At 33.5% G+C, this 207,255-nt stretch overlaps 3 protein-coding genes across 23 annotated transcripts; 2 read left to right on the top strand and 1 right to left on the bottom strand.

The window, feature by feature from the left end:
• Nucleotides 1–18,540: 18,540 nt before the first annotated feature.
• Nucleotides 18,541–20,412, top strand: LOC143225103 (cytoplasmic 60S subunit biogenesis factor ZNF622). Its single transcript, XM_076453888.1, has one exon. The coding sequence runs from the start codon at nucleotides 18,647–18,649 to the stop codon at nucleotides 19,874–19,876; it is 1,230 nt and encodes a 409-aa protein (XP_076310003.1). The 5' UTR covers nucleotides 18,541–18,646; the 3' UTR covers nucleotides 19,877–20,412.
• Nucleotides 20,413–50,462: 30,050 nt separating this feature from the next.
• On the bottom strand, nucleotides 50,463–176,501 carry cin (Molybdenum cofactor synthesis protein cinnamon). Of its 21 annotated transcripts, none has more exons than XM_076453929.1 (21): nucleotides 176,269–176,486; nucleotides 146,627–146,795; nucleotides 145,031–145,142; nucleotides 141,646–141,718; nucleotides 135,314–135,371; nucleotides 127,856–127,948; nucleotides 121,066–121,160; nucleotides 114,529–114,595; nucleotides 106,851–106,946; nucleotides 106,160–106,190; nucleotides 105,710–105,844; nucleotides 105,199–105,291; nucleotides 100,140–100,195; nucleotides 77,072–77,194; nucleotides 67,281–67,339; nucleotides 65,794–65,947; nucleotides 55,320–55,441; nucleotides 54,892–54,979; nucleotides 53,514–53,587; nucleotides 50,833–51,001; nucleotides 50,463–50,731 (listed from the first exon to the last, which is right to left on the bottom strand). In XM_076453929.1, exons 3-21 carry the CDS (start codon nucleotides 145,077–145,079, stop codon nucleotides 50,501–50,503), a joined length of 1,866 nt encoding a protein of 621 aa, XP_076310044.1. In that variant the 5' UTR covers nucleotides 145,080–145,142; nucleotides 146,627–146,795; nucleotides 176,269–176,486; the 3' UTR covers nucleotides 50,463–50,500. The 21 variants fall into 21 exon arrangements, with proteins under 21 accessions (XP_076310044.1, XP_076310034.1, XP_076310015.1 ...); XM_076453919.1 differs by lacking the exon at nucleotides 176,269–176,486 and adding an exon at nucleotides 157,146–157,487; XM_076453900.1 differs by lacking the exon at nucleotides 176,269–176,486 and adding an exon at nucleotides 156,831–156,930.
• A 1,398-nt stretch (nucleotides 176,502–177,899) lies between these two features.
• Nucleotides 177,900–199,017, top strand: LOC143225155 (uncharacterized). Its single transcript, XM_076454095.1, has 2 exons — nucleotides 177,900–178,055; nucleotides 194,501–199,017. The coding sequence occupies exon 2, from the start codon at nucleotides 195,251–195,253 to the stop codon at nucleotides 196,295–196,297; it is 1,047 nt and encodes a 348-aa protein (XP_076310210.1). The 5' UTR covers nucleotides 177,900–178,055; nucleotides 194,501–195,250; the 3' UTR covers nucleotides 196,298–199,017.
• Nucleotides 199,018–207,255: the final 8,238 nt, after the last annotated feature.

Genomic DNA, 207,255 nt, shown 5'->3' with positions numbered 1-207,255 from the left:
TTCCAATAATCTAGAAGGCTGTTTTCTTCAGTAATACAAAGAACATGAGAATATATGATGATCTCTGGGTTCTCTTACGATGAGGTGACTTTTCTTGAATATAAGAAAGAAATTAAAGAGCTTACTTATTTTGTGATGGGGAATTTTGCAGTCCAATTTTGGTTCTATAGTTGTAGGATTATTTGTTGAGGAAATGTATGATTTATTGCTGCAGGAGCATTTGATTGAATTCATAGACCACAAGTCTAGTGAAACATCAGTCAAGTTTAAATCTTGGACCAAATACCACCACAAAGAAGAAAGCACTTTGTTGCTTGCATTGGGTTGATATTAGAGATTTATTATTTTATCATATTTATCTTCAACTTTACCTTAAAACTCCAACATGCAAGTATAGGTGTTTGCATTTTCCAGTCAAGTGAAATGACCAGTGTCTCCAAGAAAACTGTGCACTTGTATATGCAAAAACGGCTCGTTTGGGTTGAGAAAATATTTTACATAGAAGAGCGAACAACATTTCGACCTTCTTCGGTCATCGTCAGGTTCACAAAGAAAGAGGTAACTGACCGGAAGCTGACCACATGTTTGAAAGAGGTTGTGTAACTGAGTGTCGGAATGTGGAGGGCGGTATTAGATGTTTGAATATACAATTTTATTTTATTTTATTATATTAATATAGGTATAAAGGCGTTCCTTTATATTGGTTTATTTTGGGTTTAAGATGTTGTATAAGTAAGGCTTCTTTAATTTTGCGTTTGTTTATGTTTGTTTCTTTATTTAGTATTTAAGTGTTTTCTATGGTTATGTTGTGTTTATTTGACTTGCAGTGTTCGAAAACGTGTGAAGGTGACTTTTTATGTTATTAGAATCTGGTTTCCATTTTTCTACTTGTTTCTCCAATATAGAAGTCGTGGCAGTTATCACATTGTATTTTGTAAATAACGTTGGTGTGGTGTTTGTCAGTGTAGTTTTTACATAGTATAGACCTCAGTTTTGTGCCTGGTTTTTGAATAAATTTGGTATTAACTGGAATGTCATATTTTGTTACTTGTTTTTGCCAAATGTTGGTTATTTGTTTGCTGATGTCAGGAATATATGGTATACAGCAGTATATGGTTTCATGATTTTTTTGATTCGTGAGATATATTTACTTTAGTTGGTTGATTTTGCTTTCTGTCTAGGTGTGTGCGTATAATGTTTTCTACGGTTTGTGGAGGAAACTTATTGATGTTGATGAAGTATTGTTTTATTTTGTCTAATTCGTCGTTAATTTTATCTGGTGAGCATAGTTTTATGGTTTTATTTATTTAGTTTCTTAGTATGTTGAGTTTTTGTTTTGTTTCATGTGCTGAGTCCCAAGGAAAGTATAGTCCAGTATGGGTGATTTTTCGGTGGATTTCTGTTTTTAATTGTGTGTCGGTTCTTGTAATTTTGAGGTTAAGAAATGATATTTGATTGCTTTCTTCCTGTTTACATGTAAAGTTGATGTTGGGATGTATAACGTTAATGTGATTGAAAAAAATTAAGTGTGTGTTCTGTAGATGTGAATCCCGCAACCGTGTCATCTACATATTTGTACCAGTATAGCGGTGGATGGAATGCTGTGTTAATTGCTTGTGTTTCAACGTGTGTCATAAAAATATTGGCTAGAATTGGTGGTACTGGGTTATTCATGCTTAGGCCATTTGTTTGTATATAGTTGTGGTTGTTGAACATGAAATTTGTCTTCATCGTGGTGAATTCTATAAGGGTTGCTAATTGGTTGCTGGGAATGTGTATAGTTGGGTTAGGGTCTCGGATATAGAGTTCCAAGGCTATCTTGCAGGCTTCAGTGGTTGGAACTTCTGTAAAGAGGGATATAACATCGAAACTTTATGATTAAGTTGATTACGATTAGACTTGAAATTAAAAGAGTCTTTGATGAATGAGCTGGCTGATGTTACATATTTGGAGAATGCCCATGCTATGTATTTACCAAGATTGTAATTAAACGATTCATATGTGGACATTATTGGTCGTAATGGACAATCTGGTTTATGAGGTTTGGGGATGCCGTATATTTGCGGTGTGCGTGAGTCGGTTTTACGTAGGTAGGAATAAAGTGTTTGTGAAATTGTGTTGGCTTTTTTCATTTGTAGTAGCAATTTGTTCAGTTGCGTCTCGTGTGTCTTTGTTGGATTTGTGTGTATTGGTTTAAATTTGTTCGTGTCTGATAGGATGTTATTCATTTTTTGGATGTATTCATTTGTGTTCATTATGACTATAGCGTTACCTTTATCTGCTTTTATAATTTTTATGTTTTTGTCTTGTTTTAGGTTTTTAATGGAATTAATGTCTCTTTTTGTAAGGTTTTTTTTTGGTTTTCTGTTTTGTGAAATTATGTTGATGGTTTTTTGAGAAAATTCTTTGAAAAAATCGTTTAAGATGTTGTTTTTAGGTGTTTCTGGAAAATATAAATTTGTAATTTTACCTGGGAAGTTTGGCTGTTGGATGTCACTAAAATTATCTAAGTTGTCTTCTTTCTGTTGGTTGTTTCCTTGTTTTTCTTCTCTGTAGAAAGTGTCACAAGTCTCCTGGCTAGGTCTTCTAAACATGTTTTGATTTCTATGGTTGGAATGTACCTAGGTGCTATTGCGAAGTTGAGTCCTTTGTTAAGTAGTTGTTTCTCGTCTGTGTTTAATTGACGGTCGGATCTGTTAATTATGAGGTTAGTCAACGGTTTGTCGTTTTGGTGTCTTTTCTGTTGTTTGCATCATAGTTTTTCTAGTTTTTTGTTGTGGCAGATCTTTTTGTCTCTGTCGTTCTTAGTATTGATTTGGTTTATGTTTCATTGTATAAGTCCGTAAATCTCTGGTTTAATGCAGCATGCCAGTTGATGGTCTAGGTTCATTTTTTGTTTTTGTAAGTCATGTAGTTCTTTGTATTTTGTGTTCAACATGGCTTTAAGTAGTTTTTTCTGTAAATTTTGGATAATATTTGTGTATGTATTAAAATTTTTTGAAAGTTTTACCTTTACAAAATTAGGGGTTAGTTGTTCTTTTCTACATTGTTGAATAAAATAAATGTCATTTCTTCTATTAATAATTCGTTGGTTTAAATTTCTTAGTTTCTTAACGATCGCGTGAGCGTGTACTGTTAATAGTGGTGTACGGTATGCTAGTTCAGACATAATGGTAACAGTACAAATACACTGAGAAAAACACAAAAACTTACACTTCTCGTACAATCGCCGTGATGAAACAATAATCAGTGATGTCGAGAAACCCACTTGTTGAGAAATTTATATGCAAAAAGGGCTCGTTTGGGTTGAGAAAATATTTTACATAGAAGAGCGAACAACGTTTCGACCTTCTTTGGTCATCGTCAGGTTCACAAAGAAAGAGGTAACTGACCGGAAGCTGACCACATGTTTGAAAGGGGTTGTGTAACTGAGTGTCGGAATGCAGGGGGCGGTATTGTGCACTTGTCTTCTGTTCCAGATATCCACACTAACATTGATGATGGGTACAAACTACGCTAGAGAGATGACTTTGTTTACTGGATGTAATCAAATCTGCTTTTGATCAATACTGTGGACAGATGCTTGTGACTATGAAGAACATACCCGGGAATCCAAGCCTGTCATTATAGTGAGAAACTCGCAGTGTATCAGCAATAAACTGACTAATTTGTTAGTGATGTACTTCTCACAAGGGTGTGGAGACTTATATTTAGTTGATATTGTATAGTACATTGCTATAGTAGGCTGCTGAACTAGACCAGTAGTATTAGATCCCTATGTAGACTTCTTTAACTTTGCCCCATAATTATGCTAAAAATTCAAAAGTCACTTGTTACACTTAAAATATGGTGCTATACTATTTGAAGAATGAAAAAAAACTTCATATATTGGCAGTGTATAAAAGATAATATATTCTTTACCCGAAAATGCATTTAAAATAAATAATCACCTTTTAACACAGTTATAATTCCCTGTACTTCTGTCTTAGAGAGTTGCATACCACTCTCCTTTAGTAAACTCACATACAATTTCAAAAGATTTTCTTGGGAATGCTGATACTGCCTAATGGAATCATTTTGCAACAAAAACCCTCTACCAACAAGAGGACAATACACGTCTACATGTCTGCAGCATTATTTACATAATTTGTTGCAAATATCATAAGAGATTTAAAAGGATTCATTTTTAGTAATGATTACATTCTTACCACTTGCTCACACAATTGAGCTTTGTGTTGGGACTGGTATATTGTCAATGTATGAACACTTGACTCCCATCTCAGATATGGAACTTTGCAAACATTTCAGATTCATTGTTGGCTTTACAGTGGAATCCATAAACAGTTTTCTTCATAGTTTGGAAGGATGGCCTGATCTGGTTAGTAAATGACTGATAAGAAGCACATTCCATTTCTTAATAGTGGACTTCACTCTACTCAAAGGGATGATTAGTGACTTTGAAATTTTTTTGTAGCTTTCTCCTGATCTTCAGATAGCCCTTCTGTAACTTTGCATGAAATTCCACCTCTCACTTCTACTGATGCCATCACCACTTACAACAACAGATACATGTGCTTTTACAAGGCTTTCTCACTTGGTTGGAGCTAGTCTTTTGTTTATGTATATACATGTGTGTTTAATTCTGTGTCTTTTTATACTTTTCATTTCATGTGGCTTTATTATCTATATTGAAGATTGTTTATTATATATATATATAGATTGCATTTTTTATTAAATGGTTAATTTTTCATATTGTATTGCAGTACTTATTGGTTTTTAATTGTTGTTTTTTGTGGTAATTTCACTTTAAACATGGCCTATAAATATTCTGATTTTGTAAGGATTTGATTTTTAATCATAATTTTGTTATTTTATTACACTGGTGGAAAACAGGTGCTGTATCACATAATTTTTCACACTTTTTTGGTTTGTGTAATTTTTTACATGTATTGCATGTGGCAGTACTAGAGTAAAAAATTATGGGCATTGTTTGATTTAAGCTGACTCATATTTTAGTCATCCAAACATATATATGCATGTTTTTAACAAGTCAGTCATAACTAACAGTATTACAGCAGAAGACCAACAAATACTTTTAATAATATCAAAATATTCTCTCACTAACAGTGTATTTGTGTGTTTCTTATAGCAAAGCCACATCAGTGATATTAGCATTGTAAAACTGAAGACTTATCACTGTACCAGCAGTGTACTCACTAAAAGAAAACCTAGATTTAAAGATAATACCACTATGTGATTGACAAAAAGTCATCCCAGAGTCTGTTTCTTGCTTTAATATTTCGTTGTGCTCTGGCCTGGCATGGCCAGATGGTTAGGAAGCTGACTCGTAATCTGAGGGTCCCTAGTTCGAATCCCCATCACACCAAACATGATCATCCTTTCAGCCGTGGGAGCGTTATTAAGTGATGGTTAATCCCATTATACTATTTAACACACATTTTTTCCTGAATAGTATGTATTATTTCTTAATTACTTATGTTGTAAAAGTACAGAAAATGGCCATTGTTCCCTTCAAACTTTGCTTTTGCAACCTGGATAATGAAATTTAGAAATTAATCTATTTTCTTTGTAAAAACAGGCAAATTTGCACATTTTCATTTACATAAAGTCTGAATAAAACAACGTATGATTTACATATATTTATACTAAAGTTATACAAAAATCAACAAAAATTTTTAGATGTGAGCAGCTTTTCGAGATTTGCAACTGTAATGTAAATCACGTTCATGCATCAGCCCCCAAATATAGTCTCCATCATATTGTCATTATATGCTCCTTAGTAGCAGCATTCAAAGTCCAGTATATCTTAGTGGAAGCGCTTGCCTTGCTCCTCTGAGTATGCTCGCTTCTTCTCCTTGAATTTCTCAAGATGAGCGTTAAGGACATAGACTTTTAGGGACATCCTGCAGCTCATTTTGCCGTAGTTCTTCACCAGAGCCTTAACCATTTCCACATAATTTTTTATCTTGTGATTGCCCAAGAAGCCCTGAACCACTGTGACAAAGCTGCCCCAAGTTTTTTTCCTTCCTACTGAACTTCTTGGGGAATTCTATTCACTCCAGGATTTTTTTTATTTGTGATCCAATGAAGACACCAGCTTTGACCTTTGCCTCAGACAGCTCAGGGAAGAAGTCTCAAAGGTACTTGAAGGCTGCAGACTCCTTATCAAGAGTTATGATAAAATTGTTTCATAAGACTCAATTTCATGTGCAATGGTGGGAACAACACCTTCTCAAGAAGTTCCACTAGTGGCTCACACTTAACATTGTGCCTCCCCACAGAGAACTCACTCCACTGTGGCCAGTGCTTCCTGTTGTAGTGTGTTGTGGTGTCTCTGCTGTCATAAAGGCAAAGATAACAGTGAAACTTGATAAAGCCTTCTTGGAGACCTGCCATTTTAAAGTCTCCGATAACCTACCAGCCATACTCATCTTACTTCAAGGTCCTAACGATGTTGTATTCATCTTTGAGGTACACCAAAAGAGCCAGGGGAAGAGACGGATACTTATTCCCATTATGGAGCAGCACAGCTTTGAGGCTTCTGGATGTGTCTGGAGAATGCTTGCAGCTTCTTGATGCCATCTCTGACAAAATTAGACAGGTCTGTGTGTTTACTTAGGCAGCTAAAACTAAGCTGAAGTGGTGAGTGGTGAGCCCTTGTATATATATTACTATGGAAAATTCTTGAAAATTCTTGTAAGTTTGAGAAAATTCTCTATCAGCTACTCAGCACTAAATCTACCTGGAATGTTCTGGAAAATGGGTAAATTTGAAAATTTCATTCCTAGGTCACAAAAGCAAACTTTGAAGAGAAAAATAGGTCTTTTCTGTTTACTTTAGGCATAAGCAATTAGGAAATAACACTTTCTGCCCAAGAACAAGAAAAAGTAAAAATTTTGTTACATGGTGTTATTCATTGGTAAAAGAGTAGCCAGAAAGTTGGCAGTGGATGATGATGGCTAGCTGCCTTTCTTCTAGTCGTAATTAGGGACAGCTAGTGCAGATGGCCCTCATGTAGCTTTGCACGAAATTCAAAAAAACAAATAAACATAAGATACAGGTGGTATCTCCTCCTGCTATCTGTCAGGAAAATGAGAGAAAGAGGCTTTGGCTTAGTATATAGTTCCCTGTGAGTGAGGCCAAGTGATCATGCCCATGGTGTTTAAGGGTACACAAAAAAAGAATTTACACCAGTCTCTAAAAATGTTTAGAAATCATATATCAGCAGCATCACTGATTCAACCCAGTAAAGAATCTGTATATCTATTGAGCCGAGTTCAAGGCTCAGATGAGGATACAACTAAAAAAATTACCATTGTTGTAAATTCTTTGCACCAATTACATATTAAGACATATCCATAACCCATGTAGCTTGGGAAGAGATTTTGGTCAGTAAGTTCATTGAGATTTCCCAATAAGCATATATAAAGGACATCATCACTTACATGATGGCTCTGTCCGTCACTGTATGCTTTGAAGTGGTAATTTCAAACCATTGCAGGAGAAGAAGCCTGTAGTGACAGCTGTAATTACAATTTCATCAACAGATAATATAGCCCAGATATCTTCACTGTGGTGAGCTAAATACAGGTGAAGCATTAATAATTAACTGTGTTCAGCAAATGGTGTGAAATTACTAGGAAGGATTATCCTGTTGCAAGTTGTATATATAGGATATATGATGATACAAGATATGCCAAAAGTGTATGTGCTATCTTAAGTGTACATGCAACCATAAGATCCACCCAAGGGGTCACACTGTAGCCATGTTCAACTTCTTTGAACATTATCAATAATAAAAAGACAAAGGTGTATGCTTCAAATGTGGACGAGTAAAGCATTGTTGAATGAACTTCACATACTTTGCTGCACAGTAAAGAAGGCAGAGCTATCAGCTCCAGCCAATGGTTTAACAAATTCCCACCAATCAACAACATCAGCATTTCAACAAACTGCTCATTAGGCAAGAGCATTAATATTTGCTCTCAGATTAACAGGTCCAGAATTACCAATGACAAATGTTGAATACTATGGCATATGCACTGGAAAACTGACAGATTCCAAGGCAGGTTTGGTCACAAACTTGAGAGACATGTAAATAGCTTACACCAAAGAGTTTACTGATTAATCCAGTTTTTCAGATTATGTGACAAGTGTTCAAGGATGAGAGAGCGAGTTCCTAGTAGATGCAGGAGTGACAAGGAGCTGTAATAGGTGGCCAATAGGTATAGTCATTGGGTTCAACTTGAAACAATTTACAAATTAATTTACTTTAAACCCAGGTTATGCAACCATAGGCTAAGCACACAAAACACCAACTCCAAGAATGTATGTGTATAATAAAGAACTCACTTAAGGCAGTTATAATACAAAGACAAAAAATTGTCACAAACACTCAATCACTTGTTTTACATTATAACTTACAATGTTATCTTGGAATAATCCAGGATTGAAACTATCAAACCCTAAATTTTGGATACTAATGTGTTTGTTAATCAAACCTTTTACTCTCTTCATTATCATCAGTATGACATTGAATAGGTTATCTGTTAAAATAATGGAAGAAATTCCTTCATTTATAGTCTTTATTATACAACTGTGTTAATAAATAAACAATCAGATTGTATTTAAGTTTTAGATTTTATATTTAATTAATTATATATTATTTCTTTTAAGATGGATATTTGGATGGTTTAATGATTTTTATACCTTTAACTCATTGTCACATGGATTGTTAATGCTTATAAATAAGATAGCATGTATGAGTTAGGGAGTCTGCTAAAATAAATTTATAAAGCCCCATGAGCATCGGTTGACATATTGGCAATAAATGACACAAGTCAAAGAATTTGAAAGGAAAATTAAAAATACATTACAGGAGAAAAGATAAATATGTGTGTTTATGCATATGAAACAAGGAAGACTATTATAGTGAGTTTCTATGAAGGCTTGAAAGTTATGTACATATTTCCATTTGTTAATTTTAATTAATTATTTCATTGCACTGTATGTTGACAATAAAAGAGTTAGTAATATAGTAGGGAAAATGAAAAATACAAATGTTTACCTTAAAATCTTTTGAAATTCATTCACAAAGTTTTAGAGATTACACAAGTGAAATGTGAAAACTGCAAGATAATGTATTTCAGATAACAAATAACTTGTAGGTAACCTATTCAGAGTGTGAGGGCCTCGCATAGCCAAGTGGTTAGGATGTTTGACTCATAATCTAAGGGTCGCAGGTTCAAATCCTTGTCAGACCAAACATACTCACCCTTTTAGCTGTGGGAGCATTATAATCTCACAGGCAATCCCACTGTTGGTTGGTAAAGGAGTAGTCCAAGAATTGGCAGTGTGTAGTGATGACTAGCTGCTTTCCTTCTAGCCTTAAATTGCTAAATTAAGGACACCTAGCACAGAAGATTTCATGAAGCTTTACACAAAATTAAAAAACGAATAAACTGAGTGCGAGTGCAAATTGCTTAAAGTCCTCAACTTTAGCTTCAATAATGAATTTTCTTCTTGCAGGTACTTCAGTTATTTTAACTAGTCTTCATGTACTCTTTCTATCAGAATCTCCTGTTGGGAAGTTCTGTTACTTATGTCATACATAAGTATAATGTCATCTGAGGGTTCCAAATCACAATTTTTCTGTTTTAAGTTTTTATTTTCTATTATACTTTGCCTTAATTCCCAGTTACCTTATTCTTAATTTTCTCTGTCCACCATTTATATTTAACCTCTTTTTGCACACATCCACAACTACTTTTAATTTAACTTCATAATGTTACCTGAATTGTATTTTTTATTTCCTTGCAAACGCTATTTTTATTTTATCCTCTGTGACGTTTCTTCTGAAAGTTCCAGTCTTTGAGGATTTTCCATTCTCTGCTTTTGGTGAGTGCCTGCAATTTCATTGCACAATTAAAACATGTCATCTACTCTCTCTTTTTTTTTTTTCTCTGAAAGCAGCTTTTGCTAGATTCCCAACTTTACCACAGTTAAAACACTTCAAATCATTAGGTTTTCTCTGTTTATTTTTCAAACTTGTTTTATCGTTTTTGCAATCACTTTTTCTTGTATGTGTATCAGGACATGAGAGTCAATAAATCTGTTTCTCAAATTTCTCATGTAGCTTATCTCTGGTAATTATTTCACTCAATATTAGCAAAGTTGCTTCATTTACATTTTTTAAAATTATATTACTAATCAGATGGCCCCCAGTGGCACAGCAGTATATCTATAGACTCGAACTACCAGAAACCAGTTTTCAGTACTCATGGTAGGCAGAGCACAGATAGCTCATTCTTTAGCTTTGTGTTTAATTTCAAACAACCAACAACTAATCAGATGTCACTTGTAGTATGACTTTATTATATTCTGTATCATTAATTTGTTTGAATGGTATATACTCTGTTACCTAACTCCTGTAACTTAAGTCCAAATACCCTAACTGGTTCTTATTCATGCTGCAATAAATTGTGATCCTGAATTAATACTGTATTTGGCACTTCTTTCTGTGTTCCTGTACTATTCTCCAAGATAAGTACTGAAATTCAGCAGTTCCTGTGAGTTCATTATAAACTCTGATGTAGTGTTTCTTTCTTCTGCCTTTCTTCATCTGAGTTTTTCAGTTTTTGGGCATCAGTTCAACTGAGGTTCTAGCTGCTTCGTTTATTGCATCTATAAAGCTCTTTATATCTTCATCAATTCTACCCTATAAAAGCAGTGTAGTTCTTATCAACTACATAGCACTGTCTGGCCCTTTTAGTGTAGGCTGGTTTGTCATGACCTTGAAGTTGGTGACAGTCCTTCAACTAGTTCTTGGTCATGAACTTGCTTTTCTTCTGGTATTTGTGCTTGCAATAGCCATATATACTTATTTATTACTAAGTAAGTCTTTGACTACTTATGTCTACTTAGGTTAACTTTTTCTACTCTTTTTCACAACCTGTTGTTGGTTATCCCAGAAATATTAGAGCATGGTGCCAGTTTATAACAGATAGTATATTCATTGGTTTTGACATCACTTAAGTTATTTTTAAACCCAGATTACTCAGTCGTAGGACCAAGCACACAAGCCACCAACTCAATAGATCTACACGTGGAGTAAAAAACTCACTCAAGACAGTTGTAATACAAACACAATTTAATTTTATTACAAAGTATTGATCAATTTTCTACATTAAAACTTCCAAAGTTATCTTGAAATAGCCCAAGATTATCAAACTCTTTGTTTTGGATACTTGTATGTTTGTTAATCAAATCTTATACTGTTTTTCATTTTCATTGATAAGATAATGAACAGGTTATCTATGAAAATAATACAAGTAATTCCTTCATTCATAGTTTGTATTATATGACTGTGTTAAATCATTTTCCAATATATATCTCTTAGTACTTCAAGGATACCTAAAACTAGTTCTACTAAAAATTCATTACAATTAATATTTTTTTCACTTTTCTCTCTTCATGCATAATATATGACTTACATTACTAAAGTGAAATACTGTTAGACTAGATTAGGGATAGCTTTACTTAGAAAGATATTTTGCAATAGATGTCCAGTGGTTGGTGTATCAGCTGGAGAAAGATTACTCCAAGGTTGGAAACATGACATTTTACACACAGAATTTCATGTCTTTTTGAATTATTAAGAAATCTAGCAGATTTACCTTTGCAAGTAGTTCCTCCAACATAATTGGTATGAGTGAAATTTTCCACCAAACCACAAAAACTTATTAACTAATCCATACAGAACTGTCTCATGATAAGTATGTGCTGACATTGGCATAAACACTCAAGATTTTATTTATGAGTATATAGAGTGTGTTTGTGTGTTTTTCTTACAGCAAAGCCACATCAGGCTATCTGCTGAGGCCACTGAGAGTAGCATATAGAGACAAGCTGTGTAACTTCAGTCTTTTCACAAAAACCTTTTCATCTGTTGATACTTTTCAAAGTTTGGTTAATCAATTATTTTATAAAGTTGCTTCCTTTAATGATGATTTCTAATACAACATTTGTTACTTTATCCCATGGAATTTTGTCTGTTTTGCACTAGTAATCATAACTGTTAGTTTCCATACTTCTTAGGTCAAGGTCTGGAATGTATATCCAGCTAACTCGTGTAATTTTTTAGAGTTGTCTGACTCTTACTTAGTAATGTGGTTGCTAATTAGCATTCATGATTTATTATATTTTAAAAATGTTTATTATGTATTTAGTTATATAATTCTCATTTCACTATGTAATACATTATATGTTAATAAAACTCAGTTTCTTGAAATTTGGAGTATTTGCACTTTTGTAAATGCTTTAGACCCTAGTGGATCCTATAATCTTTCCATTCCTTGCAGTAAGACCACTATTACAGCCGTTGATTATTTTGTTCTTGTAAATTGCATTAAACTAAACAATACTGGAGAAGTGAATCTCCAGTTCAATCCAGGAGATGTCACTTATAGAATGAAACCAGTTATCTCTGATTTGAGATCTAGAATGTGCATTCTGGATAGATGTTTTGCAGAGGTTGTTCATCACTTTTACTTCTGTAATGGATGAACTCATTTCCATGTAAAAATAATCCAATGTTGCATAGATAGAGCCCATGAACAGTAGACTGTATAATTGTATGTAGCAAAGGTTGTAATGTTACCTCTGTGCATAAAAGTTGTGTTTTTCTATTAGCCTTGGCAAGATCTAATCTCTTCATGCATTGCAATCATAAAAGGTACCCATGAAATAAACTGTTTTATCTAAAAAAGTAGACAGTATTAGCTTGAATAGTGATCCATTCGACAAGAAAGGAAGTCCTAGTGTTGCTTTGTAATTTTGGATTATGAATATTGAAATTGCCATAAGCATGGTGAGCAAAGAGGAGGTAATCAATGCTAGTGTTGATCTAGAGCTACATTTGTCACATAGTGACCAGTGACATATACAAGACTACCAACATTCTTGTACTTGTTGTTTGACAATTGTAATGCAAATCTAGAACCAATACAGGAAAAGCAACTTAGTGACTTGTTAGAGAAACATATTGATGTATTTAGAGGACAAAATGATCGATTTGGTCGAACAACAATGACTCAACACCATATAGATACAAGCAATGTGCATCTCATAAAGCAACAGGTGCAGTAACTTCCTTGGAACACTAAGAAGGTCATTACGACTGTATAATGTATGATGCACAAAGTCCAACAGTCTTTGCAAAGTGATTGATCATGTTCAGTAGTTCCTGTCAGTATATAAAAAAGACAGATGAATGTCTGGAAGTGATAAAAGGCTTCATTGGATCTGATTTGTGGATACAGAAAAGTCAAACTGAGTGATGAAAACGTGATTAAGACTGGTTTAACCATAGAGAGGATTTACATGAATTCTTCTTCATGCTATGTGGGTGATGGAGCTTACACTCAAGAACTGCAATGGGAAAGATGCCTAGTCTATGTTGAACATGTTGTTTTGTTTGTCTGCACTTTTGTTTCCACATCTGAAAATGGTGTTGCAGGGTATATAAAAGGCAGGCTTGAAACTGAAACCAATAAAATGTTATCTTATGCACTTATAGATGTTGTTTCTCAGTCACACTGATGGGAGAAATGGAACCTCAGTGGACCTGGCTATGATAGCTGTGACAATAGATTGTCTTCATCATACCATGGTGTTAGAATCCTGCAGTTTCTTTGATTTGTTGTTACTCTATTTAATATTTGTAGCCAATTTCTTGAAGACAGCAGCATCATTGTCAGCTCTCATGAAAATGGGAGTACACTTTAGATTGAGAAAACATTATGATCAAGCATTCTAATCCATAAATTTTGCTTTAATATATGATCCAGTGCTAGCTTATCCTTGTTAGGACTATTTCTCTTATACACTGACATCGGTGACAGTGAAGTATGAGCAGTGGTATCACAATCACATGGCAGAGTAGATTGTGTAGTCACGTATACTAGTCATAGATCTGTACGGTACGATAAAGAAAGAACTGCTTGCAGTAGTTATCTTTTATGATAGATAGCTCACTATTCAGGTGAATCATGCTTTGCTGAAATGGTTGGTAAATTTTGAAACTTTATAGGAAGTAATAACATGTTAGGTAACAATATTATAAGAAGATGACATTCTCATAACACTATGTAACAAAATTTTTACTTTTTCTTGTTCCTAGACAGAAAGAGTTATTTCCCAATTGCTTATACCTAAAGTAAACAGTAAAGACCTATTTTTCTCTTTAAACTCTGCTTTTGTGACCTGAGAGCACATAACAAAAACATGATGGGAGACTATATTTAGGAGCTGATACGTGAAAGTGACTTACATTACAGTCGCAAATCCAGAAAAACTACTCACTTCTAAACATTTTTGTTCATTTTTGTATAACTTTGGTATAAATACATGTAAATCTTGATTCATATGTTGTTTTATTCGGACCTTATGCAAATGAAAATGTACAAATTTGCTTGTTTTTACATAGAAAATAGGTTAATTTCTAAATTTCATTATCCAGGTCACAAAAGCAAAGATTGAAGGGAATAATAGGCATTTTCTGTACTTTTACAACATAAGCAATTAAAAAATAACACATACTATCCAGGAACAAAAATGTGTGTTACATAGTGTAATTCATCACTTGAACATGCAACAAGAAAATGTGGCCCAACTCCATTGATGGATTGATGTCAAAGTAACACTTCTGGAGCTCCAGGATGAATAACTGAAAGACTCTGACTCAGTGTGGGTGTCACTCCTTGTTTTCCAACAAAATCGAGCCTTATCAGCATTAGTAGAGAACCATAACATAAACAAAAATAATATGTGACACATGTATAATTAGTTACTAGTGCAGGAAGGTGAACTGTGACATTGCTACAGTCCATGAGGTATGTTGCTTAAACAGTGCTACAATTAATGTTACATAGAGTTCTGCAGCAAAAATATTCTGGACTTTCCATGGCACATGCTGAAGGGCAACAAGGAACAATCCACACTTATGTTAATATTTGACAACAGTTCTTCTAGTCACTAAAGAGTCTAAAACATCAGTGTTTTTATGTCATTGTGTACTACCAAGAAAAATGAAAATAAAATCCAAGACAGGGAAGACTTCAACAGAGAATTATTAGATCTTATTGATTGAGGATAGCCCTGGAAGCTACTGGTCTACCGTTAAAGGCTGTAAGAGAATACTACCACTTATTCCTTGCTATTGAATATTTCATGAAATTAGCCAAAGTTTGCCTATAAACTGATGCACTAATTCAAGCTAGAATGTTATGTGTTAACCAAGAAATGGTTATTACTATTTGAACTCTTGAAGAAATACACTAAGACCAGGAAAATAACTTTAACAAGTAACTGTTTGCCGAGTTGTGCAAAGTTATGATAAAATCTCACACTTCACCATTAGAAGAACAAGTAATACTGACTGCCAAGTAGGTATTTGAAACATAAAAGAAAATTCAACAGAATCAACATATAGAGAGCAATGAAACGAATATTAATATATTGCATACCAAACGTACTCATTGTTGTAAGGAAGTATTTCTCCCTATGGATGTGACGTATTATTCTCTGTTATGAGAAGAAATTTCCACTGCATAATGTAACTAAGGTCAATGATAGCAAACACACATAATTTTACCCCAAAACAACTCAGGAAATCAGTACCATAAGGGAAGTACTATAATGAAACAATGAAAGAACAGATGTTCAAATGTAACCACATTTTACTGGGTGTGTTTGTGTTATGTGCCAGTAGCATGAGAACAACTGTGTCTGACTGGATTGGTACATGATTAATAGTCTGCCAAAGTGCATGGGGCACACCAATGCACTGTTTTCATCAGGAATTTGGCAAGAAAGCCAATGAGCCATTGATATGATGGAACAGATAATTGGCCTTCAAAGCGTAGATAGTTTTTAGAGTGTGCATCCAATGACTGAAAGAAAATAGTATTTCTTATTTTTTGAGCTATTAGATAGTAATGTCCAGTAGTTGATTATCAAAGCTATGATGGCTATGGTTTTGGAAAACTGCTGACCAAAAGTGTTCTGAGTGATCACGCAAAATAACGTGTATGTACTACACAGTATGGTTATTGTTTGATGATTGAAAGTTAGATGCATGATCAAGGATTAACAGGAATAGCATTCTTTACCTTCCAAGTTATCAAATTGTACTGAGACTTGATATGTAGTACATTGTAGTATTATTCAATTATCAACAGTTAGAACGATCATGTGATTGAAAGTGTTGCAACCATCACTTTTCCAGCAAAGACTGAGTGAATTTTTTAATGCAAAACATTTCCAGTGTTTCGAGAAAATCACCGAGAGTTTAGTTGAATGGTGAGGACTCTGCAGAGCATACTACTACTTGGCAATTGTTACATTTTTGATCAATTCTTGTGGAAATGTGCTGAGAGTTCAACATAATTTAAGTGTGTATTGGAACACAGTAATGGCAGCACGACATTTAATCTTAGTATATAGAATTTTATTTCAGACGTCGTAATTTGTCTAATATTTTCACTAAACTACTGGAATTTTTGGCAAAATGTAATGGTGAAATAAGTGTATGGCAATATGCATGTATATATAAACAGATATGTGTGGTATAACGCATGTGTTTAAAAGATTATACAAAGTCATTCATATATGTCTTAAACAAATGACGAAACCAAATACAAAAAAAAAGCAATGAACAATAAGAAAACAAAGAGATAATGGAGATAAAGAATTTGGTATGAATGTCAAGAATTGGTAAATTGGAGGTTAACTGTGATGAATAACCTCAATATTATTATTGGGAAATACAGAGCACCTACGATCCTCACAAATGTTGAAATAATGTTTCAATTTTGACCTTGTTATGAGAAAAATTGTTTTTGAGTTTTAAATTAAATTTTAATTGCCAGCTTGAAGGCAAGCCAAAAGAATAATAAAATCGGATATGCAAGCATATCACATGTTTAATACCTGTTTTAGTGATATAGGAATTTTAAAAATTGTTTAATTATTTAGTTTTCATGATGTAATGACGGCAATACGTGGACCAGAATACCAATGGAATTTTGTTCTAGTAGCTTTATTCCATAGTTCTCTGCCCCCAAGTGGCACAGTGGCATGTCTACAGACTCACACTGCTAGAAACTGAGTTTCGATATTTGAAGTGGGTATAGAACAGGTAGCTCATTAGGTACCTTTCTGCTTAATTACAAACAAACCATTGTTATATATTGTTAAAAAGTCTGTTCTGCTTAATACAATATTAGAGTAACATCTGGGTTAAAATTATTTGCATTGTAGCATCATTTACTGGATTCGTTGATATTATCTAAACGATACAGCCTACTAATATTCTAAGAGAATAAAAGTCATGAGGGGTTGCTATTGACTGAATAAAGTTTACCTGCTCAATTCAGATTCACTTTAATTTGTTACTTCTACTAGGCATTCTTTTAATATAAACTTACATCAATATCATTGTTTTGGGTTCTAAAGAAATCGATCCCAAGAGAAAGAAGGATGTGGAACTAAGCACAGTCTAATAGAAGTGACTGTTTTTGTGTACTCCGTTGCATTTTGTTGTTTTTTTTCTTGTATAATAAAAACTGCTTTCATTTTATCAAATTTTCCAGACTTGTTATTTCAAACACACACACATACACAAGGGAAGAATCATTTAAGTTATTTAATTCTCACGTATTTGCTGAACGAATCTCTAGTTATTAGCGGATACGTCTATTGGTTACTTTTTGGGAGATAACTTAAAAGGACCTCCTGTTATTTATCAGATATATCCTATAATTTTAAAGTTCATCCAATTTCACCTGGATATAACACATTGACGTTTTTAAAGTTTTTGCTTCCTTTTTTTTCCTTTTTCAGAAGTCATAAGGTGAGAAAAGGTGAAATATACTACATTGAAGATATACAGAACTATTTAATCATAGTTTATACAAAAATGCTAAAAATCCTGAAGAATAGTCAATATCGAAAAAAAATTCCAGACCAAATGTAATTTTGCACTTCTCTAATGTTAATATTATTGGACTCATTATCGCTCTTTTCCAATGCAAAAAAGAAAAGAAAATCTAATGTTTCAAATTACTTCCTTAAGTTCTGTGTCATAAAAATGTTGACTAAAACTGATGACATGGAATTCCACATACTTAGGCCATTTATTTGTAGGTAGTTTTGGTCATTGAACATAAAGTTAGTTTTAGTGGTAGTGAATTCTATAAGGGTTGCTCCCTTAGGTTCATGTCCGAATTATTCTTCACAGATGATTATGACATTAAACAATATGTTATACACAAATGTAACATTCTATATCGAATTTATATAAGATAATTAGAGATTCTGATACTTTATCCAGTTATTATGATACCTTCTTGTTGCAAATTATTATTTGGTTGAATTATAACAGTGTAATTAGTTTAATGGATCTATGAAGTGCATTCTGGTTCGTGTATGGATTTATACAATAATCATAAAAGTTTAAAGAGGGCGCTATTGTTACACCATCTTGGGTATATTATTTGTCACGTATAGCATGGAAATGAAAAAGTGTTTACATAGTAAGTGAAGTTCGTTTTCATTTGATTGTAAAATGTCTTCTTTTACATGCATAACATGCCAAGCAGTTTTTGAAAACTCAGATATCCAACGCCATCATTATAAATCTGATTGGCACAGATATAATTTAAAACGAAAGGTCGTGGAACTTCCTCCTGTAACTAGAGATCTTTTTCGTCAACGTGTTCTAGCTCAAACAGAACGACGTGATGAAGAAACCAGTGAAGAAACTTTCAACTGTGAAATATGTCATAAGTACTTTGGAACAAAGAATGCGTACAATAATCACGTAAAATCCAAAAAGCATCAGGTAATTGTAAAAGAGAGAAACAAAAGTGTTTCAGAAAATACTGCCAAACAAAACTTGGAAAATATTAAGAAGGGTCTAGACGAAGTCGAAGTACGTGAAAAAGATGTGGAAAACCCAGTGGAAAAATGTCAGCACCAAAAGCCGTCTCATCAACAAGTAGATAAAAGTCAAATCAGTTCATTTAGTAATAATGTTTGTATAAACGGCAGAAAGTTTGTATCAGTATCACAGTCAGTCAGCTCAGATAGTGATTGGGAAAGTTGTGATGATGAGGAAGAGATAAGGGAACTGTTACAGCCTAATGAATGTCTCTTTTGCTCTGACAGAAGTGAAAACTTGGAAGCTAATGTTTTTCATATGAGTCAAGAACATTCCTTTTTCATTCCAGATATTGATTACCTTATTGATCTTAATGGTTTAATAACATACCTGGGTGAAAAGATTAGTGTTGGATTTAGATGCCTTTGGTGCTGTGATAAAGGAAAAACGTTTAACTCAGCCAGAGCAGCACAGCAGCACATGCTTGATAAGGGACACTGCAAGATGCTTCATGAAGGAATAACCTTAATGGAATATTCAGAATTCTATGACTACAGTTCTAGTTATCCTGATAAGGAGTGTAATTCTGATGAAGAGGTAAATTTTAAGCATATTGATGAAGAAAACTGGCAATTAATACTGCCATCTGGAGTATCAGTAGGTCATCGCTCTCTTGCCCTTTATTACCGACAGAATGTTCCCCCTTCCAGAGTACACAGAAATAAATGCTTGATAAACAGAGTGATGACCCACTATCAAATTTTGGGATGGACAGGAACTACTGGAGAATCAGCAATACAGAAAGCTAGAGATATAAAGTTTATGAAAAAAATGCAAATGAAGCATACACTGAAACTGGCATTGAAAAGTAATAAAACTCTGCAGCCACACTTCAAGCATCAAATTGGATTTTAATAATTTTGTTTCCAAAACAGTTTTTATAACTGTTTTCATTGTTGAATTTGTATGGCATGTAGTTACAGTATCTTTCTTATTAGATCTTGTAATAACAGTTTAAAAGTTATTTAGAACACTGTTTATGAATGAGAATTATAATTTTGTAACACATATTAAACAATTTCAAAGATTTAAGATAGTGTTAATTATCTAATACTTAAAACCTAACTGTTAATATGGGATTGAGGTAATTTTAAGCTGATATCTGGAATATACAGTATCCTTTGTTAATTTTTATGTGGTTCAAAAATTACATTATGCTTTTTCTTTTTACACACATTCTTGAAGTTATTCTCTGCCAGTGGGATTACAAAAACTATATAAAGAATACAGTTGTTTTTACAAAATAGTTACATTTGTAAGAGCAAATTAAATGCCTGAAACAATTTTTATTTAGTAATGCTTTGTAATGTTGAGATACTAATGAAAAATTACTTTTGTAACAATAATGTAAAGAATTGATATTATTACAACAAATAAAATATTCCATACAAGTTGATGCTCTGTCTTGATGTATGTAAAGACAAGCAAGAGAACAACACTTGATTTGGAATAGAGTTTAAGTGTTTCACATCCTGCACAGTTTGAAAAATAAAAGTACTAACTAAAAATGTATATGCATTTTTTTGAACAAATAGATTATTATAACTGGTGTGTAGTGCTATTATTTTTAACGTTTTAATGTAGATAATTTTTAAATGCTTTTTTATAGATTAAAGTGAACATTTTATTTTAATATACCTTAATGATATTTTTACAATTGGATTATAATAATTGCAGATGTCTTGAGACATTGTACTGTTCACTAACACAAATACTCTGAAATTTTATTATTCATAAAATGTCATAAGTATTAAAAAGTAATTAATCTTAGTTACATTTTAGGTATTAAATTTATTAAAAATTAAACTTTGCTGAAGTATTACATTGCTCAAAAATTTGTTTTCATTACACAGAAAAAATTTGTGAGAAAATGATGACCTCAGGGTTGCAATGCAAAACTGCTGTTCAAGAACTATTGTAACAGTGAACTTTATTTGATGACTTTTTTAAAAACCATCTGGGAAGTAATTCAACACTGAATCCAAATAATGATCACAAATTAGTTTCTTTTTTTTCTTTTAATATTTATTCAAGCTTAATCCTTGTACACTACATTCATATATGACTATATTACAAAAGATGTTCAAACTTCTCTTACAGAAATAGGACTAATGTAAAGTGAACTTATACAAAGGATCTCAGTAACTGCAATTGCTAACACAGGTGTAAAATACTTCATATACTGATGGAAACAACTTATATTTTTGAAATAATGCTACATTTTTTTTACATTATTTGCAATCATTCACTAATGCCACATTTATAATCCAATTTCAAGTGTGTGACAAAAGTTTAACCTTCTATGTGTTCTAGGCCTGTCTTAACATCAAACACCCTGTAATTAGTATACAAATTACAACATTAAAAATTAAGCTTTTAACACTTCTCCTCCCTGAATTGTGAAGCCCCTTGAACAATTCTAATAAAAAAAATCCTCCAGTGGAACTGCGGTAAGTTTACAGACTTACAACACTAGAATCTGAGGTTTAATTTACTGCACTGGACATAGAAGATAGCCAGATGTGTTTCTGCTCTAAAAATACAAAACTTAATAAAACAGGACATCAAATTATTCATTATACAAATCCATATGGTGGGTTCCTCTTTCAAGGCTGATTATATACAAATGAACCTTGGCCATTTTGAACTTTATCTTATATTACTACATTACAAATGATGTTCAAACTTCTTTAACAGAAATAGAACTAATACGAAATCATTGTATACAAAGTACCTCAATAATGCCTATATACAAGTAGGTGGCTAGGTGAATTCACTGGTGCAAGTAACCTTAATGATCCTCTAAAAGTTAAGGTTCCTCCATAAGTTGAAGTTCTCTTGATAAGTTCTCAAAATTTACCTAGTTGTCCATTTTATCACCAACATACTTTGAAAAACAAACATGGTAGATGACCTTTGGTTTGGACTGCCTCTCTTCTGAACACCTACTTACTTGAGTTTGTCCTCTGTCACAAGAAATGGTCATCGATACCATGCCATCTTGATGTAATACAGTTTTATTTGAACTTGTAGCATAACTACTTTTCATTTTATTCCTGGATAAAATCATGTAAAACATCTTTATTCTTCACATCTAGATGAGTTCTGCGAACTAGAAACTCCTTATGATATACTACAGTAGTTGGTTCCATTATGACCCATCATTTGAAGACATATTGCTATTAATTCCTCATATGAGTATTTCACTTCTTCATAATACAATGATCATCCTTCCTATTTTCATTGGAAGTTCAATCTCTGGTATAGTAATTGCCACATAGGACACAGGATTTCCTGTTCAGAGAAGATAAGTTATCTGCAGGTTGCATCACATTGCATGCATGTGACCACATAAGTCAGTTACCAATATGTATTCTTCCTTGACATCAACTACCCACATCATGAAGTATGGCAAAGTTTCCCATGGTAAAGATAACTTCCAACTTCCCTTTTGTTAGAATTTTATATTCACTTGCATTAATCCCCTTCCATTCTTCATCTCTGGAGGCAATTCATCATTATGTAACAAATCAAGATGAACAGTTGTAGCTGTAGAATCAGTTTTTTGTTCAAAAGCCCATGTACTCATGAACAATTTTCCTCAAATAATGAACTTCTTTTCTCATTTATGGTACATGAAGTAGGTCGAGCTGAACTTAGCTTCATAAATACAGCCAAATTATGTTTTCTAGATGCTTTGTTAGCTCTGTGTTATTCTCTTGATCCAGGTGGGCTGTCTCCTTAACAACAAATGTTTATTCCTCACAATCTTGGCTATAATGGCAAAGTTCCTCCCAAATATAACTTACATTTTTCTGGTATACTTTCAGAGGAGTTCATATTTCATTCAGGCTTTTGCTGTAAATTCCTGGTGGTATGCCCCTTCTAGTTGTACTTGAAATATATGTTATCTTTTGGTCTATTTCCTCTTTTCTATTTAAATGGCAATTTCAATAATTCTTTCAGTTCTTCTACACTATTTGTTGGAGAAATTGATGTTTCAATACTGCAGGATCTGATATCCGTGCAACTTCTAGACTTATTAATTCATCTGTGATCTTAATGGATTCTAGATCCATCGCCAACTGCATAGCTTCCTTTAAGGATATAATTCTGCTTTACTTTTTCTCATCTCTTATGGCATCTATAAACTTATGTGCAAATGTATCCATCATTTTACAAGGAGTATCCATCTAAAATAAATGGGAAAGGTTTTCCAAAATTTCTGCTAAGCTCTCATCATTCTACCATATCCTATTGAGGAAATTTACTCTGGAAATTTCTTTCTGGTGCATAAGTTGAGGGGGGGGTGTATCCTCATGGTATAGCTTCAAGTTGTTAAATGATTTTTCTGTTGCTTAATATTTATCTCTTGTTTTCCAAAGAAATAATTTCAGGGTGTTAAAATTTAAAGATGATAAAATTAAAGGTTATTAATTATATGTATATAATAATAACTGGAAGTTGCAAAATTGTATAGAGTTATATTTTTATTTGGTTATATATTATAATTGTTTTGTCAAAGAATCACCTAACTGTTAGTACACTCTTCACCTACTTTCAAGTGTAATATAAATACTGTGAGGCAATGTATCTTGGGCCTTTTGGTGATGTCCTTGTTTAACCACCCCTGAGGAAAGTACAAATTTAAAATTACTTTTTTTCCAGTAAATCATTTATTACACTCTTAAACTTTTATAAAGTGTCAACTTCCACTACTATAAAGAAAAAGCCATTTCTTAAGCAAGTCATTCTGTTAAAGAAATGAAACTAGCCTGTCATTTTTTTCAAATCTTAAAATATGTACTCTTGTCTGCATTATAACGCCCCACGGCTGAAAAGGCAAGCATGATTGGTGCGACCGGGATTGGAACACGCGATCCTCGAATTAGGAGTCGAACGCCTTAACACACTTGGCCATGCCAGGCCCGTTAAGTTTTGGAATATTACAGAAATATTGAAAGACATATTTTACTGTTTGCGACCAATACTTATATTTCCGCATAGGCCACAGTTAATTTGTTTTTGTTTTGTTTTCAGTCGTTTTACCCTTGTGCCCTCTGTGAAAAAACTAAGTGATGTATTTGTTCACCAGTGAAAGGAGAGTTAAATATATTTAACAGTGGAGTCAAAATACCTTGTTTGTACTTGGAGAAGCCTTGTACAAAAGATGTTTTGTTTATATTGGATTTTAATGATGCTAGCCATTTTCTGTAGATCATGTTAATCCAAAGGTAGAAGAGTATTGTTACGTATGATAATTTATCTTGGACGAGTCTCCAATGTACGTGTATTATGTTACACATGTTAAGGTATTACTATTTCAATTAACCGAAAATTTGAATTTGAATCTAGTAGTTAATTAAATGTGTGTGTGTGTGTGTTTTTCTTATGGCAAAGCCAGATCGGGCTATCTGCTGAGTCCACCGAGGGGAAACGAACAAATTAAATGTTAATATGTATTAAATTTATGATACTTGCCAACAAGATTAATACACAGAATTTCCTTTTTTAACACAAATATATTTTAATATACAAACATAAAACCAATGCATAAAATAGTTATTATAAATGATGATTTATATACAAGTTTTTCAAACTTATAGAGAACACTGAGTCTTATATCCGGTTCAGAACAAAATATTTTAACGCCGATCCAGAATAATGATGAACAAATTAATTCTGAATCGATATTGTTACTCACTGTTAAGCATAAAAATATTGATCCATCAACATTATCAATTCTTTTTACAATCTTAAACACTTCAATTAGATACCCTTTAACTCTTCTTTTTTCAAGAGAAAACCATTTTAAGGATCGTAATCTCTCCTCATATGGCAACCTCTCCATTTCAGGTACCATTATAATAATCCTTCTCTGAATCATCTTAAACAATTCGATGTCTTTCCTAAGGTAAGGAGCCCGAAAATGAACAAAATACTCTAAATGTGGCATAACCAGTAACCTATACAATTAAATTATAACATCTTTAGACTTGCATTCAATATTTCTGTAGATACAACCTAAAATCCTTTATGCCTTACCACATAAAACACAACACTGCTTGGCTGGCTTAAGAGACTGATTAACCATTACACCAACATTCTTTTTTCATCACACTGTTAGGGCTATTCCCATTCAACTTATACTTATAATTAAAATTATGATAACCATATATAATATCTTGCATTTATCATAATCAAAATTCATCTGCTATTTGTTTGCCCAACTCACTAAATTATCTAAATCCTTTTTTAAAGCAGCAGGATCTTCTTCATAGCCAACAACACCCAAGACCTTGATATCATTAGTAAATTTAAGTAATTTATTGCCGATTCATTCATTCATATCATTCATGTAAATAAGAAAGAAGTAAGGATCCTAAGACTGAGCTCTGAGGTATACCACTTGCAACATTAATTCAGTTCGACTGAATTGTATTTATAACAACCTTTTGCTTTCTTCTGTCAAGCCACTTTTATCCGATTAGTTAGTTTTTTCATTGCTATAATAATATGTCACCAATTTAGTAGGAAAGGGAGAATACGTTTGGCAGAATGTGAGGGCTTTAACAGTTAAAGAAGCACTATGTCTTTATTGAATGCATTTCTACACTCATTTATTAAAAAAAAAGTTAGCATGGATAGGCATCCTTCTTACACTATGCAGAATCAGGAATATGAAAACATATTTTACTTTCATCATTTAAAAATACAGCAAAAAAGACGTAGGTTGTTTCTATAAGCGGTTTTGTAAACTTTCTACTTTTCTACTTTCAGATCCTGGCCACAGGAACACGAAATGCACTATTTGCAAGTTATTGTGAATGGTAAAGCACTGGATTCTTAAGCTTTTTGTCACTGCAGGACTCTTCTTAATTTTGAACAACAAAAAATTAATGGTAATTGTACAATACAATAACGTGGTATACATTTTGTCATGCATTTTCTTCCTTCTTTTAAGGGCCTGGCATGGCCAAGCGCGTAAGGCGTGCGACTCGTAATCCGAGGGTCGCGGGTGCGCGCCCGCGTCGCGTTAAACATGCTCGCCCTCCCATCCGTGGAGGCGTATAATGTTACAGTCAATCCCAGTATTCGTTGGTAAAAGAGTAGCCCAAGAGTTGGCGGTGGGTGTGATGACTAGCTGCCTTCCCTCTAGTCTTACACTGCTAAATTAGGGACGGCTAGCACAGATAGCCCTCGAGTAGCTTTGTGCGAAATTTCAAAAACAATCCTTCTTTTAAAATGTTATTTTTCCAATATTTGATTTAAATTTCAGGTGTGTACAGTTTCTACATAACACATCATCAAGAAAACTCTTAAGTTGCTTTTGTTCTAGCTACCTTTGTTCTCACACATTCACTTGAGATAACATTTAGTATGCCTGTGATATAACTGTAAAGCCAATCTTGTGTATGAAAGTTAATCGCAGTTTCTCCAGTGGTAGGTCAGTTAATACATTAAGCTTATAACCTTTTTAATTTTGTAATTAGAATAACCATTCATGCGAGGAGCATTAGTTGCTCTTTGTAAATATGATATTCCAAGTGATTTTTAGTTAGTCTGGAACAAAGGTTTGGTTTAGACTTAAACTTTAGAGCTAGTTCTCAGTGAGCTAACTGCTGTGTTCACCGACATAGTGAAGATCACATTACGAGATTTCATCCGGTACAAAAGGCGCTACATCCAGAAATAGTATAACCTGGATAAACTTTAATGGGAACGTTAATTTCAACATGCATCTCCAGCTATGCTAAAACCACAGATGGAGAAAACTTTATTTATCCGCTTCCTCATTAAGAGCAGGAAAGGAAAGATGCTCACTATAATTATAGAGCATTTAATCATGATTAATCGATTAGTACACACATCCGCTACAACTCATACAGGTAAAAAAACAACCCATAAAAACAATTACACACACAGGAAAACCTGTCTAAGTCGGAAACTGCATAGGATAAGGAGAAAACCTGTACAAGCCGGAAATATCAAATTTTGCAGTATTATCTTAAGATTTCTCTTATTAAAGGCCCTCTATATGGCTGAACGTGCGTAACGTGGACGGAAAACTGTCTCTCACCTACCTCATCTATCAACAAGCAAGATTAGAAGCTGATTAAAGCGGAAAAATGTTTCTGATTAAATATTAATTTCTTATTCAATTAATAATTTCTTTAAATGTTAATAAATTATTGCTTAATTAATAATTTGTTTAAATAGTAATAAATTATCGGACATTTTGTTACAGTAAGCGTTGGTTAAGTATATTCTATTCCGGAGGTCGCTATTCGAAAGAACGATTAACTGTACCTTTGGTCGCATTTGCTGGTGGCAAACTAGAGAAACCATGGGTAAAAGGTAAAAGTGAAAATTCGCGCTGTTTCAAAAATTTATGGAAGAAGCAGCTTCCTGCGGAATGGAAAGCAAGTAACAAAGTGTCGATGATAAGTGCTATATTCGAGGAATTTTTGAACAACTTAAACAAAATAATGGAATAAGAAAATAGGGATATTCCACTTTTCCTAGATAATGCAAATTGTCACCCAAAAGTACAACTTTCAAATGTTCGTTTACTCTTTCTACCTCCATGTACAACATCAGTTCTACAGTCACAAGACAATGGAATTATACAGTGTATAAAATCAAAATACAGAAAATTAATGCTTTAGCATAATATTGTAACACTTAATATTTTCATTATTAAATGGGTTATTCCCTAGAAATAAATATATTCTTGGATTTTGTAATCTCCATAGCATCTTCAATTTTACAAAGCAGCCACAATAATCTCTTCCCATTCCGATAAACGTTATTCAGAAGCTTATTGTAAGGGTATGAAAAAGCCTATTAAAAAACGAAACAATTGAAATTGGACACTTTCTTCAAATAAATTTGATTAAGATTTTGTGTACTTATGTATATTTTGAATGTCTATTTTTGTTCTTATTTTAATAAATATAGCATAAACAGTATAATAACTTTATTCACAAACTTCTTACTTATCTTGAGTCAAGCAAGTATAACGTTCTGCTAAAAAATTATGTATAATTAAGGAAATGCATGTCCACTGTCTAAGCCGGAAAACCTGCTTAAGCCAGAAATTTTACTTTGTTTTGTTTGTTTGTTTGCACAAAGCTACTCGAGGGCTATCTGTGCTAGCCGTCCCTAATTTAGCAGTGTAAGACTAGAGGGAAGGTAGCTAGTCATCACCACCCACCGCCAACTCTTGGGCTACTCTTTTACCAACGAATAGTGGGATTGACCGTAACATTATAACGCTTTCACGGCTGAAAGGGCGAGTATGTTTGGCGCAATTTTACTTTGTCCCGTACAATTCCGCCTTAGACAGGTTTTACTGTATATGTTCTACCATTTTACTCCCAATTATTCTAACATGGTATTATATTTCATATTCTATTTTACATATTGTTCTTGCTATTACTCTTTTAAAAGTAATTTTTGAATTACTCTTGGTTTCATGTGATAGACTTCTTTTGATAATCACGATTTGTGGAAAAGTTTTTTATCAAAAATATTTTCCTACAAGTTTATAGGCATTTCCTAGAATGTCAACTAAATATTGCCAAGCAATGCTATCGTTTGTTTTTGAATTAAGCAATGAACCCACACTGATCCTCTGTAAAACAAATAAATTGATAATTAAATAATGAAAAAAAGTTTTACTTTCACAATAAAAGGCAAACATATTTTCACCTAAAACATGTCACAATTACAACTACAAGTAGTGAATTAGCTAGTAAGATGATTTATTTCTGTACTTTGTTTGAACATGACCAACTCTAAAGTCATATTCAATAAAGATTTAAGTCATCACAGTAATTTGCAGTCGATATCATACTTTTGAAACACCAAACTTATTTGATTTTACAGCAATTGTTTTCATTGGGTGAACAAAATAAAAACAACAACATGTTTACAAATATTGCAACACAGAGAAACTATAGCATGTTTATAAAAAATAAATATGCCAAAATACCTTTAAAAAGTCTCGAGCAATCACTGGTGTGACTTTTTTCTTTTTATTAATTCCTGTATATAGGTACACAACTTAAGCATGATTGTGATAAAACTTTCTTCAAATCTTAAAACGTGTGTATGGTTTTGAGTTTTACTTAACGGAATAATACCTTTAATTATTGTAATTAAGCACAAAGCTACACAGTGGGCTATCTGTACTCTGCCCACCACGGTCATCAAAATCCGAGTTCTAGCGTTGTAAGTCTGCAGGCATGCCGCTGTGCTAATGGAGAACATAGTATTTATCTCCAAACATTATACACTTACTACTATATTGAATTGTTCGATATTCAAAGTTCGATATAATAATAAGCATTATTATTTAGTTTTATTTTGTTACTTATTAGTTTTCATAGCAGAAGTGTTGAAGGTTGATCGTTTTAAAAACGTTAGTTGTGACATTTGTATGCAGTTAGATTGTCATAGTAGGATTTGGTAATATTGTTGCCATCACGTTACTGGAGTATTCGGTATTTTTCTCGTTACCTTAAGTGAGTGTTGTTTTGTTTGTTTGTTGAATTTCGCGCAAAGCTACTCGAGGACTATCTGCTCTAGCCGTCCCTAATTTTGCAGTGTAAGACTAGAGAGAAGGCAGCTAGTCATCACCACCCACCGCCAACTCTTGGGCTACTCTTTTACCAACGAATAGTGGGACTGACCATCACATAATAACGCCCCCATGGCTGAAAGGGGCGAGCATGTTTGGCGGGACGGAGATGCGAACCCACGACCCTCAGATTACGAGTCGCTCGCCTTAACCCACCTGGTCATGCCAGGCTAGTGTTGTTTCATCATAGTAGTGTGTAGTTTATAGAAAGTTAAAGGCTTCGCTTCTTCTTTGTGTGGCATGGCCAAGCGCGTAAGGCGTGCGACTCGTAATCCGAGGGTCGCGCTCGCGTCGCGCTGAACATGCTCGCCCTCCCAGCCGTGGGGGTGTATAATGTGACGGTCAATCCCACTATTCGTTGGTAAAAGAGTAGCCCAAGAGTTGGCGGTGGGTGGTGATGACTAGCTGCCTTCCCTCTAGTCTTACACTGCTAAATTAGGGACGGTTAGCATAGATAGCCCTCGTGTAGCTTTTCGCGAAATTCAAAAAACAAACAAATAAACACTGAAGCCTTTAACTTGGTCTTTTTGCATCTGACCCACCTGGGTATAAAAAAATTCAACATACCTAAATACCCACAAAGAAGATTTGTTTGTTTGATTTAGAATTTCGCCCAAAGCTACTCGAGGGCTATCTATGCTAGCCGTCCCTAATTTAGCAGTGTAAGACTAGAGGGAAGAACTAGTCATCACCACCCACCACCAACTCTTAGCTCTCTTTTACGTACGAACAGTGGGATTAACAAACTGAAAGGGCGAGCATGTTTGGTGTGACGGGAATTCGAACTCGCAACTCTCAAATTGCGAGTCGAGCGTCCTATCCACCTGACCATGCCGGGCCGAGTGAACATGATATATATATAGATAGATGACTAGTGAGCGCAAGTTAAGTGGAAGAAAGTTAAGTGAGAGATAATTAGACAGATCTAGATTCTGTGATTGACACTTCAGCCGTGACGGGCGATTTACAAAGAAGTTATAAGTTCGGGCAGAAAATGAGTTAGAAAATCTGAAGTTGGAGGGCGGATGAATGGATATCCTTAAGCGGTAATCTATATAAAAATGAGTTTCACAGTTTAAGAGAGAAAAAGGGAATAATTTGTCAAAGGGTGTTTAATGAAGTAACTAATCCTGCCTGTGTGGACTGTGATGAAAATGAGACACTTGGTATTGTACAGTGAGAAAGAGAATAAAAACAATAATTCATGTTGTCAGTTAGATTTTGAAGTAATTGAAACCACCTGTGTGGATTATTTAACAAAAAAAGACAATTATTAAAGTTTTAGATACAACTATGATAACCTATAGTGTAAAGAATTTTTGTACATACGTTTAAATTGTTTTGAATATATTATTTTAAAAGAAGTGGATTATTTGCTGTACGTTTATTGTTTGAATTTATCACCAGCAATTCTCAAACACCTACTGTAAAAATTTAGTTTGTTTGTAATTAAGCACAAAGCTACACAATGAGCTATCTGTGCTCTGTCCCATGGATATTGAAACCCAAATTCTCGCGTCGTAAGTCCAAAGACATGCTGTGCCACTGTGGGGTACTGTAAAAGAATCCTAGCCCACACATTCTAAAAACCCTGTCATGAATTTTATTTAATAAAGTTTTTATTGCCCATTCAACCTATCTCTAATCTGTATAAATTTATCTACCTTATCTGGTGGTTTCTCTTTCAAGACAATATATATGGCTTTCAAAAAAGATATAAATCAACACTTTATTTAATAAAGTTTTTATTGCCCATTCAACCCATCTCTAATCTGTATAAATTTATCTATCTTATCTGATGGTTTCTCTTTCAAGACAATATATATGGCCTTCAAAAAAGATATAAATCAACACACAAATTCACGATGCAAAAAAGCTCTTAAACCTATCTATTTACGTTGTTAATAGTATATAGTCTACTTCTTGCCCTATCCAACCACATTTAAATTTTTTTATTGATGCTTTCATTTGTTTGTAGTTAAGCACAATACTACACTTTGTATTGTGGCTAGAACGAGTATCTAAGTCTGTTTTTATTTCTCGATATAAGTATTCGTATTTTACATGAGGGGCAATTATGTAACTTTATGCTTAATAATAAACCAGTATAATAGCAATATTTCAAATACAGTGTACTTGGATATTTAAAACAATTAAACACCCTAGCTTCAGTTATTTGACTGTTTTTGTAACAATCGATTTAATCATAATTTCGATTAATAGATTGGCTCGAATAATAAGAACAGCTAATTTTGATTGGTAAATTATTTTCGTTACAGTCGATTTAATCGTAATTTGGATTAATCAATTATTGAAATAATTGAAGATGATAGTAATTAGAAACAATAGTTTCGATTAGTTGATTATTTGTGTGACATTAATCTCTTAATCACAGCTACGATTGATAAATTTCTTTGTAGGATACTAATGGAAGTAATCGCTGCTCATAGATAATAGCTTAAATTGCCCAACTCTACTTTTATATTTATGGCTAAGTAAGACCTACACTAGTTTTTGAAACACTTCAAGTATTTAACTGGACTGAATGGCTAAATACAGAGCATGACTGCAATATATGATTCGCATTTTGGAAATATGAATGCTTGAAACCCCCGGCATTTGAAGAATGAGCATTTCTGTGGCTAAAACAAAGCTACAGCAGAGTTGTGCTGAAGCACCGACTTGGAAGAGAATTAACTCATCTACTAGGCTTAGTTCAATTAAAATTTGGAGGCTTGATTCTCATGAAAACTTCATTACTTCTACAGATGATTTACAACAACTACATAGAAAGGCATATCTTCATGCTGTTTTAGCATTTTGTGAGGAAATCCTTTTAGGGCACGTCTTTAGGAAATGTAAGAGGTTATATTTGTTCTTTCCAATGAGCCATCCAATCTGACAAATATGTCTGCTGATTCCAAGTTTTATGCGCTGTCTTATACTAAGAGCATCTGTACATTATTGAGCCAGCAACTTCTGGCATACTGGTAACTATTTATAGCATGTTGATACGATTTAGCTAAAGAACGATATTAGTTTTTCATTGGCATCATATCGAAAATAATTTCAACAAAGAACTGGAATCAGTGACGTCGAGAAAACCCACTTGTATAGAAAAATATATATGTAAAAACGGCTCGTTTGGGTTGTAATCTATACAAGTGGGTTTTCTCGACATCACTGATTATTATTTCATCACGGCGATTGTACGAGAAGTGTAAGTCTTTGTGTATTTGTACGTATCTGATACCATTATGTCTGAACTAACATACCTTACACCACTATTAACAGTACACACTCATACGATCGTTAAGAAACTAAGAAATTTAAACCAAACAATTATCAATAGAAGAAATGATATCTATTTCATTCAACAATGTAGAAAGGAACAATTAACCCTTATTTTTTAAAGGTAAAACTATCAAAAAATTTAATAAATACACAAATATTATCCAAAAATGACAGAAAAAACTACTTAAAGCCATGTTGAACACGAAATACAAAGAACTATATGACTTACAAAAACAAAAAAATGAACCTAGACCATCAACTGGCATATTGCCTCAAACCAGAGATTTACGGACTTATACAACGAGACATAAACCAAATCAATACTAGGAATGACAGAGACAAAAAGATCTGCCACAACAAAAAAAACTAGGAAACCTAAAATGAAAACAACAGAAAAGACACCAACACGACAAACCATTGATTAACCTCATAATTAATAGGTCCGACCGACAATTAAACACAGACGAGATACATCTACTTAACAAAATACTCAACTTCGCAATAGCACCTAGGTACATTCCAATCTTAGAAATCAAAACATGTTTAGAAGATCTAGCCAGGAGACTTGTGATACTTTTCACAAAAAACAAAAACAAGAAAACAACCAAAAAAAAATGAAGACAACTTAGACAATCGTATTGACATTCAACAGCCAAACTTCCCAGAAAAAATTAAAAATTAATATTTTCCAAAAACACCTAAAAACAACATCTTAAACGATTTTTTTCAAAGACTTTCTCACAAAACCATCAACATAATTTTACAAAACAGAAAACTAAAAAACAATCTTACATAAAGAGAATTAATTCCATTAAAAACCTAAAACAAGACAAAACATAAAAATTCTAAAAGCAGATAATGGAAACACTATAGTCACAATGAACACGAATGAATACATCCAAAAAATTAAGAACATCCTATCAGACACGAACAAATTTAAACCAATACAGACAAATCTAACAAAGACACACGAAACGCAACTAAACAAAATACTACTAACAACGAAAAAACCAATACAATTTCACAAACACTTTATTCCTACCTACGTAAAACCGACTCACGCACACCGCAAATATACGGCATCCCCAAACCTCATAAACCAGATTGTCCATTACGACCAATAATGTCCACATATGAATCGTTTAATTACAATCTTGGTAAATACATAGCATGGGCATTCTCCAAATATGTAACATCAGCCAGCTCATTCATCAAAGACTCTTTTAATTTCAAGTCTAATCGTAATCAACTTAATCATAAAGTTTCGATGTTATATCCCTCTTTACAGAAGTTCCAACCACTGAAGCCTGCAAGATAGCCTTGGAACTCTATATCCGAGACCCTAACCCAACTATACACATTCCCAGCAACCAATTAGCAACCCTTATAGAATTCACCACGATGAAGACAAATTTCATGTTCAACAACCACAACTATCTACAAACAAATGGCCTAAGCATGAGTAACCCAGTACCACCAATTCTAGCCAATATTTTTATGACACACGTTGAAACACAAGCAATTAACACAGCATTCCATCCACCACTATACTGGTACAAATATGTAGATGACACGGTTGCGGGATTCACATCTACAGAACACACACTTAATTTTTTTCAATCACATTAACGTTATACATCCCAACATCAACTTTACATGTAAACAAGAAGAAAGCAATCAAATATCATTTCTTAACCTCAAAATTACAAGAACCGACACACAATTCAAAACAGAAATCCACCGACAAATCACCTATACTGGACTATACTTTCCTTGGGACTCAGCACATGAAACAAAACAAAAACTCAACATACTAAGAAACTAAATAAATACAACCATAAAACTATGCTCACCAGATAAAATTAACGACGAATTAGACAAAATAAAACAATACTTCATCAACATCAATAAGTTTCCTCCACAAATCGTAGAAAACATTATACGCACACACCTAGACAGAAAGCAAAATCAACCAACTAAAGTAAATATATCTCACGAATCAAAAAAAACACGAAACCATATACTGCTGTATACCATATATTCCTGACATCAGCAAACAAATAACCAACATTTGGCAAAAACTAGTAAAAAAATATGACATTCAAGTTAATACCAAATTTATTCAAAAAACCAGGCACAAAACTGAGGTCCATACTATGTAAAAACTACACTGACAAACACCACACCAACATTATTTACAAAATACAATGTGATAACTGCCACGACTTCTATATTGGAGAAACAAGTAGAAAAATGGAAACCAGATTCAAAGAACATAAAAAGTCACCTTCACACGTTTTCGAACACTGCAAGTCAAATAAACACAACATAACCATAGAAAACACTCAAATACTAAATAAAGAAACAAACATAAACAAACGCAAAATTAAAGAAGCCTTACTTATACAACATCTTAAACCGAAAATAAACCAATATAAAGGAACGCCTTTATACCTATATTAAAAATAATATAATAAATAATAATAATAAAATAAATAATATAAAATTATATATTGAAACATCTAAGCACGCCCTCTACATTCCCTTTTACATAACCCCTTTCAAACATGTGGTCCCCTTCCGGTCAGTTACATCTTCCTTTCTTTGTGAACCTAACGTTGTTCGCTCCTCTACGTAAAAAAATATTTCAACCCAAACGAGCCGTTTTACATATATATTTTTCTCTACAAGTGGGTTTTTTCGACGTTACTGATTATCTTTTCTACCCTGCTATTACAATACAATCTACAGCTATTACAATTTAAAAGTCGTCACTATACACACTTTTTAGCTAAATTTGCAAATACAGCATACAGCTAGTTCACTGTATCTCTCACTACCTTTGTTTTACTTTCACTAACCATATAAATATATTGTATGAATGAGGCCTAGAACTTTCTACAAACTTTGAGACGTTATGAGGTAGCAATACCCACTTAAAGCAACGAGAAATTTCATAACAGTTAAACTATGGAATAAATTATTCACAAGCAGTTATGTAAGTAAATTTGTCATAATTATCACTTCTAAAATTAACTTACTTTAACAATCATACTATGTAAACAATTGAAATTATAATGTTCACATTATACTTAAAATAAAAGAAAACAGTCATGTATATCCAACAGCGTACAAAATAATTGTGCATTATGGTAATCATTATCTGGAATAACAAAATAAATGTTTTTAACTCAAATAAACAATAGATATTCCAAGTTTCCACTTGCATAGGAAGAGAATTTTTGTTCTGAATTTCGTGCAAAACTACACGATGGCTACCTGCGCTATTCGTCCCTAATTTACCAGTGTAAGACTAATGGGAAGACAGCTAGTGATCATCGCCAACAACCAATTTTTGGTCTACTCTTTTACTAACGAATATTGGAATTGAACGTCACATTATAATGTCCCCACAACTGAAAGGAGGAGCACATTTGATGTAACAGAGATTCGAACCCGAGATTCGACTCGAGCACCCTAATCATCTGGCCATGCCAGACACATAAAAAGAAGAAACATCTACTAGGCAGTAAAAATGTCATGATATCTTCTTTGTCAGAACTTTCTGACCTTTAATAAATTAGGTTGGCTATAACACAAACTTTTCACAATATATTTTATTGCTACATGATTGTTATACATCAAGAACTGCAAAAAGTAATCACTGAATGAATTAACTTGACTTTCAACTATGTTTGATAAGGTGTCTCTTCAAGATGACTTTTGTAAATAGTTTTCCACAACGTGTATTATAACAACATAGAAGAAATAATAATTTGTTTTTATCAAATTCTGTTTAAAATTAACTGACTTTTATAGCCTTTGACAAAAAAAAAAAAAAAGAGACATTTATTTGAAATTCTGGATACAACTGTGATAACCAATAGCATAAAAATAATTTGTGTATATGTATTTCTTGTTTGAATATATTATTTTGAAACAACTTCAATACACTTGTTTTATCGGGTGCATCAGAAAAAGTGATATTGACTAAGTTGTAGTAAAAATATTTAATTGTCTTTGTTGTGACACTACTGTTTTTATCTGTAATTAGCCTGTAAGCCTTACTTAGATTAAAGATCAGTGTATGAATGGATACAATTTTAAAATAATATGATTGTGTGTTTATCAAAGAATTTAGATATATAATTGATTATTTAGATCAGTGGTTCCTAACATTTTTCCCAACTGAGGGTTAACAAGTTTTGATTACTTCAAGTAATAATAGCTTTTACATAGTGCTTTCATATTTCTAAAATGATATACTTCGATGGCTATATACACTTATTGTTTTCTTAATTGACTTGATCCGCTGAAACATCTCTATGTAATGGCAGTTGGAAACCATTGTTTTAAACAGCATATTAAAATGTAATTTTCCAGATGTAAAGCAAAGTTATTATACTTTGACGATTTCAGAAATCCAAAGTGCAACTTTCAAATTATCACCTTCCCTCTAGTCTCACTCTGTTAAATTAGGGACAACTAGCGCAGATAGTATAGTTTTGCAAGTAATTTAAAAATAAGCAAACAAATAATTCGCAGATATATCATTCCCCTGTATCTCGTGAAGCAACTTGTTAAAGCTCATGGAAGGGCTTTTTTATTTTGCTTTTTTTACTAGTTAGTTCGCGAGTTTACATTATTGTGCATATTAATAATATTTATACATAATTTATACATTTTGTGCAACACGAATGATATTTGTACGTTATTGCTACGGGAAACCGATGTTAGTCTCTTAATATTTGCGAAATAAACGTGATCATCTAGAAAGTGAGTTTGCATTTTACTATAATTAAGAATTCATAAATAAACTAAACAATAAAAGGATTAATAAATGATTGGTAAACTTAACCATAATCAAACAAAACAGAAATTTTACTCAAAAGGTAATAACCTAAAAACCTTTACAGGATACATTGTTGGTAAAATGATGAATATGTGACTAAATTTAAAATAACCTTGATAATGATACATGCTTAATGGAATGCATGTTTCATCAACCTCACTATAAAGTGGATCTGTAGATTATGGCAACATCTTCATTAAACAATGACATTAAGAACACAATTGAAACAGCTTCATCAAATATAAATTGAAATTAACAGTACCACTTTGAATGAAAGTTTTAAACACCTCAGTTCCATCTAGGCTATCCCATCCAATAAATTGAACTAAACACAAATTACTAAAAGCCAGCCTTTACCATTCAAATATTTATCAGAATTTGCCTTCAACTTCCTTAAATCAACTGCATCTACTACACCTTGAGGCAAACTATTTCAAAGGCGAACCACTCTGATAGGGAAACAAAGTTGTTTTAGCTGAAGATAATTTTTATCTAACTAAAACTTATACCCTCTTGTTACCATTAAATACGAAAAAAGTGTTTTTATCTGTAATTAGCCTGTAAGCCTTACTTAGATTAAAGATCAGTGTATGAATGGATACAATTTTAAAATAATATGATTGCGTGTTTATCAAAGAATTTAGATATATAATTGATTATTTAGATCAGTGGTTCCTAACATTTTTCCTCAACAATCTTAAACACCTCACCAGATCCTCTCTAACTTTAGTTTTTCGAGAGAGAAAACAGGTTCAGAAATCTTAACCTATCTTCGTATGAAAAACCTCTCCATCTCACGTATCATCCTTCTGACCATCCTCTTACCCTCTTCAGTACTTCAATGTATTTGTAAGAAAAGAGTCCCAAACTCAACACAGTACTCCAAATGTTGTCTACTCAAAGATCTATACAAGAAAATTACAGCCTTTTTAAACTTGTATTCAGTATTATTGAATATTTGATTTTCTCAAGAGTTATAGTGAAGAACTTAGTCTAATATACATATATGATATTAACAACAATGTTTGGGGTTACACATAAGTGGATAATGTCTGCTATACCAGATTTGGAAAGGTATTGCTGCAATACTAAATATAGTGCAAGGATATGACAAGAGAGCCCTACAATGGTAGGTCAGGTAATGTCTTAAGCTTATGGTGCCACCAGTGATGTAATGGGAATGAACAGTCATGTGAGTAGTATCTGTCACTGGGTAAATGTTTGCCTCCAGGGATTCGAGGCAAAATATTTTCCAAAGTTTGAATAACAGAAGGACTGAAGACAATTAAGATGTTGCATACATTTTACTAAAATTTATAACGACTTATTGGCTGTATTTGAGTCAAGACATTCGGCACTGTGTCAATATTGTGTGATGTGTTCCACAAAGAGAAAAAGATGGATATTTTTATTAGACATACAAGTAGATTATAAAATTCACAAGCAATGGCTTTTACATCATAACACATATAAACTTGTCATCTCAGTGCTTTATTTTGGTTGTGCATCTGGAAATATTTGGCAAATCACAAACCTTTTATACCATTTTCTTAACATTTTGTTTTTACAGGGCGTAGTATCTAAACATGAAATCGCAGGTTATAAAAGTTTTAAGGATAAATGGAAAGCAACAGTCATATGGTTAAAGTTTGTAACCCACACTGTAGTTATTACTAAACTTTTATCTGGAAGAGGGTATCTAAGGGAAGACAATAAAGTTGTCTCAACTTGCAGTCTCAACTCCATTCTTCTCATAATGGAACTGGGAGACTGATAAGAAAACAGCCAGATGGTAGTGGAAGAAATGGACGTGATTCAAAGAGTAAACACGCTCATGGAAATGTCAACACTTAAAAATGTACTGGCGAAATGGAAACCCAGTAAGGTTTGTAAGAAAGAAGTTAGAAATAAAAAAACAGGCTTAAAGTTTGAGATATGGTGGTGACTTTATTTCCTTATGCTAGAAATCCATATTTTGACAGTCATAAATACTACAACTTTTAAAACATGTGGTTAAAATAAGGATTTGTAGTTTTAGGAAATAATGTTTACTCGATGCATCAAACCTTAGGCTTATTCTTTTATACGTTTTTGCACGTGCAGTTTTACTTTAAGCTACTTATCTTGTTTCTGTATTTTTGAAGATCTCTATTCCCCTAAACAATTTTAATAATATTGGATCTTTAAGATTTGTATGTCTATTATGAACATAAATCTGTATAATAGCAAATACTGTCCTATTTAAGTTTAATAAAATACGTAGTTGGTGTATGACGATCTCGGAAAACAATAATAACCTTTGGATTGGCTTCAATACAGATTGGACGGTTATTGCTCTTGATATCATTGGCACTATGCATATAAGTTGTACTGCATGTATGATCACTATGATACATGGTGAACAATACACCACATGCTATTCACATATACTTTTATAAAATGTATATAGTTACCATATTTATGACCCAAATGGATCATGCGGTGATCCTGTCGCCAATATAGTGTCTGAAAGGGAAACTATCCATCGTATAAGCAAATGATATATGACACAATACAGCTACAACAATATGTTAATAATTGCTACGGTACATACGTCATACTTGCCATATAAACATTAAATTACATACATGGCCTACAAACGTGTGTGCTTGTAGTAGGTTGAGACTCTATGCGAACCACAGATTACATTAGAAAGTTTGAGTATCAGTAATTACACAGCTGTTATTATTTGCTAGATAGTTAAATACTACTCTACACAATGTGCAATTACAATATTCACAGTCATTTTGGCTGTAGGCTGGGGAACAACATTAAAGAAGAACATATTGGTGATCCCTATTAGGATACTTTGTTGAACTACATTTTGTAAAACGTCGTGGCATATGCACTTTTATCCCCACGATGCATTTGGGCTTAAATTATTTTATTTTACCTTTGTTATTCTAAAGCGGATAATATCTGAACTCCCTGAGATGATATAGGTCTAACACTATACAATATATAAGCATGTTGTCAGTAGTGCCCCTCAATTGATGTCTGATGGTTAGGGAACTTGGCTAGCAACTTATGGTTTGCATGGTTACAATTCAATCACTGAATATATTTGTCCCTTTTGGAATGAGGACGTTATCATGTCACAGTCAATTTCGCTATTAAACTATTGTATCCCAAAAGCCTTTTGTTGGTGGTTTTGTTTGTTTGTAATTAAGCACAAAGCTACAAAATAGGCACTGCCAACAATGGGCACCAAACTCCAGTTTTTAGTGTAGTAAGTACGTGGTTTTAATTAACTGGATTTCATCTAGTCTATCACTTCTAAATTGTGAATGTTATCTTATTCAAATATCCAGTCATTAAATAGACGTATCAAATAGTTCAATAGGTGATTCAGTTTAACTTGGATATACCACACTAGTGTCATATTCATACACTAATCATTATCTACAACGTGGTACGACCTCCTTTGGTAATTTAGTTCAGTTGTTTTTATCACTTATTGTAATACTTTCTCATTGCATTTACATTCTGCCTCCTTTGTCATACAGTGGTATAATTCTTGTTTCTCAAAATGAGTTGAAATTTTCTGTTACTTTTCCTGAATTCCATTCAGCAATTGGTGGCAGTTACCAGTCTTTCTTACATCACTTTAGACTTTTAAAATTGAATTTCTGCCTCTCACTAGCATATGTCTGTTAAATGCTGTTCTAACGTTTGGTAATTTATACTATCCTCTGCATCCTGTAGTCAAGCAGAAATTCATTACCTCAATCATTGTTTCTGATTGTCCTGTGATATTGCTTTCAGAATGTTTTACAGCAAAAGCTAACTTGAGTTTCTGTTCAGTTGTCCAGTAAGAATAAAGTCAAAACCTCAACAGAGGAAAGTTGTGATCAATACTTGGAAAACAGAGGTTTGGGTTTCAGTTTTTCTTTGATATGGAATGTTAATTGCCACATATTTTTATTCTTCTACATTTTTTACAAATGTGTCTTGGCTTTTTCCTCTTGAAGAGAAGAATTATTCTCAGAGTTTCCTTGGTACTGTCACATAGATTTTAAATTATTTCCTATATTTTTGTCATTCCAAAAAAAAGGCAAAAGTTAAATATCCAGTTTTGAGTCTATTCACATTAAACGAGTTTTTGAACTTTCCCAATTTAGGGTTTTATTTGGAAAAGCTTGTTGTCGCGTTGCTCACTTCAAGTTGACTGCCAGCTGGCACGGAGCCGAGCCTTGAATACAGGATCATAGTACATGTATGAAATAGGCACAATGGTGATATTGCCAGAGCAGATAGATTTAGCTGCTGTGTCTGCAAGCTCGTTACCGCAAATACCAACGTGGCCTGGTATCCAGAAAAACTGAATAGAAGTAGATGTCAATGAGAAATGGGCCACTCGGTTTTGAATATCAGCGAGAACAGAGTGTGAACCAACGTGAAGCGATTCCAGGGCCAGTAGAGAACTAAGCGAGTCAGTTGGAGTACTGCTTAGCTTCAATATGATCCAGGGCAAGAGAAATGGCGTACAGTTCAGCAGCGAACACAGAAGCTGTAGAAAGAATTCTGTGCGCAACCACCGAACCGCAACAAACCATGGCAGAGCCCACAGAGTCACCTGATTTCAAACTATCCGTATAAATTGGAATGGAAAGATTGTTCGAAGGATGTTCAGTAAATAAAAGGCGTTACTTCCAATCGGGAGTATCTGCTTTTCTTAGATGACTTAAAGAAAGGTCACATTTTGGGGCTGTAGTAAGCCATGGGGGGATGGGCTGACCAGTGGATTCTGCAATGTTATCCAAGGACAGACCCAATTCATCCAATTGCACCTGGACGCGAAGGCCAAAAGGAGCAATGGAAGATCGTCTGTTCTGAAAAATTATGGTCCACCGAGGAAGGAAAACACAACCCCAAATGGGATGCTTTGGTAAGGAATGAAGTTTCAAAGAATAGAGTAAAGACAGTTGCAAACGGCGAAGATGTAAAGAAGGTTCATGAGATTCCATGTTTTAGCTCTGAACTGGGGAGGTGCAGAAAGCCCCAGCGCAGAGTCGAAGTCCTTGATGATGAATGGGGTCCAGCATCTTTAAGATCGAGCCATAGATTATTGATCTATAGTCAAGTTTCAATCGAATAAAGGCACAATATGTCTTTAACATAGAATATCCACTTCAGTACACGATCGAGGGTAGTGTGTAGTTGCCGCTCAATATATCTCATGTTTGACGACTGACACGAGATGTGAAAGTCGTCGACATAGAGCCCGTTTGCAACAGTGAGAGGGAGTTGTTCAGTGATGGCATTTATTTTTTATACTGAAACGTGTGACACTCAATACACAGCCCTGAGGGACCCCAAGTTCCTGTACAAAAGAACGGGAAAGTTCCGAACCCACACGAACTTCGAATATCCTTCCATTAACAAATTTTTAATAAACATGGGTAAATGGCCACGTAACCCATATATATGGAGGTCTCGCAAAATGCCATACCTCCATGTTGTGTCAAAGAATATTGATACAAGATGTTGGCGTTTGAGAAAGGCTTCTCTGATTGACATTTCAAGTCGAATCAGGTGGTCCATAGTGGAGTGCTGTCATCGGAACCAACATTGAGTGTGCGAGAGGAGGTTGTTTGATTCGAGGAAACAAATAAGTCAAGCATTAACCATCTTTTCTAAGGCTTTATAAAGACAGCTCGTCAAGGCAATTGGATGGTAGTTTGAAGGAATCTTGGAATACTTCCCAGGCTGAAAAATGTAGGGACAATAGCCTGGCGCCATGCATTAGGAAAAACATTCTCCTGCCAGATCCAGTTAAAAACAATTAGAAGAATATCAAGAGAAGCAGGAGAGAGATAGCGCAGCATCTCATAGTATACATTATCAGGTCGAACAGATGCACTGTCAGACCCATGAAGGGCCATTTTCAGTTCCACCAGTGTAAACGGATGATTATAGTCTAAGAGACAGTCAGTTCGAAAGGAAAGAGTCTTGATGGCCAAAAGATGGAGGAACAAGCAGAAGTGCTAGATACCTGGCAAAAGCTTTCACCTTGAGTATTGGCGATGCTCCGGACGTCAGCTACCTCTTGGCAACCAGAGAGTAAGATCGAGAGGGGGACAGAATTGTAGTGCCCACTGACCTTTCGAACCCTATCCTATATGACCTTGAAACTGGTGGTAGAAGATATGCTGGTTGTGAACTTAATCCAAGATTCCTTCTGGCTTTGACGTCTTACCCACTTAGCATGTGCACGGGCCCAATGGAAAGCAATGCAGTTTGAAAGTGTGGGATATCAGAAAGTATCCTAGGCGTGTTTTTGAACCTTCCATGCCATGTGGCAGGCAGGATTCCACCACGGATGAAGCCATAGTGGAAAACTTGTCGAGGTTTTAGGAATACGCTGAGCAGCTGCTTGTATAGTACAGTCAGTTACTGCTGCCACATAGTCGTCTATTGATGGCCGGATCAAGTTCTGCGAGAGCAGTGAAAGTGAACCAGTCTGCCTGATCCAACTTCCACTAGGAACACGCGGGTAGGGTGGCATCGACCACCGCCAGTTTCTCTCAAAAGTATAGGAAAATGATCACTGCCTAGTGGATTATTGTGAACCCTGCATGAAAAATGGGAGAATAATGAAGGGGAGCAAACCGAGAGATCAATAGCGATAAAGAACTGACTAGGTGCGTGAAAGTAAGTGGAAGAACCAGTATTGAAAAGAAAAAGGTTGTGATCAGAGAGTATACCCTCTACAGAGCGATCCCTCCTATCAATAATAGCACTTCCCCAGAGGGGATGATGTCCACTAAAGTCCCCCAGGATTAGAAAGGGACCTGATTGATCATATGTCTCTCCAGGTGACAGGTAGAGAGAACTAACAGTGATGGTATGACCCAAGGAAACACAGATAGCTACAGCCTCCAAGGGTGTGTTGAGTAACAAAGACAGGGTGCACACATGCTGATCAACCAACAGTGGCACCCCTCCACCACACAGCCTGTCATTTCTGTACAGAGTAAACTGCCGAAAGGTGACTTTATCGGCAGGTTTCAGAAATGTTTCTTGTAAGGAAAGACATACGGGATGGTAGGAAGCAATCAGTGTTTTGATGTCATCCAGATTATAACGTAAACCTCAATGGTTCCATTGTATCAAGGTAGCCATTTTTAATGACGGGTAGGCGAAGTGGCTGGAGAACCCTTCTGTTTATGACCACGTCTTTTTTCCTTACTGTCCTTATTCGGAGGAGGTCTATTGACCTCCAAGGATCCTGCCCTGGGTCGATTGGGCAGGTCTTTGTTGTTGGAAGTGGATTTCAGTGACTGAGGATGCAAACGAATGATTGTTTTGCATCTTGGGGTGGAAGAAAAAGATGTATCTGAAAAAATGCCTATATTTGAAACCAAAGGATCTTGGGGTTTGTTGGAATGTATGGGAGGAACAGAGATGGGTGAAGAAGTTGATTCATCAACCTTTTTAACGATGGAGGTCAAAAGGCTTTTCATTTGTTTTGGAAACGATTCTCTTGGAGGTGCAGAGAGATCTGTCCGCACTCCCACTGTAGTTGTGGAATGAAGTGCAGCAGCATATGTCCAAGATGAAGTGGCAGACAGCAATTTCCAAGCTTTAGGATAACTAATGTTATGAGTCATTTTTAAACGCTGCACCACTTTTACCTCCAAACATTTAGGGCAAGAACGAAAGTAGGAAGGGTGAGAACCATTACAGTCGACACAATGTGGGTCCGCGTGACACTCATAGGCATCGTAGTCCTTGCCACCACAACGAGCATATGTCAGGGAACCACGACATGACGTCTTTGAGTGGCCAAACCTCTGACATTGGAAACATCGGAGAGGGTTTGGAATGTACGGCCGTACCCTGCAATTTAGATAACCTGCCTTGATGGTGGTAAGTGCACGTGGTGATGTAAATGTCAAAACGAGGATATTTGTCGGCAGTGTAACTCCGTATTTGCGAGTGAAGATGCGCATCACTGCAGAAACTCGAGTGGAGAAATCAGCGAGAATCTCTGACTCGGGGACGTTCTTCAAATCCCTCCCAACAATAATTCCTTGTGATAAATTCAAGGTAGCATGAGGGGTAACCTTAATAGGTACATCCCCAATTGCCTTTGAATTCAAGGAGTTCACTGTGTTGGAATGTAGATGTTTCAATCAATATGTCTCCATATCGAAACTTTTTTCCTGACTTTGGAGAGCCAGCAAGTCCCTTCTGAATAAAAAAGAGGGACATTTGCCCTAAAGGTTTTTCTGAAAGAGAATGTAATATAAGAAAATGAGGTATGTGTGTTACAGATGTTGAAGATTGCTGCTCAATCTTCAAGACGTGGCCGTTTTTCACTATTTTATTTAAATTTTTTGTTGGAGGATCCATAGCAAAAAAAGAACATATCGGTGTCCACCAAGGGGACGCACTACAATGTCATGCAAGAACATTGCAGCAACGCCAGGGTTTCGTGAGCACTATACATAAACACCAGCATCACACACAATGTCCACAACACCCATTGAGAACTTCCAACACTGGTACTTGGTTGACTCTAGCCCAAGTGGACCAGCCTATTGACCCAAGGGGGCCACCCAAAGGCTGCCCATCTTCAGGAATTCAAGGCCAAAGTGGTGTGTTAGGGTTGGACCCCTCAACCACCAGGATCCTCTCCTTCCCTTCACGGGTCGCCACGCTCGACAAACACGTGGGTGAATGTTTAGATCCCAGAGGAGGTAACCAGAAAGAACAGAACCTTCCCTGGGAGGTCCCCTCACCACGTACAGGAATCCACACCGAGGGGTGGATTTCTGTTGCATCCTCCACCAATGGCCTTTTATTTAGTTACAGATTCCTTTCTTAATGCACAGTAAGTGATTTTCAATGGTCATATTTTATAGTGTATTTTAAATAAAGGGATAAACACATCAATATTCTGGAATTATTTGTTGTCAGGGGGACCTCACTAATATTTGTGTTTGTTTTTTTAAGTGTTATTAATTAAGTTTTCCTTGGGCATTCAGAAAATAGTAATTTATTGGCTTATTTACAGATAGAAGAAGCTTTACACTGAAGTTTCAGAACTTCATTGATTGTTTCAAGTTTCTTTGGTAGTAATATTCAACACAAGGTGTTGTATGCTGTATCATACATTGTCATAATTGTCAAAGCCAGTTTTCTGAGTATTCTTTGTTTCCTAGAGAAAATATAACTATATAATCAACAGTTTTTATTCTGCCCTTTAACAAGAAATTAAACCATACTTCATTGCTGCAACATTTTATTCACTAAAAAAACATTAAACTAAGCCATAAGGAATTCATTGATGTTTATAATTCAAAAGCATGCATATCTTTATGCTAATACAGTTTGAATTGGGGTAAGCATATCAAATAATACTAATACAAAGTAATCGTGAACAATTCAGCACACCAGACATTATCGAGAGAATTAACCAGTAAGTACATACAGTCTCTATATACATCCTTCTTATGGAAGAAAACAGTTAGTTCAGGACATAATAATGAAAAACAATAACAGTACTAAATATTATATGTATAGTGTTTTAATTGTCTTTTACTTAACACAGTGTGCATATATCTTTACAGGATGTGGAGAATATGTAGTACAGTCACAGAATAATTCAGCTTATAGCTTTATATATGTATCCCTCATTTCTTGATTTACTAGGACCAAATTTAGCATACAGGTGGCAAAGGAGTGTGTGTCCTTATCTATGATGTAGCATCTCTACTAAGGGAGTATCCCAAAAGCTCACTCTGACATAATGAGCATTCAAAAGATTTTAAGGGCCGCTGAACTTTAATTTGCATACTGAGTTTCTGGGTATCTCAGTTTTGGAACTAATTAGTTCTAACCTAGGAAGCAAACTCAGAGTCCCATGGGTATTCCTATTTATATGGCATAGTCTCCTACACCTGCTTCACACAGCAAGTTTTTATTTCTGATGTTTAAAACTGCTGGTTTCTGTTGTAAAGACAATTATAAATCACAAAGCTTTTATATGAAAATAACGTAGTTGGTAGCTAATATAAAGTACATAAAGCAAAAACTCAATATGTAATTTACAGATATGAAAGAAAGAAGCAAAAGTTAATGAAGCACACACAATGTACTAATTCTCAGCTTCTCAGTGTTTACTTTGTTTCTTCCACCTTTTAAATAACCATTGAGAACATTTATCACATTAATTTAATGTATGTGCTAAAATGTGTCTTAGCACTATATGCACTTAATTCACTTTGTGTAATGTTTATAACAATATTAATTTTGAGACATTGAAAATATACAATACGAATAAACTAATACACTGAGATTTTTACCCATCAGGAAAATAATTAAGCATTGACACCATTCTACAATTGGTTTTTGTTGCTAGACAAATACTTTTAAGTAGGAAGTTCCAGATTTATACAATTAAGTGCTCAGTGTAAGCTGCTAAGATATAAAAATAAACAAGTTTGTATTAACATTTTATACAACTTTCTTGTATTGTTAAAAAATGTAGTGTGAAACTTGTGTCCTAGATGGCTGAATTTTGTAGCTTAACTTCATTTTTGTCCAACTTAATTGTACATTTATTGTCATTACATAATTTTATGGCTTAAATCTGTTTCATGTTGTCAGATATAATTTAATTTTCTAAATTTATAACAATCATTTATTGATATGGATATGTTTATAAATAGTTGTACAGAGACAAACTACCCTTACACTGATTTGAAATTAGAATCTTTGATATCACAATACAATGTTACTGTTACTCTTGCACATTGTTTCTCATGTTATGTAGCACTTGTGTTGTTTTGGTTGCCTTGGTTCTTGACTTCAAATTGTCTCAGTATTTAATGTGTGTGTGAAACACCAACTGTCTGATATCAAGAGAGCCATAGAAGCTGTGCAAATAGCCCATGACACACTACTCACTCACTGGGAAAATCAACATCCAGTGCATAATGAAACAGCACACCATCCTGCAGAAAGACATTTTGTATGTTATGCCAATTCACAGTTATCAGATTAATAGCGTTCTGTAAAAGAAATAAAACAGCCTTATGATATCAATATGTTGGGTTTTAATACTATACAACTAATGTTTGTAGAAGCTAAGGGTTTGCAGACAGGGCTTTTAATGATGTCACATAAATCACTGTGATGTAATAAATAATTGGGTTTGTTCACTGTTTTGGTAATTATTTAATCATTTAAATCTAGAAGTGCTGTTTTCCCAAGAGTTACCAATGTTTAAATAATAATCATGGTGATAAAGAGAACATTTATTTTAATGAAAACATGTCATGGGGATTTTAATCTTTGTTTTTCAATAATAAATATTTTATATTAAACTTGTAACTGCACATTACTCCTTTTGTGGAGGATATCGTAACTCTTATGTTATGGTATCTTTCTTATTTATTGTCAATGATATTTTTGACTATTAATGTGTTAATTTTACAACATAATGCAGATTAATTTATGTTTGTAGAAGTTTAGTATAAACTAAAGACTAATCAGTAGTGACCCATGTATAATGGTAAATCAACTTGCCACTGTAAAGCTACATTTTGTCAATTACATAAACTTTACTACAATATCAAACAATGATACTGAGTAAAACTGGTACAACTTTTTTCACTAGTTATGTTGTTATAAATTAATCAGAGATACAAAATGTTATACATTTTTATGTTCAAGAAGTTTCTGGCAAAACAACTATCATCTGTTAGAAGTATTCTTGAGTTGTATTTGTGTAAATACTGGTAAACATGAATCTGTGCAATTACAAAGAAATACACTTGAAATGATAAAATTATGTAGTATAACACTTCATGTCTTTTCTTTTTGAACTAAAAAATAAAATAAGACTGTGAATACACAGCTTGCAAATTACTGTTCTACAGAATAAGAAAATGACAGGAAACAATACTGAGCAGTGATATCAGGAAAATAATTTGGAGTCTATAAGATCACAGAAAATACAAGAGAAAAAAGACTGAGATGGTTTGGATTAACATATAGTAAAAATTAAAGATGTACAATGAGAAAAGCATTGGAAATGTCAGTGGAGAAATGAGGAAGGAGAGGAAGATAGAGAATGAAGTGGATAGGCATGGTAGATAGGGATAGAAGAAAGATCAATGCAACAGGAAATGATGCAAAGAACCATAATCTATGAAGAACAAAGACCCAAGCAACTAATTTCATACCAAAACCAAAACTGGATCACGGTCATACAAACAAGAATGAGAGTGACAATAGCAGTAAGTAGTGCACTGTTAAACAAATGGTTACATACAGATACAATGTGTAGCTATAACTTCAACAGTAAATTTCATTAATGTTACAAAAAAAGTTATCTTTCAATAGAACATTAATAATATATAGGATAATATATTATAGTGTAATGAAATGTGGGCAACCAAGATCAGAATGTTTCTTTCTGTAAAAACTACTACATTATTTTATAAAATAAATCTTTCACAATGGAGTACAATGATTGCATGTTACTGTAATTGATGATTATCCATTTGTAAAACAAATTTCAGAAAGTCCTGAAAGTAACTATTAGAATAAATAAAGAATTTCATATACTAACTAGTTTGAAATAAAGACAACCCCAATAAACTTCACTTGTTATGATTTATTTTTGAGAAAAAGCTTATATCCGTTCAATAACTAAAGCATCCACTTGTTGACCTTTATCCAAGCTTTCTAAAGAATTTGTTCTCGGTGGCAGTATCAATAAACAATTTGCACTAGTCATGCTTAGAAGTCTACTGCTAATCTGTTTTCCTGTACTAGTGGCTGATGGCACAGGATTTCCTTGTTCCCACTTTAACGTAGCACAGTGATATTCAGGTCGAAGATCAAGTGTTATTGGATGTGCCAGCTGAAATTGAAATATATTCTTTAGAAACAAATAAAGATAATTTATTAGGAACAATTAGTTAAACATACTGAATATTTTAATTAATCTCTTATTAAACATACTTCGGCTTTGATGGTTGTATTTAGTGGTTTACACAAGCCCATCATCTTCCTCAGAACAGGCAAGACATACAAGTAACATGTAACAACTGCAGAGACTGGGTTACCAGGAAGCCCAAACACCAGTTTTTTCTTACTCTTAAATTGCAATGTTGCAAATGTAGTTGGCTTTCTACAAAGAAGAAGAAAAAAATTTAATATGCAATTGAAACATGTACTATAGCATTAGTTAACCCTATCACAACAGAAACAGATATTTTACAGCCTTGTAACTATCATGGTTAAATGATGGTATATATATGTTGTTAAAGGTATTTAATAAGTTTAACAAAATTTTGCAAGCTTTCAGTAAAAACTAAAGGTCTTTTATAAAAAAAATTCAAGTTTCTTAATTAAGTATTTTTACTGAAAATTCGTCCATAATTATATGGTGTTAGAATGTTAACTGCTCTTAGTGCAAAGTGACTTTTTTGTTAAGATTAAAATAATTTTTCTGCCTTTTAAATTTTTCAAGTTTCATTTGTGTAACCCCTAAAATATCCTAAATAAAGATCAAAGTTTGTTTTTCATATATACTTTAACATTATTATAATACAGGGTTGGTCAAATTGACCAACCTCATAAATACCATAAAAAAGTTAAAGAATAACTGAATAACCCTTTTTCTTTTTGTAATAACTGCAAATGTAAAGGAAAACCATAACTGTTTATCCTATTTGAATTTATTACTACTAATAATCCCATTACACAAGTTTTAAGTCACTTGGTAAAACTCATAGCGCATGCTACCCGATTAAATTGTGTAACACACAGGCTGATTAAAAGAACAACTTGTGAAAATTTTGTATTGTTTTTACCTTTCTTTATACAACCTAGTCTAAGCTAATAAAGGTCTAATGTTTGCATTTTAGTTACTGTTATTATAGTAAATAAAGATTATACATCAAAAAACAAAAAATATGGTACTCAGATGGGTCTTTTTATTTCTTTGCTGTCCACTGTCACTGAAACTTAAACCAAAATTTTTACTAATGGAAGTACCACACAAAATATTTTTTTTATTTAATTCAATACTGCACCTAAGAACAAAGAACATAACATGTGTAAAGCACACAACGTTCTATAACTTTCGCAATTTTCTGGTTTTCCAACTATGCAATAAGAGATACTAAAAATTCAGTAAAGGTCCTCATTGTGTTTTCCATAGGAATAAAGTTTTTACTGAAAACAAAATTAACAATTTCTTGTACAGAAAACAATGTAACGTATGTCATTTGATAGATTAAAACTGGCTCTTTATGAAGAAGAAGGTATGAAAGTTAGACATGGCAACAGTGGTGTAGCTCAGAATAGTTGGTATTAACACTTTTAATGATAAGCAGAGAACAATGATTTGACCTTCCTAGGTCATCTTAAGGAAGGTCAAAACATTGTTTTCTGTTTATCATATCAATAAAAGTGTTAATATCCATTCCAGCTATTCTGAGAAACGTTTCTTTTTCAAGTGGGTTTTGTCATCATCAAGAATGGCATGAGTGGTCTAATTTTTTAATTTACGGTTATGTGTCCAAATAACATTGAGGGCTATGCAAAATAAGCTTTGTCTGAGTAATAAATACCATATTACTTCAAATTTAAGATGCCCTCTAATTTAAAATGCACCCCTGCATAAATACCATAAATACTGGTCATGTATTTATAGAAAATACATACATAATAAATACATGGGTAGAAAATACAATAAAAATAAAAAACTATAAAATAGTGTCTGAACAACAGGAAAGTCAGACTGAAAGAAAGACTGAGGATGGTGATATCCAACTATACCACTAGAGGTGCTGACAAAAGCAAACTTGAAGTTTTGTACATGTTTCTTTAGTCTTTGTGAGCAAAGTTTTTAAAATATAGTCCAATCTGTTTGTTAATGAAGATTTTTTTCAAAAATCTTGTGTTGTTCAAGGAAATAGAAGTTTTTGGGACTTTCAAAGAGTGAAAAATAATTCCTCAAATTTAGGATGCACCCTAATTTTTAGTTCAGAAATATATGAAAAAAGGTGTTTCATAAATTCAAAGTAATATAGTATGTCTTAATGGGTAATTAAAATAAATTACATCTTATATATATCTCAAAGGGATGACCTGTGGACTAAATTTCATGATTTTCAAACTAGAGGAGATTAAGGAATTTATAAAATAATTTATTATAAAATTTATAACTTAAAACTTAAATAATATTAAAACTGATTTATTAGCTACATTTTCATACAAGTTTATTAGTACACACTGATAATAAAGTAGTTTAATTAAATTTTGAATGTAACTCTCTAAAAAGATGTGGCATGTACCCAATGAAGAATGGTTGATATACTAAAAATAAGTGCTTTTTTGCAGTTTTTATTTTCTTGAAATAATATATTTGTGCACAATATTTTTAAGTACTCACAAAACATGGATTACAACAGGTCTGTAAAATCACAGATAATTATATTTTAATGAACAGACTTTCATCAAGAATTTTTCTCTCAAAGAGTTGTGTGTCTAGTTATTATCTCAATTGTAGTTTAATACTAGTTAAAACAACAGAAACCTTTATATATATGAACCTAAACATTGGACTTAACAGATTTATATTTGCTCAGTCCATATTTGTATATATTACACAAAGAAATATATTTGGACTTCACCCTGGTTTCATGAAGACACGACCAAAAAGAATTTTAGCTCCAAAGCTGTCTTCAAGTACTTGTTTCAGAATATCCTAAAAGTAAACAGAGTGACAAGTATGAAATGTTTTATATGAACAAACTGCATACACAGAAAGTGTTAGTAACATAAATATGTGAACACTAAAGACTTTTTCTTACACATTTGATGCTTTTCTTTCAACATTCAGCATAAAAATGTTAGTATTAAATATAAAATCTAAGTGATAAAGGCAAAACCAAAAGTACATTTTACATACTTATGCAGTCTTAGAGTAAATTACTTAAACATTTGTTGATTTTATAAGGGTTACATGTTAATCTACACTTATATTAAAATGAACAATTCTAAGATTTCAACATTGCCTTGCAAAAGAAAAATATTACATAGTTCTAGTTTCTGCTCTCTTTTCTTCTTTTTAGACACCTGGAGTGGACAAAAAAAAAGAAAAAAAGTATCCCCCATCCCTGAAAATGTTGTTAATTTATAATATCTTTATCAGATGACACTAAAATATGTAAAACTAGATGTTTACAGAATGCATTTGACATAAACTGTTCAAATGTGATCTAAAATAGTATTTTTACCATCTGCTTTCATAAATACCTGAAATGTTCATGATTTTAGATACATTTCTTCATGAAAAGTGTTGTGCAACTGCTGTAGTTTCTTAGACCTTCTTATTCCAATTAGCCTACAATGTGATTAAACAAGTTTCTCTGTAATAATTAAACAAAAATAAAACTCAAAATAACACAAACCAGTTTCAGACGTTAACAATGCGTTGGCATTCACTTGGGTTTTGGTACTGCTTCCCATTGATGTAGCATGCTTTATATGAGTTTGTCTAAATACTTTTGAGTGACTGACTGCCAACCTTCTCTGAGTATTTCATAAAGCTCATCTTCCGTGTTTGGTTTGCAATCTTTTGTCAATCAGTTTAACTCAGCCCATAAATTTTTAATCACATTAATATCAGATGGCTGACCTGGCCATTCCATAACATCTATTCTCTTATTTTAAAGATATCTTTTAACAACTGCAGAGAAACTTCATTCTGTAGACTAATTGGAATAAGAAAGTCGAATAAACTACAGCAGGTGCACAACACATTTTATGACAAAATGTAACTAATATAATGAAAAGTTTAGGTATTTATGAAAGCCAGTGTTAAAATTAGGATTTGAAATCATACTTGAACAGATCTTGTCAAATAAGTTTTGTATATTTTTATGTCATCTAATGAAAGATATAACAAATTAACAACACGTTTTTGTACATCAAAGACACATATATGGTTTTTATTTCACTTAAGGCATTTTTCTATTAATAGAGATCATAGCAGAAAACACACAGTACCTTTTCTCCCATGGATACACCACCAGAGGATACAATTACATCAGCCACTTCAAAGGCTTTTTTTAGTTTCTTTACCAGGTCTTCATGACTAAAACAAAACACAATCTGTACTTTAACTAATACATTTATACCAACTAGAATAAATAAATGGTTTCAGCTTTTAGATTATAATCTTGTATCTTCCAAAGACTCATAATTATCATAAATTTTAGGCTGTTTATGTGAACTGCCTATACAATGAAAAATAAACACTATCTGAAAATCCTTCAGAAACAATTTGTATGCATTTTATCTGCCATAACTATTTTTAAAGTATTTGAAAACAATAACAACACAACAAAAATGTAAAATTCTCTACAGATTTGTATTACTACTATTTCTAAATCAATGTGTTGTAGAAAGTTTACAAAAATAATTTGTATACATACTTATCTACAGCAATCCCTGCATCTACTACTGTGAATCCTTGGTGTTGGAGAAGAAATTTCAAACTAGTCTTGTTGCTATCACGTATACATCCTGGTTGCAAAGACTCATCAGGTCTGACTAGCTATTTGACAAATGATGTAAATAATATATATTATCATATCAACTACAAATTACTCATAAGATAATTAATAACTGTTAATTTAAAAAGGGAAATAGGTATTGTCAAAAACACAGATAAAATGTGAATTAAAATGCAAAAATACATTTTCAAGTGCACTATTAGGGACTCTAAAAACAAACAAACAAACTAGGTTGGAAATACTGTCTGCATTATTTTCTTAAGCTACAATTCCTTACTCTGATTCCATGTCTACAGTACTTATAAATGTTAGTGGAGTTGCTACATAGGCTTGAAAATGTAATCTTTGAATTTTGCTTCAACTTGTTTCTCTACTTTTATGATGATCCATATTCCCCTTCTTAAATTAAAGAATTTTAATTATCTTGTCTCTTAAGCTTTTAGGCCCATTTATGGAAATTACATTTAAACTACATCACAAAAATGCATTCAGTTGATTATTAGGTGTTTCTCAACAGTTTACTGCTACATTGCCTTTTTTTCACCCATTATTTACAATGCTATGCGGTATTGCGTTATATTTCTTGTAGGGAAACATTTGACAAGCAATGTACAAAAATAAATCACCATTCATAAGAGTAGAGAAATCTATTACTGTAATCATCTACTGTTTGATTGATTGATTAACTGTTTTATGGCACAAAGCAGCTTGGCTATCTGTGCCAAACGTCCAGTAAAAAGGTAAAAATAAATTAAATGTAGTAAAATACATAAAAGGGAATGAAGGTAAAACAAAACATCATTGAAAAACAGAAAAAGTATAAAATCAATGTTGACACCTAGTCTACAATGTTAAGAGAGAAAACAGAGTAAGAGAAGTTGTAAAGGACTTTCTGTAGCATAATGGTAATGATCATAACCCGCCAGGAAGACTAACAGGTAAGTACAAGTTGGCCTTTCCAGTCCTGGTTCTGGGTTATGTTGTCATAACAGCCTTTATCAAAAGGTAAAATAAGAAGTGTTAAAAGACATAGCAAAATCGTAATAAAAAATTAGCCAAATGTCCTGTGAATAGGTAAAAGTAAAGTAAATGTAGTAATATTCGTAAAAGGAAACAAAGGTATAAACAAAACAGCAATTAAAACATAAAATGGCATAAAACCAATGTTGACATCCAGTCTACAAAGTTGTAAAGGACTTCCTGTAGCAGAATGGTAATGTTCATAACCCACCAGGAAGACCAACAGGTAAGTACAAGAACCACTGTCAGTCACCTGAAGTTGGTCTTTCCAGTCCCGTTTCCGGGTTATGTGTCATTATGGCCAGTACTAAAAGGTAAAGTAATAAAAGTGTTAAATGGCATGCAGCAAAAGTGTAATAACAACTCGCCAGGAGGACTAACGGGTAGTTCAAATGGATAGTTGAAACAGCAGCGTTAGTCACCTCAAGTTGGCCTTTCCAGTCCTGGTGTCGAGTTATTTAATATTCTGGCCATTTTACAATGTCAAATTGAACTAGAGAGATTGAGACTGAAAAGGAAACCACAATTAAAAAGGTGTAATGAATAAATATCAAACACTTAAATGAAGTTAAAAAGATTAATGGCCATTAAAAAAACTAAAAACTTTATCAAGGTGGACAGTGTCACCATCACCAATAACACTGTTCAATGTTACAGACAAACCCTGGGACAGAACATGTTTAAAATAGTGCAGTCGTTGAGAGTTGTAACAATGGCAGGAAAGTAAAATGTGGCTTACAGTGATTTGAGTGTTACACAAACTACACATTGGTGCATCAGTTCCAGATGAAATAAAACAATGAGTTAAAAAACTGTGACCAATGCGTAGTCTAGTTAGAACAACTTCCTCCTTCTGAACCTTATGGAAGCTAGATGGCCAAAGCCCAATATAGGGTTTTATTTAAAAGAGCTTGTTGTCACGTTGCTCGCTCCAAGTGGACAGCCAGCTGGCACGGAACCGAGCCTTGAATACAGGACCATAGTCCATGTATGGAATATGCACAGTGGTGATAGTACCAGAGCAGATAGATTTAGCTGCCATGTCTGCAAGCGCATTCCTGCGAATACCAACGTGGCCTGGTATCCAGAAAACTGGATAGAAGTAGATGTTAATGAGAAATGGGCCAGTTGGCTTTGAATATCAGCGAGAACAGGGTGTGAGCCAAAGTGAAGTGATTCTAAGGCCAGCAGAGAAATAAGGGAGTCAGTATAAATAGTGCAGTCAGAGTACTGCTCAGCTTCAATATGATCCAGGGCAAGATATATGGCATACAGTTCAGCAGTGAACACAGAAGCTGTAGAGGGGATTTTGCCTGCAACCACCGAACTGCAACAAACCATGGTAGAGCCCAGAGAGTCAGCTGATTTTGACACATCCGTATAAATTGGAATAGAAAGGTTGTTCAAAAGATGTTCAGTAAATAAAAGATGGTACTTCTATTCGCGAGTATCTGCCTTTTTCAGATGACTTAAAGAAAGGTCACATTTGGGGGCTGTAATAAGCCATGGGGGGATGGGCTGACCAGTGGATTCTGCATTGTTTTCCAAGGACAGACCCAATTCATCCAATTGCACCTGGATGTGAAGGCCAAAAGGACCAATGGCAGATAGTCTGTTTTGAAAAAGTAAGGCCCACTGAGGAAGGAAAACACATCCCCAAGTGGGATGCTTTGCTGAGGAGCGAAGTTTCAAAGAATACAGTAAAGACAGTTGCAAACAGCGAAGGAGCAGAGAAGGTTCATGAGATTCCACATATAAGCTCTGAACTGGGGAGGTGTGGAAAGCCCCAGTGCAGAGTTGAAGTCCTTGATGATGAATGGGGTCCAGCATCTTTAAGGCCGAGGGTCTGGCAGAGCCATAGACCATTGATCCATAGTTACGTTTTGAACAAATAAGAGCACGATATATCTTTAACATATAGCATCGATCCGCTCCCCAACTGGCAGTTGAGAGAACATGGAGGATGTTCAGAGCTCTTGTGCATTTGACCCGTAGCTGCTTGAAGTGTGGTATAAAGGTCAGCTTATGGTCAAAGATAGATTCCAAACTTTGCACTCAGGGACCACTGGCAACAAAACTTCACCAATACGGAGTTCAGTATCAGGGTGGATACCCCGTTGGTGGCAAAAGTGCATTCAAACGGTTTTAGAGAGAGAAAAAGTAAAGACGTTTGCAGTAGTCCACTTCAGTACACGATTGAGGGCAGTTTGTAGTTGCTGCTCAATATATCTCATGTTCGACGACTGACACGAGATGTGAAAGTCTTCAACATAGAGCCCGTTTGCAACAGTAAGAGGGAGTTGTTCAGTGATGGCATTTATATTTATACTGAAAAGTGTGACACTCAAATCACAGCTCTGATGGACCCCACGTTCCTGTACAAAAGAACGGGAAAGTGTCGAACCCACACAAACTTGGAACCCCCTGTCCATTAAAAATTTTTTAATAAACATAGGTAAATGACCACGTAACCCACATATATGGAGGTCTCGCAAAATGCCATACTTCCATGTTGTGTCATAAGCCTTCTCAATGTCAAAGAATATTAAAACAAGATGTTGGCATTTGAGAAAGGCTTCTCTGATTGATGTTTCAAGTCGAATTAGGTGGTCCGTGGTGGAATGCTGTCATCAGAACCCACACTGGGTGGGTGAGAGGAGGTTGTTTGATTTGAGGAACCAAACAAGACGAGCATTAACCATCCTCTCCAAGGTCTTACAGAGACAGCTCGTCAAAGCAATTGGACAGTAGTTTGAAGGAATCTTGGAATCTTTCCCAGTTTTAGAGGAAGGTAAGATAATAGCCTGGCACCAGGCATCAGGAAAAACATTCTCCTGCCAGATCTGGTTAAAAACAATTAGAAGAATATCAAGAGAAGCAGGAGAGAGATAGTGCAGCATGTCATAGTGTACATCATCAGGTCCAACAGATGTATTGCCAAACCGATAAAGGGCCATTTTCAGTTCCACCAGTGTAAAGGGACAATTATAGTCAAAAAGACAGTCAGTTCGAAAGGAAAGAGGTGAACGCTCTGACTGAGTCTTGATGGCCAAGAAGGTGGAGGAACAAGCAGAAGTGCTAGATACCCAACAAAAGCTTTCACCTAAAGTATGAGCGATGCTCCGGACATCAGCTACCTCTTAGCCATCAGAGAGCAAGATGGAGAGGGGGACAGAATTGTAGTGCCCACTGTCCTTTCGAATCTTGCACCTTATGACCTTGGAAATGGTGGTAGAAGATATGCTGGTTGTAAACTTAATCTAAGATTCCTTATGGCTTTGACGTCTTACCCCCCTAGCATGTGCACGGGCCTGTTGGAAAGTGATGCATTTCAAAAGTGTGGCATATTTACGGAAAGTATCCCAGGACCGTTTTTGAGCCTTCCGTGCCAAGTGGCAAGCAGGATTCCACCACAGATGAGGATATCGCGGAAAACGTGTTGAGGTTTTAGGAATACACTGATCAGCTGCTTGTATAATACAGTCAGTTACTGCTGCCACACAGTCATCTATTGATGGCTGATTCACGATGGCAGGATCAAGTTCTGCAAGAGCAGTGAAAGTGGACCAGTCTGCCTGATCCAGCTTCTACCGGGGCACGCGGGTAGGATGGCATCGACCACAGGCAGTCTCTCTCAAAAGTATAGGAAAATGATCACTGCCTAGTGAATTATTGTCAACCCTCCATAAAAAATGGGAAAATAATAAAGGGGAGCAAACCAAGAGATCAATAGCAGTAAAGGGCTGACTAGGTGCATGAAAATATGTGGAAGTACCAGTGTTAAAAAGAGAAAGGTTGTGATCAGAGAGCATATGCTCTACAAAGCAACCCATCCTATCCATAACAGCACTTCCCCAGAGGGGATGATGTCCATTAAAGTCCCCCAGGATTAGAAAGGGAGATGGCAATGGTTCAACGAGAGCATCAAGGTCTGATTGATCATATGTCTCTCCAGGGGACAGGTAGAGAGTACAAACAGTGATGGTATGACCCAAAAAAACACGGATGGCTACGGCCTCCAAGGGTGTGTTGAGTGACAAAGACAGGGTGGGCACATGCTGATCAACCAATAGTGCCACTCCTCAATGTACTCGTCCATCACACAGCCTGTCATTTCTGTACATAGAAAACTGCCGAATGGTGATTGTATCAGCAGGTTTTAGAAATGTTTCTTGTAAAAAGGACATACAGGATGGTAGAAAGCAATCAGTGATATCATCCAGTTTCGAACGTATCAAGGTGGCCATTTTTAATGACGGGTAAGTGAAGTGGCTGGAGAACCCTTCTGTTTATGACCACCTCTTTTTTCCTTACTGTCCTTATTTGGAGGAGGTCTATTAACCTCCACGGATCCTGCCCTGGGTCAATGGGGCAGGTCTTTGTTGTTGGAAGGGGATTCCAGTGACTGAGGAAGGAAACGAATGATTGTTTTGCATCGTGGGGTTGGAGTAAAAGATGTATCAGAAGAAATGCCTGTATTTTAAACAGAAGGATGTGGATCTTAAGATTTGTTGGAATGTATGGGAGGAACAGAGATTCATCAACTTTTTAACCATGGAGGTCAAAAGGCTTTTCATTTGTTTTGAAAACGATTCTCTTGGAGGCATAGAGAGATCTGTCTGCACTCCCACTGTAGTTATGGAAGGAAGTGCAGCAGAATATGTCCGAGATGGAGTGGCGGACAGCAATTTCCGAGCCTCAGGATAACTTATGTTATGGGTCGTTTTCAAATGCTGCACCTCTTTTTCCTCCAACCATTTTGGGCAAGAACGAAAGTAGGAAGGGTGGGAACCATTGCAGTTGACACAATGTGGGTCCGTGTGACACTCATAGGCATCGTGGTCCTTGCCACCACAACAAGCACATGTCAGGGAACCACAACAAGACATCTTTGACTGGCCGAACCTCCGACATTGGAAACATCAAAGAGGGTTTGAAATGTATGGCTGTACCATGCAAATTAGATAACCAGCCTTGATGGTGGCAGGTGCACGTGGTGATGTAAATGTTAAAACGAGGATATTTGTCGGCAGTGTAACTCTGTCTTTGCGAGTGGAGATGCGCTTCACTGCAGAAACTCCTTGAGTGGAGAGACCAGCGAGAATCTCTGACTCGGGGACGTTCTTCAAGTCCCTCTCAACAATAACTCCTCATGATGAATTCAAGGTAGTATGAGGGGCACCTCAATAGGTGCATCTCCAATTGCCTTTGAATTCAAGAGGAGTTCACTGTGTTGGGATGTGAATGTTTCAACCAATATGTCTCCAGATCAAAGCTTCTTTATTGACTTTGGAGAGCCAGCAAGTCCTCTTGTTCCTTCTGAATAAAAAAGGGAGACATTTGGCCTAAAGGTTTTTCTGAAAGAGTATGTAATATAAAAAATGGGGTACTGGTGTTACAGATGTTGAAGAATGCTGCTCACAGTCTTCAAGACATGGTTGTTTACCTATTGACTGTTGTTTCACTATTTTATTTAAATTTTTTAATGGAGGATTCATAGGAAAAAAGGAAAATTTTGGTACCCACTGACCCAACCCACCATGGAGCCATACGAGGGGATGCACTACAATGTCATGCAAGGACACTGCAGCAACGCCAGGGTTTCGTGAGCACTATACCCAAACACCAGCATCACACACAATGTCCACAACACCTGTTGAGAACTTGCAACACTGGTACTTGGTTGACTCTAGCCGAAGTGGACCAGCCGATTGACCCAAGGGAGCCATCCAAAGGCCACCTGTCTACAGGAATTCAAGTCCAAAGTGGTGTGTTAGGGTTGGACCCCTCAACCACCAGGATCCTTCACGGGTCACCACACATGGCAAACATGTGGGTGGATGTTTAGATCCCAGAAGAGGTAAACTGAAAGAACGGAACCTTCCCTGGGAGGTCCCCTCACCACGTACAGGAAACCACACCGAGTGGGTCTACTGTTTGAAAACTTATTGAAAGAGTTGCATCAAGTCATGTGGAAACAAAGTACATCAGTGAACTCAAGAAATGATAAATCCTCATTGTGGTAGATTACAAATAATGTGTGTTAGTAAAACACTGGATTTTTTTTCAATGGCAGAAAGTGAAGGGACTTAGAGAAATTATTCATTGCAAAAAACTGCCCTATGACATAGTTAGTATTGAATTCATTACAGTGTTTCAGAAAACAATCAGTAGCCACTTTCTCTGCAGCAGTTTGCAAAATTATAACAATGATAAGGTTGGAGACTTATAAACATACACGTTATTCACTCCAATAAAACAAAGCATTTCGAACTCGTATAAAATGGAGCATTTCCGTCAAGAATAATGGTATTTAAATAACTTTTACATTTCTGCAATGCTTGAATGGATTCAAACAGCTTAAATTGGTAAGGAGGAAGAACTCAGAAAATTTTACACAGTAGAAATCTTGACTTCCAAGGATGAACTTCAAACTCCTTTGGAGGAATTTGTTTAGTAGCCATTCATAGAATTTGGTGCAGTATATTTAGCTATTTTTGCTGTAAGCTTCAGTGTTTGAATGGCTTTAACCCTTTTGGCACTGAATAACAACTTTTAATGTTTGGCATGGTGCTGAATATATATGTTTGATACTTCAACTAATTATGGTATCAGTACTAAAAGCATGATATCTCGGTAATAACTCAAGAAAAGTCCCTGAAATTTTCAGTGATTGTACCCAATACTATATATGTTAAATTCAATACACAAGAATAACAGGAATAAAAAAAGATACCCTGATACGCAACAAAGAAGTGCCATGTAAAGCACAATAATTTATTATAAATTGCATACAATTTGTGCAGCAGCCCGTCAACAGCCTTTGTGGTTATGATATATCTCATGGCATGGTAAAAAGCACATGGGGAGATTGCACTGTTTGCAGAAATTATTAGTCAGCTTTCTTTTCCATCCAGCTTTGTATATATCACTGCAAACAGTACAATCAGGTTTGTATTTTTTGTCCTCATATTGTCCAATATTATGTCTTTCCACCAAGTGCTGACCTTTATCAGTACTTGGTCTTCCTTTTCCTTTGGCTTTGCTGACATATCCCTTCAGCAAATTTTGAATAATCTGCTCTCTGAATAGTCTTGGAGATACCGGGTTTTCACCGTTGCTCTTGCAGTCTGTACAATATATTACATATCCGTTAACAAGAGCTACTTATCTAAGCTGATGGTAAAATACCACTTGGTACTTTTGTGTGGATACATAAAGGTTCCCAGCTTCTGGTCCATGATGTCTACTCCACCCATGTGTTGATTGTATGTTTCAGCAATCAGTGGTTTTCTCACATTTCTGTATCCACCAGGCTCTCCTCTGGATCGAATTCTTTTATCTGTGGAGCCATTTGTGGAAATGGTCGATACAAAATGCACACATTTAGTGTCATGCCAAGCACATATTACCATCACGCATAAATACTGGCAGATCTCCTTTGCAAAGATGCAATCTTGTATGGTGGATATCTGATGGCATGTGTTTCTGTCCAGCCTTAACTGTGCCACAAGCCCCAGTTCCATTCATCTCTAATGTTTTGAATAAAGAAGGTGAAGAATAAAAGTTGTCCGTGAAGACAATATGTCCCTTATTCCAAAACTCCTCCAGCAGATTCAAACATAGTCTCTGTGACTGAGTATCCAGCCACAGGCACTATGGTATTTTTTCCACAATATGTAATAATTTTCAAAGCATATCCAGATTTGCTTTCACACAATGGAAATTGTTTGATGCCCCACCTTGTGGGTTTTGATGGTAAATACTGTTTGAGATGAACTCTCCCTTTGAATTTAATAATACTTTCATCAATGGACAGCTCACGTTGTTAGCAAAGTGCAAAAATGATGTCAGGATTTTGTAACAATCTCATGGCATTACCTCTGTAAATGGCACATGAGTTAGCCAAAAGAAGCCCCAGTAATCTTCCAGTTCATGTTTCTGGCACAACCCCATTGCTATTTGTAGTGCAATATATGCTACGAGTTCAATGACATCGGTCTCAATCCATTTCATAAAACGGGAGTAAGATGGCAATTCAGTGGTGCAGTCAAAATACTGCAAAGCATATCTATTTGTTTCATTATAAATCAGAACATATGCTTCATCAGGAAAGAAAAGTTTGAAATATTGAAATGGAGTGAAATTTGCTGTATCAATCAGGACTCCAGTGCAAGTGGTAAAATCTGGCAACCAGTCAGATTCAAAATTATCAGTGTCACTGTAATATTGCCATGGAAAATTTGAATCCTGGTTTTGGTCTTCAGGTTCATTATCACTTTCAGGGGGAGCTTGGGGCTGTGCTATACTAGCTGCTCTACCTCTCCTCTGACTTCTCCGTGTACCTCTAGACATCCGGGAATATACACTCCTTGATCGTCCATGAGGACCACCACTGGAACTTTTCTGATGTTCTGTGTATGTATGTACGAATGTATTTTATGTTTATATATTTTCCTATCAACAATATATAAAAACGTAGAGAACTAGTCTTGGTCAGGCAGTTTATGCAATAAGTTATATGACCCTAACTTCACCATGTGCTTACCTAAAGTGGTGGCTGATTACAGACCATGAATGTCTTCATTATCATCTGGCTCAAACTCCTTGTCACTCTCTTCATCGTTAAAAATAATATTGATTACTTCTTTAGTGGTATAAGCTTTTCCTTTCAGCATTGTAACAATGTTGCAAGTATCAACAGAATATGCAAGAAAGGAGTCTTCTAAAACAATGAACCGTATGATCTACACAGGCTAGAAAACAAAGAAATCACATGACTTCCGGTTTATATACCTGCTGGAAATCCCAAGTATAAAATGAATACACGTGGTTATAGCCTCAAGTGGGTCTAAAGGCCTGTGTAATTATGATAATTAGCCACGAGGTTATGTTGTTTGCACTGAGCCTTCAAGTCGACTACAGTCACCAACCGTGCCGAAAGGGTTAAAGAGAAACTTGGCCACAACTGACTTGCACAGGAAGATTTTTAGTGAATTTACCCAGGTTTGAAGGAAATATTCAAGCTGTTTTTCTGTACAATTGTAAAAAAAGGATAATATGAAGAAAAATTAGATGAATTTGTCTAAAAATTAGAAAAATCAAATTTTTTTTGCTATTATCACTACTTTAGCAGTCTTCATTGAAACAAAAGATCTTGAGTGCTATATTAAGAACAAGCCTGCTTTTTAAAATAGTTTATACCCATACATTCTTTTACAATTTTTGTGGAATTCCTGGGCACACCCTATTACCCTATTATGAACTACTATCATGGTTCATCATTTTAAAACCAACAAAATATTTGTTTAATGAATTAAACTTGTTTTTATGGTTTTTGAAATTATGAGTGGACTATAAGTTTAATACTTACTTCATTTCCTGTAGACATGACAGCTGTAATTGGCTTGCAGTATACACTCACTTTTGTGGCACCAACTGTTGCTAACAAACCTAATTCAGCTGGTCCTAAGCTTAAACCAGAATTTAACACCATTGTTCCTTGCTTGACATCTGAACCAGGTGGTCTATAGCAAAAAATGAAAAACAAAACAGGTAATGTGATGTAAAGAATAATGGTTATCAACAAAAACCATTTAGGGATATCTTTTGTATATTAAAAAGTTTAGATTAGAAATCAATGCACTATGATCTTGTGGTTAAGAAACATTCACAGTAAGAATCTGTTGCATTATATTTTCTTGTAAATATTTCAAATCTTCAGTACTGCATGACATCTTCATTAAAAAATTAAACACTAATTAATAGTACAATGTTTTCATTAACAACTCAACCTTTAAAGAATTTTAAACAGTGTTTCAAAGAGAATTTAATGAGAAGTTTCATCCACAGGCTCGTACTACAAGTACTCTAGTGCTTTTGTAAAAAGAATTCACATTTTATATAATAAATAGTTTCATGAAAACATCTGATGTGTGAAATACTATTTTTTAGAAAATATTCATTATCTTTAATACTTTATAAAAGTTAATATGAGAATTTAATGTGTTGAAAATTATTTTGAGTACTGGTTAATGTTTCTTCGAAACCCTCCCAGTTTATCTCTTAATTTTCAGTGTCTAAAAATGAATATATCATATAAAACATTAATTCAGGCTGGTTCAGTTATTCTCAAAAAAAACAATTGATAAGAAGAATGATTTTGTCTATTCAATTACTATAATAAAGTTTGTGATAATCTCCCTTCAAAAACTGACACACATCATTTATGGCTGAAACTCACAATCATGAAATCTAGATATAGCTTCTTCTTTACTTTTATTTCAATGTTTACTAACTTATTTACTTTTACTCTGTATCTGCACATATTTATAACACACAACAAATAAATAAAAAATATATCTTGTCCTGAAGTTACAACAATATTGAAAATTACGAGAAAAACTTAAAGCTTTGAGTAAGATGACTTCAACAGCATTATAAAAGACTGATACAACAATTAAACTGCATACATACAAAACATATGACTTGTATAGTTGCATAATGAACTTGTCATAACAATTGCTTTTAAAATAATTAACTTTTTTAACAATCTTGCAAAGAAAAATCAAATAATCATTAAATAACTAAATAAACTTACTAATAACACCTATATTGAACAGTCTTGTATATCCAATAACTATCCTCTTTTAAAGTTCTCAAACGTACTATATATTTTAGAAAAAACTGTTACTATCTAGTGCTTTAGAATATTTTTTTATTTTCCATTCTACATATATATATAACACATCACAAAGATTCTTTATGTCTAGTGGTACATAATATTTCTTGAATAGGTTAGTAGTGAAATGTGCTAAACATTATACATTACTTTCATGTAAGAGAAAACCATAAACTTACCGTATATCTTGACCAACAGTAGGAAACTTAAGGATCATTATTTTATGTTCCTTCTGTCCCTATATAGAAAAATGTAATTAGTGGTGTATATGGTATAGTGCATATATAACACGAAGGTTTAAACATACATATTAAACCAGTAATATTTCTACATTAGAAAAAAAATGTGTTAAAAGCAACACTGAGGCATAAATATTATATATATATATATATATATATACACACACACACACATATATATATGTGTGGATCATAACAACACATGTGCATACTTTAATACAGCTCTATCCCACTGACTTACAATGTACATGTGTTTTCATCATTTTTTAACAGTTTTACTCATGCAAATTTCTAATACAGGTACATAAAATAGTACAAGTTGTCCTAACAGCACAACAACATTGACCTTTAAAATCATTATTTGAAACCAACAAATATATATTTAAACAGCTCCAGCCATGAAAACAATTTTAACTGTAATGTTCTAATATTAAATAGACACCTTAACAATGTTGGATACACAAAACTATTTAGTGTAAGAGTAATTATTTAATTCATTTAGTGATCTAATATTTAGTGATTATTTAATTTTTATAACAAGTGTTAAAGCTAAACATTTCTTTGTGAAAATAAGACTCCTTTTTGTTACTAGTCTGAGCACAAAGTGATTTCATGTTATGATTAAAAACTATTCATCCAAAAAATCTCAAATATTATATGCATAAACTCTGAAACCTCCTAAATATATTTTAAACGTTTGTTTTCAGCAAAACTGTATATTTTATGTTGTTTTCTATACTTTAACTATGTAAAATCTGTCACTTAACCAACCTTATACTAATCATAAAAAAAATAGAAAATAAATATCAACCATGCTTATTTTCTGCTGGAATGACTACATAATGCAACATGTAAATACAAATGCTTAGTATAAGTAGCCTAAATCTCATGAAACTATATATGAACATATATATTTATTATTTTGTATTGTATGGTCACTTTCAGCCATGCCTACCTAACATAAGAAACTTTGCACTGACATGGTGTGCATGCACTCATGTTATGTATCCAGTAATATAAAATGGACCTTTAGTATTTCCTGTCTTGGCTGTGTTTTAGTGGACTAGTATCTTATAATATACATTAACATTTTATTATTATACATTACACATGTATGTGTGTATGAATGTATGTAGATTATTACTATTTACAAATAAATTATTAAACTTAATTTTCTGAAAACATAGAACAATAAATCAAGAAGTAAAGCAAACAATTATTTCTTCTCATTGTAACCTTTCTGCTTAGTTGCTAACCCATTAAAAGTTTTACATGTGGACATAAAAAAATTGTTTTACATGTTTTATATATACAGAGATGCCAACTATTACAAATGACTGAGCATAATGATTGTAGACAGAGCCCTTTATCATTTGTGGCTACTAGGCCTGACCAATGTTTCTAAGCTCTTTATTATTATATTATTATTATAACCATTATTAATTATTTATTGGTGAGATGCCGATTTTGTATGTCTGGAACAATAATTTATCCCACCAGGTGCCACAGAAAAATTGATGTGACAAACTGTATAAAACACATGACTGTCACTGACTTTTGATGCAATAACCAGATATTTTACAATCAGTGATGACGAGAAACCCACTTGTTGAGAAATTTATCTTTCCTAAATTTTGATTCACAGTTTTAGTCCTTTTAGATTTGCCAGAAACAAGACAATTCGGTGAACGAGGCCTCTTTTATTCGATCTTGTGAATGATCGCATTGGTGTTTCTATGCCACTTAGAAAATGAAAAATACCCATCTACGCGAGCACTGATTGGCTGACAAGCACTGATGACATAACTATGGATTCCCCCACGTACCCAGTATGGAGAAACACCACACTCAAACTATTGGTAGACGTCAGAGATACAAATATTTTTTTTTTGTATTATTTCAAGCACAAACATGATTATCGCAAGTAGCCATTTGGACTATGTCTTTTATTTATTATCAAAATTTATTTGTATCTCACTAGACATTTTTTTTTCACTCCTTTCAAGCCCTGGGGGAACACTATCACTTTATTGTATAGGCCTATATAATATATAATAATTTGGGAGTTGCAACAAGTGAATATTTGTATGAGCATACAGTTGTAATATATACACAAAAATCGTAATGATTGGCATCTCTGTATATATATATGTATATACACTTAAATAACAAAAAATCATAAATTATCACACTGATACCACAAATTTCCACTATAATGTACTAAGTTTAGTAACTAAAATTTATTTAGATTTTAAAAAATATGAAAATTCAAACAGACTAAAGACAATACTTACCTCATTTAAATCTTGAATCAAAAGAACATAGGAGCATTTCCAAAGATTAAAATGGTGGAGAAACCTCTGGAAACATTCTATGCTATTGACTGATTATTCACATGTTAAATATTGAAGTAACTGTATATAAGGGACTGTTTCAAAAAATGAAAAAGTTGAATGGGGCCACGATGTACGATTCAGTACATAAGCCATATCTTAGCAAAATAAAAATATATGAGGTTCTTATATTATATTCTAGCTTGATAATATTGATAATTTGAGTGCCTAATTTGTACAAAACTACAGGCTTAATATTTTGACATCACAAACATCTAGTTTTAGATAGTGCTGCATTCAACATACCTTGTGACTCACTAGCATCTATATTTAAAAATGTTATTTTAATATTTACTTTTAAGTTAAGAAATTAACTCATATATAATATTAAAGTTTGAATTATAATCAACAATTTGATTCTAAAGTTAACGACATAAATCCATGAAATAGTACTTCAATAAAATTTTGAAAGGCAGTTAATAAATGTGATGACATGGTGTTTGAGCCCTGATCAGTTGCAAAAGGGTTAAAGTTGATGGTAAAAATAAATTTTGTTACATAACTCTGTAATAGTTGTACATTGTGTGTGTAGTTCAACTGTTGTAGTATACATATTATTGATTATTAATTTAGACTAATTCAGTGGTTTAGCATTCCCAGTTTGTTAGGTGTGATAGGTACAATGAATGGGCTTTATTTGGGAATTCTGGACTATTATGCACTTTTACAGAAGCTGGTTGTGAGGATGTTCAATTTATACATAGAGTTAGCAGGTTGTAGGAAAAGTAGAAAGCTATCCTAACTAAATTTGAGAAAGTAAATAAAGAGAAGTATAAACTATGGGAAATTACATCAGGACTTCAAGAGGAGCTTAACCTTTTTACATTAAAGGGAGACATTAACTAAGATTAATAATGAGATTCAGGAAGTTAGAAAGGGTGATATTAGATTTAAACATAGTGAAATTAGTATAAATACCCTATTCTATTCAGCAACAGATACATTCTTTAGCTTATGTGGATGAGGAAAAATTTGAGGAAAGTAAAGAAAAAGAAATAGAAAAGGATTTGGATTATGAACATAAAGAGATTATAGTCATAGGTTATTTCTTGACATGGCATATGGAAAGAATAGTGTGTGGTGTAAATATGGAGAAAAAGAGTTAGATTACACTACCCTGTGGCACATGTGGAAGACATAACTGATAGAGCAAAAGATATAATGAAAGGGACTGTTAACAATGCAGTTTTCGTTGTGCATGTATGGGTTAATAATACAGAGAAGAGTAAGTCTGAGAAGCTAATTAATAAGAAAAATAAAAGCCATAAATTATTTGTGTCAGGGATACTGCCAAGAAATAAATGAGATACAAAATTTTAAGTTGGTTCCTAGAGCTAAATGCTAGCCTGAAATTAATATGCAAGGATGAGCAGGTTAGGTGGTTGAACTTCAGGGATCACTTCAGAAGGAAGAGGGAACTTTTCAGAATGGATGGTTTACACTTAAGTATGAAAGGTCTAGCACATAGCAAGAGCTATTAACTCAGATGTTAGGTAAGGTTAAAATTAGAACTAGATGGTGGTGAATGGAAAAATAAACTAAATGAAACAAAACTGAGACAGAGGAAAGTTTATCATAGAAAATCAGTATAAACGTAGTTATAACAATAGGATTAACTGTTACTACTGTAATGCTAGAAGTATAAGAAATAAAATCCATGACTTTAGGGAAGTGGTAAGAATAGAAGATTTTTATAGACTGGGAATAACTGAAATATTGTTAAATATAAATTATTTTAATGACAGACATTTCTTTGAAATGCATGGCTATAGATTATTTAATATGGTCATAGTAGTAAAGAGAAGGGGAGAACTATCTGTATATATCAAGTGTAGGTGGCATCTTGTTGAAGTTGAGAATATTAAGGATAGCAGTAAAAAGTTTGAATCCATTTGAGTTTCTGTTAGTGGATATCAAGGAAAAAAGCTTGTGGTAGGAATTTCTTACAGACTACCAGATGAAACTGATGAAATTAGTGAGAAACTTTAGAGTGATGTTAAGATTTCAGCTGCAAATGAAGTCAAAACTTGTCTGAAAACAAAAATTAACAGTATTTTTTAAAAAATATATTAGGGGTAAACAAAATGTTTTGATGGGGATAGGACCCTTGAGGAATGATAAGAGAAGGCTTATATCTAATGATTATGAAATGGCTAGGTTATTAAATTTTGCTTTGTCTTCAGTTTTGATTAATGAAGACTTAAACAGTATTTCTCATTTTGAGCAATTGATAAAAATGAATGAACAAGACAATTGTATAAATTCTGAGTTCCTTAAAATAAAATTGGGAAGTTTAAAAAGTGATAAGACTTCTAGGTGAAATATATCCCCAGAGGTCAACTATTGGATATGTGAACCACTTGCCACAATTTTGTGTTAAGTCCTTGAATAGTGACAAGTACCAACTAACAGCAAATTAGGTAATATCACTTCCATCTTCAAGGAAGGAAGTAGAAGTTGTATCAGTAATTATAGACTTATATCAGTTTTGGGAAAATGTTTGGAAAGTTTGATAAAAGATCATTTGCAAAGTCACTTAACAAAGTTTAGAATTTTATCAGATAATCAACATGGTTTCACTAAGGGAAAATCTTGCCTTACAAATCTTTTCAAAATGTTACTGCATATGTAGATAAGGGTAAAAGTGTGGATTTGGTGTATCTGGATATCTGGATTTTCATAAAAACATTGACAGAGTGCCACATAAAAGGCTTGTAAAGAAAATTGTCTCTGTAGGTGTCGAGGATAAATTAACTAATTGAACAGAAGAGTGACTTGATGGAAGAAAGTGGAGGGTTACTATAAATGGAGTACAGCTAAACTATTGCTCTTTTTTTTTATTTACATTAATGACACAGATGAAGGAATGGGCATTAAATTACTTAAATGTACTCATGATATCAAGATCTTGGGTGTTGTTGGTTGTGAAGAGAATGCTGCTGCTTTATAAAATAATTTAGTTCATTTAGTGAGTTGGGCAAAGAAATAGTGGATAACTTTTAATTATGACAAATGCAAGATATTAAATATGGGTTATCACAATTTGAATTTTTAGTATAATTTGAAGGGAAACAGTGTCATGAAAGAAAAGGATCTTAGTGTAAACGTTTGATCAGTATTGTAAGACAGCCAAGTAGTGTGGTGTTTTTAGTGTTAAGGCAGAAAAGATTTTAGATTGTATCTATAGAAATAATGGATACAAGGCTAAAGAGATTATAATTTCATAGTATAGAATACTCGTTAGGCCACATTTAAAGTATATGTCAGTCTTTGGCTCCTTATATTTGGAAAGACATTGTACTGTTTGAAAGGGTTCAGAGGAATGTTACTATAATGGTACCTGGGATACGAGAAAATATTAAGACCATTAAAATGATTTTCTCTTGAAAAAAAAGAAGAGTTAAAGAGGATCTGACTGAAGTATTTAAGATTGTAAAAGGAATTGATTATGTTGATAGATCAACATTTTTCATACTTGATAGTGAAACTTACTGAACTAGGAGACAAAAATATAGATTTAAGAAAGGTATAAGCTGTCTACAGCTGAGACAATTTTATTTTTCAAATAGGGTGGCTATCTGTGGAATAGGTTGATTTTGCTTTTAGATGATGTGGAGACTGTAAATTTAAAAGAAATCTGAATAGATATATGAATAATAAGAGCTGACTGAGTTTAAGTATTAGTCTGACTTAGAGGATGGAACAGCTGAAATAGATCAAGTTTCTTGTTGTTTCAAAACACTATGTTATCTTATAATTGCACAAGGTCAATCAATTATAAGGTAACTTTTCTGTATATGAATCTAGTCTTCCTCTAATTTTGTGGGAGGGCTCCTGACTGATCTAGATAAAATAATGTGTTCCAAAGTAATTATATCTGTCTGTGTGGATTTTGGCAAAGAGTAAACAGTTACTTGAAGTTTGAGATAGAAATGTGGTACCCCATTGAGTAACACAAGTGAACTTATCTCATATTGCAGAGCAAGAAACAAAGTAGAAAAAATAATTTATCTTGTCAGTTAGATTCTGAAGTAGCTGAATCAACATGTGCAGACTTTTGACAAGAAAGAGAATTATTTAGAGATTAGATACATCTGAATATCTTATAGTGTAAAGAACGTCTGTATATATATTTGACTTATTTTGAATATATTATCTTAAAACAAATGGATTGTGTATTATCCATTTATTGTCTGAATTTAAAAAGTCACAGATATTTACTGTAAAGAATCTAAGTTCATATACAAAACCATGACATTTGGTGAGCCAGCCAGTGTTATACAGTGGCAAATTGTAGTAAAAGAAGACATGAACAGCAGCATAAATAGAAAAGCATATGTATGCATAACAGAAGTAGTGTGAAAATATACTCTTCAAAACAAGAAACGCAAAAGGGATATTTTTTTTATTTTAAAGAGAAATATATGTAATAACGTTACAAGCTCAGAGTATGTGATGTTATACATGTTAAGGTCTGATTGTCAGACCAAAATGACAATAAAAGTTGTGCACTTTGAAAACGGAGGAAAACATCGGATTTTTTGCCAAAACGCATGCGTGTCCAATAAATTTGTTTGAGAGATCTGCATGTTCTTCAAGTGCAACATGTGCAAACTCCCTATAAAAGTGATGGGTTCTCGGTTTCCATAGCTCAGTGCTAAGCCACCGACACGCAATACAGTTATGCCAAGACTGACTGAAGTACAACGCAACAACGCCATTGGACCCTTGGAAGCAGGCGAATCTCGATCAGATGTTGCCAGAGCTGTGAATGTCCACCCAAGCACCATCACAAGGCTATGGAATCATCACCAACAACATGGATCAACTCGTGACCGTCCATGATCTGGCAGACTTCATGTGACCACGCCCGCACAAGGTCGCTACATCCGGTTACGTGACCTTCGAGATAGGACCACCACTGCAATGTCTACTGCCTCAACCATACCAGGGCTGTGTAGGATTTTCGATCAGACCGTACGCAACCATCTACGAGGTGCAGGAATCCGACCTCGACGTCCAGTCAGAGGCGTCATCCTCACCCAGCAACATCATCAAGCACGGCTGCAGTGGACTCGGGCACATCGGGTATGGCCTCATCGAAGATGGAGGCATGTTTGGTTCAGTGATGAATCACGTTTTATGCTTCGCCGGCAGGATGAAAGGACCCGTGTTTACCGTTGCCGAGGTGAACGTTTTGCAGCAAACTGTGTGCAGGATGTTGACAGGTATGGTGATGGCAGCATCATGATGTGGGCTGCCATCGCCTACAATGCCAGAACAGACCTTTTGCACATTCGAGGGAAACTTCGGCTCAACGATACGTCAACGAGATTCTTAGGCCCCATGTGCAACCCATCATGGTGAACGTCAACGACGTTTTTCAACATGACAACGCCCGTCCTCACACAGCCCGACTCACCACTGTCTTCTTGAGACACCACAACATCAACGTTCTTCCCTGGCCCTCCAGATCACCAGATTTAAACCCCATCGAACATCTTTGGGACGAGTTGGACTGATGTCTGCAACGGCAACAACCTCAACCGCAGACTCTACCTCAGCTTGCAGCAGCTTTGCAGGCTGAGTAGATAGCCACTCCACAGGATGTGATTCGTCATCTCATCGCTTCCATGGGCAGGAGATGCCAAGCAGTTATTGATACTCACGGGGGGCATACTCGTTACTGATGCTGAGTGACGTTAAACTTCACCTAGTGAGCGTGGACTTCGCCTTTGCAAACTTTGGATGATCAACAGTGAATGTGCAAAGTTTCACACATGTTATACAGAACTACCCGGAATAAACTTGTTAACAATTTGTCTCATATTTTGCCCTTTGCGTTTCTTTTTTTGAAGAGTATATAATGTAAAAATTACAATCACTTTATATAACCATGTCAAAAGATTTTGATAAGTGGATTGAAAGAGACAAGTGCCTTAGGTTGAAAGATGGTGAAAGTATGTTAAAGAAGAACTAGATAAGAGGACTGGAAAGAGATAAGAAAGAGAAAAAATAAGAACACAAAAATAGAAAGAAAATGAGAAAAAGGAGAGACTGGAAATGAAAAGAACAAGAGCACAAATTGAAATTGCTAAGCTCACTGAACAGAAAGAGTAAGAACCATAGAATGACAATGAGGTCAGGGCTAGCCAATCTGAGCTACCCAAATTTGATGAACAAAAATATGACACGCATGCTTTCTTGGAGATATATGAAAGATATGCCCAAAATCAGAACTGGGTAGTTTGTCATAGCCCACTTCTCACAGGAAAAGGTTTATAAGCTTACGCAGGAATTGTAACTCCCCTTCTGGTTCTATACTTACCAGTAAAAGTGTTAACACTCATACCAGGAACTACAACAAGTAAAAAGTGACCATTCTGAAACACTATGGACTTGCCAAAAAAGGTTTTGATTACAAGTTCAGAGAAATCAGACTTTACATGTGAGAAACTGTATTTCAGTTTCTGGTACACATACAGTGACATTTCAGAAGATGGACTGACATGGAAAATTGTGAAAATAGTTTTGAGGGATTGGTAGATTTTCTAATACATGAACAGTTTATGATCACATGCTTAAAAAACATGGCACTGTTCCTGAAAGGAAGAGCACCAAACAGTGTGGAGATGATCAAGCTGGCAAAACAGTATATGAAATGCCCATGGAGGGAGTAAAATGGAAAATCCAGAAATATCCAAGTTAATATCAAAACCAACAACAGCCTACCAGATGAAGGGGTCTAACAAAGATAACAGAAATTTAACAAACAAATAGGAGAAAAGATGCTAAATTTGTCATAAAATAGGGCACACTGTAAAATAAAGTACATCCACCACCAACAAGAGAATTATCTAAAGTTTTAGATACAAGTGTAATATCCTACAGTGTAAAGAATTTTTGGAGATACATTTGAGTTGTTTTGAATACATCATTTTGAAATAAGTGAATTGTTTGAAACTATCACCAGCAAGTCACAGATACCTACTGTAGCAAATCCAAGCCCATATACAAAACCCTGACAACAGAAAACTAAAGTTCCACTGTGTAAAGAAAATGTAAAAAGACAAAGTGCTCAATCCTAACTCAACAGTTTGAATATGCTCAGTGTACTGTGCTAACATATAAAAGAAGTGATTGCAACAATTTAAAAATTAAGTTCAACATTCTATGCTAGTCACAATGGCTTCAAAAATATTTGGTATTCTGGTCTAACATAGCTATTTACAATTAGTTGCATGTATTAACTGAATAATTACAACACTAACACTTTAAAATTACAATATTTTTATCTCAACACAAACTAAAATTATATAGAAAAGATGAAACACTTACATCTTCTGATGTTTCTAAAAGTTTTGTATCTTCAACCTGAATTACAGCATCAGCTCCATAGGGCACTGGAGCTCCTGTACTTATTTTGACACAGGATCCACTATTAACTACTAGGCCATCAGCCTATCAAAACAAACAAAAAATAAATATATTACATATACTTATATCAACACCAACGTAAGAGGACACTACTATTTTGATAGTGAAGCAATATATGTTCTAATTATTTCTTTTACTCTACAACAATTTCTTGAAACTGAAACATTGCATGATGTTTCAGAAATTTAAAAAGATTCTTACTTGTAATGATCAACATTTACTTCAGTGATATAAGAAATACTTGACTCATTTAAAAGGAACTGAAACATACACTGCTTGACTTTTATTAGTTATTGTTCTAAGTGAGGGTACACTTGACCGTTTATCCAGATATAACTAATGTTGGAAATATAAGACTGTTTAGTGTAAGAGTTATTATTTAGTTTATTCTGTTACTTAATGGTTGTTTAATTTTCATGACAGGAGTATTGAAGGTTGATTGTTTAGAAAGCATTAGTTGTGATAGATTCTGTTATGTAACTCTGTATCGAATTATACATTGTGTGCGTATGGTTCGACTGTTGTAGTATCATTAACACTAAGTTACTCAAATCTTTGGTATCATTCTAGTTGCCTTAAGTGAATATTATTGCATTGTAGTGTCTTTCATGTAGTTCATATAAAGTTCAAGGCCTCAGTGAACAATGTATAAGTATAGGCAACCAAGTGACTGCAAATCAAGTAAAGTACGGAAAAATTTAAGTTAAAGAAAAGTACAGTCAGAGAAATGTTTGCTGGTATGGAAGTAATTAGCCATAACAGGTGATCTTTTACAGTTTCACAGTTTAACAGAGATAAGGAGAATAGTTTGTCCAGTCAAAAGGAATTCTAAAGAATTGCTTGATGAAAACAAAAGACAATTATTTAACAACTAGGCTAATTGTACAGTGAAAAACAAAATAAAAGTTGTTTGGTTTGGTGTTTTATGGCACAAAGCAACTAGGCTAATTGCGCCAAACATCCGTAAAATTATTAAAATTCATAAAAGGAAAAATAAAGTAAAACAAAACAAAGTTTAATTTTTGAATTAAAAACATAAATAACATTAAATCCAATTTTTACATCTAGTCTACAGCAATAACAGAAAATCTACAGTAATACAGGTTGTAAATGACTTTCTGTAGTGTAATTGCAATTGCCATAACTCGTCACGATGACTAACAGGTTAGTTCAAAAATCAGTGTAAGTCACTTGAAGTTGGGCTTTCCAGTCCTGGTTTCGAGTTATTTAACATTATGTCCATTTTCAGAAAGCAAATTAATAAAAGTTTTAAAAGACTTGTAGCAAAATTTTAATTATAACTCACCAGGATGACTAACGGGTAGTTCAAACAGCAGCGTTAATCACCTGAAGTTGGCCTTTCCAGTCATAGTTTCGAATTATTTGAAGTTACAGCCATTTTCTAATTTTAAACCGAACTAGATGTACTTTGATTCTTAAAAGGGAATCACATTAAAAAAATGTCTAATATATAAATGAAAAAACTTAAATGGCATAAAAAAAATAATGGCTTTTGAAAAATTAAAAACATTTCTAAGGTGCGCAGTGTCACTATCACCAATAACACTGTCTAACGTTACAGATAAACTTCGGAACAGAACACGTTTAAAATGGTGCCATCATTGAGAGTCGTAATGACGACAGGAAAGTAAAATGTGGCTTATTGTGACCTGAGTGTTACACAGACAATACACTGGTGCATCAGTCCCAGATAAAAGAAAACGATGAGTTAAAAACTGTGACTAATGCGTAGTAACAACTTCCTCTTTCCAATCCTTAAGGAAGCAAGATGGCCAAAGTCCAATAGAGTGTTTTACATTGCTCACTTTAAGTTGACTACCAACTGGCATGGAGCCGAGCCCTAAATACAGGACCATAGTCCATGTATGGAACAGGCACAGCAGTGATAGTGCCAGAGCAGATAGATTTAGCTACAGTGTCGGCGAGCTCATTCCCACGAATACCAACCTGGCCTGGTATCAAGAAAAACTGGAGAAGTAGATGTTAAAGAGAAATGGGCCAGTCAGTTTTGAATATTGGTGAGAACAGGGTGAGAAATTATGTGAAGCGATTCCAGGGCCAGTACAGAACTAAGCAAGTCAGTATAAATAGTGCAATTTGAGTACTGCTTAACTTCTATGTGATTCAGGACAAGAGAAATGGCATATAGTTGAACAGTAAACACAGAAACTGTAGAAGGGATTCTGCATGCAACCACCAAATACAACAAACCATGGCAGAGCCCACACAGTAACCTGATTTCGAACCATCTGTATAAATAGGAATGGAAGGCTGTTTCGAAGGATGTTCAGTAAATAACAGACAGTATTTCCAATCAGGAGTAACTACTTTTCTCAGATTACTTAAAGAGAGGTCATATTCGGGGACTGTAATAAGCCATGGTGTGATGAGCTGACCAGTGGATACAGCAATGTTATCCAAGGATAGACTAAATTAATCAAACTGCGCCTAGATATGAAGGCCAAAAGGAGCAATGGCAGATCATCTGTTCTGAAAAAGAATGTTCCACTGAGGAAGGAAAACACAACCCCGGATGGGATGCTGTAGTAAGGATTGAAGTTTTGCAGCATACAGTAAAGACAGTTGTAGAGGAGATTCACAAAATTCTGTGTATAAACTCTCAACTAGAGAAGTGCAAAAGCCCTAGTGCAAAGCCAAATTCCTTGGTGATGAACAGGGTCCAGCATCTTGAAGGCTGAGGTCCTGGCAGAGTCATTGAACAGTGAACCATAGTCGAGTTTTCATTGAATAAGAGCATGATATATCTTTAGCATAGAACATCGATCTGTTTCTCAAGTGGTGAAAGAGACAACGCAGAGGATGTTCAGTGCTTTTGTACATTTGACCCATAGCTGCTTGACGTGTGGTATAAAGATCAGCTTATGGTAAAAAAAATAAGCTCTAAGAACTTTGCCTCAGAGACCACAGGTAGCACAACTGCAAATGGTTTTAAAGAGAGAAAAGTTAAAGACGTTTGCTGAGGTCCATTTCAGTAAACAATTGAGGGTAGTCTGTAGCTGCTGCTCAATATATCTCATACTTGACAGCTGACATGAGATGTGAAAGTCGTCGACATAGAGCCTGTTTGCAACAGTGAAAAGGAGTTATTCAGTGATGGCATTACTTTTTATACTGAAAAGTGTGACACTCAGAACACAGCCCTGAGGGACACCAAGTTCCTGTAGAAAAAAACGGAAAAGTGTCGAACCCACACGAACTCGGAATCTCCTGTCCATTAAATATTTTTTTTAATAAAAATGGGCATATAGCCAAGTAACCCATATAAATGGAGGTTTTGCAAAATGCTATACCTCCATGTTGTGTCATAAGCCTTCACAGTGTCAAAGAATATTGATACAAGATGCCCTTTGAGAAAGGCTTCTGACATTTCAGGTTGAATCAGGTGGTCAATTGGTGGAGCTCTGTTGTTGGAACCCACACTTGGTGGGAAAGAAGAAATTGTTTGATTCGAGGAACCAAACAAGATGAGCATTAACCATCCTTTCTAAGGCCTCATAAAGACAGCTCATCAAAGCAATTGGATGGTAGTTTGAAGGAATCTTGGAATCCTTCATGGGCTGAGAAAGGTAGGGACAATAGCCCAGTGCCACGCATCAGGAAAAACATTCTCTTTTCAGATCCAGATAAAAACAATCAAAAGAATAGCAAGAGAAGCAGGAGAAAGATGGTGCAGCATTTTGTAATGCACATCATCAGGTCCAACCGACGTACTGTCAGACCCATAAAGGGCCAGTTTGAGTGCCACCAGTGTAAAGGAACAATTATAGTCATAGAGACAATCAGCTCGAAAGGAAAGAGTCTTGATGGCTAAGGAGGTGGAGAATGAAGCAAAAGTGATAGATACCTGGCAAAAGCTTTCACCTAGAGTATCGGAGATGTTCTGGGTATCAGGTACTTCCTGGCCATAAGAGAGCAAGATCAAGAGGGGGACAGAAGTATATTACCCACTGACCGTTTGAATCTTGTCCCATAAGACTTTGGAACTGGTGATATAAGATATGCTGATTGTGACTTAATCCAAGAGTCGTCCTGGCTTTCACATCTTACCAACCAAGCATGTGCATGAGCCTGCTGGAAAGTAACGAGGTTCGAGAGTGTAGGATACCTACAAAAAGTATCCCAGGCCCGTTTTTGAGCCTTCCATGCCATGTGGCAGGCAGTATTCCACTATGGACGAGAATATAGTGGATAAAATATCAAGGTTTTAGGAATACATTGAGCAGTTGCCTGTATAATACAGTCAGTTACTGCTGCCACACAGTTGTCTACTGATGGCTGATAGATGATGGTTGGATCAAGTTCTGTGAGAGCAATGAAAGAGGGTCAGTTTCCTTGATCCAGCTTCCATCATGGGTTGGGTGGCATCAACCATGGCCAGCCTCTCTCAAAATTATAAGAAAATGATCACTGTCTTGTGGATTATTGTCAACCCTCCATGAAAATTTGGAGAATAGTGAAGGGGAGCATATTGAGAGATAAATAGCAGTAAAGGACAGATTTGGTGCATGAAAATAAGTATAATAACCAGTATTGAAAAGAGAAAGGTTGTGATCAGAGAGCATACGCTCTATGGAGCTTCCCCCTCCCATCAATATCAGCACTTCCCAAGAGGGGATGATGTCCATTAAAGTCCTCCAGGATTAAAAAGGGAGAGAACAACTGTTCAATGAGAGCAACAAGTGCTGATTGATCATAGGTCTCTCCAGGCAATAGGTAGAGAGAATAAACAGTGATTGTACAACCTAAGGAAACACATATGCCTAAGGCCTCCAAGGGTATATCGAGTGGTAAAGACAGGGTGGGTACATGCTGATCAAACAACAGTGCCACCCCTCCATGCACATATTTCTGTACAAAGAAAACTGTAGAAAGGTGACTGTATCAGAAAGTTTCAAAAATATTTCCTTAATGAAAGACATATAGGATGGTAGAAAGCAATCAGTGTTTTGATGTTATCCAGATTAGAATGTAAACCTCGACTGTTCCATTGTATGAAGGTGGGCACTTTTACTTATGTGGAAGCGAACTGGGTGGAGAACCCTTCTGTTTATGACCACGTCTCTTTTCTTTACTGTATTTATTCGAGGGAGGTCTATTGATCTCCATGTATCCTGCCCTGGGTTGATTGGGCAGGTCTTTGCTGTTGAAAGAGGATTTCAGTGACTGAGGAAGTGAATGAATGATCATTTTGCATCTTGGGGTGGGAGAAGAAGATGTATCCGAGGAAATGCCTGTACCTAGAACCAAAGAAAGTGGATCTTTGTATTTGTTGAAATGTATGTTAGAAACAGAGATGAGTGTTGAAGTTGATATGTCAATTTTTTAACCATGGAGGTTAAAATACTTTTCATTTGTTTTGAGAACAATTCTTTTGGAGGCACAGAGAGATCCATCTGCACTCCCACTGTAGTAGTTGAACAAAGTGCAGCAGCATACGTCAGAGAAGAAGTGGTGGGCAGCAACTTTCAAGCCTCAGGGTAAGTAATGTTTTCAATCGTCTTCAAACGCTGCACCTCTTTTTCTTCCAACCGTCCAACACAAGAATGAAAGCAGGAATGGATAAGAGCCATTGTAACTGATGCAATTAGTGTCTGTTTCACACTCATACCCATTGCAATCCTTGCCATTGCAATAAGCACATGTCAAGGAACCACAACATGATGTCTTTGAGTCATTGAACTGCTAACACTGGAAACATCTGACAGGGTTTGGAAAGAATGGCTGTACCTTGAAATTAAGATAACCTGCCTTGATGATGGCAGGTGGATCCGCATCCATGTAAATGGTAAAATGAGGACACCGGTCAGCATTATAATTCCATCTTTGCGAGTGGAGATATGCCTCACTGCAAAAACTCCTTGGGTGGAGAAACCAGCAAGAATCTCTGACTCGAGAATGTTCTTCAAATCCCTATAACAATAACTCCTCGTGATGAATTCAAAGTAGCATGAAGTGTAATCAGTAGGTATATCTGCCAATCACCTTTGAATGTAAGAGGAGTTCATTGTGTTGAGATGTGGATGTCTCCACCAATATGTCACAAGACTGAAGCTACTTTATTGACTTTGGAGAGCCAGTAAGTCCCTCTAGTCCCTTCTAAATGAAAAAAGGGGCCATTTGCCCTAAAGGTTTGTCTGAAAGAGAATGTAGTATAAGAAAATGAGGTACAATAGGTGTTCAAGATGTTGAAGATTGCTGCTCAGAATCTTGAAGATGTGATCATTTTCCTATGGACTGTTTTATTTAAGTTTTTATTTGGAGGATCCATGATGAAAAGGAATTTTTTGGTGCCCATCGACCCCATCCACCATGGAGCCCTGTGAGGATGTGCACTACAATGCCAAACAAGGACACTGCAGCAATGCCAGAGTTTTGTGAGCACCATACCCAAATACCAGCATCAGATACAATGTCCACAACACCTGCTGAGAACTTCCAACATTGGTACTTGATTGATCCTTGCCCAAGTGGATTAGCTGACTGACTCTAGGGGAGCCACCCAAAGGCCACCTGTCTACAGGAATTCAAGGCAAAAGTGGTGTATTAGGGTTGGACCCCTCAACCATCAGGATCCTCTATTCCTCTTCATGAGTCACCATGCATGGCAAACATGTATGTGGATGTTTAGATCCCAGAGGAGGTAAACTGAAAGAACAAAACCTTCCCTTGGAGGTCCCCCCACCATGTACAGGAATCTACACCGAGGGTCAAATTAAAGAAAAATAGTTCATCTTGAAGGTGAATTGGATTCTAAAGTAATTAAATTAGCCTGTGTGGAATTTTGACAAGAAAAGAGAATTATTTAGTTTATATAAATTTGTGTTTTCCTATAGTGTAAGGAATATTTGTACATACTTTTGACTTGTATTGAATATATAATTATAAAATAAGTGGATTGTGTACTGTACATTTATTATTTGAATTTATACAACTACTATAGAAAAATCCCACCCCACTCACATACATAAAGCCCTGACAGCCAGATAAAAAGTTCAAATTTTGTTTTACACAGGTATTATGCCTTGAGTTAATGGCACAATACACAGAGTGAAAATAGCTGAAATCATACATTAATTCTTGCATAGGACATAGTTTACACTGCATAGTGGTCTTTCCACAGACCTTACTGTTACTTTGCCATACTTTTATGTCATTTCTATGATAGGATGTGGGTAACAAAAGTGTAGAGTGGTAAAGAAATGTGTACAAGCTGGTATGAGTTTAAAGTTAGTGTTTTCTTCATAGTAAAATACAGATAATGAAATATCAAACTTTTGCAATTTAATGGTGCTTTCATAAACGCTATTCAAACTGTACTGTCAAAAAATACAAAATATATAATAGAACAAAATAGAACTTTTAAAAAGAAAGAAATATAATTATATCCAGTGCAATGTGGAAAACAGGGATAATCACTGACAGAGGTAATCTAAGATTGTTGGATACAACATTAGTATTTTGGATGGATTTCACAATACAATACCTCTGTCCTTTACAGAGTAAAATTATGTCCTTCTCTGCTTTAGCAACTATCATGGTATTTTAAAAACAATAAAATTAAAGACACCAGTATTCGCTTATGTTTACAAAGTAAAGCTTCTCATTCTTTATCCTAAATTTGGTTTGAATTTTTCTTCTGTTGTGTATGTTAATTTAATACTCTCACAAGTAAATAAGTTCAACTTTCCTGTTACTGCAGTATTTCATATTTATCTGTTGAGTACCAGTGAATCTGAAAACCACATATTATGTTTATAACAGTTTGTTACTGCAAGACTACATAAAATCACAGTGAAGAAGAGGAAGCTGCTGTTGAGGTAGAAATAAAACACGAGTATTTGGCAAGGACTAAGGGAGGTCCTCTCATGGACAAAGGGCTTTCACTATCAATGTTAAAGGTCATGTCTATATTCTAGTTCAATTTCTGAAACAACAAAACTTGAAAGGCCTCCAGTTGAAACACTAAATGCCACATCACTTCAATCCCTACTTCCTCCTGTATACAGGAGTAGCATAACAAAAATAAGACAAAGTAGGTTTAAGCAACATGAAATATCCAAGATTAATTGAAGTGGTCTCTAGAAACACCTAGGCTTTTGTAGATTAATCTAGGTGTTGCTAAGTGCTGACCAAGGTATACTGTACACAGGAGAGGTGAGTTGTATATAGTGAATAAAGTATGTAACAAAAAGCTATGCCACCATCAATTAGAAGCATTATTTCTCATAGTTTTAGAGAAATAAAGGAAAAAATTTTTTTTGCCAGCATAAAGTATAGGCAATATTTCAAAACCATGTACAATTCCTAAGGTTAGTGAAGAATGCATCAATATCACGTGTTCCCATACATTACACCAATTTGCTGCTGATCTCACTCACAAACATTCCATTTATCAGGATGCCTGTATCTCCAAGACTTCAAAATGTAGAGTCTGACTCAGGTACTAACAGTATCTCAGTCACATAGTGTAAGAGACATTGATATCAGGTATCACCCCACATCACTGTTTCACAATGACAATGAGGTAAATCATGTTTACTTGTCAGTGTTTAAAGGGATGGTAAAGGAAAATATGGTTACACCTCAAAGGACTTGTGATATCTAAATGCTTCATCACAATGTTAATAGAAGACATCACTATCACAAGGTGTTGTGATGCATTTGTCATTGTTTTCTGTGGAACAACAGAACTTCTCAGAATCATTTATTATAATGACATAACCTAAGCAGCAAGAGTAACCCTCAAGAAATTATCTATAGCATAATAAATGGAGTTAATGTTTTAAGAGTGGATTGCTCGTCACTATATGCAGAATTGTCTATCCTGTCATAAGATAGAAACAGTCTGACCAATATCAAAGCAAATGCAGGAAGGTGAACAGAAGGACATGCTGATAGCTTCCTGACTAGTTTGAACTGGTACAGCCTGATTTGGAAATAGTTATAAGGTATGAACAGCAGTTGGTGAGTTCACTTGCTACTTTGATATTAATTTCAGTAAAGAAAAGTAAATTATTTAATCAGCTTATTTTAAAACATAAATACTTCACACAGAGTTTACATAACTCAAGAAAACCATAAATTTCTTTAAATAAATTTCTCAACACTGGAAATCCTGAAAAAAATACGTTTTTTCTTTTACCCACAAGGTTTTTGAAAAATTCTCAAAAGTCTACCTCCATCACTTCTTCATTCCTCATTTTTATTGACTGCAAGGTTTACACAAGTCATATAATTTCTAGAATTTTGTAAAAAAAATTTTCAGAGATGAAAAGCTTTAAAAACTAAATTATTGGTTCTTATCATGAAGCCCTGGAAATCCTTAAAAGTTTAACACTGCAGCTCCTACATCCCTCATTTTTATTGATAACAAGCTGAACTATAGTGTTTATCTCAGTTTTGCATAAAATTATCTATATGAAATGTAACTTATAATATGGAAAATATACTGACTTGTAACAGTCTTTGAACTACATACTTCTCTGTTCAAGCAAACAGATCTAACAAAACAGTTGTTGGAATGATAAAATTACAAACAAATACAATCAAAACTTATTAAGTAGAAATCTAAAATCATAAATGAAAAATTGGTAACAATGTTTCTCCTTTTTATCAATTATTACCTGAAGTTAATTCATAAAAATAAAGACAAAAAATATAAATCCAAATGGAAATAATATATTAGAATGAGTATCATAAACCTAACCACGGTTTATGATATAGTGAAATACTTCTTAGTTTATATATAGCTAATAATGTTTACCTTATTTTAATAGTAATCACTTTAGGATAATTGACTTCAATGACATTTTGAGACCTTATTACTAAATATTTCTATAATAATTTAGTAGTTTAATTATGTTAATATTATATTGTCTCTTCTTGTTATTAATTCTTCTTTCAGATCTGAAGTTATTGAAAATCCTTAAAAACTGTTTGCAAATCACAAGCTTTCCAGTCCTTTAAAAGATATACAATATTTTTTAACATTTCACTACAATATGGGTGTGAAATTTTACTTTGTTGACATGTGATGTATTTTCAGCAGTTACTGTGGTACAAGTTGACTTGTCCTAATCAGAAGTTAAAAATTATATATATATACATATATATGTGTGTGTGTGTGTGTATGTGTGTGTCCACATGTGCATGCCTGAGTATATTGCATAATTACTATTAATTAATTTTAGATACATGCAAAAGGGATTTATAAACTTTTCCAAAGCACAGTACTTTGAGAAAGATGAAAGACTTTGTCATATGTTTGAAAGTAAATTGTTACTAAACTGAATCTGGAAAAAGTTGGAGTATATACTTAGGGGCCAATAACCAATAAAACATTTGTTAGTATCTTGTTCAGTATGCAATGGTAATTTATAATTGTTTTTAATGGCTTATTTTTCAATAGATCGGGTGTTATAAGAAACAACAACTTACCAAAGTATGCACAAAAGATTTAAGTATTAACATAACTACAGAAGTAAAAAATTACACACTTTTAATTCTGTTTGGTTACTACCGTGTTTCTCCGATAATAAGACCTACCCATAAAATAAGACCTAGTGTGATTTTTGGGGATAGTTTTAATATAAGCCCTACCCTTAAAATAAGCCCTAGTTAAGAGTGGCAGGAAGAGGAAAGAAATAAAAAAAAATTAATTTATTGATTAGTTTAATAGTTAGTTAATTAGTTTGTTTAAGTATTAATCAGTTAGTTTAATAGTTTAATAATAGTTTATTTTAAATTGTTAGTTTAATAGTTTTACTTTGTAACTTCATTTTTTTAATATATCAAAATAAGACATCCCCCGAAAATAAGCCCTAGTGTCATATTTTGGAGTGAAAATTAATATAAGCCCTGTCTTATTTTCGGAGAAACACGGTAGCACTTGTGCTACCCTTTTACCAATAAATTATGGAACAGACAATCACATCATAATGCTCCCATGGCTGAAAGGGATAGCAATCTTCAGACTGCAAATTAGCAAGCTCCCTAACAACCTGGCCAAAATGCTAAGTATGAGTAGTTGTTACAAATGTAAAATGAATTTGATTATTTTGATTTGATTCCTTAAACCATACTCAACTATTGTAATTATACTGAGAAAATACTAATACAATTAGACATCAGATAACTGTAAAATAGCCTCTGTGATGAATAAAATGCAAGTATGTTTTTTGAGAGAGGGATCTCAAACTTACCTACAATACCAGTGTATACAGCAGACTGTGACACAAGTCAAAGCCAATTTTAAAACATAATGAGAATCCTAGAATGAAGAGGTGCACAGTTGACTTCATTTTTGCACTATCACTTTTAAAATGAATGTAGATGCTTCCAATATGAGTTCAGGTCTTGATATTTTAGAGATGGAATAACTGCTGAAGTTGTTAGCTAATCTTACTTGTGCAAAAAATGAGCTGCAGTTCTTCAAAGAAAATATCCAGTGCTAACCAGACTGAATTTAAAAGCAGTAAAGTGTATGAGCAAAAGGAGAAAGTTACAGTACTTTCAAATGTGCAATTGGTGTTTTTGGAGTGATATCTAAACAACTTTGTGCTTTGTTGCCATCTCTTGCAGTGAAATTTCTAATGAGAAAGCAGCCTACACTTGTTTGAACAGTTACCCATCTGTGTTGTGGCAATATGCTGGTATGACATTATGGACATTCCATTATCCAGCTTCTATCAAATGATACTTAGATAATACAATAGTAACATGACATCATGTAAATGCATGTGATGCATGTCTGAATGAAACAACTGCTGTTCATACTTTAAAGTATATTTTAAAGGATGGAATAATATAGTTCTAACAGAATGATTAATTATGTTCAATAATTATAATGAAGAATAAGGGAGTTTCAACACTTTTTGTGAGCTTTGCCAAATTGAGCTTGAAACTAGGTTTTTGGTTGTTTATAATGCAAAGCAATTAGGCTATCTCCACTAAAAAGTGTTATAAAAGTAAAATTTTATGAAATGTATAAATGAAACAATATCAGATGCACAACTCAAATAGAATTAAAAAAGGCCAATGGTTTGTAAAAATTTAAAAACACAATTATGTTGGACAGTGTCACCAATTCTGATGACCCTGTGGGTAAATACATATTAGGTTGAGGAATAATTCGTGAGCATTTGTAAATAATTTCATTCAAGCATTACATGCAAGACTATACAATACTTCAATGCATGAACACATTACACCCAAAACATTTATTATGATACTTTATTTCATGTAATACCTAGGCATATAGTATGCATTGTTGTAAACGAAATTGCAAGAAATTAAATGCGAAAAGCAGATGGTGTCGAAAATGCTCGATTTTGTCCACTTGACATTCCATTTAATGAGCTGAAAATGAAAGCAAAAATTAAAGACATATGAAAATCAAACACACCATCTATTAGAGCAAAAAACTGTCTACCAAATGACATGAAATATTTTGCGAAAGCGTTTCATTTATGAATATATTTTTTTAACTTGAAAAAACGCTCAGGAATTATTCCTCAACCCAGTAGAAAAAGCATGTTTATAATGGTGTAATGACAGCACAACAGTAAAATGTGGGTTACTGTGACTGGAGTGTCACAAAGACCACACATTTGCAGAACAGACAAAGATAAAAGAAAATAATGAGTTAAAAAACTGTGACCAATGCATATTCTAGTCAGGACTACTTCCTCTTTCCAATCTTTACAGAAACTAAATTGCCAAAGAGCAACAGAAGGTTTAATATTGAAAAGCTTGCTATCCTGTTGCTCAATCCAAGTTGGTTCCATCTAGCACAAAGTCAAGCCTTAAATACAGGACAGTAGCCCATACATGGGACAGACATGGCCATAATAGCACTAGAGTCAACAAACTCAGCTGCAGTGTCAGCAAGCTCATTTCTGTGAATACAGAAAAACTGGATATTAATAAAAGATGAAGATAAATGGGTCAATCATTGTTAAATATCAACAAGAACTGGGCATGAACAAATGTTAAGCAATTCTAGGATACCACCAGTAATGTATTACAAAAGGTACCCCAGGCTTGTTTCTGAACCTTCTGTGCCTGCTGGAAAGCTGGAGACCACCACAGACAAGTACACTATGGAAAATGTTGAAGTTTTAGGAACAGAACAAACAGCCACTTGAGTAATGCAATCAGTTACTGATTCCCCAAAGTCATTAACAGACAGTAGACTAATAATGGTAGAACAAAGCCAGTCAGCATGATCTAAATTCCACTGTGGCATTCAGATTGAGTGCCATGGTGACCATGGTAAATTCACTCAAAAATATAGGAAAATGATTATTGCCCCATTAGTTACTGTCAACCCTCCATGAAAAACAAAAATAAAAGTAAAGGGGATCAGACAGATCAATAGCAGTAAAAGATTGACTAGGTGATTGAAAATATGTAAAAAAAACTAGTATTGAAAAAAGACAGATTGTGATCTGAGAGCATATACTCTATAGAACAACCCCTCCCATCAATATCAGCACCATCCCAGAGGGGATTGTGTCAACCTGGAGATGTGAATGTCTGGGAATTTGAAGCACTGTTAAATACTACAGAGGCACAGATCCTTTAACAGCATAGCATGTAGAATACTTGACATAAAAACTGATAAAGAAATAATGGTTTGCAGTAATGCTGCCAAGAACTAAAATTGTGTTTAATGTATACAACAGCCTGACATATAAACACATCTAAAACTGGTAATATTTGAGTACTGAAGCATATTATGCTAATAATCTGGCAAACATCGATTTATAAGCATAATGAAATGGTTTATTTTAGGAAAAAAATATAATGTTTTAACAAAATGTTGGTCTGAAGACAATACTAACTTTAATAAAAACAATTTTCAAATCTTTTTATTGGCTGAGGCTTTAACTGGGTTGCTATGAGCTCCAGATGTGTTGAGTTGAAAAAAATAGCTTTTATGATAATTAATAAACCAATTAAAGAACAAAAACATCATTAACATCTGATGATTCTTTTAGACACTATATAGCAGTGAAGACCATACATATGTTCATATTAATTTCTGAAAAGAATAGGGAGAAAAGGGTTCAGATCTCCCAAAACTGAGCTTAAGTATACAAAATTAAACAATATGATTATTAACTTCTAAAAAAAAGGGAAAGGAACTATCACTTCAAGTTTTGGCACGAAATAGAAACACTTGTTTTCAAGTAGGGAGGAAGGATGGGAAGTGTGAGTGGAGGTCAGCACCTATCAGAAATATGTTTTAAGTATAGGTTAGCTATAACTTTTGATATGGCACATTACCTCCTCTCACATAAATAGCTAGAATCTCACACTGAACAGGTGGAATGAACTGTGTGAGGGGAAAAAAAAATAACCACTGAAAGCATCCAAATGACAATGTGAAACAGTAGATCTTCCCAGTAAAGGATCATACATAAGAGATTGCACCATTTCTGTATTAGGTATACTCTTAGCCAAGTGTGGAAAGTGGTGTCACATCCAAAGGGAGATAACAATGCTTTGATAGGAATCTGATCCACATGATATTGGAATCTCAATCTGTCATTGTAGGGGGTTGGGGATAAAAGGAAGTGTCTCCAGGTGTACAGTGGCTAAAACGCAATGGACTGTACATAACAAGTCAACTGCATCCAAAACCCAGGCTGCTATGAAATGACATCCACACAAGGGTAGTACGAAGATCATACCATCAACAAATCAACTGCAATCCAAAACCTAAGCAGGGCAAACTGACATCCAAATGTCTTTGTAATATAAACCATCTCACTCAAAACTAAACTAACAAAAACTGACCCCTAGTGTAATAACATTCTCAGTGTATTAAAATAATTGAAGTATGTCAAGAATGTGGGTTCAAAAATGGAGATCCACTGTCTACAACAAATAAAAGAAGAATGAACATCTCTTTGGCAAGTGATATAAGCCATCACTGTCATACAGCTAGAATGAAACAAGAGTAGTCAAATCTAGGCAAGAAGAAAAGAGTGGACAAAAGTACATTCGACTGGCAGAAATGCCAAGGTGTTAAGGTGATAAAACTTTTTATCTGCAGACTATTGTTTTGAAGTCTCCTACTGATCAAACCACACCCTCTTCCTTTGGATTTGAGCATCTTGAAAGAAAAACAATACAGAAGAGGGTGAAAAAGCAGTAACCTCAACCTCAAGGGAGATATAATGTATAAGGGTTATCACAAATGAAGGTAATGGTAAGAAGTATAAAGGTTAAATGATGAACATGAAATAGTCAATATATTGTAAATGTTAAGAGAGTGAGTAGTGAAATAAACATATGTATTGAAGAGAACAAGATATTGAACCTAATTATCAATTAATCCATAAGTAGAACTACAGGTAAATAAAAAATTAACACTCTTGTTAAGCCTAACTGAATAGTGCAGAAATAAAGTACATTTCTAAGATCTGGCTTGGCAAGAACAGGTAATTATAGCACTCAACTCACAATCATTGAGTTCAAATCCTCATCCCACCATACATATTCATCCTTTCATCTGCAGGGGCAATATAATGTGACAGTCAATCCCACTGTTTGTTGGTAAAAGACTAGCCCAAGAGTTGACAGTGTATGGTGATGATTATCTGCCTTCCCTCTAGTATTTCAGAACTAAATTAGAAATGGCTTGTGCAGATAGCTCTCCTGTAGCTTTGTGCAAAATTGAAAAAATACAAATAATGAGTTCTGAATTTAAAACCCTAACCAAATAATAAGTATATACAATATTGGAAGAAGTTTCTTTACAGCTTAAAGGTTCCACACAAACCAAGTTAATATAAAGTATAAAAGATAAATAATAACCAAAATGAAATTGACATTACTCTGTAAAATTAAGTGTGTATTAACAATAACATATGTATGAGAGATGATGCATGGAAGAAAAACAATATAGTTAGACTAATAATTAATATACCAGTAAGATGAATTACAGATTATCCTAAAATAACAAAAAACCTGTGGCAATCCTAAGCAAATAGTATATGACAATGATACAACTAAACCTAATTTCAAACCTGAATTTAAGTATCACTATTAACAAATCCAAAAAATGTTATGGAACCCAAATAACTAGAGATAATAATATCAATAATAAAATATTCAAAAACCAAAATAGTGGAACACCTGTTTTTTTTAAAAGTTGGCAAACTCTATGTTAGAATATGTGGGCCCCCATACTTGAGTCGAGGCCCAAAGTCACCTCGACGGACAATAGGTCTCCTGCGGAGTACTATCACTCAAAGCCCTTGTAAATATGCTAATAGAACATATAACCTCCAAAGTGGTAACTTAGAATTCTGAATTCATAACTCAAAACAAATAACCAAATGCAAATGTGTTGACAGAAAGAAATATAAAATAATTCCACTTCAAAATAATTCAGTGAGTTTCAAATATCACTATTATATAATAAATAGTAAATTTATTGAGAGAGAAACTGGTAAAAAGATAAAGAACTGAAGAAAACACAAACTAAATAGCATGAGTGCTGTCAAAAGAGAAGTGATAGTTCAGTACAATTAAACTGGTTTGTTTTGAATTTTGCACAAAGCTACACGAGGGCTATCTGCATGTAATCAAATTGATAGAATCATATGCATCAGGAGTGCATGTCATACCCTTACTGGTGAAAGGTTGTTGCATGATGATTTACATGTGAAGCACATCTGAATCTGTTGACTGTAAGGCATGTGCAAGAACAAAGCTTGTGGTATGCAAATGTTTTGCATATAGAGGGCAGCAATGAACGAGAATAGCTATGTTACAGGAGGTAAGTACCTATTGAAAACTAACACTCAGACTAATTTTGATTGATTATTTTCATGACATTGACGTAATGATAATTCTGATAATTGATTACTTTACATAACATTAATAAACATATTTGCTCTTTACAGATGATTAATTATATTCATAATTAAATTTACCAACTCTAGTATTATAGGTTATTATAGGCAAGGTACACAAACTATTTTCCTATAGAAGCTATAGTAAGTCATGTTTGTATTTATTGAATACAGATACTAAGTATATTAAATATGTGAAGGTTTTCAAGAAATTCATCTTTATTCTATAATGTACATGATTATAGGATATTGAAATGTTATTAGAAAAAGCAGGAATAACAATACTAGATATGGAAGGTATGGGCTTGCAAAATGGTGAGAGTAAGCTAAAAGCAACTTTCTTATCGTGACCCTAAGGAAAAGAATTCACAGCTCGCGTCACACCAACATGAGCTGCTGAAAAAATTCCATTAATCATATAAAAGCATGATGAAATAAGTCCATGCCACAGAAAAATCAGTTAATGGAACTGTGATGACAGACAAGAGTGAGATAATAATAGTGAAGAGTCCAGCATTTATGGTTTGTCTCTGCATACCAAATGTTAATTTTCTTGGATGATTTTACCAAAAATATTTGATAAGGAACAAACAAGTTATGTAAGAACCAATAACAAAGTGGATTTTGCTTATAGTCTGACAGAATAATCCATTTGTTGTTGGAATATCCAACTTGTACCAATCATATTAAGAAAACTATTTTTAAAAGATCTGCTAAACTTTAGAACAATCAGAAAAACACTAAGAAAAAAATTGAGTACATAATTCCATGTTTCCAACTCTAAACATCACTTCATCAGACTTCGTAAATTTCTTTGCACATATCTAACTCCAAAAGAATATGGAAGTAATCCAGAATCTACAAGATGTGTGCCACACAAACTCCTTGGAAGTATGCTATTTCTGTTCTTGTTCAACAATGTTTCCCTCTAGCTTCAATAATGTATAATCTGTTAAGAGAGGAAAGTGAAAAACATTAGCTGTACTAAAGAAGTAGTAGATTTGATAATGGTTGTAGTGGAAATAGTGAAAGATATCATAGAACAATTGTTAAGAGATATACAGATTATGACCATGAGAATTTCTCATGTTAACTTAATTAATGATGTATCTATGTAATAGAACATAATAGAAGGACTCATTAACAAACATCTACAATTTCAAAATGAATACTTCAATGATTTAGAAATAGTGTTATCACAAAACAACCTTAAAAGTTTTATAATTGATTTACTGATAAATATTTATTTTAATACTGATGTTCGTTTCAGTTAAATATATATTGCAAAAGTCTTGCCTATTCTCTAAATTTTTAGAAGATTCTCAAGTGTAAGAATCAACAATTCATTTTATGTATCTTGAAATATTGTGGTCAACTAAACTTTCGAGAACCTTGCCTAATGATTATAAAAGGTAACCATCACAACATACATAGAGACAGTTTCTATTACTGGTTTACTACATTCAGTAGACTATAAACCTGAGAAGCTATAACTGTGATAAGTGCTTATTTATAAGAAAACTCCAGATATCTGACCATAAACATTTACAACATTTGAACGTTACAAAACATTTAACTTCAGAAGATTATCATTCAACATTAGTATTTATAGGAAAACATTATATAACCTCAATGGTAAAAAACTACCCATCAAGTGAACTGCACCAATATCAATTCACAATTAGTCTGCTCATCATGAAGAGCCAATAAAATATTCAGTTCCAGACCAGATAGAAGATTTAATATTATTTGCAAGTTTGTAAAACTTTTGTATAAAAATTATTATTTGTAATAACTATTTGTAAAAAACATTACTATAAATTATGTTGTTGTTTGTATATTAAAATATATTTGTGTTAAGAAGAAAATTGTTTCACAATGGTTGGAAATATCAATTTGGTATATATCAACATTCAATTAACTTCTAAGTTCAAATTAGTGTTTCTGGCTATTTGAAATCGTGATAAGTAGCATTATCAACCCAAAACTCATCTGAAATAAATTTAACAGTGTATAAATGTAGAGATTATTTGATTTCTAGTTAGTTGTTTCTGTTCAAGTTCTTTATTTCACATGTAAACCTCCTTGCATTGATGGGCTGACCCCAAATACAAGTAAATTACTTTGTAATGAGTATAAAGTCAAACCCAACAACTAAGCCCACAGGCTGAACCATTACATGCTGATATTAAATGTGTATAATGCTATGTTTGAACATAATGTCTGTAACATGAACCTGAGAATATACATCCTTAGCACAAAAGTACAGACTCCTTGTTATCTTTCTCTAGGAATAAAATTTCAGAAATTCCTTTTCTACAATAACTGTAACTGTTGCTGAGGGTAAAAGAGCCTTCAGGAAACTATCACTTCTTAAGAATTATCTGTGGTCCCTGGTGAGTGAGGATTGTTTGAACAACATAGCTAACATATCCATTCGAAATTATTTCATTTGCAAAATTTATTTTAATCCAGTTGGATGTGATACCTAATGGTGGTAACTTCATAGGGATAAATCCAATGCTTCTCATCCAAGGTATGATCTTTATTCATATAGTAAAAGGGATGAGCCAAAGAAACCACATTTGTATCACATAGACAGACAGAATTGGTATACAACCATCTGAGTACATAAGTCAACAGACAACTAACAGGAATACTGTGGTTGGTACTTGTTTAGACTGTAACTTGTGTGCTCGCCTTAATTTTAACATCAGACTCTTTGGGAACAATTACAGCTGTGAGAGAAGGGCACTTTACTATATGTATATACATACACACATTTATACACATATACTGCAGAAATACTTATATCTTGCAACTTAACCATTAATCTTTACTGGCTCAACACCAGCTGTGGGAGTATGACATGTGAGATATACATCATAGCTGTGTATGGAATGCTTATCTCAGCTATACTGTGATACTGTCAGGCTCAACAGGACTTACACCAGCTGTAGGAGAACAACACATCCGTTATATAATAAGCAATGTAAGATATATTTATTAGTTTTGTACAGCACGTGCTTATCTCTACTCAACTGAACAGATTTTTTAGGCTACACTAACTGCAGTAGGAGGGCACTGAATTATGCAGCAGCAGCCCATATATTGTGCATGCATAAATAAACTTTATTGACGGGAAGAAAGCACATGTAGCATGACTGATGCATCTCAGTTATATGTCTCGTCTCTGCTCCATTTTTAACCATGTTGGCATCCCTTGTTAGTTCACACAGTTAGGTCCTAATTAGTGAGAAATCTTCATGCTCCACCAACCACAACAGCTAGTAACTGATAAGTGGCAAGATTCTCCCATACTGTATTTAAACAAAAGGATAGAGCAGAAGAAGTGGTAAAGGACAAAGAGAAAAGGGAACTAATGCCTACAGAATCCACTGGAAGCATAAAAAAGGAAAAAACATAAAACAGGGAAACTAAATATAGAAATATTAAGAAAAGGTTTCAATCATCGAACTAGCCAGATAAATTACAACAACACAGAATCAAGAAAAGGAAAATAACACAAAATCTACAAATCAGTAAAAGAGGAACTACAAATGTGAAAGGAATGTTACATCTAGGTGTGAGAAAGGAGCTAGTAGATAAAGGAAACAGTATAAAACTAATAGCTAGTGAGACAAAAAAACAAAATATGCCAAAGAGTTGTGGGTAAGAAAAAGAAAAAATAATGAATGCATAAAAGAATGAGAAGACAATCCAGAAAGACACTGAAAAATGTAGGTTCCTTTCATAAATAGTAAAGTATTACCCAAGGCAAATCAAATGAAGGTCAACTGAGGATAAAGAAATTTGACAGACAAGATAAAAGTAGGAGGCCCATTACGAATGTTGTAATTCAAAACACACTGCATAATGGCTGCAACAACTCTGACAGTTAATAAGCTTCCACAGGTGAAAACAAAAATAAGACCTAAGTGTGAAAAATGTCCCATACTCAGGACTAAGTATAAATCACCATTAATTGAGAATGTATGATAAAAATTTGAAAGCCTTTGAAACAAAAGCCAGAAAAAATGAAAACTAAAATTTCATTAACAAAGCAACTTACATTAACTTGAACACAGATGTGAAATTTAAATACATCTGTGCTCCACTGTAAAAATATACAGGAAAGTTAGTGTGCATGAAGGTGTGTTACCCTCTAACTGGTGGAAGGCTTTTTGCACATAACATCATCATCATGCAGTAGTGAAATTCATGTAAAAATCTCATGAACTTAGAAGGAAGACACCTCAAGACTAGTAAAAAACTTCTTTGGTAGATGCAGTAAAGACGATAACCATCCTGTGTGAGATTGAAATGTGAGTAACGTTTGGAATATGTGAATCCCACTGGTAATAAAGTCAGTAATATGAGTCATATCCATAAATAGCTTAACACTCGCTACAGGTGTCTTTTTGTGCATGTCATTAGGTTTTTTTTTACATTCAACATTTAAAGTAGATTGTTAGCATGTTCTATGAATAAACTTTGCTTCAAAACACAGCTAATAATTGCAATGTTAAAATTATACAAGTTTTATGTTATTAATTATATAAGGCAATATTGAAAAAATACCCTCAATTCTCTTTATATGAGAAATGTAACATTTGCTCTCTAAGTATTCCCTCCTCTCTATGTACCACCTGTCTGAGAGGTGTGACACTTAACATATATTATTCATTATAATGTTGTCATTGCTAGGCAAAGTACAGTTGTTATATCCTTCAATCATATTTGGTTACAGAGCCATTTGCTCAGATAAAGCATTTTGTTTATGGACTTCAATCTTACTTAATTACAGAGCTATAATCTCCTATTACATCCTCTCTTTCACAAATTTCCATTACTTCTGACATTTAATACTATATTATTTTTAACCAATAGAAAGCCAATGATATATTATATTACCTTATTTTCTGTACAGAGGAATGCCTATTTTGCTTTTACTTCAAATTTTTTCACAAGACAAACACTGATGAGCTTAGCTCAAATTTTAAGAGCTCTTGCTGCATAGTTAGAAAGCCAGCAAAATTGTGACAGTTATGGGAAATTCTCTCTTTCTTGCATATTATTATTCTGTGTTCCTTAGTTTATTACTTAATTAAATAAAAACGTATTTAATGCAGTAGTATCATAAGTGCAAAAAATAGGGTTACATCTGACTAACAAAAAGACCCAGATAATTAATTTATTTCTTGTGTATTATTTACTTATTATTATGGAAGTGTCTACAATGTAAAAATTAGAAACTCTTCAGATCATATAAGTTCAAAGTTGATAGAATAAAAAATAATGATAGTAATAAATCTTCTCAAGTTGTGCTCAAGAGCAACTCTTGTGTAACCCATGTACACTTAATTCAACAGAGCAGTGCAAGCTACAATGTGGTGAGGAGATTAGCTATATACAGTTTAAAAAGCACTAAAACAATAAAATTTAAAGAAAAACAGATGTATACTGTTTTGATTTTGAAGCTATTTAGGATAAACAAATGCAGTTTCATATTGCAATCTGTAAGCATTCCAGAAACAAAAATGGTAATTTAAAGTTTTTTTGTTCTTTTTTGGTGTTTACAAGGTCAGTGAGACTGACCAAACTCATATAGGTAAAATAATACAAAGATTTACTGAAAAAAAATTATTTAGGTCTTAGAGACTAAGCAAGTAAAATTTGAGATTTTTCAAATGAAGAAAGTATTTTTAATCTAAAGATAAAAGTCACTTTGTATTTGCAGCAGTCAACACTTTGACTTCATACATTCATAGAGAAAATTTTCATGAAAATATGTAATTCAAAACTGATTTTTTTGTCTGCAAAAGACTTCTACTATTGAATGAAAGCTTTTGAATCTTTATGAAAATACATAAAATGTGTCTGAAGTATAGTGGGGAAAATATAAAGATCAATTAGGTGTCCTGAACTTAGGCAATTCAATCAAGCCTGTAATAAGAGAGTTCACAGTTTTCATCTGGTTTTTAAATACTAATATTTGGTGGTCAAGAGATTTTTGTTTTTATGACAATATTTTAAAAATGCATTTATTCATAGCTTACCCAAAGTCCTGCTGGAACATCACCAACTACCTTTCGTATGCCTGCTCCATCACTTGCTGTAAGGAAATAAGAGTTGGTAAACTAGTAAATGCTACAAGTCAGTGTAATTATGTATCTTATCAGATTTACAACGTCTAGCCTGTTTTTTGTTTTTTTAATACTTTATACAGAACAAGAAGCACCACAAATAAGTGTAACAATTACTACTGTTTCTATGATTTAACATTTTCATCATAACAAGTGCTGGTATTAAATAGAGAAAATAACTGAGAGTAAATATAAAAACAACAACAAAATCTTAGATCAAGTGTACTTGTAACCACCTTTGTCAGGTTAAAATGTCATTTCTTTCTCAGTTTAAACACTTTGTAACACCACTGCATTGACTTTCATATAACTGTTTGGTTTAAAACAATTTCACTACTTACCCAGACTAAGTATTTTATATAAATTTTAATAAAAACTGTATTTTTATTAAACCTGTTGTTCATTTTGTGTGTTTCATCTCATGGTCAGTGTCTCGTTATTATTCAGCCTCACAACTGTGTTATACATACATGCAGCATTACTTCATAACAGTTATCTTGAATAAATTTCCTATTATTAAGTAGACCTATCCATTTGCTCTGATAGTTTTACATGAATATACCACATGAATGCAAATAATATTAGAATAATTGCTCTTCATGTTCACTCTAAGAAATAAAACTTTGAATGGCAAGAATATGATACAAATGTGAAAACAAACTTAGAACATCTTATGTTTGGCCTTTAGCACTAAAACTTGTACTTACTAGTATTGGTGTGATAAAAAAAAGTTTGATTATTTGGTGTAAGTGTTTGTAGCATGAAAAGAGATTGTGTGTGCATTTATAAAAAAAGAATATAAAAATACAAACAAATGCCAGAATATTTGGACATCACTTTAACTTTACACAAAAATTTGTAATGAAAACAATATGATGTACAAGTAAAAACAATATATGGATCTAATGTGTTGGCACTTGCAACAAACTATACTAATATTGAGAATTATATACAACAGATGTAAAAAAGTGACAGAGAACTGAATATTTTTTGGACTTTAAAGAACAAAATATATAATATCAAGTAGTTTCTGACTTTAAATACACCATTTCTAATAATATAAACCCAGGTTTCTTATTTTTTCAACATCACTCTACTTTCATCTACATTAAATTCTAGCAACTCTTCTTGATTTCCCTATAGCAACTACACTTCCAAACTAAAATTCAGTCACATTTTTCTATATTATCTCATTTGTTTGCTTCCACATATTTGGATTTCTATTAATCTGTTGTTACCACTACATCTTCTGCACTGATTGTGTATCTCTCTCCTCCTGCTATCATATCCAAATTCACTTTTTCTTACCTTTTAACTAGTAAAATTTTCCTATCAATCTTCAACCAAATACTTTATCTTTAATAAATCTATTTCCAATGAAAACACCAAATTTACCAATCTTATGTTATTCATGATGAAGAGAATAACATCTTATCAGATACAAACAAATTTAAACCAATACACACAAATCCAGCAAAAAACACATGAAAACCAACTAAACAAAATACTACTACAAATGAAAGAAAAACAACACAATCTCAGAAGCCCTTTATTCTTACCTATGCAAGACCAACTTACACACACCACAGCTATGCAACAACCACTAACCTGACTGTCCACTACAACCCATGATGTTGACCTGTGAATCATACAACTGCAACCTCTAGAAATACATAGCGAAGGCTTTTGCTAAATATGTAACATCAGCCAGCTCCTTTTTAAAAGACTCTTTTCACTTTAAATCTATTCTTGATCAACTAAACCATAAAGCCTTAATAAGCAGTCTTTATATAATCTCCCTCTTCACAGAAGTCCCAACTACTGAAGCCTGCAAGATAGCTTTAGAACTTTATATTCAAAACCCCAACTCATTAATACACATCAATAGCAACAAATTAGCAACCCTTACAGAATTCACTACCACAAAAACTACCTACAAATAAATGGCTTAAGTATGGGTAAACCTGTGTCACCAGTTCTAGCCAACATTTTCATGACACAGACTTAATCTCAAGCAATCACTTCAGCCTTACACCCACTACTCTACTGGTACAATACAATGTTAACAATACAACTGTTGAATTCACATCTACAGAACACACACTCAGTTTCTTCAGTCACATGAACTTGATACACCCCAACATTAAGTTCACCTGTGAACACGAACAAAATTAACCAAATTGCATTTCTCAAACTCATGATCACAAGAACTGATACATAATTTCAAACAGAAATCACCCACACTGTACTATACATTCCCTGAGACTCAGCATGTGAAACAAAATAAAAACTCAACATATTAAGAAACCAAATAAGAACAACCATAAAACTATGCTCACCTGATAAAATTAATGATGAAATCAACAAAATAAAACAACACTTCATCAGCATCAACAAATTTCCTCAAAAAACTGAGAAAAATTATACACACACACCTAGACCAACAATAAATCCCAAACTACAACAAACTATAAAACCTTATACTACTACATACCATATGTTCCCAACACCTGTGAAAAAAAAAACCAACATTTGGAAAAAACTTGTAATAAAACATAACATTCCAGTAAACACCAAATTTATTCAAAACCAGGTACAAAATAAAAGTCCATACCATATAAAAACTACGCTGACAAACATAACACCAACATTATTTATAAAATATAGTTTAACAACTGCCACGAGTTCTATGTTGAAGAAACCAGACTCAAATCACAAAAAAACACCTTTGCACATTTTTGAACACTAAAACTCAAATAAGTATAACATAATCATAGAAAACATCCAGATCCTAAATAACAAAACAAATATAAATACAAAATCAAAGAAACCCTACTTATACAACAACTCAAAACAAAATTGAACCAACATGAAGTAAAGCCTTTATACCTATACTAATTATTAACCTAATATCTAACTGAAATACCCCTTACAATCCCATACCCATATACACTCTCATTCCTAAGACATATGCCCAGCAACAGTCAGTTGCAAATTCTCTTTGTTAACCTGGAGATGACCTAAGAAGGTCAAAACATTGTTCTGTACTTTATTTTAATTAGTTTTAATACCCATACCAGTCATGTTGATAATACATTCTTATATTAATATATCCCCTCTTCATTTATACCTTTCAATTAAACTTCTGCTACTCCTACTAATAATATTAAAAACAAAAATTATCCCATAATAAATATGAGCTTTTAAAAAGTAAACACTCCCAGAAAGTTCTAAAGCAGTATTAAAAGCATAAAGCTTTCATTCAGAAGAAACTATTCCCCAAATCTCATTAACCATAATGAGGTGTAAATATTTGATGCATGCAACCCACCACTTATAACTACACCACATACCTCCAATTTTTAACACATGAAGCAATTAAATAATAAAACATACCCACCGAATACTGGAAAACAACCTTCTGTATCTCACAATCAATTAGTAAGTCAAATCATAATGGTAGTCTTACCACTAAAAATCATACTTTTCAGTAACAAACAAAAACTTATGATTTAACTGTGGATAGTGCAATACTTTCATTCTGACTACTATCTTCATGACAATAATTAACAGACCAGAAAGCCACAGCAACTTCGGTTTCACTTTCATTTTTCAGTTACAACACATGGAAGATACATTTGTAGAATCTTCTTTAATCCAAACTTATTACAAGCTTTTCATGAACAATTAATTAAATTTGATTCTTCTAACAATTTTTTATAAATACCTGATAAATATAGTTCATTATTACTTTTAAATGATTTGGTATATAAATATGAAACCTCCTTTACAGCAAAAGTATTAATAAAAAAACACACAGTGAATTTTAAATCTCCTTACCCTCAGCATAGGTAAATAATCAGAAAGTGAATATTGTAAAACAATTTATTAGAATGTTAAGTCTCTTTGCAACTAGTAAAATTAATAAGTTTTAACGAAAGATCTCTTTCATAAGATTTTCAAGGAGATGAAAGTTATCTTTTGGACATTGTACAGAATATTGTGAACAAATCCAATAGTTAAAAATAATAGCAATAAAAAAACAGATTTAAAATACAATTTATTCTTTACTCTGGTATTTCTATTACTGTTAATAAAAAATTATATTCTCCAATACTGTCTAAAGGTGGACACAAAGTTCTCATTTACATAATGTTGTAATCTGGGAAATGTTTTATCTAAGTTTATTAGATTAGGTATCCAACTGTAATGCTATATACATTAGAGAAACAGGAAAAAAAACTGTATTTCAAGAACATGTATGCAGACCATATATGATGTATTTACACAAGTAATAACATTAACATGCTGATACTAAACAAGTTCTGAGCTCTGGAAACAGATTCCATGTTAAGTAAAATGAAAGTAGCTTAACTAACGAAGTTCATAATTTACATAACACACCAACTCACCTTTATATCTCATGGAATGCATACAACTGATCTAAATAGAATCAATAAATGGATATTACTGTTATTCCTTTTGACACTTCTAAGTGAAGAACTCAAATGTGGTTGTTTTTTGTTAGTTGTATAAAACACATTAGCACTGCTCATACTGTTTTATTTTGATTAATATTGGTTTACACTTGTCCAGTTAACACTGATATTAATTTAACAAAAGAACTTGTACTGCAAACAATATTAAATATACATTAAAACAAAGCAAGAAAATTTGACTTATTACTTACAATAACAACATTTATGTTGATAACAACACAGAATAGTGAAGAGATGAAGAAGTTCAAAATATTTCATTTTCTGATGATAAGAAATGAAACCTGTGCTAACAATAATAAAGTGAAAAAGTTTACTTAATAAGAATTGTTTCACATTTCAAATAGACTAAATTTCACAGTAAGAATTTAAAATAATACTACAAAAAACAGTACAAATTACCTTACATGTACAAATTCACCATTTATAGTACACCAGAAAAATTTTAGTGAGAAAAGAAAAACAGTTAAACTTACAAAGTACTGCATAGCCATCTTTGATTGATGCAGGAAAAGGAGGGATATCATCTTTAGATGTTATTTCTTCAGCTAACACATATCCTAGTGCTTCTGTGTAAAGAAACAACCACTGACCAGATTGTATACAAGTAGTATTTCCTAAATGTTTTAATATTAAAAACAATGTCATGGGGCAAAGAAAATATTTCAAATTGTATCATTTTTATTTTAATTACATGCAGTAAGAGTAAAAAGAAACTGACAAGTATGAGCAAACATAATATATAAACAGATAGTATACGAATGTTTATCAGGATTGTAGTTCTTTAGGATTTTTAGTATATCAATATGATTAAATGGGACATGTATTTGAATGTTTTTTGTTAATTCTTGGAATACTAACTTTGTTGTAGATGTGGAAAGTCTGCTGATGAATACATTTGCTATGCTCTTTATGCTACATATAAGTGATACAAAATTTATAGAAAATAACACTTATACTATTTAGGCACTTATGCCAGTAGTTTACCTTCAAAGTCCAAGATCTGAGTTTGTAAACAGTCGGCCTCTTTTAGAACAATAGCCTGAGCTTCTGCAACAGAGATTAAAGGATACAGAGATTGACGAGGCTTGTCAGATACAGTTACCACCACTTCTTTGTGTTCTGAAACATAAGTTCTCTATGAGGACTCATGTGGAGCTTTATTAGAATTTTTAACCCAGTGTTTAAAGATTTTAAAACATTTCTGAGACCGATAAATATTTTCTCACACATCTAATTTAGCAGTTCACAATTAATATTTAACCTAGCATAACAAAGAAAAAATAAATCTCAATATTGATGTAATCCTGTCATAATGATGATTTCAGTTATGCTAAAATAAATTAAGCCTTACATTTGTATGCATATCGAGATATAATTAGTTGATTTACAATAAATATTATGTTTTATGTATTTTCATAATAGACACGTACTTACCCTTCTTGAGGAAAGGATTACATGATGCATGCTACAAAAAATATTACAAATAGTTAACACTTTAACAAAAACAAAGAATGATAAAAATTCCATATTTGACATGAAGCATGCTACAAAAAATGATATTTTAGAACAAATTATATTCTGCTATAAAGAAACTTTAGTACTAGTTCTAAATTGCTATCTCTTACAAGTATTTAGTCACAAATAAATTATTTATGCACCTCAGCTACAAAAATTCTAATATTGCATGTTGAATTTCATTTTTTAGATCGTTAAATTAGAAATAGTTATCACCAGCACTTTCTACTTAAATTTAAAGGATTTATGAAAATAAATATCTATACATTTGTGACACTGTGTAAACCACAAATGGTGTCATTATGAGATGCTGCATCGTATTTAATAAACAAATCATATGCAAAACACATGCAAGCACTATCACATATACACCACAAAAATCTTCAACAGTGTAAATATATCATCAAGCACACCAGAAGTAGTTTAAAGCTGATCAAATCTGAACATGTAGGTCACGTAACATACTCTAAGTCAAAATATTTTATGTTCATGGTTTATTAATTTACAATGAGCATTAATAACATACATTTAGAATTAACTTTCTAAGAATGTGAGAAATGTAACTGCTTTTCACACATAGCATGTAAATAAATAAAGATATAGACCATACTTTCAGAAATCTGTGTGTTTCATCAACTTTCTCAGTATCTGCATTGAGCTGATCTACAGCATGAGGTATTGCTGATTTTACAAATTCCAAACATTGCTGAAATGTAAAAATGTCTTCAGTTACTATATATATTTATACTCACGCCTAATTTTAAGTACCACATTACACATACACTATATCAGATAACAAATGGAGTTAAATTACATATTTTTGAATAATTATTAAAAACAAATGAAATTAAGTCAAACATGAAGCTAATGCAGAACAAGTACAAAGATATACTTCAAAATATAAATTATTAACAGAAATAAAAGTTAATAACCTAAGTTAATTCCATGTTTCTTCAGAGCAAAATGTAACAAGAAAGAAATAAGTTCATACACAAAGTAGATTAGTCAATCATTACAAACATGCTTTATACACACACAATACAAACTTGATATTAAATGAAACCAGTTACAACCACATAATGAATGAAAGATTACAATCTATTTTTTTAATAAATGATTGTATGTTTGTTTTTGAATTTTGCACAAAGCTACTCGAGGGCTATCTATGCTAGCCGTCCCTAATTTAGCTGTGTAAGGCTAGAAGGAAGGCAACTAGTCATCACCACCCACCGCTAACTCTTGGGCTACGCTTTTACCAACGAATAGTGGGATTGACCATCACATTATAACGCCCCACAGCTGAAAGGGCGAGCATGTTTGGTGCGAAGGGGATGCGAACCCGCGACCCTAAGATTACAAGTCGCATGCCTTAACACGCTTGGCCATGCCGAACCCATTTTTTAATAAATAAACTTTACCCAGTTTGTAAATACAAAGAAACTAAGTAACACACATTAAATACAAATGAAAATGTACTATAACATCAGTAGCTCACCCATGCAATAATGCTTGTAATAACTTATGCATTAAAACCATAAAAAAACAAGATAATCTGTATCTTGAAAGATACTCTTGCGTATTAAAGTACATTTTATAAAATGTATATCTAGTTCTTGAATGTTTAAAAAATTATCCATGCAACAAAAACCATCCTACATAATTATGCAGCCATAACTGGACCAGTATCTCACACCATAGACTACCTAAAGATATTATCATCTGCCAAAAATTTCAGAGAGAAAATAACAGATTTTTGTTAAATGTATCCCATGTTAGGGGAGTTTTACAAGACAGTGAGTTTGTGAATATTTTGTATGACAAAAGTATACAATCAGTAAATCTTTTTATTACAAAATAATACTCAACTGAAATTTTGTAAAAAAAATATTTAATTAAAAAATAAAAATTTCTTCTTGTGATTGATACAACAAACCAAAAAATGTTTAGTTTTTTTTCAAGGTCTATAGTAATATATTAGAAACCCAAAGTGAAATTTGACATTTCTCTAAATTATCTAAAATGTGAAGACAAAGGTTATGAGGATTTTGTTCCGCCCCTGATAAACATTCTGAACTTCAAAGAAGTTTAAAACATTCAAATATTCAGTATGAATATTTTTAAAAGCCTTTATAAAATTTTAGAAATTGTATTCCTTCTATAGTACAACAAATGTATTTTCAAGAAAAATAAATTATTAAAACAAAGTGTAAGTAAGTCTGTATGATCTGTAATATTTTACAATAATTTAGACTTTATATCACACATGTAAAAGAAAAATACATTGTGAGATGTGAATATTTTTGTTTTTAGTTTCAATTTTCAAATCTACTATACATTCTTTTTATTTTTCATTATACTAGATTACATTAGATTTGTGAATTACTTTAAGCTATTAAATTAAGTTTTTTATTTTTAAAGTTAAATTCCTCAGAACTTTGTTGTGCTGTTTCTTCTTGTTGTAGAAAATCACATTGTATATTATACATTAATAGTACTGTCAATCTCTGAGACATTTGTAAATGAACAAAAATCATGTACTAGGACCTACTTCTAACTTTTTGTTCATGGAATAATCATATGCACATGTTTTTCACTAACTGATATACTTAGATTGGTCAGTTTTAGTCAAAACTGAGATAGAAAATCAAAAAATAATTGTCATTTCACAAAATATTAAAAACTAGAAGTTTTATTAAATATATTAAAATGTTTTAAGTTACTTTAATTTTCAACCTAAACAACACCTTAAAAATGGACTAATTGGTAGACCAAATAATACTAATTTTGAACTTCAGAGTAGATGAAATACAATGAGAAAGGAACAGTTGCTAACTGAAACAGTGAAATTCGAGAACAATTAATGCAATCTCCCAGTCCAATATACTAACCACTACACCAAGACGTAGATCAAACATTAAAGCTTTATTTCATGAACCAAAAAATTTAATTTACGATACTTATAAAGTAATATCAAATATTCACATTTCATTTAAAGGAAAAAAAAAAGGGAACATTTTGCATATAATGAAGATTAAACAGAAAGGAGTTATTGATATCACTTCAAAACACATTCATCTAACTGATGTGGTGAAATTAGCTACAGAGAGGAGTCAAAAATCTTCAGAAGAGAAAACTGATATATTGTGTAAGTAACAAAATAGGAAAGTAATTGTAGTATCCAAATACCAACCTGCCCAATGTTTTCCAGAAGGAATTCAATCAACTAGTTAATGAAATATAAATATGATGAATCTGGCAAGATGTGACATGCAAAACATTCCTCCCCTATAATAAATAATCCATTATAAGCTGTGTGAATCAATTTAAGAAGCTTTTTTGTGAGAGTAATAGGAGATAAAGCATGGGAAGTAGAATAATCTCAATGAATGCACAATCAATTCCTAGTACCTCAAAATGAGTTTGCATGAATCACATAAAACTTGAGAGCCCTGACAGGACATAACAAACAACTGGGATTGTAGCAGTCATAAAGGTGAGAAATGGCTGGAAAATGGATCATTTGTCTTCTATAGTTGCCAGAGTCTTGGAAAGGAAAGATCTCAGGACTATGCAGGACAAATGTGGAACGATAGAGTCCTATGCATGTTGGTTGCAAACAACTCAAACCGATGACATCCACAGACCAACAACAACAAAAAATACAATTTAAGAGAAAAATGAAATATAGAACACAAAGCTAATGGCTCCAATGAATGATAAGCCAACTAATGTAAAACAACTGCAAAATCCTCATTTGGTAATTGAAAAGATCATTTGAGAAAAAATAATAGGAAAGGATTTTACTAGACCTGACAGAACTGGAAATTCAAAAACCTTCCAATATTTAGAATACCAAAAAATAATGAATGGGGATGCCTTATATAAAGCCACCATAGATGAAAATAGCCCTTTCTCAAATACCCAAGTTGAAAAACAGTATATAACAGATACTTTCAGGTGAAGCGAATTTAACTTCCTTGTAATACATCATGACAATAAATATTTCATTTCTGTTGATAAACTATCACAGTGGTCTACAAAGAGATTTAGTTAAGTACAGAGAAACCTTAGATGTTAAATCCCTATGCTGGACAAAGGACTGCATAACTTCCAAGCATGAAGATTGATTTTTCAAACATCTGGCTGTAGAATGTCTGATCGAAAATGTTTCAACAGAGATTTCCTATCTCAAAGAGGTAGAGGTGGACATTCCTGCACATACTGAAGAAATGGGAACCATGTTTCACCTAGATAATAAGATGCAGCCAAAAGAGCTTAACAGAGAATAATATAAGTCATATTCAGAACAAGAGGAAATAGTTCGGGGAAATAAATATATAGATGTAAACCTATACAATCCTGACTAAATGCATCTTCTACCAATGCTTGAAGATGAGATTTTGGAGACCAAATTTACTGCAGGTCAGACTTCCAATGAGTTGCAAAGACACCAATGTTGCAGACCCGAAACAAGAGCAAATTCACTGAAAACCTCATGATGTCAGATTTTTCTGACAGAGTTAAAGACAAGTGATCTGCAATTAAATTCATCACTCCTGGAACATGACATACTAAAAGACTGACACAATGAAAATGAATCCAGTAGAGATGACCCAAAGTATGAAAAACAAAGGTCTCAAGTCTGGGTGTCTCCTTGATGAGAAATCTGAGATACAACTGTGGAATTATTATTAAAGAGTATCATGACTATTTTTCCTTTCAACAGGGGCATACCTTGAACCACTGCCTTATATACTGCAAGAAACTTTGAGAATGTTAACATGGAGAATGGACATGTCTTCTGTCAAAGTGCTTTAGAACTCCTTACCTTAAAGATAAGTTACCCCAACCATGAACAGATGGATCTTGGCATGAGGCAATGAAATGGGTACCCCAATTTAACTACCATTCACAATTGACGATGTTCTCTTGGGTGATGAGAAAGAATGATTCAAAGGATTAAAATGCATAATCAATTGTTCATGCAATGACCACTGAAAGGACCTAAAATATTATCATCCCAAAGAAAAAAGAGGCTCAAGGGATAGCCAAGTTCCCAAAAGAGAGAGAACCATCTACACAGTAGAAAAAAAGAGACAAAAGTAAAAGCCTAATGACTCTTTCCATGGTTTAAACCCTGAGAAGGGTTAGCTGAGCATGACTTATGTAAGTATTGAAAAACACATCCAAATAAATGAGATACTACATTAATGACAAAATAGATTCCTCCAATCTGTTTAAGAGGTTTGCTTCTGAAAGGAGAATCTGAGAATTTTGTTCTACTAATTCACAGGATGTACCCAGTCATCCATACAATGATGTGTGTGCAGGTCCAAGGATTGAAGATGACAACAAAAAGCTTGAATAATGCTGCAGAATACACAACATGCTGATTCAAGACGAAAAGGAAAAGCCTGAAACTGTAATGCCTCACCCTTGTGCACAAACCTGAAAAACCTCTGGGAAGATTCTACAATGATGAAATGGAGATAAGGATCTGTAGCATTGAATTTAGTCATCAAGTGCCCTAGATTGAGAAAACATTCCACAGTAAAGCAAGCAGAAATGGATTTTAAAATTGGTTGAATTGAGATAGATCAATGATTGGATGCCAACCTGCTGTCTTCTTGGGTATTGCAAATAAATAAGAATAAAATCCCAGAATAATGTAATCGACTCTCTCTACTGCTTTTTTGACTAACAACTCTCTTATGACCTGGGGGTGGAGCTCCACTCATTATCAATCTGTTGGAGGGGAAAAAGCAACAGGTTGAGCAGACAATAGTGGAGGTGATGTAAATTGAATAACCAACCCTGAGGCCACAAAACTAAATACCTATGGATTCATACTGAAAGAACTCTAGATGACCAGGAAAAGATGGAATCATGCTCCCAGGATAGTCACCAATGCTGTTATTGTCCATCTGTCCAAGCCAAAGATCTTTGAGAGTACAGATGGAGTCTATTATGGAAAGAACTCCAGATGTCCACAAAGTTATGTACTAATGCTTCCAGGATAGTCACTAGTGCTGATATGATCCCAAGTCAGACCCAAGCCAAAGATCTTTGAGAGTACAGATGGAACCTATTATGGGAACCAATAGACCTGAGAACTGAAAGTAGGATCAGGAAACATTGCATGCTGATACTCCCAAATTAGAGACAGGAAGACAAGAAGCCAAAGATGACAAAGAAGAATGTAAATGGGCAATATCAATTCAAGATTCTAAAGTCTCTGGAACTAGAGCAAATGATATGGGATGGAGACAAGGAGCTTCTCATATCTCCCTGAGGACAGAAGATGGTAAATGATCCATTTCTAATAAAGCACCTCTACCCAATAAATCCCAAAAATAACCAGTCAGGAAAACACAAAAAGAAGAGAAAGAACACTCTGACTGAAAAAAAAAAATGTCAGCAAAATCCCCATCTCATCCTTAAATTTCTGAGAAGAATGTTGATAAGCTTCAGACAAAAGTTGGATTGAAGATAAATATCTCAGGATAGTCATGAGAGTAAGATGAATATGTGAAAAAGGTATCTGTTTACAGTGATCAAAGCTTCCATTCTTGACCCCCAAAGGTCCAAAAGAAGACATGTCCATTGAGAATCTAAATAGTATAACTATCCAATCATGCAACTGAGTTGCAAGCCTCCCAGGATAAACATTAACATCAGGAGCAGGAGGATAAACCAAGTAGTCACTTAATGTCCTTTCTACTAACAAGGAAGGAGTCAATTTGCAAAAGAAGAAATCCCCAAAACTCCACAAACCCAAGTAGTCAACTGAAGTAAAGGAGATGGAGGTAGCTGCTCAAGATAATCCCCTGTTGAGGTTGACCTAGTAAAAGAAGGAGCTGGAAAAAAATAAGTCTAAACTACCCTCAGTTGTTCCTGGGTCATTTGCAAAAGCTGCCTCAGACCCATATAGTGAAGAATGAAAAAAAAGCTCTTGGAAAGAAAAGAAAAGAAAGTATAAATAGAAGCTAACCAGTCAGAGTCATACTGAAGTCTGGAGAATGGCAACAGGGGGAACACAAAAATCTGACAAATAAAAAAAAACACAGTATGATGTACATAAAGGGAGACAAAAATATTGGGTATGGTCTACATGCCTGATTGTAGAATTTCTTCTTATGGACGATGAAAAGAAGAAGTAAAGAAAAAGTGAGATGTTTAATCTAATGAAAAGACTCCTGGAACAAACTCTGAGAGGAAGAAGGCAAGGAGGAATAGGCCAATTGGATCAAAAGTCAGACCCAGTTAGTAAGGGTTGAAGATGAAAGATTATAAAGGGAGAAAGACGGCCAGGGGGTAATCACTTAATTGTGAGACAAAATAATCAGCATGAACCAGAATATCAGGAGGAAAATTGGTCAACTAGTAGCAAAGAATGTGGCTCATAAAAAATAAAATCAACAAATGCCAAATTAGATCTAACTAATTCCTCAGGTGGGGTGTGAGAAGGTATAACAAAATCAGAAGCCAAAAACAGACAGTTTGAGTGCTCACCAGTCTGAACAGGATTGGCCTGTTTGGAACTGGAATGAGATCCAGGAACTAAGGCTGATCCACATAAAGTTCAATCTCTTGGTGGATAAATACTGATAAATCCACCATCAGTAGAAAAAATATTGGTTAATGGCATGACCCCCAAAATAGTAACATGAACTTCAAAATTCATAGTGAAGAAGAATCCACCAAATTTGATCTGTGAAAAACTAATGCAACTGGATAAAACTGATAAGACAGCTGGTATGGAATTAAGACTTTAATTATATTAAAGTAGAGAACAATGTTTCAACCTTCTCAGATCATCTTCAGGTTAACAAACAAAGTTTGCAACAATTGCAAAATAATTTTTAAAGAAAAGCATGGTTCTAACCAGGTAGTTATGACCTTCTTTCACACTAAGCTAATCTTCTGACTAACTCATCTGATCTTACATTTTTAATCTAGAATTTTCCGATTTAAGATCAAATTCTTAACCTTTCTGATTACCTTATTACTTCACTTGCCTGTAGTGAATTCAAATATACTTAAACCTTTATGCTCTTCTAATGCTGCCCTAAGAAGTAATTATATCAAAATTCAATATGCTAAAGATTTCTTGATTTGCAAAAAGTCAAACTTTGTCAGTTACCCAAAGACTCCTGCAGCCAGCCAGAATTTCAACTCAGTATAATCCAAGGATGAATGTTTTAAGTTTTACTACTAACTCAGACAACTGTAGGTTTAAATCACAAATTTTGTCCATTATTCAATGCAATATTGAGGTAAAACGTTACCTTTGCTCCATTAGTACTTCCAGGAAGGTTTAGTATAAGAGTTTTACCACGAATTCCACAAACAAGTCTGTTGAAATAAGACAAAAAGCAATCAATTACATATTCACAAAAAGTAATTTAAGAACATAATAAAAATTATTTGTATCAGAACAACCATGACATACAAATGAAACACAAAATCATTTTTCTTTGTTAAGTTGTATTATTTACGATTTTGAACATTAAAGTGAGGTATGATTCTAATTTATAATACTGCAAGCTTAAATAATGTAGCTATATTCTGTAATAGTCCAGAAGGTAAATTTATATTCAGTATCATGTTGTTTAACTTCTGTTCTAAAACCATCCAACAAACTAAGTACAATTCCCTGGTAGTCAATACATGTTACATACACATGACTGTTTCTGTTTAATATAAAAGTTAAGATTTAGATAGCTAAGTAGCACTAGTGTTAAACTTCGTTATGTTTTAAAAGTTACAGTTTACTGCAAGCTTTTTTAAATAACTGTTTATGAATCATACATCATGTATTTCAACATTTATGTATTGATGATTGTTACATTATTGTAACATGTAACCAGAACCTTAAATTTTTCTTGTTTTAATTGTATATTATTGCATCATAATATCTAATAACATGTGGCATATTCTAGATCTATGTTGATGATTGTTACATTATTGTAACATGTAACCAGAACCTTAAATTTTTCTTGTTTTAATTGTATATTATTGCATCATAATATCTAATAACATGTGGCATATTCTAGATCTATGTTGGTGTGTAAATAAGCACACAGAGGAAATTTAATTTAAAAGATAGATCTGGACTGCATGATTGTGACATTAGCTATAAATAGCATACAGTGGCAATTTTAAAGTGAAATTATCAGAGGCAATAAGAAGCAACGGAGAATAATTCATCTTGTCAATTGTGTACTGAAGTAATTTAACCAGCCTTTGTGGACTTTGAAGAAAAAGAGACAATTATTTAAATCTCTGGATACAACTGTGGTAATCAACAGTGTAGCAAACAGTTGTATGTGTTTGAATTGTTTTAATGCATAACTTTAAAAGAAGTAGACTATTTGCTGTTTGTTTATTGTTGAAATTTATTGTCAACAAGTCACAGACACCTACTGTAAAGAATCCAACTTATATATACAAAAAAGCTGAGAAATCTTTAGTTAAGCAACACAATAATCTTTGGGACTGAAAATGTTACATTAAAGGAATTTTATTACTCAAATCAGCAAACCATATGACAACCATGTGGTGGAATGAGACATGTCAGTATATTTTAACATCATTTAGCATTTTGTAAATAGTGCAATCTGATGCAAAATACTTATACATATCCCTTTTATTTATTGAAATTAGAAAACAAAGGAACATGAATCAATTTGAAGTGCAAGGGATCTCCCACAAGATGTACTCCAGCCACAAAAAGCAAAGTGCAGTCTTGTAATAGATGAGAATCTAAAAACCCAAAGGTCACTGGCAAAAACCATCCAGATGTCACAGACAATAGCATGCAATATAGTCAAGAAGGTTTTCCATGTGGAAAAGTTACAGAAGTCACACACAAAAAAGCTGATTTCACAACATATCTCTTCATTTGTTGCAAATCTCAAGGAACTGGAGAATGAAACTAATATATACGACATTCTATATGAAAACATACTGGTCAAATCAACCACACACAGTCCCAAGGGGTTTCTAAACAAATGGAATACTGAAATAGACACTGCAAAACTGTTGTTCTTTTAAACAAGATGATATACAGAAATTCAGCAGGAAGTAACTGTACGCTTTCAATATGACAGCCTTATGATAGGACATTCTGCAATAGAATCTATACAACAGAATATTATGAAGATGCATGATCATTAAGACAGTGTAATATACTTTGGTGAAACTGAATTAACTTTTAGTTATACCAGATGGATCCACTAATGAATAGGGAATTTGATCAAGATATTTCAATAACAGAGTAATACTGCATGCTTACTGATTAAGTTGACATAAAATGAAATAGTGAAACCAAACATAAAGTGTGAAAAATATGCACTATCATTATTATTATTATGATGATAAAACACAAAAACAACATGTGTGTTTACTGTTTCTTATACACAATTATTTTTTTACTGACTTCTCTTCCAACCACTCAAGCTGAAACCATGAACTAGACTGTAATTCTTGATGCCGAGAAACCCACTTGAAATAAAAATGTATCTCAGAACAACTGGTATGGGTATTAACACTTTCTCTATTAAAGCAACAAACAATGTTTTGACCTTCCTAGGTCATCTTCAGGTTAACAAAGAGAGAGTTTGCAACTAACCATTGGGTACAGGATTGTAGGGGATGTTTCAGTTGGATTTTAGGTTATTAATTAGTATAGGTGTAAAGGTGTTCCTTTATATTGGTTAAATTTTGGTTTTACTTGTTGTTTAAGGAAAACAAATGCAAAATCAAAGAAGCCCAACATACTACCCACGAGAGTGGTCATTCTTACTACAACATAGGTTAAGCTGTAGCCTGCAGATTTCTCCTAAACAACCACTGAAAAACACCCCTGTTAACATCCTTACACAATATATTGTATTAAACAATGTTCTCTCCACACAATAACAGGTATTAACTACCTTTGAGAACAACATAGGAATGAAGGTAATGTGCAATGACCAACTTAACAATTTACTAGATCACATACTGTCTTGTACATATTAAGAACAAAGAATGAATTCAGAATAAATCTTATAATACTACACAAAGATAGAAACACAAATTATGTATCACAAGAGTACAACTAGACATGGCTACATAACTTGCAATTACATGGTGAAACTACAAAATAGTTTCAGTTTGAGGTACTCAACCTGTGTGTTATCTATCAGTCCACAAGCTAGTTATGCACAAATAAATTTTCTAACATTTTGACCATGAAGTTTAAAAATTAAAGAAAACCTTTACACTCAAATAACAACAAAACAATGATTTTGTTATCAGTCACTACTTCACCACTTCAGCTTAATCAGTATAAAAACTGCTAATATGATAAAAATGCAGCAAAAATAGTTGGCTGAAATAATATTATGTGGACAACAAACATTTTTATCTAATTTTACTGCTAACATTTTTAAATTCCTCCAGCATGCACTATAATTTCCGAAACATCCTCTAACACTCTACAAGCATATTTTATGTACAGTTCTATTTTGTAATGGTTCACAAATTAATATCATGCATGGATCTATTATATTCACAAACAAAAGTCATGTGCTCTTCTGTTCTTTCACAGTTCTTATGTTGGATTAAGGTAAATTACGTTCATTGCAATTTCACAAGTTTCAGCAATGTTTTATTCTACTTTTTAATAGTCTGCATTGTAATTATGTATTATTCTATGCTGATTACTAAAAGTTAGTCATTGCTAGTCACTACCAAATAGTTGTTGGATGATTAATAGTCCTTCACACTTGATGGTGACTACCACACTGGCATTCAAAAGCACCCATAAAATGACTTTTTCAAGGGTTTGTTAGATACCCTGTCAAGCCTGTTATCATGTTTGCTATTTTGGACCCATTAGTGGATCTTTTATTTTCACCATTGTGTAAATACTTTTGAGTTCAGATCCTGTAATTATGTGCCAAACAATCAGCTGTTACACATAGAAACAATCTCACAGATAATTGTGTGCAACGTAGTTGGTTGCTATGACTCCAATACTTTAATTTTACTTGACTTAATATAGCAATGTTATATACACAGTAATGATACATTTTTGAAATACACTGTTGTGTAGTACTATGCAAAAGTGTTAAGACAAGATAATATTTTGTTACTCTTTCCATTTTTTGGGGCTAATTCTTTGATGCTACAACAAAAAGTAACTTCCAACACTATGATAATGCTTCACTGATCCCTGTTGCCAGTTGAATAAGCCAAGTTGACAATAATTTTCATTGTTTAGAATCCTCATACACTTGTACCAAGCTCATCTAATAATGGTTTTGCTTGAATGAGTATACTGATCAAATTTAGGGTCTCAGACCATAACAATTACCTGTTGTACATACAAAAACACTCACAGATAATTTTGTGACCCAGTTGGCTACTATTACTTGATTTTAATATTAGTTTGGCCTAAACTAACAATGTTATATACACAGTAATAAGACATTTTTGAAATACACTGAATATTTTGTTACTCTTTCCATTTTATGGGGCTTATTCTTTGATACCACAACAAAAAGTAAATTTCAACACTATAATAATACTTTACTGATCCCTGTTGACATTTGAAAGAGCTGGGGTGAGAAAACTTCTCATTCTTTATAATTCTTATAATACTAGTACCAAGAGCATATCATAAGGGTTTTCCTTGAATGAACATACTGAAAAAATTGAAGTTCTGAAATAATTGGCCTGGCACTGCCAGGTGGTTAGATCATGAGTTTGAATCTCATCTCACCAAACATGTTCACCCTTTCAGCCATGTGGGGCATCATAAACTTAGAGTCAATTCCAATATTCACTGGTAAAAGAGTGACCCAAGAGTTGGCAGTAAGCGGTGATGATTAGATGCCTTCCCTCTAGTCTTACACTGCTAAATTATGGATGGCTAGTACAGATAGCCCTTGCATAGCTTTGCACAACACTCAAATCAAGCTAAATTAAATAACTTTCATGGTACCCAATGCAGTGTCTTAACTACATAGAAAGAAGCTAGCAAAGAGTTAGCATATGGTACCAGTATATACTGGAAGAAATTTATTTAATAGCACTCCATAAACGGACCTTGATAAAAACAGTGTCTGAAACTATATACATTAAATTTTGTTGTCACACCATGCCCAAAACACACAGTGAATTTACATAATAGCTTTATGTGATGCGAGTGAACTCTTTGACAAATTGTTGCAGACTTGAAATGCTCCCCAAACACTGTCAAGTACACTGTTAGTCATGAGATCAAGACAACAGGTAAAATTTGAAAATAGGAATGGAAGAGACAGAACACCTAAACTCAATTATACTAATGCTATGTATCTTTGTTCATGCAGCCTCTGAGACAGAAGACAAACTGCCATTGATTTCAAGCATGATAAACATTCATGTACCAAACAACCAAAAAGTGTCCAGATTTAATTGCAAGAAGGCTCAACGAGGATGGAATATTTGCACATGTTGCAGTTAAGAAACCTTTACTTCACTCTCCAAATATTATTAAGAACTGAAAATTACCAAAAAGTATAAAAACCAAACTGAAATGATTGGAAAAGGGTGTTGTGGACAAATAAATAAAAGTTTGAAATATTTTATTCAAAGTGTGGGTTGTAAGTCCAGCAGAAGAAAGATACCTCAATGAAAAGGAAGTACAGAGGAGACAATGTGATGGTCTGAGGATGTTTTTTTGCTGAGGCAACAGGAGATATTTGCAAAATAGATGGACTAATAGACCACCATAAGTAATGACTTGATATACCCAGAGGTATGTGTATTATTGGTAAAGAAGTTTACTACCAAACAGATACTGACATCAAATACTCATCCAACTTATGCAGAAATAACTAAGAAAAAACTGCTGGAGCCATTCAAATGATGCAATGGTTTCCATAAAACCCTGATCTCAATTCAAATGAGCAGATCTTGGATTTGGTGAATCATAAAACTTAACAAATCAATGGTTACTTCCAAAGAAACTTCATGGGAGTTTATTATAGACATTCAAAGTACAATATCAAAGGACACTTTGATTATATATGTTCCAACAATGTCTGAAAGACTATCTGCAGTTATTAAAACAAAAGGGATACACACAAAATATTTACTGTTTCCTGAACTCAAGCACTTCCACTAAGTGTCTCTTGTAATATATATGAAAAGTTAATAAAATTTTGATGTTTCACCTGAGATTTACCTTCCACTGTTCTTTGAAAGTAGCCTAAAATCTAATTTTTGACTTTATCCTAACATTTTTTCACAAGTACTGTATATAAACATCAAATATTCACAACTAAAACACCAAAACAATATTTTAAAGTTTAAATTGCAAAATTATTAAGAAAACAATATTAGAAACAAGAGTTTTAGCAGATATGATCATGATCTAAATTGATCTGATGAACTACTTTTTCATGCCATAAGGACTGCCATGCTTATCAGAGGTTTTCACAGTTCAGTGACATACTGTAAATGTGTCTCAGTTTAGTCTTAATCCTCAATTTTGCTGATAAAACAGTATAATCCAGTCAATACAAATTAACTTTTATTGTGCAAATTTGTAAACAAAATATCAGTTTGCTAACTGCTTCCATAGACTGTTTGGAAGATGCATTTTACAACCATTTTGTATTTTTCAAACACAAAGGCATCAGAAGGCATTCTGTTGGAACAACTTTAGGAAAGAAGTATTATATATACACACTCAAATAACTTTCAGATTTGAGATTTAATATATGATCCAATTAAGATCTTTCCATAGCTTTTTTTGAAAAGGCACATATGAGTAAAAACGTTTTACTCACCTAGAAATCATAGCCAAAGGCGTAATCTTTAGAGATTCAACCATCATTGCAGTGGCCATCCCTGGAGCTTCTCGTTCAAGAATTACTTTTGTAGCCTATGAAACAAGTTTTTCATTTACAGCATTGTGTGTGTGTGTGTGTTTCTTGGAAAATGGTTAGTAAACTAGGTAGTAATATGCAAATACAACAATAGTTTATCTACCTTTTAGAATAATGTTTCAAACACAAAGTTTGTTTCTCTCCCTCCAAACTCTGGCCTCCTATGTCCACTTAAAAACTAAATCTCAACACCAATCTCTCTTATAGGAATAGCATGTTTTGTTTTTAATTTATGCAAGTTTTACAACTTGAGATAAGGTTTATTGGTGAACTTTATACAATGTTTATTTTTGTTATATCTTATAAATTTTATAAGTTGAGAAATTCCATACACAAGTACTAAAGAAGTAAAATGTAACATTATAACACTTTCAAAATGTATATAGTATATAAAAAAGACTTATGAATTACCTCTTATCACAGAAATCCTAACAGAAACTACTTAACCATAAATGCAAAACACACTAAAGCATAGAACTTACCATAATGTAAGAAATAAATGCACACTGAAATACACACTCAATTATGCAGAAAAAATCTTGACATAAATTTAGATTTTAACACATCTTCTCTAGACTAATTTAAGTGGAAATTAATAATACTTATCGCATAACTAATGTTAGATATATACAACTGTTTTAATTTAAACATAGCAGGAGTGTTAAATTTACTTATTTTTTAGGCATAATAGTTTATCATAGGTTTCTTTACATAACTGTGCAAATCATATATAGTTTAAATGTCAGAGACTGGCACTTGTATTACTGTATCACATTACTAAAATCTCTTTTTCTCAAATATATTTAATTAAATTATTTAATGCTACTGAAGCCTCCTAAAGTGGTATCATAACTCTATATTTATAACCTCTTATTTGTTAATGTGGCATGAACTTTGCTAAGAACTATGCACTGAAATAATACTGACTCATTCCTCACTCATGATTACTCAGGACCATATGCATAAATTTGTTTCAAATCCCCTCACCCCTGAAAGCAATTCCTGGTAACACCCGTTTACCTTATTTCTTCATCCCTAAAATATATTAAAGTTGACATTTTGCTGGTAATTTATAGGTAGCATGTTAAAATGTGCATTGACATGGCTTTGGTTAGGAATAAATATTCAAGATATTTATCAAACTACTTTTGCTTGTTCCTTTTACCCAAAAGACAAATTTTGACTATTTATTAGAAGGAAGATATGTTGAAAATAAAACATTTATTCATGTCCATTTCTTTCCAATAAAATAATATTGTTAATTGTAGTAGGCCTATTTTTGTAATATTGATACTATTTTTCTATATAATGATACACCCCCAAAAAGCATATTACAATATAACTATAGTATCAATATTACTGTATTACTTCTCACCTTTCATCAGTAAAAAGAGTTATTTGGATTTTTTTTTCCATGACCACTGAGGTGGGCACATCAGATGGCTTAACAGCTTGAACCATTTAAAAGTCAAGTGTTTACTAGTCTTAAATTTCATTTGAGACCATTCGGCTAAATTTCTAAATGTAAGAAAACATGTCCCTAAGGGTATCAACAATGCTAAAAAATTGTCAACTTCCTGGCTATTGGACAGCAAGACCTAAAGAGGTTGGGAGGCATACAACTCACCAACTTCTGAATCTTGTCTCACACAACTTTGGATGTTGTGAAACCAGAGATTCTGAAGTTGAACTTAATCCAAGATTCCTTCTAGCTTTGATGCCTGATTTTCTGAGTGTGTAAAGTCTGCAGATAACAGTTTTGCATCTCAGGGCTGATAGAGAGAGGCCCAGGCAGCCACCAAAAACAGGAGTTGATGTGAATGTATCAACTCCCTTTTACAGACAGGGAACAAACTCTAAGAATAAAATGAAAAAGACTCTTCAGGAGTCATGAAAAGGTTGGTCTGCACATTCATAAAAATGGCAGAGCTGAGAGTGATTGCACACGTCTTTGACAGCATGGAAGACAAAGTTTCCATGCCTCAGAATATGAATGTTGTTAACAGTCTTCAAGCACTGTACCTCTTTATCTTCAATCTACTTGGGACAGGAATGGGAATAAGGGTGGAAGCAATCACAGTTGCTGCTGTGAGGCTTCTGGTCACACAGATCTGCTCTGTGGTCTTTGTCATCACAATAGGCATAGTACATGAGCCACAGCACGAGGTCTTACAGTGACCAAACTATTGGCACTAGAAACACAGAAAAGGGTTGAGGATATAAGACCAAACCTCACATTGTAAGTGACTTGCCTTCACAGATCTAGGTGGACACAGAGAAGTGAATATCAAAATGAAAAGGTGGGTTTGGCAGAAGTACTCCACCTTTACAAGCAGAGATATGTAGCATGGTCAAAGTGCCTTGACTGGAAAGACTGGTGAAAATCTTTGACTCAAGAATGTTAAGATGATCCCTCTTAACAATGATGTTTTCAGGGTAGCATAAAAGAGATAAATCTCAAAAGTCTCAGACTTGAAGAGAAGTTTGGTGTGTTTTGATTTTGATGTTTAAACCAGAATGTCTCCATATCTAAATTTTCAATCACATTTTGGAGAGCCAGCAAATACTTCCAATCCCTTCTGAATAGAAAAGGGTAACATCTGTCTAAGAGATTTTTCAAATAGCAAGTAAAAATGAGGAATCAAGGTATGTTATCAACTGTAGCTTAGAACCCTCCAAGCATAGTTGAATGCCAATCAAGGGCTGTTTAACCTTAGCAGTAAGTGAGTAAGAGATGTGAAAAGATATGAGAAAGAGAAACATTTTGTGTCCACTGACCCTACCCACCATGGAGCTCTACATGCCACACAGCCAAAAGCAAAATGCATCAGCAGCAATGCCAGGGTTTTGTGGACACTATACCCAAATGCCAGTATTGGACACAACATTAACAACATCTGTTGAGAATGTTCAATACTGGTGCTCAGTTTACCAGAGTCCTGGAGGACCAGCTGATGGACCCTAGTGGGCCACCTGAAAGCCACCCATCTATATGAATTCAAGGCCAAGTGTTGTGTTGGGGTTGTACTATTCAACCACCAAGATCCTCTCCTCCTCTTCACAGGTAACCATGCATAGCAAACACATGATCTCAGGGGAGATAAACTGAAAAGACACAGCATTCTCTGGGAGGTCCCATCACCACGTACAGGCATCCACCTTGAGAAGGAATCAGAGTGGTACATGTATGGAAGTTCCATAATGTTCCATAATAAGTATAAATAAAAGGGAATGACCAAAAAACACAACAGGTAAAACTCACCTCACTATAACCTTTAGACTGGAGAAATGTGACTGAAGGGAGGCAACAGTAATTATCACAGGACATCACCTAATAATGTTTAAAATAGGAAAAATGTTAGATGTAAACCACATACCCACCAAGGATCTCTTCAAATGACTGGCAATAAAACATAGGATTGTCATAAAATTCTCCCAAAGAAGAATATGCAATAAAGATTAACTGGTGAACCTAACCAGTTAAGGTAGGATGAGACAAGTTTCAAGGAGAGGAGGTCTACTATGGTTAGATGGTATATGACTGTGATTCCATAAATAGGAGTAGACTAAACAACAAAGTAATGAACAACCATTATAACACTTAAAAGATTATCACTATAAGAAAAACAATTGTACAATGACGAACTAGGGGAAGGAAAAAAAACAAAACAACAACAACATATGACCCACCCTTTCAGATAGCCCAATTCTTAGACAAAAAAGGAGTGGACTAGTAAAAACACCAATTGATCCCTATAATAGAGTACATGCTGCATCTAAGGCATACGTCTCAATCACGACAACTAAGAATGAGGAGAAAATATATCCTGTAGAACATATTATATAAGGTATATGAAGTCAATGGCTCAAAAAAGCAAGGAAAAACCCAAAGAACCACAAAAGACTCCCAAGGAGAAGAGACAGACTGGACAAGGGGTGAATGAAATAGATTATTGTCTGGCAAGAGGCAGAAGGTTGTAGACAATGCCCTATAGTTCTTTCCACTAGATGAAATAAACAGGTCCTAAATGAAAAACTAGGTAAAGAAAATACAATGTGAATAAATAGTGTAACCTGGCTAAAGAGAGTGGCAGAGAAATCAGATAAGAGACAGGTCACATTCCATGTAAGAGGGAGAGAAAACAAGTTACTAAGCAGAAAAATGCTATATGTCATCCAAAGGAATAAACAAATCCCACACATGAAGATAAAAGCATAACATCCTAAAAGCAAATACTTCCCTGGTGGTTAATTGCAATGGCAACCACAGAATCAACTATGTTGAACACCACAAAATGATCAGATGACTGTAACCAAAGAACAGGGTGAGCAAAATAATCCACAGCCTTCCTAAAAAACTTAATATGGGATGGTTTGAAATGACTGAACCACCATAACAGACGTGTCGATAGAAAGAGAGAGACACGAGGGTGAACAAGGAAAATGATAACAAGGTCCAATGATCATCTTGAGTTCTTTGAAGGAGTTGCTTGTGTGCATGGCTGAGAGAAATCAAGGCTCCTAGAGAAGAAAGAGTACACAAAGGTAAGAAGGAATTTGTCTTGAATACCAAAATCTCCATACCACAAATATACCAAAGAAAAAGTTGAGTCCACCATTTGCTGGAGTTGAGGAAAACCCCAAAGTAAATAAGAAACTGAATAGGATTTAATGTGGACTTAGAAAATTATACTAACTTGCCCAGGTGAGAGACCTAAAGAAAGAGATTTGAGGCACAGATTCAAAATTTCTGTTATTACAAGCCAGGAGAAGCCAACCATATAATAACAAAAATTAAGGCCCAGAAGATACATGTGCTGAGCAAAGGAATGCATAACCTGGCTGAAAACACAAGAAGCTACAGCTAGAACAAAAAGGAAGGACATGGAATTGAAAAAGACTGAGAAAAAAATAAAATAATGCCAGAACACAGGACAAATAGGAATGAGAAGAAAAGCATTTGAAACATATACTTTGTTTAAACAAAGCACAAGAGAAAAGGCTTAATGTAGACTAAGAAACACATCTATCTGAAACTAAGGAACAATTACTAAGTGAGCTGAAGGGGTAACAATTAAATGTCAGATCCATGAATAGATAAAGTGTCTCCAGTAGTCACCATTGAACAAGTTGGAAAAAATGCCTGAAAAGGAAGGTCTAGGCTTCAGGACACCTTCTCTTTTATTCATGTAATTGTTTTATCATTATTATTACTACTTTTAACATACATATATTTTGCTTGGTATTTGTTGTTGAAAGTAACCTAAAGTAACAATGTGGTGGCTAGAAACAAATGAAGTAGGAATAAGGTAGATGAAATAAAAGTGCAACACAGACAAAAGCAATGTAGCACTAAAGAAAAAATGCCAATCATTTAAGTAGACCCAAAACTCAAAAGTACAGGAAGATATAAATCAAAACAAAGGCACTGCCAAGAAAAGAAATTAGCCTATGATCATTTGTTCACAAGGATTATGGTGTATGGAAGTTGTATTGTTCTCCTACAAATGGGGGCTACAACATTATAAAAATTAAGTCATTACATGTGTATAGGAGTTGGAGTTTGTTCAACAGTTGTTGCATGGGTAGGAAATTCTAGGGTAGTTGTACATTAGATAATAGCTCTTTGTGGTTCAAAGAGGCAAGTAGCATTTCTGAACTAAATATTGTATGTGCCTTACAATAAGTTACAGCCATTAATAAATTATGCTATGTTAAATATTACTAAAATTGCTTGCTGCCAACCCTGAGAAAATGTTTCATGCACTAAGGGCAATTTACAATACTGTGTTGGAACACTGATTGTGCATTACTTTCATCAAAGCTATTGGATACTTAACCATTAATTATATAGTTAATGAGATAACCACATTTGAGGCAGGTGTTATTACACTAGGTCATTAGCTTCACAATATACAAATTTAATTTAAAAATATTTATGTATGATGCAATGCTGTATACGTTCACATGACAGACATATTTTATAACCCAAAAAAAGTATTACAACATTGAAACATTTCCTGCAAATCATTAATTCAGTTTTTGAATATTTCTATAAATTAGATGGCTAGATGTGGCTGAAATGTGAGATGTGCCATTTTTAAACCTCATGTAATAATCATTACCCCTTGGAACATTTTTCTGAATGTGTACTTATATGGCTGATTACAAGTTTATAGTTGTTTTAATTGTTCTGAAATATTCTATGTATCAAATTTGTATTTAACTATTTAATATTATTTTACATGTTGCACAGTTGTATTACCAATCTTTTACAAAAGTAATTAAAGTAACTGTTGAATAATTCTGTTACTGTTAAAATACATGTCCTATTCAGATATAAGTAGAATTTTTGGGAGAAAATACACATATAGCACCTTATCAAGTACTTATTGAAAGAGACAAGTAAATGACTTACTGTTCTATAACATACTATTCAAAAAGTAATTCTAAAATCTCTCTTTTAAACTATATTTAGTTTACAGTAATATTTTAGGAGTTTACAAAGCTGGAACTTATTATGTTTGGGCATTTTAATTTCACAAAGATAAGAACATATCCTGGAACAAGAACTGGCCAATCACTTGAGAAGTTACTTTAGAAAACATAAAGCTTAAAACATATGTGATCAATCACTTAGAGATTAACTGAAAAGGAATAATAACTAAGAACCACATGACTATGATCTCACCTCAGGCGTAACATCACGAGGAGTAAAACCAGTTCCACCCGTTGTCAAAACAAGGTCCAATTTCATGTTGTCACACCAGTGAAGTAACACTTCCTTTATAACATTACCAACATTACATATTATGAACTGGCAGTATGATACAAATAAACTCTAACCGACAATTTCCCTCTACATCATCACCAAACCACAGTTTTTTATGATAAATGATAATATAGTTCATGAACTTATTCATAACGCAATGTTTCTTGTGACACAACATTTCACAATATGGGTATTTATTACCATTCTGTCAGAAATGCATTTTTTTTCTCAAGGTTTCTTACCATTTATTTTTATTAATGCTCCCATCTGAGAACGTGATTTATTTTGGCAACCAGGTATTTTTTTTTTCATGTTTTGAGATTATTAATATTATCATTTATATTTTAATAATTTAAGAGAGATGTTCCATGGCATAAGTTTTATCAGAATCACTTAATGTTTGTAAGATTTAAGATTCTACAAAGATATTTTATCATTAGGCTTACTAATTTATCGACTGGCATTATTATTACAAGTTAAAATAAATTATATTCAGAATGTTTTATGCATTAGTTATAAAAAAAGTATTCAGTATACTTTCTACCAATGTGCATATAACACTTACAGCAAGCTAACTTGGTAGACAAAATTATCTAAACTTCAATTATCATATCAAGAATCATACTGTATATGATATTAGGTTGAAAATACAAAAAATATGTGAAAATAAGCATGGTTACTTAAAGAGCACTATGAGTGGTAGAAAACAGTTTAAGTAGTTTTAAACTTGCACTTTACAACTCTGGTCATGAAGTCAGAAAGTGCTGCAGAACATTAAGAAAACAAGGGTTAACAAAACACAGTTATATCTTAGAATAAAATACTACCCAAAACCAAGCTATATGAAACATATCTGAAACTGTCTGAACCATTCATTTTAGAAGGTTATGTTTGTGTGTTCTGTTTACTTTTGTGCAAAGCTACTGAAGGACTATCTGTTTTAAAGTGACAGACAAGAGGAAAGGCAACTAGTCAACACCATCAACTCTTGGGCTATTCTTTACCAACAAACAGTGGAACTGACCATCATATTATAATGCCCCCATGGGCGAAAGAGCAAGCATTAACATTGAGAGGATTCAAATCCACAACTCATACACTGCAAGTCAAGTATCCCAACCACTAAGTCATCTCAAGTCTAAAATAGTAAGACAATAAACTTTCCAAAATGGAAACAAATACTCTACATAGTAGTTGCACTTATTCATTCCAAGAGCAGTTTTACATCAAATTATGACAGTGGTCATTATAGGACCCTTTCTTATTATTTGACAGAACTATTATGAAATTATATATTATAATTTAACCATAATGCAATGTAAGATTCAACATATGAAAACTCAAATGTAAAACTTGATCAATGTATTGCTTATTTCATTTTTTTCAGCAGGAGTCATCATTCTTCACACTTGTTGCCCCCAATCATCTTTATTTACTGTCAGGTTTTATGTAATTCCTTTCTCATTCAAGTCTTCTTTAATCCCATCTTTCTAATGCTTTACTGGCTTGCCCTGTCTTCTCTTACCAGCAACCAGCAGCTCTAATGCTCACTTTATTGGTTATTGTTGTTTTTCTTTTCTCTTTATGCGACCAAACACATCAGCCTTGCTTCTGCTGCCCTTTCCTCTACTCTACAGACTCCTGCCATATCCTTACTTTCCTTATTCATTTTCTTCTCTTTCAGCAACACTCCCAACAGCCAACTCAGCATTCCCATTTCCATGCTTATCAATAATTTTTTCCTTCTTCTTCAGAATTCAGGTATTAGCTCTACAGAGGAGCCCCTTTCTAATCATAGTGTAATTACTTTGGCTTTTAGTACTCTTTGTTCTCTTTTATCAGAGATGACTGTGGCTATTTCCTTTAGCTTCTTCCAGCTTGTCTAGGTTCTATCCCTCACAACTTTCTCATTTCTCCTTCATTTTGGATTTTACATCCAAAGTACTTAGTCTCTTCTACCTGCTCCAGCAGTTTCCTGTCCAAATCTTGGATCTTAACCTTCTTTTCCCCACCTTATACATTCACCACAAATTCTGTTTTTGTGGTATTCACTTTGAAGTCTCTTATTTCAAAAACTATTATGCTACACTTTCACTTGTAATTCCTATTTACTTTCAACTGTTATGACAAGGTTATCAGCAAATAACAGTTCCTACAGGGATCCATTAAAGCACTCCTTATTCATGACTTTGTTGACAATGATGAACAACAGAAAGCTAATTATTGGCCCTTGGTGCAGCCCAACATTTAATTCAAACTTTTACAATTCTCCATATACTGTCTTCATGATTGTTGTCAATTCCTCATAAGCAGTTCTCACTAATCTGATTTACTTTTCAGGAACTTCTTCCTTTTGAGGCACTCATAGACCCTTGTAATATGCTTTCTCCAAACTTACAAATGCATGGTATAGCTTCTTGTATCCTTCAAGGTATTTTTCCTGCAACTGGTACACAATAAAGACTGCATGTATTGTTTCTCTCCCAGGTCAAAATTCAAACCACATTTTATCAATGTCTATTCCCCTATAGTTTTCACACTTAAGAGCATTCCTTTCTGCTTGTTCATGGGTATCAACAGACTCTGTCTTATTCTATTCTGCAGGTATCTGCTATTCCCTTCAATGTTCTTCAACAGAGTCCATACATATTCAACTTCATCATATCCTTTATTCCTTGATCATATCAATAAAAATCTTTGATAAACATTGTCTACTTTAATTCTTCTGATTGCTTTTTTTTAACCTTCACTTTAAAAGACATCAAATACTGGGCTTGCTACTCGTGGTATGTCTTTCAATTTTCCTGCCTTATTGTTGGTGTTAAGTAATTCCTTATAGTACTGTTTACAACTCTGTTCCACTGCCTTCCATTCATCTAGAGCTTTCCTCCTCCATCCTTATTTACTTTGATCACTGCAACATCTTTTTATAACACATCCCTTTCCATTCAACAGGAGCTTTCCTCCTTCTTCCTTAATTACTTTGATTACTGCAATATCTTTCTATACTAATGCCCTTTGCTTAGCTATTATGTATACCTTTTCCTTTTCTGGTGATTCTATGTTGTTGTACCAATTTTTAGTTGCCTTGTTCTTTGTTTCTGCTTCCACTCTTTTTTTATCTTCTTTTGCACTTTTTTGTATAACATTCTTCAATAGTATTCTTTCTTTAACTGGTATTATTTGTAAGTTGTTTTTCTTCTTGATGGTTTGCTGTACTTTTTTGCTCCAACACCATACTTCCTTCTGTTCAAGTCCCTGTTCTTTTGTCTTGCTATTGAATTATGCATTTATCAAGTATCTTCCAGTAACTACATTTCTGGCAGTCTTTTAAACCTTTGGCACCTTTTGTTTCATTACCTGTCTTTAAGTCACTTAGTTTTCTCCACCAGATTCCACACCTTAGTTTTCTCAATTTCTATCTTCTTATATTTTTCTAATTCTCCATCTTCATTGTCAACATTTTATACGGGTCTGCTAATGCATCTTTTGGTATCACTTTTACATCCAACACCTTTTTCCTATAGCTCTTCCACACTAAATTGTAATCAATCTGCATTTTATTCTGGTTGCTTTTATAATGATGAGATGTTCCTCTCTCTCTTGGAGCACAGTGTTTGTCAGGAATAAATCTATATTCTTTGCCATTTCTAACAAACCCTTTCATTCTACATTTTTATTCCACAGCCTCACCCTTCAAGAATCCCTTGAAACCCATCCACTTTTTGCTCTACATGTGCATTGAGATCTCTTCCCACAATCAACAACTCACTATCTGGTACCTTTATAATGATATATCGTAGTTTCTCCTCAAAACTATATCCTAGTTAGATATACGTAACTGTTATTAATTTTAGTATGAAGACTTCTTCTTCATGTGTCAAATCTGCGGCAGACATCGACAACCATGGCATGCCAGACTTCTCTGTTGTCAATCCTCCTTATCAACTCGATGTTGCTCAATAAGTTCTTGGTGACATAGTTATTGAGGCTGTCGATATATTTAGTTCTTTGACACCCTCTGCTTTTCCTCCCTTCTATTTTTCCACATAGCATCTGTTTCTCTATTCCAGATGTGTCCTAAAAATTCCATTTGTATCTTTCTTATAGTTTTCATAAGGGACCTTTTGTATCCTGCCAGTTCCATGACTTCCACATTTGTTTTTCTTTCAGTCCATGATATTTTTAGCATCCTTCTAAGGAACCACATTTCAGCAGCTTCTAATCTCTTCTCTGTATCTTTGTTCAGTGTCCAGCTCTCACAGCCATATAAGAGAACAGACCATACATATGATTTCAAGGTGTTAATTTTAGTGACATTTGTTATGTTCCTGTTTGTGAATATGGACTTCATTTTATTGAAAGACTAAACTTAGTTATTTTCACATGTGACAGTTTATCACAGATTTCTTTATATAACTGTGCAAGTCATATGTTGTGCAGTTCAAATGTCATAAATTAGCAACAGTTGTATTATCATGCATATTACTAGAACTTCCTAAGTTTTATTCAGTATTATTACATATGACTTGCACAGTGATGTTTTTAAAGGGAATTATCACAGGTCATATTATAATAACAAAGTTGAGCAGAATAATTTGTCTTGTCAATTGTATTCTAAAGTAACTGAACCAGACTGTGTGGACTTCTGACAAAAAAAAGACATTTACTTAAAGTAACAGATACAACTGTGGTAACCACTATACATTTCATCATTAAACACTCAGCACATCATTCACTTCTTTAAAATAATATATTAAACAAGCCAAATGTATATATACAAATGTTTGTTATACTGTTTGTTACTACAGTTCTAGCACCTTCAACAATTTTCTCTTTTTCAAAGTCCACATAGGTTGATTCCATTACTTTAGAACACATCTGACAAGACAAATTATTTCTCTTTATACTGTTACTACAATACAAACTGTCATAGCTCACTTTAAAAATCACATCATTCTTTATGACCAAACTTACAATCATACACTCTAGATCTATCTATATTGAACTTTCTTGACACATATATTTATACACCAGTCTTGAACATTCTACACAACACACTGTATCCAACAAAACTCAGTTAAAACAATGAAAAAAGTCAGAAGAATCGAGTAATATGATGTCAAATCACAACGGAACTACACACTGTACGATTTGTACAGTTGTGTAAAAACCTGCAATAAACTATCACTTCTAAAAAATAACTAAATTTAACACTTGCACAATACTTATACCATCTAAACTGTATTAATTTAAACATTTTTGTATGTATTTTGGAAATATTTTACACCAAGTTTGCAAACCTTGACAGCAACCATTCTCCTCTCCCAACTGAGGTTAAGACTAACTATTGCTACATATCAATAATTTATATAGATAAAACTCAGAATATGTTACTATAATAATAATAAAAAATTTAACTGGGAAGGAGATCAAAGTATTTCTACTCAAAGTCAAATAACTGAATTCAGTTTGAACCAAGACATAAAAAAACACAAAGAATTATTTCAAATATATATTTTTATTTTATACATGATACATGCCTTCTTTATTTTGTTCATAAGCCTAAGTTCTAATTCATAATGTACTAACACATTTCCCTAAGCTATTATTTCAGTATAATGTACCATCCTGTTCAGATTTAGTAATTTAATCAATTATAGTCGTAAGCTATTTAAACCTCTTCAAAATATGTAATTTCATATAAATATTAATGCTTGACGTGAAAATACAAAATCACTTTTTGGAAAGAAGTCAGTTACAGGTCAGATGTGTTTTACTGAAGCTCTTGACTAATCACTATTTTTTTTCTGTCTAGTAGGACTACACTTTATGGACACAATACCTATGGACTTGAACACAAATTTATGTGATTCCATAGCCCTGCCACCCACTGATCCCAACACAAAGTCCAACAATAAAATATTTATCACTGTCAGAATAAAGAACAGGAAAAAAAAGAAGAGACTCCATGGGTAAGTATTAGTTCTGTTGATCAAACTACTACACAAACACTTAATGTTTAACCAACTATAAACACCATACCAAGCAACACACACACAGCACTAGCCAATACATCTAATGTAACCTGACAAAAACAACTAAACATTCCATCATTAACAGCTAAAGCAGTTCCAGATATTCTTCATCAACCACAAAATGCTGTTGAGTATAGAAAAAAATTTCCTACGTTTAATTTTAATGAAATATATCTTCCAAAATATGATCTTGTAACATGTGATCAACCTATGGTGTCTGCCCCTCTATTATTAGCCCATTAGCTTAAGAAAGCCTTTGCTGGTACCACTAGCATACACACACAAGCAGACGCCTATCACTTACACACAAGTTGTTAAAAGTGTAGATCTTGAAAAAAACAGCAATTCATAACAAACTGGCAGCATCAGGTTTTCATCCCAAGAAAGTAGAGAGAATTATATCTTTCCATTCCAAACAAAACACACCACTAATTAAATTCATATGAAAACAAAGAACAGTACAACACTCATAAAGCATATGAAATAGAAATTGCCAAGCCACCATTCAAACATCCAGTGATTCAAACGTTAGAAATATGAACTGTATAAACCTCACTGTAATGCTAAGCCAAGGTGTGTAAGGTGCAAACAGTTTCACATAATAGGGTGTTTCCCAAATTAATGTGACAAGGTTAGATATGCAAATTGCCAGGGCCCTAATGAAGCTAGTTATAAAGATTGTCCCAACTTCCAACATGTAAGAAGCAAAGTTTTACATCTCCTTCTTGCCAAACAACAAACAAAGCCCAGAGTATATTTCTCTCAGACACAGCTCCAAAGTCACAGCATACTAGAAAATCCCTCCTGCACACTCCACCAACCATACCTACACTTACATAACAATTCAAGCATGTCTCTAATATGCCAGGTACCCACTAGAATCACAAGACATGCAACCTTCAAACTTAAGTGTTGTGTAGACATTTAGTTTCACAACAAAAAAAAGCACAATAACGTAAGTAAATGTTGCTTCCAACAACACAACAACACAAAACATCACAACTTTTAGTTAAAAACTTGTGTAGAATCATTAATGGTATTTCTTGAAAAATGACGTTACTTAAGTGAAGAATTATATTTTATAGTGGTGGTCTGATGGTCATTTTCTGATACTGATGTGTAATAACTAATATGATGTGATCAATTTTAATAAAACTAGAAATTTTACTGAACCTAGCAGACGATGAACAATGGTATTTTCCTGCATATTTTCTGCTTTAATTAGTCAAAATAAAGTGTTATTTCAATTAAATTAAGAATTTGAAATATTCATCAACACAACCTAATTTTCTTCATATTAATGAAAGTCAACTATGTTATTCAGTTTTTACATCTTCACCTGTATTTGTTCAATTTCATCAGGTACACACTGTGTGGCTGTAATCTCTGCTCTAAATCTAGAAAAATAAAACAATCCACAATTAAATTCCTGAAAAAATTAATAACAAAATAAGTTATGTTCAAATCTCAATATATCTAAAATTCTTTGATCTCTTTTAAAAAAATGTAATGTTATATAAATGAACATCATGAATGGATAATTTATAAAAGAACTGCAAAGACAGGAAAAATTAACATAATATTAAAAATCAATCTAAAGTAAACATGACCCCAAGAATAAACCTGTGATTCTAATTTCAATGCATAGTATTCTCAGTAATAGCATAGACAAGCATCATTTAACAAAAATTTCAATCCCCACACAGTTTGATTTTGTCTATTCAGAAAAGATAAGGGCTGGTTCAAAAGACTGAATGCACTGCAACAAATAGCATTTTAGTATACACACGTTACTATTATTCATTTTTTTACTTGTTAGTAGGTAACTAATAACTATATTACACATAATACTATTTAACCTCTGGAGCATTTGTAACTTACTTGTAGTATGTTTGGAAATTTTGCACACCATTTCTAAAAAAAAACTCTTACCACACAAATTAGATTACAAGAGCAAGAAAAGTGACAGAAGGACAGTTGGCCCATAGTGAATACACCATTACTCATACTAACAAAAGCCAATAACATCCTACATAATTGCAACCTTCTACATCCTAAATTTTATATATTTATTCATTACAATATTATAAGGAACCATGCTATTAAAAACAACAATTACGTGATATGAAGATACCATAAACTAAGCATTCTATAATTTAGAATATGAATGAATTTTTTTACTTTAAGATTTGCCTACACATAAAATATAATTTTATAAACATATTACAGCTTGACAGGATGTGCTAGCATTGAGCAATGCTAATTCTGCCCTTAGTGAATTTTATCTAAAGTCTAAATTTGTTGTTACTTCCTATATAAGATGCCCAAGAATGAGTACAACAATCCAAACTTAGCATAGCTTGTGACCTATACAAAGAAATTATAATCTGTTTAGTCTTGCATTTAATATTTATGTAAATATAACATAAAATCCTATTTACCCTAACACTAGCAACAACTTAAGAGACTAATCAATCATAACACCAAGATTCTTTCCTTCCATAAAACTGCTGAAATTACTCCCATCAAAACTAAGCATATAATTAAAACTATGATAAACCTCACACATTACCTGGCATTTATTATAATTAAGAAACATCTGTCATTTATTCATTGAACTCACCAATGATTTAAATTCTTTATAATGCAGTTATATCTTCCTCACAGCCAGCAAAGCCAAAGACTTTAATATCAACAAATGTAATTAATTTACTGGTCATTCCTTTATCTGTTTATGTTGCTGGTTCAAATGAAAGCAAGCAAAACCCTAACACTAGCCCACCTGTGGCATTAATCCAGATTTGACTGAACTCTATATGTCACAACCTTCTGCATCTTTCCATTCATCAGCTTTTCTATCCAATGAGTCAACTTATCTCTCAAACTTAAGTAAATAATTTTTAACAACTATTTTTTTATGTTGTACATTTTCAGATGTTTTTTAAAAATTTAGATACATCATATTCACACCGAATTCAGATACACCTTACCCTATTTAGGGTAAGCAATAACTTCTTCAAAAAATGTCAAAAATTTGCAAGTCAAGGTTACTTTAGTGAAATCAACAATAATTTTAAACTTTGTTAAAAGATCATATGCAAAGCTTCTTTTATCAAATGTTCAAAAACGTTTCTCATCAGTGATGTAAAGTTAATAGGCCTACAATTACTGAGTCAATGTCACTTACCCTGCCAATCCTCTGACACCTTCACACTATTCAAGGACTAACAAAAACATGAAGCAAGAAGCTCACATGTCCAATCTTTAACCTCCTTTCAAATCCTTACGGAAATACATCTGGTCTAGGAGCTCTTTCTATCTCTATCTCTACGGCATCAAAATTCTCACACAAACATTGCATGTTGTCTTGTACAACTACCATTTGTTTGAAACTTACTCATTGACATTTTTACTTATTCATAAATATTAGGTAGGTTATTTAAAGTCTTCATGCTTTAAATGCCTAACACTACACTTTTTACTTCTCATATAAAACTTTTACTTATTCATTACTCAACAAGCCATTTGGAGATCCTTCAGAATCAAAATCAATTTCACTGAAATATCAGTCTACCCAGTAGGTTTTGTGTAAATAAAAATATTATTTTACTGTCATCCTTTTTTATATTCTTATATTTGAAATATTTTATGAACACAATCTTGAATAATCTGGATTGAGACATTCAACTGACAGATCTCTTACCATTTAATATTCCCCACCTCATTCCACCACAATAAAATTGCGATAAATTTCTATCACAACTCACTATTTGTGCTTTGAAAATAATACCCTCTTTTCATAATTTATGTGTTACAAAAGTACAAAATTTTGTAATTATAGAAGAACTCAACTTACAGCTAACAATAAACATATCTGTATCTCAGAATGGCTGATATGGGTATTGGCACTTATTGATAAGCAGAGAACAATGTTTTAACCTTCCTAGGTCATTTTAAGGTTAATAAAGAATAAGAATAAACATATTCATTCAAATATGAACACCTTTTCAAAAGATAAGGAAAATTTATCTTAAAAATACACATATATCTCAAAATTATAAAAACAAATCTTTGAGGTTTTGAACAATCTATTATTTTATATGCTAAATACTCTATTTGCCAATTTTTATTTACCTTTGGAAACTTATAAATATTACAGTATACAAAGGTATTTTTTTATTAGAATATTTTTAAGTTTTATTCACCTTTGGAAAACTGTGTACTTAAATTTAACAATTTCTTTATCTGAAAATTTATTTTATATAGATATATATACCTCTCTTCATATATTAACTATTTCTCACATGCCTACTATTGAGATTTTAAGTAGGTCACTAGTCTTGAACAAATTTCCACCAAATCAAGTTTTGACATGAACTATGCTAGTACAAGATGTAATCATTATGCACAAATAGTATTACCCCAATAGAACAGTGACACATCCTCCATACATAACAGATTCCCATGAGCACTTGCACTCAAAATTACCTTTATTCTTAGACAAGGCAGGAATAAAGTGTATCTGTAGTGATTAGGAAGGGTGAGAACGTATGTAGAGACATAAGTATGTATCAGAAATACACTTTCATGTAAGGAAAATGTTAACTTTCAAAATGATCCACTTACCTCTGCAAACAGTAAAGTGTCACACACTGATATTATGAATGTGGCTACAGCAAAAAAATGAAGTTTTTTCAAAGAAGACATCAAAAGAGAAAAGCACTTTGTCTGGATGGAATTATGACAGGAAAGAAGAGAGGCATAAATGAAACAATGTGTCACATGGAAGGACCTAAAAAATACATTACCAACTGAGCTTTTGCACTAAACAGCCCTGGCAGTCAAGAACTAGAAATGGCAAGGGTGTCTTATGCTCCACTGACAAATCAGGGGGTGAATTTACATTAAAGAGATTCTGGAGATGTGCCCAGAACCAATCAGAATTAACCACCACAAAGTGGAGAAACTACAATGGGCTACAAAACCTAGTTTGAAAAGCTAGCATGTCTAAGCTGATGACGTAACTTTGGATTCCCCCACGTACCCAGTATGGAGAAGCACCGCACTCAAACTATTGGTAGATGTCGGAGATACAAATATTCTTTATATATTTATTTCAAGAACAAACATGATTATCGCAAGTAGCCATTTGGACTATGTCTTTTATTTATTATCAAAATTTATTTGTATCTCACTAGAAATTTTCTTTTCACCCCTTTCAAAGCCCTGGGGGGGAACACTTTATCACTTTATTGTATAGGCCTATATAATATATAATAATTTGGGAATTGCAACAAGTTGTAATATTTGTTTGTATGAGCGTATAGTCATAATGTATACGCCAAAGTCGTAATGGTTGTCATCTCTGAAAAGTGGGTAAAGAAATAAATGAGATTAAAATTGTGAGAAGACTCCAAGATGGCAACTGGAAGGAAAAGCCTAAACAAAGATAAAACTGCTAGATGGTTTAAGAAGTTGTGTTGGACATTGCCTGTAAGATCTCATTCAGTGGTTGCTGAAAGAGTATGTTAGAAAGAATCGAGGAATAAATATTATGAGACTGATTCTGCTAGTGTTTTAGCCTAAGAAAGAATAAATGACCCTGTTGAAGCACTGAACCCAACTGGTAATGGTAGTGGACTAAAGATCTTTGGATAAAGAAAAACCACACAAGAAGAATTAGTGATTGTGGTAATCCTGAAAATGAGCTGAGCATATCAAGCAACATCATTTCACCCTAACAGAACACCAGGGTCACAGTGATCACTGTGGGCAGAAAACAACAGAGGAGAAATGGAAGAAAATAATCCACCAATCTGTCAAAAGGTAGGAAAAGGAAAGTGTGGTTAGGGAACAAACCAGAGAAAGATTTGTGGAACAGTGTGCAGGAGGCATATACAACATAAATATTAGAACAGTAATAACTGCAAGCAAAAAGAATAAGAAAAGGGGAATTCAAGGAAAGTTGAGAGAATGAACAAGTGGCTAAAAGTTCAGGTAAGAACTGGGTGAAAATATAAAGCACAAAAATGTCCAAATCATGAAACATTTTCATCCAAAAGCTAGATAAAAAAATATATTAAGAGGAAGAAATATCTCCATCTAAAATTGGATAATAATTAGAAGTGATTCATGAAAAAGTATGAATGAATGGATGTTGGTCCCCAGGATTCAAGAAAATAATGAAGAGTCTGGAATAATAACCTGAAGAGAGCCACGTGACACCCTCTGTGGTACCCAAAACCAAGAGCTACAAACAGGTGTCACTGAGACAGTAGACATAATGAAGATTGGAAAGTGAAAGAGAAACAATGGAATAATGGGAAGAGGAGAAGAGAAAGTGGATAAGAACCTGAGTGACACAATAGTTGGTTGCAAAGTGATTTCACAAATTAACTAAGAAGAAAAGAAATGGCCCCATATGACCCAAGAGGTAATCACTTTCAGAATGGGGAATGGTGAGAAGAGACAAAGAGGTAGGAAGAGGAAATGCAAGGGAAGACAATGGCACTGTCAGTTATTACAGGACCAGATTATTTACAGTAGGTGTCTGTAAGTTGTTGGCAATAGATTTCAACAATATAATATACAGACAGCACATAATTCATGTGTTTTAAAATAATACATTCAAAAAAAGTAAAATGTACAAAAATTCATCACACAGTTGAATCTTGAGCTTTAAATAATTGTTTCCTTTCCATCAAAGTCAACTCTATTGGCTGAAGGGAAGTGAATATATGTCATGTTAAGAAAGTCATGAAAACAAGCATTATGAAGCAAGAAAGAATGGGAATGATACTGAGACAAGATCTCAGCATGAATACTAATGTCAGAGACAGGGATAGAATAAAGCTATACATGACACAATCAGTAGGAAGAAAAGGAAATGATTTTTACCTCAACAGTGAAAATTGGATAAAAAAAAATCATCTTGTGATAAGCTAACGAACATGTAGTGGATGACAGAAGAACGAAGGAGGGTAAAATTCATTAATGATGAAAATTAGCATAAGTGTCTTTCAAAGACAAAGAACCTCCAGCCACCATAAAGATGTCAGAATCTGTGAGAAGTTTTGAAACATTGTGTTGCAGAATTTAACAAGCCATGCAAGCAACCAGAGTAGAGGATATTAACTAATGTAATTACAGATGAAATTTCAGCTTTGTTAAATGGGCTATAATCTCAAGAAGTTGAAACTGCAGAAAAACATGAGCCAGCAGGGTTGATAAACAATATAAAAAGTACTCCTAACACAGCCTGACATGTACTACTGTTAAGAAGGAAACAAAACTGAGAAATGGTATTTCAAAACTCACAAGAAATAGTCAAAGAGACAGAAACTATGATAATAAAATTACTAAATCAAATCATTCATAAAGGGTATTCAAAATCATTGAAAACTAAAGAGAAAAATGGCAGTCTGACTTTAAGAATTAAGTAAATTTCAAATGCTTAATGGAAAGCTACTACACCTGGAGGATGTCATCTTTCTTTTGGTAGAGGTCTACTACCACATGATGATTACCACATGCACAAGCACATTTCACAGAAAAGTAATTGGATTTTTTTTTAAATAAACATAATTGATGAAATATTTTAAATTTCTTTTATAACCCAGAAGAAATTTATAATTTTTCAAATGTATCTGAGAAAATACACAGAGCACTTACAAGTTGGGAACCATAGCTTGTAAATTGTGACCACTTTTATCAACAGCTTGTCCTTTGAAACATCTATCACTCACTGAAAATAGAAAAATATAAAAGTTATCAATCAAAACATCTTCAATTACAATAGCACACACACATAATAATAACTAAAGCACTGTTAAATTTAAACATTAGAGAAGACAAAGTGATAGAACAACCAATATATGTTAATAAAACATCAAACTGCAATTACTGTAAACTTTCATATCCATATACTATTCATTCTAACTGCATACATCACGGGAGATATAACACTTGTATTACTACACTCACGAACATAATGCTTTATAAAGATATAACTTTATATATTTAATTGTCTGTTATAACTGATCTAGCTATATTACTTGATAGTTTACTCATTTTTGATTAAAATTTATTGAAAACAAATACATCAATTCTGTTAGATGTATTTGTCCTAAGGCTGATAGCTGTAGTTAATGTGGCAGGTGAATGGAAAATTTATATTTTCGCTTTGGAAATTATTTTCTTATCTTTTTTTTTAAATTACATGTTTTCTTAGCCATCATTTAAAATTCTTTCATGGTAGCTTTTATAATGGCTTTCCCATATTCCCATTATTCCTGATTCTTAGCAGCTGTTTCACTTGCTTATATCATTTTTCTGTGTAAAGATAGAGTCTTCAACATAATAAACAAATCCACATTTCAGAAATCACAAAACTTAATTCAATATGCAAGAAAGAACCTTCTACAAGCCAGAAAGTTCTTACAATTATTTTATTTCTTAAGCACCAATACTTTTCTTCTTTATGGGATTGATCTTAATTCCAGAACCAATCATTTTCATCCATTAATTCTGTGTTAGATAAAAAATTTTTTGTTTTTTGAATTTTGTGCAAAGCTATATAAAGGCTATCTGTGTTAGCTGTCCCTAATTTTGCAGTGGAAGACTAGAGGGAAGGCAATTAGTCATCACCACCCACTGCCAACTCTTGGACTACTCTTTTACCAACAAATAGTTGGATTAACCATCACATTATAATGCTCCCATGGCTGAACAGGCAAGCATGTTTGGTATGACAGGGATTCATCCCGCGACCCTCAGATTATGAGTCAAATGCCTTAACCCATCTGGCCATGCTTAGCCACAGATAAAAAATATCTTATTTCATTCATTCTACATATTTGTACATTTGAAATACCCATTTTATTTTTACTTCTAGTATATTTTTTACATGTTAAATTTTATATTGCAACTTTTATTTTCATTAATTTCTTTTTGATTGCTTACTATCAAATATTTCAATATATTTAATCACAACATATTTTTATCTATTGTTATTTCATTCTAATTTGAAGTTTCTTTTCTAAACCTGTTTCACACACAGTCTTACACCATTTGTGGCCCAATGTAGTTTTCACATTACTTTTGAATTTTTTAAAAAATAATTTATCTTAATTTTGTCCCTCCTTTTAATAATTACCATGTTTTTTACAGTTCCAGTTTTACCATATTACTGCATATTTTGTACAAAAAAATTAATTAATCCTGCAACATAACCATTAAAACCATCCTAAATATTTCTGTGAGTAGATAACCATGGTGTCACTGAAAATCACTAAATTCATCATTCTTACTCAATTTAAATTCACCCCAAAAAAGGAGAATCTACTTTTGAAACTACTTAGTGTATCATGTTTCTTGTTTTTGATTTATCTAATATTTGATTATATATATTTGATTTTTATGTATCATTAACTCTCTATATACAGATTTGGTAATATGATTGACCATGCAACCATGATGTAATAACGAAACTTTATATATTATAATTCTGAATGTAGTAGACTTGTTATCACAAGATTTGGCAAGTACTTCTACTAAAGATTTGTCTGAGAATTTTTTAAGCCTTTACCGAGTTTGTTCAAAGGAAAGGTGAATTTCATGACAAGAAGAAAAAATACTTCTTTTCACTTGAATAACCTCTAAAACCTGTTTAATGAATATCAATCATTTTTTGTCATTGCTTTTTTGTAAAGTAAAACTTTGCATCTGCCCTCTTACTTTTTCTACCTTAAAACTAACTACAGCATTGACTCTCTATATTGAAACAAGATAAATATTTAACACACACATTAAAAAAAATTAAAAATATTAAATTATGTTGAACTGATACCTTAGGCTTAGCATATCATTTTCTTATATAAAATCACATTATAGGTTGGAAAAATAGTAAATTTATAACCAAACCCAATGATAAATTTCATCTTTATATTTCACAAGACAAAATGCACCTTAAAAGACAAAATTCACAGGAACAAAGTTACTAGTGCAACTGCACCACCAAAATATCACATATTATTACCACATACCTGTTTAATCATTTACAATGCACAGTGACTACTGAGGTAAATAATACTAATTTGTTGAATTACATGGCAAGTGTTTAACTACTGGTTTTAATCAAATTATTTTAACCACTTGCCTTTTAAACTTAACTTTAACTGGTGTGTTAGTAAAAAGTTGTTAATGTGATTTACCCAGACTTTTAACTTGTTCCTTACAGTGATCTGTATAATTAAGAGTAACATGTATGCATGCAAGAGAAACTTTTGAAATTATTTAATTATGCAAAAAAGAAATCAGATGTACGGAAATCTAGAGAACATCACTGTATGTGTGCATATGAAGTTTTTAAGCATCATTTAACTATGCAAAAATGAAATCAGGATTTGGAAAGTACAGAAAATATCACTATGTACATAAGAAGTGATTTTAAGAAGTACTGTGCAATGCCAAAGGAAAGGTATTTGGAAAATTGATCTGTCATTCATAAGAGCCCTATTTCAGGCAACAATATGTGTTAAGATCTTGTGTGCACATTTCTTCATTTGTTTACACACATTAAGAGTACCAGTACCATCACACTGTTGATTTTTAATACTTGTCTTCAATACCCAGGTTTATAAAGTGTTTAGCTTTGCTGTCACTGAGATAACCCACAGTGACATCTGATTTGTTCTGAGCTCTAAACTGTCTAAAAAGGATCATTGAACTTTAATTACTTTAAATACACAGGACTACTTTTATATTATGTAAATTTTGTGCATTCAAATACAAAATACCACAACCCAAAAAAATGTTTTGTATACAAAATACATTTTACACCTAGAAATAAATAATACAGTATAATATGTAACTATACATAAACTTTCACAGATAGTTCATACTGCTAAAAAAAGTGACTGGAATTTTATCTAAATAAAAGCATTATAATAACAATACCAGTGAAGAGCTTTAGGCCAGATGTTTCTGTATTAGTCTCAAAAGTGATTATATGTCTACAATTTCAGTAACTAACATAATAATTTAACACAAACAGTACCTGTTAGAATCCCTGTTTGTATAAGACGTTCATTGATTGAGGTATTCATAATATATCCTTCCACAAGACTTTCCACTTTTTAACATGGATATGGATAACACTTTATATAAAACTAAAACACAAAAAAAAATATCTTCATCAGTTTTAAGTGACATGAGATACATACTTTGTAAATAACACAACAGCTTTAAATACACAATGAAAAGAGAGTGTATAACTATTGTATCACATAACTTTACATCTCTAAGCAATACATTTGCAAGTGTAAACACATACAGTACAAAGGTATTGTTGGTTGCAAAGAACTTTTACCAAAACATGAAAGAGTGCAAAAATTAAATTTGTATAAGAACCTATACACATGCAATTATTGTTGTTTGCAATTTAAGGGTATTTTTAACTATTCAAGGAAACATGTTTTTAGTTTGCTATTTATATTCATATTTTTAATTTATGTCTGAGAATATTTCATGGTATCAAGAGTTAATTTATTTTTCTCTTCTGGAGTTTTACTGAAAACTTATATTTCCATTAAAGAACTTTAGTTAATGAATAATGTTTTGCAAAATTATTATTAAATTCAATACATTTATGTACCAGACATTTTTCTTTTTTCATCATTAGAAATACAATAATTCAAAGTTGCACTCAAATATAAAAACAAGAGATTCATGAATCTAATATGCAAGAGATTTTGAAATGTGCAGTGATTTTTGTCAAGTGAAATAAGAGAAACAAGACATTTTATTTGCCAAAATAAATAAATACAGATGAAAAAAGAAAAGTGCAATATTAACTGATTGTTTACTAGAAAGAACATCATAGAAGTTATTTATAGTTAAAAGTATATACTTTAATTTCAAAGTACACAATATTTAAGTACAAATCATGAACTTAATAGTACAAAATACACATAATCAGAAGTCTGAAAAGTGTTTTCAAACAGAGCTTTCACTTATATGCTTCGACTTCGTTAGTATTATAGATTATCTTCTCTAAAAGTGTCAAAATTGCATTACAAAACATATTATCTCTCTTGAGTTGACCACACAAAGAAATGGCAATGAAATACATAAATATCTATAAAATACACAAACAGAACACAATGCAACTGTCCCATGAAACAATAGGTAAGTTCTTTGACAAGGGCACACCTTAAGAAACCACAAACACATCTCACCTCCTCCAGCATATGCTCTTTTCTCAAGTGAAGGACAGAAAAAAAAAGTCTGGAAGGTGTTATAAGGAGAGACAAAATAGGTACATGACAGTCTGAAAGCTTGCACATAAGCCATGAGATGGCTAACATATGTAGTAAAGTTTGGGCACATATAGACTGTACCATGTTCACCTCCTCACAGATCAGTCTATACGGATCAATACTAGTTATGAAAGGACAGAAGTGAAAGAGTATCCATACACAGCTTCTAAACTGTCACACACCAAGGGCTTACCTCAGTCACATGAGAGCAGTGCAGTGAACACAGTTAATATAGATACTTATGATACTCACCCATTAGATTTTTAAGGACCATTCACTAGTTGTGGGAATGAGGTTATACATTGCAACTATATATAATGGAGTCATATACTTACAGGATTAGGTAAAGGAGAAACAGACAGTAAATGAGCTGTGTGTCTGAAATTCACTTGGAGATTATGATGTATTGAGGTAAGGTCAGAATAGTCTGCACTACACATCAGAAACACCCCTGCCTCACTTCTCAATGCAGGGGGATGGTGGTCCAAAGAGAATTCTCACCAACTGGAAGAGAGTAAGTGGCAAAGATCTTTTAATGAAAACAGGGCAATAGGTAACCATGAAACACTAGTTTATTTTAAAAATGAGCAAGTGATAGCCAGAGAAGCAAGCCGATACACAACTCTGGAGTTGACTCTTTCCATGATAGTCCATGTAATAGGTAAAGTCTGAATAGGAATAGAAAAAGGTTCATAAATACCACAAGTATGATACCAGTGGCCTTACAGAACACCTCATCTCACAGTGAGCATGGACTGTGCCAATGCATTGGGTTGAGGAATAATTCGTGAGCGTTTTTTCAAGTTAAACAAATATACTCATAAATGAAACGCTTTCGCAAAATATTTCATGTCATTTGGTAGATAATTTTTTGCTCTAATAGATGGTGTGTTTGATTTTCATATGTTTTTAATTTTTGCTTTCATTTTCAGCTCATTAAATGGACTGTAGAGTGGACAAAATTGAGCATTTTCGACACCATCTGCTTTTCGCATTTAATTTCTTGCAATTTCGTTTAAAACAATGCATACTATATACCTAGGTATTACATGAAATAAAGTATCATAATAAATGTTTTGGGTGTAATGTGTTCATGCATTGAAGTATTGTATAGTCTTGCATGTAATGCTTGAATGAAATTATTTAAAAATGCTCACGAATTATTCCTCAACCTAATAGATAGTCTGAGCACTTTTTGTTATCCTGGCCTGATGTAAAATTTTGGGGAAGCATATCCTGTGAGGCAAATTGGGCAACACAAAATGCATAACTGGGTCCAAAGGTAGAAGAAAGGTTACAAAGAATAAGTAATTGAATACTCTTTCCTATTATACATGTAGAGTTAAATGAAGAATATTCACTGGTATAGTTTGCATGCTACTGTTGATGAGATAGTTTAACATAAGACAAATAACTGTGAGGTAGTTCACACGCCAGTCCAGAGAATAATTGAATAGAGGAGACTTTAGAGAACATACAAATATCTGTCTTTCAGGAAGAAATATTAATACTTTTACAAATTGGCACATCTAACCTGCAACTTGATAAGAACAAAGGGCCTTGGTTACAGGATGGATTCCAGATACTAAAGAACAGTGAAAGTATGAAAAAATACTGAGTAGCATTAAGAGGACAAAAGCACCAGTCCAGGTCAAGATAAATAGAAGGACATGATACTGGAGAGAAGAAACTACTATTATCCTCAATCATGGAACATGTGGCAGAAAAGACTGGCCAAGATGAAAGAGAAGGGAAATGTAGCACCGAGAAAGTGAAAGGAAATAAAAGTAAATATAGGTGAACTGGACAAATCATACACACAAATATAAAGGGTCGTCAACTACAAAAGAAAGAGCAATGTGTGAGAATGGGTCAGAATGGAGGAAAAGTTGTGAAGTGTAAGTCAGGGCTGACACGAGAGGAAATTTAGTAAAAGAAATAAGGCTGGCATCATCTGTGAAACACTACTAAAAGAATTTCCTAAGTGTCCAAAAACAAAGCAAGAGCCTGAGGGAGGACACGGATAGTGGGATATACATAATACAAAAAGGATGGGACCAGTTCAGACTGAGAACAGAGAGACAAGTATGAAGAATAAGGTGTAGAAAACCAGAATAGAAAAGGGTTGACAATAAAGGATGTGGCAAGGAAACAAAAAGAGAATGAACAATTAGAAAGTTGAATAACAAAAGACTAGTAGGTGAGCAGCCAATCTATGGATAGGATGCAGTGATGTCAAGAAGATAGCCTATCACAATATGCAGTGCCCTCAGAACATGATAAGTTATAAAACTTCATCCCAATAAAACAAGCCCAGAACTATGTCTGAACTTTATCTTCTATATGTACATGTTAAGAAGAAAGGAAAGAAGACAGAGCATTAACTACAATGTATACATATTATTAAGTAAACAGTTATGTCTATGCTCTATCACCCAATGTTACATGAACGGGTAACAAACTAGGACCATACAAAAAAGGAAAGATCTAACAAAATATTACTGATGAATTACATGTTATGAAGCAAATGATTATGTCTAAGCCCTATCTCTTAGTGGTATATAAAAGAGTAAATAACTTGATCTAATCACTATAGTCTATATAGTCATGTGAAACATTATCTACTTAATACACACACAAAGTAATGAAGTATAACAAAATATTATTGTTGATGTGTGACTTGTCAAGAAGTAAAGGGCAAGAACTAAACATTATCTTCCATGTGTATATATTAAGGAGTAAATAATTAGCAATGAGCTTTACTTTCCATCAGAATGTGTTAGGAGAAAGAACTATGACAAAACCTTTATGTGGACATGTTAAGGAGTAACTAAGTCCATTACATAATTGCATTATAGGTTAAAAAAGAATAAATTATATTAAAATATTATCTCATGTGTATATATGTCACAGAGTATTGAAACAGTACAAAACAAACATTGAAGTACATATGCTAAAGAGGAAGAAACTAGATTGAGGCACTAACTACTGTATGTACATGTAACAGTGATTAACTATGACTAAGCATTACTTACTAAGTGTACATGTTAAGGAATAATTAACTGTCTAAACATTATCTCCTATATGCATTTAAAGAGCTAAAGACCTAAAAAGAGCCCATACAAACACCAAAATGTCCATAGTTGCCAACATAAAGATGAGTGACACAGTAAGCTCTCCTAATGTTGAGTAGGGATGGATTCTACTATTTAGTGATTTAAGTATTTGTACATATTTATGTGTGTGACTATATATATGTATACTGTGTCACACAATTGTTATATTAGATGTATGTTATATATTCAGTAGTTTCTTTTTTGCTTTATAAGTTCTAATTTAACATTCCTTGTGTTATATTCATTTTGATAGTCAAGATTTTCAAAAAATTTATTTTATTTAAAATTTAAGTTCGTTTTTAAACAACCTATTATTTTCTGAAGATTTTGTTTTTAAATATAATCATTTCATTGTTTATTATAGCCATTTAAAGGCTTGATCTGATGCATCAGGATTTATGGCTCTTTTGCACATGATGGAGCAGCACAGATAAAACATTTTTATTGGGTTTGAAGGTTTAAAACATGCTATTTTTAAGCAAGTTATTAAATTTATTTTGACTCTTGTCTTTATGCTTGAATTTGTTTGATGCTACAGTGTGGGCTATTTGTGCCATTTTCTTATTTATATTGAAGTTATATGCTCCCACAATATACAATATTGCAAATCAACAGGAATTTTATACAAAAAGAATAATTACATTGGAAGAAATCACTGAAAATTATATAATCAAGTCTTATTTCAACACCTCCCAAGGTCAAGTTAAATGGCTTTCTTATAACTGGTGTCATCAAAAAAATTCAAAATTCCAGTATCACTTCAGCATTGTAGACGATTTTTCCTTCTAGAAGACAACATGAAACTGAAGACACACAAATGTATTGAAACTAATTTCTAATATTAATTATTTTGATATTTTATTCTATTTGTTGTAATTTTCTTCGCTAACCTTTTAACTGCTACTTATGATAGTTTTTTTTATTACCAACATGCTAATGCTTTGCCTAAAAATGTGGTATGTGCAATTAGCTTGTACTATCTCCTACTTTTCTTGAGTGGTATATGGGCTATGTTTAAGTTGGAATACTTTATTTAGTAATTTTGAAGTGATCTTCATGAAATAGAGTCCTTTGTCACCTTGTCTTTCCTTATCTTCTTAGTGCTGTAAAATATTCTTCAGAACATTAGTAAAAAGATGCCATTTCCATTTCTTAGTTGTAGTTTCAAATTTAAGCCAAGCTTTCCTTCTAAAATTTCACATTAACAAGTCATGATGTTTAGCAGTACATCTTCACCTTCATCAACTCAAGCCTTCACTGTCACTTATGCCTCTGTCTTCAAACCAAGCAATGATGTTTAAGAAGTTATCATCACCCTTCTATACATAATCTGTCGCTACCACTTTGCTTTTCATTGACCCTGCCAATAACAAAATTAACCTTACCTGTTAATCTTTTTTGTCACAATAGTTCTTACAAATGGGGTTATGGAGATTAAGAATTCCTTAACCACTTCAGTTTGGAAAGTTCACCTTTACAGAAATTTTCATTTCAACTAAATAACTGCTATGAATTTCTTATTTCATGTATATATGAAAAACTTGAAGATAAAACATACCATTCCACTGAAATAAGATAAATGGTAAACCACTAAATTCATTATCACTGGAACATATAACAAAGAGAACAATTTTGTTTGTGTGTGCCACAGGAGACAATTCACTGTTCAAAAACTATTATCTTTAAAGTGAGGAAGCATTCATTGGGGATCTTTGTTTTTGAACAGTGGATTGTCTCCTGTGGCACACAAAAACAATTGTTTTCTTTACTCAGTATTAAATTGTCCAAATGAAGAAGCAACACTTTGAGACCCTGATTCAAAGCTTGTTGAACTGCTAAAGGTTCTAACAGACTGATATGGAGAGAATCTTCTTCTACTGTCCAAAATCACTAAAATTCCATATTTTTAAAACAAGCATCCAAGCACTGAAGAGAAACATCTAAAAATAAGTGTACCTCTGAACATAAATGTGGAAGAGAGACTCCTACTGTTGTGTTTTCCCTGTTCAACCACCAGCTGAAATCTGAGTCTCACTAAACAGTCCAGTGTATTTGTGCAAATGTTCCACTAGTTCCCCAAATGACCAATAAAGGGCCTTCATATGGACCTAACCTAAAGGAATAAATGATTCTAAGGATGCCCACATCCCCAAAAGAGATAGAACTGTATGTGCTAGTGGAGAAGAAGACAACTAAATTTGAAGAGTCACCTATTCCATGGAATAAGGTTGTAAAGGAGAAGGTTGGATCCTGCCTGTTATGTAAGTGAAAAACACCCCAAAATAAATGAGATCTGTTTAGGAGTAAGAACAGACTTCTCCTTTTTACTAAAAAACCCAGGTCTCACACCTTGTGATAATAAAGCTTGAGTGTACAGTTCTGCTAGTCATTGAGATGAAGCCAGTCATCTGTGTAATGGTGAAAGTAAACACTAAATAGGAGGTAGAGTTGATGTGTAAAACCTCTGAGTATCTGGCAAAAAACATAAGGGGCAGATGAGAGGCTGAATGGTAAAGCAAGAAACTGAAAATCCTGGTTGTGTTTCATGAAACAAGTATAACAACTTGAAGACCTATAATTGGGATATGAAGATAAGCAACTGCAATGTCAAATTTTGTCATCCATAGTACAGGTGAAAATAGCCACCACAGGGAAAGAAACAACTCCATTATGAACCACTAATCTTGGAGGAAGCAATGAAAATGGAAAAGGTCAATAGCCACTTGCCAATTGCCCATCTTTTCAATAGGCAATTACAAACAGCTGAGAATAAAAACCCCTAGAGAGAGAGGAGGTGACATACTCTAAAGCCTCTTTGTGCTGAAAATTTTGGATGGCTTGTACTTGCCAGTCTAAAATAAGAGGGTCCTTGAGAAGTTGGAAAGCCAATAGATTTCACACACAAAGGAGGGTATGTGAGCTGAATGCCCAATTTGCTCCTGAGAATAACCCATGATATGTGAAGAATGTCTCCTATAATAACACAAAACCCCATAGTACATGACTCCTGAAGGTAGTCACAACTACCATAATCAGCATTCCACCCTAGAGTAGAATCCCTATTGGTAAGGATAAAATTGCCCATGTGTTCTAAGGGAGTGTGGCACCAAAGTATGAGGTCTGTGTCAGTGATTATTATTCCACCTAAAAATCTGTTTGTAATTAAATTATACAACTGCACATACATAAATGCTTCCCTAAGGAACAACTCTCAATATGTCTTCAAAACCATTACCATGATAATGTTTAGGGAATATGTGGGACCTGTTGTTCCAACATTGCTGTCATCTAAGCCAAACTAAAACTATTAAAATAAAAATATAAAGCCAACCCTTATCATTTATATATCTATCAAGCTTTTTTTCAAACTCACTCAAATTTACTGCCTCTACAACATTCAAAGGCAACCCTTTCCACAGGCCAACTACACTATTTAAAAAATATAGTTGTCTCAGCTGAATATTGCTTCTACATTGCATAAATCTATAATTGTGATAACTAGTTCTATAATTTTTTACTTTTAAGTATGAAACATGATACATCAACACTATCAATTCCTTTTACAATTTTAAACACTTCAATCAGATCCCCTCTAACTTTTTTGTTCATGAGAAAACATTTCTAATGATCTTAATCTCTCCTCATACAACAACCCCTCCATCCCAGGTACCATTTTAGTAAACCTCCCATGAACCCTATCCAACAATTCAATGTCTTTCCTAAAATAAGGAGCCCAAAAGTAAACACAATATTCTAAATGCAGCCTAACCAGTGACCAATGGAATGAAATAATAAACTCTTTAGACTTGCATTCAATATTCTGTACATACAACCTAAAATTCTATTTGTCCTACCACTAGCAACAATACACTGCTTGGATGTCTTAAGAGACTGGTATATGTAAATCAAAAAAGAGCAATGATCCTAAGACTGAGCCCTGAAGTACACTACTTGCAACATTAATCCAGTTTGAATGAATAACATTTGTAATAATTCTCTGCTTTCTTCATTAAGCCACTCTTCTGTCCAATTAGTTAACTTACCCCCACACCAAGAGAAATAAGTTTCTTATTAATACATGTTCCTAATGAGTTTAAATTAAATAATAACAACAAACTACAACTCAATATCTATTAGCATCATGTGATAAAGCTGGCTATGAGTGTTTACTTTTAAGTTTATTTTCATAGCTGGGGAGATTTAGATGGACCAGCAGATCTCTTGTTGTCCTGAAATTATATATAAAATATAGCAGTATTCGCGAGATAAGAGACCTTGAAAATTTAGTAAAATATCCACTGTATACAAAATCTCAAATTCCTCTCCAGTCATTAGAATATTTACCAAGCCTTCCTTTAAACTCCCTTAAACTTACTGTATCCACATCTGAAAGCACCCATTTCTTAAGTCAACCACCCTGTCAAAAAATAAAAAGCTTAGTTGAAGAATGACTCCTATAATGCAAAAATATGTATTCTCTTTTACTAATCTCACTATTATATATGAAAAAAAGATAATGTATCAATACTATCAATAACTTGAAATACCTCTAACTCTTCTTTTTTTTAAAGAAAAAACTTAAGTGATTTTAACTGGTTATTATATGACAACCTCTACATCCCAAGACAAAAATATAAAACCCTACAACATGAACTCTTTTGAAAGATAACAAACTAAGAACCATCCTACTCCTAGTACTCTAAACAGCATACTACCTCACATTAGGGAAAACAGGAGTTCAAGTTGTATCAGCAGAAATACAGAATAGAAGCTTAAAGAGGTTGTAATTGTATTCTGTATCACTGGATAAGCTTGTTTAGATTAATGCATTCTTGGGAAGAATATTCAACTATTGGAAAGGGTTTATCATAAACTATATGGTTTAAAAGGCTCATCAACTTGAATGCCATAATCCTTTTTTTCTATAAAACTCTTAAGGTTATTCTCATCAAAATTATAATTTACATCATAATAGCCCACATGCCTTACCTTTCACTTTTTATAATTAAAACCATCAACCCCTTATTCACCCAATGCACTAAATGATCTAAATTCCTTTCTAAAGCAGAAACATCTATCTTAACATTATCAGTAAATTTAAGCAATGTATCAGCCATTCCTTTATCTATTTAAATCAAAATGACAAAAGGTTCTAAAACTAAAGTATCCCAGTTAAGATTAATCCAATTCAAGTGAATTTCTTTTATAACAACCCTCAACATTTTTCACTCCAATTATTTCTTGATTTGACTAGCCAACTTATCCCACACATCCACACAAACAATTTTATAACAAGCCTTTTATGCAACACCTAGTTCAGGGTTATGAGATATCCCAGTAAAACTTGGGTAATTAATCAAAGTTAAAAAAGAAAAAAAGTTCAATGTCTGAAAGGGAGAAGTTCTTTCTTGTTTTTTGAATAGCCTCTTTAAAACAAAGCTTGCAACCCTTTCTTCATGATTGCTGCTTGTTTTCAAAGGGTTCATGCCAATCCTCTTGTTTAATTTATTCATCAGAACAATACAAAAAAAAAGGTTTGGTTTATTTTGAATTTTACACAAAGCTACATAAGGGCTATTTGCACCAGAAAAGAAAAGGTGGGGCAAAATAAATAAATTGTTCTCAACACACATTTTTAATCAGAAATCTTTCTTATTCCTTCACACAATAAAAAAAAGAAATTAAAAATGAAAAAATGACAAAAGAGAAAGTGGGCAGAAATGATAAACATGAATTATTTTACTTAGCCTTACACTTCCCCTTTCATTCCAATCAAAAATAGTAAAAGCATTAAATTGTCTCTGTTTCCTTGTACTTTAATGTTAGTTTGATATACAAGGTTCTATTATATACAGTTATTTTAAATTTTACAAAGATAAATAAAACTCAAGAACAATTTTCCATTCCCCTCTGTTACATTTTCTTAATTTTGACACCCTATGAATTAAGATCTCACAAGCTGCCCAGTTGCCAAAAGAGTGTGTGTGTGTTTTCTTATAGCAAAGCCATGTTGGGCTATCTGCTGAGCCCACCGAGGGGAATTGAACCCCTGATTTTGCGTTGTAAATACGAAGACATACTGCTGTACTAGTGGGAGGCTGTTGCCAAAAGAAAATGAAGAAACCTTTTTCTTACAAGTATATTCAAAACAACTTAAGCATGTTTTTATTCCATTGATTAACAACCTAAGTTGTTAACACATTTTTGTATTTACATAGTTTAAAATGCAATGTAATATACATCAGGTTATTTAGCAAATGTAAAAATGTGTTACTGTAATTTAACTTTTCACTTTCAAGGCTGTTACAATTTCCCTCTATAAACAAATAAAAGTAAAAAATCCCCAGTTTCTCACTTTGGCAAATTTAATCTTGTCAAGTGCTTTAACTTAGGAGTATCTAGTTATCCCAAATCCAGACCTCAAGTACTAACAGTAATATTATAATATATACCTCACTATAATATTGATACAATTGATTAACATAATTCATTATTAGCACGATTTTCCTCGGTGAAAAGACGTTGACTAGCTCCCCCCCAATCAATTTTATAATATTGCAAATCATCTTTTATAAGACTTTGAAAAAATATTCTCGTCAATAATGTAATTTGTAACAATAAAATATCTATAATCACTTGGACAATTTATTACCTTCGTTTAAAAAACAAATTCATCCCACATTTCCACAAATCGAGAACCCATAAAATTATCATATAATGGTATATGATATAATGGTAATTTTTTTATAAAGCAACACCTCTTAATACCTCTGTAAATCGTAATTTTTGTTTTCCCTGCAACACGAGATAGCGTAATTTTCGTCTGTACATAATAGTGAATGAGAAGCATTCCAGTACAGACCGAAAGTTGAAATTTGAGAAGCTCGCGAGTCAGACAACCCATCTGGAGTTTAATTATTTTTTTCTAACATTTACTTTGAAATCAAGGAATTAAAACTTAAACAATATAAAACTTTGAATTATAAAGTAAATTATAAAACTAATTTAATTAACGTGCATTGTTTGTAAAGTTGCTTAATTAAATTTTGAATGTATCTCAACAAAGCCTCGTGAGCAGCCAATAAAATATCGCACAACATTTCATAATATTCGATTACTACAGTCCACCCTTACGATAATCGTAGTTATTTAGAAATCTAAATATTTTTCTTTCTTCTTTAATATCCAAAAAATCCGGATCAGTATATATTTTAGTCTAGTTTCTTTCTAAGGGCTATTAATTCATTTGTGAGGTAAGATTCAAACTACGATAAGAAAGTGTTAAGTGCCAGAATAAACTATATATATATATGCAAAAAAAAGAAGATTTAAAGAAAAGTTTGGCATAAGAAATGGGTACGGAAGTGATTCGGTTTATAATTAAGTACAAAGCTCAACAATAGGCTACCTAACCTCCTCTTACCACTGGTATTGAAACCTGGTTCCTACTGTTATATGTGTGAGGACATGTAGCTACACTATGAAATGGAGAAATGGTTCTGAGGATAGCTTGAAGTGTTAATAATAGTGACCAATGGCATGTGACTTTTGTTATTTTCATTATTTAAAAATCACTGAAACTCCTATTAATATCATAATGCTAGAAATATAAGAAATAAAACAAGTGACTTTAAGGCACTAGTAGTATTAAAAAATATTGGTATAATGTGGAAACCTGACAATTGGATAAATTTAGACGATTTCGATTATTATTTTTTTTATGCAGGGTTACACTTACAGGCTATTTAAAAGTCGTAGAGGAGGGATTGTCAAAATGTAGTACGCACACCACGAGTTGTACATGGGAGTAATGTCAATGGCACACAACACAATTAGCATAATAAATCATATACTTTTAAGGAGCCTTATCCGAGTTTTCCACGAAAAGCCTGGCCCTTGAGAAAGTAAAGCGGATGCAAGATACCTGAGCCACCGATTGAAGAAGGCCCCAAATACCGGTCACATTTTTAGTGAGTTACTTTTAGTAAACCAAAAAAGAGAGAGAGAGAGAAAGAGATTTTATGCAGATTTGTTTGTTCGCAATTAAGCACAAAGCTACACAACAAGCTATCTATGCTATGCCCACCACTGGTAACGGAACCTGGTTTCTAGCGTTGTAAGTCCGCAAACATACCGCTGGATTACTGGGAAGCTTTTTTTGTAAATATTTCGAGTATTTTCATACTTGTCCGCGAACAGAGCGATTTTCATGTTGAGATTATATCATAAATACTTTTCTTCATCTCAAAATTCTCAGATTTTATCTGTGTAATCTCTAAAATTTTCGAGATACATTTCAAACGTTTGTTTTGAGTAAAACTTTATATTTTATCTGTTATTTTCACTACCATAACTATAAAAAAGATCGGTCAAATTAACCGACATCATAACAACAAAAATAATAAAAAAGTCGAAATAAATCTAAATTACCGCTGCAATTTCAAAAACTTAATAGAATAGTAAGCCAGCAATAGTGCAATAAATTTAATTTCACTTGAACAAGGATTTTAAAAATACATTTTATTTTTCATTGTTAATGTTCTTATTACATCTCCTTTCATTTTTGTATGTTTAAAAACTGGGTAGATCATTACTTACATTGAGTTTCAGATGCTTCCTACATGGTTATATTTTTTATCTCTAATCTTCCTCTCTCTCATGTCTATGTGTCTAAATGTATATTATTCGATATTATTCAATGTAGATAGTAGTGGTGGGCTCAGCTGTTAAAAAAGTGATAATTATAGGTAATTTTAATTACAGTGATATAGACTCGGAAATGCAAGAGTAAAACCATGAGGGTTTGTGGTTTGTTTTTTTCTTTAATTTCGCGCAAAGAAACTCGAGGGCTAACTACGCTAGCCGTCCCTAATTTAGCAGTGTAAGACTAGAGGGAAGGGAGCTAGTCATTACCACCCATTGCCAACTCTTGGACTTCTCTTTTACCAACGAATAGTGGGATTAACCATAACATTATTACGTCCCCACGGCTAAAATGGCGAGCATCTTTGGTATGACGCGGATTCGAACCAGTGACCCTCAGATTACGAGTCGAACGCCTTAATCCACCTGACCATAACGGCCCAAAAACCCATGCGGGTAAAAAGTGTTTAAAAAGTTTTCAAGATGGTTTTCTTCACCAATTAGTAAAGGAATTATTGAAATTAATGCTGTTTTCGATTTGTTGTTAACTTATAAAAACTGATGAGAGAGTAGGAATTGGGGAATATATCGGTGCAAAAGATAATTGATCTGTTTGAATAAATGTTTTGCTGTATGCGGAGGCAATGAATAATGGATTATAGTTATGTATTTCAATAGGGTAAATTTTGAATTATCTGTTGTGAATTGTACAGGCAAGTTATTTGGAGACACTGTTAAAATATAGAAAATGTTAAGGATAAATTTTTAACATATCCCTCAGGAGTTAAGGGGTGTCTATACAATTTTGTGAATATTAAAAGTAAGTACAATCTGAAAACTCCCAAACAACGTGATAATGGACGTACCTTTTCAAGACAAGTTTCAGTTGTAAATTGATAATGTTTAAGTGAAATACAACATCCTGAAGTCTACATACTAGCTGGTACTAAGGTCTGTCTGGAGTGAATTCAGCATAAATCGATAAAACCACATTTTCAGCATTATTAATTAACCAGCTACCAAACTTTTATGCTTTTACTATCACATTCTTATATTTAGCTTTCAGTTACGGTATGGCCCACCATTCCCAGGTGGTTAGAGCGCTCAACTCGTAATCGTCCTCAGTAATTTGTTCCTAAGTTTTAAAAGTTTTACAGATGCTCAGACTAATCAATGATGTCGAAAAAACCCACTTGTAGAGAAATATATATGCAAACATGGCTCGTTTGGGTTGAGAAAATATTTTACATAGAAGGGCAAACAACGTTTTGACCTTATTTGGTCATCGTCAGGTTCACAAAGAAAGAGGTAACTGACCGGAAGCTGACCACATCTTTGGAAGGGGTTGTGTAACTGAGTGTCGGAATGTAGAGGGCGGTGTTAGAAATCAAAACATGTTTAGAAGATCTAGCCAGGAGACTTGTGATACTTTCTACAGAGAACAAAAAACAAGGAAACAACCAACAGAAAGAAGACAACTTAGATAATTTTATTGACATTCAACAGTCAATCTTCCCAGGTAAAATTAAAAATTTATATTTTCCAGAAACACCTAAAAACAACATCTTAAACGATTTTTTCAAAGAATTTTCTCACAAAACCATCAACATAATTTCACAAAACAGAAAACTAAAAAACAATCTTACAAAAAGAGACATTAATTCCATTACAAACCTAAAACAAGACAAAAAACATAAAAATTCTAAAAGCAGATAAAGGTAACGCTATAGTCATAATGAGCATGAATGAATACATCCAAAATATTAAGAACATCCTATCAGACACGAACAAATTTAAACCAATACACACAAATCCAACAAAGACACACGAGACGCAACTGAACAAATTGCTACTACAAATGAAAAAAGCCAACACAATTTCACAAACACTTTATTCCTACCTACGTAAAACCGACTCACGCACACCACAAATATACGGCATCCCCAAACCTCATAAACCAGATTGTCCATTACGACCAATAATGTCCACATATGAATCGTTTAATTACAATCTTGGTAAATACATAGCATGGACATTCTCCAAATATGTAACATCAGCCAGCTCATTCATCAAAGACTCTTTTAATTTCAAGTCTAATCTAAATCAACTTAATCATAAAGCCTTAATGGCCAGTTTCGATGTTATATCCCTCTTTACAGAAGTTCCAACCACTGAAGCCTGCAAGACAGCCTTAGAACTCTATATCCGAGACCCTAACCCAACTATTCACATTCCCAGCAACCAATTAGCAACCTCATAGAATTCACCACGATAAAGACAAACTTCATGTTCAACAACCACAACTATATACAAACAAATGGCCTAAGTATGGGCAACCCAGTATCACCAGTTCTAGCCAATATTTTTATGACACAAGTTGAAACACAAGCAATTAACACAGCATTATATACACCACTATATTGGTATAGATATGTAGATGACACGGTTGCGGGATTCAAATCTACAAAACACATACTTAATTTTTTCAATCACATTAACTCTATACATCCCAACATTAACTTCACATGTGAACAGGAAGAAAGCAATCAAATATCATTTCTTAACCTCAAAATTACAAGAACCAACACACAATTCAAAACAGAAATCCACCGAAAAATCACCCACACTGGACTATACATTCCTTGGGACTCAGCACATGAAACAAAACAAAAACTCAACATACTAAGAAACCAAATAAACACAGCCATAAAACTATGCTCACCAGATAAAATTAACGACGAATTAGACAAAATAAAACAATACTTCATCAACATCAATAAGTTTCCTTCACAAACCGTAGAAAACATTATACACACACACCTAGACAGAAAGCAAAATCAACCAACAAAAGTAAATATATCTCACGGATAAAAAAATCACGAAACCATATACTGCTGCATACCATATATTCCTGACATCAGCAGACAAATAACCAACATTTGGCAAAAACAAGTAACAAAATATGACATTCCAGTTAATACCAAATTTATTCAAAAACCAGGCACAAAACTGAGGTCTATACTATGTAAAAACTACACTGACAAACACCACACCAACATTATTTATAAAATACAATGTGATAACTGCCACGACTTCTGTATTGGAGAAACAAGTAGAAAAATGGAAACCAGATTCAAAGAACATAAAAAGTCACCTTCACACGTTTTCGAACACTGCAAGTCAAATAAACACAACATAACCATAGAAAACACTCAAATACTAAATAAAGAAACAAACATAAACAAACGCAAAATTAAAGAAGCCTTACATATACAACAACTTGGCCCGGCATGGCCAAGCGCGTAAGGCGTGCGACTCGTAATCCGAGGGTCGCGGGTTCGCGCCCGCGTCGCGCTAAACATGCTCGCCCTCCCAGCCGTGGGGGCGTATAATGTGACGATCAATCCCACTATTCGTTGGTAAAAGAGTAGCCCAAGAGTTGGCGGTGGGTGGTGATGACTAGCTGCCTTCCCTCTAGTCTTACACTGCAAAATTAGGGACGGCTAGCACAGATAGCCCTCGAGTAGCTTTGTGCGAAATTCCAAAACAAACAAACAAATAAATAATACAACAACTTAAACCCAAAATAAACCAATATAATGGAACGCCTTTATACCTATATTAATATAATAAAATAAATAAATTATATATTCAAACATCTAACACCGCCCTCTACATTCCGACACTCAGTTACACAACCCCTTCCAAACGTGGTCAGCTTCTGGTCAGTTATCTCTTTCTTTCTGAACCTGACGATGACCAAAGAAGGTCGAAACGTTGTTTGCTCTTCTATGTAAAATATTTTCTCAACCCAAACGAGCCGTTTTTGCATATATAGATGCACAGACTAGTAAATTGCCCACAAAATTATAAACCTTTGCTCAAATAAATTATCTGTTATACATGGACATTTTGGTGTATCAAATCTTAATAGTAAACAGACTACACTGTTTTGCTTAGAACAGTTTATTATTAAATCTGATGTTTTATCAATGCTGTATAACTATCAAATCATACTTAAACTTTCATTATAGTTGTTACCAAACCTGTGTTTCATTACTAAATAATCAAATCATAGTCTGGCCTGGCATAGCCAGGTGGTTAAGGCTCTCGACTCGTAATCTAAGGGTCGCGGGTTCGCGCCCGAGTCGCGCCAAACATGCTCGCCCTCCCAGCCGTGGGAGCGTTATAATGTGACGGTCAATCCCACTATTCGTTGGTAAAAGAGTAGCCCAAGAGTTGGCGGTGGGTGGTGATGACTAGCTGCCTTCCCTCTAGTCTTACACTGCTAAATTAGGGACGGCTAGCACAGATAGCCCTCGAGTAGCTTTGTGCGAAATTTCAAAACAAACAAACAAAGACTGGTGAGGTGCCTGTTAAATATTGAAGATAAACATGCTCCTTATGGAAAGATAATGGTGGTAGTAAATTAAAACAAAAAACAAAAAACGTTTTGTTCACAAAGGGTATAAGATAAAACGAACCACAAGAGTCTAGTGCCCCTGACACCTAGAGCAGAGAGAGAGAGGGTATAAGATATAAAATTGAAGAAAAAATAACAAATTTAATAAATTAAATTGACTGGTATGATGAAAAAATTAGAATATTACAGTAGATCAAGAAAGTTGCTCAAACTGGAGAGAGATTAGGACATGAAAATGGAAGTAGAAAAATGGTTAGAAAAATGACATGGTACTTTGTCAAGTGTTTCCTTAAAATCCAGATACATTAGATTCATACTAGAACCTTCATCCATATAATTAGTAAGATTTGTTTTGAATTTTATGCAAAGCTGTCTGTGCTAGCCATCCCTAATTTAGCAGTGTAAGACTAGAGGGAAGGCAGCTAGTCATCACCACCCACTGCCAATTCTTGGGCAACTCTTTCACCAATGAATAGGGGAATTTATCGCCACAATATAATGCCCCACGGCTGAAAGGGCATGTTTGGTGTGATGGAGATTCAAACCTTCGACTTTCAGATTATGAGTCGAGTGCCTTAACCACCTGGCCATGCTGAGCCTATAATTAGTACGATCTTCAAACAATCTTCAAACAAGCCAAGAATTTTATAGTGTAAAAACCATACTAATTATCAAGCAAAATTTAAAACTTAATTATTCAGAAATAAACATTTAAAATACATTTAACACATGCTATTAAAAATATAAAAAAATAGTAGAGATTAAACAGAAATAGAGAAAAAAGACATTACTAATGGTGATAGAAACTTCACCTGACAAGAAATTATTTAAAAAAAACCGTTGAAGTGGAAATAGGACTTAAAACAATCTGTTTTCTTGACAATTCTTCTTCTAACGTTAATTCATCTGTACCTTTCAGAAATGGAGGAATTATCAAGTCTACTTTCTTCATAATCTATATTATTTCAGTAGTGAAAACATGATAATCTATAACTTAATCACTGTAGCATAAAAAAAGCTCAAAATCCACTTTTTACAACAGTATCTCTTATAAATGGATCCCTCAAAACCACCTGAAACGTATATTATTGCATCATATGGGTCAACAACAACTAGAATTCTAAACAAACAGTTATTTTAATAATTTCAATACAAATATTCCAGCTTTCTGAATACAACAGAGCATTTCTACAAGTACATCTGTATAGTCTATAGTGGTATATGTGTTATTGAGGTGGTTAAAACAATGAGTGATATGTCTTTGGATTGTGTTCTTAGAATTAGACATTTCTACATTTAACATTCAAATGTAAGTGTATAAGCAGTTTCTAGGTATTTATGATTCTACAAATTTGTTTATTAGAAATTCCACATCTTTTCAAGTACTTGGGTAAAATTCTTCCTTAATTTAAATAATGTAGAAATTATTCACCTACTGGTGTAAGTTACCTTGTAAATTTTGGATGTTTATTTGGAGACTTTTCAATGCCAGCTGTACTTCTACTAAGGTATACAATCTTATATATTGCTGGAGATAGAAATTTACACAAACATAAAAACTGCAAATATATCAGACCAGTGTTAAATTTCAATTTCACATTACTGCCCTTTATTTTACCAAATGTCATGTTGTATCAGATAGATGAACACAAAGATTAACAAGATAATTGCATAAATTCCTAACTTGTTAAAATTGTGAAGTTAAAAGAATGATAAGGCTTCTAGGCCAGATAATATTTCCCTGAGAGTTTTAAAGGAATTAAAGGACTAGATATGTTGGAAAAGTTTTGGAAAGTCTGATAAAAAATACTTTGCAAAGTTATTTAACAAAGTTTAGAATTTTATTGAACAGTCAATATGGTTTCACTAGGGGAAAATCTTGCTTCACAAATCTTTTGACATGCTTTGAAAATATTATTGCATATGCGGATAAGGGAAGGGGTGTAGATTTGATAATCTGGATTTTCAGAAAGCATTTGACAAAGTGCCACATAAAAGGCTTCTAAAGAAACTTACCTCAGGTGGGGGGGTAAGTTAACTAACTAGCCAAAAGAGTGGCTTAATGGAAGAAAGCAGAGGGTTGCTATAATTGGAATTCATTCAAACTGGTTGATGTTGCAAGTAGTGTACCTCAGGGCTCACTCTTAGGATCACTGCTCTTTTTGATTTACATATACCAGTGTCTTAAGCCATCCAAGCAGTGTACTGTTGCTAGTGATATGGCAAATAGGATCTTTGGTTGTATCTACATTGCATGCAAATCTAAAGAGGTTATAATTTCATTCCATTGGCCACTGGTTAAGCTGCAATTAGAATATTGTATTCAGTTTTGGGCTCCTTACTTTAGGGAAGACATTGAATTGTTGAATAGGGTTCATGGGAGAGTTACTAAAATGGTACCTGGGATGGAGGGGTTGTCATATGAGGAGAGATTAATGTCATTAAAAATGTTTTCTCATGAAAAAAGTAAGATGGGATCTGATTGAACTGTTTAAAATTGTAAAGGGAGTTGATGGTGTTTCTGCAACATGTGTTGAATACTAAATGGTGAGAATAGTAGGACTAGTGGATTCCAATATAAATTTTGGGAAGGTAGGAGTCCCCTTTGCCTAAAATAATTTTATTTTTCAAATAGGGTGGTTGGTCTCTGGAAGGGGAGGTCTTTGGACGTTGTGGAAGCAGTATATTTTAGTGAGTTTAAGAGAAGCCTGATAACTATATGAATGATAATGGCTGGTTTTGAAATTTTTATTTTACTTTTAAATTAATTTATTTGTTAGTTAATTTAGAGGATGGGATAACTAAGATGGATCAACAGGTCTCTTGTTATACTTAAATAAGGTGTTATGTTTTGTTCTTTTATGGTGAACTTCAATGTAGGTTAATGCACATTAAGGTAAAATACTCCTGGTGAAAGCTGGAGTAACAAACTACAATAAAAAATTTCAGAATTAATCAGATATGATGAAACAAGTGTGTCCTTAGAAAAGAATAGCTCCTGGAATAAGGCAATTTTAAACAAAGATACAGAATTTGTGCCTGGTAATCATTGTAATGTAAAAGATATTTTTAACTGTATCATAAACAGCATGAGAAAGATATATTTACAGTGGAGCGCCATTAAGCCGCAGTATTTGGGGGGTCAACCTGTTTAACCGCGGCTTAAACCTTTGTGACTGAAAAGCCGAAGTCGCCAACAGCTCCGCCGAGGAGCCTCACCCGAGCCATTCTATTGGGTTTGTGGCCAATATTTATACAATTCCATAAAAATATCGGATTATTGAATTAAAAATAATACTTTAATTATTGATCACTTTTTTCACGGATTTACCGTGGATTAACTTTAATGTATGGAGAGGTGTGATTTGGTAACAATGGCGGTCTCCATAAAGCTGACATAGAGAGCGGATAAGGTAGATTAACGGTCGATTTCTATTGTAATAAATTTTATTTATTTCCCAAATTAAAGCAAATCCTTTTTAAATATCCCCTTGAAGTTATAAAGCCAGAATTAAATTCGTAAGCCGCGTTTTTACACGTTCTTAAATTAGCGGTGAGCCGCGATAATCCTCGCTCACAAGACTTGCTACAGCGGCTTAAGCGATTTCGCAGTTTACTGGTCCGCGGCTTAATGGCGCTCCACTGTATATGGACAGAGCATGTAAATGCTATATATCACTCTACTACCCCAACACTCCATCAAAATAATCAAACATAACTACCATCAAATCTATTTTAGCCTTCTCTGAAACAAAAAACCCAAACTAGAATATAATTGCTGAGATTGACCAATTTCCTACTACTGAATGATACATGCAGTATCAAATCAATTTCCACAAAGGGTTTTACATAGGCCTGATTTCAAATGAACAGGATAAGTCACAAATTAAATAACAGTAACTAAACTGATTATGTTTTAAGTTAGTGAATAAAGATACTGGAAATGATGTGTAATACAAAATGAGAATAATCACTATTTAAATTGTAGTAGGAAGGAAAACCATGTGATTTCTACTGTCTTATTTTAATATAGGAATGTTTTAAATGTTTCATGTCGTCTAATTTTATTGTTTTCACTTATATATAAAGTGCAGAAAACGAATGACTTATTTTTGTTCCAGTTATCTCCTTTGTTGTTCTCTAGCTGATAATACCCCTGAGGATATTGTTGCAACTTTACAAATTGTGGAAAGGTCAATGATCATGGTGTTCTTCTGGAAGTTATGGCCTTAACTCTAATATATGAGAACAACCAGTAACATGGGGTGAAACTAGTTGTTATAGGTCAATTTCACATTTTATATGCATTATATGGAGTACTGGATTAATGCAGTACTACTTGCTTTCCAAAATGAGTCAGTTAACAAAAAGACATTGTGAGATACAATAACTGATTGATCCACAGGTCCACTATCTTTGTACATATTTACACTGTGTTGTTTATTTTGAACATACAGTGAAGATTGTTTTACACTCTACATCACATGCCCAGTTTGATCATTTTTAGCTTAAAACTCATGTAATTTAACTATATTCAGCTTTACTTCATAATTTCCATGATCAACCATTCTGTAATAAAATGAAACTATCTATCATTTGTGTAGAAATCCATTCAACTGAGAATATCACAATAATGCAAAATATTCTTTTGCTGCAATTCAATCAAGTGATATATTTCAACCAACAAAAGAAGTAGTCTGTATTTGGGTATAACATGTGGACAGTGAGGAACTATTTGGTCCTTCAAAGTTATTCCTGCACACCACAAAGAAAAACAAAAGCAAAAATGAAATTATCCTATCTTTCATTTCTAAGGAAAATGTCAACCAAATCTTAAACTCTTGTAAGGTGCTGACTTTCTTTACTTTTATTGATAATTTGTTATATATACCAATCAACCTGTTAGAAAAACAAAACAAAAAACTAATTAACTGGAAAACATATTTTATTATATCAATCAGCTTTCTGTTTTCTTGTATGAACAAAGAAATCACAAGTTTGATATCATCAGTCTCTAATGTGATTTTGTAAAATTCAATAAAATATTTCCTCTTACTCTGCTTTTCTCAATAGAAAGTAAGTTAAGAGGTCTTAAACAAACCTTTCCAACAGAAGATAGAGGAGGAGATACAGGGAAAAAAGACTAAAAGGAAAGGGAAGAAAAGGAAAGACTAGAAATAAAGAAAGAGAGAATAATAGTACAAACTTAGAAAGAAGAAAAGGAGTGAGAGGTGAAAGCTGAAAGAGAGAGAATAAGAATACAAATTGAGATTGCAAAGCTCACTCAACAGATGGAAGAAGAACCCAAGATTGACAACAGAATGAAGGCCAGCCAACCCAAACTTGATGAACAGAAAGATGATATGGATGCTTTCCTAGAGAGATATGAAAAAGTTGCCAAAAGTCAGAACCAAGCAGTCTATTTCAGCCTTCTTCTCATAGGTAATCAGTGGCTTTACTGAAAATGGTATGAACTTACAAAAAATGTTTCTGCCAGAAGCTCAGAGAGGGCAAACCTGAAACTGGAGAAACTGTATTTCAGTTTGTGGCATATATACGGTGATACTTCACCAGATGGACTGACATAGCCAAGTATGAAAACAGTTTTGAGGGACTTGGTAAATTTACTAACATGAGAACAGTTCAAGATCATATGTTCAATTGCATGTCACTGTTCTGAAAAGAAAGAACACCAATGGATGTAAATGAGATAATTATGCTAGCAGAACAGTATATGGAAGCCCATGTAAGGAGTATAACTGGCAAGTTCAAGAATGTCCAGCTAAATTTTAAATCAGTGATGGCTAACCAGAAGCAGAAGATTACCAAAGGCAAGAGGAGGTTAAAAAAACTAAGGGAAAAAGAGATATTACATTTGTTGTAAAATGGGAGATGTTGCAAAGGAATAGAAATCCATTATCAGCAAGCAATAGTAAAATTTTCAACATAAAACAGCTGAAGCAATTTACAAAGGTAGTACTGATAAAAAACAAAAAAACTGACTGTTACCATGGGTGCTACTACCATAAGAAATAGAATCAAGAATATATGTAAGATTCACATACATGAAGGAAGTGCCAATTCCACGATTAATCAGTACATGATTAGCAGTTGGATCAACAGTGCCAGTAGTGGTTGGAATGTATAATAAACATCAAAAGAAGATATGAAATCACACCATACAAGTAGGTGAAGGATACACTGGGGGTAAGAAAGTGAAGATTCTGTGAGGCACTGGGTGCAGTAGTACAGCAGTGAGAACCAGTCTAGTATCTGATGATCAGATGACTGGCAAGGGACTGCTATGTGTAGGAAAGCTTAAGGCCAAGTGTATAAAGATACCAATATATTAAATGGTGATTCAAAACATACCAGGTAGTAAAAAATTGAAGGAAGTACAGAAGAAAGACCTTTCACCCTAAATGTTGGGACAGTGCTGAAAAGGATGACAAGCACAAAACAAAGAGAGAAGAAACTTATAAAACAGGGACCAGAAAGGGCTATTGAACTAAACCACTCAAAACAGTTTTACTGGATAAGACAAACTCAAAGACAGTCAGAAACACTTGTATAATAAGAAGGCCAAGGGTTAGTATTTCAAGGTCAGGCAGAAGGTTTTAGTTCTGCTACCCACAGCCAACAACAAACTCACCAAACAGAAGAAAGAAACTTTCACATCACAGGAAATAATGGTCCACAGAATACACTTTAAAGTGAAAGTTTATGGAACAACCATGCCAATCTGTTGAATAGGTACTTCAAGAGAGACATTATAGATGCAGCTATCAATGTACATATGGACATGAAAGGTGTGGTTGTCATAGAAACAGAATCTGAAGACAATAATTCTCTTAAAGAAGATAAGGGCTACTAAGTCTAAGAGCATTGGATGAAGATGAGATGTACAAGGATGTCAATGTAAGTGAAGAACTGACTGGTAAGAATAATAAGGAACAAAATATACTGTGTCAGTACACAGATAAATTAAAAAATACAAATCCCAGGCAACACAAAGTCAAAATGACAAGGGATCCTGTCAAGGTGAAGCTTTACATGAGCAGAAACCAACAAAGGAACTTCAAATGTTGATGTAGAGTACATGAAAAGATTTAATATAAGAACTGAAAACAGTCTTTGTATATAGTGAAAAAAAACTAAATATTTATATTGAAGAGGGGCTTATTGTCAAATATAAGAGACTATTTAAAGTATGTAGTGTTATTAATTAATCTATTTTGTGTTTATAATTCACTGGTTGAGGCTATTAAACATTGTGTTTGCAATCTGTTAATGTTGAAGGCTTAAGTGATAGATCTATAGATGGCTGGGACAGATAAGCAGAAAAAGAGTAAAAGTAAAGTCCCATGAAAGAAAACTTTGGTCAGAGAAAAGTTAAACAAAGTAAAGTTAACCATCATTGGAGTTAATGGCTTAATGATTTGTATATTAGAGTAAGATTAACAGTTTAAATAGATAAGGAGAGTAATTTGTCCTGTCATATGTATGTTCTAAATTAATTGAAGCTGTCTGTGTAGACTGTTGACAAAAAACAGATGATTATTGAAAGTTCAGTACAAGTGAATTATACACAAATGTTACTGCAGTAAAAAGTTGACTTGCCAACTGAATTCCAAAGCAATTAAATTGGCCTAAGTGAACTTTCCAATAAGAAGAAGGAAACTGCATAATGTTTAACTGTAAATTGTTTAATATATACATATTAAAAACAAGTGGCGTGTGCACCTACTGTAGAAGAATCCTTATCCCAATACACTCATATATTTACATTACTATATACACAATTAAAAATAGATTCTGATATACACATAGGGGATATAGAATTTAGAAAGTAGTTACAATACATTCTACTTGCACAATTCAGCTAATTTTCAACTAAACACACTCATTTAGACTAGCTTCAAAATTCTGTACTGAGGAGTTCAGTTACCTCAATGAATAAACTAATCAACTGTTGATTGTCAATCTTAGATTATTAGAAGTAGTATACATACAGGGATGGGATTTGTATGGTCACTAGAACACATTGTACCTAAAAAAAATTCAGCCACTTTGACTCTCATTTTTTCTCACCAATACATCATATAGTTTTTGCCTAAGGTAGTGCATTATAATTGTTTATATTAAGCTCATGTAATTTAATCATACCTGAATGTGTGCTTATAAGTTTGATGAAAATTATTTAAGTTCTCTATCCTTACCAAAATTTGCACAACTTCCATAAATTGTAAAAAGAATCTCATCATATCATGCATAGCTGTGTGTTCTTGTGGTTTTGAACTTTTTGCGTGCTTACCACCTACTTTTTAATTATTATTAAGGAGTTAAGACAATATAACAGCCATTTTAAAGCTTTTATCCCATCAAAAATAGTTTAAATTTGTAGCTAATCTGATTATACTATATCATGAGTATAAAACTGTATACACTGGATTAGTATAAATGTAACACATATATAGTTGAAATATATATTGTTAACAATGGACTGTTCCAAGTTTAGCCAGTTTAAAGCAAAAATATTGCTTTTAATTGTTTTTAATACATATGGAAGAAATATATACAATTCTAGTAATCCTCAAGGTTCGGAATAAATTATCATTTTACTTTCCTTTGTCAGCCATGGAAATTATGATTGAGTGTTGATGGACTAAAGGCAAATTTGTGAATGAGGCATAATGATTATAATTTTATTTAATAATGTACTTGTCAGGACCACTCAGAACTGGATTTCAGAATAAATTATCATTTTACTTTCCTTTGCCAGCCATGGAAATTATGATTGAGTGTTGATGGACTAAAGGCAAATTTGTGAATGAGGCATAATGATTATAATTTTATTTAATAATGTACTTGTCAGGACCACTCAGAACTGGATTTCAGAATAAATTATCATTTTACTTTCCTTTGCCAGCCATAGAAATTCTGATTGAGTATTGACAAACTAAAGGCAAGTTTATGAATCAGGCATAGTGATTTAAAATTGTATTTAATAAGGTACTTGTTAGGGCTACTCAGAACTGGATTTTATGTGCTGAATGTTTGAATTAGCTTAGTTAGATTTTTTTTTAACCTTTTTAAAGGAGAAGGAATTAAAATAGGCAACTGTCAAAAGGTGTTACAGAAATAAAACATTACTTATTAGTGTGTGTGTATTTATATGTAGCATATAAATAAGTAGGTTTTTCTGATTAACCAATTCATATTTCAAGTGTTTGGGAATCAGGCGTGCAATAACCCTTGTGTATCACTCCTCAGACAAATGGGATTATTAAATGAGTATACAGCAAACTGGTTGATGAACAACAAAGCATTTGGAACATATTCCTCACAGACATGGCAACTGTAATAAATACCAGTAAACATGAATCAACCAAATTTATCCCATTCTTTATAAAGTTTCAGCATATGGGAAACCTAGGAATAGAAAAGCAACTAGAAGATGATATTAATGTTCCTGATAACTCAATACTTTAACATAATATTACTACCCTGGTTGAAAATATGGTGAATATAAACTATGTTTCATGAACAAATGTGTAACTGGTTCTGAACATTCACTGTAATCCTATATTGCTTCTGTAATAACATCATATATCTATGCATGTCTTTCATTATAATGCTTACTTTGTAAATATTCACTTTGAAAGGTTATTTTTGTAGAGGATGACACTACTTTCACTAATTAAGGTAACAAGAGGTAAAACACTAATATATAAGTTGTAAAGTATGCCAGTGTATTGTGCGTGCATGTGTGTAGACAGCCATAATTTGAAGGTGATATTTCAATGAAATAGTATACATATTGTAAAGAATGGTACCATTCAACACGTCAAAATGTGGGAAAGGAAGTATTTAGTGACAAGAGTCTGACTTTCAGTTGTTCTAAATGTTAAATTATGATATTATATCTACATTTTGTGCTTAATATTATTTTATATATGTTTCAGGATTTATGTATATGTACCAGTGTGTTTAATATATTTCAGGGTTTTTTTTTTATATGTTGCTTTTTATGAATCACTAACCCATCCAACATAACTAACATTAGCTTAAATTATAACTTTTTTTTTGGAGCAGGTGCTAGTAGGGCTTATATTATGAATCAAATATGAGTTCTTTAAAATATTACATGTTTTTTTTATACATGCATGTTTTTTCAAAAATATGTTTAAGGTTTTTTTTTATACATGTATCTTGTATGTTAGTTATGTTTGTGTTATTCTGTTTTACAGTACTTTCTTTTATTGAATTATTCAGCACAAGTAACTGCAAATAAGGTGCATTCAATGCCATATTTAGTTTTTATTAGCTGAAGGAAGTGGTCTTAAAAAAGTTCATTCAAGTTGACGCTTAGTGTTTACTGGCTTTCGGAACTGGTTATAGTGTTTTCGAGCCTACACTTCTTTCTGTGAGGAATAACAGTATCAGTACTGTAAAGGTCAAGAATGTTAGGAGGAAAGGATGGCTTCAAGGGGAAAGGTGGTGGTCAATGTAACTACACATTTAACATTTTGATGAACATATTTTAAGAGTATTAAACAGAAATATGAATGACTTAGTTTTGTCCCATTAGCACAAAAGTACTATATAAAAATAAATGCTTAAGATATGTATAGTTAAATAACCTCAACAAGTGTCTAAAATACCTTTAAAATTTGATTTGCCTTTTTGTGTCTGTATAATTATTAGTTCTTTGTTATATAAAATAAAAATTAAATTGGAGGATAGGATGACTGAAAGAGGAGAGTGGTGGCCATTTTACAATATGACTTAATTTATGATTGTTTTCTTGTATAAAATAAAATATTATACCATATCTTATGCCTTTCTGTTTTTAAATGGTCATGCAGTAATACAAGTAGAATAAGCTAAATAAACTGCATCACCTTTAACAGTGGTAAATATAAACAAGTAACACTATGATGCTTTTCACAAACAAGTGTTATCAAAATGCAAACTTCTGATATTTGTTCTTGTCTCCTACAGGCATTTTAGTGTAAGCCTGATATTACTTTAAAATTTGAACTTTTTACTCGTAATGAACCACATATATGTTGCATTAAATTTTCTTATAATAAGGGGTATACTGCTATGAGAAAAAAATTTTAATGGTAAAGTACAAATTCTTACTACTTGTAACTTTGTAGGATGGTATTGTTCCTGATGATGCCTTTATGGGTGTAACCTGGTCATTAATATAATTAGGTATTTGTGAAATGTATAATTGTTTTTTTCTCATTTCTGTAATTACAGGGTTTCACTAAAAACCAAAGGTTTCAAGTATCAATCACACTACCAAGTTAATTTTTAAAATATGAATTTAAAAAACTCAAGCTCTATGAATATTAAGAAACAACTATAAGAAGATGGTTGAAGTATCTACAGGAAATAGTCAAAATGATTAAATCTGTATAACCATGTTACAATGAACATACATTATAGTATTTTAGATGAAACATTTTTATTCATTTAAATTCAAATTCACATATTTTGAAAATACTTCAAGAAGAATTGCTTTAGGATTTAATAAACTATATATTTAACAGTTTTACAGCACAAGTATCAATTTAATTAACATTTCATAGAACAAACACACAAACTACTAATATACAACGGGATGGTTAGTTCATTTCATGTGTGTACTTGGCCATTCATTGAAATTAGCTGAAGTGAAAATTTAGAATGAATCTTCCATTAATCTTCAAATCAGTACAATTACCTTTTGAACACAACATACTGTTTGTCAACTTAAAGAAAGTATTAACGGAATACAATTGCCCTGGTTGTATTATGATCAAATTATAAATTACCTAAGTAACAAAATGCATCAACAAGATTACCTTTATTTCCTTATTTACAATGTTGACCAGATTAAACACTTTCATGTATGAAAATGTGTTTCTTAATGTATACAGATAACACCTCTTGTTCTCTAAAATGAGTAAATTGATGAAGCATGTTTTACATTAAATTTGAAAATTTAAATAAACTTAATGGAGCATTATTATAATTGGTTATACTTTATTTTCTGTTAATGCATTAGAAAGATCAGTTCAAATAAAACCCTTATTAAGTCACTCAAACATTTTGGACTACTTGTTCCTCTACAGAAATCTAAACAATTATGAACATTGGGCCAAAATGGCTAGGTGGGTTAAGGCGTACGACTCATCATCGCAGGTTTGAATCCTCGTTGCACCAAACATGCTCACCATTTCAGCCATGTGAATGTTATAATGTTACAGTCAATCCCACTATTTATTGGTAAAAGAGTAGCCCAAGAGTTGGCAGTGGGTGGTGATGACTAGCTGCCTTCCCTCTAGTCTTACACTATTAAATTAGGGACAGATAGTGCAGATAGCCCTTGTATAGCTTTGCATGAAATTCAAAACAAACAAACAATTATGAACATCTAAAAAACAAGTAAATTTTGTTATTACCTTTTAAATTTCAGAAGTCATAACATTAACTGCTAAATGAAATTACTTTTTCTCATGTGTTCAGTGAACCTTTCATTTAGTCAAATTTAAAGCTAGAAATCACTTATATTGTAAAGATTGTTTCAAATAACAAGAAATGTCTTTCAGATGTATATACATGTTTCAACAAACTAACATAAATGTTAATTTTGGAACAGTTCTTTTGATGTGAAGTTGTAATTTAGGTTGAAAATAATTCAATGCACAGTCCATGTAGAGTATAACAAAGTAGTTTATTTCCTTCTTTAACTATAAACAAGCTGTAGACATATTTTACAAATTACTTTAACTAAAATCATTTGTTCAAGGCAAATGTGATAACTTATGTCTTGACTGATTTACTCTCTAACTTGAAAGAAAGTTCCTATTACCATAGCAGCTGTGTCTCTAACTTTTGCTTGTCTATTCAAATGATAAATTTCATGAGAACTATATGCTGGAAGTTTGATAAAGTAGAAAAATGACAGAGGTTTTGATATCATAATATATGTTAAAGGCAAATGTAGTTTTGAACTGATTAGCAATTGTTTGATAAACTTGTAGCATTAAAGTATACTTAATGTGTACATTTTAAATAATACAAAACCTGACATTTATTCAAGGTGATAGTATGTTTAATTACAAATACTGTTCATGCAAATAACAATAAATAGAAGGGTAATGGTTGAAAAGAGTACACACACACATATTTATATATATACTTTCAATATTCATTGGAAGGTAAATATTATTAAAACATGACTCATTCTTTAAGAAAACATTCAGTTTCTATATTTTATACGTATAATGCCTCCATCATATCACCAGATTTGTAAGCAAATACATGTGTACTTAAAAAAATACTGCTTATTCTGTTGCTAAATTAAATAGCTAGTTATCTTCATTTGTGTGAAGTCTAATCCTGTTAAAAATACTCTTCTTGAGAAAAAGGGCTCCATGTTAGCTATAAAGTTGTCTTTAGATTTTAGAATTTTTTTTTCCACAGAGGCAAGTGTGGTCTGCAAACAAGTAAATCACAATAAGTAATACACTGAATATGTACAGGGTGTTCGGAAAGTCACAGTGCACTTATATATGTATATGATTACAAAACTGCACAGTCTTTCCGCAAACCCTGTATATATTTATGCATTCCGTAGGAAACCTACACATAAATATATATAATGTACATATTCATAAAATTCCCTGTACATTTCCAATGCATTTTAACAATTTGTCTATTCACTCTATATGGCTTCCAAATGGATTTTAAGGCTTTAACGTTCACAGGTGTATGACACTACACAGATAATACTTACGATTAAAGTAGGCCTACTTCAAATCGAGCAGCTTTGGCAACTGATTTAAATTTAAATCTGAATGAAATAATGAATCAGTAAGTTTTTAAGTCCTCAAATTGGCTTTACTCTCAGTTACCGCATAAATTAGGGCAAATTCTTGGTATTGGTTTATTGACAAATGCACTTATGTAATTAAACAATACAGGGTGGCCCGTACATCCCTACCCATTCATATGTTATATTCAATTACTCATGTGTTATAAATTTGTTCCTTTTTTTTTTTCTTCAGAGAAATATGGCCGATGTAAGCCCATATTGAGGAAAATGTCTCACAGAACATGGCATCGCATAATATTATGCAGCGAGAATGAGGGACAGCACACAGATACACTGGAGATATAAGATATATTGATGGGTAGGGACATACGGGCCACCTTGTATATATTCATAGTTTGGCTATCTTCTATACACATTGATTGTAAATGAAGTCTAAGGTTGTGGCGGTCGTATTTACACATATATTGCTTATAGCTCTTATTTTATTTACAGACTCAGCAGCCGTACCCGCAGTTTCATCTTATTTCGGGACATGGCGCCATGTTCATAACCTCGGACATCTTAAAAATCAATCTTTCTTCACAATAATTTCATATAGGAAATGCACTTCTAAAGACACTAGAAACCTAAGAAAATATGTGTGAAAGCTAAATATAACTTTAAAGTTTACAACACTTAGGTTCGAGAAGTTTCTCATTTCGAGAGTTAATCGTAATGTTTCTTTTTAATAACACGATTGTTTGTGAACGTATAAGCGTAGTAACATCTAGAAAAAAGATGCTAATATATATCCAAATTATGTTACCTCTATGAAATAGTGACACTAACAGTAATATTATAATTTGTATTACAAATTAGTCGGCCTAATACTACTGAACTACTAAAGTATAACAGGATACGGGCAATGTCTAACCCAAATATTTTTAATTTAATCTAACTTTTTATTTATATTTTTACTACTTTTTTGAAGACATCTTGAAACCCTGTTTGCTTCAAAATGAGAATATTATTAGAGAGGTAATTTGGTAATTATAGCCTGTATTTTTTAAGATGAGAAATTACACATTGTTGCAAAAAATTCGGCACTTCGTTGCATAAAATTGGTGTCTCATAAGAAAGAAATGGTTCTATTTCAATAAAACAATTGTCAAAGACGTTTCTCAGTCGAGTACAAGATACTAAAAATTTTCAAAAAATAATTAGAAAATATAAAAGACATACTTATATGTTTATACGTAAAAAATGTCTGAACACATAAATAATGACGATTCAATTATTGTGAAGAAAAACAGAGCGATTGGCCACAACTGAAATATCGTTAAAAAACTTCTAGAATATTTATAATCATTAGAGAAATTTTGATGGTCGTAGACTTTATTTGAATATTTATAGTTGTAATTTTTCACAAAGTATGCATCTTATGCTTTATCAAAGTAACGCCAAATTTTTGCAAAAAATATGTATTTATGAATGGGAATGCAACACCTAAATTTTTACGAGCAAATATTAATAAAAAATAATCCATTAAAAAATCTGATTTTACTCTGCAAAATCCTTGTAACGTTTACTAATACTATACCAAATGTTATAAGATATATAATAAATGTTAGGTGTATGTAAACTATAACGAGTACAAACGGTAATAAGGTCTGTCCATTGGCCTTAGTTTTGAGAGAGTAAAGCGATAGTCAATAATCGGGGAGGTGAGACATTGTTCTGGATTCCGCTGTAACAACGAAATATATTAGGTAAGTTACAAATCTTAGTGCGTTACTTTTATACGAAATTCTTTCTAAGTATTCTATAATACAAAATTTAATAAGGAGTTGATACTATAAATTTAATTTCAGAATTTTAAGAAGTTTGTAACAAATTAAAACATTCTTTGTATGCTGTTAGTGATGCAGCCCATTGTACTCGTTTGTTCAAATAGGCTTACAGATAACAAATTAATAAATAATAGAGAGAAGTAGATCGTTCATATTAAATAAAATAATACATACAAAAGTAGGTTTGTTAACAATAAAAAAATGAAATGAATAAAGCTACGGTAAAAAATTAAGTGAAAGATTCGATACAATGGGATAAAATTTAGAGTGGATAGAACTTCGCGGCACACCAGTACAACCCCTAGAATAAATATTGTAGGTTTTTTGTTAGTGTGATAGTCCTATAAATTATACTTAATTTTAATGAGTATTAGTATTAGTCTAATCTTAAAATATTAGTGGACGTGGATCTTTATCTCATTCTTAAATTTTAAAAGTGTATATAATGTAGAGTGTATACTTTATCACCTATACGTACTAACTACGTAACATACTCCTTTTTGTGACATTGTGATTTCGGATCTAATTATTTAAGAGAACAGACATTATTTCAGTTTTTTACAGTCTTTTACATATACGAATAACAACTATTCTTAATTAAGCCCTTACACAAATTGTTTTAGCAGTATGTTCTAACTTCTATTGTTGGTCACTTTCTTTGCGAATTTTTGGTTGAAATAATGCAAGATCGAAACTACGTAACAATAATAAATTATTTCTTTAAAAGTGTAATGTTTTGCTAGTGTTACAGCCACTTTCACATGTATTGCTCTAGGCCTAACTTGAAATAAAAAAGATAAAACTATTAAACAGTAACTACTAGTATAGGCATAATTGACTGATATTATAAACCTGAAAAAAAAATTTCCTTCATCAGCAGCATATGCTGAATAATTTACTGATGGCCTTACAGAAACATTAACTCTTAGCAAATAAATGTACTCAGTCTTCTCTCAATCATTTATAAAAGAAATATTTAACTGATTTTGTCATTAAAATTTAAATGCATCATTGAACTAACTGTTGTATTTAGAAATAACCTAATTTTATCACCAGATGGAGGTTTACAGTCTTAATGTATGTACCTTCTTGCTAACATCTAAAATTAACCATTGAAAATATAGTTTTTATTTTAATGCCCCATCTTGGATTTTGAAATCCCTTGAACAGTTTTGATTCAAAAATAAAGCTCCCCTAAACTATTCATTCATGAAATGCTTTTGGTGGTTTTATTTCCCAAGGGTTTTGCCATAAAGACAAAATGGCTTCTTGTTCCTTCTCATCTTGTTGTCCTTTCACCTGAAGAGTTATGGTGGCTTTAACTTTTTTTATCCATTGAAGATGGCCTTGTGAAAAATTTTAGGCTCCTCAGTGTTTGAACTTCCACTCGCAAATTCTATGGTGTTACCCAATTGGCTATTCTCTTAACAATGATTATGCTGGATAATGTTTTCTCTCTGTCCTATAAACCAAGTATTTTCAATATGGCATATATCAGCACAAATAGCTCTCATTTAGCCTCGTGTGAAATATTTTAAAATGGTACAAGTGCTCTATACAAAGTTATGCATTTTCAACTGTACTGCAATATAACCAATATAATAATCATTTATAGTAACAAAGCAGCTAACCAATAACTTATTATGATTAGAGCTATTTACATTTACTTAGTCACACTTCAAACAATTAATGAAAATTATATTTAAATCAGTGTCATAAAAGCACTTAATTTACATAAATTGGTGTTTTTATTACTGTTGTTATCCTAACTATTCAGTTATTGAAATATTGCCATTATGACTTTTTTTTTTTTACTAATTTACACATCTTCAGTTTAATTTATTAGTGTCCAGATTCATAGAAATAATCAACTAATGGAAATTAGTTTCTAATTTTTCTATCTTACATTTTTCAAGCTATCCAACTTATCATAATATTGCCATTGTTTGTTAACCCAAAAAACTACACAATGGCTTTTGGTCAGCATAATGTAATGGTCATGATGGTTGCTTCTTGATTTTGATTGTCTTGGTTTAAATACTTCTTGCAGCCAAACTTGGTCACCCCTTTAGCTAATCTTCAGATTAACAAAACCTGAAGATGACTTAGGAAGGTGGAAACTTTGTTCTTTACTTATTAATAAATGTTAATACCCATACCAGCCCTTCAGAAATATATTTTTATTACATGTGGGTTTCTCATCATCATGAAACTTCAAAAAAAAAAAAAAAAAAAAATAGTGCGAGATAAATTTTAAGCACTTGGCTCTGAGTTAATGATCATGAAAGTAAAAATATTGATTCAATTTTAAATTTAAATTGTTTCTGAATTAAGGTTTATTTTTCCTAAATTACAAACATTTTGAATAAATGTGTTTAGCCAATGGAGACTCTAAATCAGGAAATCAAAAACACTTTTCCAGTTTCCTTGTCTATAAATTTCATTTTATACTTTTAGTATATAGCAGGGGTTCCCAACCGGTGGGTCGCGAAGCCTTGGCAGGAGAGTCACGTAGCCTTGTTAGAAGTAGCTTGGGATAACATTAATTTTATTTCATCAATTACATTTTGAAGTTGTGAGTGCCAAAAGGTTGGGAACCCCTGGTATATAGGCTCATAATATTAGGTTATACTTTTGTAATTGAGTGACATGACATAAAAGCCATTATTGGAACATGAGTTTTTCCGAAATGCACAGGGTTTTCTTTATAGTAGAAGTTGTTAAGCTAACTGATTTTCACCATTAATTATTCTATGAATATCTATGTATTTATTTCATGAATGATCTTAATATTGATTGGCTCATAAAACTTGCCAAAATTTGACTGCATTTTTCTGCTCTTTGTTGGGCAAGCTTGATTTCACAAAATTAATATTTTTTCAGTTAGCTATGAAGTATGCAGCATGAGTATATTGTCAGGTGAATGTGGCACTACCTTTCCCATAATTTTTTATGGGCTTTATGCTAGTAAAGAATTAATTACTTCATCCTCTTCACACCTATTCTCAGGTTAGCTTTGCCTTCTATTTCAGTTCAGCTTCTGTTAATCTTGTCTGTTGTTTTGTCTTTTTCCTTTAAGGATTCCATAACAGAGCTTCTTTTATGTAACTTTCCTGTTCTTTCCTAAGCACATGGTCTATCCACAATCATATTCTTATAGTGATCTCTACCATGCTTAATTCCTATTGACTTCCATCTTTTTTGTGTTTGAGATCTGTGTGGACTGTTGTACTCTAAGAATCCTAAGGCACTTGTAGATGAATAAATGTAACTCTCTGGCCACTTGTTTGTTTCCCAGTAGTTTGATCTGTAAAGCAATAATATTTTTCCTGGGTAATGAAGAATGATAGCTTTGTCTTGACACAAAACGTGTTGAACTTTCACAATGATTTTAGTTGTGTAGTTGCGTATTTAACTTTATTGTTGATACAAGCATCAAATCAGCATCCCTTCCTTCCTGTTCATTGCCTATGCTTTCTAACTATGTAAACTAGCTGACTTCTGCTTCCTACCTATTTACTTAATACTGTGTCTTATAATGTAACTTTACAATAATCTTCTGCCCCTGTTTTATATTTCACTGCTTGATTTTCCCATGTATATTTTGTTTTCTCTTTACCAATAATATTTTTCAAAATCTTGTGTTTTGTTGTTGCATGAGCTGTGCTCACCTGAATCTTTACTTTTATAGTAGGAAGACAACACATCCTCCATGAGCAAAAGCATGCGACTAGACTGATTATTTATCTAGCTATGTTTGTTTTCACATACGTTTTTTTTTTTTTCATTACCTTTATTAATTATTGAAGCTTTTATACCTATTGTTTTAATCTTTTGTTACTATTCCAGGGCTCATGGTTAACATTTTTTATTTATTTATTTATATTTTTAAGGGAGCCAACATTCTTAGTCCCAACCAGTTTTAGGGGTCAATCCTATAGCTCATTGTAAAATGTACTCTATACTGGAGGCATGGACAGGTTCAAGTAGTCCACCTCATACTTGTCTTTGGTTTTTGTCTAATGGTTTAAATTTCAGTTAGAATAGAAATGATGGAAAAATACTTATTGATACTAATGCTTGCGAGACAGTCATGATTGTGGTATCTGAACCTCCCCATCCTTAAATTCCTGGATCTGTCCCTAGGAGATTACCAGAAAAATTATTGAAGTAAATAGCATATGTTATCTAAATTGAAAGGAAACTAAATATATCAACATATCTCAATTTATTTTGCTGTGAACTTGTATTTCGGGAAAGAAAAAGGAATTTTTGATATTTGTGGCAGTTGAAACTATTTTAGGCAGGATTACAGTAAGTTAATGACCTTTTTTATTTTTATTCACTATATTTTTGTGCACTAGCAACATCAAGGGTGGGGCACATGCATCCTTTAAGAGTATATACTATGATGAAGGTAATTTCTTAATACTCAGTAAAATATATTAAGAAGAAAATGTGAATCTAGAAAGTATTAGAGGACCATTAAACTATTAGTGATAAAGGAAGTGTGAATCTGAACATGTTTTAATGGTCTGTTAGCATAAATAGCCTGTAATTGTTTTGCATAGATATGTTTTGGACAAATTGAAAATTTGTTGCTGTAGCATTTAATACTTCACTAATAGTTGCCTTATAGTTTTCAGAATACCACCTATTAGAACATAAAGTAAAAAATATAACTTTGTATCAGAAAAGGCCAAAAATGCCTGAAAAGCATAATATTTTTTGTTTCTAATCGATCAATCCTCATATTAGAAATAACAGATATAATCTCAGGATTCTACAACCTGTTTTTTTCCATTATAAAATTTGTTTTTAATAACTGCTTATGGAATGCAAGTGTTGAATTTTTACACAAAACAACTGGTAGATATGCTAATCCAATTATTGCAAGGCTATATAGGTGAGGTTTGACTCTTAAATTTTTTATGCATGGAACTGTTACTCTGCATAAAATTCTTCTAATGCATTCTTGCATATTTCTAGGCAGTCTAGGACTCCACAGCCTTTAAACAAAGTGTAACACAGCCACAAACAGTCAGAATTGTTAATTATACTTGTAATATAATCATTGCCTTAACCAAAGCAATGTAAGAAGTCCTAACTTAATATTCTGGGAACTTATTTCTGAAATTCATGGATTAATAATTGCCTGCAGATGGCTTCATAAAAACCTGTGACATAACACTTAAACCATTCCCTTAATATCATGAATATAAATTAAGAAACTTTTATTACAACAACATTATAACAGGGTAAACTTCTACCTCTCAGTAGATGAATTCAATGCTTACCCTTCCAAATTCTGGTGAAAATTTTAATGTCATGAAGAACAAATCAGACATCATAAATAAAATTTAATATAATAATGGCACTGCCACTATTGATACCAAATTGTCTGAATGATTTGCCCAGTATCTTGAAAGTACATTTGTAAACTCAAATCTCACATTGTTTAACACAGAGCATATCATGAATGTAAATCAATACATTTTTAATGATAATTTGTATATCCACCATATAACTATAACAAAAGTCAAAATAAACCTTATAAAAATAAAATGCAAAGTCCCAGGAGAGGAGGAAATTAACAATCTAATTCTGAAAACCCTATACAACAAAATTATAACTCACATAAAATTTATCATTACTCTCAGAATATTATGCATTTGTTTGGAAATCAGCTATTACTAAGGTTCATAAGCTTGCAAAACACCTTTGGTAAGTTGGAAGAAAATATTAATCATAAACTGGTTAAAGACTTGCCTACACACCAACAGTATTATTAACAATTTGCAGAATTAAGGCTGAAAATATAGACAAACTACTGACCTCCTTGGTAGACTTGTGTATGTATATATCATGGTTTTAACAAAAAATGTACAACAATATTGTTTTGTTTTTTTAATTCAGTGTGGCACAACTATAAACAAATTGATAATATGAACCCACTGTATTGTATCTCGGATATCCAATATTCTTACTGACAGAATAGCTAAAGTGAAAATCGGCAGTGTAACCTACAGGTGTTTCATGTTGAAAGTCTATGTCCCCTAACTTTTAGTGTTAAACCTGACATTATACAACCTTTTTGTCAGATATCTTTTTTTTTTACTTAAACCATACATGTTATGTGGTGTTTTAGTAACTGACATATCATGACATTTAGGACCTAAATATCTCTATATATTTGTCGGACTGGTGCAGCAAGTGGTGTGTAGCTCTCAACCCATCCAAATTTCAAGTTGTAATATTATGTAGGAGTGACTGGAAGGTCAATATTATAAAATAACACACACACCATTGAAATTTAATCTACTTGAATTAAATGTGTAATTTTTGCGTTATTAGATAGTCATTCTAGCATGAAAAAAGCTTAATATACATTTCCCATTTTTTATGATGGTTATGATATTGGTCAAGTAACAGACTTCAGTTAAAGTATAAAAAATAGCATCAGAATATAAAGTCTTACAGACTACAAATGTTTAAAATGTAGTTCGGAGGTACTAAATATTATGCAAATATGAGATTTTATTGGACAAAGAATAGTTTCTTTAGTTGTAATGTGAAATAACTTTGCACTTGGACTAGTAACAAAACATGCAAAAATCTTAAATCTGATTTACCCAGCCCATCAGAATAAAGTTAACTTTGAAATGGATATCCTTGGTACAGTCTTAGTTCCTTCAAGCTTTCCACCTTTTTCATCTTTGCCAACATCAATCCCTTGGTGTGGATTCCTGTATGTGGTGAGGTGATCTCCCAGGGAAGGTTCTATTCTTTCTAGTTACCTCCTTTGGGATCTAAACATCCACCCACGTGTTTCCTGTGCATGTTGACACGTGAAGGGGAGAAGAGGGTCCTGGTGGTTGAAGGGTCCAACCCTGACGCACCACTTTGGCCTTGAATTCCTGTAGACTGGCAAATTTTGGGTGGCTCCCCGTTGGGTCAATCAGCTGGATCACTTGGGCTATAGTCAACCAAGTACCAGTGTTGGAAGTTCTCAACGGGTTGTGGACATTGTGTTTGATGCTGGTGTTTGGGTATAGTGCTCATGAAACCCTGGTATTGCTGCAATGTCCTTGCATGACGTTGTGCGTCCCCTCGTATTGCTCCATGTTAGGATGTTCCTTTTTTCCTATGGATCCTCCTCTGAAAAAGTTTAAATAAAATAGTGAAAAAACAGTCAAGAGGTAAATGACCACATCTTGAAGACTCTGAACAGCAATCTCCAACATTTATAATGCACTTACCTCATTTTCTTATATTACATTATCTCTCAGAAGGGACTATAGGAACTTGCTGGCTCTCCAGAATCGGTAAAGAAGCTTCGATCTGGAGACATATTGGTTTAAACATCCACATCCCAACACAGTGAACTCCTCTTGAATTCAAAGGCAATTGGGGATGTACCTATTGAGGTTACCCCTTATGCTACCTTGAATTCATCATGAGGAGTTATTGTTGAGAGGCATTTGAAGAACGTCCCCGAGTCGGAGATTCTCGCTGGTCTTTCCACTTAAGGAGTTTCTGCAGTGAAGTGCATCTCCACTCACAAAGATGGAGTTACACTGCTGACAGATATCCTTGTTTTGACATTTTAGATCACCACGTGCACCTGCCACCATCAAGGCAGGTTATCTAATTTGCAGGGTACGGCCATACATTCCAAACTCTCTCCGATGTTTCCAATGTCAGAGGTTTGGCCACTCAAAGACATTATGTTGTGGTTCCCTGACATGTGCTCATTGTGGTGGCAAGAACCACGATGCCTATGAGTGTGACACGGTCCCACATTGTGTCAACTGTAATAGTTCTCACCCTTCCTACTTTCATTCTTGCCCTAAATGGTTGGAGGAAAAAGAGGTGCAGCATTTGAAAACAACTCATAACATTAGTTATCCTAAGGCTTGGAAATTGCTATCCGCCACTTCATCTTGGACATATGCTGCTGCACTTTGTACCACAACTACATTGGGAGTGCAGACAGATCTCTCTGTGACTCCAAGAGAATCATTTCCAAAACAAATGAAAAGCCTTTTGACCTCCATGGTTAAAAAGGTTGATTAATCGACTTCTGCACCCATCTCTGTTTCTCCCATATATTCCAACAAACCCCAAGATCCTCATCCTTTGGCTTTAAGTACAGGCATTTATTCAGATACATCTTTTTCTCCCACCCCAAGATATAAAACAATCGTTCATTTACATCCTCAGTCACTGAAATCCCCTTCCAACAACAACAGATTTGCCCAGTCGACCCAGGGCAGGATCCATGGAGGTCGATAGACATCCTCTGAATAAAGACAGTAAGGAAAAAAGACGTGGTTGTAAACAGAAGGATTCTCCGGCCCCTTTGATTACCCGTCATTAATAATGGCTACCTTGAAACAATGGAACTGTTGAGGTTTACGTTCTAATTGGGATGACATCAAAACACTGATTGCTTCCTACCATCTTGTATGTCTTTTCTTACAAGAAACATTCCTAAAAACCTGCCAATACAGTCACCTTTTGGCAGATTTCTCTGTACACAAATGACAGGCTGTGTACTGGATTAATACATGGAGGGGTGGTGCTGTTGGTTGATCAGCATGTGCCTACCCTGTCTTTGTCACTCAACACACCCTTAGAAGCTGTAGCCATCTGTGTTTCCTTGGGTCATACCATCACTGTTTGTTCTCTCTACCTGTCACCTGGAGAGTCATATGTTCAATCAGACCTTGATGCTCTCGATGAACCATTACCGTCTCCCTTTCTAATCGTGGGGGACTTTAATGGACATCATCCCCTCTGGGGAAGTGCTGTTATTGATAGGATGGGTTGCTTTGTAGAGCATATGTTCTCTGATCACAACCTTTTTCTTTTCAATACTGGTTCTTCCACTTATTTTCACACACCTAGTCAGCCCTTTACTGCTATTGATCTCTCGGTTTGCTCTCCTTCATTATTCTCCCATTTTTCATGGAGGGCTGACAATAATCCACTAGGTAGTGATCATTTTCCTATACTTTTGAGAGACACTGGCTGTGGTTGATGCCACCCTACCTGCATGCCCCAGTGGAAGCTGGATCAGGTAGACTAGTCCACTTTCACTGCTCTTGCAGAACTTGATCCTTCCATTGTCAGTCAGCCATCAACAGATGACTGTGTGGCAGTGGTAACTGACTGTATTATACAAGCAGCTGCTCAGTGTATTCCTAAAACCTCGACACGATATCCTCGTCTGTGGTAAAATCTTGCCTGCCACATGGCACTGAAGGCTCAAAAGCGGGCCTGGGATACTTTTCGTAGATATCCCATGCTTTCGAACCGCATTGCTTTCCAATGGGCCCTTGCACATGCTAGGTGGGTAAGATGTCAAAGCTAGAAGGAATCTTGGATTAAGTTCACAACGAGCATATCTTCTACCACCAGTTCCAAGGTCATATGAGACAGGATTCATAAGGTCAGTGGGCACTACAATTCTGTCCCCCTCTCAATCTTTCTCTCTGATGGCAAAGAGGTAGCTGATGTCTGGAGCATCACCCACACTCTAGGTGAAAGCTTTTGCCGGGTATCTAGAACTTCTGTTTGTTCCTCCACCTTCTTGGCCATCAAGACTCGGGCAGAGCATTCACCTCTTTCCTTTCGAACTGACTGTCTCTTTGACTATAATTGTCCCTTTACACTGGTGGAACTGAAAATGGCCCTTCATTGGTCTGTCAGTACATCTGTTGGACCAGATGATGTACACTATGACATGCTGCACCATCTATCTCCTGGTTCTCTTGATGTCCTTCTGATTGTTTTTAACCGGATCTGGCAGGAGAATGTTTTTCCTGATGCCTGGTGCCAGTCTATTATCTTACCTTTCTCTAAACCTGGGAAAGATCCCAAGATTTCTTTAAAGATTGCTTTGACAAGATGTCTCTGTAAGACCTTAGAGAGGATGGTTAATGCTTGTCTTGTTTGATTCGAGGAATCAAACAACCTCCTCTTGACCACCCAGTGTGGGTTCCGGCGACACCACTCCACCATAGACAACCTAATTCGACTTGAAACGTCAATCAGGGAAGCCTTTCTCAAACAACATCTTGTATCAATATTCTTTGACATTGAGAAGGCTTATGACACAATGTGGAGGTGTGGTGTTTTGTGAGACCTCCATGTATGTGGGTTGCATGGCCATTTACCCATGTTTTTTCAAAAGAAATTCCAGGTTTATGTGGGTTTGACACTTTCCTGTTCTTTTCTGCAGGAGCTTGGGGTTCCTCAGGGCCATGTTTTGAGTGTCACACTTTTCAGTGGAAAGATTAATCCCATTGCTGAACAATTCCCTCTCACTCTTGCAAACGGGATCTATGTCGACGACTTTCACATCTCGTGTCAGAAGTTGAACATGAGACATACTGAGCAGCAACTACAAACTGCTCTCACTCTTATACTGAAGTGGACCAAGGTGAACGGCTTTAATTTTTCTTTCTCTAAAACTATTTGCATGCACTTTTGCCACTAATGGGATATTCACCCTGATCCTGAACTCTGTATTGGTGTAGTTTTGCTGCACTGAACATCCTCTGTGTCCTCTCTACCACCAGTTGGGGTGGGGATCGATGTTCTGTATTAAAGCTATATCGTGCTCTTGAATCGATCAAACCTCAACTATGGATCAATGGTCTATGGCTCTGCCAGACCATTAAAGATGCTGGACCCCATTCATCATCATGGACTTTGATTCTGCACTGGGGCTTTCCACACCTCCTCAGTTTAAAGCTTATACGCAGAATCTTGTGAACTTTCTCTGTACCTTTGCCGTTTGCAACTGTCTTTACTATATTTTTGAAAACTTCATTCCTTACCAAAGGATCCTACCTGGGGATGTGTTTTCCTTCCTCAGTGGGCCATACTTTTTCAGAACAGACTATCTGCCATTGGTCCTTTTGGCCTTCACATCCAGGTGCAATTGGATGAATTGGGTCTGTCCTTGGAAAACTGCAGAATCCACTGGCCAGCCCATCCCACCATGGCTTATTACAGTCCTCAAATATGATCTTTCATTGAATCATCCGAGAAAAGCAGATACTCCCGATTGGAAGTACCTTCTTTTCTTTACTGAACATCTTTCAAACAATCTTTCCATTCCAATTTATATGGATGGTTTCAAATCGGGTAACTCTTTGGGCTCTGCTGTGGTTTGTTACATGCAGAATCCCCTCTACAGCTTCTGTGTTCACTGCTGAACTTTTTGCCATATCTCTTGCTCTGGATCATATTGAAACTTAGCAGTACTCCAACTGACTTGCTTAGTTCTCTTCTGGCCCTGGAATTGCTTCATGTTGGCTCACACCCTGTTCTCACTGATATTCAAAACCAACTGGCACATTTCTCATTGGCATTTACTTCTAGCCAGTTTTTCTGGATACTAGGCCACGTTGGTATTCATGGGAATGAGCTTGCAGACACAGCATCTAAATCTTTCTGCTCTGGCACTATCACCACTGTGCCTATTCCATACATGGACTATGGTCCTGTATTCAAGGTTCAACTCCATGCCAGCTGGCAGTCAAGTAGGAGTGAGCAACACAACAACAAGCTTTTCCAAATAAAACCCTATATTGGGCTTTGGCCGTCTAGGTTCCATAAGGTTCGGAAGGAGGAAGCTGTTTTAACTAGACTATGTATTAGTCACAGTTTTTAATTCTTCGTTTTCCTTTAGCTGGAACTGATTCTCCAGTGTGTGATTTGTTTAACACTCAAATCACTGTAAGCCACATTTTACTTTCTTGCCATTGTTACTCAATGACTTCACTATTTTAAACATGTTCTGTCCCAAGATTTGTCTGTAACATTGGACAGTGTTATTGGTGATGGTGACACTGTCCACCTTGATAAAGTTTTTAGTTTTTTAATTGCCATTAATCATTTAAGTGTTTGATATTTATTCATTACACTTTTTTAATTGTGGTTCCCTTTTTGAGTCTCAATCTCTCTAGTTCAATTAGAAATTGGAAAATGGCTGTAACATTAAATAACTCGACACCAGGACTGGAAAGGCCAACTTCAGATGACTAACACTGCTGTTTGAACAACCAGTTAGTTGTCCTGGCAGAGTTATTATTATAATTATGCTGCATGTCTTTTAAAACTTTTATTGCTTTACCTTTTGATAATGGCTGTTATGACAACATAACCCAGAACCAGGACTGGAAAGGCCAACTTCAGGTGACTGATGGTGGTTTTTGTACTTGCCTGTTAGCCTTCCTGGTGGGTTATGATCATTACCATTATGCCAGAGAAAGCCCTTTACAACTTACTCTTACTTCTCACTTAACATTGTAGACTAGGTGTGAACATTGGTTTTATGCTTTTTCTGTTTTTCAATGCTGTTTTGTTTTACCTTCATTTCCTTTTATGTATTGCACTACATTTAATATATATTTATCTTTCTACTGGATGTTTGGTGCAGGTAGCCTAGCTGCTTTGTGCCATAAAACTAAATCAGCCAACCAACATCAACAGTCACCTTTTATGTTCAAGCATACATTTATGGCAAGCAGTTTCCTTTTTCATACTTGGTACAACCTCTCTTTCTTTTAACAAACATCCTATTTCTGCCTCATCACTGACTTTATTTATTCTGACATTTTTTACAAGGTGTCAGCTCTCTCTTTTTTTATTTTATTTATCAATAATGCTTGTGAATCAGCCTATCCAGCTTGAACAATATTGAGCTTCATATTATTTAACCAGAGCACCCAAAAATCTTGCACTTAATTTCTTTACTGCCTTTGGTGGTAGTTCAACCAAAGTGTTTGTGAGTTGGACAAAGAGAAACACTTTCTGACCATCCCTGGTTAATTTTTAGACCCCTTCTCAACCTGAAAGTTTTCAAATCAGAATACCTATATTTCACTTTGATTTTTTGTTGTGTACCCAAACATTTCAATGTCCCAATAGATCAGTGAGCAGCTTTGTTTGTAGTTTCAGCACTCATCAGTATTACTTGGGATACCTTGGCTGTGACAGCTGTGGCAAAGGTTATGAGTTTCTTGGAACACACGTTCACACACGTGTATGTATACATTGCTACTTAGGCATGATAGGCTACATATGTTGAATAGATCATGTACTGGTACAGCTTAGCATTCTTGCATTGGCCTTAGTAGTCACAAGATTTGTAGATTGTATGTGTCTGACAAGCATTCATAAGTTAGGAAAGATCCATTCATGTTTTGCTCATTTATGACATGCTTAGATCAATTTATGTGAAGTCAAACTTTTAAGTGCCCTTTTGATTTTAAGGGGCCATGTGAGCTACCTAGTGGGCATTTTTTATGTACCTGCCAATATATATTTTCGGGGGTCATTGGCTTCTGGGCCTCGCTGATTTTGAGCATTGTATTCACTGTATAGACTTTCTTAATTCTTTGCATTATATGAAAGAACAGCACTAAATTATTTATCAGTTAGAATTTTCATTGAAATTATCTTCAGTTTAATTTTCTTTTAATTAACTTATATTTGGAACACATGTTTAGTTGTCTGTTCTTGTTTAATCCAGCATGTGGGTTTTGTCTAGTTCTTAAAATCATAGTTAGACCTGTTCATCATTGCCATACCTAATTCATTTTCTGTATAACTAATAATGAAAATCTCTGTTATGTATTTGATATAAATGGAACACTACAGCATCAGCTTCTTGGAAAACCTGGATTATACATTCATGTTCCCATATTTCTGACATTTGATATGTTAACACTCCTTCACGTGAATAATCCAAAATTGCCATAACTGCTATAGTGTAATGTGGTTTATTCCATTCTGATCTTGGATCCAGTATTCTCAACTATCTACTTTTGTTATTTCTTCTGAGCCTGTCTCATCTTGTTCCACCACCAGGTGTGGACTGGTCCAAGAAAACATCTGTAAAACTCAGTGAGCCCCTCAGGAAAAATGTAATTTTATTTTTAAATTTTCATGATAAACTTTTGTGGGTCCATTGTAACTGTTTTGTGGTAAGATTTTAGTTTCCAGTATATCCCAGTTTACCACTCCTTTTGCATTCCTGCTTTTGCATTGTATTCCTCTTTACAACTTGAATTGGGTATTTCCACTTTTGTCCTTTACTGCTTAGATAACATAGGTGTGTCTTTTTATTTTCTTTTTCTCAGTTAATATTTTGCTGAATGTCAGGTGCCTTTGTTTTTTTTTTCCTTTTCATTTCTTCAACTTTTTTATTTATTCTTTTCATCACAACTCATCTCAACTGAAGCAGCTTGTATGTGCCTGGTTATCACCTAGCTTTTGGTTTTATTTTTTTAATATGGGTAGAGGTTCTTATATATTGGTATCTTCAACTGATACAGCTCTTCAGCAATTATTTCTGCTTACTTTGGTTTCTTTCTCTTGGGATCCAAGTGCTCTAAGTTTATCATTGTAATTTTGGGTTTGAGATGAAGCTGGTATGATCCCCATTGTACTCTTATTATGTGGATGTCAGCACCAAGCAAGAATGTCTTGGATGTGGTTGACTTACCAAGTACAGTCTGCCATGCCCTAGCCATTCCACACCATGGGACACATCCTTCATTACCAACTTCTTTGAAATTGAGTTTTCCTATTTATCTACATGGAATCACCTTTCTGACTTGTTTCCTCTCACTCTGATGTACTTTCTTCCTTTTCTGATGTTTGTTTCAAGCTTGTCGTGGCAAGGAGAACACTGGTTCAGAAGTGGTGAAGAGCCCTGCCTCTGATCATCTCATTTGTTTCTCTTCTCTTCAGAAGTATCCTTTGGATACTCTTGGGGGATATGTATGTTTCTCCCTTGCATCAATCCCTCTTCCTTTTCAGTGTGGGATTCTAGTTAATCTTGTGAAAGAAAGGAAGTACAGTATTTTCCTGTACTGAAAATGTATTATTGATAGTTAATTTCCTTTCATTCACATTTTCCACCCTCTTCCCCACAATCTTCCAGTGCTCAAGTCTTCTGTCAAACTTTGAAGTAATGGTTCAATAGTGGTGCATGAAGAGTTGCATTCATCACATGATAGTAGTGCTTTCCTATTGGTGAAGAAATGACACATGATGATTTGCATGAAAAACATTAGAATCTTTGATTCAAATAGGGGTATGTGGAAGGGTTGTGACATGCATTATAACAAGTTTGTTTACAGAGGGCAGCAAAAAATGGAAAATTTAATCTATTGATTGGATGAAAGTACCTATTTTCAGTATAGAGAGATTAACTCTTAAGCCTCTACCATTTTTGTATGTTTCGACAAAGTTAGTCTGCAAATGGGTGGAAATTACTTTGATTAAAGTGTTTGATTTTCTAGCTATAAACTAGAATCTATTTGTCCAAGTACTTTCATGATCATGTTGTTTACTTGCTTTGTTATTGGAAGTTTTACATTAGTTTAAATTTCATATGTGCTTATGATGTAAGGTTGTAAGGTGTCCACAGTTTAAAAATATATACATACAGTTTTTGGTTTTCAGTACTCTTTAAATACAAAATATTTTGCCACTAGTAATAATAAAATGTAACATGGTGTTTGTGCTTGTGCACAATTTTGTTCTGAATAATTAACAAACACATGTTCACATTTTTGTGGTGATGGGAGTATTATTGTTAGTTTTCTTTAGTTGATATTTCATGTCTGTTAAGTTGATTACAACAGTTAAATCTAAGCATGCCCATTATTATTATAATAATAAAAAAAACAAAACATAAAATTCAATTTGTATGTGATCATCTTATCTTGTTGGTAAGTTTAAATTCTTATTTTTGTTTAATGACTGTGGAAAAAATTAGTCATTAAAGCATAACAAACTTGATAGTCTTATCAGGTCTATGCTACTAAAATTTAGGTTGAAAGTTATAACTAATATATTTGGAAACTTCATAATATTTTTATCATACAGAATAAATAAAAAAAATATTTTTTATGGTGGCTCTCACTTGAGTTAATTTTTCAAAATTTTTGTCAAATATTTTGACTTTTTCTAACATTATACATTTTATTTTATAGTGCATTTAATTCTTGAATAGGGTAGCTTTAATTTGTGTGTGTGTGTAGTTGGCCATTGACTCTTTACAAATACTAGATAGTTGATGTTTGTGAGCTAAAGTGTGGGTATTGTACTATAAAATTTTAACTCGGTTTTATGTGATATTGCAAAATCAAGAATTTACAATTATTTTGATTTCTGATCACAAATAAATGAGTCTTATGTGATAAATGTTAAAAAGATGTGTATTTTCTTTTTATAGCGTAATGGCAAAAATATAAATCAATACATAAAGTTAATAACAAGATGTATGTGCTTTTAAATGCTTTACTCTGTTTTCAAAAGAGAATTATTTGTTTCAGGAGGTGGCTTATTATTCTTGAAGTTCAGTTGTCATTCTCGTTATGTTTGGTGAAAAGATAAAGGAGGAATAAATTATAAAGTAGACTGGACTTCTTATGATATCAAATGAGTATTAATAGGTCAAGTATTTGCTGAAAATTTCACCCAAATATTTGCTTATGGAGGGATTTAAAATGTAAAGAAGGAAACAATATATGTCTTTATGATATTTGTAGAAAAGAGTTGTTGGAATTTGGAAACTCAAAGGATAACACATTCTTCAGATGAAAAATATTTCATTTATGATGTATGATGAACCAAGTTTTAATCACAAGGCAAATTTGAGTAGACGTAAAGTTCATAATAAAACTCTACAGTTCATATGTCTTACTTGTAATAAATCTTTCCAGTCAGCTTATGCCTTATCTCTACACAAGAAATACCATGCTATTGATAAATCATTTAAATGTTCCTATTGTGGCAAAGAATTTAGTGAAAACAAAGCTCTTAATATTCATTACCGAATTCACAGTGGTGAAAAGCCTTATAAGTGTGAATTATGTGGTAAAAGATTCACATAACGTGGCCATCTTACGACTCACAGGAGGACGCATACTGGTGAAAAGCCTTATGTGTGTACTGTCTGTGGTAAAGGTTTTACAACCAGTTCCTCATTAAACACACACACTCGAGTTCATACAGGTGAGAAACCTTTTGGTTGCGACTTTTGTGGCCAAAGGTTTGCAAGAAATGCTAATTTGTTACGACACATGCTTGTACATTCAGATGAAAAAAAGTTTGAATGTAATCTTTGTGACAAAAAATTCAAGGAAAAATCATCATTGAAAACACATGAGAAAACTCATTCAGGAGAAAGACCCTTCAAGTGTGATAGTTGTGATAAAGCATTCACAATGAAATCATATCTTACTGCTCACAAAAAAATACATTGCAGTGAAAATACTTGCAAAACACTCTCGGGGGAAAAATCTTTTAAATGTGATGACTGTAATAGAACGTTCATGTCAAAATCACACCTTTCTACACACAAAAAAATACATTGGGGTAAGAAAAATTACAATTGCGTTATGTGTTGTAAAGATTTCTGTAAGGATTCTAGTTTGCAAAAGCACATCAGAATGACTCACAGAAATGATGTTAGATTTATATGTAGCTTATGTGGAAACAACTTTTCACATAAAGTTCATTTGATTAATCATATGCAAGTTCACAGTGGAGAAGAAGGACCATTTACATGTAATATTTGTGGTGAAATTTTTGAAGATCTTTCCTCTTTAGTGAATGATATGATGTCTCACACAGAGAATACACAGTTTGTTTGTAAAGTGTGTAGAAAGGAGTTTTCTTTTTATGGAAATCTTATATATCATATGAGAAAGCATCCAACTGAAAACCCTTTTCAGTGTTTTATGTGTGATGAAACCTTTACAAGTGTTTTGAATTTGAGAAAGCATGTAGCAAAATATCATGGTGAAAAAGCCCTTCATACACTTTGTATAAACACCAACTTCACAGGTGATATGGGAATTAATACAGAAGAATTGCAAACTACAGCTACTTCTCTAACATCTGAAGAAGATACAGAACAATTAAAAGGAGTTGTGATTGAACCATTAGTTAAAATAGAGATCATGGATGATTGGTATCAAAATGAGTATGATAAACTGCACGTAGCTAGTACAGAGTTAGAAGATGGACAGCAAAGAGTTCAACTTGAAAATGAAGAACAAGAATATAAAATAGAATACGAAGACGAATCTGAATCGGAAAATGAAGAGCAAAGAACAGAAGTCTGATTTAAAAGAACAGTAAGTGAATTGGTGAATAAAATTATACATGTATTATGGTACCATAAATGGACGGCAAAGAGTTCAAGTTGAAAATGAAGAACAATATAAAATAAAATATGAAGATGAATTGGAATTAGGAAATGGGGAGCAAAGAACAGAAGTCTGATTTAAAATAACTAAGTGAATTGGTGAATAAAATTATACATGTTACCATAAATGGATGGCAAAGAGTTCAAGTTGAAAATGAAGAACAATATAAAATAGAATATGAAGATGAATTAGAAAATGAAGAGCAAAGCACAGAAGTCCGATTTAAAAGAACAGTAAATGAATTGGTGAGTAAAATTATACATGTGTTATGGTACCATAAAATGCATGATTAAATAAAATGAAACATCTCAATGAATATTTTCACTTTGTAACACATTAGGAACATTGCATCTTCATTGAAAGTATGAAAGAAATTGTTTTCAACTTTATATCTTCTAACAACATATACATGTTCATTTTGTACTGTACTTGGAATTAAGAATATGAGAAAAATGTTTCTGTACAAATAGTTGATGAGTTTTACTGGGACAAGTTATAAACAGTCATTCAATATTAACCAAGTTATTAACAAAATAAAACTATTGATTTAGTCTGGAGTATGAGATTTTATGAAAAACTGATCTTTAAAACTATGTAATCTTATTAAATAATTTTTATATTATGTAACTTATTCTAATACAGTGCAGGGAACATGATGCTTAATGTAGTAGTGTGCTTTGTACTTGGCAAGATGAGGTTGTCTCGTCCAAATCAATTTAAACATAGACCATATGATGGTTGTGTCCATGCTTTCTAGAAAATTTCTGTTACCACTTGTAGTTGAAATTAAAAGCAAACAATAGTTTTACTAGACAGTGACAGAAATTATTGTAATTTTGTATTTAATTCTGAAATATTTCCATGATTTATAAAGATGGCCATTTTAAGAGTTATTGGCTCATGGTATTTTCAGTTAGAACAGATTTTTCAAATGAATAAATAATGTCAGTCTATTATATAGTTGTAGGTTTAGCAAGGTATATTAAAAAGTAAATTGAATTTTGCCAGAACAAGAGTCAGTGCTAAGACAAAGAAATTGGACACAACATATATAATAGAATGTAACAATGTGTTTGACATAAAGCAACAGTGTGTGTGTGTGTATGGCACCTTTTGAATGGAGGACAGTCACCTTTAGTTGAAAGATTTTTTGATCAGACTGGCACTACTCCTTCAAGACATTTTCAAGCTGATCAACTCACTCAATATGATATATTGGGCTGCCCAAATCTCACATTATTTAGGTAAGTTAATAATGTCTGGTCATTTCCATTCAAAATTGAGGGAAGCTTGCAACTTCAAGAGAACATGTGATCTGCTATTAAAAGGCATTGCTTGTGACCTTTATGTCAAGTTAGGTTTACAAAATGTGCACTTCATGGGTAAACCAGGTGTTATCTCTGAAAGATGAAGAACAAAGGTTGCTAGAAGGAAAGCAATTTGATAATGTTCTCGAGAATGTGATGAAAAATTTATAGTAATTCTGCATTAAAGTAAAATAAGAAAATGCACATACCACACACGTCAGTCAAAATCTGTATATGTTGAAAAGATGATCTTACATTCTTATTCATATAGGTGTTAATTATAATGTAACTGTGGTGTTACTTTTTATACCTTTTTAATATGTTAATATAGGTAGATGAACATAAAAATTGTGACATGAGCAAAAAGAACTAAGTTTTATTTGAAGAAAATTATGTATGTATTCTGACAACTATGTAACGTGGTTAAGGGAGAAAAGTTTTATGTTTACTAAAATTAAACTTTTTTAGCATATAGAAGTGTATAAAAGTCTTGTGTAATGTGTTACTTTTTTTAACTTTGAACCATATTTTCTTTACACTGTTATCTAGGTTTTGGCCATTATATCAGAAAATACATCTTCATGCTATGTTTTTTGTATGAAAGTGTATTGAAATAGGTACAAAGATATATTCTAGAGTATGCTGTGTAACATTGTCAATGTGGCTAATTTGCATATTATAAAAATAAAGAAATACAAAATAAATGTTGCACACTCCTAATTACATCTATGAGCATAACTAAATGCTTCTGAAAATGGATTCATAGACCAAAAATTGGTCTAAAGTAAGGAAATCTAAAAATTGAGTTGAGGTCTTAACTTATGGCACTAGTGAGTATGCTTTAAGTAGGGCATATGCTACAGTGACTCGTTAATGGTCATTCAATAAAAACTAAACCTCTTACCAATTTTATTGCAGTATATACTGTATGTACGCTGATAATACATATTTATGCTAACTGTGAAGTCTATAACATCAGCGTATCTAAAGATAGAGTTAAAAATAAATATGAGAATGTCAGTTGTCTGAGTTTGAGAAAATATGTTTAAATATTAGGTGCAAAATTGTCAATTTAAAGGTCTTTATCCAATTGAAAAAGGTATACCACATCCTGCAAACTGTAAAACTTGCACCTGTAATACATTTCTGGGTATTAAAGGGTATATGCTAGCTTAAAGTGAATTCCGTTGTAAAAGCTTATAGACTGTATATTTTCCTTAAAATCTTTTATCAAATTATTGTGTATGTTGAATGTGTAATGGAATTTTTGCTGTTATTGTAATTATAATCACTGTATTATGTAAGTAAATGCTAAATGTTTGATAAATATTTGTGTGTTGTTTGTTGCCCATTGTAAATTAGCTACACAACATGTATATTTCTATATCAAGTCTTCAGGAAAGTAACGACAACAACAAACAATATTCATTCTATGAAAGTACAAAACAAACAGTCATACAGGCCTTTTAATGTCCAATTTTGGTATAAAACAATACATTATAGCATCCAAACAAACTGGTATTTTAGCTTAATGAACAGAGTATTTTTTTTTCATTTTGCTTTCATTAGTCTTTTATAGTTACCATGTCTTTGGGAACTTAAACTGAGTGTGATGTATTGATGTCTGTGTGAGGCACTGGTGAAAATTCAGTTATATTAAATATATGTAGGCAGAGGTTGTTTTACAAAATGGTCAACACAGACACTGGATGTGCCATAGTTCAGTCCCAAAATGGCCCATAGCTAACTTTAACATATAAAATCAATTTATTGAGGGTAATTATTCATTTTCTGCTCCTTATTTGTTGGGTTGAAATCACTTTGACAATTTTATCATCATCAGGTAATATTGGAAGTGCAGACACTTTTTAAAAAAATGTATTATTTTTATGGTATTTGATTATTAACTACAGCGAATAGACAAATGAATGTACTGAGTAATTATCTGCACATTTTAAAGGGCTCTAAACAAAACAGAATAAGTTGTATTCATAATATTTTAAAAATATTTCATAATGATAGTTTTTGTTTTTGAATAATAAATACAGGTAGAGCTTCAGTTTAGAAATTCTCATTCATTGTCATCTATCATAAATATCTTTATCTTCCCTTATCTGTTTTTATTATTTGGTCAGTTATTGTCAAAGAAATAGTTTTTACTTTCTGAAAGAATGCAGATCTTGTATTTCAAAATGAGATATTTTTTTCTTTGTACACGTACAATCATAGTTGAATATAAATCGCGGAATCCTGTGTTTGGCAATGTAAAACCACCCTTGTACCCAGAACAATGGTAGTTTACAAGTTGAGTTTTGAGATATTTTAACACAAGTCTTTTTCCTCATAACCTTTTATTTTATTGATCAAGCACTTACAAATGAATTACTTCTTGCATCATTGTATACAGATTTAATCTTGAAAAGTCTCAGATCGATTATTTGTGGAGAAACAGAAATGTGTCTGAAAGAAAAAGATAAGCTCATGATTATTTGTCTTTTCTTTGTTCCCTTATTCAAGAGAGTCTTCTGCTTTGCCCAAAAAAGTTTGTAATTGACATTCTTTGTAGTGTTAGAATGGAAAGCTCCACATCTGAGAACTATTTTAAGCACAAATGCTGGCAGTCCTTTGTTTTGCCCCAATAACTTTTTGTATATACTCTCCAAATAAAGAACCACAACATTTATATCTTCTGCTTTAGTTACAAAACCATTTTGAGTAGGAGTAACTCAACTGAACAGAGAGTACTAGCAAGATTATATTAACTTAATGTTTAGATTGAAAGTTTAGAACATTCATGAGATGTGGTAAAATGCTTGCAGTAATCTCTTGAGATGATAATAACATTTTGACCCTTAACCAGGATACACATTTTTCCTTTGAAACATGTCTGAATATGAAATATGTTATCCTGCTTCTGAAATTCTATTACTGATTTAATATTTAGAAAATAAATATTCATGGATTCCCTTCAGAATGTTAGTTCATTATCCTCTCACTTGACATGTTCACTGCCCGTAATGTCGATGATCGTACACTCCTAGGTGTCATTCATATACTCACAATTAGTTTTTCCCTCTCTTATGCTATTACAAGCTTCTGAGATTTCACTTTTATTCTTAAGAATATTATACATAGATCAGTATCTCTTTCAAAGTAATCTCCCCCAGCTGATAACACTTGTTCCAACGTTCCTGCCATTATCGGAAGCAATGCTTGAAGTTTTCATTTGTTACGCGACTAAGTGCTGCTTTCACGTTATTAATGATAGTTGGAATGTCATCAAATCTTTCCTTTCAAGTAAATTTTGATTTTTAGGATCATGAAAAAAATCACGGAACAAGATCGGGAGAATATGGGGTGTGTGGTATCACAGGAATGTTTTTTTCTGCAAAACATTATTACACAGATACAGCAGTGTGTGAAAGCACGTTGTGATGGTGAAGAAACCAGTGACCATTCTACAACAGCTTGTGGTGGTTTCTTCTAACTTTCAAGCAAATTAAGACCTCTTTGTGAAAGACCTGGTTAACTGTCTGGTCATGAAGTACGAATTTATGATGCACAATTCCTCGAAAATCGAAAAAATACGATGAACATTGTCTTCACATTTGATTGAGACTGTCGTGCCTTTTTCAAATGTGGAGGTGATGGATGACTAAAGTTTCGTTTCAGGGTCATAACCGTATACCTATGACTCATCACCAATAATAATAACGTTGATGAAATCAGGATCAATTTCTAGTCTTCTTTCCAGATCCTACACACTTGTCGGCGGTAAAACTTTTGGTCATCCGTCAACAGCTTTGAAACAAATGTTGCAGACACTTGACGCATGCAGAGTTTTTCAGTTGAAATCGCCTGACACGATCAAAAGAAAAGGTCCAGTGCACTTGCAGTTTTGCAGATAGTTAATCGTCGATCACTTCGAATTTTTTCTTTCACCTTAGCGGCCTTTTCATAAGTGGGCAATGTCGACAATCACGCAGAACGTGGGTCATCTTTGACCGATTCCTGGCCATCTTGGAGCATTTTATCCACTGATAAATGACAGCCTTACTTAAGCAGTCATCACCAAAGGTAGTTCTTAACATTTCGAGGATTTATGTTTCTCCTTTACTATTTTTCACAAAAAACTTGATGCAAACACATTGCTCTTCTTTTCTGTCCATTTCTATTACGACAGGGGTAAGAGACACGTCTGTCTTTAAACACGTTTTTCACATCATGGATATAAGGTCTGGAGAAATGGCTTGCTGCTTCTGCACTGGCAACTGTAACAGAAGAAGTCTTAGAACTTTATCAGACCTCGTATAGCGTCAATACCTCTATAACAGTGGTTCTTAACCTTGTTGGAGGTACTGACCTGAAAGTTGCGTACTTGCATTCACCGAACACTTAGTAATTGAAAAAATAAAATGATTTTTTCAAATTAAAATCGTAAGTAGATATTTTATTAGTGCACAAAATGAACCATGCATCAATTGCACACAATATCACTGTGTTCAAAGAACAAAACCAACAAAACATGAATTTCACACAAAAACATAACTCAATGAATATTTACTGCAAATCAATGTGACTGTTGCTGTTGCCTTTCAGAGACAAGTTCAGAAATGTGTCTTCACGTTAGCAAGTGTCACTCATATTTTTGCAACAACGTCTGTTCCTTTTCTTCGTTTTTATGTTTACCATTCTCAAAAAGTATTGCTCGCAAAGATACATTGTAACAAATGGAACAAGTATTTCAAGGACTTTCTTAGCAATAAGAGGGTATGCTACAATTTGGTGACACCAAAACGTTGAGAGCATTATTGTTCTGAAAAGTTGTTAAACCTGGCTCTGCTGAAGTTCAATGAATTCGTCGAGGTATTCATCATTGGCATCTGCTGTCGCAACACTAAACGTGAACGGCTGTCTCACCCATGCTGGATATGACTCTGGTGGAAAAGTATTCGTCGAGAGACTTTGTAAGCTCATCTAAGTGCATGGCAATTGCTTGCTTCTGTTCCCTGGGTACAGAAATGTCTCTGATTTCAGACACATCTTCGATCTGACTTACACAGTCATCCAGCTTGGGAAAGTTTGTGAAGTTATCATTCTTTGTTCATCATTTCCATAATGGTAGCTTTTTTAGAAAAGCCTTCAGGTTTATTTCTGCTTTGATGGTGTTGACTCCACCACCCTGCATCTGTTGATTGAAAGCATTAAAGGTATCGGCCATGTACGCCAAAATGAGAATGAACTCAGATTTTTTGAAGCAATCTACATGACAATGTTGGTGCTCACAAAAACAGGGCTAATTCCACATCCATGGCAAAAACACGATTCAGCACCTTTCCTCGGGATAACCACTGAACGTTAGAATGGTACAGATGTACCTCGAATTCAGAGCCCATTTCATTACATAGCTCTTTGAAGATGTGGTGTTTCAGGGCACTATTTTGCACAAAGTTCGCACATTCCACTACAATTTTTAATACTTCTGCCAGTTTTGAAGGCAATGTGTTTTTTGTTGCCAACACGTCTGTGCAGAACACAGTGCGCTACAATGATGTGTAGTGCATCGGCTTTCACCAGCGCACCAAAACCAGAGTTTCATCCCAGCATGACTGGAGCTCTGTCCGAACAAACTGCAGAAACCATATCCCACAAAAGATCGTTGTGTCTAAAGAAGTCATTCACAAATTTCTTCACGTTGGCTTCCTTAGTTGTTGTTGTAAGAGGCTTACGAAATAAAAAATCTTCTTTTATCTCGTCGTTCTTCACATAGTGCATGAACACAACAAGTTTGCTTAGATTGGAAACGTCAGTGGTCTCGTCGACTTGAAGGCTGAATTTTGCTGGGCTTGAAACCAGATCTGCAACTACTTGAACCAAGATGTCATCGCTCATGTAATCTATTCTGCTGCTGATGGTGTCATTTGAAAGAGGAATTTGGGAAAACTTATTTTCAGGAGCTTTTCCCAGCATGATATTTGCCATCTTCAATGCAGCTGGTTTTATGAGTGCTTCACTAATGGTGTGTGGTTTGCCCTGCTTTGCGATCAAGTACGCAACTTCGTACGATGCTGTAAGGATCGGTTTGCCAATGGGTACAAAACCGAGAACAGGCAAAGCAGCCTTTTCATCGAACCTGGCCCTCTTTAGCATTGTGTTCTTATATTTCCCATCCCCATGTAGCTTTAGGGAGTGTTCTCTCAGTTTTGCCAGTGCTAGACTAGAATTGCTTAACTTGGCGTTGCAAATCATGCATTGAGGACGCTCACTCCCATCATGTTCCGTTATACACGTGAATCCATATTGTACGTATTCGTCCGACCACTTTCTGTTTTTGCTCGACACAGTGTGGAGGGATTGAAAGATTAGGAAAAAAATCACAAATGACGCACTATTACTACAGTCACAAGTCGACTGCTAAGTGCACAAAGTTCCTTGCAGCACAAATATTATGGCCAAGTGATGTGGCATGATGAGCCGCAGCCAATGATGGCCAAGTGGAGCATGACGTCACGAATCATACGAGTGGAGTGAACAAAACGGAGGCACGCAGTGTGTTTGTCTTGACCTCCACCAAACCCCTGAGACTGACTCACCGAACCCGTGGGGTTCGTTTGAACCCAGGTTAAGAACCACTGCTCTGTAACTATACTCGGACTAAAGTAAAATCGGTTTATTTGTACAAAGTAATTCAGTAAGCACAAAAGGAAACGAAGGTTCATATAATTCACAAAATCCTGATTCACTTTACACTTTACGACTATCGTATTTATAACCTTGCATCGAATGTGCGAGATAAAACTATACCATCTTAAATATTTCTAAGCATTCTCTGCCATCTGACTAATAAACAAATTACAACATTAAAAATGTCACTTGAAACAGTACTGTTAAACTCTTAATCAATCTCCACCTATTATGTTAAAGTATAATTTATTATTTTATAATAATGTTTGTTTGTTTGTTTTGGAATTTCGCACAAAGCTACTCGAGGGCTATCTGTGCTAGCCGTCCATAACTTAGCAGTGTAAGACTAAAGGGAAGGCAGCTAGTCATCACCACCCACCGCCAACTCTTGGGCTACTCTTTTACCAACGAATAGTGGGATTGACCGTAACATTATAACGCCCCCACGGCTGTGAGGGCGAGCATGTTTGGCGCGAACTCGCGACCCTCAGATTACGAAGCGCACGCCTTAACGCGCTAGGCCATGCCAGCCCCCTTTGATAATAAAACAGAAGACGATGAAAATGTACTGTAGATCTATTGCAGCTTAAAAGTTTTTATGAAAGATCGTAAATTATAGTTTACTTACAAATCTAAGAAGCTTTAGTTTTTAAATGAGCATAGGCACAGGTCTGCTTAAGAATAAAGACTGAAAAAGAGAGTAAACTGTAGTGATTAGTTAGTTGGGAGAGTATGAAAGTCCTTGCATGTCTGGTTACTATTAGAAACTATACTATTTCAAACTTGAAACTGAGTTACAGGTGCAAATTAGGTTGTTGAAGTGGTGTATCAGCTGATACCTGCAGTATTATAAATGACTGGAACTAGTAATTTTGCAGTAAGTCTAGTGGATAGGTGGAAAAGCAAAGATATTGCAATGTTACAAAAGAGACATGGTATTTGGCACACAGCGAGCATGTAACACAGTGATCGAGAAAGTACAACGGATAAGTTGCTTATAAGTCGTAAAAGTTTATCAACAATAGATAAAGTGTAACAAAATGCCTCATGTAAATTGTAAATGTGGTTGCATACTTTTAATAAAAAAGGAAAAGATTGCTAGACAGAAAAGTCCTCGGACATACAACGATGGGAAAAGAGAAAATTACCGTCAGACAGAATAGTAAAGTCCAAAGGTAACCAAACAATGCGTTAACGTACAGACTTCAGTTTAGGAAATCCACACCTATTTTCAAGAGTACCTTGCGAAGAACGCTGCAACAAATTAACTATCATCAGGAGACTATTGCATAAACCACTAGACTCCATTACGAACAATGAAAGAAACCTTGAGCGGTATAAATAGGCTTTTATTCAGGCAAATTGTGGTTCAATACATTGTAATATGTAGTTACTAACAGCATAATTGCACAATCGACTTACCAACTGATAAATATAGAATTAAATCTGTATGCAATAACATGGTAAATAAATACATTTTAAAATAACTAGAAAATAACTTGTAGATTCTTGCGAAAGATTTAAATTTATTTTTACTATTTTGTTTTCTATACCCTCATTTGTTCAGCAATAAGTGAAGATTTGTAAAAGTAAAAACAGATTCAGTACCCACCAAGGTGGGCACAGCAAAATACCCATTGCGTAGTTTGATGTTCAACAATAAATAAACGAAAAAGTGCCATCACTGATTTTTCCACTTTACTCCTCATTTCCCTCTTCCTTCTTTTCTCTTTTTTATAAAGTTTTCCATTTTACAATCAGTTCTAGCTATTTTGTCAATGTGACTCACTAACCTTGTTCAGACTATTTTAGAAAAAGCGCTGACCTAGTTTAGTGAGCCTAACGAACATTAAATTGTCTTAAGGACTAGCAGATGGACAATTAAATTTTCACCTTCTGTTATTAAAAAGAGGAGATCAATATTTAATATAAACAAGTGAATTATGTTTAAAACGGATGATGTAACAGTAATAACGATGACAACATTTTAAAGTTAAGTCTGTTTATGGTAGTTTAGTTCTTTTGTTTAACTATAGGTAGCATTCTATGGACTCTGTGACCAGACTTAATGGTGGAATAATCAAACTTTTCTAAGAAAATTCAGTTTTAGTTATCCTGTTTCCAGTGAGTACAGCATCAAAATGTACAGGTTATTTAATTTCAGTATTTAACACTGCATCTGTTACGCAATTTTTTCACTACAGTACCATAATGTCAAATCCTCAAGTAATTATTCATAGTTATATTCTCAATTAAGTACGACATGTTGCGTAAGCATTCTTACGTTTAACAAAGTATTAAGGTGACCTGTGGTTATCATTACTCAGTTACTTCTTAGTTTCTTGTCAGTCACTGGAGTACTCTTGACCGTTGTAATGCACCTGATGACCTAAGGAGGTTGAAGCATTTGTTTTAAAAAAAATTAATATCCATATTAGACGCCTCAACAATGTATACACGTAGAGAAAGATATCTTCTTGAAAAATTGTCCCTATAACGAAATTCTGTTTAGTAAAACGTATTTTCCCATAGGTTTCTATTATATAATTGTAAATACGTTCATACTGGATCAGTTTTGGCTCCAAGACCTAATAAAACTTTAGAATATAGAACACTGGTTTTAAATACATATTTGATATGAATGGCTTCATCAGCTAGAAATGGCGTCGGATGTGTCATGAAATTATTTTTCTATTAAAATACATAGATTTCATAACTCCGCTCTGGCATGGCCAGGTGGTTAAAGCGCTCGACTCGTAATATGAGGATGCGGATTCGAATCCCAGTCGCACCAAACATGCTCGCCCTTTTCAGCCGTGGGGCGTTATCTCACTATTCGTTGGTAAAGAGTAGCCCAAGAGTTGGCAGTGGGTGGTGATGACT

Source organism: Tachypleus tridentatus, chromosome 1 (genome assembly GCF_004210375.1).
Source record: "Tachypleus tridentatus isolate NWPU-2018 chromosome 1, ASM421037v1, whole genome shotgun sequence".
Classification (NCBI taxonomy): domain Eukaryota; kingdom Metazoa; phylum Arthropoda; class Merostomata; order Xiphosura; family Limulidae; genus Tachypleus; species Tachypleus tridentatus.
This window is presented reverse-complemented; position numbering and strand designations above follow the sequence as displayed.

Bases quoted from the DNA above. Each gene is read 5' to 3' on its own strand.
- cin (XM_076453968.1), bottom strand. From the start codon at position 145,079: ATGAATACCTCAATCAATGAACGTCTTATACAAACAGGGATTCTAACA. The intron at 105,292-105,709 runs GTAAACTACTGG...TTCTTTACACAG, and splicing joins TCAGATCTTGGACTTTGAAG to AAGCACTAGGATATGTGTTA. The intron at 54,980-55,319 runs GTATGTATACAA...GTTTTGTTTTAG, and splicing joins GCAGGGATTGCTGTAGATAA to TCATGAAGACCTGGTAAAGA.
- LOC143225103 (XM_076453888.1), top strand. From the start codon at position 18,647: ATGTCTTCTTTTACATGCATAACATGCCAAGCAGTTTTTGAAAACTCA.
- LOC143225155 (XM_076454095.1), top strand. From the start codon at position 195,251: ATGCTTGTACATTCAGATGAAAAAAAGTTTGAATGTAATCTTTGTGAC.